Consider the following 288,358-nt stretch of genomic DNA (forward strand, 5'->3'; position numbering starts at 1 on the left):
TGGTCCTGAGACTTCAGGGAACAGGAGGCAAGCTCTATCCAACCCCTTGGAGAACACTTCTCAGAACAGAGAGAGAGCTGCAAGGCAGCAGGGCAACGGCAATGCAGCAGTCCTTCACAGAAAGCAGTCAGGTTAGTCCTTTGGGTAGCCAGGAAGTTCTTCTTGGCAGGTTGCAGGTTCTGGTTCATGGTTTCTTCTCCAGGAAGTGTCTTGTCAAGAAGTGTCTAAATTGGTAGGGTCAGAGAACCTGCTTAAATACCCAAATGTGCCTTTGACGTTGGGGAGACTTCAAAATGTGGCTTAGAAGTGCACAAGTTCCCCTTTCAGTTCTATCCATTCTGCCAGGGTCCCAGTAGGGTGTGTGGCAGTCTTTTGTGTGAGGGAAGGCTACTGTCCTTTGACATGTAAGTGTCAGGCCCTCCACCCTCCCAGCCCAGGAAGACCCATTCAATATGCAGATGTATGCAAGTGTGACTGAGCGTCCTGTGTTTGGGGTTGCCTGAGTGAATGCACATGGGAGCTGTCAACTAAACCTAGCCAGACATGGTTTGGAAGGCACAGAAGGATTTAAGTGTAGAGAAATGATCACTTTCTAAAAGTAGCACTTCTAAAATAGTAATATAAAATCCAACTTCACCATTAAGCAGGATTTTGTATCACCATTCTGGCCATACTAAATATGACCTGGCTACTCCTTTCAGATCAGGATCTACCACTCAAACAGTATACGAGGGTAGCCCTAATGCAATCCTATGAAAGGAGCAGGCCTCACAGCAGCGTAAAAACAAATTTAGGAGTTTTACACTACCAGGACATATAGAACACACACATGTTCATGTCCTGCCTTTTACCTACATAGCACCCTGCCCTATTGACTACCTAGGGCCTACCTTAGGGGTGCAGTATATGCAGAAAAAGGGGGGTTTAAGGCTTGGGAAGAACTTTTAAATGCCAAGTCGAAATGGCAGTGAAACTGCACACACAGGCACTGCAGAGGCAGGCCTGAGACATGGTTAAGGGGCTACTTATGTGGGTGGCACAGCCAGTGCTGTAGCCCACTAGTAGCATTTAATTTACAGGCCCTTGGAACATGTAATGTACTTGACTAGGGACTTACAAATACATTAAATAAGCCAATTGGGTATGAGCCTTTGTCACCATGTTTTAAGGTGAGATCATATGCACTTTAGCACTGATTAGCAGTGGTAAAGTGTGCAGAGTCCTAAAGTCAGGACAAATGAGGTCAGAAAAAGAGAAGGAGGAAGTCAAAATGTTTGGGGGTGACCCTGCAGAAAGGCCATTTCCAACAGTCCAGTTGCCCAAACACCCATAGCAAGTAGGGCCCGAGGACATCAGTAGTAAAAGGCTTGAACTTCCATGGTTGGGCCCAGTAGCTCCTGCTTGCCCCATGGCCTTCTGAAAGGGTTTCAGTTGTTATGCAAGTTGACATGTAGAAATACCCAGATGCCAGTAGATTAAGAGAGGGTTTATTGTAAGTTGAATACATAAATGACCCCATCAGGAGCAGATTTAGTTAGATGCTCAACCCTGCTCTGTCTGACTCAGTTGCCCTTCAGAGAACCCTCATAACCCTAACCTTCCATGACATCATTGTGTAACCTGACAAGTAGGATACCAAACATCTCCCTCCTTTTAAAACACAAAAAGCTAAATATAATGATATTTCTCCCTGTTGTGCCACTTTAATGCCACCCCTGAGGTGGCATAAGAATCTGATTCATTCCCAGACTTGTAAATCTGGGTCTGCATCAGATTCTGTCAGATTCCATGGTTCTTGCTGTGGAAACACCCATGGAATGCCCTTTTCATGCAGTGTTATGAGTGAAAAGAGTCCATATTTACAAGGCCATGAAAAGCCCTGGACAATGGCTTTGCATGGCCTTGTAAATATGGACCGACACACTGTGCCACCGGAGCGTAAAAAAAATGACTCTTTGATGGCGCAGTGTGGTGCTGGGTCCTCATAATGAGGCCCCCATGTTTTAGCAAAAGGTATCTTTCAACCCACAAAGTCATCCCACGTAAGGGCTTCTATTGTTCTTTCAACAAGTATCTTCATTCCACACACAAACATCCCCTATAAGGGCATCTGGGACCTCATGTACAAAAATGTGTCATAGAGACATGCCACAGTCTTTTTGCAGTGCTGTCCTACGCCAAATCAAAAGGGCAGGAAGGCACTCTATTTATGAGATACGGTGCATTCCTGTAATTTCAGCCAGCGCTGGCACACAATTCGGTGCCTAGCGCCAATGCAGACACCCTTGAGCCATGGTGCAAAGGTGTCTGCAATGTTGGGAGGGATGTTTTTCGTGCAGGAAGTCCATGGGGCTACATCAGTGGACTCCAGGGCTCCTTTACCTCCTTTTGCATTAAACGGAGCCCTAACCAGCTTTGTGGGGACGGGGCCTCCCTTCAGGGTCCTCTTCTGCCCGACGAGCTGTCTCTCAGAGTGTGAGGGAGGGGGGAAACACTCAATCCCTCCTTTCCAATGGGGAGATCTCTACCCGTGAGCCACAAACCTCGCAAAAATGCCACAACCTTGATAATTGCCCCCAGTCGCCCCCAGAGGCCATGACTGGCTCTCATGGAGGGGCAGAAAAAGGTCTCCTGACGCATGAGTGTATGAAGCTCAAACACTCCTCATGTAGAGACCTGGGACGAGGGACTTACCCTCAACTTCCCGGGTACTGCTCTTGGGGTGCCACCTCCTCAGACGGGGATCACTGTGCAACACATTCTCCACCGGGTGGGGTCTCCGCTGAGGCTTCCTTGCCACCCGTTATGAGGATCAGAGGCTCACACAGCCTCTCACACCACGGGGGACAATGCATCACAACCCGACCCCAGCGCAATGCACCAGCGTTGCAGGCTCTAGGGAGACCCAGGGAGCAAGGGGGACCTCTGATGAGGTTTCCTTCCCTCCTGGCTGCTGCTCCTTCACTCCTTCACTTGCCCGTACCCGATCTGGTGTGAAAGTGACCCAAAGTGATTGTCCTGGGCCGCAGTTGTGATTTTCCAGCAAACAGTGCCTGCCTATGCCCCTAGGCACCTTCCTCAGCATTCCTCACCCCAGGGGCACCACGCAGAGTGTGATTGCTCTGTCCTTCATTCTCCCCACGAAGTCTACCCTTCTTGCCCATCAAGACCCATCAGTATGCATATGGATGCAGATGCAGTTGAGTGTTTATGGCTGTCTGGATGGCGCTATAACCTAGCAGTGAGCAGACCTGAATTGGAGACAGGGTGTAAGGAACATAGACCAGGAAGAGCAGAGAAATGTCTACTTTCTAAAAGTAGCATTTCTCTAATAGCAATATCGAAACCAAATGTACCAATAAAAAGGATTTATCATTACCATTCCAAAGATATGAAACATGAGGTAGCCACTCGTCCCTGATCAGGAATTACAGATTAAAGGTACTTTAAGGAATCCCAAGTGCTGGCCTGAGAGGAGCAGGCTTCCTAATAGTGAAAAACAACTTTGGTAGTTTTTCACTACAAGGACATGTGTATTTTAACATTACATATCCTGCCTTTCACATACACCGCACACTGCCCTGTGGGTCACATAGGGCCCGGCTTAGGGGTGGGTGACCTATGTGTAATAAAAGAGGGGTTTGAGGCATGGCAGAGAGTTTTAAATGACAGGATGTGGTGGCAGAGGAACTGCATACACAGGCCTTTCAATGGCAGGCCTGAGACATTCTCAAGGGGCCACTTATGTGGGAGGCACAATCAGTGCTTCTGGCCCAGTAGCAGCATTTACATCACAGACCCTGGGCACAACTAGTGCAATTTCTAGGGACTTAAAGGTAATCTAAATATGCCAGTTGAGTAGAAGCCAATGTAATCACGTTTAAGAGCGATAGCACAAGCACTTTAGCACTGTTCAGCAGAGGTAAAGTGTGTAGAGTCCTGAAACTAGCAAAAGCAAGAACAGAAAAATGGAGAAAGGCATGGAAAAGACTTTGGGTAAGACCACTCTAAGGCTGTCAGGTCTAACGCACAAATTCTCAAAAATATGTGCCTTTAGATTGTGAAAATGATTACATTACAAATAACATCAAAATATTATCTTAAACTATGTATTGGTCTGAGAGATAACATGTTGAACCTCTTCAGTAATGCCCAGCATCAGTCAGCACAGCTGAAAGAAAACACTGGACATTAAATGGCTCAATCGTACAAAGTACAAATGCTAACACACATATGTTTGAATGACCTTACATATTCAAATCATTAATATAACAGAGATACAAAACATGTCAACGGGGAGCTTCTTCTTAACAATGGCAAATCTCTGATATAAGTCGATTGACTCGCCATTAAACAAGCCCCAGAAAAATCTTTCATTAGGACCAGAGAGAAGCCAGTGGTGCTCAACTCCTTCCGATAAATGTACCATGGAATCCTGTAAGTTCTATATCAGCTTGAAATCAACCACAATCAGTGGGAAAAATAAAAAATCGATATCCACCAACGTATCTATGGACGATGCAGGTTCCCACTGAGTGAAAGTGAAAGAACCATAGCAGAACTGTTTTCTTTTACATTTGTTGGTGCCAAACTGACTTCATGATCTACCATAATCACAGCACACAATGGCCCATATTTATACTTTTTGACGCAAAACTGCGCCAACGCAGTTTTGCGTCAAAAAAATTAGCGCCGGCTAACGCCATTCTGAAGCACCATGCGGGCGCCGTATTTATTGAATGACGTTAGCCGGCGTTAGCCGCCGGCGCTGTCTGGTGTGCATTAAAAAAACGACGTACACCAGGCAGCGCCGGCGTAGGGGGAAAATGGCGTATGGGCGTCCACAAATGGTGCAAGTCAGGCTGAGGCAAAAAAATCACCACAACCCGATTTGCGCCATTTTTTTTCGACGCCCATCCCCCATTGAAATGACTCCTGTCTTAGCAAAGACAGGAGTCATGCCCCCTTGCCCAATGTCCATGCCCAGGGGACTTATGTCCCCTGGGCATGGTCATTGGGCATAGTGGCATGTAGGGGAGCACAAATCAGGCCCCCCTATGCCACCAAAAAAAAAAAAAAATAATACTTACCTGGACTTACCTTAATGTCCCTGGGGTGGGTCCCTCCATCCTTGGGTGTCCTCCTGGGGTGGGCAAGGGTGGCAGGGGGTGTCCCTGGGGGCAGGGGAGGGCACCTCTGGGCTCATTCTGAGCCCACAGGTCCCTTAACGCCTGCCCTGACCCAGGCGCTAAAATCCGGTGCAAATGCGGGTTTTTTAGACCCGCCCACTCCCTGGCGTCATTTTTGCCCGGGAGTATAAATACGACGCATATGCATCGCAGTCATTTTTTAAGACGGGAACGCCTACCTTGCATATCATTAACGCAAGGAAGGTGTTCACGCCAAAAAATGACGCTAACTCCATGAACTTTGGCGCTAGACGCGTCTAACGCCAAAGTATAAATATGGAGTTAGTTTTGCGTCGAATTTGCGTAAAAAAAACCGATGCAAATTCGGCGCAAACGGAGTATAAATATGCCCCAATGTCTCCAAGACTATGACTAAGACTTGGGGATATGTGCATGACTAAGACGTGATGACATTGAGAACACTTCCTTCTTGCATCTCGTCAGAGTCACAGTCCTGACAGCCACCACATGATGATGAAAGAAGTTAGATCACGCAATGATGATAGAGTAAGTGCATACTTTGAAAACGCAGTCTTGCAGAGTCAACCTAATTCTTGGAATATTAAATGATGTAATGCCAACTGCCCACAACAAAGGTACATCAATGGGGCTCTTTGAGTGCAATCTCCATGAGATATTGTACTGCCAGGAGTGTAACACAGCTTTAGAACACAACAGTGTTCTGAAATGGTACACAGCACTGTCGTCAGCATTTCATGTATCTTATCATACAGCAAAAGCGGATCTCCTTATGGTTTAAAAAAACTTCTCATAGAACACTCACCACTGTGAACTGACACACAGGAATTGGTGAAAAGCTCTCATTGGAACCACACCCACTGAGTATGAAGCTAGCTTTGATGAAAACCCAAACAACCCTGTGATCTTGGCACCTTTCTCACTGGAAGTCTCTCGCAGGAATAGTTTCCAACTCAACATCTTAGCAATAATATAACTTTTCAGGTTATTGTTATATCAGTATTCTAACTTCCTGGCAACCAAAGACCATAATGAAAATGTAACATCCAAATGTATTTTGCAGGGCTACTTAATTACCATAGGGCTGCTGGTTAGAAAGGCACTTCTAGGGTCATAATTAAAAAAGCAACATAGTTTTTGTAAGTTATGAAGAGTGGGTTCTTTTCTCTTACCCTCCAAGTTCATGTAGGTGAGATCAGCTTTACCCATTGCTGTGTCCTTTAAATCATTGTTGTGAAGCAAGCTGGCATGTAGAAATAAGCAGGCACCAATATATTAAGAGAGGGTTTATTGTAAGTTGAATGGATACATAAATGACCCGACGAGGAGCAGCGGATGCTCTGCCCTTGTCTGTCTGGCTCAACTTCCCTTCAGAGAACCCTCATAACTCTAACATTCCAACACATAATTGTGTAACCTGACAAGCAGAATGCTACAGGTTCTAATTGCAGTCATCTTGAAAAGATCAAGTTAAATCAGGGACAACTATGCTGACACCATTATGGCACAGCCACTATAAAAGGACCTCTGTAACCTCAGTCAAACACTTCTCAACTGGCAAACATTTTAAGTACTCCTGGTTAATTCCTTCTTGCTCTCAGTTTCCTGACTATCCTTGTCCTATAGTATATCAAATTCCTGTCCCTCATACATTCCTATAATTTGACTTTCACGTGCTATGACCTACGTTTTCTGCACATCAGCCTGCCTTTTGATTTGTCTCCTGTTGGCTAAATTTTGACCCGTTCATATTCAGATGCTCATGGTGTTCAGTTTCCTTCCCCTATTGTCCAGTTCTTGGTGAAATAATTTGTCCCTTCCCTGGGATGTGTCTTTTTCCCTTCTCTGGTGTGAGACTTTGTTCATTTTCTGCTGTGTGATCCTTTCCTGGTGCAAGATTTGCCCTATCCCCTTTGCTCCCTTTTGAACTTAAAATTTGTCCACTCTGCAGTTTCCTTTCTTCTTCATCTTGAGCCCCTCCTTTCCTTCTGAAGTTAATTATCTTTTGTTGGATTGCTTTCGTTTGAAACATTAAGGGTATCTCTAGTTTTACATATGGTAAACAAAGCATATGGACAGTTAATTTTGGTATAAAGTATCATAATTATTCATTGTTATTTCACGTTCATCTCTGTGTACATATTCATTAATACTTTTGTAATAGTTATCACAGCTTCTAAGACCCTAACAAAAATTGACACAACCAATGAAATCCCAAGAACCACTAATGGTATGCATCTATTAGTCTGTGAATTTACCACTGTATATCTAGCTCTTTATGTCAGTGGTGAGGGTCCAATAGGGGGTTGATTTGGTCAAATCTTTCTCATGGCAATACACATTTGAAATGTGACAGACTGAGAAGCAAATATACCTGTCCTGAGATAGCATGAATCAAACACAAGCCACTGTGGAACAAATGACTCTGGAGTTTATTTAGCCCTTGGCTGACTGTTCTCTATTATGTCAGAGCAGCAGAGAGAAATGCTGCACTGAGCTGGCAGACAGCAGCATGCCATAAATGGGATGCTTGCCTTGCAGAAATGTTTATGCTTTAAAAAACAAAACAGCCACCAAGATAGCTCCTCTGAAGACACTGAAGCTTTTCTTTGCTGGCACTATTTTAAATGATTCTGGAGAGGAATTGTCAGACTGGCATCCTTAAGGTGATCGTAACATTGGTGTATCCACAATTGGCACATTTAATTTACTTGCAATTCCCTTATAAAGTGGGATTTATTATACCCAGGACCTGTAAAATAAATTCTACTATTAGGCCTGCAGCACTGATTGTGCCATCCACTTAAGTAGCCCTGTAAACATGTTTCAGGCCTGCCACTACAGGGCTTGTATGCACAGTTGCACTGCCACTTTGACTTGGCATTTAGAACTTCATGTCAAGCCCTAAACTCCCATTTTATTACACATACATCACCCAAAAGTAAGCTCTAGGTAGCCCCTAGGTCAGGGTGCTATGTAAGTAAAAGATAGGACATGTACTTCTACAGTTTACATGCCCTGGTAATGAAAAACTCACAAAGTTGTTTTTCATGAGGCCTTCTCTCAGAGGCTAGCATGGGAGTTCCTTAATAAACTTTTCCGCTGTAATACCTGATAAGAAAGGAGTAGTTACATCTAGGGATGGTGGGCAAGCTCTGCCCCGCTGGCAGAGCTAGCAGAGTTTTTGATACTCTGCCCTCTGGTTGGAGCGTGGAGTTTGTCCAAAAAATAGAGTTTTCTGCACTTGCGCTGTGTGGCCCATACCTGAGAAGCAGTGTGCAGTCTCTTCCCCCGATGGTGATGGAGCTGGTGCCAGCAGATGCTCGTGCAAGGAGGACCAGGAGCAGGGGGCAGAGGGAGGCTGAGCACGAGGCTGCTGGAAACGAGGACCGAGGTGAATCCTCAGGTTTTTACATTTTTGTTGTGGACACTGGTGCACAAGAAACAGCTGCTTTGGCTGCCTACAGCCCTGGCCTAAACGCAGGCCTCGGCTGTAGGCGATGAAAGTTGCAGTTTCAGGCCTCTTGGGCACCGGCCTGCCCAGGCCTCTTATGCACAGGGCAGGTCAGTGAAAAAGCAGCTTTCATTGCCTACGGCCTTCTCCTGAATGCACCTGATCTCTGAAGTGCTAAGCAAGCTTGGGCCTGGCTAACCAGGACCGACTTCCGAGATTGGGCCTATTCAGGACAGGGTGCCACTCTGCGGCTCACTGAATTCCGCTTCTGCAGGATTCCATAGAGTTTTAAATCAACTCCGTGGAATTCTGCTTGGTGGAACTCGGTGAGCTCTGCCCAAGCCTAGTTACATCATGTTTTATATAATTGGAATAGTAATGATAAATCCTCTTTACTGGTAAAGTTGGATTTATTATTAGTATTATAGAAATGTCACTTTTAGAAAGTCGGCATTTCACTGTTCTCACTGCTGTGTGTGCCTGCCAGCCTGTCTCCAATACACATCTGGTCTGGGTGACAGCTACATTTGTGCATTCCCTCCAGACACACACAACACAGGACACTCGATTACATCTGCATTAATCTGCCTAATGATGGGTCTTCATGGGCAGGGAGGATGGGAAGGGTTCACACTTACAATTCAAAGAGTGGTGGCCTGAACCCCACACAAAGGGTTGATTACCCTCAACTGAACGTCTGGAGCCAGAGCTAGGATGAAAGGGGGGCCTGTGCACTTCAAAGAGCTGCTTTGAAGCTACCCCCACTTCAAAGCTACTTTAAAGTATAAGTACTGGGTCTCTGACACTAGCAGATCAGATCACTACTGGACTTGGGAAGAACTCTGCTAGAGTAAAGGCTACTGTGCAGTAAGGATTGCCACTGTGCCTGGACTGATTGCTTTGAGGAACTGCTTCTCTACATTGCTGAGCTGCCTTGGTGCCTGATGAACTCTCCCCTGCTGAAGACACGACTGGACCCATCCTGCTGAACCAGAGTGTCTCCAAGGGCTTTCTGGCTTGGCCTGTCATAGGACTCTTGTTGTTCAAACAAGACTGCTGGATTCAGGATGGCAGCACCACTGCTTGTGGGTGACTGAGTCATTCCCAGACCCATTGGCGGCTGCCTGCTTCACACTACCAGCTTTCTAGCAGCACCTCACCCAACCCATGAAGGAAAGGAAAGGTGACTTGTGGCTGCCTATTACATGATGCTCTAGTGACCTCTCAGAGAAGACATTGTGAACAAATCTCACCCCTTTCTCTCATTAACATAAGGTCTCATACACACACACACAGGCAATAAAGAGATGCAGGGAGGTTTTCAATATACTTATTGAAAAGACTGTAATCTTCAATCAAATTTATGATCTGCTATAATTAGGATAATGAGGCATAACAAAATTAGGATTGTGACAGTTAGTGAGAAAAAGATGAACAATCCCAACATATTGCAATGGACATGTATTTAGAATTCCTACCTAACGCTTAGCATCTAGCTTCTAGCGAGAGGACAGAAGTGATAGCCCAATCTGTCCATACTCAGTCCGTGAGAGCAGCACCCATCCCTATTACCGTAGATTGAAGATCTGCCCTTCGTCTCCTTACCTGGCTTGCAGAGACAAGGCTGAGGTTTTGCTGAAAATAGCATTCAGAACTGATGAAAATCCAGACCAGAAGGGCCCCTATCAACCTCCGTTTTGCGTACATTATGTTTTATAGAAAAGCATGTTTTCTTCTACAAAATAGGCCTGACATGGACATGTGCCTAAGTGTTAGACTGTGTGCGTGCTCTTGTGGTGGCAATGCCAAACTTTATCTCATGTTGGTCTCGTACTGTTCCTTGTCAAGCTATTCTGAAATGAATAAATGAGAATAGAGTATAGTATCTAGGTAAACGGGCACAGGCTGCAGGCATAAGCTAAGCTAAAATATATGTGCCTGAGCAAGGTAATAAAATGAACCCACAATAGCCTCCTGTTCTACTGCAATCTCAGGAACATGAAAGATCACTTGAAACTCTACTTGCGCTGTTGGACTCTACCATCTGTGAGTCCTACCCTTTCCTGATGTGCCCCTATCTAGTCTTGGGCCTCAGAAATGGTTACTGCAGTTGATTCCTGCAAAAAAACGATGCATCTCCCCGAGTGTGTGTGTAAAATGTCGTTGCATTGCTCCTTCGATGCCGATGCAGCGGCTGCTCGATGACAGCAGATTCACAGCCTGCACGACTCGATGACAACATTATGTGTGGCTCGACTACAACACATTGCATTCACTTCAACAGGGCCCGATGACGACACAGTGACTCGACTGCATGGAAAATACCTACGCATCATGCCCTTGACATTGATGCTTAGCTCCATCAAAGATACTGTTTCAGTGGATCCCAAGTGAGTACTGTAGCTAGCTTCCCTCCATTGCAGTCTGCCTGGATTTTGGATTTGTACTGGTTCCTCACGATTTCAAGTAACCTTTTGACCTCTAGTGACTTCTAAGCACTATTTCACATTTAATATTTAAAAATTCATATCTAGACTTTTAATGAAGATATTTTTGTCATTTTGGTCATGTTTTACTCAGATAAATATCATCTTTTTTACTAAACTGGTGTGGCATGTTTTTGTGGTGATTTCATTGAGTTATTGTATCTTAAGTGTTGTACAAATACTTACACATTGCCTCTTAAGTTATGCCTGACTGCTCTGGGCCAAGCTACAACAAGGTGAGCACAGTTCAAATTAGGATATGTATCTGACTTACCCTGACTAGGGTTGTGGTTCCTACTTTAACAGGGTGCATACCTCTTCCAACTCGAGACCCAATTTCTAGCATTGGTGACTAGAGGTGGGATATTGTTTGTGCAATACTATATAGTAATTCAATGTACACTACTTCTCACATCTAAATCAATTCTAATCAATTCTCTCTGATACTTATTAGAATTCGTTTTCTTTTTTCTACTCTCTTCAATTGGTGTTTTTACAATTTTTTTGTTCTCCCTGATATGCATTTTTGCTTATTACTCTAAATAATTTTTCTGGTTGCAGGTTCTGCATCTACACCTGCAAGAATTAAATTTGAGCTGGTTAAACTTGAGGGTTTCACTCGGCCCAGCTCCAGGATTTCTGCAAGGATTTTGAGCTTCCTGTAAAAAGCAGCATCAAGAAGGTGGAACTGCAAAAGGCACCAAGAGCCTATTCAGAAGCCCTACTGCATTGTATGAGACCTCAGAGGAGAATGAGACTGAGGAAGAGCTGGATATTGAGGATGATTTTGACCAGGGTCTAGCAGGTGGACTGTGCTGCTCTCTGTGGAGGAGGAGAGAAGTGGCAAGGAGCCCTCATCGGGATTTTTATACAGGTGGGTTTTACAAAGGAAGTGGTGTCTGACAGGGGCACCAACTTCACACCTACATACATGCAGTCCACGTGAAAGAGTATGGAGTAGTTTACCACCACCAAACTCATGGGCTTGTAGAAAGGTTCAACAAGACCCTGAAAGTCATAATCAGAAGTCTGCCTTGTTTGTCTACAGGGAGGTTCTGCAGAAGGGTGTGGGCTTCAGACTCTTTGAGCGTCTAAGCGGGTACCCTGTCAGAGAGCCTTTTGGTGAAGGAGAGGTGGGAGCAAGCTCCCAAAAAAACTCCCCAGGTTGTATTAAGCTACATGTCGGCCTCATGGAGCCAAATGGCTACTTTGTGGAAGCAAGTTTCTGACAAATTAGTAGCCAGCCAGGCTGTGATAAAAAAAGTGGTATGACCAAAATTCTACCACATAGTGAGAACAGCTCTACCCAAAACACCAACATCAACTTTAACCTCACAGAAGGGAATACCACCTGTGACTAAACATTTAAAATGTGGTCCTTGTGTTGCCTGCAACTATTAGTTGGTAAACAAAATGTTTCACTCACCTAAACATAAACAACTGATTTGAAAGAATTTACCAACTGCAACACCATTGATGTCATTTATGGTCTCCCTGCGATCTTATTTATATTGGGTAAAGAGTCATATTTTACAATGCAAAAGCCACATCACATGCAAGGTAACCACCAGTGGAGCATTACCTACAATACAAACATGCAGCACATGTGATCCAATGGCAAGTGATGGAACAAATGCACCATGACCAGAGAGAAGGGGACATATATAAAATATTATTAGAGCATTGGAATGTTGAGCACTCCTTTGAAAACAATGGAAAAGCTCAAGTCTTCTAACGGCTGGTAGAAGCCCAGAGCTCCAACATTCCACTGTTTGTTTTTCACAGCAACAGCTGTGAACATAGGCCATTGTTTTAGCAATGGGAGCATTCTACCCTGATAGAATATGTCAGCCCATATATTTTACAGCCCAGCTGGGTGATACCGGCATTAATGACCCGCTCCTTTGTTAAAGGCCCTCACCGGTTGGAGAGGGCCTTTTATCGCCAGTATAGACTGATACAACAGACTATAAATCTACATTAAAAAAAGAGTTTAAATTGATTGACTCCACAGATTCTATTGATAATGAACTAAATAGTATTTATGATTAAAGACAATCTGCACTATTTTAACCATATACAAATAAGGAGTCTGATGCCTGTTTTATGTACTGTTGCTTCATGTTAAACGAAATTGTCTATTTTAGATTATTTTATGCAATTATTATTTTGCATGATTGCACATGTGGACAATATGAAAACAGCACACAAGATGAGGCTATCCCTTCTCCTTAGAGACAATCTGAAATAGGAAGACAAGCCCTCAAAGAAGTCTTTCTTCACTGTCAATCGTAGTTTATTAATTCTGAAGAGCTACTACTTAAGCTGCATGCTCATACTAAAGTGGTTATTTATTTATTTGGTTCTGCTTTTGTTTGTGCATGTTAGAAAACAGATGAATAAAAACATAGCCTATTGTTTGTGGTATTTATTCCTATTTTTATTAAAATAGCATGCACACTGTGCTTGCTTTGTTAGTCTTTTTCAGTGTGGCTCAATCAGGCTCACTGAAACCACTCCATTGATCTCTGACATCTGCAAGCAATTTCTGCACTTTAAGTACGGAAAGAGCCCACTGGATCGCATAACGTCTGCACCTTTGGGTGCATGTAATTTTAACATGGAGAACTTTGATCATTGACAATCATTTGAAAGGGTGAGATTGTTGGCTTGTTTCCTTTCTTCAAAGCATATTGAGTTGAGTATTATTTGTTAAATTTATTATCTGGGCACATTAGTTCATGTTTCTGACCAAATTGAAGGTTTGCTCATTTCCAGTAAAGAAAAGATTCTGTAATGATACAACCATACACAATTAAGAATGATCTACCTCTATGGGCTATCTCTTGTACATTGTTTTGCAATGGGCACATGAAATCATTGTACCCTGCACCGCATCACTGAAAGTGTCTGACTTGATAATACATTAAGTAAATCCTACAAATACACATAAGATATACCTGAGTGGGTTTACTGAGATTTCTAAAGGAAACAAATAGGCAAACATACATATTCTTTAGGGCTGTCATATTCCTGTGAGTTGATCATAGTTGTGGCTTTTATTATCCTCAGATTTGCTACTTAAACATAGAGGTCTCACTTGTATTTTTTTCTGTGTTAGTGAGGTAAGACATTACCGAATAAACTTGGGCATTCATACTTCACTATATGTACATAAAGAATAATGAATTGTCCTTGATTTTTTTAATTCCATGGGTTGTTTTCTGCACTTTTGTCCTGAAGAAGACCGGCTTTACGTCTTAAAGCGGTTGAAATGTCAACATATTAACTTGTTGACTGCTAAATAAGGTAGTACCCAAAACATACTCAAATTTTGAATGCTTTTGTTTGGAAATTGTTTCACTAATCAGTCAAAAATTTTAATGGATTGTCTTTTTCACCTAGCATCAGTGCACCTGTATTCACTATTGCCACTAATCACTCTCACTTTGCTCTTTAATGGACCACCTATTGCATATGTTTTTGACTGATTAAAACAATTTGATAGTAATTAAATACACTTTTTTTATTATCTTACAGTTGAGTAATACGCATTTTTTGCTTCAGAAATGTAGGCTCATAGATTTCTCCTATCATGGGCCAGCAGGCCCTTCTTCTCCTATAAGGCCAAGACCAACTTTTTCTCTTGTAGGGCAAGGTGGGCTGCTGCCTTTTTCTACTCAGCAGGCAACTTTCTGTCCTCAACAGCAAAGGTAGAAAGCTGAAACCTTAAGGTCCAGTATGACTGTCTGTCCTTCAGCTCCAATGGGGGCAAACTGTAGGAGGACACTCTGCTCCCTATTCTGGACAATGCTGGTGCTCAGTGCAGCTGATGCTGGTCCTTGGGGCAGGTGCTCAATGCAGGTAATTACACTAGTGCTTCCTCAATGTTTTCCTCATTTCTCTGTTCAATCTCATTCTCATTCTCATCTGAGGTGCACTATAGCTGAGAGCAATGTGAAAATCATCCTTCCAGGATTGCTTCTTCAGCTTCAGTCTTCTTCACTTTCACATGCTCCTCAACAATGCAAAGGCTTTCCACATTAGCCAGACCCACCTCCATGCTCCAAAAATGTAAGGTGTAGAAATTAAGGGTAAGAATGATTTTAGGAAAAAATTAAAAATGACCCAATTAAAAGCCAAAAGGCAAATAGAAAATCCAAAAAGTAAACTGTTGTTGTTGATTCCAGTTAAAGTACTAAGTAAAGGCTAGGTACTTGACCCTCAGGTTAGTGCTCATACTCCCAATTGACTTATTTTATTTTAAAAAGCTCCTAGTACATGTTACAAAGTGTACCCAGTGCCTGTGAGTTAAACAGCACTTGTAGACTGCAGCATCCATTGTCGCAAACACTACAATTACAGTCAAAATATGACTGCAAGCCTAACTTTGCAGCCTGGTTGGGCAGTATTAAAACTGCAAAAGTGGTGTGTTAAAATAACCCCATTTGACAGCCCTAACCTTCCATTAAAATAATAATGTCACTCCTACATAGGCTTGACTGCTCCTAAAGCAGGAGGCATGGTATTTAAAAGTAGGACATATAAAATGTTATTGTTAAATATTTCCTTACTGTGGAAAGTCCCCAAAAGCTATCTTTACTATAGCAGGGTTGGCTGTTCCATAGGAAAGTAGTGGGATACAATATTAAAATAAATAATGTTGAATCCAGCTATGAAGCAACTAGAAACTTCACTGGACATTTTAAAATATTTGTTGCAAGTCCAATTAATTTGTGAAGTCAAATTTTTAATAAATATGTTGGAATAGGTAATTTTACTTTTTCCTTGTTTAAAGCCTTTTAAGGCCCATTTGCATGAGCTCCGGCTGTCACTTGCCATCAGAACACACCCCATGATGAGGTGTGAAAACTGCTCTAGAACAGGACAATATTCTGGGTGTCGGTAGGTGTTTCTGTTCCTCTGGCAGGATGACCATTTGGACTTTGCCTAGGAACTTGTTTATCTTCATAGAGCCCTAACCTTTCATATGCAAATGATAGCAAACACCTGGACAGGAATCCCCTTTGTTCCCAAATTCAGACAGGCACCAATCCCAGGGGGAAAAGAACTTCCCCCAGAATTTGAAGTGAATAAAGAGGAAGGGTTGCTTATTTTCCTGTTAAAGCCTCTAAGGTGGCCACGCAGGCTCTGCAACATCTTGAATTCAGGCAGAGAGGGGTAATGTGGGATTGTCTGCTGCAAACATGTGTAGGTTAAACACTGGGAACTTTTCCTTATCAAATAGGAGTCACCCACAGGCTAGTGCCAGACATAAATGTGATAGCCGGATCACCCTTTTGAAAACACAACTGGAACTGTGGAAGGTAGAAGACTGACTGCACTTGCGGTTGAGACCTGTGAGGAGACCTGAAATACTAGACTTGTTCCCACTTGTACCAAGGACAAAGAAGTGGACTCCAATGGTCAAAGGGCTGAACTTCTGTTAAGCTGCAGGGACAGAACAAGCTGCAAGAAGCCCATTTTCCTCAAAACCCCAGCTGACCAGTTCCACCTAGACCTGGCTTGGACCCTACTGGTAGATTCTGCTGAAGTGGGTCTTGACCCCTAAGTGCTGTTATAGAGGTCCTGGGACCATTGGCTGGGTCAAAATGTACTATTCGTAACAGCCTGAAAAACCTGGAACTTGGAAACGTCTTAGCTCCAAAGACCTCTGGATGGCTAGGATAACCCTCACAAGTCAAACAGACGAAGGTGCATTGTCGCTGGGCCTAACATTCAAGCTGTTCCCACTCAGAGCTTTTCTGCATCAATAAGTATGTTGCAGCTGAAGTTACAAAGAGATGATCTGGCCTCCTGGAGACCTGGCCAGCTAATCCTGCAGTATTGCCCCCTTGAAGCCATCTGAACTTCAAAACAGTGACTATGCCTGAATGTAAAAATCTTCACCGGGTGAAATCACTGAAAGTACCTGGTCGCAAGCAACATTCTTTGGCCATGAATTTTGAATTTCTCCCTATTGGAGCTTTTCGCCTAAAGTCAACAGCTTCACCAGGACTAGTCTGACAGCTATTTGGCCTTGAAGAGCCCTTCCTGACAGACTTCAGAAAGGGGCTAAAGACCTGGCTTTTTGAATGAGACCCACAGCAAAGCACCTTGAAATCCTCACGGGTGTCAAAAGACTCTATACAAAGAGTACTTGTTTGATTGATTGATAGCATGCTGCCTTGCCCCGCTGCATATTTTTCACTTCTATTGCAGAAAGTTAGTGGTCAGAAGGTAAATTGTTCATCCAGGATGAACCTGGCTTTTGTGTCCAACTCATGCTCCAATGCTGTTGGCCTTAAATCACGCATAGGTCCTGGTAAAGTGCCACCAGGTGACCGCCATACATGCTTAAAACATTTGTGGTGCTAATTTTATTGATATATTTACCAAGGCTTATCTCTGTGTGCTCCTATTATTTTTTCACTGTTTTGATAATTTGTTTAATAAATTGTTCTCTATTACAATACATTTGGGCAGGGATTTTATTGTGTTGTGTTTTTGTACTTCTAAATGCTTTACACATTTTCTTAAGATATGTCTGTCTGCTCTGTGCCATAGCTACAAGGGGCTGAGCTCAAGTTTAAATTACTAAAACCTTTACTGGACTTAACCCTAAGAATAGCAACATTATTACTTGAGGTGGACTACAACCAAACGCCACTAACAACCAACTTTTTCACAGTACCCACAACAAATACCAAAGACAGAAATCTGTTTAGACTAATATAGGGTACGTCAGCAACCATTAAAGGGATCCACATGAGCTGTCTTGGTATCCTGTTCTTTTCCTTTGAAGAGTCCCCCAAAGTTTCCTTGTGGCACAACAAACCTATAGAGAATGATCAACAGTGTGGTGCCCGCTTCTATGCTACTGGCAGATATTTTGCTTGTGCAGTGGGACTGCTGAGATTAGCAGTCCTGCACCATTGCCCTATTTAGAGCAGTCGGGTGCAGACGTGCACAGTGGGCACGCTTAAGGTAAATCCATCTGCACCTGTCCATGCCCAAACGGGCCAGAAAGGCGGATGTATTCCTCTGACCAACTTATGTCACTCCAACCTGCTTGTGTTTTAGCCTACCAGACCTTGTTAGACCCACAGGTGAGCCTCTTTGTATGTACTTGCTGTAATGTTTCACCAAAGATACATGAATTTTACCAAAGGAAGCATGGAGTTTGCCAACTTCATGATTTTATGTGATTTTAATTTCCACTTAGATAACCAGGAGAACAAAGACACCAGTACTCTCATTGGCAGTTTTTTAAAATGTTGTCTGAACCAAATAGTGAGCAAACCTAGCTGGATGTATACTTGGTGGCATGTTTTCTAACCACCCTGAGCTATTCATGGATGATGTCCTTCAGTTCCCATGGTCTGATCACCTGGTGGTTCATTTTCATTTACATGCCACAGTTAAAATGCTGAAGCCTAAACTATCTAACAGTTGCTATCAGGTTAGGTCCTGGAAAAAAGTAAACAGGCCTGAGTTAAGGGACAGCCTGATATCATCCTGACCACCTCTTGGAGAGGATCTAAAAGATGTGATTGTTAACTTCAATAACTGGTTCAATGATGCAGTCAACAAACTGGCCCCTCTAAAGGAACTTAAAACCCAAAAGATCGAAACCATCTGCGTCATAGTATTCCAGTGAACTCAAACTACTGAAAAATAAATGTTGTAGACAGTAAAGAGCTTGGAGGATTACCTATGCCCCAGATGAAAGCCTCTAGAATAAACAATTAATAAAAGAATACAAAGAAATGATCATAGTGGAGAAAACAAGAACCAATCGGCTAGTAATTCCTCTAGAGAGCTTTTTCAAACAATCCAGGAGTTATGATTTCCACCAGCTATTCCAGCCATAGCTCCAACTCAACAGCTATGTGACAATTTAGCCAATTCGTTCCAATTTAAAGTTGTGACCATCTATCAGGTATTAGTAGAAGCCACCCACCAATGTGGTAACTAAAGCAGATAGGGATAACCCCTGTGACGTGGTAATCATGATGGACAAAAGCCACCCTACTTTTGAGTATTTATCCCATCTCTCAGTGGAGAGAGTAATTGATCTAATAAAACTTACAGAATCCGGCTCTCCATTGGATCCTTGCCCGGCCAAGTTGTTTCGAGAAGTCTCTGAACATATTGCAGCCCCTTATCCGGTTCTGCTAAATAACAACCTGAACAAGGGCCTCTTACCCAGAGAATGGAAAATGGCTTTCATTCTACCGCTATTAAAAAACCCTTTCTTGGTCTCCTGGGTGAAAAAAATTATAGACCAATCTCAAGACTCCTGTTCTTAGCCAAACTTTTAGAAAGATACCATAACTCCACCCTAGCTGATTTATATCTAGGTCAGTATGACATCCTGGGTGGTGATCAATTCGGTTTCAGAAAAAAGCATAGCACAAAGACAGTGATTATCACTGCCACAGAAGTAATCAGATACATCCTGAATGAGGATTGCAAAGTAGCAGTGATATTACCAGATTTATCTGTGGCCTTTGATACTGTGCGCCATCATATTTTAAAACATAGGCTAGCAGAAAGTGGTGTTGTGGGCACACTTGGAAGCTTTTGAGTTCATTCCTGGAGGATAGACAACAGATTGCTGTTCTGGGAAACTTCTCTTCAAAACCATTTTGCCATGCAACGTATCACAGGGATCTTCTTTGACCCCCACATTATTCAATATTTACATGATCCCACTCCTGAAGCTGATAAGGTCCTTTGGTTTCTCAACCATGTCCTATGCCAATGACATGCAAATTGTGATACCCGTCCTGGAGGATGTGGAAAAGATAGCCTTGCACTTTTGCAACTGTATGATGGTAATTGTTAAATGGATCACAAGTCACTGCTTGAAAATACATTTGGATAAAACTAAAGTTCTGCTGTTTGGTCACAACACACAGTCATTGGAGGCCCTGTCCACCCTGGTAGAAAAAGCCAGAAACGATGTCAAGCTTATGTTTTTTTCCATCAGGCAAACCAGCTGGCTTCTTCCTGCTGCTTCCTCCTAAAAACTTTGCGCAAAGTATTGCCTTTTATTCTCCAGGACCTACAAAAAACATGGTAACATCACTTGTCCTGTCTAGATTGGATTATTGTAATGCCCTCTATGTAGGGGCACCACTGGGCATTATAAAAAAGCTCCAGAGATTACAAAATGCAGCAGTGAGGCTTTTGACAAATATTAGGAAATATGAAGCAATCTCTGAGGCCAGAAAACAATTACACTGTCTTCCGATCAAAGAAAGAATAGCCTTAAATGAAGCAGTCTCTGAGGCCAGAAAACAATTGCACTGCCTTCCGATCAAAGAAAGAGTAGCCTTTAAGGCCCTCTGGTTTGCTCACAGCACCTTACACCAGGTGGGACCGAAGCCCTTGAGAAACAATATTGCATGGTAATCAATCAATCAATCAGAGAACTTATTAAGTGCACTATGTACCCGTCAGGGTTTCGAGGCGCTGGGGGGGGGGGGGAGGGAGCTGCTAGCGTTCGAAGAGCCAAGTCTTGAGGAGTCTCCTGAAGGTGAGGAGGTCCTGGGTCTGGCGTAGCGAGGTGGGGAGAGAGTTCCAGGTCTTGGCGCCGAGGAAGGAGAAGGATCTGCCGCCAGAGGTCTTGCGCTGGATTCGGGGGACGATGGCGAGGGCGAGGTTGGCAGAGCGGAGTTGACGTGTGGGGACGTAAAAGTTGAGTCTGGTGTTGAGGTAAGTGGGTCCGGTGTCGTTTAGAGCCTTGTGAGCGTGGATGAGGAGTTTGAAGGTGATCCTTTTTTCCACGGGGAGCCAGTGGAGGTCTTTCAGGTGGGGGGAGATGTGGCATCGGCGGGGTATGTCGAGGATCAGGCGGGCGGATGCGTTCTGGATGCGCTGGAGTCGTTTGATGTCTTTTGTTGGGATACCTGTGTAGAGTGCGTTGCCGTAGTCAAGTCTGCTACTGACGAGGGCTTGAGTTACCGTCTTTCTGGTTCCTATTGGAATCCACTTGAAGATTCTGCGGAGCATTCGGAGGGTGTTGAAACAGGAAGAGGAGACGGCGTTGACCTGTTTGGACATGGTGGGAGCGGAGTCGAGGATGAATCCGAGGTTTCTTGCGTGGTTGGCTGGGGTGGGTGGGGGTCCAAGTGCAGTGGGCCACCAGGAGTCGTTCCAGACCGAGGGGGAGCGTCCGAGGATGAGGACTTCCGTCTTGTCAGAGTTGAGCTTCAGGCGGCTGTTGTTCATCCACTTGGCGATGGATTTTAGTCCCTCGTGGAGGTTGGTTTTGGCGGTGAGAGGGTCTTTGGTCAGGGAGAGGACGAGCTGGGTGTCGTCGGCGTAGGAGATGATGCTGAGGTTGTGTTGAGGGCCACTTTTGCAAGGGGGGCCATGTAGACGTTGAACAACGTTGGACTGAGAGAGGAGCCTTGGGGGACGCCGCAGATGAGGTTGGTGGCTTTGGAGCGGAAGGGGGAGAGCCGGACTCTCTGGGTTCTGTCGGAGAGGAAGGATGAGATCCAGTTGAGGGCTTTGTCTTGGATGCCGGCTTCGTGGAGACGGGCCAGTAGGGTGCGGTGGCAGACTGTGTCGAAGGCGGCTGATAGGTCGAGGAGGATGAGGGCTGAGGTTTCGCCGTTGTCTATTTGTTGTCTGATGTCATCAGTGGCGGCGAGGAGTGCGGTCTCGGTACTGTGGTTTCGTCTGAATCCAGATTGAGAGGGGTCTAGTATGGAGTTGACTTCTAGGAAGTGGGCGAGCTGTGCATTGGCGATCTTCTCGATGACTTTCGCTGGAAAAGGGAGGAGAGAGATCGGTCGGAAGTTTTTGAGATCGTTGGGGTCAGCCTTGGGTTTCTTGAGGAGGGGTTGGATTTCTGCGTGCTTCCAGCTGTCCGGGAAGGTGGCGGTGTTGAAGGAGAGGTTGATGATCTTGCGGAGTATGGGGGCGATGGTGGCGTCGGCTTTGTTGAATGCGTGATGTGGGCATGGGTCCGTGGGAGAGCCTGAGTGGATGGAATTCATGGTTAGGGTTTCGGCATCGTCCACTTGGGTCCAGGCGGTGAGGCGGCAGGCGTGGGCGTCGTCGTCAGGGGTGGGGTCTGGCGGAGGAGCGGTGTTGAAACTGTCGTGGATGGCTGCGATTTTCTGGTGGAAGAAGGTGGAGAGGTCGTCGCAGAGTTTCTGGGAGGGTGGGACGTCGTTGATGTTGGCGTTAGGGTTGGAGAGTTCCTTCACGATGCCGAAGAGTTCTTTGCAATCGTGGGCGTTGTTGTTGAGGCGTTCAGTGAAATGGGTGCACTTGGCGAGTCGGATCCGTTGGTGGTGATCACGGTTGGCGTCTTTGAGGGTGGCAAGGTTGTCGGGAGTGCGCTCGAGGATCCATTTCTTCTTGAGCTTCTGGCAGGTGCGTTTTGAGGTGGTCAGTTCTTCTGTGAACCAGGCTGGTTTTTTCTTTCCTTGGTTGGTGGTGGGTTTCTTGAGTGGAGCTAAGGTGTTGGCGCAGTCGAGGATCCATTGATGGAGGTTGATGGCGGCGGCGCTCGGGACGTTGGAGTCCGGTGGTGGGTGTTTTTGACGAGGGAGCTGGTTAGTTGGTCTTTGGTGACTTTTCCCCAGCGGCGGTGAGGTGGTAGAGGGATGCGGTGGTGTTCGGTGTTTTTCTTGAAGGTAAAATGGACGCAGTGATGGTCGGTCCAGTGGAGTTCGGAGGTGTGGCTGAAAGAGATGTGGTTGCTTGAGGTGAAGAGGGGGTCAAGCGTGTGACCGGCGATGTGGGTGGGAGTGTTGACCAGTTGGTGGAGTTCGAAGTTGTGGAGGTTGGTGGTCAGTGAAGCGGTGTTGGCGTCGTTGTTGTTTTCAAGGTGGAAGTTTAGATCTCCCAGGAGGATGTAGTCTGGAGAGGCGAGGGCGTGGGTGCTTACGAGGTCGGAGATGGTGTCGCTGAAAGGGGCTCTTGGTCCTGGAGGGCGGTATATGAGGGTTCCTCTGAGGGTCGTGTTGGGGTCCGTGTGGATCTGGAAGTGGAGGTGTTCGGCTGTCTTGAGAGTGTCGTCCGTATGGGTGTGGATCTTGAGGGTGGATTTGTGGGCGATGGCTATTCCTCCGCCGATTCCGTTGGTTCGATCTCTTCTGGTGATCTTGTATCCGTCCGGTATGGCGATAGCGATGTCAGGGGCCGAAGAGTTGTTCCACCAGGTTTCGGTCAGGAAGGCCACGTCTGGGGCGATGGTGTCGAGCAAGTCCCAGAGCTCGATGGCGTGTTTTCGTGCGGAGCGTGTGTTGAGGAGGATGCAGTGCAGGTGGTTAGTGTTGTTTGTTGCTGGCTTCGTTGTTCTGTTGCAGGAGAAGTTGCAGGTGCGGCAGGAAAAAGGTCCTTTGGTGTGCTTCGGGTTGGCCAGGAAGCACTCTATGGAGGGGCCAGGGTTGAGGGCGAGGAGATCGCTGGCAGAGTATCGGAAGTAGGAGTTGCGGGGGGCGTGAGGACCAGGGGGGGTGGCGCTGGGCGCGGTCCAGGCGCGGACGGGCGCAGACGGGCTTGCCTCTGGCGCGCCAGCAGCGCGGGCGCGCCAGCAGCGCGGACGCGCAGCGCCAGCCATTAAGAAGGGAGGGGGGCGGGAGGAGCAGCTGGGAGGCGGGAGGCGGGAGGGAGCGGCGAATGGGGGCGCGAGGGGGGCGGGGCCGCAGGGAGGCAGCGGCAGGGAGCGGAGAGCAAGGGGGAGCGCCCAAGGGGCGAAAAACAACTTAAACAAGGCACAAGAAAGTCGGGCACAAAATCGGAAAAACAGTCACAAAATACAGTATTGGCACAAACTACAATCGGGGCACAGCAATCAGAGGGGCACAACGGGGGCAGACGCGCAAGAGGCGAGGCGCAGAAGAAAACAGAAACCACTTACAGGACGGCGGAATACATGGCACAACGGCTCAAGAGAGCCTCGAACACGCTAGCAGCAGCGTGGGCGTGGGTCAGAGGCAGGAGACAGCAGGTTGGTGCTGCGGACGCGGGGGGCGAGCTCTAGACCTAAAACAGGTCAGAGGTCGCTCACTCGCGACGCGCAGCGCCAGCCATTAAGAAGGGAGGGGGGAGGGAGGAGCAGCTGGGAGGCGGGAGGGAGCGGCGAATGGGGGCGCGAGGGGGGCGGGGCCGCAGGGAGGCAGGGAGCGGAGAGCAAGGGGGAGCGCCCAAGGGGCGAAAAACAACTTAAACAAGGCACAAGAAAGTCGGGCACAAAATCGGAAAAACAGTCACAAAATACAGTACTGGCACAAACTACAATCGGGGCACAGCAATCAGAGGGGCACAACGGGGGCAGACGCGCAAGAGGCGAGGCGCAGAAGAAAACAGAAACCACTTACAGGACGGCGGAATACACGGCACAATGGCTCAAGAGAGCCTCGAACACGCTAGCAGCAGCGTGGGCGGGGGTCAGAGGCAGGAGACAGCAGGTTGGTGCTGCGGACGCGGGGGCGAGCTCTAGACCTAAAACAGGTCAGAGGTCGCTCACCCGCGACGCACAGCGCCAGCCATTAAGAAGGGAGGGGGGAGGGAGGAGCAGCTGGGAGGCGGGAGGCGGGAGAGAGCGGCGAATGGGGGCGCGAGGGGGGCGGGGCCGCAGGGAGGCAGCGGCAGGGAGCGGAGAGCAAGGGGGAGCGCCCAAGGGGCAAAAAACAACTTAAACAAGGCACAAGAAAGTCGGGCACAAAATCGGAAAAACAGTCACAAAATACAGTATTGGCACAAACTACAATCGGGGCACAGCAATCAGAGGGGCACAACGGGGGCAGACGCGCAAGAAGCGAGGCGCAGAAGAAAACAGAAACCACTTACAGGGCGGCGGAATACACGGCACAGCGGCTCAAGAGAGCCTCGAACACGCTAGCAGCAGTGTGGGCGGGGGTCAGAGGCAGGAGACAGCAGGTTGGTGCTGCGGACGCGGGGGGCGAGCTCTAGACCTAAAACAGGTCAGAGGTCGCTCCCTCGAAATCCCTACGTCCTATGACAGTGTAAAAAGTAATCATCCTTAAAATACATAAAGCCACTGGGGCGGGAGAAGTTTCTCCTATTCTAACTGCCTGCTCTGGAATCAGTTACCTGATTATCTAAGAAACCAATCCAATCTCTCTTGTTCAGAAAACATCTAAAAACCTGCCTTTTTTCTGCGTAACCACACCTTTACTTATTAGCCTTAATACAGCTGATTAGAACGTAGATGCCCACGGGCAATTGCGAGCTTTATAAAATTAATAACAAAACATTTGATAATGATGGGCCTGGAAATGCTACTGGTGCCCAGAGCAATTTAAGCCATAATGCTGCTATTTCTAATAGTAGGTACTGGAATGATTTTGCTTTTTAGTATTAAGTGTCACTCTCTCCCAAAGCATCAGCAGCATTTATTACATTTTCTGTGGGAAAATACCCCTGACGCCCTGTTACTTATGGAGACATGGCATGATGAGACATCTGTACTGGATGTGAATGCCACACTGCCATCAAACTACTACATCATTTGAAGAGATAGACAGGATAACATAGGTGGTGTGATCGCTCTCATTTTTAAGAATATTTATAAATGGAAAGTAGATGAGCTTCCCATCCTCGCTTGAGAGAACCTGCTCTTTTTTCTCAGCCTCACACATAAACTCACTGTATCCAGGGCCTTGATTTATCTTCCTTCAGAGTACGCCGGGAATTGGTATACAACTATTTCAGACCTACTATCTTCCCATATCCTCAAGTCTGCCAATTTTACACTGCTTGGAGATCTCAATGTCCATTTGGAAGATTCCACGTGCATTCAGGGCATTATTCTCAAAGAGGATTTGAGTGTGTTGCATTTAGCCCTCTTTAACTCAACTCCTGCAGATGAGTCTGGTCACCACTTAGGTCCTATCTTTTAGAATATGAAGGACCTTGCTACAGACCCATCTGTACCGCTACTTTAGTCTGACAATCTGGCAATGCCTTTTGCCATTAGGACCCCAGCAACTCCATCTATAGGGTTGACCAAAGCAGTAGTCAAGTCTAGGAACTGGTCTAAATTGGATGCCTCTACCTTGAATTTACAGATAAAGAGGACCAAACTAGCCTTAAAGCAGATAGCTGATCTTGACCAGCCCATGATTGATCTCTGGATCACAGTTTCTTCGGAGACAATTCTACCTGCCACACCTATTACTTCAGCGAGATACTATCTTCCTGCTCCTTGGTTCAACAAAATGCTTTAGTTGGATAAAAAATTATGCAAGGGCCTGGAAAGGTTCTGGAGAAAATCCTATGATGAGGAGTCAAAATTCAAATCAAAACAGCTATAACAAAATATCATAGGTTTTATAGTGCAGTGCTGGTGTCGTTCTATTTTTCTAAAATCTACAATGCCCAAAATTACCGCAAGACTCTAATGTGGTTAAAAACTCTACTACCCTAGCAAAACATCCCCAGCTGCCTTGGTTTCCAGGCACAATGCGAGTCACTGAACATCTAAGATGACTCAGAGATGAAGGTGCAACAGCTATGCTGATTCTGTTACATCTTAGCACGGCCTTCAACACTGTGTCCCACTCCATCCTGGTGGAAAGATTGGTGACACTAAATCTCTAGGGAACAGCTTTAGCCTGGATGACCTCAATTTTGAAAACTCATATGTTGCAGGTCTTTTCGGCCAGTGCTAGGTCAGAGCTGTGGGGTCTGACGTCCAGAGTTCCTTAGGGCTCAGCCCTAAGCCCAAATGCTGTTTAGTATTTATGTACACCCATTGGCAGATGTGGTGGCAAGTTGTTGCTTAAACTTATTTTCCTACTCAGATGACACACAAACTATTTTTTCCTTCTCATCTGTACAGGGTCATGACTTTGGTGCCCTCAATCTAGGTTTGAGTCGAATCTCCAATTAGATAAACTACAATTCGCACAAACTCAATGACAATAAGACAGAGATAATGGTTATGCGCAAGAACCCTCAGCTTTGGGGTCCACAACATTGGCCAGAGTCCCTAGGGGCTCTTCCTGAACTGTTTCCCAAGGAAAAAATAATGGCTTTTGGCTGGACAAGAACCTCAGGTAGTTAGGGAGGCTTTCGCTTGCTTTACAGTGTTTAAGTAGGTGACAAACTATTTAGATGATTCCACTGGCAGCTCAAAGGACAGTGATCCACACTTTACGTAATGGTTACGTCCTGCGGCACAGTGCTGCTGTGTCCAGGACGTAACCATTACATCCTGGGCACCCAGCCCAAAGGGTGCGCTAGCTAGCGCTCCCTCTGTGGGGTGCTCCCCCACCCGCCCAAGTCAGGGATGGAAGGGGAAGCCCTTCCCCTTCCACCCCTGACTCCCCCCGCCCCCCCGAGAGAGGCTTCAAAGGGAAGGAAATGTATTTCCTTCCCTTTGAAGTCTCTCTCTGCGTTTTGGCAGCCGGATTGAAAGCAATCTGGCTGTCAAAACGCCCACTAGACACCAGGGATGTCTTTTGAAAAAAGGAAATGGACATAAGGGAGCGACCCCTTGGGCAAGGGTCGCTCTCAGGGGGGGCATTTTTTAAGGCCTTTTCTGCCCCCCCTATTATTAGGCCAATCTGCCCCCAGGGGGGGCAGAAACCTCTAGGCACCAAGGATAAAAAAAAAAAGAATTGATTTTTTTGTTTCGTTTTTTGTTTTTGAGGTTAGGCAATGGTCGCTCCCCTAGGGGGCAAATTGTATTTAGGCCATTTCTGCCCGCTTTGGAGGCAGATCGGCCGATTTTAGGTCAATCTGTCCCCAAGGGGGGCAGAAACCACTAGGCACAAGGGATCTTTTTTTTGCGCCGTCACGCAAGGGGAGCGACCTTGTAGGCAAGGGGTACATTTATTTTAGGCCATTTCTGCCCCCGCTGGGGGCAGATCAGCCTATTGTTATTAGGCCGATCTGCCCCCAGGGGTGTCAGAAATGTCTAGGCACCAGGGCAATTTTTTTTTATTTTTTATGTTTGTTGTTTTTTTAGAGATGGGGAGCGACCCCTTAGGCAAGGGTCGCTCCCCTGGATGGGCAAATTGTATTTAGGCCATTTCTGCCCGCTTTGGGGTCAGATTGGCAGATTTTAGGTCAATCTGCCCCCCTTGGGGGGCAGAAGGCAGAAACCACTAGGCATCTTTTTTTTTTGCGCCGTCACACAAGGGGAGCTTTGCAAAGGATTCTGGGTAACAGAACCTGGTCAGAGCCCCACTAGTCACCCCATCTTGGATTCCCCTAGGTGTCTAGTTTTCAGAAATGTGCTGGTTTGCTAGGTTTCCCCAGGTGCCGGCTGAGCTAGAGGCCAAAATCCACAGGTAGGCACTGTTTTCTGTGAAAAAATGTGATGTGTCCATGTTGTGTTTTGGGCCATTTCCTTTCCTGGGCGCTAGGCCTACCTACACAAGTGAGGTACCATTTTTATCGGGAGACTTAGGGGAACGCTGGGTGGAAAGAAATTTGTGGCTCCCCTCAGATTCCAGAACTTCCTGTCACCGAAATGTGAGGAAAATGTATTTTTTTAGCCAAATTTTGAGGTTTGCAAAGGATTCTGGGTAACAGAACCTGGTCAAAGCCCCACAAGTCACCCCATTTTGGATTCCCCTAGGTCTCTAGTTTAAAAAAATGCACAGGTTTGGTAGGTTTCCTTAGGTGCCGGCTGAGCTAGGGGCCAAAATCTACAGGTAGGCACTTGGCAAAAAACACCTCTGTTTTCTGTGAAAACAAAATGGGATGTGTCCATGTTGTGTTTTGGGCCATTTCCTTTTGTGGGCGCTAGGCCTACCCACACAAGTGAGGTACCATTTTTATCGGGAGACTTGGGGGAACGCTGGGTGGAAGGAAATTTGTGGCTCCTCTCAGATTCCAGAACTTGCTGTCACTGAAATGTGAGGAAAATTTGTTTTCTTAGCCAAATTTTGAGGTTTGCAAAGGATTCTGGGTAACAGAACCTGGTCAGAGCCCCACAAGTCACCCCATCTTGGATTCCCCTAGGTCTCTAGTTTTCAAAAATGCACAGGTTTGGTAGGTTTCCCCAGGTGCCGGCTGAGCTAGAGGCCAAAATCTACAGGTAGGCACTTGGCAAAAAACACCTCTGTTTTCTGTCAAAAAATGGGATGTGTCCACGTTGTGTTTTGGGGCATTTCCTGTCGTGGGCACTAGGCCTACCCACACAAGTGAGGTATCATTTGTATCAGGAGAATTGGGGGAACATAGAATAGCAAAACAAGTGTTATTGCCCCTTGTCTTTCTCTACATTTTTTCCTTCCAAATATAAGAGTGTGTAAAAAATACTTCTATTTGAGAAATGCCCTGTAATTCACATGCTAGTATGGGCACCCCGGAATTCAGTAATGTGCAAATAACTACTGCTTCTCAAAACCCTACCTTGTGCCCATTTTGGAAATACAAAGGTTTTCTTGATAGCTATTTTTTACTCTTTATATTTCAGCAAATGAATTGCTGTATACCCGGTATAGATTGAAAACCCACTGCAGGGTGCTGGTCATTTATTGGCTCTGGGTACCTAGAGTTCTTGATGAACCTACAAGCCCTATATATCCCCGCAACCAGAAAAGCCCAGCAGATGTAACGGTATATTGCTATAAAAAATCTGACATTGCAGGAAAAAGTTACAGAGTAAAACGTAGAGAAAAATTGCAGATTTTTTCACCTCAATTTCAATATTCTTTTTTTTTCAGTTGTTATTTTCTGTAGGAAACCCTTGTAGGATCTACACAAATTACCCCTTGCTGAATTCAGAATTTTGTCTACTTTTCAGAAATGTTGCGGTTTCTGGGATCCACCATTGGTTTCATGTCCATTCCTGTCACTGACTGGAAGGAGGCTGAAAGCACAAAAAATCATAAAAATGGGGTATGTCCCAGTAAAATGCCAAAATTGTGTTGAAAAATTGGGTTTTCTGATTCAAGTCTGCCTGTTCCTGAAAGCTGGGAAGCTGGTGATTTTAGCACCGCAAACTCTTTGTTGATGCCATTTCCAGGGAAAAAACCACAAGGCTTCTTCTGCAGCCCCTTTTTCCCATTTAAAAAAAATATATGAAATTTTCACTGTATTTTGGCTAATTTCTTGGCCTCCTTCTGGGGAACCCACAAAGTCTGGGTGCCTCTAGAATCCCTTGGATGTTAGAAAAAAAGGACGCAAATTTGGCGTGGGTAGCTTATGTGAACAAAATGTTATGAGGGCCTAAGCGCGAACTGCCCCAAATAGCCCAAAAAAGGCTCAGCACAGGAGGGGGAAAAGGCCTAGCAGCGAAGGGGTTAATACTCACAAAAATAGACTATGGTAACATTCTGTATTTAGGAATGGATAAGTCATCTATCCGACATGTACAGGAAGTACAGAATTCTGCTGCTAGACATTTCTATCATCTTCTGAAACATGCTTCTGTTTTGAACCTCCTCCTCAAGCTTCACTGGCTTGCTGTGGAAAAGCAAATACAATTCAAGGACCTGTGTTACATGCACAATGCTGGAGCCAGATCAGGCCCACAATTTATCAGAGATTTGGAGGTGCCTTACCAGCAAACGCGTAAGCTGCGATCACTTATAAATCAGACCTTGTGTACTGTGCCTAGAATTCATTTGACTCGCATTGGAGGCCGTTCTTTTACGTATCTGGGCCCAAAACTGTGGCACACCATCCCTGAGACTCTGTACTTCACTATCTGTGTTTCATAAAAACTTGACGACCTGATTGTTTCTTACTGGCCCTTTCAAGTTATGTATCATACCTACTGGAGGCAAAAAGTTAAAATATATATATATATATATATATATATATATATATATATATATATATATAAATAATATTTGTTTAATTATTTCTTTTAAACTGGTCCTTCCCAAGTTATGTATTATACCTAATGGAGGACAAAAGTACATCTACATACATTGTGTCTGTAGTTATAGTTAGGACCTAGTATCTATGGAAAGAGCGTTTTTTGTTTTGCGTATAACTTTGGCGCCTCTTGACGAATCTTCACGAAATTTTCAAAACTGAAACTTTCCTGAGTTCAGCTTCTGTCTTGAAAGTTTCGGGGTGATCTGTCAAGTGGGGGCCGGGAAAAAAGGTGTGGTCCCAAAATGTGTTTTCCCCATTCATGCCTACAGCCCGATCCACGGAATTACACCTAATTTGGCACAAGGCTAGATTCTGTTCTGAAGAGCAAACTTTTTGTGATTTGGTGTGAAATCATTTAGCAATTTCAGAGAAAATTAATGCCAAAAATATAGATATATAGGGACGCGGATCCTCCACGGATCCACTGCGGGTCGATCCACAGGTCCATGCACCAGAGGACGAATCTGCTTGGTTGCCCGCAACCTGAGAGAAATGCTGCAACCTCCATTTTCTTTTCTCTGTAAACTGTCCCCTGGGCTGAAATGTGGGAGGCAATTGAGTTGATGGGATCAGGGTACAGGTTTCCTGACCCCATGGGGGTGATATAGTTGTGGTGATGGACAAATAATGTCTTTGAAATGCGGAATATTATCTATTTGGGTGCTTCACAAGATCTGTGGATCCACTTGTGGAAACCATCATGGCACCTGGTGTGAATCTGTGGGTGGATCCGCAGATCTCGTAAAACATTAAAAAAAGAGTAAATTCTAATAGAGATCCTCTCACATTCAGTATTACCGACAGATAGACACTCTTACAACTAATCTGACATGCAGACAGACTCTGTTGCAGCTACTCTCACACCGACAGAGATGCTGTTACATCCACTGTCACATGTACACAGACACTCTCACACTCAGAGAGACACTCACGCCTACCCTCACATCCAGGCAGACACTGTTACACTCTCTCGCTCACTCAGACAGAAACTCTCATGGTCAGTCTCACAATAATATAGAGACTCTCACATGTAGTGTCAAACCCAGACACACTCTCTGATACTCACCCTCACACCCAGACAGCTTCTCTCACACTCAGTCTGACATCCAGGTAGACAGTTACAAGCACTCTCATACTTACACAGACAGTTTCACACATACTTTCATACTCAGAGAAACACTCTCACACCCACACTCGAAAGCAGGCAGACACTGTCACACGCCCTTTCACACACGGACACAGACTCTCACGCTCAGTGTCACACTAATATGGAGACTCTCATATGTAATATCAAAACCATTGATGCACTCTGATACTCATAATAATACCCAGACAGGTACTCTCACATCCCGTCTGACATCCAGGCAGACACTGTGATAGCCACTCTGACACCTACAGAGATGCTGTTACATCCACTGTCGATGTATATAGACACTCTCACACTCACTCACACTCAGAGAGACACTCTCACCCCCCCTTGCATCCAAACAATTATGTTTCCCCTTCTTAGAGATCCGCGGGCCATTTGAGTTTGCTGCCTTTCTCTGTTAGGTGAAATCTGTCATTTCTGAATATACCCTACACATCTAATCATAAGTAGTTGTTGTGTACAGAAATCATGTTGTTTTCCCTGAGTGATGCAGAAACAGTGGATTTCTAACATTTGTGGGCAGAATTCAGTTGACGAGTTCCACTTCTGTCTTTGACAAATGTTTGAAAAAGCCAAGGTAGTGTGTGTGAAGAGTGTCATTAAGGGGGTCATTACGACCCTTGCGGATGGCGGAGAACTGGCGGTAAGACCGCCAACAGGCTGGCGGTCTTACCTTGGGGAATTATGACCATGGCGGTTACCGCCATGGTCATCTGCCGGTTCTCCGTTCCGCCCGCCAGGGCGGAGACGACCGCCGGGCTGGAGACCTGGGTCTCCAGCTCGGCGGCTGTCAATATACCGCCGGCGGTATTTAGACCCGCCTTACCGCCGTGGATTTCCAGCGGTTTGAACCACCATGAAATCCATGGTGGTAAGCACTATCAGTGCCAGGGAATTCCTTCGCTGGCACTGATAGGGGTCTCCCCCACCCCCACCCGACTCCCTCCCCTACACCCCCCACCACCCCTGCCACCCCCCAAAGGTGGCAGGGCACCCCTCCCCACCCCAACCCCCAACAGCACGTAACTCACACACACCCGACACGCATGCAGGCACCACCAACACACACACGCACACACCCCGACATACATGCCAACATCCACACACACAGTCAGACACGCACACCCACATTCAAACATACACGCACACATCCATACAGACATACCCACAGACATACACGCACTCATTCCCATACACACAACACCCCCGCAAGCATACACGCACTCACACACCCCCTCTACATACACACACGCACACCCCCATGCACGCACACAACACCCAACAACCCCTACCCCTTCCCCTAACGGACGATCAACTTACATGTTCCTTCGATCCTCCGGGAGGGGACGGGAGCCATGGGGCAGCTCCACCGACACCACACCGCCAACAGAACACCGCCACGGCGAATCACAGGACGTGATTCACTGGGCGGTGTTCTGTTGGCGTGGCGGTGGAGGTGGAGCAACCTCCACTTCCCCGCCTCCCGCCAGTATGGCTGTTGGCGGCTCTCCATCCGTAAAGGGACGGAGAGCTGCCAACGATTTTAGTAGGCCGAGCGGCAAACCGCCTGCACAGGCGGTCTTCCGCACGGCGGTCCCTTGGCGGTCTTGAAAAAAGACCGCCGAGGTCGTAATGACCCCCTAATTGTCCAAAGGTTTCTTTCATTAGGATTTCCAAACCATCTCCTGTGACTACACTTAGGTCATAACTACCACAGTCTACAATCATAAGGTCTGGATGTTGGCAATCCTCAATAGTTTCAACTAAAGGAAGTAATTCATGCCACTTTAACCCTCTCTGGTCAATTCAAGTCATATCCACATTAGACAAACCTAGGTCCCTGTCAGTACAACTTCTTTTTGCACTCTTTGTGGCCCAAAACACAAAGCTGTGACCCACAATCCACACTTTGAGCATCTTGGAGGTAATCTGGAGAAGCATACAGGATATGGCTGCAGCTGAATGAATCTGGTATGAAATAAAAATCAGCTGAAATGGAGGATAGTAGGTACAGTCTGGAAGAAGTGATCCCATTGGCGATTGCAGATATGTTTGGGGGTGAAGGTAGGTAGTGAGGGTTTGTGAACTGTAAGTATATGTTGGATTTGGTTTAGGAAAATTGGAGAACAGTAAAAATAGCTGTGATATGTTTACTCTGAAAGATTCAACCACAACTGCTAAATGTGGTTTGAAACTAAGCATTCTCTAGTCAGAAACTATAATGAACTTGTGACCTGGTGCAGCAGAGTCTTGCAGATTGTGTAACCATGGTAATGAAGCTAGCAGAGCAAGAGGGGGAAAGGAATAGAAAAAAAGACTAGAATGTGACTTTGTTTTACACTATATACATATATATATCGAGATAGAGAGGCAGTAAGAATCATAATGATTATTTAACGTTATTATTTGGTTTTGTGTTCTAAAAAAGTGTTGATATGGATGTGTTTTTTTTAATAAGTTCAAAAAATTATTTCTGAACTTCCCCGTGGATTCACGCGCAAATTTACACAGGGGAGCTGCGTTAAGCGCCGCAGTAGATCCGGGGATCCAACAAAATTCACATTGTATTGGCAAACGTTTCAGGAGCACTGCAAATGGTTAACTATACAAACCAGTGAGAAGTTGTAGAACATTGTATTAACATGAAAGGGAGATTGTGATTAGCTTACTGGCTCAGTAACCTTGAAAGGAGAATTGAAGAGGTTGCCGTTGCTGGTTGCCTACTATGAGAGTGGACTTCCATTCTTGTGGTTGCTTTAATGAGGTTTGTTCAGTGTATATATACTGGCACTTGCCACTAGTAGTTAGTTATAGTTAGGATTAATTTCTATAGAAAAAGTGTTTTTGTTTCACTAATAACATTGGTGCCGTTTGATGATTCTTCACAAAATATTCCCAAAAAATATGACAATCATTTCAGCTGATGTCTGAAAGTTTTGGGGTGATCACCATCAAGTGGGGACTGAGACAAAGGAGTGTCCCAAAACACTTTTTCCCTATGCATTTTTCCACTGGGAGTTTGAACAGGAATAGTGGCCGAACCACAGAATGGATTTACATTAAATTTTGCAGAAAGGTATTTCTTGGTCCAGAAAGTGACCTTATTGTTATTTGGTGTTAATATGTTCAGTAGTTTTTGAAAAATTAAGGAAAAACTAATTTGTATATATAGGGATGCAAAGACTGTGCGAACCCTCCTAATATTATGCTGAGATCTGATTGGCTGCCAACACTTCAACATGGCTTCAGTGCAGTCTCCGAAAAAAAGGTAAAAAAATAAGAAAAGGGGGCAGGCTAGGGACACCCTGACAGCTCAGCTCTGGTGGTCCATCCCAGAGAGATGCCACCCTGGGCAAAAAAAGCATTTTAAAAAACAAATGTTGCCATGAATTTGCAACACGGTTGTGAATCTATCACAAAAATCAAAAGAGAAACAAGTGCTGGGTCCACGCTTGTTTTAATGAAGCCCCTGGGTCGGCCGGGACCCGGGGGCATAGTAAAATAAAGGAAGGTGTGCACAGGGCCCCCCTACTCAGGGACCACCACCTCCCTGGGGCTTATTATGATTATGCTGGCCGTCCCACTAGGCCGGCCCGTGACCTGGTGACTAGCACCTCCCCAGGGCTTCTTTCTCATTTTATGTGGGGGGACCATAAGGCTTCCACAGCCCTGGGAACTGCCACCTCTCCAGGAATTGAGATATAATTAATGCAGAGGGGCTGTGTATCCCCCTGCAACCCTGAGGGCCTCTACCTCCCTGGGGCTTAAGTAATAATGAATGAAGGGGCACCCCTGCAGACATAGGGACCACCACCTCCCAGGGGGAACTTCTTACAATTAGGGCCTGCCTGTGACCTGGGGACTGTCATCTCTCCAGGGCTTCATTCTCATTTTATACGGGTGCATGTGAGGCCTTCAGCAGTCCTGGGGACTGCCACCTTTCCGGGGACTAAGTTAAAATGAATGCAGAGGGGCCACATGGCCCCCAAAAAACCTGGGGACAGCCACCTCCCTGGGCTTAGGTAATAATGAATGAGGGGGCACCCCTGCAGTCCTGGGGACCACCACCTACCTGTGGCAACATTTCAATAATACGCGGGGGAACTCCCCCCCCCCACCGCAGCCCCAGTGACTGCTACCTCCCTGGGGTAATTTCTTACAATTGGGGGCCGTGCAGCCTCCACAATGCCCCATGGACCACCACCTCCATAGAGCTGAATTTAAAGAAGATAGGGGGACCATTGCGAACCCCAGCCCCCAGAGTCCACCACTTCCCCGAGGCAAATTACAAGGTTGAAGGGGGCCGCCTAACCCCCTTGAGGAGACACAGATGGCCCAGGCAAAGGAACCCCAACTCCCGGGGCTGGCTCCTGCTATGTCCTGCGGTACCCACTCCCGGGACATCACTGTTTGCTCTGACATGGCAGACGTTTTGACAGCTCCTACAACTCAGAGCAAACACTTCACTCGCAGCAAGTGAGAGCTGTCTGGAAAGTACAACTGGAGTTATGAATTTATCAATTTTTGTCAAAAACTAGCACATAAAATATCAAAGCATCAACTGTGGGCATCTAGAGCCTCATTTAGAAGAATCTAATGCATTAGCTGTGATGTGTCAGATTTCTTCGGCTGCCCAATGACCCCCCTGATGATGCCATGGAAGCACTGTATTTAAAATACAGAGATCCATGGCACACGTTTTCACAGATGTGTCAGAAATTCGGACGCACTGTGGCACTAATTTGAAGCATTGCTGGACTAGCGTAACAAAATGAGAAAGAGAATGCGAGTAAGGTCCAATTGAAAAAAGCCCTGTGTCATTTTAATGCCTGCTCTGATCAGTCAACATTTTTTTGAAGCAGTGAAGTTACAAAAAGATGTAGTGAAATGTAAATTTCACTGCGTCAGTTCTGGGTGGCTTTTTGCCCGAGGATCCCCTACCATGCTTACCTTCGGATTTAGAACATTTTTTGAAGAAAACATTCTGGGAAGGCAAATTTCCACAGGGCAAGCCAGCAGCCAGTGTCTGAGAAGGGAGCGTCGTCATTAGGGAGCCACTGGACGATGTCACAGTGAAGATTTTAACTTTTGATGATAGTCACTTTTTTGGAAGTCAAAAATCTTCAGCTGGACGAGGCAGAAGACTGTAGCTGAGGAGAGTTCCGGAAGGCTGGGCACCCCTTTGGTGAAGACCTCTAAACAGGATTAGATGCTGCAGAGAAGAATATAGTGGATGTTGCCGCAAAATCAAGTTTATTTGCAATGCACCTTGGGTGAAGAGATGAGCAGGTTGGCCCTGGTCTTCTCTCAGTTTTTTTAGCAGTTTTTAGCCAAATATTTTCTAAGTCCAACATTTTGGATTTTGGCTCTGTGGACTTAGGTTAGGACTTACTTAGGCTAGGTACAGGTGAGATTCAAGATGGTGGGAACCTGTTATATAGCTTTGGCTCTGAACAGGAGGCCAGCGCACTAGCCATTGAAGTCACTATGCTAGTCCTAGGTTCACAAGAGGACACAGGGTTCAATCAGCAGGGAGAATTCAAGAGTTTGAGAAAGGCTCTAGGCAGCAAAGCAGTCTTTCCAGGTGCAGCAAAGAAGTCTTGTGGAGTACATAGCAGGCCACAACAGCAGGCAGCCTTCTGAGAGTCTCTCCACAGGTCCAGAACGTGAACTGAAGAGTGAGTTTGAGGGTCCTATTTTATATGTGGTGCCCCTCTAGTCCTTTATGTGAAGGCAAGGCACAGCCTATTCAGTTGCAAGTGGGGCTGTTCCCAGCTCTGCCCCCCATCCTGCCAGCTGATGGCCCTTCAGCCACACCGAATCCCTCTACTGTGTGACTGTCTGGGAAGAATAAACAAAGTCCAGCTGCTAGCTACACCCAGTAACGTGATCTAGGACAGGCTGCAGGCATCAAATACCAAAGGGCAGGCACATGCAAACTTCCTAAAAGTGCCATTTTCAAAACTGTAATTTAAAAACTGATTTTGCTATTGAAGAGGATTTATTTTTACAATTTCTCGGGAACCAAACATGAAATGCTTACCTGTTCCCACTCAAAAGTTATCAATTATTAAATGTAATAAGGTAACCCAAAGGTATCCTATGGAACAGGTAGGATTTACAGTAGTTTTACACTACAGGGACATGTAAAACTTAACAGTACATGTCAAACCTTTCAATTGCAATAGGCGCTGCCCCATGGGCTACCTAGAACCTTCCTTAAAGGTGACATACATGTAATAAAAGGGGAGTTTAAATCTTAGCAAGGAGGTTACATTTTCAAGTCAGACTTGATATGCCAGGTCTGGGGCATGTTTTCAGGGTCTACCTAAGTGAGTGGCACAGTAGGTGCTGCAGGCCCATTAATAGCCTTTAATTTACAAACACTGGGTATATGGTATTCTACTCTACAAGGTACCTAAAACTAAATTAAATATGCTAATCAAGTGTAAGCCAATTATACTTTGATTAAAGAAGAGAGCATAGGCACTTTAGCACTGGCTAGAAGTGGTAAAGTGCATGTGAATCCTAGAGATAATAAAAACAAATTCAGCACAAATGGAGGGAAAAGGGGGGTGACCCTACAGAGAGGGCCAGGTCCAACAGTATATATCTATATATTTATATATTTTCCACCTACTACGGAGGAAAACAGAAAAAGGAAAAGAAAAAAAAAAACCTTTACAATTTCTCCAAAACAACTACTTTATAAACCACACTTATGGGGGGTGGGGGTTGGATTGTTGAATGGATATGTTCCTAGAATTTTTATTGCTAACTGGTGTCGTCCACCTTCATATGCCTTACCCGGAGGTCCTGCTATTTTGCCTCTTAAATCTGTAGAGTTTTCAGCTCAAAGGTCTACCTTTATTTGATTCTTGCTGGTCTCCTCTATCCTGACCAATTCCTTAAACTCGTGCTTGATCCTCTGCAAGATGTTGTTGGCCATGTATGATGCCCAGCACTGCTCCTCTTCTCACCCCTCCTACTGCTCACTGTTGCAGGGTTAGTGCTTCTTGTCACATGGCCAGTAACTACTCTATAATTCATCGTAAGCCTCTTTCAAACTGTGCTCCTACCTCCTTTACGTGACTTCTCCCAATCCTAGTCATAGTACTATGGCCGACCATATAACCCTTTCCAAGATCTTCCCTCATGTATCCTTCCTTTATCCTATTCATCCTATGAACAGACGCACAAGTCCACCACTCCAAATAATAATTCAAATTTTTCCTCTACTAATCCACCACTAATCCACCCTAGGTTCCAGAGTAGCATGCAATCTGCCAAAAAATGCTTCAATGGAGTGGTAAGTGCTATCTAAATACAATTTTCTATATATATATATATATATATATATATATATATATATATATATATATATATATATAAACGTTTGACATAGACAACAAAAGAGCTCAAGACTAATCAAAACAAAAAGATGTACAAGAGGCCTGAACAGTGTTCTCATATAATAGTCCAAGGTGGTTCACAGATCTGTTATTTTACAAGTGTGGCCTCTTCATAGCTGAAGTCGACATTTCAGCCCTATTTATATATTTTTCACAGACTAAACAGTCTAAAACATAGGGCCATTCTAACGCCACATTAGCGTAATTGTTTGACGCAATTGTGGCGTTAGAAGGCCAAAAAAGCCACACCATATCTACAAAGTGGCGCAATGCTTGCATTGCACCACTTTGTAACCCCTTGCACCACATAATGCTTGCGCCAGGCATAATGTGTGCAAGGAGGCGTTCCAGTGCTAGGGGTGCTGAAAAAGTAGTGCAAAGAAATCTATGAGATTTCTTTGCATCATTTTCGTCATCATTTTTTAACGCCAGCTTAGAGAAGGTGTTAAAAAGAGGCTCCCACTGTGTTCAATGGGCCTCTGAGTGCTTTGCAGGATTAGCGTCATCAATTTTTAACGCTAATCCTGCAAAGCACCGGACTAGCATTGAAAATTAAGATGCTAGTCCCCCTGACTACTGCCATAGTGTGCTGCATTTTAAGTATGGCGCACACATGGTGGCATTTGGGGGATGCGCTAAGGGGTGCAAGGAAAGTGACGCTGCACTTGGTGCAGCGCCACTTTTCATAAATCTTCCCCCCTAGTATTTACAAATAGCTTGAATCCAGGACATCTGCCATGGAAATTCGCTGTTTACAACCAACTTAATAAAACCTGAACTAACACATGCAAAGTTATAAAATGAAATCCTAATTGAAGATGCTTGTCTGACGTCCACACAACAGATTCCCTGGTTTCAATACATAAAATCCTGAGTGGAGGGTGACAATGCCTTCACCCTAGTTTTTCACCTAACATAATGATCCAGACTTTCCTGGGGCGATTGTAGCCTGGGTAGAAGAAAAACATTTTTTTGGTGATTCTTCAACCTGAGTTCATACGGGACACATTGAATTACCATCAGTAGTTCCATAAAGTAACTATAACTTGTGCCCTCACCATGCACAGTTTTCTCATCAATAATGTTAGTAGAAGATGTCATGAGTGCTGTAATATCAGCAGGGCATGGTGAGGGCGCCAGTTACAGTTACCTTAGGGCACGAGTTATAGTTTCTTGAAATAACTCTAACTATGACAGCTGAATTTCTATGGTTTTGTACGTTTAAATTGTGAGTCTAACATTAACTTGTATATATATATATTACCTACTGGCAGTCACAAGTAGGTAGTTATAGTTAGGACCTAGTTTGCATGGAAAAAACATTTTTTGACTTGGCTATATCTTTGGCGCAGTTTGATGAATCTTCATGAAACTTTCCTAAAAATGTTTCAAGTTGGGTCTTGTGGTGGGTGATCTGTCAAGCGCAGGCCAAAAAAAAGGGTGGGGTAAAAAAAAAAAAGTGTGTTTCCCAATTTAATTCTTATAGTCTTTAGACATGCCTGCAGCCCAAACTGCTGGTCTGAATTACACCAAATTTGGCAGAAATTGGGAGAACACACTAGGGGTAAATCTGTTCAGTAGTTTTTGATATTTTTTTTATTTGATTTTTTCTCTTTTTTTTTAAATCTTGGATGCTACCTAGAGTTGGTTTATGAGATGTTAGCCCAAATTTGTATGTCTAGAAGTGTGAATAATTAATGAATAGTCACAATCTGGTGCAGAGATCTGATTGGCTGGAAACACTTAAACCAGGAAGTGTTGCCACCCATTTTAGACTTGGTCACATGGCGCCCTCTCGTTCTGTTTTAAGAAGTAAATTGACCCCTGGGCTTGCGCCTCTAGATATACAAATATGAATTTCCTTTAATTTCTTTAAAACTACTGAACAGATTTACAACAAATAGCACAAAGCATAATCTGTGAACCAAAAGCTACCTCATGATCAAATCTCCTATGGGAATTGACATGGGAAATGCACTTTTTTTACCCTCTCTTTTCTCGTCTCCTGTTTGACAGATCACCTCAAACCTTTCCATGCACAACAAGATTCTTGGGCACACTTTTTTTGAATATTTTGTGAAGATAAGCATCAAAGACGGATACTGGTGATGTAGGGATGGATGCAGTCAGAGGGCGCTCTACAGTCTCAATCAAGCCATTAGGAACCGGGGAATGATGTTTAAACTACAAAGAATCTTGTGCAATGGACATTTCAGGCAGTCAACATGCGTCTTTTGCTAGTCACAACTTAGAATGGTTCAGCCTCAAAAGGAGAAGCTAATTTACATTTTTGCTGTTGTCACACCATACTCGGTCTCCTTCGTTGAAAGTAATGTTTTTGGCACATCGACACTTGTCGGCATATACATTCATCTTTTGTTTACAACACAAGCCTTCTGTTGCAGATCTCCTGTTGTCCATTGTGGTAACCTGGTCATCATGCCTGTCCCAAACATCAGTGTGGCAGGACTTTAACCTGTCGTTGAATGAGGATTCAACTGATAAGCTTGATGAGTTGCATGGAGAGTTGAATTAAGATTAAGCATCAATTATCACCATCAGGTGATGACTATTGTCTAAAGGATCGAATAAATCAACAGCAATTCTTTCCCATACGTTTTGTAACTCTGACCTGTTCAAGGTATGGTTAGAGATTATGGGAGATGAGCATTTGCAGAAATTGCAGGCTTGCAATTATTTTCCATCTCTTTCATTAAGTTGAGAAAACCAACCTCGATCTCGAAGAGCTCATTTAGTGGCAGCAATTCAATGATGATTATTTGTTGTCGCAAACTCTCTGGTATGACAATTCTTTAATCTCTTAATACAATACCTTCTTGAGTAACAGACACTTCGACCCTCATTCAGCCGCCCACCAAGATCGGACCGCCGGGCGGCCGCAAATGCGACCGCACCCCCGCCGCGTCCATTGGGAGATCCCCGCTGGGCCGGCGGGCGGAAACCGAGGTCTCAGCCGCAACACAGGAGCCGGCTCCAAATGGAGCCGGCGGTGTTGTGGCCGTGCGACGGGTGCAGTTGCACCCGTCGCGCTTTTCACTGTCTGCTATGCAGACAGTGAAAAGCTGCACGGGCCCTGTCAGGGGGCCCCTGCATTGCCCATGCCAGTGGCATGGGCAGTGCAAGGGCCCCCAGGGGCCCCGCGACTCCCCTTACCTCCAGCCAAAAGGCTGGCAGTAGGGGAACTCGTAATCCCCTAGGCAGCGCTGCTTGGCGGATTACTACCTCCGCAGCCATTGTGGCAGCAAAAAAACGCCGGCCCCGGTGAAGCATTGCCAGCCTGTTGGCGGTGCTTCCGTCATTACGGCCCTGGCGGTCTTGTACCGGCAGGGTTGTAATGACCCCCTCCATCTTTTACATTTTTGAACTTCTGATATTCCCCGTTATGTGTGAGAGGTCGAGTCTGCTGTTTCCAGGATTGATGTGCAATAATGCCCTTCAGTAGTGACTTGTCACTGTCTTTGCTCATTAAGGTAATACTTTCTTCCAAAGAAATAGTGGCAAGTTTGATTAACTTTACGATGAAGTTAATGTACTCTTCGCCCTCTTTGGAAGGGTTCCCATGACACTGTACTGGCATTCATGAAAAGAAGTCAGCAGTGTTTTGATCTTTCCCTGGTCAGTGCACTATAGTATAGTCAAATTCCTGTAGTTCCAAACCCAAATGTTCAATACTGGGAGGCATCTTGGGTTTTGGATTGCCAAAGATGGTAAGTAGTGCTTGATGATCACTTACAAGAGTGAAAGGTTTTCCATATAAGAATACATGGAAATGTTCACAAGCCCACCCAAGTGCTAAACTTTCTTTTTCAGATTCTGAATAGGAAGGTTACGTTTTTGACAAACTTTGGCTTGCATATGCCTTCAAGCATTTGGATGTCCATTGTGTTGGGCAAGGATTGCGCCCAACCCAACCAGTCTTGTGTCAACAACAACTTCTGTATGTAGCCTTGGATCAGAGAAGGCCATTTCAGTGGCGTTCTCATTTGCATGTTTGATTTCTTAAAACTTTGTTCACATTCATGTGACTAGTACAATGAAACATTTCTTTTTGTTTAGTCTTTTAAAGGAGTGCTTACTGTGTCAAAGTCACGAATGTATCTAGAACAGTAACAAGAAGTGAATGTAACATGGTAGCCTTAATCTTTTATATAAGAACAAACCAATGTGAGTAGAAAAGGTAGTAATGTACCCATCATTTTCTCCAAGTTCCAATTGATGATACCCTTTGTTCAGATCAAGGCAAGAGAAGACATTGGTTTCGTTTAACTGTGTGACCATGCCGGAAATGTGCGGACCGGGATATTGTTCTCTTTCAGTTGCCTTGTTAGCTTCACCCATACCAATACATATGCGCACAGCTCCTTCACCGTCCTTTTTGGGTACTACCACTATGGGTGAAAGCCACTGAGTTGGACCAGTAGATCACTTAATAATTGTCAGAGTCACCAGATCCTCGGGGTCTGCGCACGTTCCCAACACATCCACCACTGAACAGCTCCAAGACTCTGATAGATAAATCACAGAGGCTAAGAGAGTTCAAGAGGGGAAGAGAGGATTAGGAAGGGAACAGCTGGGAAGGAGACCTGTAGTAAGAAAAAGGTTAAAACACACAATATGAAAATTACATCTCATGAAATCAATACTAGACTATGACTCTAAGCCTAGTCATTCTGAAAACATGAACAAACTAAGAATTAGGCTTAAAATGTCTAAGTTTCAAGATGGCCTGATACCTGCAAGGGAATCAAGATGGATTAAATGAAACTTTCAAATTCAAGTACTTTCCTTTACATGAGAATCAGGAAAACATTCTGAATAGGTTCTAAACCAGTCATATGAATCCTTTTTTAAGAATGCATACTAGGACCATGCAATATTGCATCTAGAAACTCTGTGTTCTCTTGAAATGTTCCAACACGAATTGCGCACATTGCAGATTTTCATATATATAGTAAACACCTTAAAAGGATTGTGCACCATGAATAACACATTATGGATTCAGGAAACAAATCACACAACTTGTCAACTCGAATATTACCTAATAAATGTCTTAGAATAGTGGCATACAATGAACAACATTAATTAAGCTCCAGGAGAGAATCGTGCATCTTGCCGATTCGAGTGCCACCATGTAAAATGTCAAGAAATAACAGCGCACAATGAATAACAAGATTAAAGCACCATGAAACGAATAGCACGTCTTTTGCCGATTCTTAAGCCACCATGTAAATGTCAAGAAAGGGTAGCGCGCAATGAACAACAAAGTTAAATCATCATGAAACGAATTGCGCGTCTTGCCGATTCGTAAGTCACCATGTAAATGTCAAGAAATGGTAGCGCGCAATGAACAACAAGGTTAAAGCACCATGAAACGAATCGCGCGTCTTGTCGATTCTTAAGCCACCATGCAAATGTCAAGAAATAGTAGCGCGCAATGAATAACAAGATCAAATCAGCATGAAACACTTTTTTCTGAAGTAAACATCAACATCGTACATCCATCTTTCTCATTGTTACTTGACACTTAAACTGAAGATCTCTTGGATGAAGATTAAGATGATGATCAACTTTATTTCCTATCTATTTTCCTCAGCTGATGTTGCAATTTGGTTTTGTGGGCGCATGTAGAAATGGGTTCTGGAACATTAGGCATCCATTTAGTTTTCTCAGTGTGATGCACTTAGTTTTTTCTTTGCCTTACAAACCATTACAACATGGTTTTACTTCCTGCAGCCCTTGCATATTTGTCCAATGGCGGGACATTTACCTTCATGTGGAAATGAAAATCCATATCTCAAACACAGTTACTTTTTCTTTGGATAAATCACTTTGGGGGTCATTCTGACCCTGGCGGTCGGTGATAAAGTGGCGGCGGTCCAAAAATGGAATTCTGACCCTGGCGGGAACCGCCAACAGAGCCCGCCACTTTAACACTCCGACCGCCACGGCGGGACACACAAACAGCGCGGCGGTCACCGCCAACAGGCAGGCGGCAGACAATGTACCGCCCACCCTATCACAACTCACCAATCCGCCACCTTTTCCGGGGCGGGAGCACCGCCGATAAAAACACGGCAGAAACAGACTACGAACGGGAAAACGCTCACCTCTATACACTCCACGAGGACGGAGGACAGCATGGAGCCCGAATTGAACATCCTACCTGCTCTCGTCTACCTGCTCATCTACCACGAGTACGAACTCCGGCACAGACGACAACGGTGAGTACCGCACCTACGACACAGGGGAAGGGGAGGAGGAGGAAGGGTTACGGGCACACACATACGCAATACACCCACCCCCCAACTATCTACACACCAATGCAGAGCACCAAGTCAAAGTGACCCCACCCAAACCCCCCGGAATAATGAAAAGATATAATTAAAGTGAGAAACTAAATTTATGTATAAAATAGGTTCATTGAAGTCATGGTAAAATAGGAAAAAGAATAAAAAAAAAATCAATTTTAAACATTGCGTAACCGATAAATAGAGGCAATAAGTCCAGCACAGTCACTGAAATTTCAACTGTCCGTGGGCCAAAGTGTATCAACACATGGGCAAAGCCCACACAGGAGACCTGAGTCCGTTGGAGAGAACACTGCAGGGGCATCAGATGATAAAACTACAGGCACCTCAGGGGGAAGGGAAGGGGGGGCACCACAGCCACATGAGTCCACGACGCCAGATCCAAGAAGGGGCCACCATGCCCACTGTTCAATCCTGGGGAGTGCAAAGCCACAGTCTCTCAAGTCTCTACAGTGGGTGGCTTGCCCACTGTCATATCCTGGGGAGTGCAAAGCCACAGTCTCTCAAGTCTCTACAGTGGGTGGCTTGCCCACTGGCATATCCTGGGGAGTGCAAAGCCACAGTCTATCAAGTGGATAACAGTCTCCACAGGCAATGGAGGAGGCAGGGTGGCCCGAGTGCAGCGTGAACAGTAGCACGACACAGAACCGGCACTGTCATTGGGCCAGCGGTGCTTGAGACGGCGGGGCCCTGCGGAGCGGTGCTTGAGATGAAGGGCCCAGCGGAGCGGTGCTTGAGATGAAGGGCCCAGCGGAGCGGTGCTTGAGACGGCAGGGCCCAGCGGAGCAGTGCTTGAGACGGCGGGGCCCAGCGGAGCGGTGCTTGACAGGAAGGGCCCAGCGGAGCGGTGCTTGAGACGGCGGGGCCCAGCGGAGCGGTGCTTGAGATGAAGGGCCCCTGTTCAGCGGTGCTCCTCCCGGCGGGGCCCTGTTCAGCGGTGCCTTTCTGGACGGCGGGGCCCTGTTCAGCGGAGCCTTTCTGGACGGCGGGGCCCTGTTCAGCGGTGCCTTTCTGCACGGCGGGGCCCTGTTCAGCGGTACCTTTCTGGACGGCGGGGCCCTGTTCAGCGGTGCCTTTCTGCACGGCGGGGCCCTGATCAGCGGTGCCTTTCTGGACGGCGGGGCCCTCTTCAGCGGTGCCTTTCTGCACGGCGGGGCCCTGTTCAGCGGTGCCTTTCTGCAAAGCGGGGCCCTGTTCAGCGGTGCCTTTCTGGACGGCGGGGCCCTGTTCAGCGGTGCCTTTCTGGACGGCGGGGCCCTGTTCAGCGGTGCCTTTCTGGACGGCGGGGCCCTCTTCAGCGGTGCTTGTTCTGTAAGTCAAGGGAGTCAGACCTGGCCACGACTCCCTGCTCAGTCGCCCTCCGACCGTGCAGTTGCTGGACCCTTCGGTGACGGTGTCCTGGGCCCTTGGGTGTCCTCCCTCACACCCAGGATGGGGCTTGTGGGGCCCTCCTGGTCCGCGCTCCTGCTGGCTGACTTCTCGGCCCTGCTGCCCTTGCCCTCCTTCGATGTGGCTCTCTGGGACTTGCCTCCCCTGGATGTTGTGGCAGGTGAAGTGGCAGAACTTTGGTCCTTGAGGGCAGCCGTGTCAGTCTTCTCGCGGCGGCCCCTTACTTTACGGGTCCTCTTTCCGGGGGGGGGCTGGCTGTCCCCTTGCTGCTGACCGATGCATCACTCCTGGCAAAGGGGAGACTCCAAAATCCATGCACTACGGTGACCCTTGAAGCCGGGCTGGTGGTGGCTGAGGCGCTCTTGGGACTCTTAGCAGATGGAGGGGGTAGGGTCAGGTGAGGGAAAGAGGTCAAGAGTGAAGAGGTAAAGTTTTTTAGGACCAAGGTAAATGGTAGGTGTAGTGGTTATGGGAGTGGAGGAAGAGGAGGTGGTTGTAGGAGAGTCAGGTGTGCTGTCCTTGGGTGAAGGTGCATGGGCTGGAGGCTGTCGTGAGGTGGTTGGCTGTTGGGTGGGTGGCTGCCTGCGTTTGTGTGTCTTGGAAGAGGGGGTGACAGACACAGTGGGAGAGGACACAGGGGACGTGTAAATGGCAGTGGGGGTGGTGACTGCACGTGTGCGGACTGGACTGGAGGGTGTGCTGGTGATGGAAGTACTGGCTGTTGGTGGTGTGCATGCAGGTGTGAGTAGAGACGTCACAGGGAGGGAGGAGGGAGACGAGGAGGTGGGGGACACAGAGGTGGTAGTGGCTGTTGGCATGTCTGCATCTGGGTGTTGCTTGGGTGAATGTTTGTGTGATCTGTGGTGCTTATGTCTGGATGAGCTGCCCTTGGGTGTTGAGGTGTGTGCAGGCTGGTCTGATGGTGTGGGTGGGATAGGCAGAGGAACAGGAGACAGAGACAGGCTGGAGGCAGTTAGAAGAGGGAGGCTGGAAACAGGGACAATGGCTGCCGTCGGTGCTGAGGCCAGAGCATTGAACGATCGTTGATGGGCTGCCTGACCCGATTGAATGCCCTCCAGGTATGCATTGCTACGATGCACCTCCCTCTCTACCCCCTGGATGGCATTCAAAAGGGTAGACTGCCCAACAATGATGGTCTGTAGGAGGTCAATGACCTCCTCACTGAGGGCAGCAGGGGTAACAGGGGCAGGGCCTGAGGTGCCTGGGGCGAAGGAGACGCCCGCCTACTTGGGCGAGCTGGCACGGAGCGAAGGCTGAGGGGCTGCTGGGAGGGCGGAGCTGGTGCGCTGGGTGGTGGCTGTACCTGTAGAGGCGGGGGGCACGGATGTTGCCGCCACCGCTAGGGAGCTCCCATCCGAGGACGTGTCGGTGTCGCCTGGTGTCACCACGGCTCCCCGTTGTAAAGCTCCCCTCGCCCTCCGTATCACTGGTGGCCTCGGTGTCTGTGCCATGGCCCACCGGGGCCTTGTGAGTTGCAGCTCCCTCGTGCTCCGGTGCCAATTCTCCTCCGCCTGATGATGCTAATGCACACATGCACAAGAAGATAAAGAAAAAGGGTGGGGGGAGAAATAAAAACAGGTTGAGTGCATGCATTGTCAACACCGTTGGCGGAGAGGACAGACACAGGAGCCTCATGCACTAAGCCGCGCAATCGGGGTACACTACTCAGTACTTGTGACTAGGCCAACAGGTCTAGGGACAACAAATGCGCACATGGGTGATGCAGGACCATGGATAGCTGTACTTGACACCCTACAGAGGTGGGGGGCGGGGGCACAGGGACATGGCTAAAGGAGAGGACTACACTACAGAAAGCGCCCTGGCCTAATGTCACCCAGAGCCCTCTTCCCCCACCCAGGCACCTCCACTGCGCGTAAAGATAGCTGAATGTGCTGGTACTCACCCCCTTGTGTCTGCTGTGATGTCCTCACGCGCCCATCCAAATCGGGGTAGGCCACCGCCAGGATCCGGGACATCAGGGGGGTCAGGGTACGACTGGCACCCCTCCTAGGTTGGGAGGCCATCCCCAGCAGTGACTCGGCGGTCTTCCTGGTCCCGCGGCGGATGTCCTCCCACCTCTTGCGGCAGTGGGTGCCAAGTCTGTTGTGGACCCCCAGGTTCCGGACTTCCTTGGCGATGGCACGCCAAATGTCGACTTTCTGATGGGCGCTGACCTATTTGACATGTACAGGGTGGAATTTGAAATATCATCAATTTTTCCGCATAATAGATGCGATTGGCCCCCCCTCCCCAACCTTGCCATGTGGCACATGCTCTCATCTGTCGTGCCTTGCACTCGTCATTGTCTCCCCACCCCACCATCTAATATCCACCCCACTCAACACAGGCATAGCCCATTCAACGTGCACACAGTGTACTTACCTGTTGGTCTGGAGGACCGTAGAGTCGCGCATACTGGGGCAGGACCCCATCCACAAGTTTCTCCAACTCTTCTGTAGTGAAGGCAGGGGCCCTTTCCCCAGTCGCAGCAGCCATTGTCTCTTCCAGATCGAGTTCACAGCAGCACTTGCAGTATAGGTCCTCTCCTGTGGATGATCAGGTCTCGAGTGATTAACCAGATAGAAAATGGCGCACCTAGTCATTGGCTTGTGAAACCCATAGGGTTCGATGTTAACCAGTGCAGCTTGGTGCCGCGGTCTTCGACCGCCTACCGCCACGTGTGTCACGCCAGCGCATTGACCTCACATCCCACTGTCACACTTCTCAGGTCAGGCAGCCGCCATTTCAAGGGCCCACATGGCTTAATTTCTACTGCATCACACAGGCCTAGGCCTTGCATTGCCACTCATACAAGCCATTCAATGCATTGAGAATCGTGTACTGTGCAAGCTGTAGTTACGTACCTGTGGGTTGCTTGACTCTGTGGTCCATGTTGTCCTTCCTAGGCACCATCCGCTGGGACTTGCGAGGAGAAGGATGAATCCTCCCGTGTACCGACCGCTGGTGGACCTGTCGACAATGGAGGAACGTCATATAATACTTCGATACCGACTTGACCGAGCCACTATACATGAACTGTGTGCCCAGCTGGAGCCAGCACTGATGTCCCCCATCCGCCAACCCACAGGAATTCCCCCTCTGGTGCAGGTTCTGTCAGTCCTCCATTTTTTGGCAAGTGGGTCTTTTCAGACAACAGTGGCCATGTCATCAGGGATGTCTCAGCCTATGTTTTCTAAGGTTTTGTCCAGAGTGTTGTCTGCCCTGACGAAATACATGCGGAGCTACATTATTTTCCCTGAGGAGGGTGATTTGGCCACTGTGAAGGGTGACTTCTATGCCCTTGGACATATCCCCAACATCATTGGTGCCATTGATGGGACCCATGTGGCCTTAGTACCCCCAAAAGACGATGAGCAGGTGTACAGAAACAGGAAAAGTTACCATTCAATGAATGTGCAGGTGGTCTGTTTGGCTGACCAGTACATCTCCCATGTAAATGCCAAGTTCCCTGGGTCAGTGCATGACGCGTATGTTATGCGAAATAGCAGCATCCCCTATGTGATGGAACAGCTACAGAGACAACGTTTGTGGCTAATAGGTGACTCTGGTTACCCCAACCTGCCGTGGCTACTGACCCCAGTGAGGAATCCCCGGACCAGGGCAGAGGAACGTACAATGAGGCCCATGGGCGATCTAGGAGGATCATAGAAAGGACCTTCGGCCTCCTGAAGGCCAGGTTTAGGTGCCTGCATATGACAGGTGGATCCCTAATGTACTCACCAAAGAAGGTGTGCCAGATCATCGTGGCCTGCTGTATGCTTCACAATCTTGCATTGCGACGCCAGGTGCCTTTCCTGCAGGAGGATGGTCCAGATGGTGGTGTTGTAGCAGCTGTGGAGCCTGTGGAGAGTGAAGAGGAGGAAGACGACGGGGACGACACGGACAACAGGGACACAGTCATACAACAGTATTTTCAGTAGCACCCAGTTAAGAATCCCCCACGCCATTTTACATTTACTTCTGGCCTCCTGCACCTCTACTTTCTGTGTTTCCCCCCAGTTCCTTTCAACTGAATTGTGACTTTCCCTTCCCTTTTCAGAGCTGTATGACCCACTGCGTGACTTCTGGTTTGTTCGCTCATGGAGTAAAGCACATTGATATTGGTATGTTGTCATCACAATGTAACTGAACATTGTTGAACCGTTATGTGTAATACATTTGTTAAGAATACAAGCAGACTCATGGGTGTTTTAGGTGCAATTAGTGATTTATTTAAAGTGCTACATATAGGTCCATGATAGTAAAACGGTGATGGGTGGGGGTGGAGTGATGTCCATGGCAGAGTCCAGTTCTCGGTCGCACAGGTGCATTGTCCATATGCCTGTGGAAGGATGGAGCAGGGGCAGTTCAAGGTTGGACAGGGTGACGATGTGGGACAGTGGAATGACATCCGGGGGTATCTTATGCTGGCGGGGGTCTTGGCATCCTACTCTGTCTTCCTTTGTGATCTCAGGTTCCTCTTGCGGGGTGGTTGATCTTCAGCAGGAGGTGGGGTTCTGGTGACCCGTCGTTGTGTGGGGGCCTCCTGTCCACTAGCGCCGGCGGAGGTGGTAGGCTGTTCCTGGTCCGGGCTGGTGACAGGGGCCCTTTGGGGTGCCACATGGTCCCGCAATGTGGTGGCTATTAGGTTCAGGGCCAGGACGATGTTCCTGAGCTCCTCTCTGTACCCCATGTACCATTCCTCCTGCTGTGCCTGGATCTCCTGGAACCTGGCCAGTACCGTCGCCATCGTCTCCTGGGAGCGGTGGTATGCTCCCATGATGGTGGTGAGGGCCTCTTGGAGAGTCGGTTCCCTGGGCCTGTCCTCCCCCCCCTGTCGCACTGCAGCCCTCCCAGTTGCCATGTTTCCCCGGGCCTCTGTCCCCTGGACGGTGTGCCCACTACCAGTGCCCCCAGGTCCCTGTTGTTGTTGGGGTGTTGGGTCAGCCTGGGTGCCCTGTAGTGGCGGACACACCGCTGATTGACCTGTCCTGGAGACAGAGGCATGGGCCCGCTGGGTGGGAGCTGTGCTGATATTCCCAGAGGGGGTTAGGTCTGCTGTGGCCTGTGTCTGTGTGTGGGGAACCGACTGTCCAGAGGTCCCCAATGGTCCGTGCTGGTCATCAGGTTCTAGGTCGACAGAGCTGCTGTCCTCACTGGGGGCCTGTTCTGGGGGTGGGATGGACATATCTGGACCCTCCTGGCCGGTGTGTTGGCGTTCGGGCCCTGCAGGGGTGAAAGAGTATGGTTATTGCTTCTGTGTGTTCCATGGTGTGCGATTTGTGGGTGCCCTTGTCCCCCAGTGCTGGCATTCCCTTGTGGCAGGAGTTGTGAGGGTGGTTTGTGGGGGGGATGGGTATGTGCAGTGGTCATGCATAGGTGATGGGTGTCCATGGTTTGTGTTGGCATTCAGGGTTTGGTTTTGGGTTGGGTGGGTTGTGCTGGTGAGACATTGGCAGGGAGGATGTGTGCTGGGGGGTTGGGGGTGAGGGTGGGGGTGTGGGTTGGCATGCTGGTGGTTGGGGGGGGAGTAGTTGAGACTAGACTTACCAGAGTCCATTCCTCCGCCTACTCCAGCGAGGCCCGCAGGATGCAGGATGTTCAAGACCTCTTGCTCCCATGCTGTGAATTCAGGAGAGTGGGTGGAGGTCCGCCGCCAGTCTTCTGCACAGCGATGTTGTGTCTTGAGACCATCGACCGTACCTTCCCCCGTAGGTCGTTCCAGAGCTTTCGGATGTCTTCCCGGTTTCTGGGATGCTGTCCCACAGCGTTGACCCTGTCGACAATCCTTTGCCATAGCTCCGCCTTCCTGGCTATTGTGGTGTGTTGCACCTGTGTGCCGAAGAGCTGGGGCTCTACCCTTATTATTTCCTCCACCATGACCCTGAGTTCTTGGTCCGAAAACCTGGGGTGTCTTTGGGGTGCCATGGGGTGGTGTGGATGAGGTGTGGGGTGGTGTTTGTGGTGATGTGAGTGGTGGTGTGTGGTGATGTGTGCGTAGATGTGGTGTGGTTGATGATGTTGGGTTCCTGTGTGTGTTGGGGTTTTCGATTGCTGTGGTCTCTCTCTCTCTCTCTCTATCGCCTTCTCTCCGATTTCCTACTAGTGGGGGTTTGTGGGTGATGTGGGTGTGTGTTTTATAGTTGCTTGGATGTGTGGGAGTGGTGTTTGTATGTGTATCAGGTGTGGGTATTTCAAATTGTCCAATTTGGCTGTGTTTTGGAGCTGGGTGTGTATTTTGACCGCGGCGGTGTGTACCGCCAATGGAATACCGCGGTTGAATGACCGACGCGTGGATTCGTGGGTCGTAATGGCATGGGCGTGTTTGTGTTGGCGTGGCGGTGGAGGTTTGGTCATCTCCAGTTTATCGCTGCCCGCTGATGAGGCGGCCTTCCGTGGATGTCGGGTTTTTGGCGGCTTGGCAGTTGTGGGTCAGAATGACCGTGGCGGTTTACCGCGGCGGTAGAATGGCGGTCTTCTGACCGGCGGTAAGAGCCTTTTACCGCCGAGGTCCGAATGACCCCCTTTGTGTCCTTCAGCCTTGTGTTTCTGCTTACTATTCCTACTCATGACTGACTCACTGTGGGCGCCTCTGGCCTCCATGTCAACAGCTTGTCAATCTCCAGACTATGGGATTCTCTCAGCATTCATCATTAGAATGAATCTGACAAACAACCATGTATAACTCTAAGACGTACGGCTTTAAATCATTAAATTAATTGAATTTACAGTGTTTTATGAGCTTATTAAGTCTCTCAACAAATCTGTTGATTGTTTCACCAGCTCTCTGCCTTTCCTGACTGAAAACTATCTTTCAAAATGGACATGAGACATTGAATTGAACTTAAGATTTAGCAATTCTTTGATCTCACAGTATGATACTTCACCAGCATCTTACTCCTTCACCGGCAAGATTCTTGAATTATTTGACAATCTTTTTGTTATTCATTTCTTTCAGTGCATCATTGAAATTAGCAGGAGTTTCTATCCAGGCAGTCTATTTGTCACCAATATTTTGCTTTTTGGCAGTATCGAATGGAAGTGGTGGTTTCAAGTAGGAGACAGCATTATAACCATTTGGGGAACCTGGGTTGCCACAAACAACTGGAAGTCTTGTGGCCTCTTTCTATGTGGCCATTGGAACCCTTCAACCTCTCAAAGACTTTTTTGGGTTGTACTGAGACCCACCCTGCAGCTTCGGTGGTATGCCTCTTGAAGGATTGACCTCTTTGCAAGTGGAACCATATGCTTTCACTTGGGTTGCAGTGCCTGTTGCTGTGGTCAGATAGCTTTCTTTGTTCAGGTTCTGCGAAGCACGATCGTATTGTCTATATATCTGAATTAGACCACTTCAAATGTTTCTCTGCATTTATCTGCTTCGACTCACAGCTTTCTCTTCCACCTGTCTGTCACAGGCTCATCATATTTTCGGTATCTGATTGTTGCTGCCTTTAGCATTTCTTTGCACTAAACTATGGCTGTCTCTAGCACATCTCTGCACCTGAGGATCACTGTCTTTAGGGTTATCATACAGTATGTCTTGTAGCTCTGTGTTGCATTGTGGTGCTGTACCACTTTCATGGCCTCCCCAGCAAGTTCCTGGCCAATAATACACACATTATTCTGTGGGGTCTTCATCCTCTTCGAAAGCTTGGTACTGGGTGGAGTGGTGCTCTGACTCCACATACTCCAAACATCGATCTTCATTTCGACTGAGGCGATAGTGGTACTCACAGGCAGTTTGCTGGACCACTGCAAACTCTCTGGCAAAGCACTGTTTTCGGGTTATGCAATGCATACCTCATCACCAGTTGTAGCGTCCTATAATGAATATGCCACACACAGAGCTTGTTCTTATGTACACGTACTTATTCTTCTGCATGTTCACACCAACTCAACATTCTAAACATGAAATATATTCACCACACCCTAAGCCTTACTCATAATGCTAGAGTCCATCCTTAACTAAAACGGTCCTGTCATTGCAAACTCACAAGACACTACATCATTCACCATCAATAAGTCAGACATATGCTCAAATGTATATCACACCTCATGCACATATTTAAGAGCACAATCTACCTGTTCAGAGAATATAACTAGCCATGTTTGCCATTCTGTTAGGTGGAAAAAGCAGCAATCATCTTGTAAACACAAAAAGAGAAACACAAAACAGAAGCTCATAAACGCAGTAAACGTTACAGAGCTGTGTAAAGGAAAGCATAAAATGTAACATGCAGACAACAGTAGCCAACATCCTTCACATGTTTTGGCAGTTAGATAGATAGATAGATAGATAGATAGATAGATAGATAGATAGATAGATAGATAGATAGATAGATAGATAGATAGATAAATAGACAGATATAGGCCCTAATTATAACCCTTGCAGTAAATTCCGCTTACCGCTGTGCCGACGGCCGCCAACATACTGTGACCGCAGCAGTAATCCGCTATGGGTATTATGACCCACACAGAGAAATCCGCCACTATACAGACACCCACACAAGTCCGCCAGCCCAAAGGTCAGTGATAAACTGGCAATATCAAAACCCACACTGTCACGCCAACAGGAATAGGCCCACAGTATCATGACCCACGAATCAATGCAGCGGTCTTTCAACCACGGTAAACCATTGGCGGTACACACTGCTGCGCTCAAAATACGCACACACTTACAAAGCACAACCACATTGGACAATTCAAAATACACACACCTAACACACATACACATACCACACCCACACAGTCACGTCACTATAAAACACACACCCACATTACCCACATCCCCATACAGTGAACAATTTTGAAGAAGCAGAGAGAAAGAAAAGCAAAGAGCACACCATCATCCAGAGGCCCAGAACACCATCACACATACACCATCCTCGTACCTCACAGCACACACCCCAACACATCACCCCACACATCACCTCACACATCACTCACACCACATCATGGCACCTCAAAGACACCCCAGGTTTTCTGAGGAGTAGCTCAGGGTCATGGTGGAGGAAATCATCCGGGTAGAACCACAGCTATTCGCATCACAGGTGCAGCAGAAGTCCATTGCTAGGAAGATGGAGCTATGGCAGCGAATCCTGGACAGGGTCAACACAGTGGGACAGCATCCAAGAATCAGGGATGACATCAGGAAGAGGTGGAACGACCTATGGGGGAAGGTACGTTCCGTGGTATCAAGACACCAGATTGCTGTACAGAGGACTGGCAGTGGACCCCCTCCTCCTCCCCCACAACTAACAACATGGGAGTAGCATGGGAGTCTTGGCAATCATGAATTCTGAGGGCCTGGCGGGAGTAGCAGGAGGACTGGACTCTGGTAAGTTAACTCTTCACTACTACATCCCCCACCCTACCTGCATGCCATCACTAACTCCGACCCCTACCTTCACCCCATCACTCCACCAACTCACACATACCCCACTATCACAACCCACCCATCCCAATACCAAGCCCTGCATGCCACAACAATGCATGGACACCCATCACAGACCTGCATGGACACCCATCACCCCAGCATGCCCAATGGAGGAACAAACCCAGGCCACAAATCCACCACTCACACAAGGCCAAGGTGACAGTGCAAGCACATTAATACGGGGAAATACACCCACCACACAAGATGGCACACACAGATACAATAACAATGCATTTACATCCCAACAGGACCCCTACCCAACGTCACTGGACAGGAGGTGCCAGCCATATTCAGTCCCCCCACAGAAGAGGCCCACAGTGGTGACAGCAGCTCTGCACACCTGGATCACAATGACCAGCCTGGCCCATCTGGGACCTCTGGACAGTCGCTTACCCTGCCATAGTCACAAACCACCACAGAACCTCCCCCCTCAGGAAACACCACCACAGCACCCACCCAGCGGGCCCATGCCACTGTCCCCAGGACACGTCAATTAGCAATGTGTCCACCACTACAGGGACCCCAGTCACACCCACTATCCCAGGACGATCAGGGACCTGGGGTCAGTGGCAGTAGGCACAGGGTTCAGGGGACAGAAGCACAGGACAACAGGGAAGCTGGGAGGACTGCTGTGGACAGGGGGATGACAGGCCCAGGGAGCCGACCCTCCACGAGGCACTCTCCAACATCATGGGAGCATACCACCATTCCCAGGAGACCATGGGCACGGTACTGGCAAAGTTTCAGGAGACCCAGCGGCTGCAGGAGGGACAGTACATGGGGATCAGGGATGACCTCACAATAATCTACACCATCCTGGTCACCATAGCAGGGGTGCTGGCTGATATGGGCAAGACCATGAGGGAGGCAGTGGCACAGCAAAGGGCTTCTGACACTAGCCAAACTGAGGAACAGCCTTCCACCTCCACCCGAGCTAGTGGACAGGAGGCACCGCCACAGGACCAATAGGCCACCAGCACCCCACCCCCTGCAGAAGGAGAACCACCCCGCAAATGCTCCCTGCGATCCAGGCAGAGGATAGAGAACATTGCCAAGACCCCATCCAGGAAATAAGACTCTCCTGACTGTCCCCCTTCTGTCCCACTATGTCATCCTGTCCAAATTGAACTGCCATTACTTCTCTTCCTATGCCCCATTGGACAGTTCACCTGCGATACCAAGAGACTGGACTATACTATGGACCTTCTTCCACCATCACCCGGCCCCTTGTACATACCACTATACTCATTAGTCCCTAAATAAACACCCTTTAATCACAAACCAATCTGAAATCAGTCTGATATTTCACAAATGTATAATGACAACATTAGCAACAAATAGCAATGTAAATGTTCATTTACTCGTACCAATGTATGACAGTTGTTGGCCAGCAGTACATATAACAGAAGGCAGAATGTGGTACCCAGATCTGAAAAATGTAAATTCAAAGTGAACAGTCAGAGTCCATAGACAGAGGTTAAGAGGCTGACTTGTACATTGTCCTACAGTATTCTGAAATGTGAGGAGGAGTTACAGTCTCTTACCTGTGTGTCACTGGACGTACTGCATGATAATGTTCTTTCTGTTGTCAACATCTTCTTCCTTTGCCTCCTCTTCCTCAATGTCTACAGGCTCCACTACTGCCACAAGACCATCACCAGGCTCATCCTCCTGCAGAAAAGGCACCTGGTGTCTCAATGCCAGGTTGTGCAACATGCAGCATGCCACGATTACCTGGCACACCTTCTTCGGTGAGTAGTATAGAGAGCCAACTGTTACATGGAGGCACCAGAATCTGGCCTTCAGGAGGCCAAACGTTCTCTCAATAATATATCTAGTTCAGTCATGTGCCTCATTGTAGCAGTCCTCTGCCCTTGTCCTGGCATTCGTCACTGGGGTCAGTAGCCATGAGAGGTTGAGGTAACCAGAGTCTCCTGCAAATTCCGACGAATACCTGTTAGACACACACTAACCCTTAGGGACTACCGCATAGCCAGCCACCTACTCATACTGTGTGAGAACCTTGGGCTCATCTATTAGGGCCAGATGTAGGAAAAATAAAAATTGCGAGTCGCATTTTGCGAGTCAATGCGACTTGCAAAATGCGACTCGCAATTTGGTATGCCAGGAAATAAACCTGTCCGATTTAGCGACTCACATCCGGACTCGCAACGCTGTGTGCGAGTCCGCAGATTGCGAGGTCGCTGTTTGCGAGTGTGCAAAAAACGAACTCGCAATTAGCGAGTGGTTGTCGCAAATTGCGAGTTCCCTCAAAATTGCTTGCAGGTGCAAAAGATCACTCCAGAAAGCACACCAAAACACTCTGGAAACACTTCCTGGCACATGATGATGACATCACAGCCAGGAAGTTAACAAATACACCTGGGAGGAGGCTGGACCACACCCTTTTACAACTGCCAGTCTCCACACGGAGCAAGCTGCAGCAGCCATGGAGGGAACCCCCCAAAAAAGGAAAAGGAAATTCTCTGAGAGGGAGCTTGAGGTGCTGACCGAAGAATGTTGTCAGCACCATGATGAGCTCTTTGGGAGAGCAGCCCTCACTGTTCCTGAGGCCACCAAAAAGAAAATCTGGCTGGAAATGCAAGAGAAAATCAATGCCCTGGGGGTGAGCCACAGGACACTTGAGGACATAAGGAAGAGGTGGTATGACCTCCGCTCCCGGACCAAGGAGAGGGTGGCAGAAAGGTTCCGGGAGATGAGAGGCACTGGAGGGGGACCATCATCTGTGCCACCACCCACACCCCTTGAAGACAGGATTGAGGAAACCTTTGAGCCGGAGGCAGTGTGTGGATTTGGGGACCTGGACACCTCAGAGCCCAGCACATCAACCGGTGAGTTCCATGTGATAAGCCTGTACCCCTATCAATGTCATACCCCACCCACCATGTACACAGGTGCATGCACAACCAAAATAGCTCCATTTCAGGGTAGAAAAAGCCAGAATGATGCATTATGGGAAATGTAGTCCAATAGGCAGTGCATAGGCAAATGTTTATTAGGAATTGTGCAAAAGATACTAGACACTGACAGTGTGTTCCCCATGTCCCACAGGTCACCAGCAAGACACCCCCTACACCCCAAGCACCCAGGCCCAGGAGGACACCCCAGGACCCTCCAGCACCCCCACATGCACAGTCAGCAGCATTCCTGCAGTTGTAACGCCTGCTGCACCAACAACGCCAGGTGCTGCCCCAGCAACAGCCAGGGAGGATACAGGTGCGAGGACAGGGCAGCCACCACTGCGCAGGCGTCGCATGGCAAGAGCGTCTGGATCCCGGATTCATCCTCCAACCAGCAGTGAGGCACATCCGCTGCGGGGTCAGCGCCTGCAGAACACAATATTGGGCAGGATCAGTGGGGTGCTGCACCGCATTGAAAGACACAACCATGCAAGCATGCGGCACCTCAACAGGCGGATGGACCTGATGTGCCAGAACACTGGGGACATTGCCACTGCCATCAGGGAACTGGCGGCCGGACTGCTGGGCCAGGCAGAGGCTGGGCGGCGCAGGGATCGCCAGATTATGTTAAGACTGGACAGGATGGCCACATCAATCGGCAGGCTAGCCATCAACACAACAGGCCTGTCGAGGAGGACAGTTGGCCTGCAAATTGAGATGGGCCATTTTGCTGGGGATGTTGCCAGTGGCCTGGGACGTGTCACACATATCATAGAACTAATGGAGACACGTGAGATGTCGAGGGCCACCGGGGAAACACCCCAAGATAGTGAAGAGGGCTCCACAGTGAGCAGTGTATCTGCCACTGACAGTAGGGTGCTAAGGAGTGGGAGGCAGGGCACCATAGATGCGGCAGGGACCAGCCAAGCTGGCAGGAGGGGCAGGAGAAGTTAGTCAACAGCCCGGACAAACAAATGTGGCACATGGCGTTAATGTGCCACATGAGTGGTTGGCATTTCCCTGCCCATGGACAATTTCATCTTGTATATAGTTCATTCATTACATTATTAAAACGGTTATTTTTCTTCAACTTAACAAAATGAGTGTTTGGTTAATGGGTGAGTATGGTGGGAGTTTACACGTACCGTCCGAAATATTGCGTTGCAATGTGTTCCCGTCTCAGTCTGCCTTGATTAGCTAGACTCCTATCCCCATGATGGCGGTGTGGTTGTTCTTGCTCTTCCTCATCAGGATCTGGGTCTGCAGGGGTGAGAGGTAGCCCACGTCGGGTGGCTATGTTGTGGAGGATGGCGCATGCGACCACAATTTTGATGGCGGTAATGGGGGTGTATTGGAGGGCGCCTCCGCTGCGGTGGAGGCATCGGAATCTTGCCTTCAGGAGTCCGAAGGTGCGCTCTATCAGGTTCCTGGTCCTCTTATGCGCACTGTTGTATTGCCTCTCTGAATCATTGCTGGGTGTTAAAAATGGAGTCATGATCCATGGCCTTAGAGCATATGCACTGTCACCTGTTGGGCACAAAAAGTACACTGTTAGTAAGTCCAGATAGTCGTGCACAGTGACCTGTGTGTATGTCTACAAGGTGTATGCAGCTCTACCTAGGAGGTATCCGTCTCCAAACTCCCCACGTTCCAGGCGTTGATGTATCCCACTATGCCTAAAAATGTATGAGTCATGGGTACTGCCTGGAAACTTAGCTACGATGTCCGTGATGACGTAATGGGCATCACAAACAACCTGTATGTTGAGTGAGTGGGTACACTTTCTATTGCGGAAAATATGTTCCAGATTAGCGGGGGCATATTTGAATGTGTGTCCCATCTACACATCCAATGACATGGGGGAAGTGGGCAATGCGGTAAAAGTCCAGCTTTGTGCTGTTCATTTCTGCCTCATTCCTTGGTAAGTATATGAACTGAGACCTGTGCGCTACTAAGGCATCTAGGAATGCCCTGAGGAATCTTGACCCTGCACTTTGGGATACCCCACCTGCCACGGCAATGACCCCCTGATAGCTCCCTGAGGCCAAGAGGTGCAGTGCGCATAGTACTTGCACATGCGTAGGGATGGCGCAGCCACACAGAGTTTTGTGTTCTAGCTGTGGTTTAAGTAATTCTATTAATTCTAGGATGGCAGCGCTGCTAAGGCGGTATTTATCATAGATCTCCTCTTCAGTTTGCTGGAAAAGGGTCTGCCTTGTTCTATATATCTTCTCCTGTCTGTGGCCCCTCCTCCTCCTCTGCTGGGCTGCGTAGACTCTCCTTCTCACTGCTATCAGGTATATCTCCGCCATCTTGAGTAACCCAGATGCCTTCTGGGTCTCCTTTTATACTTTGGTTAGGTTACCACCTGCTCTGAGTTAGTGGTAAATGCGACTTGCAAACTGGTTTTTTTGCGACTAGTCGCAATTTGCGAGTTGCAATTGCATATGGGTTGCGACTCGGAATTTGCGACTCGGACATTGCGGGTCGCAAAAGGGGGTCGCAACGGATGCGACTCGCAAACGGGTCCCATCGCTTTTTGCGAGTCGGAAATGGGCTTTTTGCATCCCATTTCCGATTTTGCACTGTCGCAAATTGCGAATCGGCCCGTTTGCGAGTCGCAAACGTTTGCTACATCTGGCCCTTAGTCACACTCGGTGCCTCTGGAGTTGACCCATCACATAAGGGATACTGCTATTCCTCAAAATGTAGGCGTCATGCACAGAGCCAGGATACTTGGTATTCACATGGGAGATGTACTGGACCGCCAAACACACCATTTTCACATTCATCGAATGGTAGCTTTTTCTATTTCTGTACACTTGTTCATTTCGGCAGGGGGGGGGACAAATGCCACATGTGTACCATCAATGGCACCAATGATGTTGGGGATATGTCCCAGGGCATAAAAGTCAGCCTTCACTGTGGGCATATTGTCCACCTGGTGGAACATGATGTAGCTGCGCATGTGTTTCAGCAGAGCAGACAACACTCTGGTCAACACGTTAGAAAACATTGGCTGAGACATCCCTGATGCCATGGCCACTGTTGTTTAAAAGGAGCCACTTGCCAGGAAATGAGCACTGACAGGATCTGCACTAGAGGGGGGATTCCTGTGGGCTGGCAGATAGATGACATCAGGTCTGGCTCCAATTGGGCACATAGGTCTTGGATTGTGGCACGATCAAGTCTGTATGTGATTATGATGTGTCTGTCTTTCATTGTCGGCAGGTCCACCAGAGGTCTGTACACCGGAGTATGCCACCATCTCATCATCTGCCCCAGCGGTTGTAGCCTATGGAGGAGAACGGTGAGCAGAGGGTCATTTACCACATAGGTTGCACAACTCTGTCTGTAGCAATGTTAGTAAATCCGTGTGTGAAGCAGTTTGTCCGTATATGTGCCAAAATGTGCTGTGACGCAGTTAGGTGCCATGCCATGTGCCGCCCTGAAATGGCGGCTGCCTGACTTGTGAGGAGGGACAAGGGGAAATAAGGTAACTGTGCTGGCGTTGTACAGCATTGTGGTACGTGTTCCAAGACCGCCGCGCAACTCAGCATTGGTTATCATTGAGCCCAATGGGTTCCAGGAGCCAATGGCCATGTATGCTGGCGGTGACTCTATCTGTTCACTCACTTGATACCTGACCTTCAACAGGAGAGGACCTACACTGCAAGTGCTGCTGTGACCTCAGTCTGGAAGCGACAACGGCTCGACTGTCTGGGGAAAGGGCCCCTGCCTTCACTGCAGAGGAGTTGGACAAACTGGTGGATGGGTCCTCCTCCAGTACATGCTAGTATACGGTCCTCCAGACCAAGAGGTGAGTACACTGTTAGTATGATGCATTGGCAATGCCGTTTGGAGTGGTGTGGATGGAAGACACATGTTGGGGGGGCTAAGGGCTGCATGTGAGGATGGTCAGTGTATGTGCATCAAGGCATGGGTGGGAACTGGTGGGCAATGAGTATGATGGTCCGGACGAGTGAGTAATTTCCTTTGCTCCTGTACCTTTCCTCTAGGTCAGCCCCCACCAGAAGATAGGTATTTGGCGTGCTATCGTCAAGGAAGACGGAGCACCCACTGCTGCAAGAGATAGGAGTACCTACGCGGCTGGAGCAAGAAGATGGCGGAGGCCCAGCTGGGGCTGGCCTCCCAACGTGGAAGTTGTGCCGTCGCACCATGACCCCCTGATGTTCCGCATCCTGGCGGTGGCCTATCCGGAGTTGGCTGGGTGCTTGAGGGCATCACAGCAGCCACATTGGGGTGACGCAGGGGGTTTAGGAACTTGCTGGGTGGGGGGGTGGGCTGTGGGTGTCCCTAGGCCAGGGCGATCATGCAGGGTAGCTCCCTTGTTTTCAGATTCAGAAGCACCCCTACCCCACAGCTACTAGTGTGCTGGCTCCTTTGGGTGAAGGTATGCATATGTTGGCGTTAGGCATTGTACCCCATGGGGTGGTGACTACCATGGTGACTGGTTGGGCAAGGCCTAGTGCACAGGGCAGCTCTGTGTGTGTTTTGTGACCGCCAACGGTAGTGGTGTTGCTGGCATTGACTATGTGTGTCCTCTGTCTCCCCCCCCCCTTCTTGTTTTGTCACCCTGTTCTTGTGTGGATTAGCATCATCTGGCAGAGGAGCAGAGGCACTGGCAAAGGAGGGAGCTGCATCCCACATGGCCCAGGAGGGTGAATCCACGGAGGGTGAAGGCACCTGTGGGACAGAGGGCGATGGGAGCTCCACGACGGGGACAGGAGGGGATGCCAGCGACAGCGACTCCTCCTGTGATGGAAGCTCCCCGGCGGTGGCGGACACCTCTGTGCCCACCCCAACAACAGGTACAACCGCCACCCTCCCACCAGCACCGCCCTCCCAGCAGCCCCTCAGCGAGTTTCCCGTGCCCGCTCACCCAGGAGGGTGGGAATCCCCTTCGCCCCAGGCACCTCAGGCCCTGCCCCAGTCAGCCCTGCTGCCCTCAGTGAGGAGGCTATTGACCTCCTGAGATCCCTCACTGTTGGGCAGTCAAACATTCTGAATGCCATCCATGGTGTCGAGAAGCATTTGCAGCAAACAAATGCATACCTGGAGGGCATTCATTCTGGCGTGGCAGCCCAACAGAGAGAATTTCAGGCTCTGGCCTCAGCACTGATGGCAGCCATTGTCCCTGTGTCCAGCCTCCACCCTCCAACTTCCACTACCCAGACCCAATCCCTTTTACCTCAACCTATCCCAAGCACACCATCAGACTAGCATGCACACACATCAACACACAAAAGTGGCTCAGGAAAACGGTGGCTCATCGTGGAGTGTCATGGAGTGTCGAGAGGTGAGTGGTTCCCCTTCGTTGTTCAGTTTTTGCAGTGCTTTGATGTCATTGGTACAGCCCCAGAAAAGCATGGCGGATTGGTGCCTTGTAATACATGTTGTTAAAGTGGCTGTCTATGTTGGCGTTTTCCGCCGTGGTTGTGATCCCATTTTTTTTACCGCTGGCCTGTTGGCCATATTACCGCAGCTTTAACACCGACCGCCAGGGTTGGAATGAGGGCCATAGTCTCACCTGTGACATGATTTGTGAAGTTTTACACTGCAGGGACGTGCCTGCCTCCAAGTATCAAAATAGAAATGCAATAGCTATTCTTCAGCAGTCACCACTTCCCATTTCCCACTACCGCAAGTTTCAATACAAACCTTCTGGTAGCTTAGGGATTTGCACAGCATGGGACAACAGGGAAATGTAGTGGACAGAGTTGCAGTGGTAGAAGGAAAACTCTTAGATGCAGACAAGGTCATACAAGGTCTTCATACCAAGGTCTCACAGTTAAAGGCAATATCCAAAGCTTTCAGGTGTAAAGTAGAAGATGCAAAAGGACATGATTGACATAACAATATGTAGTGATGACCGACAACACAGTAAGTAAAAGATGGTTTGTTTAATTATGGAACTGCACAGGAAAAGAGGACAAACTCACGGGAGCTCCGCTACTACGATCCAACTCCTATCTATCACACTATTGTCATAACATTCCATTTCTTACATCATAAACACTCTATTGATATCTGCCAGAGGACTCTTCAACATCACTTAAGATAACAGTAAAGAAACACAGTGAGTAAGATAATACACATCTTCCCTTCTTCTTACAATGAACACCAAATAAAACAACAACAACAAACACCCAAGCACAAGGAAATGTCAACATGACTAAACATGAGTATGAGACAAAACAAAGACAATAGACTCATTGCAAACAAAAGCAGAAAGAGAACAATATTACCCTAAGAAAAGGCTACAAATAAACAAACTACAATGCTTTCAAAATTATAATACAATCAGGTAAGAAACCTGGGTTTTTACAATGCATTGCATACTTCTACTCACCCTGGGTTCTTGAGGATTAACATAAACATCGGGTTGCCCATCCCCATGGTGTTGACTGGCCTGGTAAACATGGAAATCTTGAGGCAGTTTGACTTGGTCCACAGGTGAGCCATGGTGAAAAACAACCCTCTCACAGTCATTACCTATTTTAACAACGTTTGAGAGGTTGCACCATTGCCTCCATTGAACTTTAACAGCACTACCAAAAATCCCAATTTTAACTGGTTCACTGAATGTGCTTCTCCCTTTTTGGACATGAACTGCGACTATCCAACATTTACTCTTACTGACTTAACCCCTTTTTTCCTGTTGTACCAGGATTTGTGTTTTTCTTGAGCAAGTTCAACATTCATCTTTAATATGCCTATCAACTGTTCCACAGCAGACTCACACATCAGCTATTTGACATCCACACTGGGTGAAAACTGGTGATGGCCCTTTTACCTTCCAATAATTCAAAGGGAGATGCTTTTGTCAGAGAGTGTGGAGTAGTTCTGTAAAACCACATCATTCTCTGCACACATTTCACAATATCATGTTTGCCACACTTAGCCAACCCAATGCATTCACCAACCACACAATTAATTCTCTCGGCAAGGCTGTTAGTTTGAGGTTGACATAATGAACTCTTGAGATGTCTCACCCCAAATGATTCCAGAAATCCAACGAATTCCCTGCTGATAAATTGAGTGCCATTATCAGAAACTAAAGATCCGGCAAGCCTTCCCTCAAGAAAATTAACCTAGGGAATTAAATAACAGTCCCAGAACTTAGCTCTGAACCAGCTTACGTTTAGGCCATTTTAAACAGTTATCTAACAGCATCAGAACATTTCTGGCACCTCCTAGTAGGGAATCATAGGGACCCATGACAATACCAATGGAGCTGACAGGCATTCAATTGGCGTAAGTGAAGGAGAAGACATTTTAACCCCTTATCTGCAGAAACACACAATTACCCACCACCTCATCGATGTTAACATCCATTCTGGGCTACCAAAAAGACTCATGAATGTAAAGTTTAGTTAGCGGTAAACACAGTGCCCCTCATCAGCACTGTTGATGATGCCACCCCTCACAAAAAGTAGAGGAATCAGTATGTCAGACTTTAATAACACATCATCTTCCACAGAAAGATCATCTCCAACCTTACAGTAAGGTTTAATCACAGGATATAGAACTTTCTTTTATGCCAACCTTCTTTAACCAGTCCAATGAGTTGTTGAAGGACTTGGCCCTCATTGAAAGCTTTCATCCATGGCAGCCAACCATGATACTTAAATATCAGCCACCAAACAGTCCTTAAAATCCTCTTCTAAAAGATCGGATAATAGCACATTACTATTTTCATCACTTTTGCCTGGGAACCGGGAAAGTAAGTCAGCCCTGACGTTCTTTCCCCCTGCAATGTGAACAACATCAAATAGGAACTGTAACAATTTGGTAGCAAGCCTTACAATTCTGTGAGAACAACATCTTCTTTTCTCCACACATAACAGTGAAATTTTCAATGCACATCAACAGGCAATGGGTTCCTTTTCTACAACAAAGTATTGCAGTTCAGCCTGAAGCAGAAATCTCAAAGCTAAGGTAACAGCTGATTCAGACTCACCAGACTCACTCATTGTGAGTACAGACCCAATCCAACCTGACTGGCATCTACCCTGATACAACATGGAAGAGAAGGAACAATTGGCTTCAAAGCTTTATTTGACTCAAAAGTGTTATAATTTCTGTAAGACTTTATCTGACACAAACTTTGAGCCTTTCTTTAACAAGCTGCTAATGGTTTGCAGTCTTGTAGCTTAGTCTGGAATAAAACAGGACTAGCACAACCCAAGAAATGCTTTGACTACAACTTTGTCAGTAGGAGGAGGTGTTCCCACTATAGAATCCCACAACTCAGGCCTAGATGCATCCTTAAATACATGTACTCCACTTCATTGGCACTTTCTTGGGAACAGCACCATGGTTTTTAAATATAATAAACACTTTTTCCAAAAGGGAATTGTGAGGAAGAACATCCTCTGTGAAAATCAAGACATCATCTTGAAATGATTATATGACGGAACACCGAATTAAAAACAACTACTAACCTTAACAACGAGGTCGGAACACCGACCTCGTCCTTACTACTAATGATTTTACCACGAATGCCTTAACAACGATATTTCGTTGTAAAGGCATTCCTGATAAAATCATTAGCAATAGGCACCATTCACCCTACATCCCTCACCCCACCCCCCCAACCCCACCCCAAAACCTAAAACCCGCTGACCCCCCACCCACTCCCCAAAACCAAAAATGCCCCACCCCTCAACCCCACCCTAAAACCTAAAACCCCCTGACCACCCACCCACTCCCCAAAACCAAAAACGCCCCACCCCCCCAACCCCACCCTAAAACCTAAAAACCCCTGACCCCCCACCCACTCCCCAAAACCAAAAACGCCCCACCCCCCAACCCCACCCCAAAACCTAAAACCCCCTGACCCCCCACCCACTCCCCAAAACCAAAAACGCCCCACCCCCCCAACCCCACCCCAAAACCTAAAACCCCCTAACCCCCCAACCCCTCCCCAAAACCAAAAACGCCCCACCCCCCAACCCCACCCCAAAACCTAAAACCCCCTAACCCCCACCCCCTCCCCAAAACCAAAAACGCCCCACCCCCCCAACCCCACCCCAAAACCTAAAACCCCCTGACCCTCCACCCCCACCCCAAAACCTAAACCCACCACTTACCTTCGCCAACTCCCTTCTTTGTACCTTAACCACGCATGTTCGTTGTTCAGAACATACGTAGTTAAGGCACAAAAATACGAAGTCGTGGTTAAAAAAAGCGTTGTTACGCTTTCGTTAACCACGACTTTCGTAATAAAAAAGTCGTAAAAAAGGATGTTTCCCTCTTGAAATACCAAGACTCCCTTCCACAGGTTTCTGAAAATTAAACATAACTTTTTGAAAGACAGATGTCACAAAGGCTAGCCCAAAAGGCATAAGTGGGTACTGAAATGTGGCAATGGGTGATACAAAAGCCATGAGATGCCTTGAATCAGGATGTAGTTCCACCTGATGGTATGCAGAGGCAAGATCAAATTTGGAAAACAAACTTGCATCAGCAGTGCAAGCAAAAATATTGTTGGTTTTGGGTAAAGGGTGAGAGTCAACCCAAATCTCTTTGTTAAGTGATCGAAGATCCACACATATGCATAATTGACCACAACGTTTTCATACCACCACTTTTGGAAAAATCCACAAGGATGACTCAGAAGGCTAAATGATTCCATGCCCATACAAATTTTTGAACTCCTTCTGAAGGTCATCTCTGACACTAAAGGGTATAACTCTTAATTTATGTGTAAACAGTACTGCACCATCTGTGATCCTGATTTTGTGCATCAAACCCTAAATCTTACCAAGGTGACACTGAAAACCTCCAGGAATTTATGTCTCCAATCCATAGCCATTTAAACACACTCGACAACAAGCACGTGTTCTTTTGCTCCTGGTCTAAGAACCATTCCAGAAAGACCTTTGTGAAACCACCCTAAGATATTTAGGCCCATATTTATACTTTTTGACGCTAAACTGCGCTAACGCAGTTTAGCGTCAAAAAGTTTTGCGCCGGCTAACGCCATTCTGAAGCGCCATGCGGGCGCCGTATTTATTGAATGGCGTTAGCCGGCGCAAGCAGACCGGCGCTGCCTGGTGTGCGCGAGAAAAACCACGTACACCAGGCAGCGCCGGCGTAGGGGGAAAATGGCGCATGGGCGTCTTAAAATGGGGCAAGTCAGGTTACGTCGAAAAAATCATCGTAACCCGACTTGCGCCATTTATTTTCGACGCCCATCCCCCATCAACATGACTCCTATCATTGTAAAGATAGGAGTCATGCCCCCTTGCCCAATGGCCATGCCCAGGGGACTTCTGTCCCCTGGGCATGGTCATTGGGCATAGTGGCATGTAGGGGGGCACAAATCAGGCCCCCCTATGCCACAAAAAAAAAAAAAATATATACTTACCTGAACTTACCTTAATGTCCATGGGATGGGTCCCTCCGTCCTTGGGTGTCCTCCTGGGGTGGGCAAGGGTGGCAGGGAGGGTCCCTGGGGGCAGGGGAGGGCACTCTGGGCTCATTTTGAGCCCACTTGTCCCTTAACGCCATCCCTGACCCAGGCGTTAAAAAGCGGCGCAAAAGCGCCGTTTTTGGCCACGCCCACTCCCGGGCGTCATTTTTGCCCGGGAGTATAAATACCACGTAAAGGCCTGGGAGTCATTTTTTAAGACGGGAACGCCTCCCTTGCATATCATTAACGCAAGGAAGGGGTTCACGCAAAAAAATGACGCACATTCCGGGCACTTTGGCGCCCGAAGCGTCTAATGCCAGAGTATAAATATGGCGTTAGTTGGCGTTAGTTCTGCGTCGAATTTGCGTCGAAAAAAACGACGCAAATTCGGCGCAAACGGAGTATAAATACGGCCCTTAGTTCCCTCAATGCAACATAAATATTCTCTTTAATACTTCTTCCTTTGAATTCAAATACATCTTTACTGTATGCTAAGAGTTCAATTTTCCTCCCTTCATACAAAACTGGAGAATGGTCGGGGGAAACAGACACCTATCACCCCACCTTTCTGGATATAACCATTGGGTGATCATAGTAATTCTAGCTCCAAAATCTATGCGGAGTTGAAACATTTTGTTTCCTACAGGTTATCAACAACGGGATACAAACATGATAAAGGATGTCCTAAAATTGGAGTCAATTTTTTGTTGTCTTCCAAACCATAAAGAGGAAATTCCAGCTTCCTCACCAAAACCCTTAGATCATCTTGCCCTTCTATATTGGAATCAGATTCAGCATCACCTTCTAACACTAGAACACATGCAACAGGCTTCCTGGAGTTTCTTTTCTTCTGGCAAACCTTTGCGAAGTGGCCAATTGTTTTTATAAAATTGTAAATGATACTACTTGTGGGACATCCACTACCTTTGATATGAGGTGGAGTACCAGAATGAAAACACGTTAGAAGGTAAACTTTCTAATTTCTGAGGTTTGCAACCACTAGTTTCTTGCTACAACTAGAAATTTTCGCAAAGATTTGCTGGAATTCATTACATTCTCAGGCGCAATTGGTTATTAATCTAATTCCTTGACTGATATTTGGGCAATTTCTATACTCTTAGCTACTTTTGTGGATTTTTCAAGTGAAGGATTGCCCATAGACAAAACGTTTGTTGTATCTACTTATCCGTCTGATGACTAACAAATTGATCTCTTATAAAATGGCCCATGAAGTTGTCAAACTCACACTCTGTAAACAGTCTACAAATAGCAGACATGTAGGAATCCACACCCTCCTCCATGCTTTGTTTATGTTTAAAGAATGTGGTGGTCATTATGCCATTGGGGGTGACTGTTAAAGTAGCAGTAATACCGCCAAGATGCTGGTGGTAATTACTGCCAAACTAAGACTATGGCGGTGATAACTCCCATAGACAGCCAATGAACCAGACCATCTGCCAGGGTGTTAATGCCACTCACCACGGCGGTAGCCATCAACAGCCAGGCGGAAAATAAGGTGGCGCCTACCATATCAAGACACAGCAAACTGCCACGATTTCTGGGGCAGTACCAATGCCATCAAAAGCCTGGCGGAAACACAACGCAGAAGAACAAAGACTTCCCATCAGAGACACAGAGAAAATCAACACTGCAATGGAACCAGAACTGCAAGTCTTCCCGATTCTTTTCTACACCATACTCCACCTGGGACCCCAATGCTGATGAAGACGACAACAATGAGTACAGCCACCTGGCACACAATGGAGGGAGGAAGGAAAAGGAGAGTGACACACACACGTACACAACACACACCATTCACACATACATCATACACACAACCAGCTGTAGAGTAAAACAGTGTCATAGGACACGTCTCATAATAATGCAAGGACAACAGTAAGGCAGAATTGAAAATGTATTCGCATGCCAACAACCACCATAAGTACCGAAAGTGACAAAAAATATACATAAACAATTGTCCAGAAAGGGCCAAGGCCCAGTCCAAAGTACAAAAGGCCCACATGGCCAGAGGGCACACTCCAAGCCCCAACTTGATCCTGACATTCTCCGCACCAAACTGTGCAGGGGCAACATGTTGGAAGTGGGCAGGCACCTCAGGGGGAAGAGGGGTAGGGGGCACCTCAGCTGAAGTGGGTACTCACCCACTGATTCTGGAGGGGGCTCTATGCCCATTTCCTAATGCTGGGGAGTGCAAGGTCACAGAATCTGAGGTGTGGAACTTGCTCACTGCTTCTGGAGGGGGCTCCTTGTACAACAGTCCATGGAGGGTGGCCTACATTCCCTCTGCTGGAGGCGAGGGCTGCATTGTCTCTGCTGGGGATGTGTCCCCTGTGCAACCTCTGCTGGAGGTGAGGGCTGCATTGTCTCTGCTGGGGGAGATGTCCCCTGGGCAGCCTCTGCTGGAGGTGAGGGCTGTTGTGTCTTTGCTGGGGGAGGTGTCCCCTGAGCTGTCTCTGCTGTAGGTGAGGGCTAGTGTGAGTGGGAACCTCTCCTGTCATTGTTGGTTGAGTGGGAACTGCTCCTGCCATTGGTGGTTGAGTAGAAACCTCTTCTGTCATTTGTGGTTTAGTGGGAACCTTTCGCTTCCTGGCTGGTGGAGTGGGATTCTTCCCTTTCCTGGCTGGTGGAGTGGGATCTTTCTCTTTCCTGGCTGGGGGAGTGGGATCCTACCCTTTCCTGGCTGGTGGAGTGGGATCCTTCACTTTCTTGCCTCCACGACTAGGAGGTGCCTCCACTCTCCCCATGGACTGTTTGGCTGAACATGGGCAGTGTGCTGATGTGAGGTGGATGGCTGTTTGGTGTCAGAGTGCATGCATTTGTGTCCCTTAGGAGGGGGGGACAGACAGGGTGGGAGAGGACATGGGGAACACGAGGATGGATGTTGTGGAGGTGTCTGCTAGTGAGGTGTGTGTGCTGCTTGGTGTGGTGATGGTGTTGCAGGTTGTTGAAGCAGTGTATGCAAGTGTGAGTGTGAATGAGGTTGTGAGGGAGGATGAGGAGGGGGAGACAGTGGAGGCAGTGGATGTTGTGTGTGCAACTGTCTGTTGTTTGTGGGAGTGCTTGTGGCTTGAAGTGTGCTGCCTGTGTTTGACTGTCCTACTCTTGTGTGATGATTTGTGTGCATGCCTGTCTGAATGTGTGCATGGGATGGGTTGAGGTTGAGGAGACTGGGACTGGGAAATGGTAGTTGGAGGGGGGATGGTAGGAACAGGGACAATGGCTGCCATCAGAGGGGAGGCCAGAGCCTGAAATGATCTCTGTGGGGCCACCAGTCCACAGTGGATGCCCTCCAGGAATGCACTGCATTGAAGCAGCTGGGATGCCAGCCACTGGATGGCATTCACTATGGTTGACTGCCCTACCGAGATGGTTCTCATGAGGTCAATAGCCTCCTCACTCAGGGCAGCAGGGCTGACTGGGGCAGGGCCTGAGGTGCCTGGGGCAAAGGAGATGCCCACCCTCCTGGATGAACGGCCATGGGCAACTCAGTGGGGGGCTAGTGGGAGGGTGGTGCTAGTGCAGCATGACGGCTGTACCTGGAGCTGGGGTAGTCCCAGAGGTGTCCGCCACCACCAGGGAGCTCCCATCGGAGGAGGAATCAGAGCCAGTGTCATCACCTCCTGTCTCTGCCGTGGTGCTCCCCTCGCCCTCGCCCTCCGTCCCACTGGTTCCCTCGGCGTTGGTGGGCTCTGTCTCCTCGGTCCCATGGGATGCAGCTCCCTCTGTCTCCCGTGCCCCTGCTCCTCCGCCAGATGATGCTAAAGCACACATGGACAGGATGACAGAAGAAAAAAGAGGGGGAGCGAGAGAATGGGAACACTGGGTCAATTACAACACCAACACCACAGTCGGCATACATATTACCATCACACACAGGGTTCAGGATTGAGCACTACTGGCAATCAATTGGCTAGGTGCCACAGCAAGATGAGGGCCAAACACTGCCACCTGGAGCCCTCCTGGGACCCAATAAGCCCTGTCTGACTTGGAATACAACCTAGCTACATTACATGAATTTGCTACACACCCAGAAGAAGAAGAAGAAACTTTATTCGTATGAAAAAATTCATCCATTACAGCAATATAATCAACCAATAAATTATTTAAAATACAGATAAAAACCATATGTAATAAAAACACCCATAAGAATTATAATCATAAAAACGGAAAAAGAATAAGAAGAAATCACTCTAAAAATTGTACATTTTTTCGCCAGGTAGTAGCTCCCTTCAGGAATGATCCCAGGCCCTTCCATACCAATACATCAGAGGCCATTTGCAGCCACATAAAAGCAGGACGGTATTGCACAAAACCCTTGTTCCTTAAGAGTGGTAATAAAAATCGGATTCTAAAAGGTGCATAAAAAACACAGAAAAGTGTAAAATGAATCAAGGTCTGATGGGACACCCCATCACAGGGGCAGGGTCTAAAACATTTTTCCCCATACTGACCTAAAGGGAAGCACTAATTACTTCTAAGGATCCCCAAGCGAAATCGAGTTATGAGAGACCTTTCCCTCACATCCTTGATTTCTAAGAGATATCGCTCAGGACCCACCCACATCTTTAGCACAATAAAATCCCTGATCGATTTTTTCCCCAGAGCCTCCCCCTCTCTCTTAGTCTCCTGGATTCTCACAAAGTTATCCTTAGCCCATTTCTTATCATAGCTAGTCAGGTCCTCGGGATAGTCAAACAAATCAGGCCGCCCCAGATCATGTGCCATCTTCCTTATGTGCGACAACCAGGGAATATGCTTTACATTATCGCATGCCAAACAGTCCCTTAGGATATCCCTATTAAAAGTGGCATGTTCGTTGCTCCAAACTGAGATCCATTGCAGAAGGGGGGCCAGCTGGATAATGTCCTGTACATACTCAAGCTCGAGTTCCAGGTGTAGGCAAAAACCAGGAATATTTTGTCCAACACCCAGAAGCCTTCTACAAAAACGATTTTCTTCCACCATAAGGGCACGGGGATCCCCAAACCCCCAAAGTGCCGAGCCATACAGGAGGACAGGTAGGCATTTCCGCCTATAGATTTCAAGCATGGATTTGACAGGTTTACTGCCTACCCTAGCCGCAAAGTCAAAGGTTGCACCAACTGTTGCATGAAAAAGCACAATCCTTCTGGCAATACAGGGTTTCCAAGATCCTTTCTCATCAAAAATGACCCCTAAATATGGGAACTCGTGGACTCTGCTAATAGCTTGATCACCCACCCTTAGCTCCCCCACCCTGCTCATAGGTTTACCGTACACCATGAAATGCGATTTCTTAAAGTTTATCTCCAGTCCCAAAGCTGACATAAAAATAGCATAAGCTCTAACTAATTCTCGGAGACCGTTCATCGTGCGTGCCATAAGGACCGCGTCATCCGCATACGTCAGCACAGGGATATCAATACCTTTCACCTTCGGGACATCCCTGCAATATTCCATCAGAAAGTCGGACAATCCATTTGTATATAGTAGGAACAAGGTAGGGGCCAACACACACCCCTGGCGCACGCCCCTTGAAAGCTTAAAGGCCTCAGAGCATTCCCCATTTGGGCCCACCCTCACATTTGCGATTGTCCCTAAATGGAGATATCGAAGAAGCTCTACAATATCCGGATCCAGCCCTGACTGAATTAGCCTTTTCCATAATAAGGACCGGTTCACTTTATCGAAAGCACAGCTAAGGTCCATAAATGCAAGATAAAGGGTACCTTGCCTAGCCTGGGTGTATTTACCGATCAGCATTAGTAAATTGAGACATTGTTCTTGCGTGCCAAGGCCTTCCCTGCTACTCACCCAATACCCTTGAGCTGGGTCATGCTGCAATGTCTGACTTGGCATTAAGGGGCACCCACTGACTCACACCCACCACCCGGAACCCATACCACCTACTAATGATTGTAGTTACTCCCACTGTACTCACCCACTTGTGGCTGCTGTGATGCCCTCAAGCGCGGATCCAGATCTGGGTAGGCCACCACCAGTATGCAGGCCATCATGGGGGTCAGTTTCCGACAGGCACCCCTTCCTAATTGGGATGCCATCCCCAGCTAGGCCTCTGCGGTCTTCCGTGCCCAGCGTCTCAGGTCCTCCCACCTTTTCCTACAGTGGGTGCTCTGCCTGCTGTAGATCACCAGGGACCGCACGTCCTTGGCGATGGCATGCCACAATCCTTTCTTCTGATGGGCGCTGACCTGCAGAGGTAATACAGAAGGGAGGGCAGCATTACACATACAATCCAGCGTGCCACACAGATGGCTCACAAATCCCATTTCTATCTCCATTGGCACACACATCACCCTGCACCCACCCTGTACACTACCCTCAGACATACCACCCCCCAAATGACATCAAGCTTGCACACACATCTCCATGCAACCTTGCCACATGCATCGTGCCCAAGGTGTACTCACCTGTTGGTTTGGAGGCCCATACAGCAGTCCATACTGGGGTAGGACCCCTTCCAGCAAACACTACAACTCCTCTGAAGTAAAGGCAGGGGCCCTTTCCCCGGTCACACGGGCCATGGTAAGGTCCAGACACAGGTCACAGCAGCACACACAGTGTAGGTGTTGTCCTGTGGAAAGTCTGGAATCAAGTGAGGATTTAGATAGAAAATGGCAGTCACGTCTGCTGTAGTGTACACCGTCACCACAGCCGCTGATCCCCATTGGCCACTGTACTCCATAGATCCCCATATTAGCCAATGAGGAATTGCATGGTGGTGCAAGACTGCCTTCCACCACGACGCCCAACGTTGGCGGAGTTACCTCACTTCCACCTGTCCCTAGATAGAGGACAGGCCTTCACCGGTGCTTAATTTGTAAATTAAAAGGTGCCGGTGCCCAAAGCTCTCCTCTTGGTGATACTACAACAGTGTATTGATGTGATGACCACAAACAGCTACAGGTCATTAATTTTTATGCTATCACAGTTTTCAGATCATTTGCACATGATGTGACTGTTTCCATAAATGCACATTTTCATCCGTGTTCAAGGGTGCTTATTGTAGTGCAAATAATTGACGTAAAAATGCAATGGAATGGGGTGATGGTAGAGGAAAGTCAGGTGTATTGTTCCATTCTGTTTGTAGCACAGGTCCAGTGTCCAAGGGGCCATAAGAAGGGGAGCAAAGGCAGTTCAAAGTGGACAAGGTGACAGGGTGGGACACAAGGGGTATATTCAGGAGGGTCTTATTTCCTGGCAGTGATCTTGGTCTTGGCAAGTGTCTCTGGATTCTGTGTGGGTCGCAGGGAATGTTTGTGGGGTGGTTCACCTTCTGTAGGGGGAGGGGTGCTGGTGGCCTGTGGGTCCTGTGGCAGGGCCTCCTGCCCACTAGCTGCAGCGGAATGGTGGGCTGCTCAGTAGACTGGTTAGTGGTAGGGGCCCCCTGGTGTGCTGTCCATTCCCTCATGATATTGGCCATGTCTGCCAGAACCCCTGCTATGGAGATCATGGTGGTGCTGAGGGCCCGCAAATCCTCCCTGATCTCCTGATGGTGTTCCTCCTGCAGCCTTTTGTTCTCCTGCATGTTGGTAAGGATCTGGCCCATCATGTCCTAGGATTGTTGAAAGCCCACAGGACATTGGTGAGTGCCTCCTGGAGAGTCGGTTCCCTGGGCCTGTCATCCCCCTCGTGCACAGCGGTCCTCCCAATGTCCCGGTTCCCCTGTGCCTCTGTCCCCTGAATGGTGTGCCCACTGCCACTGACCCCAGGTCCCTGATTGTCTTGCGGGTTACGCGTGGACTGGGGTCCCTGTACAGGTGGGCACATTGCTGATTGATGTGTCCTGGGGACAAAGGTGTGAGGATGTAGGGTGGGTGTTGGATACTGATGGGGGAGGCTCTGTGGTGGACTGTGAGTGGGCTAGGGTGGCTGACTGACCAGTGGTGCCTGAAGGGCCAGGTAGTTCATCCAGATCCAGAAATCCAGAGTTACTGTCATCACTGGGGGCATTTTCTGTTGGGTAACTGGTTAGACGTGGCAACTCCTCTCTGCTGAGATTGGCTGAGGCACCTGTGGGGATGTAAGTGATGTATTATGCTACATGTCTGTGACACATTGTAGATCCCTAGCTTCCCCTCTATCGTTGCTGTTGTCCTGCCACCTTTGTTTGTATATGGTGATGTATTGTGGGATTGTTAGTTCTCCATGTTGTGCATACTTTTGTGATGGGTGTACATGCAGGGCTGGAAGGGCTGTCCATGCAGTGGTATAGCATGCAGGGCTAGGCATTGGGGTTTGTCATATGTGTAGGTGCAGTGTGTGGGGTGGAGTGGAGTGATGGGAGTGAGTGTGAGGGCATGTGATGGCATGCAGGTACTCACCAGTGTCCAGTCCTCCAGCTACTCCAGTGAGTCCCTCAGGATGCAGTATTGCCAAGACTTGCTCCTCCCATGCTGTGAGCTGTGGGGGAGGACTTAGGGGTCCACTGCCAGTCCTCTGGCTTGCGAGCTGGTGCCTTGCTGCTACGGAATGTACCTTCCCCTGAAGGTCGTTCCACTTCTTCCTGATGTCGTCCCTTGTTCTTGGATGCTGTCCCATGGCGCTCACCCTGTCCACGATTCTCTGGCATAGCTCCATCTTCCTGGCAATGGATATTTGCTGGACCTGTGCTCCAAACAGCTGTGGCTCTACCCTGACTATTTCCTCCACCATGACCTGCAACTTCTTATCAGTGAAATGGGGGTGCTTTAGTAGGGACATGGGTGTTGTGTAGAGGGTGTTGAATACTGTGATGTGTTGTGGGATGTGGAGTGCGTGATGGATGTATGGGTGCTCGTGTTGTGTGTGTGTAGTTGTCTCAGTGGTCTTGGTTTCAGTCTGTTAGAAATAATTTGTGTCCGTAAATGGTTGTGGGCTATGTAGGTGTGTGTTTTATAGTGCTGTGGGTGGGTGGGTGTGATGTGTATATCAGTGTCAGGTGTGTGATTTCGGTTTTGGCCAATGTAGTGTTGTTTTGTATTTGAGTGTCCATTCTGAGTGCGCCAGTGTGTGCTGCAAATGGTTTACCCCCATTGAATGTCCGTCGTGGTGATTCGTGGGTCATAATGTGGTGGGCGTTGTATTGTTGACGTAACGGTATGGGTGTTGGTATCAACACTTTACCACTGACCTTTGGGCTGGCGGATTTATGTCTGTGGCAGTATTCTGTCAGATTGGTGTGTGAGTGTTATAATATGGCGAACTGATATCCGCCACCGCTGTGGTATGTTGGTGCCGTCACCATGGCGGTAAGCGGCATATACCACCAATGTCATGATGAGGGCCTGTGTGTCTTAACAATCATGTTGGGCTGCTTGTTAAATCTCAGCTGATGTGTCTTCACAGCAACATAATATTTATTAACAATTTCACATTAGTCTAGTACAAGATCAATTAAATGTTTGAATGCTAACCTTCCTTCAAAGCGAAAAGAGTGTAGGAGCGAAAATGTTTTCTCTCTGCTCTGAATCTAGAGGCTCTTATCGCCCCCAAATATGTTTCAAAAGCATCAAACCAAACACCCCACCTGAGAGGGGATTCACCCTGTGTTTCTAAAAGTGATGGGGGAGGCATTACAGCTTGCATCATTACTCTGCAAGGTAGCCTGGATCACTGGTTTGTCTCCACAGACGTTGAGATACAGGATAAAAACGTGCAGAAAATATATGGCATAATCCCAATGTAGACTATTCCCCAGATGCATGATATACCCCTTAAATGCACAGTCAATAAAAAAAAAACATGTTCATAAAGAAGTTACTCCCCATGATAAATTGTTAGGGTGCAGACAAATTAGATTGTTCCAGGTACAATACAGTACATGTAAAAAAATAAACTCAACTTATTTTACCAGCGTACAATCCTTGAATTCTGAATAGGTCTGGAAATTCCATTTTGGATAAAGCAGAGAGGAGATATGATGTGCGGAGTAGGCCATACAAGTGCAACGTGACTGATATCCTGTCTGCCATATTACGATCCCCATAGGATAGAATGGGATGATAATATGGCATATGGGAGTATTCCCCTTCGCCAACTTGTAAATCAGGCCCTATATTCTGAAAGTCCAGTGACAGAGGTAATCGTTTGCCACAGCTGAACAGAAACTATGCACCATGCAGCTAGCATACATGCTGCTAATTTCTGCCAAATTTAAAATGCTCTATCAGGGGAATATCCAATTCTTTTATTCCTAAAATTAAGTTTGGAAGTGGTTAGAGATGCAGCCCCCACCAGGGCTGAACCTGGGGACAGGTGCTCCATGGATCCTGATTGGCACCGGAAAGAGCAGCACTACAGATTTCCTAGATGCAAGCAAACTCCACAGACGCCAGAAGAGCACCGACATAGATCCGTATTGGAGAAAGATTGCCGAGACATCGCGAACTCCATCACCTTACAATTGACATGGCTCCACCTGCGGCTGGAGAGCATAGGCTGTTTAATCGCTGGTACCTATTGGAAAAAGGTCTCCAATCGGCCAGCCTAAATGGAGGCGATGTGCCACGCTGGTACACTAGTTATGTTTTGCCTCTCTTTGATTTGTTTGATGTTTTGAAATGGGAGACAGATGATTTCCAGTGTGGAATGGATTGGGGGAATAGGGAATATGTTCTTGCTCTGTTTTTTCTGTGTGGTTTTCCGTTTGATTTATTTTCATGTCATTAGCTCTTGAAGACCACTTCACTCATAGAAAGACACATGGCCCAAACATTACTGTCGTGGAACATAAATGTAACATAAAAATGGTAAATAATTAGACCAAACATGAAACAGTGCTGCAAAATGCGAAGTGTCATTCCCAACATGAATTAGTACTACAGGAGGCTTATCTTTTGGGCACTGACAGCATGGACTTCAGTTCACCGAAATGCCAGAGATACCGAAAGTGACATCACATGCCCCTTGACCTTCACTTTTGCTCACACACACATACATAGAGACACAAAGTCACACATACACTCTCTCTCACAGAAACACACTCTCACCTGCAAGCACGCACAAAACATACATTTCAAAGCATTTTTTACTTACCTCAGCTGCCGTGGAAGGGCATATTCCAGCTAATGGTACTCCATTTTTATTGCACTAATAGTGAAAAATGCATTATTTTCACTGTTAGTGTAATAACAAATTGGCAGAAAACAAAGAAAGTTGAGCTGCCACTGTGATCCTGGCACTGAATTTACCACCTCTGAGGCCAGGGGTTGCAAAAGGAGGGTCAGGAAGGCAAGCCAGGGGTCGCAGCTGTGATGACGTCCATGACTGACTGTTATTGCTTGGGAAGGTGTGGTTACTCCTAGGTTTTTCACTCAGGGTTTACCTCCTCTTCAAAGGGGTGGCCATAATTATTCATAAGACCTTTTCTTTGACTGTCAAACACATCCATAGAGATCCACTAGGACCCTATATATATGGTAGGCTAAATAAGCTGAACTGCACTCTGGCTAGTATTTAACTTCCCCCAACTCTCCTGGATGACACACTATGGACCTGAGGATGCGAAAATCTGGCTGGTACACTTGTCATTGTTGGAGACTTTCATGGACAAGCAATTGGACACATGATACTCAGAGCGACTGCATACACACCATAAGCATAAGCTGTCAGATTGGTCAACCTCACTGGGCTTGATGGATGTGTGGTGTGCTTGGCACATTGGGCTCAGGAATATCCCTTCCTCTCTAACTCCTATGATTCCGTCGAGGATATTTTTTATGCTGGTAGCTGACATCAGTTTAGTGATAGGAGTGGAACAGTTTCCCAGGGCTGGCTTTAGTACTGGTGGCTCCCTGTGTGACAACTTTTTTGGTGCAGCCCACCATGGCCTCCTTCTTGGATTCCCGCACTACCATTCGGCATAAGTGTCCCTCATCCCTCCATAGCCTCTCTCACAAACATTTAATTTGTGCTAAAGTGCTGGTAAAGGATGGCTTTACTAATCTACTCAGCTATCCACATAAAATACAGATCTGTTTTTTGCAGCAGGCATATTAATCCTGAGGCGCTAGTTTCTGGTGAGTAAAAACTGACACTGACAAAGCTCCAACATTAACCACAAGAGTTATCTTGACATTTTTATTGTTGACTGATAGCTGGACGCATATGGAACTCTGGTTCAGGTTCTTTTAAGTTGTACGTTATTGCTAAGCACAGCACACCCCTGAGGCCTGCTCCGCCCTTTAGGTCAGCACCCAGTGCAGCCGCACCAGTTGCACCTCCCTAAACCATCCCTGTGGCTCCCCTAGAAATATGCCTGGCAGGACCCAGTGGTTCCATTAGAAGCTGGTACTTTAGAGCCTGAGTGACCACTTTGTGGCCTCATCAGGGATGACATAGGTAATTATTCTAACATTAATGCACCCTCAATAGAATTGTACAAGACTTTACAGGAGGTGTTCAAGCCAGTGAAAACAAAGTTAAATAGGTTGGAGTACCAGAATCAGTTTAGGCCCAGCTGTGTTAAATATAATTTCTGCATAGTGACAACTCAAAGACTAGACTTGGCTAGATTCATCTAGATGGCTACCCAGAACCAGGCATATTTCTTAGGGAATCAGTTTGGAAGGTTGCTGTACTGGCTGACAACTTAAGAGATATCCACCAGAGTAATTCCACATATTCGCACTAGACACGGGTCCCTGGTATCTGAACTCAGGGAGCTTGCAAATGTGATTGGTGACTATTAAGCTCCCTATACTCTTGTTGCCATCCATCGAAGGCTGAGCTTCTTGGAATCTTGATAGAGAATCTCCAAGCTGTGGTTCCTGGTATTGATGCTCAAGAGGAGTCGGACTCCACACTATGGCTGAAGACCTATCAGGAGTTGTGACCGGCATGCAGTCGAGTAAGATCCCCGGGCCAAACAGGTTTCTAATTTAATTGTTTTGAAAATTTGCTTCTCTTACCCACTCTTCCATATTGTTGATGTTTAACAAAGAAATTCATAAATACTCCCTACCAGATGATCTACGGGGAGGGACATTAGTGGTAACTGTCAAACAAGGCCGGCTCAGGACCTGATCTCCTGTTATCTTTTTGACTTATGCACTTAGTGGCTCATTTACAAGCCCTTTTCACCATGGTAGCGTAATTTTTTAGGTTGAGTGCGCAAACGCTTCTGACCTGTGTTCATCTATTCTGTGGGCTTGCCTTTTAAAATTCCCTTGATTTCATTTGTGAAAGGCATGCATACGTTATGCCTTTTCCGATGTTAAGCCCTCCTCAAGAGAACGGCCAAGAACTGTACTGTTACGCTTTGCATGGGTATCTGTTGACTTGGGGGACTCATTTTTTATCTGTTCCTGCTGCACGTCAAACTTGTATCTAAATGGGTGCCACACTTTATGTTTCAGCACGGCACCCACTTTCTTGTTTACTTGCCTAGGAGCACAAGCCCAGGATGTTTTTAGTTTCTCTGAGCGACGTCTTCTGTTTACAGCTATAAGACATGTACTCGCCTCACATTTGGTGTGGATCGCACCTTCCACTCCTGACACACCTGTGCAATCCCAGAAGTGGTGTGCGTTACTCATTTTCACCATCCCCTGTTATTTCCCTTTTGTGGCAGCCTGTTAGCCCTGTGTCATCTCCCCCCTCCCCCCCAATCACTACGCCCCCACCACGCCGCTGAGATAGATGCTTGTATTTTAACTCCCAAGTCGGCAGCTCTAACCACACGCCCTTCGAAGCATGTTCAATTGTGTTTCATTGCGTGTGTTTTAAATGTTCCCAGATTGAGTCATTTATAAGCTCAAATGATGTTCAAGTCACATTGCTGTACGCTAAGATCTTGGTTGTTTGTTGTTTAGTTTGGCCTCACATGTGCTGCTCTTGCTTCAGGGGACTGAAACCTACTTCTGATGCCAGCAACTGGGAATCACTTGGTGGACTTTACCCTCATTAGGGCATGAGCAGTGCTCACTGCCAGCAGTACGCATTATCTATGTATATTTGCCCCACCACAACATATTGAGTGAATGCCTCTTTATTTTGCTTCCTTTGTAATGGTTTGTTTAGGTTGCCACTTGTATCCGCCCAGTTCTATGTATGAAACTGTTCCCATTATTTTCAAGGAGAATTGCTCCAGCGGTGTACCGTTAAGGCCGGTGCCGTCACCGCTGTGGGTACTGACTTGCTCCATTATGTGTTTGTTTTCTGTGCCAGTAGACATCATAGCTTTTTGTTTTTGAAATGACAGACTTGGTTTGGCATCACTGACTCCTTTAAGATTTGGAGGCTATGTTGCTCACATCTGACATAGGGAACATGGTCTTCCCTCTTCGGAAGACAACAACCTGTGACTGCATGCATAATCGCATTGCTCAGGGAGGCGTGTCACAATTCGAAGACACACTTTCAAATCTTGGGCTGCTTCTAGGAAATGCCACAGCTCCAAAGTGTTTTTACGCTATTACTAATTAGTAAGTAGTATGCTATGTGGGTCCTTAACGCTTCACCTGCACATTTAGGGACATATTTATGAAAAGTGGCACTGCATTTGGGCAGAGCCACTTTTCTTGAGCCCCTTAGCATCCCGCTAACTCCACCATGGTGGTGCCATATTCATAATACAGTGCACTATGGCAGTAGTTTGGGTGACTAGCGTCATCATTTGTGATGCTAGTCTGGCGCTTTGCAGGACTAGCATCACAAATTATGACGCTAATCCTGCAAAGCTCCCAGAGACTCTATGTAATCAATGGGAGCCTCTTTTTAACGCCTGAAGTTAGCAGGCATTAAAAAATGCTGATAAAAATGGCACAAAGTAATCTGAGATTTATTTGCACCATTTTTACAGGATCCCCAGCTCCTAAACGCCCCCTTACATACATTATGCCTGACGCAGGCATAATGTGGTGCAAGGGGTTACAAAGTGACGCAATGCAACCATTGCACCACTTTGTAAATATGGCACGTGGGAAATGTCACCATAACGCCACATATGCGTTGAAGTAAATGCCACAAATCTGGCACAAGGTGAAGCTAGGGGGCTCATAAATATGCCCCTTAGTGTTGTGTGGTTGCCTCTAGCAACCTATTCCGCTCCCTGCATAACAAATTAATAGTCTTTAAAAATGTTGGCCCAGATTTAACAGAAAATGACGGAGTGCAACGCAGCATCAAAATTGGAAGCTCTGCACTCCGTCATTTTCACAATGCAGGGATGCAATGTATTTAATTGAATATGGTGCACCCCTGTGTTGTCCCAGCAATGGGCTGCATGTGAAGGGGCCATATTTACAAGGTGGTATTAAGCCACAAAAAGTGGCTTAACGCCACCTTGTTAATACTGCGCAGGGCATTGCGCCACTGGAGCGTCACTAAAAGTGGCACTCCGGTGGTGCTAGGGGCTCTTAAATATGCCCCATTGTTCTATATTTCTAAGTTTAATTTAAATGTTCAGGATGACTGTGTTCAGTGTTTATTCTAGAAGTTGCACACACAGACACTGCAGTGGCACGTCTGAGACATATTTACAGGGCTACTAATGTGGGTGGCAAAATCAGTGCTGCAGGCCCACTAGTAGCATTGGATTTACATGCCCTGGGCACCTCTAATGCACTTTACTTGGGACTTACTGGTAAATCAAATATGCCAATCATGAAAAAGCCAATTAGAGTTGAAATTTAAAGGCAAAAAGACAGGGGAAACCACGCCAAGGATGCCAGGTCTAACAGTGTTGTTATGGGGTGCAAGCCAGTGCAACCAAACTTGTGCATCATGATTGATTCAACAGTTTGTTATAAATGAGTCCCTTAGTGTATCGTGATTAGAGCAGCTTTATGCCTGGATGAGTAACCAGTCACAATCTTAGGTGCCTCCACTTGGCAATGGCTAGACGTGGAGACCCAAAAGGATGATGGACTGAGAGATGAACAATGCAAACACTCACCCCCAGTCACAGATCTGGGTTTACTCCACCCTGTTCCTCATGTGAACAGTCCAGCCCAATCTGCAAGGCCAGGTCCTCCCTGGACTGGAAACAAGCATCCTAGGACTGGTTTCAGGGTATCTCCCTTTATCATCAAGGCTAGCTTGAATCCAGTGGCACAGTGACCATGGAAACCACATCTGGGCATACCCTTCCCACTCAGGGCAACTTTAGCAACACACAATTATGATGGACGGAGTGCTGAACAATGCAAACACTCACTCCCCGTCACTGATATGGGTTTAATCCATCATTCTATTTCTCACAAAGCCACCCCACTTTGGACCCAGCCATATGTAAATCAGTCTTGACCCTGTTCCTTGTGGGCACAGTCCAGCCCGAACTGCCAGAAGTGGAAGCCTGCAGGAGTCACGAGCACTGGCACTCATAGATTTTCAAAAGGCGTTTGATTCTTTGAGCGTGAGATTCTTATTCTAAATACTGGGCAAGATTAACTTTTGCCCTTATTTCACTGGTTGTGTCAAGATGCTCTATACTGTTAGGTCTGTTTGAACATTGTCTATGCACTGTGCAATTGAATGGAAATGAGGCTTAGGTGTCCACTGTCGCTAATGTTTTTTTGCACTGGTGATAGAGCCACTAGCTGAACTAGATAGAATACATGTAGCCCGCAGGGAATTTTAATGGCATGGGTCAATCAGCTATTGTTTTTCCGTGCAGATGATGTTTTTCTTTTTATGCAGGATTCCTCAGTAGCTATAAACATTTTATTGTACAGAGTCTTTGGCAAAGCATCAGGCCTGGTCTGTAACTGGCAAAAAGCAGTTGTAGTCCCAATAGGGGGGCTGAATGGGGAACTTCGGTGGCTGGACTCCGACTCCCAGTGCTCTGTGGGTATTTGAACTATCTGAGTATATACATTGCCTCGACTGCCCAGGAGAGCTAGAATATCAATATTGTTCCCTTGCTTGCTAAAATAAGAGAAGATCTTAAATAATGGGCCACGCTACCCCTTTGAATACTGGGTTGGAATGCCATATTTAAGATTAATATTCTGTCCAAATGGCTTTATATGTTGCAGAATTACCTGTAAAATAACACAAAACACCTTTTTAACAAACTTACATAAGACAAAGGCTTTCTGTATTTGATGAGGTAATAGGAGCTTAGGAGCTGCTGACCTTCAGTTTTATTATTGGGCTGCACAGTTAGTCACTACTAATGACTGGATATATGGTGATCAGGTCGACCCTGGACACTGCCTTCAGCTAGGCCTATTCCCTGGGGGAGTGACACAGGAACAATTATATGGTGCTTATAGCCCAAGCTTCCAGGCGGAAGTTCCCAGAATTATTATACAAACTTTCCATTTGGTCCTGAAATACATAGGCTGGCTAGGAAAACCAACAAAGTTAACTCTGCTATGGCTAGGTTTGTGCCTCCCTGGTGTGTGAAGACTCTAAGGGGCATATATATACTTGCACCATTTTAGAGTCAGTTATTTTGGTGCTGAAATTGGGCAAACTTAACTCCATATTTATATTTTGATGCTGGACCCATCTAGGTTCGCGTTTGCCTCCCACCTTACTTCAATGAGACGCACAGTAGGCGTGCCTGTCCAAAAAATGACGCTAAGCCCTTAGCTATATATTTATCCCCCCGTGCATGGGTGGGAGGTGGACCCAAATAATGAGGCTAAGCCTGATTAACTTCATTATTTAACTCCTGGATCAGACCAGGCATTGGGGTACTTCCAACCCACCTATATCTACACCTGGACTCTGCCAATTGTGATCCTGTCCTGCCAAGTGGTGCCACCCCAGGATTGGACACTTGGAAGTGTGCCTGGGGTGTTTGTTGTAGCTGAAATGACACATTGCTGCCACTGCACGGATCGGACCTGGCACATCCCCCTGTTGCATGGATCAGAACTGGCACATCGCCACCAGCGCATCGCCAACCCCTTGCGTGGATCAGAGTCGACAGATCACCTCTCCAGCATGGATGAACCTTTATGAACCACTGCATCTCAGACCTGATGCATTGCCACTTTTGCCTGGAGAAAATCAACACATCTTTGCTACTGTGTGACAAGGATCTACGCATCCCCACCACTGGGGGGATCAATATAGACACATCACTTCAGCCTGCTCCCCACATCTTCAACATTAACACAAACATGATTAAGGAACTTTGTTTTGGTGGGCCCAAAGGCGTCCCTTTAGCCAGCCTTCAATCCATCGAGGTCGGCCTGAACTTTTGTCTTTGTCCCGGTCAGGCACCGCAGTTCTTCCTGGTTGGCGCTTCTTGCTCCTAAGCTCTATTTTACAGTTATTCTTTAAAAAATCATATCTCAAGTTCTTCTTATTGGATTTTCTTATTGTGGTCTTGTTTTATTTATTACATTAAGCTCTATTTTTCTAACTAGTGATATCTTTTTATGTGGTGTTTCCACTGTTTTACAGTTTGACGTGTTTCACAAATACTTTACAAATTGCCTCTTAAATTAAGCCTGACTGGTCTGTGCCAGCTACCAGAGGGTGAACACAGGTTAATTTAGTGTGTTATTGTGACTTGCCCTGACTAGGATTGTGGTTCCTGTTTGGACAGGGTGCATACCTCTGCCAAACAGAAACCCAATTTCTAACAGTAGCTTATTACCAAATCACAATTTAGTTTAACGATTCGGTATTTGGAAGGGTGTGTTTAGGGCCTTCCTTTCAATTTTCAAAATTGGTGGTACGTATTAATGTTTTGCAACCAAATTCCTGTCTCAAAAAACATTAATATTTTAATTACACCTCAAAGAAGGTGGTAACTCATTTGCAAATAGGAGTGAATAACCAAGGAACTCCTTTCCCTTTGAGAATTCAAACAAAAATATTTTTAAGAGCAGGCAGAGGTCCATGGACCACTGCCTGCTCATAAAAAATGTAATCTAAGTGATTAAGTTTCTTTTTTTGAAATACATCCCATTTTACTTTAAGGAAAAAAGGCTGTATTTAGAGAAAATTTATATTGGTTTACTGAAATGTAATCACAGTCCGTATGCCCCCTTTTAATGCCTGCTCTGAGCAGGCATTAAACATGGCGAAAAAAATTATGCAAGTAAATCTTTTAGATTTCTTTGCGCCATTTTTTCTGTCCCTCCTAACGGGGGTACACCACCCTTGTGTACATTATGCCTGGGGAAGCCATAATGTGGTGCAATGGATTTCAAAGTGGTCCAATGCATTTCTTGTGCCACTTTGTAAATCTGGCATGATGTTTTTGGCCTTGCTCAACCACATTAGTGTAAAAAAAATGATGCTAATGTGGCGCAAGGAGGAGCTAGGGGCGCTTCAATATTCCCTATAGTGTTTTGGAAGGTTTCAACAGATTTCAGGGAGTTATTGATTGTAAATAGCTGCATATCGTCTGCATAGTTGTAGATTCTGACTTGCCTTTCCCTTAAAGAATGCACTAGTGGATGAATATACAGATTAAAAAGATGGGGCTAGAGGGAAAATCCCTAAGGTACTCCACAGGTTAACTGGACCATGGGGGAAATAAAGGGGGATAGCCAGAATGATGAGAGTGGTCCTTTAAAACAGATGTGACCCAAGCCAGGGCTGAGTTCTGAAGGCCCGTGGACCTAACACAGCCGATCAAAAGTGTGTGGTCTACTGTGTCAAAGGCCACAGACAAGCTGAGTAGGAGCAACGCCTGGGTGGTGCCTCTGTTGGCCTCTTCCCGCATATCATTTATGACTGAAAGAATGACCACTTAAGTTGAACGGCCTGGCCAGAATCAGGCTTGATGGGGATCTAGAAAGTTGGATTCCTCTAAGAAGGAGCAGAGGTGCTTGGCAACATGTGCCTCAAGCAGTTTCGCTAGGACAGGGAGCAATTAAATTGGTTGGTTGTTATTTAGGGTAAGTGGTTCCTCACCCATTTTCTTTTGGAGTTGGACCATAGAGCATCTTTGGATGTGTTAGGTACGATGCCTTAGCTAATGGAGTGGTTGAGGAGGGACATAGCTGTCTCAGGGAAATATGAAAAGACAATTTTTGGCATTCTTGGAGAGCTCATATTTTTTAGGGGAGCCTAGTATTGCAAAACAGCCATTAGAGATTTACTCCTAATAATCTGAAAGAGTGAGACATACTGCCTTTTGGTAGGTACATTTAGCCTTCATAAGGAAGCTTAGTAGAGGAGTTAGGCAGGAAATTTGAGAGAAACTAAGGTCCTCATTTACAAGGAATTGGTGCCCGTTTCCTTCCGTCGCCCTATGCGCCCCTAACAACACCATAGTAGCTCTGTATTTATATGATGCAGATGTGGCGCTTTGCTGGGCTAGCATCAATAATGTTGATGCTAGTCCAGCAAAGCTCAGGGAGGCATTGAAAGAGCCTAGCATCTGTTTATCGCCTGCCCTGGGAAGGCTTTGAAAAATTATGCTAGAACGGCGCGGTGTAACCTTGTAGATTTCACTGTACCATTTTTTGGGCCTTCCTGCGGAGGAATGCCTCCCTTGCATACATTATACCTGGCAGAGATATATTGTAGTGCAAGGGTTTGCAAACTGGCGCAATGATAAACATTGTGCCAATTTGTAAATACAGCGTGGAGTGGGGGATGGTTTTGCACCACCATAGCATAAAACAAATTATGGTACAGCAGCGCAAGGGGCTTGTTAATGAGCCCCTATGTCGATTATACAAAGTTATAAAATCTTATGAGGAAAAAGATTGTAACAGTGGTGATAAAGATGAGTGTTATTAAATACAATAATGCAGAGAATTATTCAGAAATGAGAAGATATTTGTGCTAAAAAAGTGTGACATTTGAGTGGACTGAGAAATGTCAAAATTAATTTATCAAAGTGAAAGAGGAAATTTAACATGCTGAGTGGCTAGCAATGGTTGATTTAAAATGCAAGACCATGAAAACTACAAATGCCAGTGCATATGGGCTAAGTGTAATTTGAGTCAGGTACAGAATAATGTGGAATTAATAAAGGAGTATGCCTAATGTTCTTTGAACAATGGTGATATGAGGTACTGGGTGGTTAAGCATTTCTTAACATATGTATATGGGTAATATCATTCAAAGTACAGTCTGATCACATTCTGTAGAGAATTGCTAGGTTGTCCCAATTGGAAGATTACAGCTTCATGGTGAAATCTTTGAAAGGAAAAGGAATGAATTTGCAAATAATTCATCCAAAATTAAACGGCTGCTAAACAGAGTGATAGAACAAATTGTCAAGAGAAAATTGAACAGGGTTTGGTAGCAGTTGTAGGTACATTGAATACTGACACTATGGTGGTCATTACAACCATGGCGGTCAGTGTTAAAGCGCGGTAAAACCGCCAACAGGCCGGCGCTAAAAAAAATGGAATCACGACTGTGGCGGAAACCGCCAACATAGACAGCCACTTTAACACTACGACTGCCACGGCGGTACAAACAAACAGCATGGCGGTCACTGCCAACAGACAGGCGGAGGACAATGTACCGCCCACAGTATCACAACCTACCAATCCGCCACCTTTTCCGGGGTGGATTCACCGCAAACAAAAACACGGCGGAAACAGGACTCCGAAGGGAAAACGCTCACCTCTACACAATCCACAAGGAACCAGGATGCCATGGAACCAGAGCTGCAAATTCTCCCTGCCCTTATCTTCTTGCTCCTTGACCAGGAGCACGAACGCCTGCGGCAAAGACTGCGGTGAGTACTGCACCTACGACACAGGGGAGGGGGGAGGGAAAAAACAGGGACACACACACGCAACACGCAACACCCCCACCCCCACCCTCACCCACTACAACACACACACTAATACATATTGACACATTACAGTTACACCCCCCAAACCCCCAAGAAGAATGCAACGACAAAAGGAAATGAGTGTAACCATTGTAATATATTAAAATCCAGTATGCAAAAATATATATACACTATAAACAAATATATACACCAAGAATAGTAGTCCAGGTGGTGCTCCATTGAAGTCCATGGAACACTGGGCCCACACGGCATGGGCGAGGGCCACACTCAATCCCTGAACATGACGGAGAGAACACTGCAGAGGCATCAGATAGCAATAAAACAGGCACCTCAGGGTGAAGGGAAGGGGGGGGCACCTCAGCCGGTTGAGTGCACAACACCAGATCCACGAGGGGGCCACATGCCCACTGTTCAATCCTGGGGAGTACAAAGCCACAGTCTCTCAAGTCTCTACAGTAGGTGGTTTGCCCACTCTTCAATCCTGGGGAGTGAAAAGCCACAGACTCTCAAGTCTATACAGTGGGTGGGTTGCCCACTCTTCAATCCTGGGGGGTGCAAAGCCACAGTCTCTCAAGTCTCTACAGTGGGTGGGTTGCCCACTGTTCCATCCTTGGGAGTGCAAAGCCACAGTCTCTCAAGTCTCTAAAGTGGGTGGTTTGTGAACTCTTCAATCCTGGGGAGTGCAAAGCCACAGTCTCTCAAGTCTCTACAGTGGGTGGGTTGCCCACTGTTCCATCCTGGGGAGTGCAAAGCCACAGTCTCTCAAGTCTCTACAGTGGGTGGTTTGCCCACTGTTCCATCCTGGGGAGTGCAAAGCCACAGTCTCTCAAGTGGATAACAGTCTCCACTGGTTCTGGAGGGGGCCTGGTGCCCAGAGTGCTTCATCCTGCCAAGGACTGAGGTAGTGGATGTATCTCTCCACTGGTTCTGGAGGGGGCCTGGTGCCCAGAGTGCTTCATCCTGCCGAGGACTGAGGTGGTGGATGTATCTCTCCACTGGTTCTGGAGGGGGCTTTGTGCCCAGAGTGCTTCATCCTGCCAAGGACTGAGGTAGTGTATGTATCTCTCCACTGGTTCTGGAGGGGGCCTGGTGCCCAGAGTGCTTCATCCTGCCAAGGACTGAGGTAGTGGATGTATCTCTCCACTGGTTCTGGAGGGGGCCTGGTGCCCAGAGTGCTTCATCCTGCCAGTGACGGACTCAGTAGCATCAGTGCCCTTGGTGCTCATGGGCCAGCGGTGCTTGTTGCGGCGGTGTCCTTGGCAGCGGTGCTTGTGGCGGCAGTGTCCTGTTCAGCGGTGCTTGTGGCGGCGGTGTCCTGTTCAGCGGTGCTTGTGGCGGTGGTGTCCTGTTCAGCGGTGCTTGTGGCGTTGGTGTCCTGTTCAGCGGTGCTTGTGGCGGCGGGGTCCTGTTCAGCAGTGCTTGTGGCGGCAGTGTCCTGTTCAGCGGTGCTTGTGGCGGCGGGGTCCTGTTCAGCGGTGCGTGTTGCAGCGGGGTCCTTGGCAGTGACTCAGCTGCTGGCGGTCCTGTCTGGCCCAGCGGGGCTGGTGCTGGTGATCCTTTATGGCCCAGTGGGGCTGGTGCTAGCGGTCCTTTATGGCCCAGCGGGGCTGGTGCTGGCGGTCCTATCTGGTCCAGCGGGGCTGGTGCTTGCGGTGGCCTACTGGGCAGGTGAGCTGGTGCTGGCTGTGGCCTCGTGGGCAGCGGGGATGATGCTGGCGGTGGACTCCTGGGCAGCTGGGCTGGTGCTGGACTCCTGGGCAGCGGGGATGATGGCAGTGGCTTCCTGGGAAGCGGGGATGGTGATGGCAGTGGCCTCCTGGGCAGGAGGGGATGATGGCGGTGGCAGCTGGGATGATGCTGGCGGTGGCCTCCTGGGCAGCGGGGAAGATGGCGGTGGCCTCCTGGGCAGCGGTGATGATGGCTGTCTTCTCCGCCGTGCTGCTCTTCCCAGACTTGCTGAGTTTCTTGTGCCTCTTCCCCACCTTGGAAGGTGTCGCAGCTGACTCCACACTCCCACCTGTACCCGTGGGAGCAGCTTTGGTGGCTGGAGTCCTCCCCCTCTCCCACCGGGCACTGGCCAACTTTTGATGCTTGACAGGTGGGGGACTGTCCGTGCTATGGCTCCGTGCCACACTGGCAGCCTTGCTGCCCGGTGCACTCCAGATTCCGGTGACTACAGGCACCACTGGTCCCGGAGATGTTGTGGCTGAGGTGCTCGGTTGGGACCTGGAGAGTCGGGCCCTAGGAGACTGATGGGGTGGGGGAGGTGAGGGAAAGAGGTCAAGGGTGGACAGGAAAAGTTTCTTGGGAACACTGGGACGGGTAGCTGGAGGGGGTTTGGGAGTGGAGGAAGAGGTTGTGGTTGTAGGAGGTGTTCATTTGGTGACTTTGGGTGAAGGTGCATGCGCTGTAGGCTGTCGTGAGGTGGATGGCTGTTGGGTGGGTGTGTGCCTGCGTTTGTGTATCTTGGGAGGTGGCGTCCCAGACGAACTGGGAGAGGACACAGTGAATGTGTGAATGGTAGTAGGGGTGGTGACTGCACGTGAGCAGGGTGTGGTGGTGTGTGTCCTGGTGATGGAAGTAGTGGCTGTAGATGTAGTGCATGCAGGGGTGAGTGGAGACGAGACTGGGAGGGAGGAGGGAGACGAGGAGGAGGGGGACACAGTGGAGGCAGTGGAGGTTGGTGTGTCTGCATGTGTGTGATGCTTGTGTGAGTGCCTGTGCGATGTGTTGTGCTTATGTTTGCCTGAGCTTCCCTTGTGTGTTGACGTGTGTGCATGCTGGTCTGATGGTGTGCTTGGGATAGGCTGAGGTACAGGGGATTGGGTCTGGGTGGAGGAAGTTGGAGGGGGGAGGCTAGAGACAGGGACAATAGCTGCCATCAGTGCTGAGGCCAGTCTGAAAAGCTCGCTGAAGGGCCACCTGACCAGAATGAATGCCCTCCAGGAATGCATTTGTTTGTTGCAACAGCCTTTCTACACCCTGGATGGCATTCAAAATGGTAGACTTCCCAACAGTGAGGGACCTGAGGAGGTCAATGGCCTCCTCACTGAGGGCAGCAGGGGTGACTGGGGCAGGGCCTGAGGTGCCTGGGGAGAAGGTGATGCCCACCCTCCTGGGTGAGCGGGCACGGGGCAAAGACTGAGGGGCTGCTGGGAGGGCAGTGCTGGTAGGGAGGGTGGCTGCTGTACCTGTAGATGCGGGGGGCACAGATGTGGCTGCCACCACAAGGGAGATCCCATCAGAGGACGAGTCTGTATCACTGGTGTCAGCTCCTGACCCCGCAGTGGAGCTCCCCTCGCCCTCCATCCCACTGGTGAATTCCGAGTCCCTGGTCTCCCCCTCCAGGGCCATGTGGGATGCAGCTCCCTCCTGCTCCGGTGCCACTGCTCCTCCGCCTGATGATGCTAATGCACACAAGAACATGGAGACCACAAAAAGGGTGGGAACGACAGAAGAAAGACATGTTGAGTGCATGCATTACCACTACCGTTGGTGGACACGACAGACACAGAAGCCCCCTGTACTACACCACGCACTTGGGGTCCACTATTCAATCCCTGGGACATGGCCTACAAGGCTATGGCCGACATCTGCACACATGTATGTCAAAGGAGCTTGACTAGGTGTACTTGTCACTGTACACAGGTCGGGTGGGGAGCCACAGGGTCTTCCAGAACAAGGCGGCCTAACTAGCACACTCGCCCTGGCCTAGGGAGACCCACAGCCCACCTCCCCCACCCAGACACCTCCACTGCACGCAAAATCAGCTGAATGAGAGTGTACTCACCCCCTTGTGGCTGCTGTGATGCCCTCAAGCGCCCATCCAACTCCGGGTATGACACCGCCAGGATCCTGAACATCAGGGGGGTCATGGTGCGACAGGCACCCCTGCCACGTTGGGAGGGCATCCCCAGCTGGGCCTCCACCGTCTATTTGCTCCAGCAGCGAATGTCCTCCCATCTCTTACGGCAGTGGGTGCTCTGTCTGTGATAAACCCCCAGGGTCCGGATGTCCTTGGCGATGGCACGCCAGATGTCCTTCTTCTGGTTGGCGCTGACCTACATGAATTGTACAGGGGAAAAAGGAAAGTTATTACCAACTGCACCGTCACAGTCATCGGCCCCCATCCCTACCCTTGCCATGTGGCACATGCACTCACCGTTGTTTCATGCACGCCTCAATCTCCCCCCCCCATCTTTCATCCACCCCACTACACACAGGCATAGCCCATACAACATGCTCCCAGTGTACTTACCTGTTTGTCTGGAAAACCGTAGAGTAGCGTGTACTGGGGGAGGACCCCATCCACGAGTTTCTCCAACTCCTCTGATGTGAAGACAGGGGCCCTTTCCCCAGACGCACGAGCCATTGTCTCTTCCAGACTGAGGTCACAGCAGCACTTGCAGTGTAGGTCCTCTCTTGTCGAAGATCAGGTATTGAGTGATTGAACAGATAGAAAATGGTGGTCACGTCCGCGGCGGTGCGTACCGTCACCGCCGGCGTACATCGTCATTGGCTCCTGGGACCCATAGGGCCCAATGTTAACCAATGCAGAATTGCGCAGTGGTCTTCGACCGCCTACCGCGACGGTGTATAACGCCAGCGCAGTTATCTCACATCCCATTGTCCAACTTTACAGGTCAGGCAGCCACCATTTCAGGGGCCCACATGGCTTAATTTTTAACTGTGTCACACATACCTAGGCTCTGCCTCAACACTCATACAGGCCAAATTTCGGATTATGATTCGTGTTCTGTGTAAGCTGTGGGTACGTACCTCTGAGTTGGTTGACTCTGTGCTTGCTGTTGTCCTTCATAGGCACCGTCCGCTGGGACATGTGAGGAGATGGCGGCATCCTCCTGTGTACAGACCGCTGGTGGATCTGTCGACAATGGAGGAAAGACATGTGATCATCACCTACAGGCTTGATTGTGCCACAATCCTGGAACTGTGTGCCCAGCTGGAGCGAGACCTGAGCTATCAGCCATCCCACAGGAATCCCCCCTCTAGTGCAGGTGCTGTCAGTACCCCATTTCCTGGCAAGTTGGTCATTTCAAACAACAGTGGCCATAATATCAGGGATGTCCCAAGCTATGTTTTCCAACGTGTTGTCCAGAGTGTTGTCTGCCCTGCTGAAACACATGCAGAGCTACATTGTTTTTCCTCAGGTGGAGGATTTGCCCACATATCCCCAAAATCATAGGTGGCATTGATGGGACGCATGTGGCTTTGGTACCCCCCGCAAGAGTGAACAGGTGTACAGAAACCAGAAGAGTAATCATTCGATGAATGTGCAGATGGTGTGTTTGGCAGACCAGTACATCTCCCATGTGAATGCCAAATTCCCTGGCTCAGTGCATGACGCTTACATCCTGCGGAATAGCAGCATCCCTTATGTGATGGGTCAACTCCAGATGCACTGTGTGTGGCTATTAGGTGAGCACCTGGAAGCAAGTCAGTGGGAATGGTTGTCTGGGTCTGGGGATATCCCTAGAAGTAAGTGTGTGTCTAACTGTTGTCCCTTGCCATTTGCAAGTGACTCTGGTTACCCCAACCTGTCATGGCTACTGACCCCAGTGAGGAATCCCAGGACAAGGGCAGAGGAATGCTACAATGAGGCCCATGGGTGGACTCAGAGGATTATAGAGCGGACCTTCGTCCTCCTGAAGGCCAGGGTCAGGTGCCTCCATATGACAGGTGGATCCCTCTTCTACTCACCAAAGAAAGTGTGCCAGATCATCGTGGCCTGCTGTATGCTTCACAACTTAGCTTTGTGACGACAGGTGCCTTTTCTGGAGGAGGATGGTCCAGATGGAGATGTTGTGGCAGCTGTGGAGCCTGTGGACAGTGAAGACGAGGAAGCAGAAGAAGAGGACATTGACAACAGGAACTCGGTTATCCTGCAATACTTCCAGTGAGACACAGGTAAGAATACAAACCTGCTTACTACATGTACTTTAACACTACTACCTCTCTACTGTCTGTCGTTTTCACCCCGTGTATGGTCACTGAGTTATCACTTTCCCTTACGATTTCACAGATGTGGGTCCCACTGTGTGACATCTGCTTTGTTTCCTCATGGACTAGAGCTGTGTGACATAGGTATGTTGACATTACAATTGAAAGAGCATTTTGACACTGTAATTGCTAATACACTATTTGGAAATCACAGACAGACTCCAGATTGTTTTGTGCTTTAAGGGTGTTTATTTCAGTGCTCAATATTGGAGGGGGTTGTAAAATGGTAAGGGGTGATGGTGGAGGAATGTCCATGGCAGAGTCCAGTCTATTAGTCTCACAGGTGCATTGCCCAAAGGGGCATAGGAAGTGGACCTGGGGCAGTTTGAGGATGGACAGGGTGACAAGGTGAGACAGAAGGATGACATTCAGGGTGGTCTCATTTCTTGGCGGGGGTCTTGGCATCGTTCTCTGTCTTTGTCCTGGATCTCGGGGACCGTTTGTGGGGTGGCTCTCCCTCTGCAGGGGGTGGGGTGCTGGTATGGTGGTCCTGTGGCGGTAACTCCTGTCCACTAGCACCGGCGGAGGTGGTGGGCAGTTCATCGTCTATGCTAGTGTCAGGGGCCCCTTGTTGTGCCACAGTGTCCCTCCTGGTGTTGATGACTTCCTTCAGCACCCCTACGATGGTGCCCAGGGTGGAATTGATGGATCTGAGTTCCTCCCTGAAGCCCAAATACTGTTCCTCCTGCAGGCGCTGGGTCTCCTGAAACTTGGCCAGTACCGTTGCCATCATCTCCTGGGAATGGTGGTAGGCTCCAATGATGTTGGAAAGAGCCCCGTGGAGAGTGGGTTCCCTTGGCGTGTCCTCCCCCTGTCACACAGCAGCCCTCCCAGGTCCCCTGTGTTCCTGGGCCTCCATCCCCTGGACCGTGTGCTCACTGCCACTGCCCCCAGGTCCCTGTTGTTGTTGGGGTGGTGGGTTAGCCTGGGTTTCCTGTAGTGGTGGACACACTGCTGATTTACATGTCCTGGGGACGGAGGTATGGGCCCGCTGGGTGGGTGCTGTGCTGGTGTTTCCAGAGGGGGAAGCTCTGTGGTGGCCTGTGACTGTGTCAGGGGAACCGACTGTCCAGAGGTCCCCGATGGGCCGGGCTGGTCATCTAGATTCAGTTGGACAGAGCTGCTGTCATCACTGTGGGCCTCTTCTGTTGGTAGTGTGGACATGTGTGGACCCTCCTGTGTGGTGGCGTTGGGTAGGGGACCTGCAGGGGTATAAAAGGATGTTTATTACATCTGTGTGTGCCATGGTGTGCAATGGGTGGGTGACCGTATACCCCAGTGCTTGCATTCCTGTGTGGGACCTTGTGTGATGGTGGTTTAGGGGGGTGTATGAGTATGTGCAGTGGCCATGCTTTGGTGATGGGTGTCCATGCTTTGTTGTTGCATACAGGGCTTGGTGTTATGATGTGTGGTTTGTGATGCTGGGACATTTGTGAGGAGTTGGAGTGCTGGGGGTGAGGGTGAGGGTGGGGGTATGTGATAGCATGCAAGTAGGGTGGGGGATGTAATAGTTAAGAGTTGGCTTACCAGAGTCCATTCCTCCATTTACTCCTGCGAGGCCCTCAGGATGCAGAATCGCCAAGACCTGCTCCTCAAATGTTGTTAGTTGTGGGGGAGGAGTGGGGGGTCCGCCGCCAGTCCGCTGAACCGCGATGTGGTGTCTTGAGACCACGGAACGCACCTTACCCCGTAGGTTGTTCCACCTCTTCCTGATGTCATCCCTGTTTCTTGGGTGCTGTCCCACTGCGTTAACCCTGTCCACTATTCTGCGCCATAGCTCCATCTTCCTAGCTATGGAGGTGTGCTGCACCTGTGATCCGAATATCTGTGGCTCTACCCGGACGATTTCCTCCACCATGGCCCTGAGCTCCTCCTCAGAGAACCTGGGGTGTCTTTGCCGTGCCATGGGGTGGTGTGGGTGATGTGTGGTGTGGTGTGTGTAGTGATACGTGGGGTGATATTTAGTGGTGTGTTGTGTGAGGTGTGTGGAAGTTATGTGGGTGATGGTATTGTGTGCCTGTGGATGCTTGGTGGTAGTTTATAGTGTCTCTCTCTGGCCTTCTCTCTGTAATTTTGTCGTAGGGGTTTGTGGGTGATGTGGGTGTGTGTTTTATATTGTAATGGGTGTGTGGGAGTGGTGTGTGCATGTGTATCAGGTGTGTCTATTTCGAATTGTCCAATGTGGCTGTGTTTTGGAGATGTGTGTGTATTTTGAGTGCGGCGGTGTGCACCGCCAATGGAATACCGCAGTTGAAAGACCGCCGCGTGGATTCATGTGTCGTGATAGTGTGGGCATATTTCTGTTGGCGTGACGGTGGAGGTTTTGTTTTTGCCAGTTTATCACTGATCTTTGGTGTGGCGGACTTCTGTGGGTGTCTCAATTTTGGCAGATTCCGAGCAGTGGGTCATAATTGCTGCGGAATTCCGCGGCTGCGGCCGTGTGTTGGCGGTCTTCTGCACGGCGGTAAGCGGCTTTTACCACCAATGTTGTAATGAGGGCCAATGTCTGAGAATGAGTGGAATAAAGTGGTTGAGCGAGATACAGAATGTGACAATATGGTAGTAAATTATATTACCACCAAGGATACAATACAATACAATTTATAAAGTGCACAGCTGCCTCCAAGAAAGTGTCCTGGCGCTAGTAGCCTCACCACGCACAGAAACTAAGATGCCATCAGAGTGCATAGTTATCAAACAGGTAGGTCTCTAGGAGTTTCCAGACAATATGTTCACAAGGAGCAAAACGGAGAAAGGAAGGCAAGGAATTCCACAATTTGGCAGTCAAGTAAGAAAAAGGGCAACCACCTCTTCTAACCCTGCAGATCCTGAGCACATGATATGTTTTTGTCCATTGGCCTGAAGTGATCTCTCCTGATAGCAGCAGCCACTTCCCCAGGTATCCTAGACATCTCTGTTCACAGGCTCTGAAGGCAAATGTGAGAATTATAAATTTAATATGATTGCCAATAGGTAGCCAGAAAGACTCCGTAAAGAAGCAGTAACTGAGATGCGGGCGAGGATCAATCGGGCAGCCGCATTCTGAATACTTTGTAAACACTGGCGTAGATACTGAGGTAAGTCCAAATAGCAGTTGTTTGCATAATCTAATTTCAATGTCACCAGGGCATAAATAAAAAAAAAATTGGCAGTCCTTTGGAATCAGATGGATTGATTTTCTAACTGTTTTCAGTGTGAGGAAACAGCTATCAGACACTGCTTTATCCTGGGATTCAAACAATAGATTAGAGTCAAATTTGACACCTAAGTTTCTTACCACCAAAGCAGTGGAGGGGGGACCCGAATCAGACAGCCACTAATTGGAAGGATGATGAATAGACCTGAAGAAAACAACCTCAATTTTATCCAAGTTCAGATTGAGGCAATTCACACTTATCCAAACACTGACAGTCCCCAAGCCGTCTTTAAACTCAGCCAGTGCCCCCAACTCTTTTTCCTTGTAATAGAGCATCAACTGTGTATCATCTGCACAGAAAATAATGCTTACGCCCCATGCCACCACTAATTTGGCAAAGGGAGCAAGATAGATATTGAAAAGAGTTAGGCTCAAGGTCAAACCCTGAGCAACCATAAAGACAAGAGGTTTGGCTGAGGATGTAAAGGGAGGAATTAAAACTCTTTGAGATTTGAGAACGGTCCTCCAAGTAGGACTTCAGCCATGCCCATGCTGTATTTTTGCCAATTAACCAATTCTTCCAGCATTTTAATGGCAGCTGGAAGCAGGGAAATAGGGCAAAAGTTGCTAAGCACCTATGGGTCTGTGTTGGCTTTCTTCAAAAGTGGTAGAAGAATTGCTTGCTTCGAGCTCTGGGGCACTATAGCTGCTTCCAACGAGGCATTCAATAATTTAAGCAACATGAGAGTGATTAAAAGTGCAGCCAAATTTAAAATGTCTGGAGGACAAGGATCCAGTTGGAGACCCAAATTTACAGCTAGATAAGGAACAGGGCACATCCAAAAGCGTGAGATGAGCAAACTTATCCAGCAGGGAGCCTGAGTAAGAATTCCTATTGGCCATTGAGTCTGACGCCCCGTGTGCAGGAAATTTTTCATAAATTAGTTGAATTTTTTTAAAGAAGAAATCCAAAAGATCTTTACACAATGTAACAGAAGGATTCAAATTATTTTGCAGTGTACATGGTGCCACAGAGAAGTTCACCACCTTGAAAAGTTCAAAAGGTTTATTTACTGCTGCAGTGATAGAAGCTAGAATAAACTCTTTACGTGCTTTGCGAATTGCACTGCGAAGATTGTTTAGCACTGTTTTTGTACACAGCCTTTGCTGTCGGATCATAGGATTTCCTCTGCCTGCATTCAAGTCTTTTGCAATTAGATCTTTCCTTTCTAAATGTGTAAGAAAACCATGGGACATATGACATAGCTCTCCGCTGGGACACAACTCTCATTTGAGCAATGCGATCCAGTGCAGAAGATAGCCATTTATCTACACTGGGGAAATCAATGCATACTGCCACTGTACGTTCCAGTGAGGTGCCCTGAAGTGCCTCTGAAAACAGGGAGTCCAACAAACGCTTCTAAGGCCTGGAACTTTTCTGGAACTGGAGTTGCAAGTTCTTCTAGAAGACCCAGACAAGCCTAAATGAGACTAAAAAATGATCTGACCATGTTACTTTGAAGGTCGGATTTATCTAGATATTCAAAAAATGCAAAAAGAACAGATCCAAGGTGTGGCCAATATTTTGGGTCATACCAAACACATTGTTGATAAGCTTAAAACCCTCAAGAGTATCCAAAAAGTGTTCAGGCACAGCGCAGCTAAGGTCATCAATGTGAAGAATGAAGTCCCCCCAACAGCAAGAAATTTGAGTGCAGAATGGAAGGCTGGCCAATGAGATCTGACAGAAGGTTAAGTGAATAAGACTTACTACTAGGGAGTCTATATACTAAAAGCCCTGATACTGAAAAGGAGGGATTAAGGGAGATTGTGAAAGAAAGACCCTCAATAGCCTCCAAGATGGGAGGCTTGGATATAGAAAATTGGTATGAGCCAGCCCTCTGCCCTGCTTTTCCAATCTATCTATATACTAAATTCTAAAGCCAGCCAGTATGGAAAGAACTATATCAGGAGCAGAAAAGGCCAAAAGCCATGTTTCTGTCAAAAAGAGTAAGTCACATTTATTTTCAGTTAATAGCTAATTAATTTCAATTGAATGCTTCGGAAGGGTACTGCAGTTAATCAACAGAGCTTAGATCCCAGACTCTTCCAAAGCAGTCCATGAGGTAAAGAAATTTATCTGAGCAAGGTTGTGGGCAGCCCTTCTTGGTCAGATTGTGCATTCAAGACAAGGCCACATGCTTGGTAAGGGTTTAAGGCTTTCATATTTGTTAACATTTCTTAGTTAAGTTTCTTGCAGCACCACTCAAGCTGGACAATTTATTTAATGCAAGCAGCGAATCTTTATCATATACAGATGAAGAAGGCAAAGTACTAGGGTGACCAGAATTTTAAAGCCATAAACCGGGACATTTCACAAAAATAGATGAAGGGCAACAAGTTTTCTTCAACCGAGCGCTGAGAATGACAGTGCTCATCACCACAGAATTACAGAAGAGGCACTAAGAACACAAATCAAATGCCATTTTTAAAGTCAGTATAATGCCTGTTAATTAACTAGCTTTCTAATAACACCTGCTTTGTATTTCTGCTTTAGAAAACAAAAAAATCACTTCTTACAGTTTTCAGGCGACTCTCTTTAAAAACCGGGACATTAGCTAAATTTCCTGAAATCTGCCGGGACAGCTGGTGAAAAACCGGGACTGTCCTGGCAAATCCGGGACACCTGGTCACCCTACGAAGTAGTAACCTCACAGGCAACATTGCTGCTGCTAGATGGGATACGGGAGTAGACGGGTGGCTATGGGCTTGCCTTTGGCGTCTTCATCCTCACCTGCTTTTAAAAGTAAAATGCTCCAATGTTTTCAACCACTAGATCGCAACTTGCCAAAAAATGTGTCTCTGTGGTGGAAACACAAATGCCTAGGACACAACCCTCTAATATTAAACAAGCTGAAAATAAATAAAAAATCTTGGATGCTCCTGTTAGAAATGGCGTCTTTAGTCGGCATACGTGTGCACCCTTGTCCAAGTAGGGAACACAATCCTAGTCGGGGTAAGTCACAACATAGTCCAAATTATCCTGTGCTCACCCTCTGGTAGCTTGGCACTGAGCACTCAGGCTTAACTTAGAAGGCAATGTGTAAAGTATTTGTGCAATAAATCATACAGTAACACAGTGAAAACACCACAAAATACAACACACAGTTTTAGAAAAAATAGATAATATTTATGTGAATAAAATAAGGTCAAAACGACAAAGATCCAATAAGCACAAGTTGAAAGAACACTTGTGAAAGGTTTAAAAGAGTCCCAATCCTTAGAAATCAATAGATGGTTATTTGTAACATGCAGTACCTGGGATGTGTCAAAAATAACGACCCACAGGGACCACGGAGGAGATGTGTGTTAAAATAAGGTGTTGCAGTAGATTTTCTGGTGCAGCACAGGCGATCCGGTAGGCGATGTGTCAATTTTCCTTCGCAAGTCAGGCGCTGCATCAAATTTCTAGTCGGGAAGTCGGTGCTGTGTCGTTCCGGTGATTTCTCAGCCACGATGCAGGCTTTGCTTCGATTTCTGCAGGCGTTGCGTTGATTTTCAGTGCACAAGGGGTTTCTTTAAGAGGTGAAGTCTTAGTTGGCACTGAGACTTCAGAAACAGGAGGCAAGCTCAATCCAAGCCCTTGGAGAGTACTTTAGGAGGAAGGCAGAGTCCTTCCAGCAGAGTCAGAAGCCAGAAGGGCAGCAGAGCAACAAGTAGGGCAGCAGTCCTTCTCAGCAAAGCAGTCTAGAAGAGTCATTTGGACAGCCAGGCAGTTCCTCTGACATGGTGCAAGTGTAGGTCCAGAACTGTCTGATTTAGTGGGGCCAGAGACTCAGCTTATATACCCAAAAATGCCTTTGAAGTGGGGGAAACTTCAAAGAGGGGTTTTGAAGTACACAAGTTCCCCTTTCAGCCCAGTCCTGTCTGCCAGGGTCCTTGTTGGGGATTATCAGTTCTTTGTGTGAGGGCAAGCCACTGGTCTTTGAAATGTAAGTGTGAGCCCCCTCCACCCTTCCAGCCAAGGAATACCCATTCAGTAGACAGATGAATGTAGATGTGACTGAATGCCCTGTGTTTGTGGTTATCTGGGTGGAACGCACAAGGGGAGCAGTCAACCAACACAGACCAGATGTGGATTGTAGACAGGCTGTAAGGCACAGATGGCAGTAAGTACTGTGAAATGCCCACTTTCTAAAAGTGGCATTTCTAAAATAGTAATATTAAATCCAACTTCACCAGTAAGAAGGGTTTTCTTTTACCATTCTGTCAATGCCAAACATGACAGGGCCACTCCTTCCAGATCAGAATCTACCACTGAAAAGTGTATGAGGATAGGTCTAATGCTAGTCCATGAGAGGAGCAGGCCTCACAGTAGTGGAAAACAAATTTATGAATTTAATAAGGACATAAGTTAATGTCCTGCCTTTTGCCTACATAGCACCCTGCCCTATGGGTTACCTACGGCCTATCTCAAGGTGACATATGTAGAAAAAGAGGTGTTTAAGGCTTGGCAAGTAGTTTTAAATGCCAAGTCGAAATGGCAGTGGAACTGCACACACAGGCCTAGCAATGGCAGGCCTGAGACATGGTTAAGGGGATACTTATGTGGGTGGCACAACCAGCGCTGCAGGCCCTCTAATAGCATTTAATTTACAGGCCCTTGGCACATGCAGTGCACTTTACTAGAGACTTACAATTAAGTTAAATATGCCAATTGGGTAGGAACCAATGCTACCATGTTTAGTGGAGAGAGCATATGCACTTTGGCACTGGACAACAGTGGTAAAGTGTGCAGAGTCCTATGACCAGCAAAAACAGTGTAAACAATGAAGGGAGGCAGGCAAAAAGTTGAGGGATGACCACCCTAAAGCTGTCAGGTCTAAAAGCTCCCACCCAGATACCCACTTCAAGTTCTGTGGCAACAGATTTACAAATTTTAAAACAGCAATTCAAAGATTAAAATAGCAGTTTACATGCGTGGAGACCACTGTGGGTCATCACCTGCTTCTATAAGTAATATAGTCCCGTATTTCCAACCACTAAGCACAACCTGTCCAAAATGGCACCTCTTTGATTGGGCCCGCGCTTCAATGGGGAGCCATTGGAGGGTTAGCAGGTCAGGAGAAATGTGGTCAAATTTCTTGAGATATAAGACGAAGCATGCTGTAGCATGTAGTGTTGCTTTCAGTGGGCCTAGGTGATGTTTGGGAATGCCTGAGAGAAGGGTGATTCCATAGTCTAATCTAGAGAAAACGAGAGACTGCACCACTCTTTTGAGTTCTTGTTCTGCAATCAATTGTCTGATGTCCCAAAGCTGCCTAAGCTGGTGTTGTGCACTGTTGACCATGGCTGCTATGTGGCTGTGAAAATGTAGACGATTATCAAGGGTAATGCCGAGTGATCTAGCACTCGTGACAATGGTGAGGCAGCCTTCAAAGGTGGGAAGGTTTGCCATCCATTCTTGTACAGGCCTTTTTGCTTTTGGAGGTGAGATCAAAAGAAATTCAGTTTTGATTGGTGGGTTTTAAATGATGGTTGGACATTCAGTTTTGAATCTTTAAGAGTGTATTTGAAAGCAGGGCAACATCTTCCGTGGGATGAGATTTTCAAATATAGGGCCTGATTAAAATTCGGAGGAGGTGCTAATCCGTCCTAAAAGTGACGGTAAAGTGACGGATATACCACCAGCCGTATTACGAGTCCATTATATCCTATGGAACTCGTAATACGGCTGGTGGTACATCCGTCACATTTGTGACGGATTAACACCTCCTCCAAAGTTGTAATCAGGCCCATAGTTGGGTATTGTCTGTGTAATGGTGAAAGAGAATCCCAGACTTTCTGAGAATCACACATAGTGGTTCTAGGTAGAGTTTGAAGAGTGTTGGGGAGATAATTGAATCCTGAGGGACACATTGGTGAACACTCTCTAGTCTCAAGAACCAGTTGCCCATTTTCACAATTTGGGAACTGTTGGATAGGGAAGAGGAAAACCAGTTGAGGACAGCGCCTCTACACCCCATGCGTAGTTCAAGAATGTTTAGGAGGTAATGATGGTTGATAGTGTTGAATGCTGTGGATAAATTCAGATGGACCTGGAGGCAGGTTTTAAAAATATGCATTGGTGTAGATGAATGTACATCGTTGTAAATAGCTGTTCTTTTAGCATCTGATAACCCACCAGGATGCATGATGAAAATACTTAGGCCCGTATTTATACTCCGTTTGCGCCGAATTTGCGTTGTTTTTTTCGACGCAAATTCGGCGCAAAACTAACGCCATATTTATACTTTGGCGTTAGACGCGTCTAGCGCCAAAGTATTGGCAAATAGCGTCATTTTTTTGCGTGAACGCCTTCCTTGCGTTAATGAGATGCAAGGAAGGCGTTCCCGTCTAAAAAAATGACGGCGACGCAAATGCGTCGTATTTATACTCCCGGGCAAAAATCACGCCCGGGAGTTGGCGGGTCAAAAAACCCCGCATTTGCGCCACTATTTAACGCCTGGGTCAGGGTAGGCGTTAAGGGGCCTGTGGGCTCAAAATGAGCCCACAGGTGCCCTCCCCTGCCCCCAGGGACCCCCCCTGCCACCCCTGCCCACCCCAGGAGGACACCCAAGGATGGAGGGACCCACCCCAGGGACATTCAGGTAAGTTCAGGTAAGTATAATTTTTTATATTTTTTAATTTTTTTGGGGTGGCATAGGGGGGCCTTATTTGTGCCCCCCTACATGCCACTATGCCCAATGACCATGCCCAGGGGACACAAGTCCCCTGGGCATGGCCATTGGGCAAGGGGGCATGACTCCTGTCTTTACTAAGACAGGAGTCATGAAATGGCGTCTGGGCGTCGTAAAAAAATGGCGCAAATCGGGTTGAGGCGATTTTTTGTGCCTCAACCTGACTTGCCCCATTTTAAGACGCCCTAACGTCATTTTTGCCCAACGCCGGCGCTGCCTGGTCTACGTTGTTTTTTTCCACGCACACCAGGCAGCGCCGGTCTGCTTGCGCCGGCTAACGCCATTCCATAAATACGGCGCCCGCATGGCGCTTCAGAATGGCGTTAGACGGCGCTAAATTTTTTGACGCTAAACTGCGTTAGCGCAGTTTAGCGTCAAAAAGTATAAATATGGGCCTTAGCCTATGCAGTATTAGTTCATGATAGTTTTCATGTCCCATTTTGCTTTTTTTTTTTTATAACGTGAAGACATGTAGCAACAGATATTTAGCATGTGACATTCCTTCCAAGAGTCTTTCGTAGGTAAAAAGAATGGTATGTTTTGTAAGGTCTCAATACAATGGGAGGCCTGTACTGAAACGCCACTATGGGAACTCTTGAAGCAAACTTACTAGGATGTACATGGAGTCTGTCTCTAAATTTAATGAGGAAAATATTGCAACAATAAGCAAGCTGATTGAGTTCCTGTCTCTGCAAGGGTAAACCATCACATCTACTAAGACATAAGCTTAAGTTGCCTAGTATAGCCACAGACATTAGAGATTTGCTCCAAACATTGTAAAAGAGTGAGATATACTGCCTCTTGGTGGATGGATTTAGTCTCCATGATGAAGCTTGGTAGATGACTTACACAAGAAATTGGAGAGGAAGAAAGTAGATTATAAAAAAAATATTGCAACTAAAAGGAAATGTATCAAGGAATGTTACTGAATTAGAGGGGTTCACAGTAGAAGGAGTGGAACTTTGATTCGTAAAGTGAATATTAGGTGTTTTTTCTGATGCGAGCTGGGAACAAGATTGCAGCACTACAGATGGAGATCTTTTGAGCGCTTCTCCACTTTACAAATGCTGTCCTACACTGAGCGTTCGGCAAAACAGCTCATAGGTAATTATGCAAATTTGGAGAAAAGCCACTTAGTATGCAGCATAGCCAGAATTAATAGGGGAGGGTTTACTGATTAAAAAACAGTAAACAGTAACAGTGTTGGAGCTGCAACTGTTATGAAAATGCAAAGGAGCTGCATACATTCCAAGTCTGTAGTATAACTATTGTCTTAAAATTTCAAATGTTTGTCTAGGTTAATGTTTTGGTTTCTGTTATAAATAAATATTGTTTTAAGCACTACAACTAAGCTTTAGCATTTAGGGACATATATATGAGACCCTTTGCATTGCTTTTACATCACGCAATGTGGTGAAAGAGCAATGCAAATGAAAAATGAAATTTATGAAGCCACTCAAGGCTACCTTGCATGGCCCTGCGTGGTTTCATAAGCCTCGAGTAATATAACACAGAGCAAATCGCTGTGTTGCATTACTCTGCACCAGTGAGGCATTTCCATTGGTGTTGCGTGGGTGTTCACATGCAACATCCATGGATTTTGGCACATCCCCAAGTTTACAAGACCAGGTAAACCTGGGAATGTGTCAAAAACATACACTTCCCTAGGTGAGGCGTAACAAGGAGAAATATCTTTATTTCTCCTTATTTTTTCCTGTTTCTATGTGTGCTGCATTCTGCAGAAAGAGGAACAAACCTCAGGGGATTAACTTTGTGCGGGTAGGTGCCCTTTCCTGAACCAAAACAATCCTTCAATCAATGCAGTCACCCTTACACCATGGTGTTAGACAGCCCACTGTGCACCAGCGCAGGAGAAAGAACAGGAATGCTCCATATTGCTTACATGTGGCGCTTTCCTGCCCTTTCCCTCTCACACATTGCATTGATTTGCTGCGCTGCACTACGTGACTTTCCCATAAGTATTGCCCTTAGTTTTTCCATTAAATGCAATTGTTTTTATTGTCTCCGATATAAATTAATATATATTATTATTGTGATATTATAATATATGCAAATATATTCACATGTGTGAACGTATCCATAATGTTTATTTTTGTAATTTATTAATAAAGTTAAAATAGGTTTCTACAGTCAGTACAATGTGTATGGCTTGTGCTGTAATCTAGTAGTGTTAAAGATGTGGTGGTAGCCAATATGTATTACATTTCTAGCACAGCTTATCTTCTATGTTTCTTGCCTTTCTTTTCTTTCATATGGGCTATCGTTGGGCTACTCGTTGGGCTCCTGTTGTAGTCCTCTGGACAAAGTTGTACAAACACAAATAGTGTGATTTTAATATGTTTGTGAAATTCATGAGCACTTCATAGTTTTTTTGTATTTTGCCTGTACCACAGTACTTCCTAGATACTATTGTGATAGTACCGCTCTACTTTCTGATGGCAAAACACATTGTGAATGCCAAAGAGACTGCAAATTTTATGAAAGAGGAAGTTGGAGGTGTTGTTCCCTCTCTGTTGTAATTTATTCAGTTGCTGTGGTATATTCTGTACAGAATGGCTGATCAACATCATTTTGTTCAGCAGAAGGAGGAGGAGGAATAGGAGCAAGGGCTGCTGGTGGAGAAACAAGAGGAGGCAAGAAGAAAGAGACTAAGGGAATCAGTCTTGTGGATATCTCTCTTTTCCTGACATCAGGGGAGAAAATCATTAATTCTACACTGTCGACTTGCAACCTGTGCCACAAAGTCATCTTGCATGGCTCACACCAGAAATAAGCCCTCATTATGACATTGGCGGTAAGTGCCACTTACCGCCATGCTGACTGCTGCCAACATACCGCAACAGCGGGGGCATATCCCTACACGTATTATGACCCACACATAGAAATGCACCAGTATTAAGACACACACACACACAAGTCCGCCAGCCCAAAGGTCAGTGATAAAATGGCGGTACCAAAACCAACACTGTTACACCAACAGAAATACGGCCACAACATTATGACACATGAATCACCGCGGCGGACATTCAACTGCGATAAACCATTGGCGCTCAAAATACACACACAGTAACAAAACAACACTACATTGGACAATTCAAACTACACACACCTGACACAGATACACACACCACACCCACACCACTATAAAACACACACCCACATTACCCGCAACCCTTTACGAAAAATAAATTGACAACTGAGAGAGAGAGAGACAAGCCAGGAGCACCCACTGAATCAGAGCCACAAAACACCATCACCTATAAACCATCCACACACCTCACAGCACACACTCCAACACATCACCCCACAAACACCACTCACACTAAACCCATGGGACCACAAAGACACCCCAGGCTCTCAGAGGAAGAGCTAAGGGTCATGGTGGATGAAATCATCCGGGTAGAGCCACAGCTATTCGGATCACAGGTGCAGCAGATGTCCATTGCTAGGAATGTGGAGCTATGGCAGAGAATTGTGGACAGGGTCAATGCAGTGGGACAGCACCACAGAACAAGGGATGACATCAGGAAGAGGTGGAATGACCTACAGGGGAAGGTGCGTTCCGTGGTAGCAAGACATCAGATAGCTGTACAGAGGACTGGCGGTGGACCCCCACCTCCTCCCCCACAACTAACAAAATGGGAGGAACAAGTCTTGGCGGTCATGCATCCTGAGGGCCTGGCAGGAGTAGCAGGAGGACTGGACTCTGGAGTGTCAAATCTTTACTACTTTATCCCCCCCACTTGCATGCCATCACAAACTCCTACCCCTACCCTCACCCCATCACTCCACCACCTCACATATACCCCACCATCACAACCCACCCATCCCAACACCAAGCCCTGCATGCTACACCAATGCATGTACCCCCATCACAGACCTGCATGGGCACCCATCACCACATCATGCACACTACTGACAATCACTTAGCCAACCAAATCACAACTCACACAACCCAAAGCTGCCTTGGTAATGACAACCATAGAGGGAAACATACCCATGCACAAGATGTCACTCGCAGAAACAATGCCACTGCATTTACATCCCCACAGGATTCCCACAAAATGTCACCAGAGAGGAGGTGCCAGCAACATCCAGTCCCCCTCCCCAGAAGAGGCATATTTATACTCTGTGTGCACCGAATTACCGGCATTTTTTTTACTCTAATTCGGTGAAAAACTAACTTCATATTTATACTTTGGTGCTAGACCCGTCTAGAGCCAAATTTATGGAGTTAAAGTAATTTTCTGGAAGTGGGGACCTACCTTAGGCCTGATGAGATGCAAGGTAGGCATTCCTGTGCAAAAAATCTCCAGGAGGCACTCACCACCACCTTTGGAGCGTACCACCATTCCCAGGAGACCATGGGCCAGATACTGGCCAAGATGCAGGAGACCCAGCGGCTGCAGGAGGGACAGTACCTGGGGATCATGGAGGACCTGAGAGACATCCACACCGCCCTGGTCACCATTGAGGGGTGCTGTCTGACATGGCCAATACCATGAGGGAGGCAGTGGCACACCAACAGGACCCTGACACTAGCCACACCGATGAACAGCCCTCCACCTCCACTGACGCTAGTGGACAGGAGGCCCGCCACAGGAACAATAGGCTAACAGCACCCCACCCCCTGCAGAAGGAGAACCACCATGCAAAAGGTCCCTGCAATCCAGGCAGAAGCCAGAGAACATTGCCAAGACCCCCGCCAAGAAATAAGACTCCCCTGAAAGTCACCCTTGTGTCCCACTCTGTCACCCTGTCCAACTTGAACTGCCATTGCTCCACTTCCTATAACCCCTTGGACAATGCACCTGTGATACAAATAGACTGGAATCTATCCTGGACATTCCTCCACCATCAACCCAGCCCATTGCAATACCCTCTACACTGATTATAACAGAAATAAACACTCTTGGAACTAATATAAGTATGGAGTCTGCCAATTGATTGAAATATGTATTTGTTTATCAGGCTGTAAATATTGCAATTCAAATGTACAGTTACATACACATAGGTATGACCTGTAGTGGGCTTCAGTAAACACACTTGGAGCCAGAGTGGGGCACAGATATCTGAAAATAGAGATGCCAAAGGGTACAGTATGTGGCTATAGAAATAGGAAAATCAGGCTGCCTTGCACAATGTCCAAAACAAAACTGCAATGGAAGGTGAAGTTACAGTGTCTTACCTGTGTGTCATTGGAAGTACTGTTGAATTATAGCAGTTCTGTTGTCCACATCCTCTTCCTCTGCATCCTCTTTGTCACTGTCCACAGAATCTACCACTGCCACACGACCATCTCCAGCCTCATCCTCCTGCAGAAAAGGCACCTGTCGTCTCAAGGCCAGGTTGTGCAACATGCAACGATGATCTGGCACACCTTCTTGGGTGAGTAGTACAGAGATCCACCTGTCAGATGGAGGCACCGGAATCTGGCCTTCAGGAGGCCAAAGGTGCGCTCAATGATCCTCCTTGTTCACCCATGTGCCTCATTGTAATGTTCCTCTGCCCTTGTCCTGACATTCCTCACTGGGTTCAGTAGCCATGAAAGGTTGGGGTAACCAGTGTCACCTGTAAACATCGAGGGATACCTGTTAGCCAGACACTCACCCTCAGGGCCAACCCCACACCCATACACCTACATCAACTGTGTGGGGACCATGGGCTAACCTATTAGCCACACCCTGTGCCTCTGGAGTTGAGACATCACATATGGGATGCTGATATTCCTCAAGATAAAGGTGTCATGCACAGAGCCAGGATACTTTGCATTGACATGGGAGATGTACTGGTCCGCCAAACACACCATCTGCACATTCAGAGGATGAAAGCTCTTTCGATTTCTGAACACCTGTTCATTTCTCCAGTGGATACAAAGGCAATATGTGTACCATCAATAGCACCAATAATGTTGGGAATATGTCCCATTGCATAGAAGTCAGCCTTCACTGTGGCCAAATCCTCCATCTGGGGGAATACGATATAGCTGCGCATGTGTTTCATCAGGACAGACAACACTATGGTTGGCACGATTGAGAACATAGACTGTGACATCCCTGATGCCATAGCCACTGTGGCTTGGAAGGAACCACTTGCCAGGAAATGGAGCACTGACAGAACCTGCACTAGAGGGGGGATTCCTGTGGGCTGGCGGATAGCTGACATCAGGTCTGGCTCCAATTGGCACACAGTTCTGTACGTGATGATAATGTGTCTCTTCTCCATTGTCGCAAGGTCCACCAGGGGTCTGTACACGGGGGTATGTCTCCATCTCCTATTCATCCGCATCGGTTGAACTCTAGGGTGAAAAACGGTGAGCATATGGTCATATTCAAATATATACTCAGAGATATATGCTTTTCCTTTTTACAGAAACAGTATGTGAACATGTAGGTCCGTTGATGTGCCTATGTCTGCTGTGACGCAGTTAGGTGCCATGGCCTGTGCCCCCTTGAAATGGGAGCCGCCTGACCTGTGAGGAGGGACAAGTGGAAATGAGGTAATTCCACTGGCGTTGTGTACCGTTGCGGGAGGCGGTCGACGACCACAGTGCAACACAGCATTGGTTATCATTGGGGCCTACATGTTCCAGGATCCAATGTTAATGTAAGCCGGCAGTGATGGTATGCACCGCCGCGGACGTGACCGCCATTTTCTATCTGTTCACTCTCTTGCTATCTGACCTTCAACAGGAGAGGGCCTACACTGCAAGTGCTGTTGTGACCTGTGTCTGGAGGCGACCATGGCTCGAGTGTCTGGGGAAAGGGCCCTGCCTTCACTTCTGAGGAGTTGGAGAGACTGGTGGATAGGGTCCTACTCCAGTACCGTTTACTTTTTGGTCCTCCAGACCAATAGGTGAGTACACTGTGAGCACGATGCGTGGGGCATGAATGTATGGAGTGCTGTGTGTGTAAGCCTCGTGTAGGGGGGGCTGTAGGGTCCTGGGCACAGTGCTGCATATATGGTGGTCAATGTATGTGTGCAAGGGGATGGGAGGGATATGTTGGACCATAAATATTACAGTCTGGATGGTATGAACAATACCTTTTCTGCGGTATCTTTTTTTGCAGTTCAGCGCCCACCAGAAAAAGGGTATTTGGCTTGCCATCACCAAGGAGGTGCGGACCTTGGGGGTGCCTTCAAACAGTGGGAGGACCTGTGCCACTAGGCAAGGAAGACTGCAGAGGCCCAGCTGGGGCTGGCCTCTGCCAGCTCCAGCAGAGGCACCGGTGACAGAGGGAGCTGCATCCCACATGGGCCTGGAGGCTGAATCCACCAACGGTGAAGGCACCAGTGGGACGGAGGACAAGGGGAGCACCATGAAGGAGACAGGAGGGGACGGTACCGATAGCGACTCCTCCTCCGATAGAAGCTCCCTGGGGTTGGCAGATACCTCTGTGCCCACCCCAACTACAAGTACAGCCGCCACCCCCGGTACCAGCACTGCTCTCCCAGCAGCCCCTCAGTGAGTCTCCTGTGCCCGCTCACCCAGGAGGGTGGGCATCTCTTTCACCCCAGGCACCTCAGGTCCTGCCCCAGGCAGCCCTGCTGCCCTTAGTGAGGAGGCTATAGACCTCCTGAGATCCCTCTCTGTTGGGCAGTCAACCATACTGAATGCCATCAAGGTTCTAGCAGGGCATTTGCAACAAACAAATGCATACCTGGGGAGCATTCACTCTGGCATGGTGGCCCAACCGAGAACATTCCAGGCTCTGGCCAACTCACTGATGGCAGCGATTGTCCCTGTCTCCAGTCTCTCCCCTCCAACTTCCTCTACCCAGTCCCAATACCCTCAACCACTGCCTATCCGAAGCACACCTTCAGACCTGCATTCACCCAAATCAACACACAGAAGTGGCTCAGGCAAACACAAGCACCACACTTCATCCCACAGGCACTCACACAAGCACCATGCAGATGCTGACCCACCAACATCCACTGCATCCACTGTGTTCCCCTCCTCCTCATCATCCCCCTCCCTCCCAGTAGCGTCTCCACTCACACCTGCATGCACTACATCCTCATCCACTACCTCCATCACCAGCACACCTATCACAACACGCCCCTCACTGGCAGTCCCCACCCCCACATCCATGCACACGTCCCCTGTGTCCTCTCCCACTGTGTCTGTGCCTCCTCCTCCCAAAGTACACAAATGCAGGCACTCAGACAGCCAACAGCCATCCACCTCATAACAGCATCCAGCCCATGCACCTGCACCCAAACACAGCAGACAGACACCTCCTACCACCACTCCCTCTTCTTCCACTCCAAAACCTTCACCCTATTCCCACCCCAGTGTTTTCCTCACCACCCTTGAACTATTCTCTGGCCCTCCCCCCATCTTTTACTTCAGGCCAGGGTGGTCAGAACCCAGCCCAGCACCTCAACCACCCAGTCCACGGCCACTGTAGTTTCTGCAGCTACTGTAGGTGTGAGAGGCTCCAAGGAGGCACCCGTCAGCACAGCCAGTGTGCCAGCACCACCTGCCAAGGGCAAGAAGGGGCTGCTACCTAGCAAGGGCAAGAAGGGGACACCAGCAAGCAAGGGGAAGGAGGCACCACCAGCCAGCAAGGGGAAGGATGCACCACCAGCCAGCAAGTGCAGGAAGGGAACACCAGCTGGCAGAAGCAAGGAGGCAGCACCATCTGCCAAGGGCAGGAAGGGGACAACAGCTTTCAAGGCCAATGTTAGAGGAACTGACGCCGCAGTCAGGATGGATCTGGTGCCTGGGGCTGGACCAGCATCTGGGCAAACAACACCAGCCATGGCACTTCAGACGTCCGAGGCTGCAGGGGAAGGGCTGGAGCCTCCCGCCACCACTGACAGTACGGCCTTCTGCACCGTGGCCAGCACCGCGACCTGCACTGCCACCAGCACTGCCACCTGCACTGCCACCTGCACCACTGGCAGCAGCAGGAGCCCCAGTGGGCAGCCGTCCGAGGCTGTGGGGGAAGGGCTGGAGCCTCCCCCACCACTGATTGCACCGCTACCTGCACTGTGGCCAGCAACGCCACCTGCACCGCCACCAGCACCTCTGGCAGCAGCAGCAGCCCCAGTGGGCAGCCATCCGAGGCTGCAGGGGAAGGGCTGGAGCCTCCCCCCACCACTGACAGCACCGCCACCTGCACCGCAGCCAGCACCTCCACCTGCACCACCGCCAGCTCTGCCACCAGCACCACTGCCAGCAGCAGCAGTCCCAGTGGGCAGCCATCTGAGGCTGCAGGGGAGGGCTGGAGCCTCCCCTCACCACTAACAACACCGCCACCTGCACTGCAACTACCATCCACTGAGCAGCCATCACCAGCCTCGAGCAGTGTGTAGTTGTGACTACATGGGCTGCTGTGCGTCCTGGCCCCTGCAACACCTGTAGGTGTGACACCCAGGTGAGAGACTATGACCTTGCACCTTCCAGGATGAAGCACACTGGGCACTAAGCCCCCTCCAGAACCAGTGGAAGAAGGCATCCACTTGAGAGACTGTGGCTTTGCACTCCCCAGGACCAAGCAGTGGGCATCCCACCCACTACAGAGACTATGGCTTTGCACTCCTCAGGACCAAGCAGTGGGCAACCCACCCACTAGAGAGACTGTGGCTTTGCACTCCCCAGGACCAAGCAGTGGGCAACCCACCAACTTCAGAGACTGTGGCGTTGCACTCCCCAGGAGCATGCAGTGGGCAACCCACCCACTAGAGAGACTGTGGCTTTGCACTCCCCAGGACCAAGCATTGGGCAACCCACCCACTTGAGTGACTGTTGCCTTGCACTCCCAGGACCAACCAGTGGGCAACCCACCCCCTTGAGAAACTGTGGCTTTGCACTCCCCAGGACCAAGCAGTGGGCAACCCACCCACTTGAGAGACTGTGGCTTTGCACTCCTCAGGACCAAGCAGTGGGCAAACAACCCACTAGAGAGACTGTGGCCTTTCACTCTCCAGGAGCAAGCAGTGGGCAAACCACCCACTTGAGAGACTGTGACGTTGCACTCCCCAGGACATAGCAGAGGGCATTTAGCCCCCTCAGGAGCAGTGTCGTTGTAGCATCTTTCGACTGAGGTGCCCCCCATTCCCTTTCCCCCTGAGGTGCCTGTGTGTTTTCGACCTGATGCCCCTGCAGTGTTCTCTCCGTATTGAGGCAGGAGTCAAGTGTGGCCTTGGCCTATGTGTTATGGCCCTGTGGGCCACTGACATTTTGGAGTGGGCATTGTCCCTCCATTTGTATATATTGTACATACTGTTTATTGATTTAAGGACATATTTATCTAAAATCGTACTATTACACTCAATTTAATTAATTCCTTTTGTCCTTGCATTATTCCTGAGGGGTATGGGTGGATATGCAATGTTGTTGCATTTGTTTGTGTGTATGGTGTTGGGGGTGGGGGTGGGGGTGTTTCTTATTGTGTGTGTATGTCACTCTCTTTTTCCTCCCACCCTCCCTTGTGCGCTAGGTGCGGTACTCACCGTGGTCATCTTCACCGCCGTTCGTGTTCTTGGTGTAGGAGGAGGTAGACCAGCATTGGAAAAATGTGCAGCTCGGGCTCCATTGCATCGTGGTTCTTCCTTGAATGTCGAGAGGTGAGTCGCTTCCCTTCTGTGTACTGTCTCTGCTGTGCTTTTGTTGGCGTTGGTACCGCCCCGGAAAAGCTCGTGGATTGGCCTCTCATAATAGAGTGGGCGGTACATTGTCTTCCACCGGGCTGTTTGCGGTTACCGCCGCGGTGCTTGTTGCTACCGCTGTGGCGGTCAGAGTGTTAAAGTGGCTGTCTGTGCTGGCGGTTTCCACCATGGTCATAATTTCATTGTTTTTACCGCCGGCCTGTTGGCGGTATTACCGCCACTTTATCACCGACCGCCAGGGTTGTAATGAGGGCCATAATCTTTCAGGATGTCTGGGATGAGAAAATATCTGGTATCCATATACTCCTGAAGATTTGCGTAGGCGGATTAAAGCGAAAAAGAGACGGGTGGAGGAGATGGATGAGGCCTTGCCAGCCACATCATCATCAGTGGCCACATCTTCAGTCTCTGCAATCCCTTTCACCTCTGGAGCCTCAGCTGCACCTCCACCCCCACAAACTAATTGGATGGCTCCTCTCTACCTGGTAGCACTGTGTATGTTGACCTGCTGAGCTATGGTCAGAAGGTTGTTGACAAGTATGGCAGTACAGCCATCTACTTACTGCCTGCAATGTCACACTGTGATAATTTGCTGGGAGAAAGACTTAAATATATCTCAGCAGCTAATTATCACTCACCAATGTCCTCACCAGCATCTATTGTTTTTCCCCTCAGTTTCTTTCTGTCTTGTAACTTGACAAACTTATTTTAGTTTTGATGGTCTCATTGAGATGTTTGGAAAAAATAAAACTAGATTGTAGAAAAAAACTAAAAATGAAATAAAATAATATTTTCAAACAATTTAGAGCTTGCAATCGTATTAACCACATTTTTTACCTGTAGCATCAATATTTGTTTGAACATTATATAGTTATTGCAGCTAAGTGGGACATTTGAGGTTGCGTTGAGTGGTGTCCCTACTACTACAGAGTTTTCTACAGTGGCTACTTTATTCCTTTGATGTGCAACATAAGTAGCCACTTACATTTTATGTTCAACCACACAACACAGTAAAATTGTGCTGTAATCAAGATGATTGCATTTTCATCATGGAAAAGCTTTTATTAGTCAATCATATTGTGTTTTGTCATCGCCACGTACATTGGTACTACTGCAGTATAACGCTCCCTAAGATAGCACTAGGTTTTTGTGCCCCATAACTTAACAACTACTGAACCTATTTAGTTCAAATACCCACAATGATTATCTACACATTATAATCTATATTCCTGCTAAATTTCATTAAAATCCATTCAGCCATTTTTTGTGCTATGTGTGACACAATTTTTTAAAAAAATGCATAGGTGGAAAAACCTGATTTGAGACTGCCTTTTTTTCTTTGCATCCCCCTAGCGATTCACTTCAAAGGACTGCATCATCCGCCAATGTAGGAAAAGAAATAGGTCCTGAAAGCTTTGTGGCGATTTGTCAAAATGGAGGAGAAGTTATTAAAAACTAAGAATCCAAGAAATTCCTATCTCTGGCAACAATAACTATAACTGCAAAGTGTTTGTTGTATGTTTTGTCTGTCACTGTGCTATTTGCAACATTACTGATATCAGCACATTGAACATATACGTATGCCGCACTAAGATGAGAATATGTTCATGGTTGTATGTATTACACAGGTGGCTTGTTTCATGGTTTGATTTCTATTACAGGTTGGCTTTCCATTTTATAAAACACTATATGAAGGTATCTACTTACACCACAGTCAGGTTATTTTGTAATTGGATAATCCTTGGAATGACCCCAGATTCCAACCACTGTATAGACTAGAGTTCATTTTACCTGATGATGATCATTGACTTATGCTGACCCTTAGAACTATCAGAGGTCATTGCTTCTGATAGCCACCAGGTTTTCAATTAGACAAGCAGACTCACTGATTAAAAATGTTTTGAGTACTACTTAGACTATTTTAACACATTTCTTGTCATACAAATACACTTTACAATACCAATCTCCACAAGCATCCCTAGACCCACAATTCACATAAAGCATTGGAGCAAAAAGGAGCCCCTTTATGGGTGTTCGTCAGTCATTGCAGCACAGGTCTAATGAGGAGCATGCCCTATGAAGAAGCATGACACCTATCTTGGTGTCTGACAGGCCATGTTCCAAAGGAAACAGACCCCAGGTCTGATTCCCTTGTTGCTGACCTAAGATATATTCTCCTTTCTTTACCCTTAAGGACCTGCATATCCTTTGTTGATAGACTTGAAACCCCATTGTATGACGTATGCTGGACCTACAAGAGCTCTTGGTCCCCCCTTCTTCGTGAAAGAATATTAGTAAGGTGGCCCAGCTGTGAGACCCTATCCTTCTATATAGGACGGAGCCATATGGCTTGCCACTGTAACACGATTACCGCCCAGTTCTTTAACCCTAATCTATTTAATGAACCATATGATGACTACACTCAGCAGTCACTAAAATACAACAGGTGACCACTGATAATCCAATATGGATCACAACCAAGGCTTAAGCTTTGGAGATGATGTGGTCACAAAAAGCTTGAAAACACCATCCCTACTAGGGGTGAATGGGCTGACCCCATTGGATAGCCAATCTGAAGACAGTAACTCACTCACAGCTATGAAGAGACAATTGGTTACACTCACTCTCCATGGAGCCATCATGAGAATACCTGAGGGCCAATATCTTCCCCAATGGACATGTGGTGAACAGCATCTCCCTTCACCATTGATACTGATCATCCATAAAGCAAAACCCCTAGGGGATGATTTAATCAGGTTCTAGATAGCAGAGGGGGCCTTGAAAGCAGATAACCTCATCTTGGCTTATAAACCAAAGCTTGCTGAAAATAACAATTAGATCACTCAAAACAAAGATTATCTGAAGAAACAAAAAATTGCTAAACTCAAGAAGGATATTTAAAAAATTGATAGGAAGAAAATATGCCTTTATCTAAAAGAAGATTACCTGACTACGACAGGGGAAACCTCATCAGTTGAGAGCCAATCTTTATGTAGAAGGGTCTCCTCTTTCAACAGCATTCCAGGACAGGCAGCTGTGGTAACAATGAGGGCAGAAGGGGCCCTCCACCGCTCATGTTGGTCTATGGGATGGCACCCTTTCAGGGGCCACCATTTTGGCAATATCCTATGTTTCCCCAGGGCCCCCAACAATCTTTTCCTCAACTATTCAACCCCACTTTTTAAGCAGAGGTTGGGGCAGAGGAAGAGGATAGAGATGAGGAGGTCAGAAACAGGGCAAGGGGAAGGAACCATGCCCACACCTAAGGCAAACCCAGTCAGTCAGGGAAGAAAAACTGGTAGTCAACCTGTCACCGAGGGTCCTCACAGAAACAGAATCTAGAGTCCTAAAGAAAGGCCTGGACGTTGTACCAACTACTAAAACTAACAAGTTCCAGAACAACTGTGAACTTCACAATTTCTTTTGGAAAATATGATTGGGGGTGTTTTTCCATGAAAAACCCAGTCGAGAACAAACAGACTCAGGCTTACGGAACCCTTCCAAGTTCACTCCTCCACCTAATATGATACCCAATGAGATATAGACTTTTGAACAGGCGGTCCTCAAGGATGGGACAAAAGGTTCACAAGGACCGATCTTTCACAACATGTCCAACCAAGAATTAGCAGCAGTGAAATCTCTGGTTAATGACACCCTAGTCACTATAAAACAGGTGACCAAAGGGGTCATGAGAGTGATTATGTCCACCCCTGTCTAGGACCCAGAATGTATCTGTGAATTGGCCAATAGGACATGCTAAACTCCCCTTAGCCAGGACCCCACTGGGTACAAGAGTTCTCAGATTACCTTATTTGTATAGACCACTGAGGCACATGGATGTATCAGCAAGAGCGAGGCTGATTTTCAGGTCAACAACCAACATAGGATTCCCTATTTTTACATTCTTACAAAAATCCATAAGACCTCAATCAGAAAGGCCTATAGTTTCAGAAGTTTGCTCACTTTAAGCCCCTGTCAAAATCATGTGACCATTTTTTCAATCTCTGGTCAAAAAGATGCTTTCATTCCTACAGGATACCAGAGATGTCCTGAATCTCATTGGGGACACAAATGACACATACCATTGTCTAATCACCCTCGACTTAGAAGCACTCTATACCAACATCCGCCAAGCGGCCACTTTGGAGGTGATAGAGAGTGCCCTACTGTTTAAAGACTGGGGGGCATATTTATACTCCGTTTGCGCCGAATTTGCGTTGTTTTTTTCGACGCAAATTCGGTGCAAAACTAACGCAATATTTATACTTTGGCGTTAGACGCGTCTAGCGCCAAAGTATGAGGAAAGAGCGTCATTTTTTTGCGTGAACGCATTCCTTGCGTTAATGAGATGCAAGGTAGGCGTTCCCGTCTAAAAAAATGACTGCGACGCAAATGCGTCGTATTTATACTCCCGGGCAAAAATCACGCCCGGGAGTGGGCGTGGCAAAAAACCCCGCATTTGCGCCGGATTTTAGCGCCTGGGTCAGGGCAGGCGTTAAGGGACCTGTGGGCTCAAAATGAGCCCACCGCTGCCCTCCCATGCCCCCAGGGACCCCCCCTGCAACCCTTGCCCACCCCAGGAGGACACCCAAGGATGGAGGGACCCATCCCAGGGACATTCAGGTAAGTTCAGGTAAGTATAATTTTTTATTTTTTATATATTTTTTTGGGGCATAGGAGGGCCTGATTTGTGCCCCCCTACATGCCTCAATGCCCAATGACCATGCCCAGGGGACATTAGTCCCCTGGGCATGGCCATTGGGCAAGGGGGCATGACTCCTGTCTTTACTAAGACAGGAGTCATGTAAATCGCGTCTGGGCGTCGTTAAAAATGGCGCAAATCGGGTGGAGGCGATTTTTTGGCGTCAACCTGACTTGCACCATTTTAAGACGCCCTAACGCCATTTTCCCCAACGCCGGCGCTGCCTGGTGTACGTGGTTTTTTTCCACGCACACCAGGCAGCGCCGGTCTGCTAGCGCCGCCTAACGCCATTCAATAAATACGGCTCCCGCATGGCGCTTCAGAATGGCGTTAGCCGGCGCAAAACTTTTTGACGCTAAACTGCGTTAGCGCAGTTTAGCGTCAAAAAGTATAAATACGGGCCTGGATGCCACCCATCCCTGTGAGCCTTATTATGGAGTGTGCTGCCCTGGCCCTGACAGAGAACTTTTTTTTCGATATAGCAAACAATTGTACCACCAGATCCAAGAGACTTTTATGAGGAGTACATTAGCCTCGAGTCTGGCATGCCTCTAATAGTCTGCCTTTGAGGGAGACAAGATTTTTCATGATTCTAACCCCTATAGTACAAGAGAGACAAGATTTTTCATGATTCCAACCCCTGTAGTACCAACACATCCCCTAGGCACAGCTACATTGATGACACCCTCATCTTCTGGAAATTAGACAGGACCCTTTGTGATGATTTTTGCAACTCGATCAACACATTGAAACCCTACCTACTTTTTTCTATAATATTTCTGATGAAACCTCCCTTTCCTAGACCTCATGATTTGCATGATTTGCCTGAGGGGGGATAGACATCAAACTACCTCATTCACAAAACCAACTGACAACTGACTGCAATAGTCCTTTTCTATATATTAGTCAACACCCTGAGGCACTCAAGGAAAATCTCCCTCACGGGCAGTTTTTATGATTGCACCATAATTGCAGTACCAAACAATACTTACACACACAGGGACAGCTGCTATGTGACAATTTGGTGGCACACGACTATCCCACACACTGTGTCAGAACTGCCAGAAAACACGCCAGAAATAAGAATCAGGAAGCCCTGCTGGAATTAGGCACAAGGTCACAAGAAGATATACTGACTTGTGTAACTACATTCACCCCTGATTCCAACAAATTATGAAAAATCATCACGAAACATTGGGGATTCTACAAACAAGCAACCTGTCACTACGACCAACTTGTGTGCTTGTACACACTAGGCCTCGCACATCTACCAGAAATGAACAAAGATCTCTATGGGATCTGCCTCCTTTGAGAGGCTATTTCCCATGTGGTTAATGCGTAATCTGTGCCTTCACAACTGTTACCAAAGAGGTAACATTGACAAGTACCTTCACTTGGGTGCAGAAAACACACACAAACTGCAACACTAGAACCTGCATATACACGGTGACATGTCCATGCAACAAAATATATATCGGGATGACCACTAGATGGGTCAAAACATGCATCATGGAACACCGTAGTAATATTTGTTGCAAAAGAATAAGTACCAAAATGCGCACATATTTTCTAACTGAAAGACATTCTGCTGATGACATATGGTAGACTGTTCTGGAGGTACATTCATGCATGAACAAATAGACCTTGTTTAGAAGGGAACAAAATTGGATCTTCCATCTGTCAAATCATGTTTGTGAATTGAAAGACGACATTCCATGGAGACAAGTGAACAATATAACTTTCCATGACTACCTCAAGGAATACTGCACAACTATTACTGTACAAACATTATTATCACTGGCTTCTGCCAACCTTCCAGTGAGATGCACTCTAATGTCATTGAGTTCACAGGGACATCTACACAGCTCACTGCTCCATTGTCTACATGGCTGGACATAACTACTGGGGGATTTTCCTTATGGAGCTACAGCAGCATATACTGACATGCATTAGACCTACTTGAGGCTTGAACCTTTACTCTACATTTAAAAACTAATCTGTACTGTTATTGTTGGTCTACAACTAGGCACTCACTTAGTCAATTTTCATAGCAGATGAGCAGTCACCCCTGTTCCCAGCTCCAAGTGCACTATTCATACCCGTAACCAAGGTACTCTTCATTCCTGTAATTAGGGATATCATCCATTACTTACATCCCCTTATACCAGTGTTTAGTGCCTTCAGAGGTGATGATTTGATATTCATGTTCATAGGCTCCTAAACGTTGGAACATCATTGTTCATATTCATTTTTCTAACGTATAATACACCACATAGTATACTCCCATTGCATCAGGGTTATTTGCTGGCTCTGAAATCGATTTGTGTCTATATTTTTGTTTACAAACCATAGTATAATTGCCTTCAATTCCAATATAGCACAAAGGGACATTTGTCTTTGACTGCGCTAAGAGGCATGTGCATGTTGGGTGCTTTCTTCCCTGTGCCTCACTTTCAAGGCACCTTGGCCGCCTCCTCCCCACTATACCATGGGGAGGGGAGTGAGCCGGACCACACACTCAAGTCTGCGCAAGTACAATCCAGATTTTCTGACTCCTGGGAGTCAGAACTTAAGTTGAGCCTGCTGGGGGGATTTTCCAGGGCATTTCTCCTCCATTCCTTACTCTTTGTTGCTAAAAGCGAGAGCAGAGTCCTGTATAAGCAGACTTGGCAACTCCATATTCCCTTAAGTTGTCACCCATACTTCTACCTCCATGACTCCGTCTAGTTTTCCCGTGCACTAGAATTGGAATCAACTGAGAGTTACTGATCACGGGGTTTTCAAGTCGACCGGATTTCTTGCTCCTTCACTCGTGAGGCAGCAGAGATTGGATACGTCGCCCTATGCAGTCTTCACTACGAAACTGTAAGTATCATCACATGGTTTGTTTACAGGTCTTCCCAACAGTACCCAGATCTCTACGATGGGATTACCACAGCTTCTCTTCACTTATATTCTAGCATGGTAAATCAGCATTAACTCTGCTCCCACTCGATGAGGCAGTTGGGCGAGTTTTTTACCATTTGTGACACAGTGCATGAAATCTAAATACCTACCACTACCCATGAGTGTGTCACTTGTTTGTTTTGTGTTTTGTCTGTCACTGTGCCATTTGCACTAACACTGATAGCAGCATCTTAAACAATATTACGCATGCCGCACTAAGATGAGAATATGTTCATGATTATCTGTATTATGCAGGTGACTTGTTACTCAATTTGATTTCTATTACAGGTCGACCTTCCATTTTAGAAAACACTATGTGAAAGTATCTACTTACACCACATTAGGTTACTTTGTGATTTGATAATCCTTAGTATGATCCCAGATTCCAACCACTGTGTAGATTAAAGTTCATTGGTTTCCAACAAATTGCCAACTGATCATTATTGATTTAACCTATGTCAAGAAAGATGATTGCCTCTGCTGATAGCCACCAGCATACAAATAACTAGGGAGAAAGAGAAATCTTTTAACCTATAACCCCCCAAAGGAGTTGTCCCTCCAAACACAGAATGTGATGACATGATCAAATGCCTGCCTATCAGAGAGCCTGCATAACCAGGAATGTAGATAGGAAACACTGGTGCTGTCTATTGTGAGAAACGTTCTCAGGCAAGTGCAGGGATATACTCCAGACATAAAATTAGGCAGATGCTAAGCGTTATGACCTCATGAAGGCTACCCTGATTGGGGGATTTGGACTTACCACTGAAGAATACAGAACAAAATTCCAGGGCTACCATTTATTAGGTACTTACAAGGGCGGCTGAAGTTCCAATCACAGTATAGTTTTGGGGAAAGAGATCTGGCTCTGGGAACCTGTTTAGCAGAGGCCCAGGGCACATACAGTTCAAAACAATATCATGTTCCAGGCAAAAAGTGCGGGCTAACCATGTCAAAAGAGACACGTTCTCACACAAGTCAATGGGTAAAATCAATTCCCCATGATTTTTTTTTCAAAATCTCACTCTTACCAAGTTCAAAGTGTTGACAAATGTGGTAGATTGGATCACAGAAGGCAGGAGTAATGGGGATAGGGACATGGACTCGGATAACAGAGGGCAGGAGGGAGATGGACGGGGCACCAAACTGACCTTAAGGGGCTAGCTTCAAGGATTGCAGCAGCACAATATACCACACAGGGCAAGTGGGATGGCAGTGCAGCACAACAGACCATGGAAAGCAATAGGGAAGGGACAGGGCCATATGCATGGACAACAGGGAGCAGAGTGGAAAGAGGCAAGGGCAGCAATCTGAACACACTGGACAGACAGAAGAGAAATTTGCATTATAATGGACCATGAAGGGCAGGAGGGAGGGAGCAGTGGCAGCATATTGGATCATGCAGGACAGGAGGGAGGGGGCTGGTGCATGGACTCAGACAACAGAGGGTAGGTAGGCGGTGGATTGGGCAACATGCTAACTGCCCAGGGCAGGCGGGAAGGGCAGTGGAAGAACCACTGCCATGCAGGGCTGTATTGAGGGAGCAGTGGCATGGATAATGGATGGCAAAAAGGGGGCAGGAGCAGCAAGCTTGGGAGGGGACAGCTCAATGCCAGGTCAGGCCCTGTGTCCAACCCACCGCGTGCATTGGGATGGGCATCTTACTTAATGTTAAAAATACTAGAAATTCACTGAAAAAAACCAGGGTTACAGCGACAATATAGTTAGGAGATATAATTTTAAAAAAAGGTAGAAATTCATTAAAAAAACAAAGGTTACAGGGACATTATAGTTAGATTCAGATAAAACCATAGAAATTCAGCTGTTATAGTTAGAGTTATTTTAAGTAACTATACTTCGTGCTCTAAGCCAACTGTAACTTACATCCTCTCCATGCACTGCTAATTACCCCAGTTACTACATCACTCATGACATATTTGACATCATTGATAATATCACTGTAACATTTCAAGTATAATTATTGATTACTGTGCATGGTGAGGCTATGAGTTATAGTTACTTTAGAATTTTTTTTGTGAATTCCTAAGGTTTTTAAAAAAAATTATATCCTGACTTTAATGTCCCTGTCAGTTTTGTTTTTCCAGTGAATATATATATATATAAATATATATATGAAGTTTTGCCAATAACTTTGGCGCCTTTTGATGAATCTTCACAAACTTTGCAAAACTCGTACTCATTTTTTCAGCTGTTGTTTTGAATTTTTGGGGATGAAAAAAGGAGGTCCGAAAACACATTTTCCCCACGGAATTTACCATGGGGATTTTCAACACAACTACAGTCCGAACCACTGAAAAGAATTACACCAAATTTTGCAGCAAGTGACATCTTGGCCCAGAAAGATACATTTTGTTATTTGATGGAAATCGGTTCAGTAGTTTTTGATATATTTGAAAAACAAATATAGATATCTAGGGACACGGATCCTCTGTGGATCAGACAGATCCCATGTGATATCTGATTGGCTGCCAAAACTGTAACTAGGAAGTGTTGGCAGCAATTTTGGGTCACAAAAACCTGTCGCAAAAAGGTTACCGCCATTTTTAGCCTGCATTAGCATCAAATTTAAACACACAACCAGGAAAGAGTGCAATTGCAACTGAAAATGGAAAAATCAGGCCAGGAGAGACCCCAGGGAGACCCTAATTGCCCAAGCACCATCCAGGAGGACCCACAGAAGTCCCTGGAGAAGGCAAAGAAAAAGCGCAAATGTTCCTTTAGTGAGGAGGAGCATGACATCCTTGTCAGAGAGGTGACGGAGCATCAACACCAGCTCTTTGTCACCTCCAACGTGCCAATTAGTAAGAGAGAGGCAATATGGCAGCAAGTAGTGGAAACAATCAACTGCGTGGCAGAGGTGAAGAGAACTGTCACTGAGTGCAGGAAGCCTGGCATGATTGCAAGTGCAGAACTAAGGAGAAATTGGCCAAGAACAGAAAGGCAGCACTGCAGACTGGAGGTGGAAGTCCTGCACCACAGGAGTACCTGGATGAGCTGGAGGACATGGTTGCAGCGGTCATCCCCGAAGAGCAGGTCACAGGAATTCAAGGACAGGACAACGCAGACTACCAACCACCACCACAAATGCAGGGTAAGTTACATCAGGGAATTAATGGGAATCTCACAAATGCCAGAAGGGGGAGGTAAATAGGACACACCCAATGCATGCTGAAGGAGTGCATGGGGGCACATGCACCCTCAATCCAAATGCCCTATCCCCATACAAGCCACACATGTAAACACGCCATGGTTGTACTATGCCTCCCAACATATACACAACGTTGATATACACCAATCACCAGGGCTATAGTCCGCCATGTAAATACTGTGCCTGTGGATGTGCCATCACAACACCAATTGCACTTCCTGTACCCACACAAATTATGCATCTAAGACTTAGACAGAAGTCAATACCATTGAGTGGGCTCAGGGTGGTGTATCTCAAAACAATGCTCTAGTACCTCATTGTTGCATTGCCATTACACATGTGTGCTTCATCGTGCAGCACACATTGAAATGCCACCTAAGCTAACATGACACCACCCTGCACATAAACAATTCAACCCCTCAAGGCAGCCACTACTACATCATGCTGCAACAAAGTCTGTCTCAGTGCAGGGAGAACACATCAGTGCATCTGCAGGGGTAATTGCAGGGTTATCCCATATCCCAGTAAACATGGCACTTCCCAGCATAACTAACCGGGTGCAGTGTTGAGCTACACATATTGCTGCTGACCTGAACTATGCCACAAGAGAAAAATCTGCACTAAAGCTTGCAACCTGTGGAACACAACACAAAGAAGGTGAACCCACAACAACTCAGACACAACTATTTTACCCACTTGGGAATGGGCAAACAATAGAACAAATACAACACACGGTGCGTGTCTGTGAACACTATGGTGCCCTTACAAAATTGGCTGCCAAAGGAGGCTGTGTGCCAAAGTCCTGTGTTGGAAAGACTGCCTGTGCGGTCTTCCCTCCTTGGTAGGAATTACGAGATTCTGGCTGGGACAGTGGGTGGAAACCGTTTCTTGGGCTGCCAGCTCTGTGGGAAACTCACCACAACATTGACGCTGGCTTGTAATATAGGGGGTGCCAATGTTGGGGTGTGATTATCACTGCCTGTAAATTGGGCAGTGGAAACCACAAAGGGGCTGGGCATGGGGGCCCCTGCGCTGCCCATGCCAAGTGCATGGGCAGTGTAGGGGCACCCCACACTCCATTACCACCAGCTTTTGCATGGTGAATGGACTGCCATGCATAGGCTGGTGACAAAGTGGGATTATAATCTGGAGGGCAGTGCTGATTGCAGTGCTGGCCTGGAGGACCAAGACTGGTCACACAGCCAGCCCGTAGACTTGCAGCAACCTAGCACTTACACCGTGATCCCAATGTGCCAGTTGGACCACTGCTGATGGTGGTGGTCCGAGCACCACTGCAAGTCTGGCAGTCATAGACCGCCAGACTCATTATGAGGGCACATGTGTGCAGTAGTACAAGTAGCTGCAATCCCACCATCAAACAAGGTAGAGGACTTGATCAAGCTGGAAATTAAGGTGGGTGCGCATGTGCCAAATTAGACTGGATCACGCACTGATATTTAGTAAACGCAGACTTGACCAAAAATCAAAAGCATATGGGCCGTCCATGTGTCCACCCCTGTGCCAGTGGAAAATTAGCTGTCCTCCTCCAACACCGCATCCCTTGCACCATAGTACAAGGATGGCTGTGTTGAGGGGGAGAATATTGTTGTGTAGGAAGGAGCACCTTCCTGCACAACAAGAAACTGATATTGCAATCTGCTTGGTCCATGTGTGAGGGTAATGTAGCACACATTGACAAAGGAAAACCTGAGGAGGAATTCAAGTATATGTCAACATTGTGTCCTGCTAATTTCACCCCTGGGGTGGTGTTAGATATTGGTGCAGCCTCAGGTCTCCAAAAACACATCAATCTGGGGCAGCGTCAAAATGCAATGGGTGTTGGCATGACCCGCCCACAGCAATGGCCATTGCACGCCCTTTCCACGCAAAGAGCTGCATAGGAAGGGGCCATATTTACAAGGTGGCGTCAAGACACAATAAGTAGCTTAATGCTACCGAGTAAATACGACGCATCCCAGTGCGCTACCTGAGCGTCCCTTTACATAAAACTCCAGTGGCACTAGGGGTTAAACAAATATGCCACATAATGTACAATAACAAACTTTGACCTTTAACTAGTCACTGAGCCTCCACTGCTGAATGAATTATATGCCATGTCAACTGCCACAACAATCTAAGATTGAGTTTACACTATCTCATTGGAGGGGATGATGGCTTTCCTCCTGCCGACCTGCCTGTCCTGGATTTCAGTGATGACCTGGATGACCAGCTGACAACCATCAATGAAGCAACTCTCCAGGATATCCTAAGATCCCTCCAGACACTACCTCCAATTGCAAAGAGGACACACAGCATTGCAGGGTCTCCACATGAACCACACAACAACTAAAATATACCACCTGCCGGTACTGAAACAGCCCTGGACCCAGGGACCAGCTTTTAGAGGACTGCTGTAGGAGTCCAGCAGGAGCTGGCCAAGCACGTGCGGTTGGAGACCGTGGCAAGCAGTCTAGAGAGAGCGCAGACATGCCTCATAACACCTAATGAAAACACATCTGCCATCTGAGGCACAGTCGCGGCTCGCAGTGATTCCTGGGAGCGCAGTGGCATGTGGGGGGGGAATTAATACATTTACAAATAAAATAATTAAAAAACTTACCTCCACTCCCTCGCTGCCCCTCTGTTCCTCTGCTGCACGCAGGAACAGCCTCCCAGCCTTCTCTGTAGCCAATCATGAACCTGCTAAAAGCAGCATCATGATTAACTGGGAGCGCCCAGCCAGGGTGCTCCCAGGCAGACTGAGAGCCTGTGCAAGCTCCCTCCAGCCCAGCAACTTTGCTGGGCTGGAGACAGCCCTGTGCACATGTGTGTTTGGCCGGCCTGAGGCGGTCGACCAAACACACATGCGCTCTGAGGGGAGTGCACAGTGCACTCCCCTCAGCTCGGCACCCCCAATGCCCTTCCCCAGACATAGCTGCTGCCATGAGGGAGAGGCCACAACAATTCCTTTCACAAACTGGTAGCAGCATAGCAGACAACAGCGAAGTGGCGTACCTCAGTGAAGACATGGCCGTCAACCTCTGCGATGTTGCAGCTATATTGAAAAATCAGAAGTTCCTCCTTGATGCAGTGATGCCTTATGTCTTACTACAAATGGCAGCTGCTTGGAACCTGGACTCCGCATCTTTATCCCCTGAAGTGAGTGTGGCCCCCTCTACCTCTACAACAGCACCACCAATGGCACAAGAGGCACCACACACATCAGTGGATGGAGATGTGGAACAAATTACTTTCAGTAGGAAGAGTACCCAGTAGCATCAGTCTGTGCCACATGGACAATTTTCCTTAGTTCTGGCCTTAAGATCATGTCAGTGTTGTGACTGTCATGCTATGTACTGTCATTGTCTCTGACATACCAGTTGGCAAATTTTGTTCCTACTCACTAATGACCACTACTTCTAAGCATGTCTCATGACATGTCCCTCAACCCTGGACACTGATTGTGTCACATATCCATGACTTTCACTAACGGGGTCTCAGACCCGGACATAGTAAATAATTCACTTTCACACTTCTACCTGCATATTAACACCTTGTGCACATTTAGCATGTCCATGTTTTCTGTGATCATCTGCTCAGCTAAATGAGTGAATAGTGTGAACCCATGTCAATGATTAAAGTATAGCAGTACATGACTGCAGGACTGTGGGGCACCAAGCTACACTCAAGGATGCTAAAATGAGAAAGGTATAGGATGGTGTTGTCTGATACAACCGATTAACTGAGTATAAAACCAAAAAAGTTTGCATACATCATTTACTTCTGATATATGGCAGGTATGGCCGAGAACCAAGTCAATGGCAATTTAGGCAGCTGGGAGTCCCAAAACAACTCATTTCTGTTATGCAGAGGTAGCTAACCTTATCAGTGATGGGCACCTGTCAGTGTTGCAGGATACAGTTCCGATTGTGCCTTTTGTCAGATGAGTCACAGTTCCCAATATTGAAACTACAGGACCCCACCAATGACAGCTGAAGTACCAGACTTACCTGTCCAAGACAAAGTATACATAGACATTGTGAATGGCTGGTACACTGGATGGCAAATGCATGGACCAGTAGATGTGATGTTACAGCTAATGTGAAAGCTCCTTCGTCAATAGGGGAAGCACAAGGTAAATCAGGGATATCAAGACAGTAAGGATTCCATAGGCCATTCCCTCACTTTTCCCAGTGCACTCATGAGAAGACCCAGATACTCAGGCAACTTGCACAAAATGTATGCTATTATAAAGAGGATTTATTATAAAAACATCAAACTATATATAAACTTAAACCTACCCTATTCTAAACTAACCTATACTAACTATACTCATCAAACAACTACATCTATCTAACCCAATCTAAACTTATCTTACACATGGAACACCACACTAAACATTGACCCCACCGCCCCCTTTAGAAACAAGATAACAGTAGGACAACAATTACTATAACTACACAAGTACTAACTTATCCTATGACCTAAACAAGTATATATTTTTTGTTTTTTTTTAAAAAAAGTTTATTTTATTTTTTAATTTGTTATACACATAAACACATATTCCCCAACATGAGCCCCATCCAAACCCCACCAATAAAAACATGATAATGAAAACCCACCCCCACTATACTTAACCTATCTTATGCCTACCCTACATTAACCTAATACTAACTATCTAAAACCCAACCCAAAACTAACAAAACTTCAATAGAGAGAGGAAGGAACTGAGGGGTAGTCCTCAAGTCCAAAAGTATTTTTTTTTGCTTTTTAATTTTTTTCTTTATGAACTTTAACATCCTCCGGTTGTCAGCCGATTCCTCCTCCAATTTGTCCAGTCGCTTGAGGATTGCATTCAGGTCCCTCCTGAGGTCCAGCTCAAACTGAGTCGGTATACCGGCTGCTGATGGCAGTACTTGTGGCTGTGTTGTGACAGGTGATGCTGATGTTGCAGCTGTGACCCCTTGCATCCATGAGGAGTTTGTTCCTGTGTCTCTTGGTGCCTGCTTTGTTGGACCACCATGTGCAAAGAAAAACCATTCTGCTGAAGCTTTTTCATGCTTGAAACGCCTGACCTCTTGCGGTATCCTGCTTCCACCTCAAGGATGTAGCAGTAACGTTCTGCCCTCTTCATGAACTTGCACCTCTGCTCATGAGTCATGTTGGCAGTTGAAATATGAGGAAAAGCAAGCATCAGTATGAGCATTAGGTGGAGTTTGTACAGAGTTGTCAATTACACTGCAACACCAAATAACACATACAGTCCCACACACATTCCACAACAATGCCTTCCTCCTCATCTATGTCTATTACCAACCAGACATCACCGGTATCATTGACATGTCAGTGAGATGACAGCAATCCATAGTAAATCAAAAGGCCCCAAAGCTGATAGGAACAAATACAACGCTGATCAACAATTGTGTCATCTAACTTTTGAGGATCTCATGCCTCTACAGGTCTGAATTTACTGTCTCCCTGGCCATATGGGGGGGGGGCTGGGCATGCTATCCATATTCTCAACACCCCTGGTGATACATCAAGTCCTGTCCTGACCACTTATTATGGATTCAAGGTGTGATCTACATCACAGTGGGGTTGCTAACTACCAATCTGCCATTCTGAAGTTAGGTAAATCTACATTCATGTCTCCTGGTGTAAGACCTGGCCTGAGCATGTGTTACAAGGGGCCACACCATTTCCCATTATGTGCCCACATGTACAACTGATGCAATGTTGGCAGAAGAAAGGTTGGGAAAAGCCAGAGCTGCACATCACAGTTGTAAACACATTATAGAACTGAAGCCCCATATGCTGTTCTATGTAGTCCTACATCTGCTAAATGGCGCACATAAGGTGGCTGTATGGATGGCTCTAAGCTCACAGTGATATTGGCACTGCGTTGGGTGCTACAACTATATCCTGAAACGTGTTACATCATTAGCACATGCATGTCATACATCATCAAGATACCAGCTACACACACACACAATTCACATCATATGTGATGTGACCTACATCAGTCACAATTATCATGGTGGCAGGACCATGTTGTGAAAACTCTAGACATCTGGGCCTCAGAAAATGAAAGAGTGAGACACTGTGCCAAAATTGGCAGCGCGGAGCTCCGTCATTTACAAAACTCAGGGATGTGCCATATTTAATTGAATATGGTGCACACCTGTGTTTTCCCCTGTACTGGCATAAATGTAGCTGCCAGCGCCAACCAGGCATCCTTGCACCATTGTGCAAGGATGTCTGCGTTGAGGGGTGTGATTGTTTATTTGGGGGAAAGTGTCCCTTCCTGCACATAAACTATCACTAATGGGGCTTTGGCACTTCTGTGTGTGCTGTACAATGCAGCACACACAGAAGTGCCAAAGCGTCCTATTCAAATGTTTGTTTATGTGCAGGAAGGGACACCTTCCCACAAATAAACTCTCATGTCTGGCAATTTTGCTCATTCTGCAGCATGCATAGAAAAAGCAAAAAATGAGGATTAAAGTATTCTTCCTTGTAGCACCTTGTCGTTAGATTTTGGCACTGGCTCAGGTGTACAAAATCTCCTAAATCTGAGGCAGCGTCAAAATGCAATGGGTGTTGCTGTGCTATGCCCACAGCAACACCCATTGCATGCCCCTCTGATGCAGAAAACTGCATCGGAGGGGCCCATATTTACAGTACAAGGAGGCATAACACCACAAAAAGTGGCATTACACCTCCTTGAAAATATGAAGCAGAGGTTAGCGCCTCTGGAGCATCACATAAGGTGATGCTTCAGTGGCTCTAGGGGCTTATTAATATGCCCCGTGGTGTGGGAGAATCATAGACTTTTCCCACAACCTTCTGGAGTGGAGTTGTCCACAAACTGTGTACACTACTGACTGTTGTGCAGCACACTCTGGCTCCTTGCTGTCCTACAAGCTCATTATATCTGAAGGTTACTGAGGCACCTGTGGTGTATGTGTTTCTTACATCATCCCCCTAGTGAATTCTACAGATAGAACCCACATCTGTACCATCATGTCAATAAGTGTATGTTAAGTGTGGCATACAGTGCTGACAATGGAGCTGTGACAAAGTGGCTGTCAACAGGCATGCTATGTACATGTACAGCTGCTCTGTGACCTATTATGGTAGACAGCAATGAATATGTGGTTGGCCATTACTATTCCTATTACACACAAGTCCATGACAGCACACCTTGGCCCGAGAACTAAATGCAAGCCATTCTCATTACATTACATTCCAACATACATTATGTCACTATCCATTCTCCTATGATATGAGATCATTGGTCAGGACAAAATACCTCTGTCATTTTATTCCACACTTCTGATTGATTCACAGCATTCCCAGGATTGGCTCACAAGATGCACAAGATGACACTTACTTGATGCTTCGGGCCTTGAAAACAAGCCACCTCTCCTATGGTGTAGGGCGCTGGTCCACCTGCAAGACATGAATGGAAAGCATTGCTTAGTATAAAAGCCAAGTTACAGTACATGGACAACATTGTACAGTGTAAACTTGTTAGGCTAAGTGAGCTAGTCATCCTAGAGGTAGATCATAGTAACTGTCCAACATCTGTGATCACTCTATCACACCTGCTCTCAGATATGGTAGAGCCACGCACCTACAAACCATCACTGTCCCTGACACTCCTGTGATACTTCTCGGTGCTCCATTTATACATGACATTGTCATGCAGCTGTCTGTTAGCACAACACCTCCATTACCATATGGGACTGCTTGATAATGTATATTCCATCGAGGGGCATGGGATGGTTGTTGTAATGCCTGGCCCATTGTAACACCCATAGCATTTCAGGCTGCATCTGATGTCGTACATATCTACATCATTGTCACAGCAAACTGACATACTACTACCCTGGGGTTGTGTGGGTGTTCCAAGGTGTTGAGTATTGGCATTATACATCCTTCAGTGATGTAAGTAATCTGTGTGTGCCATCTCAAGGTACACATACTTTCAAGGGTTGCTATGGGAGTGTACAAACGTGAAGTTGATGTACCTACCTGCACATTGACTTGATGAATTCCTGGATGTAGTGCCAATAGTATGTGGCCTGCCATTGTTGCCATGGTATAGCATTGTTAGTCTAGTGAGTGGTATGCCAGGTATGGAGCTGATACAGGGCATCCCTATACTGTCAGTGAGAAGCAGCAGGCCTCTGCAACTGACTCAGCAGATGTGTCTGGTGATAGACATCTTATAGGCTGTCTGTGATGCGCAATTAACTGGAAAATGGAACTGCCAGTAGTCTAGACCATTGCATGATCAAGTACGCTTACATGGTTTTGGATAATTGCACAAAGGGCCCCCAATAGAACTACAGTGGTGCATTACCAATTGCATCTGTACTGTTCTTGTGTCCCTCAGTGCACCCCTTACTCATCGCTATGTGTGTGCATAGTTAGAAATATGTCACAGCATGATTTATGTGTCATCCAACATCATCTATTCATGTGAAGGTCAATTCTGCACTCAGCAGGAGATGCAACAGATCATCACAACTACTGCTGAGTACATGGGGCTCTTCTCATACATTTGTATGCCCACATTACACACCTTCTCTCAGCAGCCGTTCTGAGTGCCTGAAAATGATACATAGGGAATTATCTTCTGACTTGGGATGATACTTTGGGATCCCAACAATGTTTTGGGGCCCCCTTTCATGCGTGTTTGGATGCCACAGGCCTCATTTGTAGCTGCTCATAACCTAGTTACACTATGCATGCATTGCAACACTTGGAGTTGGTTGTGCAGGATAAATTAAACATCCGTCCTGCATTTGCTTCCTTGTTGCAAAATTTAAATGCAGCCCTAACTTGGGGCATGGACTCTTCATACACATCACATACGACATGTCCACATCCATTGCATGCAGCACTCAAACTTAACAGTAACTGTCATGCACATGCTAATAAATGAAGTTGCATGGCAATGGGAGACTTACCAACTGTTCCACAAATCTCTATTCCCAAATGGTCGAGCAGATCCTGCTCCCTTAATACCAGATCTGCCCAGCAGTGCTTGATTTGGTGGTTATTCCTTCCTGTTTGAAAAATCTGTCTAAGGTGCTGGGGCACCTTGCCTCACCGCAGCCGCTTTGCCTCCGTGGGGTAGCCAAGTATCTCCCGGCCACCCAGTTGCAGCATCCTGCGGAGGTAGTGTACAACAAGCCAGATGAAACACCCCCAGCTCATCAGCAGACATCACGCTTATCCTTCCTTTCCCAGACATTCCCAGTGGTGAATGGAGTTCACCCAAATAAAAAATAAATGAAACTTAACCCCTGCACCTACCCCAACTACCACAACTACTAAACTACTCCAAATACCCGATAATACATAGACAATAACAGTACACTCACTACACAAAATACAAGTTTTGAGACAATAAAAATAAAACATAACACAGGACACAGCACAATGTACACAACTAATACAGCAAACACTCCACAAATCCACCAACACCTAAAAACACAACCCCACACAGTCACAGAGAAACAGACTGTAAAGTGAAAGTGAAACTACACTCACTATATCATGTTTGCAAGCAGGATGTCCTGGTACATCACTTACTGGGCGTGTGCGTCACGTTTTTCAGTCATGTGTCATTTCTTTGACGCATGACAGTTTTGCGTTGTATTTTCATCACATTAGCGTGGAAAAGGGCGGTGGGTGTGCGATAGATGCACAGGGCTATGCGTGTGTTAGCTTAGGGGTATTGTATGGCAAATGCGTATGCATGAAAAATTGCGTGAATTTTTACATTGCGTGCACATGCAGATGTGCATGCGTAGCTACACTGTGTCCACAGACATGTTGACACATGTGTGAAATGTGTGTATACATGTGTATGTAAACTAATTTGGGTGTCGACTACATTGGTATGTCTGAGATACAGATGTACACATACCTACAATACCAAACATTTTTGGTGGCCTATGGTAATGCATGTGACAACCATAAAAGTTTCTACACCCAGTACTCAGTGGACTTGGACTGCATTAACATCACGGTAACCCAGCCAATTTGCCTGTGTATGTGTGTTCACTGTGTGATGTGTTGTTGGATTTCCCTTCATGTTGCTCTGCTACATGTGTGCCATTTGTGCCCTCATGCACCCTAGTTGCAAGAGATGTCATGTACACAAGTGTTGTGGAAGATTGGAATCTGCTGTGTGTGTGTATGGACATGTGTTTTGTTGTTTCTGTCACAAAGGACGACAGTGGTGTGTTCATGGGATGTGAAACCTCACATTACTATCTCCCTGCATGGACACGTTTCCATTTGTCAAATGCATGCGTTGTCACATCAGTGCGAACCCTTGTTTCTGTATGTAGGAACACATGTGTAGCTCATTTTTGACACTGATCTAGTGATACCTATGCCCTACATTTGTGCCTGGTTTCCTTTTGCACTCAGTCCTTATACATTTCCATGCCTGAGCCAATACAGTGGTCCATGTGTGCTGACATATATGGCAAATGTGTGCATGCCATCAACTAGGAACCCATATTTGCCCACATCAAGTTAGTAATGACTGTCACAAACAATGGCATACCACTTTGTCACATTGTTGCAGTCTGGCATGGCTGCCAGCCTACTCATCATCACAACAATGTGAATTCCTATAGCAACACAAACCCATGGCATGTAAAGAGATAAGTTAATGGAGCCCCAGTTTAATCACCCCCTGTGGACATGCATCAGGAATCTGACAATTTGCTATGTTCATGTAGCTAGAGCAGTGATGTGTGGGTTCATTGAGAAGGGACCTAGCCTCTTTATGTTTGCACCTTAGCAGTACTATGCACACTCCGCAGCAGACAGACACATGCACAATTGTGGTCATACAGTCCTGGATCTCACATTTACCACTGCTCTACTTGATGTCAACTTTCCCTTCTAACATACATCACTCAAGTCATGGACATTTTGTACATGTGACATGTTTTGATGTCCTTGGCATTTCCCTTTGCATGTTTATGGGCTTGTATTGTATCTCTGTTGTGACTTCAACATTGGAAATGTGCCAGGGTACAGATGACATTATCTGTCGCAGCCTGACACACATGCCATCACTCCTGCCACATCACTTCTGATGTCTTCATTTAACATCCCATGTAGTATTTGCAAGTATATGTTGGTGTCTGAAGGCAGTCCATCCAGTATGTCCCTTGTACATGTGTTTGCATTTCTTCCAGCATGGCACAGCCTAGGTAACTCTTACCATGACTGACTGATATTGAGGTGTCACATCATCTCAGAACTGGAGAGTTAATTAGTCAATTCCAACATATATAGGTATGTCTACTTCCACTCTGTTTTGCGTTGTGTCTCAGACAAAGTTTAACAATGCTGGACAGAGTAGCACACCCCACACCTGACTGCGATTTTGGAGGCCATGACATGTATGGGACTAATTGTTAATGTTGTTATTATGCACTTGTTCTGTCATGTGGGTGACAATGGGTGGTGTGTATTGCTTTGTGCTGAGTGATGTAGTTGTACACAGCATACTAGATATACATGGTGACACATCAAGCATTGTTGATCCTTACAAAACTGTTGCTACCTAGAACATACACCCATACATCAGTCTGCACATGTTTGCCTAGATTTGGACTAGCCATGTGTCAGGACAGGAGATTTGTGTGAGAAGTGTGCACCTTATTTACATCGTTAATATTTGCTACTCTGCCTGCAATCAACCCAGTTGAATATGTGATGGTGCATTGTCCTAAAATATCCATGGATGGTGACAATGGGTCATGTGTTTGGATAGTGATTCTGCACCCACAGCTGCTTATGTAGTCAAGGCAACTGATTGCTCACTCCACAGCCAACGTCTGTGTGCCATACCAAGTGCCCAGGCTGTGCACATTGGCAGTGATGGGTCACATTCCCATCGATACACTGTGCAGGCTCAGCATCGGACATTGGTTACAATCCCTGGGCTTTAATTGAGGGACCACAGTTCACAATGATGTACCACTCTTGTCACACATGTACCAAGCAGGCATTGCTACTTTTACCTTGAGTTCCTACATGACTTGATATCCATTTATTGACAGCCCCTACCTCATGCGTGCCCCCCTTGCATACATCCTGTTATGCATGGTGTTGTTGTAGTGGATGGGCTAGGTTTTAGCACTTTTCCTACTTGAGGGGACAATATATGTGGTGGTGGATGGATCTAGACCTTCAGGATTTACATGCCTGCAAATTGGGAGTCACTGATATTTGAGATGGTGGCAGTAGATCCAATCATGTCACAAAAGTTGTTGTTACCATACTGGTCACCTTTGTGTTACGTACCTGCTCACTGAGGTTGGAGTCACATTCCAATGGTGTATGTAGTGGAGAATGAAAAGACCAAGGAGATTCAGGTGCAAAGTGATTTATTAGTGCTATTTAAAAGGTGATGTTTAAAGTAGTGTGGTTATTTGTACAAGTTCTCCACAATGTGGAGTCTCCTACGAACTCCGGCAGCTGTGTTAATTTGTCCCCCCTCCATATTATCTGCTCATCGTCATCCTCATCCTCGCTGGGAATATCATCCTGTTCATCCCAGGGAATGTTTTTCTGGACACAAATGTTGTGCAGGATTGCACATGCCAAGATGATCTTGCAAACAAGTGGTGGCGCATACAAGAGGCTTCCTCCTGTCAGAGCCTGACACCTGAACCTGGAATTCAGGAGGCCAAATGTCCTCTCCACCACATTGTGAGTTTTCCTGTGTCCCTCATTGTAGGCCCGCTGTTCCACCGCTGGTTGCCATACCCTTGATCAGCTGAAAAGAATAGAGAGGAGATGTGCTGGTAAGTGTTGATAGTGGTTTGGAACATCCCATGGCAGTTGTGATTTGTAGTTGGATTTCTGACACAAACTTGCTCGTGGTGTAGTGTATGTTCCTGTTCTTGTGAAATAGTTTCATTGGACTGTGTTGATGGGCCTGGGATGTTCCCAGAAGTGATGGTCATTATTTGGGCACATGTGTTGTGTAGTCCATATTTGGAGCAGTGTACTATTCTTACATGGCACATACCACTTCCTAGCAGCACAATGGTGTCAGAGGTTGATTCAGCAAACTTGTCATACAAAGCCAGATTGTGCCATCCATATTACCATGTTTCACTATGCATGCAGTGTGACACTTAGGGGAATATTTAAAATCCCCTAGGACCACCAGAGTGTCACTTTTATTGAAGCTCTGTTGGCGCTCTGCGCTGCCCCGTATTTTAAAGGTGGTGTTATGCCAATTTTTGTAGTTTGATGCCATCTTGTAGCTACAGCCCCTTTACACGCAGCCCTTTGCATGTAAGGGGCATACAACGGGTGTTGCTGTGGGCGAGCCACAGCAACACCCATAGCATTTTCTTGCTGCATCAGATTTATGAGTTTTTGTAAACCTGAGGCAGCACTATTACCTAACCCCCACCACAGGGGTGGTGTTAGCAAGGTGCAACGAGGAGGACTACTTTTAATCCTCCTTGTTTTTTGCTATTACGATATGTGCTGCCTACTGCTGCACGCATAAAAGGAGCAAAATGCCAGACATGGTAGTTTATGTGCAGGAAGGTGTCCCTTCCCGCACATAAACAATCACAGCCCTCAATGCAGACATCCTTGCATGATGGTGAAAGGATGCCTGCATAGGTATACAGGGGTACTGTATTCAACTAAAGTAGGCGCGTCCCTGCGTTGTGTTAATGAGGGACCGTGGCACTGTCTACTTTGGCACAGTGTCACACTGTGTCATTTTCCTTTGATTATGGGCCCTAGTGACCCTTTGTGGCAGATGATTGTTATGCCTACATTGGTAGGATGATGTACTTTGTTGCAGAAGTATCTCCTAGCTTCTATTACATGATTTCTGACAGACACTTTCAACCCATGCACAGTGCAGGCTTTGGGAGGGCAGCTATGTTTCACATGGGTCCCTTAGTACAGTGCATATAAGGTCAGGTATCTCCACTATACACTTACGACATCTGACTATGTCATCCATAAATGTTAGTATTTTTTTCTCGGACACAAGACTATGGTGGACCATTTATGGTAGTTGGAACAGACATGGGGTTCTTAGTGGGCACTAGGGGTGCATGTAAGGAGGCACTGCGGTAGGTGCTGCCCCATTTCTCATGATTCAGCCCCCTGGTGTCCAATGTCAAATATTTTTGTATACGTATGTGTGGGACACAATGCAGCAGACAGGTGAATGTGAACACTACAGGTATGTCAGATATGTGTAGCTGATGTACACTTAGTTATGGCACCACTTGGGTGGCACTAGATTTAGGTTCTGTCTGAGGCTTGCACACCATAGTTTACGTGGGACTGTACCTATGTGTGACATCTTCAATGTGACTATAGTCTATGCCATTGACATGTCTGTGCGTTTATTTGTTTGGTGTCATGTTTGTGTGTGATCTGTATTTAGTTGTCAACCTGGAGACACCTGTAGTGATTTGTGAGCACTTGGCTCCAACTGTTCACACATGGTTTGCCAGTCAGAGTGCTGTGTTATGTAGATTTAGGTGTATGCGTTTGTCACATGCAGTGTGTGCAGTGTAGTGTCATATGTGGCTTATGTGTTGCTGCCTGTACATCTCTGTGGCCATGCCCATGTGCATTTATTGTTGTGTTTGTCTAGTTTGTCCTTGATGGTTAGTGTGTTGTGTGGTATGATTGGTATGATGACTTACCTATGAGTAGCCCATTGCCATATTCGCGATCCTGGAACCGCTTGTTGATGTCAAAAGATGTATGCATCATGGACGCTGCCGGAATATTTCACACGGATGTTGCTGAAGAACCCACAGTGGTCCATGATGGCCTGCACATTGATGGAATGTCTCTGCTTGCGGTTCCTGTACAGGTGTTCTGTTGCTGCAGGTGGCACCAGCTGGACATGAATACAGTGCATTGCACCCAGCACATGTCGGAACCCAGCAATCTGATAGAAATCTTGCTTGGTCTACTGCTGCAGCTCCTGGGTATTTGTGAAGCAGATGTGTTGTGCATGAGGCTTAGGATTGCATCTAGGACCTTTGGTAGGCAGACGGAGAAGGATGACTGAGCTATACAGCCACTAGAGCACCTGTTGTCTGGAATGATCCAGACGCCATCATATGGAGGACAGTGAGGAGTTTTGTCATGGGTGGAATGTTATGGGGAGTTTGCAGCCTTGCTGTGATGTATGGTGCTATCGGGTGCAGCAAGCATACTATGGACTCCCAGTTGAGTCTGTATATCCGAACCACATCTTGTTCCCTCATTCCTAAAATGGTGATTCACTGTCTAAAGATTCTCTCCCTCTTTCTGCTCTGCCTCTGTGGCTGTTGTGGTAGGGTTTGCGGTTGCTGCAGTGTTTGGATCTGCTGACTTTGCATACGTCTGTGGCAGGTGCCAAGCTGGAACAGTCGCACTTCCATGTTTTCCTGGCAGTTTCCAAGGCTCCTTCTGGGATTTTTTCCTTGAATGGTGGTGTGTGAGCCTCTTTTTAACGCCTGGTATGACCAGACGTAAATTTTTGGTGCTAATCAGACTTTGCAAAATTTTTTAAGTCTGCTTCATCCGTTTGCGTCATTTTTGAGTCAGGGGATACATATGGCAATAGGGGGTTAGCGTCATATTGAGGACGGGAACACCTACCTTACACCTCATTGCTGCAAGGTGGTTTCGCACACCCTAAACATGGTGCTAACTACAATATTTTTACTCTAGACGGGTCTAGCATCAAAATATAAACATGGAGTTGGTTATGTGCGGTCTTAGCGTCAAAAAGTTTGACACTAAAACGGCACAAGCCATGTATAAATATGCACCCAACGCGATCTCCTGTGCTTGTTTAAACTTGCCTCTCAGGTGGACCGGATCCTGGGGTAGTTTTTATTAATAATTTGGGTACGGGTGCATGCAGACCCCATCCCTAAGGCCAATCTTGGCCCCTGGGACTGCCACCTCCTAGGGACAGGCCAAAAATATGGTGATGGAGGGCTGCACGACCCCCCTCCAAAGGCCATTTAAGGCCCCAGGGACCACTATCTCCCTGGACCTGTGCTTTTAAATAAAAAGGGGGTCCATGCAGACCCCCCTTTTGGGCAAAATTTATGCCCTGGGGACCACACCTCCCTGGAGCAACAGAAAAATGAAGTCAGGGGAAGGGGGCCATATTCATCCCTGGGGAACACCACCTGCCCTAGGCTTGCACTAAAAATCCAAGGAAAGGGACCTCGTGGCCCCACTCTTAGAGCCATTAATGGCCTTGGGGACTGCCACTACCTAGGGCCGGCTTCCCATGTCCTGAAGTGCCCACCTTCAGTAGTAGCTTGCTGTCGTTTGTAGGGAGTCAAGTGGGCAGGAAAACCGATGAAAAAATTGGTCCTGCATGGAGGGAGCAGCATTTCTTGCTCATCCCTGTGTGTGGGAGCAATGAGACTGTGGAGGAACTAAGGCTCCTCCCACGCTCAACAAAATTGAACACTGGGTGCCCTGTGTGGCACCCTAGAAAAGCTGCTGGGCCCTGGGGAATGGGGTCCTCAGGGCCAAAATTGGCCCAGGGAGTGGGACCACACAGCTCCCCTCCCCTCCAAACAATTGGGCAGTCCCTGGGGCATTCCCTTGGGCCAAAATCAGCGCAGGCAGGTGGCCATGTGGATCCCCTCCTCTTTTGTTTCTGCTTTGGCTGGGCCCAAGGGGATAGCATTGCCAGGACTTTATTTGGCTCAGGAAGAGGGGGCACATGGCCCCTACCCTTCCAATAATTGGCCAGGTCCCAGGGGATGTGGTCCACTTGGTCAAATTCAGCCCAGTAAGGGGTGGCACACTGCCCCCTCCTGTTTCATGAATTTACTGGGCCCAGGGAGGGGGGCCACATGGTCCCCCTCATCTTTCACAAATGGCTGGGCCCTAGGGTCCAGGGAGGAAGTCCGCACAGCCCATTCCCCTTTTAGTAATGCAGGTTGTGGCCAACCCCTGATGTTCACGGCCAAAGGCTGGAGGTTGGGTGCCCACAGGGGGTTGGCTGCAAGGCCTGGCCTGTGCAGCCAGGCCCTGCTGCCAACCCCGCCATACATGGCTTGGATTAACATAAGGTAATTTAATATTACTTAACATTAAAAAAGCAAAGAAATTCATTAAAGAAAAAAGCTTACAGGGAGGTTATGGTTAGGAAATAGAATTGAAAAACCTGAGAAATTCACTAAAAAAACAAAGGCTACAGGGATGTTATAGTTAGGCTTAGATTTTAAATGCAGAAAAAAACATAGAAACTCAGCAGTTATAAAGTTATGTCAAGTAACTATAACTCATACCTTATGTAACTATAATTTGCGCCCTCGCCATGCACTGCTAATAACCCACATATTACTTCACTCATTACATCTTTTATGACATAATTGATAATATCACTGCAACATTTGCAGTGAAATTAATAATGAGAAAACTGTGCATGGTGAGGACACTAGTTATATTTACCGTAGGGCAAATATTAAAAGACTGGAGTTGAAATAGTACATTTTCAAAATTTTTAATAGTAAGCACAATTTCTATGCCTTCAAAATTTAGAAGAGTTGGCAAAAGCTTAACGCAATGGAGAAAAGATAATAACATCTTCTGTAGGTAGAAAACCAGATACTTGTTTCTTCTTCCAACCTCTAATACATGGAACAATTGAAGAGAAACATTTTCTGAGCCACGCATTGCCCAATTTATATAAATATAGATGTATACGAATGAAAAAGACAACCTGATTGCACTATTATTTCCAATAAATGGATATAAACGCTACAGCAAAATTATCAGCGCTTAATAATTATACTTCTACAACGGCCTCCAGAGGGTGCTACAAACCCACTAATAGAAATGAACTTTACTTTCTTACGATAAAACATAAACGTTTTTTCTGCGCTGGTAACCAGTTACATTTCGATATTTCCCTTTTTTTCATTGTATTGTCATGTGTTTATTTTCTTTAGGAAAGTTAAGCTCTTGACAGATTTTAAATACACAAAAAACATAGAAACTCAGCAGTTATATAGTTATCTCAAGTAACTATAACTCATACCTTATGTAACTATAATTTGCGCCCTCGCCATGCACTGCTAATACCCCACATATTACTTCACTCATTACGGGGCATATTTATACTCCGTTTGCGCCGGAATTGTGTTGTTTTTTTTTCCGCAATTCCGACGCAAAACTAACTCCATATTTATACTTTGGCGTTAGACGCGTCTAGCGCCAAAGTCCATGGAGTTTGCGTCATTTTTTAGCGTGGACACCTACTTTGCGTTAATGAGATGCAAGGTAGGCGTTCACGTCTAAAAAATCGACTCCGAGGCATGTGCGTCGTATTTATACTCCCGGGCAAAATTCACGCCCGGGAGTGGGCGGGTCAAAAAAAATGACGTACGCCCGCTTTTGCGCCGTTTTTTAGCGCCTGCAAAAGGCAGGCGTTAAGGGACCTGTGGGCTCTGAAGGAGCCCAGAGGTGCCCTCCCATGCCCCCAGGGACACCCCCTGTCACCCTTGCCCACCACAGGAGGACACCCAAGGCTGGAGGGACCCATCCCAGGGACATTAAGGTAAGTTCAGGTAAGTGTTTTTATTTTTTTATTTTTGTGGCATAGGGGGGCCTGATTTGTGCCCCCCTACATGCCACTATGCCCAATGACCATGCCCAGGGGACATAAGTCCCCTGGGCATGGCCATTGGGCAAAGGGGCATGACTCCTGTCTTTGCTAAGACAGGAGTCATTTCTATGGGGGTTGGGAGTCGAAAAAAATGGCGCAAATTGGGTTGAGGCGAAAAAATTGCCTCAACCTGACTTGCCCCATTTCTTGACGCCCAAGCCCCATATTTCCCCCTATGCCGGCGCTGCCTGGTGTACGTCGTTTTTTTCCACGCACACCAGGCAGCACCCGCATGGCGCTTCAGAATGGCGTTAGCCGGCGCTAATTTTTTTGACGCAAAACTGCGTTAGCGCAGTTTTGCGTCAAAAAGTATAAATATGGCCCTACATCTTTTATGACATTTCGATATTTCCCTTTTTTTAATTGTATTGTTATGTGTTTATTTTCTTTAGGAAAGTTAAGCTCTTGACAGATTACCCGTGGTATTACTTAAAATACAGCGGTCCTATGAGCATCTGTGCGCTGAATAAAACTTTTCATTCAAGCTCTTCATTCATACACGGGTTGTCATCAGATCATAGAAAATGTATAAGGAACAAGAGGAACTCTCTTAGCAGCTTTTCTCGTATGTGCACTAAAAATCCAACACCTTACAATTGTTGAAGGTTTAAGTTAACTTGGCATCAAATTAAGCATTTTTATGTTTTTTCTTTTTCCCTGAAATTGTCAGGCATTTTAACAAGCTATTACCCCCTCATTGTGAATGTTCAGGGGTATATTTACTGAGATTTGTGTGACGCAAATCAACGCAAAATATATTTTTTTACCAATTCACTTTTCAGCACAAGAATGGCCCATATTTATACTTATTATAAATCATTTATTATAATTTTAGCGCCTCATTTGCGTCATTTTTTTACGTAAAGGCAGCGCAAACTTACAAAATATATTTGTATTTTGTAAGTTTGAACCGCTTTTGTGTCAAAAAATGACGCAAATGCGGCACTAAAAAAGTATAAATATGGGCCAAAGGACCCTAAAAGTAATGCAAAGCAGAATGAAGAACTGATTTGCGTTGCTTAGGGCCAAGGGGGCGTTACATGGGTGGTGAATGGGTATTCCCATGCAACAATCCATGCTTTTTGATGCTAAACCCTATCTACTAACATTAGTAGACAGGGACCCAGATTCTCAAAGGTTTAGCATCAATTTAGGGTGACTTTTTTAATGCTAAACCAACGCGAAACTTTTTTTGGCATTCACAAAGCAGTACAAATAGGTAGTTACGTTGGCTTGTGTGGCAAAGTAGCACAAATCAGTGCAAAATACTGTTTGGCGTTACTTTGCATCAAGTGGATGTGACATGTGTGGCACATCGGCATACCCGTGCTACCACCCATGCATTTTGATGTTAAACCCAATTTTGAAACATCAGAAGAAAGAGCTTAGCACCAACAACTAATGCCTTTGAAAAGGAGGTGCAAAATAGAGAAATGTTTTCATTTCTCCCAGCTTTTCCGACTTTGTATGTGTGCTGCACTGTACAGCACACATTCAAAGTGGGAAAAGCATTTACACTTGTCTAGGAGTAGTATTTTGTACAGAAAGGTTACCCTTCCTGTAGAAAACCTATGCTAGACTTGCACACACACCCTAGCACTATGGCACTAAGGTGTGTGTGGCGCACGGCAGCTGAAAACAGCGCCGGCGCTAGGGAGAGGTGAAGAGAGTGCCATTTCTATGAGAATATGGCATTCTCCTGCTCTCTCCTTGTCATGCAAAGCAGCGCTCTGCGTGATACCTACCAGAATCTGGGCCTGGGTTTAGTGCCACAAATTAACTCTGCTGGAAACCAAGATTTAAAATGAGAAATGTTTTAATTTCTCCATTCTTTTCCAACTTTGCATGCGTGTTGCACTGTGCAGCACACATACAATGTAGGAAATGTTTTAAAGTGGGTCTATGCATAGTATTTTGTGCTAGAAGGGTACCTTTTCAATACAAAACCTACGGTAGACTCACGCACACACCCTAGCACTATGGTGCTAACGTCTGTGCATGGCGCTTGGCTGCTAAAATCTACGCCGCGCAGAGGAGTAGAGGAGACAGCTATATTTCTGTTTTCACACAGCACAAATATTTTAGCTGGTGTGCTGTGCTGCGCGAGAATTTAGTAAAATTTGGGCCTCAGTGTCTGGATTCTAATTTATTAGTATTGAGTAAAACACGGATCTCATCTGTTAGTACTGAGTGAAACACGGATCTCATCCAGCAGCACAAATGTCCCAATCTGTGTTTTTATGTATGACAGCTTCTCCCTCTTTCAATAATAAAAAAAGATGGGGGAAAAGGTACACTTTGGGGCATATTTTAAAATGTTGACGCACATTCAGCGCAAAACTTGCATAATATTTATGCTATGACACCTGACCCCGCGGACATGAAAATTCCTCCATGTGCGTCATTTTTTGGATGCGGGAAACTGCCTTGCGTGAATGACATGCAAGGTAGGCGTTCCCGTCCCAAAAATGACATTAAGACCTGTGCGCCTTATTTATACTCCTGTGTCATTTTGATGCACCGGAGGAGGTGGGCCGTTTTTTAACGCCTGGGTGAGGGCAGGCGTTAAGGGACCTGTGGGCTCTCTTCCATGGTCTCTGACCATGGCAGCAGTCCAGAGGTGCCCTTCCCTGCCCCCAGGGACACCCCCTGCCACCCTCGCCCACCCCTGGAGGACACCCATGGATGGGGGAACCCTTACCAGGTAAGTACAGCTAAGTTCAGGTAAGTATTATTTTTTTTTAAAGTGGCATAGGGGGGCCTAATTTGGGCCCCCCTACATGTCACTATGCCCAACGGACAGAAGTCCCCTGGGCATGGCCATTGGGCCAGGGGGCATGACTTCTGTCTTTGCTAAGACAGGAGTCATTTTAATGGGGGTTGTGCGCCAAAAAATGGTGCAAATCCGGTTTGAGCCATTATTTTTTACTTACACCTGACTTGCACCATTTTTTTAAGCACAACCCCCATTTTCCTGCTAACGTCAATCCTTAAATAAAGCGCCCACATGGCGCGTAGGAATAGCATTAGCCGGTGGTAAAAAAAACTACGCAAACCAGCGCCAGCGCCGGTTTGCGTAATTTTTTTTTAAATATGGGCCTTTGTTTGGAAAGCTTGAATATGGGCCTGATTTAAAGTTTGATGGGTTGCCTCTGTCAGGGTTGTGAAGGTCATTACTTCTATGTTTATTTTGAAAAACAAAGCACTATTGACTATGTGGAAGTTTTATTTTGAGTCTGTAAGTGCCAGGTTTTTCCTTGCGGTGACAGAAAAAGAAAAAAAACATCAAACTGTCCGCACTACATGGGGTGTGTGATCTGATGTTTTTAATGCAATGGGCCCGACTGTGTTGCTCCGTGAGAGTAAGTTTTCCTACAGTGGAGCCAGTAGGGGCTCTGCCGTTGGAACGATGATGGTCTGTCTGACTCTAAATAGTGCAGGGAGACTGTCACTTTGGTGACCAGATTACTCTGTTCGGTTTTCTAATGGAGTGGCCTGTCTTCTAAATGTTAAATCAGTCATTTAGGCCCTGATTTATACTTTTTGGTGCAAAACTGCACTAACACAGTTTTGCACCAAAAAGTTTAGCACCGGCTTGCACCAGCCGGGCACCATATTTATGGAATGGGTGCAAGCCGGTGCAAAGGGTAGGCTTGCGTAAAAAAAATGATGTTAGTTGGGTGGGGCTGGCGGTATGGAAGAAGGGGGTTTTGCACCGAAAGAGGACATTAGGCAGCTTAGTGTAAAAAAAATGACTCTAACCTGCCTAGAGTCATTTTCTGACGCAAAACCATTCATACCACATAACTCCTGTCTTAGAAAAGACAGGAGTCATGCCCACCACCCCAATGGCCAGCACGGGGGATGAGGGTCCCCTGGGCATGGCCATTGCGCCCAGTGCCATGTAGAAGGGCCCATTTCAGGACCCACAATGGCAAAATAAGAATACATACCTATACTTACCTGGGATGGGGTCCCCCATCCTCTGCTGTCCCTCCAGTGTGGGTGGGGGTGTCCCTGGGGCCGGGGGAGGACACCTGTGGGCTTATTCCATGGTGTTCCACCGTGGAAATAGGCCCACAGGTCCCCTAACACCTGCCCTGACCTCGGCATTAAAAAATGGGGCAAAGCAAGCTTTGCGCTATTTCCGTGCGTGATTTTTGCACTGGAGGATAAATTAGGTGCTAGGGCCTCAGAGTAATTTTTTGCACAGGAAGGCCTACTTTGCATCTCATTGACGTAAAGTAGGTTTCCATGTCCCAAAAATGTCTTAAACTCCATAAATGTGGTGCTAGACAGGTCTAGCGCCAAAGTATTAATATGGGGTTAGTTTTGCACCGCATTTGCGTAAAAAACAAATGACGCAAATTCGATGCAAAACAAGTATAAATATGCCCCTTCGTGAGTCTATGTGTATAGTCCATCATCATACTCCTCTTCAGGAGGCGCTGCCTTACTTTCATTATTTTGTTTTTCGGCCCCATACAACATTTCCTCTGGATTTAAGGACATGGCATATCAGTATGAGATGAAAGCTACAATCTCTACATTTACGTTGAGGAGTGAACAACTAAACACGCCAACAAGAAATAGCAAGTTGTGGTGATCACAGGGCATGCTTAGAAGAAGGGAGGGTTACCTCGTTTGGCCTTGCGATGCACCTTCAAGTAGGAGTGCGGGACAAGGACAGGAACATTGCGCCCTATTACAAGATAGTGAAGTACCATGAACTGTTGCAGCATAAGTGCGCATTGTGAAAGAAGCCCAAATATTCAAGTGGATTTTTGTTGCGCGCCCTCTTGTATACCGAATCGGTATCCCTTAGGATGAAGTAATTTTTTTTTAATTCCATTGTTATATCTATGTAGACAGAGACAAGAGTCACTTCAAAACACCTTGGACCAGAATCATACAGCTCAGACCAGGTGGACATTGTGCAAGAAAACGCACTTCAGATGAGACACTAAGGGGCATATTTATACTGTGTTTGCGCCAGAATTGCGTCATTTGTTTTACGCAAAGCCAGTGCAAACTTAACTCCATATTTATATTTTGGCGCTAGACACGTCTAGCCTTAAAAATATGTAGTTAACATAATTTTAACGATGCGTGAAACCACCTTGTGTCAATGAGATGCAAGGTAGGCGTTCCAGTCCAAAAAATGACTCAAACACCCTGGTGTCTTCATTCTCCATCACATGTACCTCAGGGAGCATGTTTCAAAGACAAATCTGACTACTTCTGATGCAACATCACATGTGATGCGTATGATTGTACAGCAAACATCACAACCATATAAAAAATACTCATCTTTTGAATGTCACATATGAAGGACACAATCAATGGACCACAAGATATGAGTCACATCCACGTTGCCAACATGGTCAACTGTAGCACATGACCACACAACTATGACTCTCCAATCGTAAGGTAAATAAGGGCCGCATAGATGAGGCAGTGGATGTGAAATATCAGAAGTACAGGAATGTATGAACAGACCCCTGACATTACTAAGTGTGATACTTGCAATGTCTGCAAGGAGCTTGTGTGACTAGGGGGGCATCATTTGTGACAATACATAGCATGATTGTCCCAGGTATGACAAGCAATGTTCACAACACATGCCCTGCGCAGTCCATTCCTGGAAATCAGTCCTGCCACTGCCATGGAGCCCAATCCTGACACAGGGTACACATGCCAACACACTTGGACTGGACACTTCTGTGGACTGCACATCTGAAAATATGTGAACACATGCAGCCAGGGCAGCAGGTCAAACACAGAAACACAAGTAAAATAGCTAATTGTAATGAGTCAAACTGACGTGTACCAAACATTTTATGGGTGGAATTTAGGCACAGTGTCTCAAACACAGCACATACCAAACATGTACACATGTCAGACATTTGTGTAGTTCACACAAGTCACCATGAACTCATAACTAACAATTAATGACATATGAGGGGTAACATATCTTACATAGCACTCATCAGCCATCCTCAATGATACCTGAGTTTTGTTTGTCGTCTGAAATGTAATGTTCCCTAAGTCAAACAACTACACACATCACGAGTCAACACATGTTACAAACACATAACATGACTATTGTAGATCACTGATTGCCATCAAATGTAGATACACATTTCGCACACATTCATACATTTGCATGACATCCAAAGTATTGTATGCCATTCCTTCAGAAACACACACATCGTTGTTACAGACAATTCACACCCAAATCACAAAGTAGCATGCTCTACCACATGTGGCCGTACACTATACTACACACTGCTGCAGGCCGTACCATCCTGTCTTCATGTTGCATCCATGTTAAATATTAGAAAATCATGTAATCACAGCTAGAGTAAAAAATGTAGACGCAAATGGGTTGTAAACACCCCAAACGCAATCTAACCATACATTGGCCCTTAGCATGAATTCCACCAGCACACAACACTCATGCGGATATCCATTGAAATTGAAGTATACAGGTAATGCGTTGTATATTGCCGCACATTTAGGTGATGCATCGAACATATTCATGCAAACACTGCATGCGTCAAAAAAATACATGCATGAGGTAAAACGTGCCACAAGGGGACAGGAAGTGATGTAATAGGAAATCCTGTTTACAGGCATGGTACAGCGGGTGCACTTTCACTTTCACTTTACAGTCTGTGCATTTGTTGACTGTGTGGCTGTGTCTCGGTGTTGCTGGTGTGTTGATTGTGAATATTGTATCTTGTGGTGTCTCTCTTGTTGTGTCTGTCGTGAAATCTGTTTGTTACTTGTACCAGTGTATGTGATTTTGTGTAGTTTAGTGTCTTTCATATTGTATTTGTACTGTCGGGTGTCTGTCTGGGTGTTAGATTAGTTGGGTTAGTAGGGTTTGTTAGTTTGGGCAGTAAGTTTCCTTTATTCTCATTTCTTTTCTTTTTTTCAATATTTACTGTTTGAATTTGTGGTTGAGGGACATGTCAGGAAGGGTGAGGCTGAAACGGATAGGGGAGGAGGAGCTTGGGGGCTTTGCGTGGCTGGTGTGCCACTTCGTATCCATAATGCTCAAGATTGGTGGCCAGGTGATACAGGGGTATCACACAGAGGCAAGGCAGCTGCGGTGGGGCAAGGTGCTCCACCACCTGAACAGGGTGAACCATATCAGCCGGGATAAGCATCAGCTAAAGCATCGCTGGGCTGACCTGGTGGCCAGGGAGCAGGATCTGCTGGACCACCTGGGTGTGGTGATCGGTGGCCCTGTTGGTGAGTATCACATTCACAAATGTGTGCAGTAGGATGCTCCTGGGTGACAGTAGCAGATGTGTTGGCGTGCTGCATGCAAAGTTTGTGGCCAGTTTGAATGCAACCAGAACAAAGTGTTAGTGTCCCAGTACTGAGATGGAGTCCACATGTCTATGGGGGTCATTCCAACCCTGGCGGTCGGTGTTAAAGTGGCGGCCAACACGCAAACAGGCAGGCGGCCCAAAAAATGGAATTCCGACCCTGGCGGGAACCGCCAACACAGCCCGCCACTTTAACACTCCGACCGCCACGGCGGTACATACAAGCAGCGCGGCGGTCACCGCCAACAGACAGGCGGCAGACAATGTACCGCCCACCCTATCACAACTCACCAATCCGCCACCTTTTCCGGGGCGGGAGCCCCGCCGATAAAAACACAGCGGAAACAGACTACAAACGGGAAAACGCTCACCTCTACACACTCCACGAGGAATCTGGACAGCGTGGAACCAGAACTACACATCCTACCAGCTATTGTCTACCTGCTCCTCTACCAGGAGCACGAACGCCGGCGCAGAAGACAACGGTGAGTACTGCACCTACGACACACGGGAGGGGGGAGGAGAAAAGATTACGGGCACACACATTCGCGACAACCCCCCCCCAACTACCTACACACCAATGCAGAGCAACAACTCAGAGTGACACCCCCCAAACCCCCCGGAAGAATGCAAAGACAAAATAATAAGTAATTGTAAAACAAATATATTGTAAGGCAAAGTAAATAAGTAAGACGAACATCCCATAACTATATACACATATGTATATTGTCCCGTCAGAATTGGCTTTCTGTCATTGTACGTGGGCCAATGGTCCTCAGCACATGGGCAAAGCCCACACATGAGACCCGAATCCATTGGAGAGAACACTGCAGGGGCATCAGATAGGAAAACTACAGGCACCTCAGGGGGAAGGGAAGGGGGGCCACCTCAGCCACATGAGTCCACGACGCCAGATCCACGAGGGGCCTCCACGGCCAATGTTCAATCCTGGGGAGTGCAAAGCCACTGTCTCTCAAGTCTCTACAGTGGGTAGGTTGCCCATTGTGCCATCCTGGGGAGTGCAAAGCCACAGTCTCTCAAGTCTCTACAGTGGGTGGGTTGCCCACTGTGCCATCCTGGGGAGTGCAAAGCCACAGTCTCTCAAGTCTCTACAGTGGGTGGGTTGCCCACTGTGCCATCCTGGGGAGTGCAAAGCCACAGTCTCTCAAGTCTCTACTGTGGGTGGCTTGCCCACTGTGCCATCCTGGGAAGTGCAAAGCCACAGTCTCTCAAGTCTCTGCAGTGGGTGGCTTGCCCACTGTGCCATCCTGGGGAGTGCAAAGCCACGGTCTCACAAGTAGATGACAGACTCCAGCGGTACTGGAGGACTCTTGGTGCCCAGAGTGTATCGTGCAGCCCTGTCAGACAATGATCCGGGCCTGCCCCTTCTGCCAATGTGTCAGCGGTGCTTGAGATGAAGGGCCCAGCGGAGCGCTGCTTGAGTTGAAGGGCCAAGCGGAGCGGTGCAGAGACGGCGGTGCCCAGCGGAGCGGTGCTTGAGATGAAGGGCCAAGCGGTGCAGAGACGGCGGTGCCCAGCGGAGCGGTGCTTGAGATGAAGGGCCAAGCGGAGCGGTGCAGAGACGGCGGTGCCCAGCGGAGCGGTGCTTGAGATGAAGGGCCAAGCGGAGCGGTGCAGAGACGGCGGTGCCCAGCGGAGCGGTGCTTGAGATGAAGGGCCAAGTGGAGCGGTGCAGAGACGGCGGTGCCCAGCGGAGCGGTGCTTGAGTTGAAGGGCCAAGCGAAGCGGTGCAGAGACGGCGCTGCCCTGTTCAGCGGTGCTTGTTTTGAAGGGCCCTGTTCAGCGGTTCTTGAGACGGCGGTGCCCTGTTCAGCGGTGCTTCACATGTGTCTCCAGGGCACCAGATCCGGGCAATAGATGGTGTTCACTCGCCATCCGACTTCTCGCTTGCTGGGCCCTCCTGTGCTGGTGTCCCGTGCCCGTGGGTGTCCTCCTTCACCCCCGGAATGGGGCTGGTGGGGCCCTCCTGGGAAGCTCGCCTGCTACCGGACTTGTCGGCCGTGCTGCCCTTGCCATCCTTGACTGATCCTCTGTGGCCCTTGCCTCCCTTTGGAGATGTGCCAGGTGGCACCCCACTCCCTGACGGTGCCAGGGTGGTGCCTGTGGAGGCTGCCGTCTCTGTTTTCTCGTGCCGGCCCTTGGCTTTTTTTGTTTTTTTCCCAGGGGGTGGGCTGGCTGTCCATTTGCTGCTGGCCGATGTGGCTGCCCTCAAAGGTGGGGGACTCCAATATCCCTGGACTATGGTCCTTGTAGGTCCAGGGGTTGTGGTGGTTGAGGTGCAGATTGGACTTTTACGAGATGGAGGGGGTGGGTCAGGTGATGGAAAGAGGTTAATTTTGGAGAGGAAAAACTTTTTAGGAGCAATGGGAAGGGTAGGTGCAGTGGTTATGGGAGTGGAGGAAGAGGATGTGGTTGTAGGAGAGTCAAGTGTGCTGTCTATGGGTGCCGGTGCTTGTGACGGAGGCTGTCGTGAGGTGGATGGCTGTTGGGTGGGTGGCTGCCTGCGTTTGTGTGGTTTGGAAGAGGGGGTGACAGACACACTGGGAGAGGACACAGGGGATGGACGTAGTGGCTGATGAAGTGGTGCATGCAAGTGTGAGTTGGGACGTCACAGGAAGGGAGGAGGGAGACGAGGAGGAGGGGGACACAGAGGAGGCAGTGGCTGTTGGCATGTCTGCATGTGGATGTTGCTTGTGTGAATGCTTCTGTGATGTGTGGTGCTTATGTTTGGATGAGCTGACCTTGGGTGTTGAGGTGTGCAGGCTGGTCTGTAGGTGTGTCTGGGATAGGCAGAGGAACAGGGGAGTGGGACTGGGTGGAGGGAGTTGGAGGAGGGAGGCAGGAGACAGGGACAATGGCTGCCGTCAGTGCTGAGGCCAGAGCGTTGAACGATCGCTGATGGGCAATCTGACCCGAATGAATGCCCTCCAGGTATGCATTGCTCCGATGCACCTCCCTTTCCACCCCCTGGATGGCATTCAAAAGGGTAGACTGCCCAACAATGAGCGTCCGGAGGAGGTCGTTGACCTCCTCACTGAGGGCAGCAGGGGTAACTGGGGCAGGGCCTGAGGTGCCTGGGGCGAAGGAGATGCCCGCCTTGGTGTGCGAGCGGGCACGGGGCGAACGCTGAGGGGCTGCTGGGAGGGCGGAGATGGTGCGCTGGGTGGCGGCTGTACCTGTTGTTGCGGTGGGCACGGATGTTGCCGCCACCACAAGGGAGCTCCCTTCCGAGGACGTGTCGGTGTCGCTGATGTCTCCACGTATCCCCGTTGTGGAGCCCCCCTCGCCCTTCGTCTCACTGGTCAAATCAGAGTCCTCCGGGGCCATGTGAGATGCAGCTCCCTCGTGCTCCAATGCCACTTCTCCTCCGCCAGATGATGCTAATGCATCACATGAACAGGAAGAGCAGACCAAAAAAGGGGGGGGGGAAGAATAAAGACATGTTGAGTGCATGCATTGGCAACACAGTTGGCGGAGAGGACAGACACAGAAGCCCCCTGCACTACGCCACGCACTTGGGGTACACTACTCAATCAGTGGGACATGGCCTACAAGCCTATGGACGACAACTGCACACATAGGTGACACAGGGCCATGGATAGCTGTACTTCGCACCCTACAGAGGTGGGGGGCGGGGGCACAGGGCCATGCCTTACGGAGGGGCCTAGCCTACAGAAATCGCCCTGGCCTAGGGATACCCACAGCCCTCCTCCCCCACCCAGACTCCTCCACTGCACGCATAGTCAGCAGAATGAGAGTGTACTCACCCCCTTGTGTCTGCTGTGATGTCCTCACGCGCCCATCCAAATCTGGGTAGGCCACCACCAGGATCCGAGACATCAGGGGGGTCAATTGACGCGTGGCACCCCTCCTACGTTGGGAGGCCATCCCCAGCAGAGCCTCCGTGGTCTTTCTGCTCCCGCTGCGGATGTCCTCCTACCTCTTGCGGCAGTCGGTGCCCCGTCTGTTGTGGACCCCCAGGGTCTGGACGTCCTTGGCGATGGCACAAATTTTCTGCATGCTCGATGTGAGTGTCCCCCCATCCCCACACTTGCCATGTGGCACATGCTCTCATCTGTCGTTTCATGCATGCCTCATACGCTCCCCTCCGCACCATCGTTCATTCACCCCACTCAACCCAGGCATTGCCCACAAAGCATGGTCCCAGTGTACTTACCTGTTGGTCTGGAGGACCGTAGAGTAGCGCATACTGGGGGAGGACCCCATCAACAAGTTTCTCCAATTCCTCAGATGTGAAGGCAGGGGCCCTTTCCCCAGTCGCAGCAGCCATTGTCTCTTCCAGACCGAGGTCACAGCAGCACTTGCAGTATAGGTCCTCTCCTGTGGATGATCAGGTCTCGAGTGATTAAGCAGATAGAAAATGGCGGTCACGCCCGCGGCGGTGCGTACCACGGTGGTGCATACCGCGACCGCCGGCGCACATCGTCATTGGCTCCTGAGACCCATAGGGTTCAATGTTAACCAATGCTGCTTTGCGTCGCGGTCTTCGACCGCCTACCGCCACTGTGTGCCACGCCAGCGCATTGACCTCACATCCCATTGTCACGCTTCACAGGTCAGGCAGTCGCCATTTCAAGGGCCCACATGGCTTAATTTCTACTGCGTCACACAGGCCTAGGCGTTGCATTGCCACTCATACAAGCCATTCAATGCATAGCGAATCGTGTTCTGTGCAAGCTGTGGTTACGTACCTGTGGGTTGATTGACTCTGTGCTCCATGTTGTCCTTCCTAGGCACCGTCCACTGGGACTTGCGAGGAGATGGAGGAATCTTCCCGTGTACAGACCGCTGGTGGACCTGTCGACAATGGAAGAAAGACATGTCATACTGACATACAGACTTGACCGAGCCACTATACAGGAACTGTGTGCCCAGCTGGAGCCAGACCTGATGTCCCCCATTCGCCAACCCACAGGGATTCCCCCTCTGGTGCAGGTGCTGTCAGTACTCAATTTTTTGGCAAGTGGATCATTCCAAACAACAGTGGCTATATCATCAGGGATGTCTCAGCCTATGTTTTCTAAGGTTTTGTCCAGAGTGTTTTCTGACCTGATGAAATACATGCGGAGCTACATTGTTTTCCCTGAGGTGGGTGATTTGGCTACATTGAAGGGTGATTTCTATGCCCATGGACATATCCCCAACATCATTGGTGCCATTGATGGGACCCATGTGGCTTTGGTTCCCCCCAGTGAAAGTGAGCAGGTGTACAGGAACAGAAAAAGTTATCATTCGATGAATGTCCAGGTGGTCTGTTTGGCTGACCAGTACATCTCCCATGTAAATGCCAAGTTCCCTGGGTCAGTGCATGACACGTACATCATGCGAAATAGCAGCATCCCTTATGTGATGGAACAGCTACAGAGACACCGTGTGTGGCTAATTGGTGACTCTGGTTACCCCAACCTGTCGTGGCTACTGACCCCAGTGAGGAATCCCCGGACCAGGGCAGAGGAACGGTACAATGAGGCCCATGGGCGGACTAGGAGGGTGATCGAGCGGACCTTCGGCCTCCTGAAGGCCAGGTTTAGGTGCCTGCATATGACAGGTGGATCCCTAATGTACTCACCAAAGAAGGTGTGCCATATCATCGTGGCCTGCTGTATGCTTCACAACCTGGCTTTGCGACGCCAGGTGCCTTTCCTGCAGGAGGATGGTCCAGATGGTGGTGTTGTAGCAGCTGTGGAGCCTGTGGAGAGTGAAGAGGAGGAAGATGACGGGGACGACACAGACAACAGGGGCACAGTGATACAACAGTATTTTCAGTAGCACACAGGTACGAATCAACCCAGCCATTTTACATTTACTTAAAGTCTCCTGCCTCTCTACTGTCTGTGTTTCCCAACAGTGCCTGTTAACTGAGTTGTGACTTTCCCTTCCGTTTTCAGAGCTGTGGGCCCCACTGCGTGACCTCTGCTTTGTTTGCCCATGGACTACAGCTGTGTGACAGTGGTATGTTGTCATCACAATGTAACTGAACATTTTGGCACTGTTATGTCTAATACATTTGTTCAAAATACAAGCAGACTCCAGATTTTTTAAGTGCAATAAGTGATTTTATTAAAGTGCTAAATTTAGGGACATGGTTGAAAAACGGTGATGGGTGATGGTGGAGTAATGTCCATGGCAGAGTCCAGTTTTCAGTCTCACAGGTGCATTGTCCATATGCCTGTGGAAGGATGGAGCAGGGGCCGTTTAAGGTTGGACATGGTGACAATGTGGGACAGTGGGATGACATCAGGGGGTATCCTTTGCTGGCGGGGGTCTTGGCATCCTACTCTGTCTTCTTCTGAGATCTCAGGTACTGCTTGCGGGGTGGTTCTTCTTCTGCAGGAGGTGGGGTTCTGGTGGCCTGTCGTTGTGTGGGGGCCTCCTGTCCACTAGCGCCGGCGGAGGTGGTAGCCTGGTCTTGGTCCATGCTAGTGACAAGGGCCCTTTGTGGTGCCACATGGTCCCGCAATGTGGTGACTATCTGGTTAAGAGCCACGACGATGGTCCCCATTGCGGAACTAATGATTCTCAGTTCCTCTCTGAACCCCATGTACTGTTCCTCCTGCAGTACCTGGATCTCCTGGAACCTGGCCAGTACCGTAGTCATCGTCTCCTGGGAGCGGTGGTATGCTCCCATGATGGAGGAGAGGGCCTCTTGGAGAGTGGGTTCCCTGGGCCTGTCCCCCCCCTGTCGCACAGCAGCCCTCCCAGTTCCCCTGTTTCCCTGGGCCTCTGTCCCCTGGACCGTGTGCCCACTACCACTGCCCCCAAGTCCCTGTTGTTGTTGGGGTGGTGGGTCAACCTGGGTGCCCTGTAGTGGTGGACACACCGCTGATTGACGTGTCCTGGAGACAGAGGTATGGGCCTGCTGGGTGGGAGCTGTGCTGGTGTTCCCACAGGGGGTTAGGTCTGCTGTAGCCTGTGGCTGTCTGTGGGGGACCGACTGTCCCGAGGTCCCCGATGGGCCGGGCTGGTCATCTGGGTCCAGGGAGACAGAGCTGCTGTCATCACTGGGGGCCTCTTCTGGGGGTGGGATGGACATCTCTGGACCCTCCGTGGCGGTGTGGTGGCGTTCGGGTCCTGCAGGAGTATAAGATTATGGTTATTGCTTCTGTGTGTGCCATTTCGTGTAATGGGTGGGTGGCCGTGTACCCCAGTGCTGGCATTCCCTTGTGGGGGCTGTTGTGACGGTGGCTTGTGGGGGAGATGGGGATGTGCAGTGGGCATGCTTTGGTGATGGGTGTCCATGCTTTGGGGACGCATGCAGGGCTAGGTTTTGGGATGGGTGGGTTGTGATGGTGAGCCATTTGCAAGGAGTTGGTGTGATGGGTGTGGGGGTGAGGGTGGGGGTATGATTTGGCATGCAGGTGGGGTGGGGGGAATGAAGTAGTGAAGATTTGACTTACCAGAGTCCATTCCTCCGCCTACTCCTGCGAGGCCCTCAGGATGCAGGATGTGCAAGACTTGCTCCTCCCATGCTGTGAATTCTGGGGGAGTAGGTGGGGGTCCGCCGCCAGTCTTCAGCGCCGGTGTAGGGGAAAATGGAGGTTGGGCGTCAAAAAATGGGGCAAGTCAGGTCTGAGGCAAAATTCAGGCCTCAACCCGATTTGCGCCATTTTTTTTTACGCCCAACCCCATTGACATGACTCCTGTCTTAGCAAAGACAGGAGTCATGCCCCCTTGCCCAATGGCCATGCCCAGGGGACTTATGTCCCCTGGGCATGGTCATTGGGCATAGTGGCATGTAGGGGGGCCCAAATCAGGCCCCCCTATGCCCCAAAAAAAAACGAAAATAAATACTTACCCTAACTTACCTCTACTTCCCTGGGATGGGTCTCTCCATCCTTGGGTGTCCTCCTGGGGTGGGCAAGGGTGGCAGGGGGTGTCCCTGGGGGCATGGGAGGGCACCTCTGGGCTCCTTCTGAGCCCACAGGTCCCTTAACGCCTGCCCTGACCCAGGCTTTAAAAAACGGCGCCCATCAGGCTGGGTGCCGTTTTTTAAGGCCTGCCCCCTCCTGTGCGTCAAAATGACATCACAGTATAAATATGGGGCACAGGCCTTAAAGTCATTTTTGGGAAGGGAATGCCTACCTTGCATATAATTAACGCAAGGCTGGTTCCCCCTTCCAAAAAATGATGCACATGGTGCAACTTTGACGCCCGCGGGGTCGGACATCAAAGTATAAATATGGGGCAGGGTTTGCGCCGATTGTGCGTCAAAAATTTTGACGCACATTCGGCGCAAACAGAGTATAAATATGCCCCCTTGTGTGTAGATTTCTGCCCACAATATTTCTGCACTCTTGTACTGACACTATGTGACTATAGACATGTTACATGCATCACAAATCTCCAGCAAAGTAGCCATGTCACATTACACAGAGACAAAGTGGTTGTGTAGGTGCTGTTTATTTTTGAACTGCTGTAGTGCAATATCTACATTGTCCAGGTCTGTGACCCCATTAGTGTAAACATTCTATTGTGACACAACACAAGTGCAGGGTTGAGGAACATGTCATTGGACATGCTGAGGTGAAGTGTCGGTCAGTGCAGGGGAACATAAATTGCCAATGGAGTAGTGAGAGACGATTGCAGTCCATAGTGGAAAGGTTAACAGTGTGTCGGTGAAGAGTGCATGTCACCAACTTTAGCAACACTGACATGTTGTCAAGCACAGGACAAAGGGGAATCACTGCCCATGTGGCATGGGCTGGTGCTACTGGGTACTCCTACGGGTGAAGATGATCTGTTCCACACCTTCATCCTCTGATGTGTGTGTTGTCTCCTTTGCTCTTGATGGTGGTGGTGGGGCAGAGAGGGCCACACATTTCAGTGGTTGGAGAAGTGGACACCAAATTCCCTGCAGCTGCCATCTGTGGAACTACATATGGCATTACTGCAGCAAGGAGGAGCTGCTGATTATTGAGTATGGCAGCAACATCCCTGTGTCTGCCCTGAGGGAGGCAAGTTCCTGGTACCTGGAGTCCTGCTTGTTTTCATGCATGCAGCAGTAAGATTGGTAGGGCAGGTGTTGTGGCAACTCCCTCACGGCACTGACCACTAACTTGTGGTTATGCCCCTCACACACTGTTGGACTCCATGCAGTGGGGATTGTGTGCCTTGTTTTGCTGCTATGTGTTACATGGCCGTTATCATGCTCATGCACATACCCTCAAGGCTGGCTGCCATAGTTTGCATCCCCACCCATACCTCCTTTGCCAGCTCCCACTGGACTCCCACTACTGCCCTCTTAAAGGTGGTCCATGTATCATCAGAGTCCTCAGCTGTGTTTGAGCAGCAGGTTGTACTATTGGGGTGGTGGGTGGGTCCTCTCAGATGGCTGCTACATGAATGCCCCTCCTTGCGACTGGAGGTGGTGTCTGGAGGGTTCCCAGGACATCTTGGAGGGTTTCCTGGCTGATGGTTGTCAGCTGGTCATCCAGGTCATCAGGATAGTCCAGGACAGGCAGATCCATAGGAGAGCCATCGCCCTCTGAAATGAGATATTGTACAATTAGTATGTCTGTGTTGTGCCATTTGTAATGCAAAGTCACTGACTTCCTATTGGTGGGACATTGTTATCTTGGTTCCCATGCATTGTTCCTCATTGTTTGCAGTCTCTCACCCCTATGCCTTATCTGCATGTCACATGTAGTGAAGGGCAGTTTGGGCAATTGTCTGCCTCACACCTTCTAGGTGTGGGTTCTGTCCAATTTGTGGATTGCCACCTTCTTGTCCTCATCAACCCTCCCTCTGCTTCCATTTGCATGGTGAGGCCTTGCAATGAATGTTGGTGTGCTGATGCCACAGCACCACACATAACAATATGGCCCTGTCCCAGTCTTCCATTTTTCACATACACCTATGCGGTGTAGAGACCAAGCAACACACCAAGCATGGTATTTCCAGGAGACAATGTACTTGTTACCATTGGTAGTTTCTCATGTTGATGTTTGCATATGTATGCTACATTGCATTACACTGATGGACCTGGCAGAGTTCAGTTTCCTCTTGTGACTGTGCTGGTGTGTTCGCCTCCCCACACACATATGTCCTCCCCCTCAATGCAGTTGTCTTTGCGCTATGATACCTGAGATGTGGCATGGTGGCATTTCAGCTAATGTGACACAGGCACAGGGCTCAACCCAGGGATGGCCAGCATGGGTGTGAGATTAATGCTGTGTACATCATTATGTATGTGACAGTGCCTGATGGTTATTGAGTCTATGAACATGACCAGTTGACAGGAGTTGCCCTTGGATAGGGATTGATGGGGATTGATCTCACAGTCATAAGGAACCCTCATTTTGAGTCTGTTTGTTCTATGGGCACCTAACTGCCATTTCCGAATTGACCAGCGCAAACAGCACAGGTAGTTGTGGCAACTATTGTCAATGGGGAATGCCGCTTGAGCCAATGGCCTGACACTGGGCATTTTCCTATAGTTTACATTCTGACAATACCAGCTGTCCTGTGACACAAGACCAGTTATACGTTCTACCCTACCCTTCTGGTCTACTTCAACATTTCCACTAGCCTTGGCATGGCTGTGTACCCCCATGCAAAGGTTGTTGGTGTTGTGTTGTGCTGTGCCCCTGGAAGCCCTTGCACAGCCAATGCACCTGGCATGGGCAGTTCAGGGGGGTCTCATGCCCTGCCTCTTTGTCCCTTACACTGCCTGATTTGCAGGACTAGCATGCACTGTGAGGTAGCTATGTGCCTCCACCTTCTTGCACTTGACATTTTGGCATTTTTGTCCCCCATGCAACTTACCCTGCATATGTGTTGTTTCCTGGTAGTCTGCGGTGCCCTGTCCTGTGATACCAGTGACGATTTCCTCTGGGATGACGGCTGCAACCATCTCCTCCATCTCACCTAGGGCCTCTTGTGTGCTGGACTCCCACCTCCGGTCTGCAGTGCTGCCTTCCTGTTCCTTGCCATTTTTTCCTTTGTCCTCCTCTTGCCGACATGTCAGCGTTTCTTGCACTCAGTGACAGTTCTCCTGACCTCTGCCACACTGTTAATCTTGTTCACAATCTGCTGCTAAATTGCCTCTCTCCTTCCCATTGGCAATTTAGAGGTGATGAAGAGTTGATGTTGGTGCTCCGTCACCTCTCTCACTAGTATTTCATGCTCCTCTGTGCTGAAGCGACACTTCCATTTTTTCTTGTCTCTCCCCTGGGTCTTATTTGAAAGTAGATTATACCTACTATTCCTTCTGTATATTTTAAATTAATTAATAGTAATAATCAATACATTTGTTTCAATTTATGTAGTTGTCTTGCGAATCAAGGTGTATACTTTTCTTGATTACAAAACAAATATACCTTCTTTACACTGATAATATATGTAACAATAGTCAAAGTTTAATTTATTCTTTTTCATAAATATTGATAATCCAATTTTTAACAATCATATTTTATTTCATATTGTATTGTTTTAAATGCACAATCTTTAATAATCATATAGACATAGAAAAAAAACCCTACCCCTTAAAACAAGATAATAGAAAACAACACTTAATGCTATAGTACCTCATACATATACACTCAGACTCATGATAATAAAAAATCATAAACATAAAAATAGAAGATCTTCAACAAACACAGAATGAAGTTCTTCTGGCGGTTCCTCCTAATTTGCCAAAAACTTAGGTACCAATAAGGTACACATTCTCAAGTAATACATTATGGTATATGGATTTCACTTTTTCAAAGACAGTAAGGACACAGCAGACTGATAAGCTGCCATGAGTCCAATGTAGGCAAAACTTCAATTAAGTCAATGATGAGGCACACTTCCCATGAAGAACAATTCATTAAATGTATAATAGAACACAATGCTGGATGTATAGTGGTACACAATGCCCACAATGCCAGATGTATAATGGAACACAATGCCTTTGCGTGTTTCGGTGTCACTCATGTTGGGGACCCACGTTCATCAGGGCGGTTTCAATTTAGCAAATCTTTGGGGATAGGTGATTACTCACTTCCGTCCTATTGAACTGGTCTTATCTACAATAGTTTCCAAAAAATTTTAAAAATTAAAACTAGGCCTAGGCTCCTCACTGATTCGCGAGACACAGATCAAACAATAAACACTACCAATATGGACTAAAAACACACTCGAAAGTGGATTTCCCACCTGCCGTGATGCAGTGGATGCGAGGGACGGCGGCCAGAGCGAGGTTGGCGGAGCGAAGTTGACGGGTGGATGTGTAGAAACTGAGGCAGCGGTTGAGGTATTCGGGTCCCTTGCTGTGGAGGGCTTTGTGTGCGTGGGTCAGGAGTCGGAAGGTGATCCTTTTGTTGACGGGAAGCCAGTGCAGGTGTCTCAGGTGGGCGGAGATGTGGCTGTTGCAGGGTATGTCGACAACGAGGCGGGCGGAGGCGTTTTGAATTCGCTGCAGACGTTTCTGGAGTTTAGCGGTGGTTCCTGCGTATAGGGTGTTGCCGTAGTCCAGGCGGCTCGTGGCGAGGGCGTGGGTCACGGTCTTTCTGGTGTCGGCGGGGATACAACGGAAGATCTTACGGAGCATGCGGAGGGCGAGGAAACAGGAGGATGATACCGCGTTGACTTGTTATAACGTGCATATAGGTTTCCTCAGAGGCTCCTGCGTCGCTTGGGTACATCAAAAGATACGACGGAGTGGAAAGTCTAAGAGGCAAGAATTCATAATGCTCTATAGTTTTCCTCAGGGGCTCCTGCGTCGCTTGGGTAAATCAAAATTTACAACGAAGTGGAAAGTCTAAGAGGCAAGAATTCACCATGAGAGCCTAATAGAGGTAGAGCCTGATATGTAATTTCGTAATTAGTTTATCAATCAATTGATTGAACTACCTTAATTTCCCATTTCAGCTCACTCCAATCAGTCCATTTTATGAATGCTGGTATTTCGTGGTCCGGTTCACTACTGTGGGTGCCATGAGTTTGTAAATCAGAGATAACACCAGTATGGTTATGGTTTACAGCAATAGGTTCACTAATGGCTTCTCTATTTTCCATGCATATGGGTCCCAAAAACAAACACATACACTATAAGTCCCTGTCCGTAGTGGACACCCTCGGGCCAGTCAATCATACTCAAAGTTATAACGGGCATACAATGCGATAACTGGATCTCCTTACTTAATACAAATCTGACCTCCATCTTAGAGAAGTTCGTTCTTAGGGGATTAGCTATTCAAATGAGCTACTGGGGTTAGAACATGGTTAAAATATTAATCTGTATGTTTTCAAATTCAACCATTAAAATAACGTAAAATCTCTTTTCGATTTTTTATTTAGCAAAGAGTTACTGATAATTTTAACCTCTTCTAGTCTGCATATAAGGACTAGTCTGCTCCGTGAAGGTACAGTCTTTTAATGGTACAATACAGATTTATTACCTAGGCTCTAACCACACAGTCCTGGTGCCACTCCCCAATAATTATGTTCAAGATGTGGGGAACATAAGTCCATGGGAGTTTGTAACCATAATGTCTAGAGATTGGTTGAAAAAAATGATTGGAAACTACTAATCCTGACAGGAGTACATGTAATGTAAAGGCATTATTCCAAAGGAGATGCAACCATCCCGCTGGTTCCCTTGCTTATAGTTTTATGTACCAATAGACGCTGTCTAAGTTTTAGATTCTCGTTTTCTCCCATGTTATGCATTCATTCAAACCATTCTGAAACGTAGCCAAAATAAAGATCCAATATACTTCAAATTTTTTACGGATCTTATTGCTGTCATTTTGGATTTTTTCAAAAATTGTCCACCAGATATCATCTTCGTGATGTCCAATAGACTGCAAATGCTCTACTAAAGGGGTTCCCTCCTATTTATTATGAATATTGGACTTATGTTCAGAGATTCGAATGCGTAATTCTCGCCCAGTCTCTCCGACATGTCCACAAGGGCAACAAATCAGGTAAACACAATTAGATGTTCTACAGTTGGTCATTTCTTCAAGCTTAAATTATTTTTGTTTCCATAACTGGGTCTCTCATACCATGGCCCCTGGACAGGCCTTACATGTTCCACACTTGTGTTTACCCCTGATAGGGTGTTGTCCAGTGATGGATTTTTGACAAAAGTCCAGGTCTCTGGGTATGGCTGATGTAACTAATTTTTGCCGGATATTCTGGTTCTTTTTTAATGCAAACAGTGGTTTTTAAGTGGGGGCAGATCTTGATTGTTTTTCAATATGTGCCAATGTGTCCCAATTATATTTCTAATTTTCTCATTTAGGTTAGACTGTTGTGTTACACATACCACCTGTTCTGTCGTATTTTTATTTTTTCCTTCAAACACTTTCTCTGTTAAAGTATTTTGCTCTTTTATACAACTCCCGTACTAGTCGTTTAGGATAACTTCTCAACAACAGCTTTTGTTACAGTACCTTTGCATGTCTATAATAGTTCTCTAAATTCGTGCAATTTCTACGAATCTGTAGGAATTGGACAAAGGGTATGCCTTGTTTCTGGGACCTAGGGTGAAAGCTATCGAAATGTAAGATGGTATTCTTCGCCATAGTTTTAACATACAAAGATACCTCTATCTGATGATTGTTATGTCCTATCCATATGTCCAAAAATTCCACTCTTTCTGTACTTTTATGGATGGTGAATTTGAGATTGGTGTCACAAGTATTGATCCAGGCACAAAATTCATTAAGTTGTTCTTTGTATCCTGACCAGATGAAAAAGATGTTGTCTATATATCTGGTCCATAGGGAGACATTTTCAAAAAACTGCGCCATCTCATTATATATATATGGGTCTCTTCAAACAGACCCATGTATATATTAGCCACACGTGGGGCACAAGATGCCCCCATACTGACTCCTTTCTTTTGTTGATAAATGTTAGCCTTGAACTCGAAGTAATTCTCTTCGAGTACGATCCTAATTACAAATCTAAAGTGATCTGTCATACCCTCCTTTTCAAAAGTACAAGAGACTGTTTCTAAGGCTTGCTTCTGAGAGATATTTGTATATAGAGCCTTTATATCCATACTCACTAGGATTTGTGTATCAGGGTCAAAAGGGGTGCCTTCAATTTTTGAAATGATATGTCTTTGACATATGCTGGGAGACACTCTTTGTTTGAGAAACTTTTCTACGTATTTCGACAGTGGTTCTGTTATCGACCCCACTGTTGACACTATGGGTCGAAAGAGGTGTCTATCTAATTTTTGTGAACTTTTGGCAGCCCCTAGATAACCGGGGTCCTGGTATGTTGAGGATTCAGGTATTCATATTCCTGATCACAGATATGGCCTTCTGTCATTGCTTCTTGACAAATTGTTTGAACTTTACATCTAGTCAATGTTTCCCAATTGGGTTTACACGTACTATAATGTTCTGGAATATCCAACATCAACTGCATCTTATATTTGTAATTATCAGTATCGAGGAGGACTATGCCTCCCCTTTATCACAAGGTTTAACTGTGATTTGTTTGTTTTTTTGTAACTCACAAAGTGCTTTATACTCATTCTTAGACAGGTTACATTGTGGTTTTGGTATAGATTTTATTATATTGTATATTTTGTCAACCTTTCCAAAGATTTTTACCTCAGGGCCTAACATATCCAAGCTAGGTATGAAGGTGGACACTGGTTTCAGACCCGATTGATTAGTATTCGTACTATTTGATCTTCCCTCAAAAAATCTCTGGAGTCTGATGCGTCTAGAGAAGGAAAAGAGGTCACTCAAAAGTTCAACTGTATTGATCTGGGTACTTGGGATGAAAGAAAGTCCTTTCATAAGTAAGGACTTAGGCGGTCATTCTGACCCTGGCGGTGAAAACCGCCAGGGCCGGGGACCGCGGGAGCACCGTCAACAGGCTGGCGGTGCTCCCTTGGCATTCTGACCGCGGCGGTTCAGCCGCGGTCAGAAAGGGAAAACCGGCGGTGTACCGCCGGTTTTCCGCTGCCCAGGGGAATCCTCCAAGCTGCGCCGCCATGGGGATTCCGACCCCCATACCGCCATCCTGTTCCTGGCGGTTTTGGCCGCCAGGAACAGGATGGCGGTATGGGGTGTCGTGGGGCCCCTGGGGACCCCTGCAGTGCCGTAAGAGGGCCCCACCAAGATTTTCAGTGTCTGCCATGCAGACACTGAAAATCGCGACGGGTGCTACTGCACCCGTCGCACACCTTCCACTCCGTCGGCTCCTTTCGGAGCCGGCATCCCCGTGGAAGGGTGTTTCCCGCTGGGCTGGCGGGCGGCCTTCTGGCGGTCGCCCGCCGGCCCAGCGGGAAACCCAGAATACCCGCGCCCGCCGCCAGCCAAAGTTGGAATCACCCCCTTAGTATCTAGGTCCATTTGGGAGGGGCTTAGGTTGAAGACCGGGATGGAATTCAGTCCCTCCCATACTGTTGCCTCCTGGTCTGTAACACATGTTGGGAGTTGTCTGTGTTCTGAAATCTATTTCTTTGTCGATTTCTGAACCTGGTTCTGTATGTTCCTCTCCTGGGCAAAAAAACGAGTATTACGATTTTGGCCATCATTGGACCCTGTCCTATTCCTATATTGATCAAACTGATGGGATCTCCCTTCTTCTTCTGATTCAGACGTGCCAGAGAAAGTCACTATCTTTTTATTGGTCCAGAACTGTTGATCTTGTTCTGATCCACTGTGTCTTGTATTCTAATAGTAGTTCTCCTATAGATATGGATAAGTCTGTTCTTGTGAGAACCATCTGATATATTTCCTTAATTTATCAGATTTTCTTTTTATGAGATAAGCATTGAATGATTCAAGTTCAGAATTCACTTCTTCTTATCACCTCTTTGCCTCTTCTAACGAGTCCTTAGTTCTTAATTCCTCCTCTAGTGTTTTTATCTCTTTGGTTAAAAGTTCTACAATTTCTCTGGCTGTCTCAACTATTAAGATCATCCAATCATGTGAGCATTGATTAGATATTAATGACCATTTTTCTAAGAATTGTTTAATTTCATTGAATAAACCAGGGATGTTCCTCACCCTCAGGCCAACTGGGATAACCCCTGCTCTCAAATATTCTAGTATGAAGTCCACATGTAACTCTGTACGTCTGGCTTTCTTCTTTAGTTCTATCAATTTCTACCAACCTTCTTTAGGTTGTTCAAAACTTGTGCCTCCACTCGTGCCTAAGCGGGATGGTCCCAAAAGTTTGGACAAATCATCGCCACTAATCCCAAAGGTCTTAATGCTATCCATGATGTGGTTAACTACCGGCCTCACTTTTGGTAATAATAGGAGAAACAATATCTACATTGATATAGGTATGAGTATAGCTCTATATGTTGTGTAAATTCTATGGGGGGTAACTAACTAAAATATGAATAAAAGGAAAATGGAAAAACCATCTAATGACTACAACTAACCAAAACACTGACAGATGGTCCACTGAATACAGTAGTTCTGTCTGCTTAGGGTCATGCATCCATCTATCAAGCACTCTCTAGAGAATAAAGATTCCCCATGTGACAGCACGTAGGGTGTGAAAATAGTACCACCACCAAGAACTGAAAGTATTGATGGAAGATAGTCCACCACTCTCAAACAAAGATGAAACATATATAAAACAAGTAACACAATCCCTCTTGGCAACATGCCAAAGTAGATAACTCTGAATACCTACTGATTATTGTTTGATCTATGTCTCGCGAATCAGTGAGGAGCCTAGGCCTAATTTTAATTTTTGAAAACTATTGTAGATAAGACTGATTCAATAGAATGCAATTGAGCAATTACCCGTCTCCAAAGATTTGCTAAATTGGAACCGCCCTGATGAAGGTGGCTCCCCAACAAGAGTGACACCGAAACGCACGTAGACATTGTGTTCCATTATACATCTGACATTGTGGGCATTGTGTACCACTATACATCCAGCATTGCGTTCTATTATACATTTAACAAATTGTTCTTCATGGGAAGTGTGCCTCATCATTGACTTAATTGAAGTTTTTTGTCTATATTGGACTCATGGCAGCTTATCAGTCTGATGTGTCCTTACTGTCTTTGAAAAAGTTAAATCCATGTACCATAATGTGTTACTTGAGAATGTGTACCATATGGGTATCTAAGTTTTTGGCAAATTAGGAGGGACCGTCAGAAGATCTTCATTCTGTGTTTGTATAAGATCTTCTATTTTTATGTCTATGAACTTTTATTATCATGAGTCTGAGGCCCATATTTATACTTTTTCATGCACAACTGCGCCAACGCAGTTGTGCGTCAAAAAGTTGACCGCCAGCTAACGCCATTCCAACGCGCCACGCGGGTGCCTTATTAGTGGAATGACGTTAGCCGGAGCTGCGGACTGGTGTGCGTAAAAAAAATGACTCACACCAGGCAGCGCTGGCGTATGGGAAAATGGGGGTTGTGTGTCAAAAAATAGTGCACGTCAGGTCTGAGGCAAAATTCAGGCCTCAAACCGGATTTGCGCCATTTTTTTTGACGCCCAACCTCCATTGACATGACTCCTGTCTTAGCAAAGACAGGAGTCATGCCCCCTTGCCCAATGGCCATGCCCAGGGGACTTATATCCCCTGGGCATGGTCATTGGTCATAGTGGCATGTAGGGGGGCCCAAATCAGACCCCCCTATGCCACACAAAAAATCGGAAAAAAATACTTACCCGAACTTACCTTTACTTCCCTGGGATGGGTCCCTCCATCCTTGGGTGTCCTCCTGGGGTGGGAAAGGGTGGCAGGGGGTGTCCCTGGGGGCAGGGGAGGGCACCTCTGGGCTCCTTCCAAGCCCACAGGTCCCTTAACGCCTGCCCTGACCCAGGAGTTAAAAAACGGCGCACATCAGGCTGTGTGCCGTTTTTTAAGGCCCACCCCCTCCTGTGTGTCAAAATGACGTCAGAGTATAAATAAGGAGCACAGGCCTTAAAGTCATTTTTTGGAAGGGAACCCCTACCTTGCATATAATTAACGCAAGGTTGGTTCCCCCTTCCAAAAAATGACACACATGGTAGAATTTTGACGCCCGCGGGGTCGGACGTCAAAGTATAAATATGGGGCAGGGTTTCCGCCGATTGTGCGTCAAAAAGTTTGACGCACATTCGCCGCAAACAGAGTATAAATATGCCCCTGAGTGTGCATGTATGAGGTACAATAGCATTGAGTGTTGTTTTCTATTGTCTTGTCTTAAGTGGTAGGGTTTTTTAAAATGTCTATATGATTATTAAAGATTGTGCATTAAAAAAAATATACAATATAAAATAAATTATAATTGTTAAATTTGATTGTCAATTTTATGAAAAAGAATAAAGGTGATGATAAACTTTAATTATCGTTACATATATTGTGAGTGTAAAGAAGTTATATTTGTTTTGTAATCAAGAACAGTATACACCTTGATATGGGAGACAACTACATAAATTGAAACAAATATATTGATTATTACTATTAATTAATTTATAATATAGAGAAGGAATAGTAGCTATAGTCTACTTTCCCATGAGATTTTTCCACGGAATAGCTACTATATTCTGACAGGGCCCCTCTGGTTTTCAGAGTCTCCCCTGGGTCTTGGCAATGTCCTCCTGGCTGGTTCCTGGTTGTCTGGGGTCTCCATGGGATCTCTTCTGGCTTTGTGGATCCATCTTGCCTCTCCTTTGCACTGTTTGCTCCGTTAGTGTCGCTTTTTTGCACAGTTTTGCAGCAACAAGTATAAATCTAACCCTAAGGGCCTGATTTATACTTTTTTAGCGCCGCATTTGCGTCATTTTTTTATGCAAATTGGCATAAACTTAGGCCCTGATTTATACTTTTTGACGCAAAACTGAGCTAGAGAGAGAAGTTAAAGAGGGTGTGTCATTTCAGCGCAGAGGAGCATGAAATACTGGTGAGAGGGGTGACCGAGCATGAAAATCAACTCTTTGTCACCTCTAAATTGCCAATTGGAAGGAGAGAGGCAATCTGGCAGTAGATTGTAGATAAGATCAACAGTGTGTCAGAGGTTAGGAAAACTGTGACTGAGTGCAAGAAACACTGGCATGACTGCTAGAGAAGGACCAAGAAAAAATGCCATGGAAAAGAAAGGCAGCACTGCAAACTGGAGGTGGGAGTCCAGCCCTACAAGAGGACATGGATGAGATGGAGGAGATGATTGCAGCGGTCATCCCGGAAGAAATCATCACAAGGATACAAGGACAGGACAGTGCAGAATACCAGGAAACACCACAAATGCAGGGTAAGTTGCATGGGGAAATATATGCTTAAATGTCAAGTGCAAGAAGGGGGAGGCACATAAGACTCACATAATGTATGTCAAAGGAGCGCAGAGGGATAAAATGTGCATTAAGCAACTTGTACCATGCCAATGTAAGCTTACCCATATACCTGTGCCATGGGAGTGCCATGCACCATTGAAACATACACAACCTGGACATATTAGGAACACCAGGCCTAAATACCCACATGTACAAATGCAGCGCATGGGATTGATGGCATATATAATCACTGTGCCACTGGTTGTGATATCACTAAATACCTTGCATGTAGTCACATCAACGCCACTAACACGACCAAGACCTCAGAGACCAGGTAGTCAGTCAACATCATTCCTGGGAAAACTACATAGTGGTGTCCTTTGCTGTAATATTTTGCAACAGCCTTGCCTCATTGTCCAAACGCATGTGTGCTGCATCTTACAGCACACTAGTCATTGCAATTGTCCCAACAGTACCCAGGCATGTGCCAGTCGCACCACCACACTTAGACAACACATACACATGAGGCAGCCATCCCTACATCACGCAGTCAGGGTGTCCCCTGGGTGCATGGAAGAATTAACTCAACAGGTGCTGGCAGAATAACAGGCTGGACTGGAATCATTGGTAACATGCTACTACCCAGACCAACTAAACTGAAGTTGTGGTCAACCACACATATTGATGCTGAACTGAAATGTGTCAATACACAAAATATGTACCACAGATAGCAAACAGTAGGTCACAACAGTCACAGGCTGAGCCCACAACTATTTGGACACAACCATGTCAGACACATGGGAATTGGGAAATAAACACACTCATACAACACATGGGGTATGGGTTTAACATAATGGCGGTTAATTCCACATCAACGGGCGGGGGATGGTGCATGGGAAAACCCGGTGTTGGTAAGACTGCCTGTGCAGTAGTATGAGTCACAAGTTGGGATGGTGGCTGGTAATATGTCTGCACATGGTAGCTCTGTGGGGCACACACTAGACAATATAGATGGATCAAATAGAGTCAGTGCCAGTTGTGGCCTGCATTGGGTGTAATAGGACACGCTGCACCCAGCCCTGCAAATCAGGCAGTGGAAAGGGCAAAGGGCCAAAGTATGGGACACCCTGCACTGCCCATGCCAAGGACATGGGCTGTGCACGACCACCCAGGAGCACACCACACCACTTCACCAACAACCATTTCATGGATGTTACACCACCATGCAAAGGCTGGAGGAAAATTGGAAATATACCTGGAGGGTAGTGTTGAACGTATCACTGGTCTGGTGTCCCAGGACTGATGCCGTAGCCAGTCTGTCAGCTGCTGGTAACCTGACATGTCCAGGCCATTGGCCCATGGTGCATGGTGCATGGTGCATTACACATTGACAACAGTTGCCACCACCACCTGTGCTGTAGGAGGTGAAAAATTACACAGTGGCAATCAGGTGCCCCTTGGACTGTTGCACATGAAATATGAACCTACCTCAGGCCCTGACCTGAGTACAGCTCCTCAGAATTGGCAATGTCCGTAGACACATTTACCATCAGGAGTAGAAACAGTACTCAGGTCCACGAGTGCTATGCAATGTAGGACACACACGCAAATCACAACATGAGGAGACATCAATGGCAACAAGACCACAGTTTTGTGACTATGCCATCCCTGGGGTGGTGCAAGATCTCAGCACAGCATGGGTGTATGTGAAACATGTCAGACTGAGACAGGTGACAATTGCCATGTGTGGTGCTGTGGCATGAGCACAGCAACACACATTGCAAGGCAACACCATGCAAATGGATGCAAAGGGAGGGTAGAACAAGATAAGAGGCCATCAAGACACAATAAGGATAGACTACACACTTAGAAGATATGCCACAGACAATTGTGGCAACTGGACTTCCATTCATGTGACATGCAGGTTGAGCATGGGGCTGTAGACTGCAGCTATGATGTACTGGAACAATCCATTCAAACTAATGGGTTCATAATAGGCCCCTAGCGCCACTGGAGCATCACTGCGCTGTGTTGGCAAGGTAGCTTTAAGACACTATTTATGGCATTATGTCACCTTGTAAATACGTAGTCACCTGATCATGACAATGCGTGGAAGGTGGTGGAATGGGTATGTAAATGATGGTTTGGTTCTTCCGAGTGTGCTGCATTTTACAGCTCACACAGAAGTGCCAAAGTGCCAATTGGTGATTGTTAATGTGCATGAAGGGACACTTTCACGCATATTAACAGTCACACCTCTCAACATATGCTTGCAGCTGAATCTTGCACCAGTATGGGGTACAACACAGGGGTGCCCCATAATCACTTGCATACGGTCCAATCTTGTGCCTCCAAAGTGAAGCAGTGGCACACAGATTATTATTGCACAGCACTGTGCTGCACCACTTTTACATCAACATGGGCCTATTATGACAATAAACCTCAAATATCAAGTTAGTGATGTTTCTTGTCAACTACCACAACACAGATAGACTGATTTTACACCATCTCATTGCAGAGGGTGATGGCTCTCCTGTGGATCTGCGTGTGCTGGAGTACCCTGATTACCTGGATAACCAGCTGGCAACTATCAGCCAAGACACTCTCCAAGAAGTCCTTATGAACATGCAGACACCACCTCCAGTCGCAAGGAGGATTATTGAATTAGCAGACATCCCGCAGGCCCCACTTAGCACTCCAAGAGTAAGACTTGCCAGCACCGACACAGCAGAGGACTCCGAGTTCACAGGCACCAGCTTCGAGAGGACAGCGGGAGCTGGCCAAGGAGGTGCAGGTGGGGATGCAAACAATGGCAGCCAGCCTTGAGGGGATGCAGATGTGCATGGTCACGGCAACAGAACAGACTACAGCCAACCGACGCACACACTCCCCAATGTGTGGAGTCCAGGAGTGTCTGAGGGACATAGCTGTTGCCATGAGGTAGAGGCCACAACAACTGCCCAAACTGGCAGCAGTGTGCCTGAGGACAATAAGGACTCCAAGCACCAGAAATTGGACTTCCTCAGGGCAGACATGGCTGCCTACCACAGGGATGTTGCAGCTATACTTAAAAGCCAACAGCTCCTCCTTGCTGCAGTGATGCCATTTGTAGTGACACAGATGGCAGCTGCCGGGAATTGGGACTCCAGATCTGAAACCACTGAGGTGTGTGTGGCCCCCTCTACCTCCCTCACTATGACCATCAAGGTTAGAGGAGGCACCACACACATCGGAGGATGAAGATGTGGAACAGATCATCTTCACCTGTAGGAGTTCCCGGTAGCATCAGCCCAAGCCACATGAGCAGTGTTTTCCTTAGTCGTGTGCTTGACATTATGTCAGTGCTGGCACTCTGACAGATATGCACTAAAACCTCAACACACTGTTTACCTCTCTGCTAAGGACTACTATTGTCCCTAACTTTCCATTTGGCAATTTCATGTTCTCCTGCACTGAAAGACACTTTACCCAAACATCTCACATGACATGTCCCTCAACCATGGACTTGTGTTGTGTCCCAATTGGATGGATTCCACAAATGGGATCACAGGCCTGGCCATTGCATATACTTTGCACTGTTACACTTGTAAATAAACACCACCTACACAACCAGCATGTTTATGTGTGTTGTGACACTTCAACTATGCCTAGTGTTTGTGATGTGTAACATGTCTCAGGTCACAGAGTGTCAGTACAAGAGTGCATGAATATGTGGGGACATATCTATGCACATGGTATTTTCATGTTGTACATTGATGTTGGCCTCATTCCCTACAATCAAATCACTGAATATGTGATTTATGTTGAAAACATGTATGCTATACCCACTACATACTGCAAGAATGGGCGTGAAACAGAAATCGGGCAATTTCATCAGCTGGGAGTACCAGTAGAACACATTTGTGTGAAACAGGGGGACTCAAACCCATCCATTATTGCCACTGGTCAGTTTAGCAGGATAGGAATGATATATAGGTAGTTGTAACATCTCCCACAGTGCCTAACATCCCAAAACAAAACACATACAGGTGGTCATTCTGACCTTGGCGGTAAAAGGCGCTTACCGCCGGTCAGGAGGCCGCCACAACACTGCCGCAGTCACGGTAAACCGCAACGGTCATTCTGACCCTCAAGAGGCAAACTGCCAAAAACCCGACATCCACAAAAGTCCGCCACACCAACGTCCAGCGTTAAACTGGCAAAGACCAAACCTCCACCGTCACGCCAACAGAAATACGCCCATGCCATTACGACCCACGAATCCACGCGGCGGTCTTTCAACCGCGGTATTCCATTGGCGGTACACACTGCCGTGCTCAAAATACACATACAGCTCCAAAACACAGCCACATTGGACAATTTGAAATACACACACCTGAGACACATACACACAACACTCCCACACACCCAATTAACTATAAAACACAGACCCACATCACCCACAAACCCCTACAAGCACAAATCAGAGACGAAGCCTAGAGAGAGACAGCACAGAATAGAGAACACCATCACACAGAGGCACACTACACCATCACCCACACAACAACCACGCACAAAACACCACACACCACTACACTCACCACACTCATCACCGCAAACACCACCCCACACCTCATCCACACCACCCCATGGCACCCCCAAGACACCCCAGGTTCTCAGACGCAGAACTCAGGGTCATGGTGGAGGAAATAGTTCGGGTAGAGCCCCAGCTCTTCGGGACACAGGTGCAGCACACCACCATTGCCAGGAAGATGGAGCTATGGCAAAGAATAGTGGACAGGGTCAACGCTGTGGGACAGCATCCACGAAATCGGCACGACATCAGGAAGCGGTGGAACGACCTACGGGGAAGGTGCGTTCCATGGTATCCAGGCACAACATCGCGGTGCAGAAGACTGGCGGCGGACCCCCACCTCAACCCCCAGAATTTACAACATGGGAGGAACAGGTCTTGAACATCCTGCATCCTGAGGGCCTCGCAGGAGTATCTGGAGGAATGGACTCTGGTAAGTCTAATCTCAACTACTTCATCCCCCCCACCCACCAGCATGTCAACTCATACCCCCACCCTCCCCCCCACCCCCAACACACATCCTCCTTGCTAATGTCTCACCATCACAACCCACCCATCCCAACACCAAACCCTGCATGCCACCACAAACCATCGACACCCATCACCTAAGCATGCCCACTGCACATACCCATTTCCCCTACAAACCACCATCACAACAGCCCCCACAAAGGAATGCCAGCACTGGGGTACACGGGCACCCACCCATTGCATGCTATGACACACACAGAAGCAATAACCATACTCTTATACCCCTGCAGGACCCGAACGCCACCACACCGCCCAGGAGGGTCCAGAAATGTCCATCCCACCCCCAGAAGAGGCCCCCAGTGATGACAGCAGCTCTGTCTCCCTGGACCCAGATGACCAGCCCGGCCCATCGGGGACCTCGGGACAGTCGGTTCCCCTCAGACAGCCACAGGCCACAGCAGACCTACCCCCCTCTGGGAACACCAGCAGAGCACCCACCCAGCGGGCCCATGCCTCTGTCTCCAGGACACGTCAATCAGCGGTGTGTCCACCACTACAGGGCACCCAGGTTAACCCACCACCCCAACAACAACAGGGACCTGGGGGCAGTGGTAGTGGGCACACGGTCCAGGGGACAGAGGCCCAGGGAAACAGGGGAACTGGGAGGGCTGCTGTGTGACAAGGGGGGGACAGGCCCAGGGAACCCACTCTCCACGAGGCCCTCACCTCCATCATGGGAGCATACCACCACTCCCAGGAGACAATGGCGACGGTCCTGGCCAGGTTCCAGGAGATCCAGGTACTGCAGGAGGAACAGTTCATGGGGTTCAGGGAAGAACTGAGAAACATTAGTTCCGCAAAGGGCACCATCGTTGTGGCTCTCAACCAGATTGTCACCACATTGCGGGACCATGTGGCACCACAAAGGGCCCCTGTCACTAGAAGGGACCAGGAACAGGCTACCACCTCCGCCGGCGCTAGTGGACAGGAGGCCCCGACACAGGAACAACCGGCCACCAGAACCCCACCTCCTGCAGAAGAAGAACCACCCCGCAAGCGTGGCCTGAGATCTAGGAAGAAGACAGAGTAGGATGCCAAGACCCCCGCCAGGAAAGGATACCCCCTGATGTCATCCCACTGTCCCACATTGTCACCCTGTCCAACCTTAAACTGCCCCTGCTCCACCTTCCACAGGCATATGGACAATGCACCTGTGAGACTGAGAATCTGGACTCTGCCATTGGAAGGAGAGAGGCAATCTGGCAGTAGATTGTAGATAAGATCAACAGTGTGTCAGAGGTTAGGAAAACTGTGACTGAGTGCAAGAAACACTGGCATGACTGCTAGAGAAGGACCAAGAAAAAATGCCATGGAAAAGAAAGGCAGCACTGCAAACTGGAGGTGGGAGTCCAGCCCTACAAGAGGACATGGATGAGATGGAGGAGATGATTGCAGCGGTCATCCCGGAAGAAATCATCACAAGGATACAAGGACAGGACAGTGCAGAATACCAGGAAACACCACAAATGCAGGGTAAGTTGCATGGGGAAATATATGCTTAAATGTCAAGTGCAAGAAGGGGGAGGCACATAAGACTCACATAATGTATGTCAAAGGAGCGCAGAGGGATAAAATGTGCATTAAGCAACTTGTACCATGCCAATGTAAGCTTACCCATATACCTGTGCCATGGGAGTGCCATGCACCATTGAAACATACACAACCTGGACATATTAGGAACACCAGGCCTAAATACCCACATGTACAAATGCAGCGCATGGGATTGATGGCATATATAATCACTGTGCCACTGGTTGTGATATCACTAAATACCTTGCATGTAGTCACATCAACACCACTAACACGACCAAGACCTCAGAGACCAGGTAGTCAGTCAACATCATTCCTGGGAAAACTACATAGTGGTGTCCTTTGCTGTAATATTTTGCAACAGCCTTGCCTCATTGTCCAAACGCATGTGTGCTGCATCTTACAGCACACTAGTCATTGCAATTGTCCCAACAGTACCCAGGCATGTGCCAGTCGCACCACCACACTTAGACAACACATACACATGAGGCAGCCATCCCTACATCACGCAGTCAGGGTGTCCCCTGGGTGCATGGAAGAATTAACTCAACAGGTGCTGGCAGAATAACAGGCTGGACTGGAATCATTGGTAACATGCTACTACCCAGACCAACTAAACTGAAGTTGTGGTCAACCACACATATTGATGCTGAAACTGAAATGTGTCAATACACAAAATATGTACCACAGATAGCAAACAGTAGGTCACAACAGTCACAGGCTGAGCCCACAACTATTTGGACACAACCATGTCAGACACATGGGAATTGGGAAATAAACACACTCATACAACACATGGGGTATGGGTTTAACATAATGGCGGTTAATTCCACATCAACGGGCGGGGGATGGTGCATGGGAAAACCCGGTGTTGGTAAGACTGCCTGTGCAGTAGTATGAGTCACAAGTTGGGATGGTGGCTGGTAATATGTCTGCACATGGTAGCTCTGTGGGGCACACACTAGACAATATAGATGGATCAAATAGAGTCAGTGCCAGTTGTGGCCTGCATTGGGTGTAATAGGACACGCTGCACCCAGCCCTGCAAATCAGGCAGTGGAAAGGGCAAAGGGCCAAAGTATGGGACACCCTGCACTGCCCATGCCAAGGACATGGGCTGTGCACGACCACCCAGGAGCACACCACACCACTTCACCAACAACCATTTCATGGATGTTACACCACCATGCAAAGGCTGGAGGAAAATTGGAAATATACCTGGAGGGTAGTGTTGAACGTATCACTGGTCTGGTGTCCCAGGACTGATGCCGTAGCCAGTCTGTCAGCTGCTGGTAACCTGACATGTCCAGGCCATTGGCCCATGGTGCATGGTGCATGGTGCATTACACATTGACAACAGTTGCCACCACCACCTGTGCTGTAGGAGGTGAAAAATTACACAGTGGCAATCAGGTGCCCCTTGGACTGTTGCACATGAAATATGAACCTACCTCAGGCCCTGACCTGAGTACAGTCTGGACTCTGCCATGGACATTCCTCCACCATCACCGATTTTCAACCATGTCCCAAAATTGAGCACTTTAATAAACACACTTATTGCACACAAATAATCTGGAGTCTGCCTGTATTTTTGAAAATATGTATTAGACATAAACGTGCTGTTAGAAATGGGGTCTTTGGTTGACAGTCAGGTTACCCCCTGTTCAAGCAAGGACCCTCACTCTAGTTAGGATAAAAGAGAATCACCCTCAGCTAACCCCTGCTTACCCCCTTGGTAGCTTGGCAGAGCAGTAGGCTTAACCTCAGAGTGCTGGGCGTAAAGTATTTGTACCAACACACACAGTAACTTAATGAAAACACTACAAAATGACACAACACCAGTTTAGAAAAATAGGAAATATTTATCTTGTCAAAACAAGACCAAAACGACAAAAATCCAACATACACAAGTCAAGTTATGATTTTTTTAAAGGTTTAAAATAAAAAGAGTCTTTAGGTAGTTGTAACACCACACTAGCGCTGCTAGCGTGAAAATGTACCTGGTTTGCGGCAAAAATAACCCCGCACGGGCGGTGTGCGTCGAAAATAACCCGGCACGGGTTTATGCGTCGAAAACAGCTCGGCTCGGCGAGGCGCGTCGAAAAAGCCAGCCACGCGACGGTCCGAAGTCCCGCGGCGCTGGTTGCGATCTCTCAGCCTTCGTCAGCGATGCTGCGCGTCGTTTCTCCTGCTCCGGGCGTCGATTCTCCGGTCGCGTTTCCAGCGGCGTCGTTTCTCAGCTGCGGAGCCGGCGTCGCGTCGTTTTCTCAGCCGCGATCGGATTCGCGTCGATCTTTTCTCCGCACGGTGCTCGGTGCGTGTATTTTTGTCCTTAGGCTGCCAGCCTCTCCTTTCAGGGTCCCAGGAACTGGAAGGGCACCACAGAGCAGAGTAGGGGTCTCTCCAGAGACTCCAGGTGCTGGCAGGAAGAAGTCTTTGCTATCCCTGAGACTTCAACAACAGGAGGCAAGCTCTACATCAAGCCCTTGGAGATTTCTTCTTCAAGATGGAAGGCACACAAAGTCCAGTCTTTGCCCTCTTACTCTGGCAGAAGCAGCACTGCAGGAAAGCTCCACAAAGCACAGTCACAGGCAGGGCAGCACTTGTTCCTCAGCGATCAGCTCTTCTCCAGGCAGAGGTTCCCCTTGATTCCAGAAGTGTTTCTCAAGTTTGTAAGTTTGGGTGCCCTTCTTATACCCATTTTAGTCTTTGAAGTCACCTTTCTTCAAAGGGGACTCACACCTTCTTGTGAAATCCTGCCTTGCCCAGGCAAGGCCTCAGACACACACCAGGGGGCTGGAGACAGCATTGTCAGAGGCAGGCACAGTCCTTTCAGATGAGAGTGACCACTCCACCCCTCCCTCCTAGCAGAGATGGCTAATCAGGAAATGCAGATCACACCCCAGCTCCCTTTGTGTCACTGTCTGGTGTGAGGTGAAAAACAACCCAACTGTCAAACTGACCCAGACAGGGAATCCACAAACAAGGCAGAGTCACAGAATGGTTTAAGCAAGAAAATGCTCACTTTCTAAAAGTGGCATTTCCAACCTCACAATCTTAAAATCAACTTTACTAAAAGATGTATTTTTAAATTGTGAGTTCAGGGATCCCAAACTCCACATGTCCATCTACTCTCTAGGGGAATCTACACTTTAATCATATTTAAAGGTAGCCCCCATATTATCCTATGAGAGAGAGACAGACCTTGCAACAGTGAAAACGAAATTGGCAGTATTTCACTGTCAGGACATATAAACCACATTACTATATGTCCTACCTTATCCATACACTGCACCCTGCCCTTGGGGCTACCTAGGGCATACCTTAGGGGTGCCTTACATGTAAGGAAAGGGAAGGTTTAGGCCTGGCAAGTGGGTACACTTGTCAAGTCGAATTTACAGTGTAAAAATACACATACAGACACTGCAGTGGCAGGTCTGAGACATGATTACAGAGCTACTTATGTGGGTGGCACAACCAGTGCTGCAGGCCCACTAGTAGCATTTGATTTACAGGCCCTGGCACCTCTAGTGCACCTTACTAGGGACTTACTAGTAAATCAAATATGCCAATCATGGATAAACCACTTACATACAATTTAAACAGGAGAGCATATGCACTTTAGCACTGGTTAGCAGTGGTAAAGTGCTCAGAGTTGAAAAGCCAACAGCAACATGTCAGAAAAATATAGGAGGCAGGAGGCAAAAAAGTCTGGGGATGACCCTGCATAAGCAAAAGTCCAACACGACCCCCTACCAGCCTAAAGCCAGGGGAGAACAATCAATACCTTGATGTACTTCCCTGATTGGGGCGATAGAACAGGGACCCAGGCCCACAACAGCAGGGGCATGTTCCCGTTCTACGCCTTCCTGACTCCAGTTGGATCCCTCTGTCCATACTCTCAGGGCCCACTAAGCTAACCCATGGGGAACCCTTCTCCACATCTACAGACACCATCTGTGCAACACCTAACTTTACTTTGCTCACAGATGTATTGCAATGGGCAGATAGTACCACCAGGGCCAACACAGTGGTGTTGCCCACTCCACCCCCGGGGTGTGACTCTCGTCCTCCCCCCCCCAGGGGCAACTCTGTCCACCAGGACAGCAAGCCACAGTGGCCCCAGACAACTGTCAGGGATGAGAGCCCGACCTCAGGCCTCTCTAACCACTGTGACTGTGGAGAGTGGGGGGCGGTAGCCCCAGGTGCCTGGCACCCTTTGACCACTCTCTCTTCCACCAGGTCAGGGATGACAACCTGACCCTGGTCCTCCCCTCTGGGGCTCTGTACCCTCCCTGCAGAAGCGGCACCCCCAGAGTCCAAAACTGTCAGGGTGCTTGTAGAAGCAGTCCTGCACAATTCTTCCATCAGTGCAGGGATGTTAACCTGCAACTGATCCTCCAACCTGGGGTCTGTACCTTCAGGTTGGACCAGGGCCAGGGGTGAGGCTTCCCTCCCCCTGCCCTCTCTTCTGGGGTCCTGAACCACCCAACTAGGAGCGGCCCCCCCAGAAGACAACATGGTAGGGGTACTGTTAGCAGTAGCCCCTTCCTCCAGGTCAGGGGGGACACCCTTAACCTGGCCTCCCAATCCAGGGTCTGCACCCACAGACTGGATCACTGCCTGGCAACCCAGGACTTCCTGGGGGGCATACCTACCCCCTACCAGGTCAGAGTTTACCCTCTGAACCTGGTCATCCAACCCAGGGTCACCACCCTGCGGTTGAACCACTGCCTGGCACACCAGGACTTCCTTGGGAGCACATTTACCCCCCATCAGGTCAGAGTTTACCCCCTGAACCTGATCATTCGACCCAGAGTCACCACCCTGCGGTTGAACCATTGCCTGGCACACCAGGACTTCCAGGGGAGCACACCTACCCCCTACCAGATCAGAGCTTACCCCCTGAATCTGGCAATCCAACCCAGAGTCACTACCCTGCGGTTGAACCACTGCCTGGCACACCAGGACTTCCTTGGGAGCACATTTACCCCCCATCAGGTCAGAGTTTACCCCCTGAACCTGATCATCCAACCCAGAGTCACCATCCTGCGGTTGAATCATTGCCTGGCGCACCAGGACTTCCTGGGGGGCACACCTACCCCCCACAAGGGAAACACTTTCCCCAAGGGCCATACAAGAGTCTGGCTGGCGCAGGTCTCCTGACCTCTGCCCATCTGACAGAGTCTGGATTCCCCCCAGCCCAGAAATGGTCTCACCAAGGTCATTCCTGGGGGGCTCTGCACTCAGAGCTGACCCCTGACCCTCCAGGTTCTCCACTGGGGTCCGCAACCCCCTCTCAACCCTCTGTCTGGACTTCTGCAACCCCTCACTAGGAGTGGTACTGCCAGACACCAGAACTGGTGGGACGCTGGCTACAGCCGCCCCCCCAAGTTCTCCTGACACTGTGGGGTCTCCCTCAACAGATGGCCCTATGGTACAGGCTAGGCTCCCCTCCTGGGGTTCCCGCAGGGAACCCTCCAGGACCTGGGACCGGATCTCGGGCACCTTGGGCCTCAACCCATCCCCATTCCCTCTCCTCTGAGACTGGACATGGGGTCCCTCACCCATCCCACTACACTGGGACCTACCTGGGACACTACAATCCTTCCCTACCTCACCTGGTTGGGAACTACCTAGACCACTCCTCTCAGGAGCACCCCCGAATGCCTCTTCAGACTCTCTGGTACTCACCCAGAAGTCTGCCTCCATTGTAAGCTCCCTGGGGTCAGAGAACTCACACTCCACCTGGTGTTGGCATAGCTCTGGAAAATAAGGACTAGACATATGCTCTCCAGCAATTACATCACTCAGCCCCTCACATGAATTAACCAAAGTACCCTTCACCCAACCATCCAGTGACTCTGCTTTGAAAAAGCACCCCACATCACCCTCCTGAGACTGGTGAGACAGTACCTGACTGTCCCTGACACTCAACCCACACTCTTCTGGGATGTCTTCACACTCCATAACCAGGACTTCTACCTGGGGGGAACCCCTCTCCCTGTCACTCTCAACTAGAGTCAGTAGAGTGTCCCTCCCACCAGTAGGAATATGACTCCCCATGCCAGTTCCCCAATCCACCTCAGGGACCCTGTGCATCACTGGAGCTACCTCATACCCCTGAACCTCCTGGCGTGTGTTAACTCCCTCCTTCAAGTAGGGCACCACCTCTCTGGGCATGTGTACTTCTGCAGCATCACTGGATATACAATTGTTGCTGCCACCATTCCAGCTGGACTCAGCCCTCATGACTTCCAGCTCTTTCAATTTAAGCTCGTAAGCATAAATCATTTTTTTAATCTCTAAGTCCCTCCTCCTTTCTGCCAGGGCTAAGGCTCTCTTCTCCTCGGCCCTCTTAAACTCTTCCAGACTCCGGATTCGAGCTAGGAGCCTATCATCTCTTTCTGTTCCCTCCTCAGGGCCACTGCCCTCCTCTTTGGAGTAATCCTCCTCCTCAGAGTAGTTATCCTCCTCAGACTCATTTGGTGGTGTTGCCTGACAACGTTTCAATTCATCCTGAAACAGGGCTGACTCAAGATCCTCCCTTCTGGATTCCTTGTTCACAGCCAGTCCCCTTTCAATGCAGAATGCTTTAAGCTGCCACTTTTTATACATAGATAGGTGCCAGAAATTGACTTCCATTTCTGCAAAGGCTTCACAACCAAAAAACAAAGTCCAAAAATATTATCAATACTTCCAGGAGGACATCAGAGAACAAAAAGCAGAATCACAAGACAAGTAGTATGTGGTCACGTAGTGGTCTGAGATCAAAACAGTAGTGTACACTTAATTACTGTATGTCAAGTACAAATACAAGTCCAAATCCCGACCGCTGGTCACCAATGTTAGAAATGGGGTCTTTGGTTGACAGTCAGGTTACCCCCTGTTCAAGCAAGGACCCTCACTCTAGTTAGGATAAAAGAGAATCACCCTCAGCTAACCCCTGCTTACCCCCTTGGTAGCTTGGCAGAGCAGTAGGCTTAACCTCAGAGTGCTGGGCGTAAAGTATTTGTACCAACACACACAGTAACTTAATGAAAACACTACAAAATGACACAACACCAGTTTAGAAAAATAGGAAATATTTATCTAGACAAAACAAGACCAAAACGACAAAAATCCAACATACACAAGTCAAGTTATGATTTTTTTAAAGGTTTAAAATAAAAAGAGTCTTTAGGTAGTTGTAACACCACACTAGCGCTGCTAGCGTGAAAATGTACCTGGTTTGCGGCAAAAATAACCCCGCACGGGCGGTGTGCGTCGAAAATAACCCGGCACGGGTTTATGCGTCGAAAACAGCTCGGCTCGGCGAGGCGCGTCGAAAAAGCCAGCCACGCGACGGTCCGAAGTCCCGCGGCGCTGGTTGCGATCTCTCAGCCTTCGTCAGCGATGCTGCGCGTCGTTTCTCCTGCTCCGGGCGTCGATTCTCCGGTCGCGTTTCCAGCGGCGTCGTTTCTCAGCTGCGGAGCCGGCGTCGCGTCGTTTTTTCAGCCGCGATCGGATTCGCGTCGATCTTTTCTCCGCACGGTGCTCGGTGCGTGTATTTTTGTCCTTAGGCTGCCAGCCTCTCCTTTCAGGGTCCCAGGAACTGGAAGGGCACCACAGAGCAGAGTAGGGGTCTCTCCAGAGACTCCAGGTGCTGGCAGGAAGAAGTCTTTGCTATCCCTGAGACTTCAACAACAGGAGGCAAGCTCTACATCAAGCCCTTGGAGATTTCTTCTTCAAGATGGAAGGCACACAAAGTCCAGTCTTTGCCCTCTTACTCTGGCAGAAGCAGCACTGCAGGAAAGCTCCACAAAGCACAGTCACAGGCAGGGCAGCACTTGTTCCTCAGCGATCAGCTCTTCTCCAGGCAGAGGTTCCCCTTGATTCCAGAAGTGTTTCTCAAGTTTGTAAGTTTGGGTGCCCTTCTTATACCCATTTTAGTCTTTGAAGTCACCTTTCTTCAAAGGGGACTCACACCTTCTTGTGAAATCCTGCCTTGCCCAGGCAAGGCCTCAGACACACACCAGGGGGCTGGAGACAGCATTGTCAGAGGCAGGCACAGTCCTTTCAGATGAGAGTGACCACTCCACCCCTCCCTCCTAGCAGAGATGGCTAATCAGGAAATGCAGATCACACCCCAGCTCCCTTTGTGTCACTGTCTGGTGTGAGGTGAAAAACAACCCAACTGTCAAACTGACCCAGACAGGGAATCCACAAACAAGGCAGAGTCACAGAATGGTTTAAGCAAGAAAATGCTCACTTTCTAAAAGTGGCATTTCCAACCTCACAATCTTAAAATCAACTTTACTAAAAGATGTATTTTTAAATTGTGAGTTCAGGGATCCCAAACTCCACATGTCCATCTACTCTCTAGGGGAATCTACACTTTAATCATATTTAAAGGTAGCCCCCATATTATCCTATGAGAGAGAGACAGACCTTGCAACAGTGAAAACGAAATTGGCAGTATTTCACTGTCAGGACATATAAACCACATTACTATATGTCCTACCTTATCCATACACTGCACCCTGCCCTTGGGGCTACCTAGGGCATACCTTAGGGGTGCCTTACATGTAAGGAAAGGGAAGGTTTAGGCCTGGCAAGTGGGTACACTTGTCAAGTCGAATTTACAGTGTAAAAATACACATACAGACACTGCAGTGGCAGGTCTGAGACATGATTACAGAGCTACTTATGTGGGTGGCACAACCAGTGCTGCAGGCCCACTAGTAGCATTTGATTTACAGGCCCTGGCACCTCTAGTGCACCTTACTAGGGACTTACTAGTAAATCAAATATGCCAATCATGGATAAACCACTTACATACAATTTAAACAGGAGAGCATATGCACTTTAGCACTGGTTAGCAGTGGTAAAGTGCTCAGAGTTGAAAAGCCAACAGCAACATGTCAGAAAAATATAGGAGGCAGGAGGCAAAAAAGTCTGGGGATGACCCTGCATAAGCAAAAGTCCAACACGTGCCAAAATGACCAGTTACATTGTGATGACAACATACCACTGTCACACAGCTGTAGTTCATGGGCAAACAAAGCAGAGGTCACGCAGTGGGGCCCACATCTCTGAAATTGGAAGGGAAAGTCACAACTCTGTTAGCATACACTGGGTGAAAAGGACAGACAGTAGAGAGGCAGGAGACTGTAAGGAAATGTAAAATGCCGGTGTTGATTCTTACCTGTGTGTTATTGAAAATACTGCTGTATCACTGTGTCCCTGTTGTCTGTGTCGTCCTCTTCGTCTTCCTCCTCTTCACTCTCCGCAGGCTCCACAGCTGCTACAACACCACCATCTGGACCATCCTCCTGCAGAAAAGGCACCTGGCGTCGCAAAGCCAGGTTGTGAAGCATACAGCAGGCCACGATGATCTGGCACACCTTCTTTGGTGAGTACATTAGGGATCCACCTGTCATATGCAGGCACCTAAACCTGGCCTTCAGGAGGCCGAAGGTCCGCTCGATCACCCTCCTAGTACGCCCATGTGCCTCATTGTACCGTTCCTCTGCCCTTGTCCTGGGATTCCTCACTGGGGTCAGTAACCACGACAGGTTGGGGTACCCTGAGTCACCAATTAGCCACACACGGTGTCTCTGTAGTTGTTCCATCACATAAGGGATGCTGCTATTTCGCATGATGTACGCGTCATGCACTGACCCAGGGAACTTGGCATTTACATGGGAGATGTACTGGTCAGCCAAACAGACCACCTGGACATTCATGGAATGATAACTTTTTCTGTTCCTGTACACCTGTTCACTTTCTCTGGGGGGTACCAAAGCCACATGTGTCCCATCAATGGCACCAATGATGTTGGGAATATGTCCATGGGCATAGAAATCACCCTTCACTGTAGGCAAATCCCCCACCTCAGGGAAAACGATGTATCTCCGCATGTGTTTGAGCAGGGCAGACAACACTCTGGACAACACCTTTGAAAACATAGGCTGAGACATCCCTGATGAAATGGCCACTGTTGTTTGAAATGAGCCACTTGCCAAAAAATGGAGTACTGACAGCACCTGCACTAGAGGGGGGATCCCTGTGGGTTGGCGGATGGGTGACATCAGGTCTGGCTCCAGCTGGGCACACAGTTCCTGTATAGTGGCTCGGTCAAGCCTGTATGTCAGAATGACATGTCGTTCCTCCATTGTCGACAGGTCCACCAGCGGTCTGTACACGGGAACATTCCTCCATCTCCTCGCAAGGCCCAGCGGACGGTGCCTAGGAAGGACAACAGCGAGCACAGAGTCAATCAACCCACAGGTACGTTCCCACAGCTTGCACAGTACACGATTCTCTATGCATTGAATGGCTTGTATGAGTGTCGATGCAAGGCCTAGGCATGTGTGACGCAGTAGAAATTAAGCCATTTGGTCCCTTGAAATGGCGGCTGCCTGACCTGTGAAGTGCGACAATGGGATGTGAGGTCAATGCGCTGGCGTGGCACACCGTGGCGGTAGGCGGTCGAAGACCGCAGCGCAAAGCCGCATTGGTTAACATTGAACCCTATGAGTTTCAGGAGCCAATGACGAAGTGCGCCGGCGGTCGTGGTACGCACCGCCGCGGTACGCACCGCCACGGACCTGACCGCCATTTTCTATCTGCTTAATCACTCGAGACCTGATCATCCACAGGAGAGGACCTATACTGCAAGTGCTGCTGTGACCTCAGTCTGGAAGATACAATGGCTGCTGTGACTGGGGAAAGGGCCCCTGCCTTCACTTCTGAAGAATTGGAGAAACTCGTGGATGGGGTCCTCCCCCAGTATGTGCTACTCTACGGTCCTCCAGACCAACAGGTAAGTACACTGGGAGCATGCTTTGGGGGCAATGCCTGTGTTGAGTCGGGTGGATGAAAGATGGTGGGGAGGGGAGCGATTGAGGCATGCATCAAACGACGGATGAGAGCATGTGCCACATGGCAAGGCTGGGGATGGAGGGCCACTCACATCAAGCATGCAGAAAATTATGACAATGTTATTTCTCCCCCTGTACATGTGACATAGGTCAGCGCCCATCAGAAAATCGACATTTGGCGTGCCATCGCGAAGGACGTCCGGACCCTTGGGGTCCACAACAGACGGGGCACCCACTGCCGCAAGAGGTGGGAGGACATCCGCCGCGGGAGCAAGAAGACTGCGGAGGCTCTGCTGGTGATGGCCTCCCAACGTAGGAGGGGTGGCTCCCGTCAATTGACCCCCCTGATGTCCTGGATCATGGCGGTGGCCTACCCCGATTTGGATGGGCGTGTGAGGACATCACAGCAGACACAAGGGGGTGAGTACAAGCACATTCTGCTGATTTAGCGCACATTGGAGGTGTCTGGGTTGGGGAGGAGGGCTGTGGGTATCCCTAGGCCAGGGCGATTTCCGTAGGCTAGGCCCCTCCGTTAGGCATGGCCCTGTGCCCCCGCCCCGCCCTCTGTAGGTTGCCTAGTACAGCTAATCATGGCCCTGTGTCACCTATGTGTGGATTTGTCGTCCATAGGCTTGTAGGCCATGTCCCACGGATTGAGTAGTGTACCCCAAGTGCGCGGCGTAGTGCAGGGGGCTTCTGTGTCTGTCCTCTCCGCCAACGGTGTCGCCAATGCATGCACTCAACATGTCTTTATTTTCCCCCCCCCCTTTTTTGTTGGTCTTCCTGTTCATGTGTGCATTAGCATCATCAGGCGGAGGAGAAGTGGCATCGGAGCACGAGGGAGCTGCATCTCACATGGCGTGCCATGCAACTGACTCGGAGTTCACCAGTGAGACGGAGGGCGAGGGGAGCTCCACAGCGGGGACACGTGGTGACACCAGCGACACAGACACGTCCTCGGAAGGGAGCTCCCTTGTGGTGGCGGCAACATCCGTGCCCACCGCAACAACAGGTACAGCCACCACCCAGCGCACCAGCTCTGCCCTCCCAGCAGCCCCTCAGCGTTCGCCCCGTGCCCGCTCACCCAGGAAGGTGGGCATCTCCTTCGCCCCAGGCACCTCAGGCCCTGCCCCAGTTACCCCTGCTGCCCTCAGTGAGGAGGTCATTGACCTCCTCAGGACACTCATTGTTGGGCATTCATTCGGGTCAGGCTGCCCATCAGCGATCGTTCAACGCTCTGGCCTCAGCACTGACGGCAGCCATTGTCCCTGTCTCCTGCTCCCTCCTCCAACCTCCTCAACCCAGTCCCACTCCCCTGTTCCTCTGCCTATCCCAGACACACCTACAGACCAGCCTGCACACAACTCAACACCCAAGGCAAGCTCATCCAGACATAAGCACCACACATCACACAAGCATTCACCCAAGCAACATCCACATGCAGACATGCCAACAGCCACTGCCTCCTCTGTGTCCCCCTCCTCCTCGTCTCCCTCCTCCCTCCCTGTGACGTCTCCACTCACACTTGCATGCACAACATCATCAGCCACTACGTCCATCACCAGCACACCCACCAGGACACTCCGCACACGTGCAGTCACCACCCCCACTGCCATTTACACATGCCCTGTGTCCTCTCCCAGTGTGTCTGTCACCCCCTCTTCCAAACCACACAAACGCAGGCAGCCACCCACCCAACACCCATCCACCTCACGACAGCCTCCAGCACAAGCACCTGCACCCAAAGACACCAGACCTGACTCACCTACAACCACATCCTCTTCCTCCACTCCCATACCCACTGCACCAACCCTTCCCACTGCTCCTAAAAAAAAATCCTGTCCAAAATTAACCTCTTTCCATCACCTGACCCACCCCCTCCATCTCTTAAGAGTCGAATCAGCACCTCAGCCACCACATCCCCTGGACCTACAAGGACAATAGTCCAGGGATTTTGGAGTCCACCACCTTCAAGGGCAGCTACTTCGGCTAGCAGTAAAGGGACAGCCAGCGCACACCCTGGTAAAAAATCTAAGAAAGGCAAGGCCCGGCGCGAGAGGCCAGAGAAAGCAGGCTCCAATGGCACTACCCTGGCACCGTCAGGAAGTGGGGTGCCACCTGTCACACCGACAAAGGGAGGAAAGGGCCACAGAGGAGCAGGGAAGGGTGGCAAGGGCAGCACGCCTGACAAGTCCGGCAGCAGGCGAGCTGCCCAGGAGGGCCCCACCAGCCCCATTCCAGGTGTGAAGGAGGACACCCACGGGCCCGGGACGGCAGCACAGGAGGGCCCCGCAAGCGAAAAGACAGATGTGCACGAAGGGCCCGGCAGCCACATGTCGGGTGGCGAGTGAACTCCATCTCATGGCCGGATCTGGTGCCCTGCAGACACATGTCAAGAACCGCTGAACAGGGCACTTCAAGACAAGGACCGCTGAACAGGGCCCTTCAAGACAGGCACCGCTGAACAGGGCACCGCCGTGTCAAGAACCGCTGAACAGGGCCCTTCAAGACAAGCACCGCTGAACAGGGCCCTTCAAGACAGGCACCGCTGAACAGGGCACCGCCGTGTCAAGAACCGCTGAACAGGGCCCTTCAAGACAGGAACCGCTGAACAGGGCACCGCCATGTCAAGAACCGCTGAACAGGGTCCTTCAAGACAAGCACCGCTGAACAGGGCCCTTCAAGACAGGCACCGCTGAACAGGGCTCTTCAAGACAGGCACCGCTGAACAGGGCACCGCCGTGTCAAGAACCGCTGAACAGGGCCCTTCAAGACAGGCACCGCTGAACAGGGCACCGCCATGTCAAGAACCGCTGAACAGGGCCCTTCATCTCAAGCACCGCTCCGCTGGGCCCTTCATCTCGAGCACCGCTCCGCTGGGCCCTTCATCTCGAGCACTGCTCCGCTGGGCCCTTCATCTCGAGCACCGCTCCGCTGTGCCCTTCATCTCAAGCACCTCTCCGCTGGGCCCTTCATCTCGAGCACCGCTCCGCTGGGCCCTTCATCTCAAGCACCGCTCCGCTGGGCCCTGCATCTCAAGCACCGCTCCGCTGGGCCCTTCATCTCAAGCACCGCTCCGCTGGGCCCTTCATCTCAAGCACCGCTCCGCTGGGCCCTTCATCTCAAGCACCTCTCCGCTGGGCCCTTCATCTCAAGCACCGCTGGCCCATTGGCAGAAGGGGCAGGGCCGGATCTGTGTCGGGCAGGGCTGCACGAAGCACTCTGGGCACCATGCCTCCTCCAGAACCAGTGGAGTCTGTAATCCACTTGATAGACTGTGGCTTTGCACTCCCCCGGATGGTACAGTGGGCAATCCATCCACTGTAGAGACTTGTGAGACTGTGGCTTTGCACTCCCCAGGATGGTACAGTGGGCAATCCACCCACTGTAGAGACTTGTGAGACTGTGGCTTTTCACTCCCCAGGATGGAACAGTAGCCATGGAGGCCCCTCGTGGATCTGGCGTTGTGGACTCATCTGGCTGAGGTGCCCCCCCTTCCCCTCCCCCTGAGGTGCCTGTAGTTTTGATATCTGATGCCCCTGCAGTGTTCTCTCCGATGGATTCGGGTCTCCTGTGTGGGCTTTGCCCATGTGTTTCGGCCCATTGGCCCACGTACAATGGCTGATACCCAATTTGGACAAGACAATTTACACATGTAAATATAGTTATAGTTGTTTGTTATATTTATTTACTTAGCCGTACAATATACTTCAATTTTCATGATCATTTTATTTTGTCTTTGCATTCTTCCGGGGGGTTTGGGGGGGTGTCACTCTGAGTTGTTGCTCTGCATTGATGTGTATGTAGTTGTGGGTGAGGGTGAGGGTGGGTGTGTTGCGTATGTGTGTGCCCGTAATCTTTTCTCCTCCCCCCTCCCCTGTGTCGTAGGTGCAGTACTCACCGTTGTCTCCTGCGGCGGCGTTCGTGCTCCTGGTAGAGGAGCAGGTAGACGATAGCTGGTAGGATGTGTAATTCGGGTTCCATGCTGTCCAGATTCCTCGTGGAGTGTGTAGAGGTGAGCGTTTTCCGTTCGTACTGTCTGTTTCTGCCGTGTTTTTATCAGCGGGGCTACCGCCCCGGAAAAGGTGGCGGATTGGTGGGTTGTGATAGGGTGGGCGGTACATTGTCTCCCGCCTGTCTGTTGGCGGTGACCGCCGCGCTGTTTGTTTGTCCCGCCGTGGCGGTCGTAGTGTTAAAGTGCGGTCTCTGTTGGCGGTTCCCGCCAGGGTCAGAATTCCATTTTTTTTACCGCCTGCCTGTTGGCGGGTTGGCCACCCCTTTAACACCGACCGCCAGGGTTGGAATGACCCCCACAATGTTCTATCCTATCCTATAATTGGTCAACATAGTCAGCTTGAGTGGTAGGAACACTTGATGGCAGGTGCACAGGTAAGATGATGTGTTTTGTAGCGGTCAATGTGACAGCTCAGTCAGAAGTAGGTGTTGAAAATGTCAAGAGAGGGATTTGGATGCAGGACGGAGTCTCCAGGACAACACCCAATTTGCACAGTACACCCATGGGAAGAACCAAGACCCAAGCATATGACACATGAAGTAAGGAAGTACCCAATAATATTTATTCTGATAAATAAATCAATTAAATAATACTAATTAACACGTATTCTAATCTAACCTATCCTAACTATACATAACCCACAACAGACCCTAACTACTCTATGCAACACTTACCTTACACATTTACCTATACAGTCTAAACATTCACCCTGACTCCCTTAAATCACAGGATACATGCCGTACAACATACACTAAACTACACATTTACATTTTGATAAACATAAAAAAAGCCCCAACATCACACATAGTAAAATATAAAAAGTAGTAAACCCACCACCTAGACCTACTTAACTTAACTAACCCACTAACTTATTCTAACCTACAACGAACCCCCTAATACCCACAACAAAACTACAAAACAGGAGGGAGGGGAGTTAGGTTGGGAGGAGTGACATAATGTCATTCAGAGGTTGGCCCTTTTGAGTCTTTTTTTATATTCCTGAGGGCCTTGCTATTCTTTGCCACCTCCTGCTCAATGAAGTCCAGTTTGGCGAACCAGTTATACATCCATCTGAAGATCTTTTATGGCACTCAGGTTGATGGCAGCTGATGTGGTTAGCTGTGTTGTGGTACTTGTGGGTGCAGCAACTGGAGCAATGTTAATGTTGGCAGCTGTGGGCCCCTGCACAGCTGTTGTGCTTGGTCTGGCCTGTCTGGGCATTGTGTTTCCCCCTTGGCTGAATACCCGCCACTCACCAGTGGGTCACTCCAGACGATAGCAGCGTGTCATCCTCCTGAACCCAGATTCCACTGCCAAAATGTGCCTATAGCGCACTGCCCTCTTCTGAAACACATGGACTTGGCTGTTGTTCATATTGGCAGCTGTAAAAATGAGACAGGCAACCATCAGTGTCAGCATTGTGTGGACTATGTACAGTAAATCAGCTTACTTTCAACATTGAATAGCACATGCACTCCTACTCACAATCCAGATGATACAATGGCCCTGATGAATAAAACGACAACGCTGCCTTAGCACCATTTCCCTTACACCATAGCCATCCACAGCAAGATTAGGAAAATACTAATTTAGATGTGCTTAGACTTTGCACCATGTGTGACAACGCTAAGGCAGCATCAAATTCACATTGATCAGGGCCACTATTCCTCTTCTTAAGTGTTACATTTTCAAACATACATCACCCGAGACCTGATGCTGTTATTGTGAGTATGGGACGCTGTTGTTTACCATAAGTGTTCAGTGTTGATAGGTACATATGCAAGCATGATCAAAAGGACTGTCTCCTACACAGTGAGCATCACATCTATTTACATATTTGTTAATGTCACCCCCTGTTCCCCAGGGGGTATGGCCATGAAAGTCAACATCTCAACTGTCCAGGTCATCCACCAATGCATGCCCACTCATACATGGAGTCAGGGGGTAGACCATCATATAGGTGATGACAAAATATGAAGTTGGTATCCATAGGTCTATCACTTCGACACTGGGACAAATGACAATAAAATACAACAGTAAACACAGCAGGAGGGACAGCACAAGATAGACTAAGGGGGTCATTCCGACCCTGGCGGTCCATGACCGCCAGGGCCGGGGACCGCGGAAGCACAGCCAACAGGCTGGCGGTGCTTCCTGGGCCATTCTGACCGCGGCGGTAAAGCCGCGGTCAGAAAAGGGCAACCAGCGGTTTCCCGCCGGTTTACCCCTGGCCCAGGGAATCCTCCATGGCGGCGCTGCTTGCAGCGCCGCCATGGGGATTCCGACCCCCTTCCCGCCATCCTGTTCCTGGCGTTTTTCACCGCCAGGAACAGGATGGCGGGAACGGGTGTCGTGGGGCCCCTGGGGGCCCCTGCACTGCCCATTCCACTGGCATGGGCAGTGCAGGGGCCCCCTAACAGGGCCCCATAAAGATTTTCAGTGTCTGCTTTGCAGACACTGAAAATCGCGACGGGTGCCACTGCACCCGTCGCACCCCTACAACTCCGCCGGCTCCATTCGGAGCCGGCTTCATTGTTGAGGGGTGTTTCCCGCTGGGCCGGCGGGCGGCCTTCTGGCGGTCGCCCGCCGGCCCAGCGGGAAAGCCAGAATGGCCGCCGCGGTCTTTTGACCGCGGTGCGGTCATTCGGCGGTTCCCTCCAGGCGGGTGGCTCCCGCCGCCCGCCGGGGTCAGAATGACCCCCTAAATCTCAAGAAGACACCACCAATGTCGAAATACAACCACACAGTCAAAAGAGGAACAGACTGTAAAGAGAAAGTGAAAATACACCCACTGTACAATGCCTGTAAACAGGATATCCTATTACATCACTTCCTGTGCCCTTGTAACACGATTTCTGTTATGGGTGAGTATTTTTAACGCATTACTTACATGCGTCTATTTACATAGACACATTATCCTTATGCATCATTTTCACAGTAAATCAGCATTGTGAGGAGTGCATAGGTGGAAAATACTCTATGGGTAATGTAGTTTGTGTTTGTGGATATTTCCAACGCATTTGCTTCATTTTTTTTACTCTAATTGTGATTGAGTGATTTTGAGATTTGTTAATGTATACACCCTATATCAACATAATAATTGTATGTGCTGGGCTGCAGTATGGCATTTTGTGTATGGCCACATATGGTAGTCCATTGTAGTCCATTGTACGATGTGATTTGTGTGTGATTGTTGTGTTACACAGATGTGTGTGTTACAGAATCAACAGCATGCAAATGTGTACATGTCATGCATATGTCTGTATGTGTGACAACAGTGTAGTCACATATGTATGGCAGTCAGTACAATGCAAGAGTCATGTTATGTCACTGTGATTTGTGTTCACTTATGTGCTGTGTGTAGTTGTCTTACAGACCATCACATTTCAGATGACATCCACAGCTCAGGGATTGTTGATGATGGCTGATGCTTCCAAATTGGCAAATGTTATGTGACAAATGTCTCCATATGTTGATCTTGAGTATATGGATGACTTGTGTGTGAACTACACAATTGTCTGACATGTGTACATCTTTGCTACATACTGTGATTGACACACACTGCCTATATTCCAACCATACCATGTATTGAACAAATCATAACATTTTGCTTTGTAATTACAATTACTTTGTGGTAGACCTGCAGACATAGCTGCATATGTTCTCATCCATTCTGATGTGCATTTCATAGACAAGTCCATGCAAAGTGTGAGGTCATGTGTACCCTGTGACAGGATTGGGCCCCATGGCAGTGGCAGGAGTGATTTCCATGGATGCACTGCACATGCTGCATTTCTCCCATTGCTTGTCATACCTGGTCTAATCATGTTGGGCATTGTCACCAATGATGTCCCCACCTTGTCACACATGCTCCATATAGCCATTGCAAATCTCTCCCTGAGTAGTGTTAGTGGTCTGTTCAAACATTACAGTCTCACCATATTTTGACATCCACAGCCTCATGCGTGGACCCCTTATTTAGGTAATTTTTAGACATGTTGTTGTTGTGTGTGATGTGCTATTGTTATACAAGTTGGCAACGTGGATGTAAATTATATGTTGTGGTCCATAAACTGTGTCCTTCAGTTGTCACATTCAAGAAATGGGGCTAATTGTGATGTGTGTGATGGTAGCAGTTCACTCTTATGCTTCATGTGTGATGTTGCTACAGTACTCTTCAGATTTGTATTTGTGACATGCTGCCTGAGGTTAGACTCATAATCCTAAAGTATATGTTGGCGAGACTGAGGACACCAAAGCCAAATTTTGTGGATGAGTGAGATGTTAATTGACAAAATTTACAAGGTCAGTTACGTGATGATTAAGTGAAGAAGTTCTGTACAATTTCCAGTCTGTAGCGTATACCAGCAACTGTGTTGTGGTCTTCCCCCTCATTTACTTCTCCGCCATCCTCATTCTCAGGCAGGTCATCAACCTGCTCATATAATGGTAAGTTCATCCATACACATATGTTGTGCAGGATGGCACAAGTCAATATGATCTTGAAGACCATTTCTGGGGCATATAGGAGGCTGCCTCCTGTGATGTCCAGGCACCTGAATCTGGACTTCAGGATGTCAAATGTTCTCTCCACAATGGTCCGTGTCCTCCGATGTCCCTCATTATATGCACGCTCTGCTGCTGTGCTTGGGTTGTGAAATGGGGTCAATATCCATGGCTGTATGCCATAACCCAGATCCACTGCAAAAGATTACAGCAGTAAATCATTATGCTGGCTTGCAAGAGGTAAGTCATGTAGCATGGCAGTTGATATTAGGACCTGGTTGTGGCTCATATGTATTTGTGTTTTGGTGTGAGTTCCTAACATTGTGTGATCTTTCCTCAGCACTAGGTTGTTGGACATGACAATCTTGTGTTTGGGTCAAGGACCTAGAATGCTTGATTTGGATTCCAGACTGATAGTCATTATGTATGCACCATGCATTTTGAAGTGCACTTTTGTATCAGTGTGCTATTAGTGGAGGGGACATGGCACATCCTATCAACACAATGGGGTCAGATGTGGTGGCAACATGGTAGCACTACAGTGCCTGGACATCCCATTCCTTTGACATGTTTCATTGCAGATGAATGGATCGGTTAGTGTGAATGCACAACATGTCTCCTAAATTGGCTGCTGTGTCCTGCAACATTTCAACAATGCAAAGATGCCCCATGTTTGACATGTTACTTGGCAACCCTTTGTTGTCCCCTGCACCAGTTGCACATGTGTAGCTGTACACCAACACGACCTACCCTACACCAGGGTACTTGTCTATCTGCTATGTGGAGGTGGATGTATCTGTGCTATACGATATACTGCCCTGGACATATGCTCTTTTGGATGGCCAATTGGCTCTTTCTGTGTGTGCAGCCATCTGCAGCATGCATTTGTGCCACATTCATCTGAGTTCATAGCTCCGTCTACCTCCTATTTTCAAACTGCATACTGCACCCCTAGGGTGGTATTTTTTTGTCGGCCCTTCCTCAGGTCTTAGGGGACAGCAACATGTGAGTCTGCACCTTCATGCTATGTATCTTGTAGTGACACACCTGCAGCGAGAAACATTGCACACCCCTTCCACGCTACATGCAGCATGGGAGGGTTGTCAATTTAGAATGTGGCTTCAAGTAATGTAGAGATGGTCATCTGCCAAGATGTTCATACAATGCAGGCCATGACAATGAAACTGTGGGCTATTACATTGCTCCCTTGGTGTTCCAGAGTGGCAGCTATCAATCAATCAATCGTTCATAGTTTATAGAGTGCCACCACTTGCCTGTTAGGGTTTCAAGGCGCTGCGGGAAGGGTGTAGCATGCACCTGAGGTGGATTAGAAAAGCCATGTCTTCAGTTCCTTCGTGAAGCTGGGAGGGAGGTGGTTTGTCTGATGTGGATGGGTAGGGAGTTCCAGGTGGTGGCGGCGAGGTAGGAGAAGGAGCGTCATCCTGTTCTGGTTTTCCTGATGCGGGTTACTTCTGCAAGGGAGAGCTGGGTTGAGCGTAGGTTCCTGTGGGGTATGTGGAAGTTGAGTCACTGGTAAAGGTAGGCAGGTCCGGTGTTGTGGAGGGCTTTGTGTGCTTAGGTGAGGATTTTGAAAGTGATTCTTTTTTCAATAGGGAGCCAGTGCAGTGTGTGTAGGTGTTGTGAGATGTAGCAGTGTCAAGGTAGGTCGGGGATCAATCTGGCGGCGACTCTCTGTATGTTTTGCAATTTGCGGGTGAGTTTTTTGTTGATCCCGACGTAGAGTGAGTTGCCGTATTCCAGTCTGCTGGTGATGAGGGCGTGTGTGACGGTCTTTCTATGCTCAAGGGTGATCCATTTGAAGGTCTTTCATAGGAGGCGAAAATAGGTGGATGTGACTGCATTTATCTGATGGTTCATGCTTAGGTCAGGGTCCAGGATGATTCGGAGGTTGCGGGCATTGCTGGCGGGGGTGGGAGGGTTCGGATGGTGGGTTGCCACCAGGAGTCGCTCCATGTGTTGGGTTGGGGGCCCAGGAAAAGTACCTCAGTCTTGTTTGTTTTGAAGATATTCATCTCTCATCCAGTTGGCGACTGCTTTCATGCCCTCGTGGAAGTTGAGTCTGGCCTTGTCTGGTTTGTTGGAGAGGGTGAGGATGAGTTGGGTGTCATCAGCGTAGGAGATGATGTTTATTCCACAGCTTCTGACGATGGTGGCTAGAGGAGCCATGTAGACGTTGAACAGCGTGGGGCTGAGGGAGGATCCTTGGGGCACTCCATAGTGGTGGGTTTAGGTTCTGCGAAGAAGGGGCGAGTCTCACTCGTTGCGTTCTGCCAGAGAGGAAGGATTGGATCCAGTCAACGGCCTTGTCTCTAATGCCAGCTTCGTGGAGTCTTCTTATCAGGGTGTGATGGGAGACTATGTTGAATGCTGCTGAGAGGTCAAGTAGGATGAGTGCCGCCATCTCTCCCTTGTCCAGTAGGGAGCGGATGTCATCTGTTGCAGATAAGAGGGATATTTTGGTGCTATGGTTTGACCTAAATCTGGATTGGGAGCTGTCAAGGATGTTGTGGCTCTCTAAAAACGTGGTAAGTTGGCTGTTGAATGCTTTTTCTATGACTTTCGCAGGAAATGGAAGTGGCGAGATGGGCCTGAAGTTTTTAAGGTTGGTGGGGTCAGCCAATGGTTTTTTGAGGAGGGAGTTGATCTCAGCGTGTTTCCAGTCCTCTGGGAAGGTGGCGGAAGCTATTGAGTAGTTAATGGTGAGGCAGAGTTTGGGGCAGCTCGGTTGAAGACAAGATGGGGGCATGGGTCTATGGAGCCCTGGAGTGGATATACTTCATGGTTTTCAATGCATCTTCGGTGCAGAGGGGTGTGCAGGTGGAGATTGTGGGTTTGTTGGTGTTGGTTGTTGGACAGGGGGGTTTGGCATGTGGGTTGTTCTTGTTGAAACTATCGTAGATGGTCTTGATTTTGTGGTGGAAGTAGGTGTTGGGTCTGTTGCATAGGTCCTGTGAGGGTGGGATGTCCATTGTCTCGCTGTTGGGTTGGGCAAACTCCTTAATGATGTTGAAGAGTTCCTTGCTGTTGTGTGGTTATGAGGAGATCCTGTCTTGAATAGCCTTCTTTCTGGTGTTTCTGTTGAACTGGTGTGCGGCGGTGGTGACTTTAAAGTTGTAGTGGCCTTGTGGGGTTTTCGTGTTTCTCCAGATTTTCTCAAGGAGGCGACAGGTGTATCTTGATTCCCGGAGTTTGGGGGTGAACCATCTGGCTCATTTTGTGTGGGTGTTGTTGTTTTTTTTAGGGTGGCTATGGTGCTGGCGCAGTCGGTGATCTACTTGTGGAAGGAGCGTGCTGCGGTGTTTGGATCCTCATTGAGTACGATGGTGGGTGTGGCAATGGAGAGGGCGGCGGTGAGCTGGTCGTTAGTCATTCTTGTCCAGTTTGTATGTGCTGGCTGGGGTCTAATGATGGTGGATGAGTTGAAGGTGAAGTAGATGCATCGGTGATCTCTCCATAGGAGTTCTGTGGTGTGCCTGAATTTAGCGGCAGTTCCTGCAGTGAAGATGCGGTTGAGAGTGTGTCCTGCTGAGTGTGTTGGCTCTGTCACGATCTGTCGAAGTCCTATGTTGTGGAGGTTATCTAGGAGGGAAGCAGGTGTTGTGGTCTTGTGGTTTCTCTAGGTGGACGTTGAGGTCTCCCAGCAAGGTGTAGTTGGTGGCTGCGATGGCTTGTGTGGAGATGATGTCCGTGATGGAGTTGGAGAAGAGTGTGCGGAGTCAGGGAGGGTGGTAGATGATGATTCCCCTGATGGTGGATGTCGGGCTGGTATGTAGCTTGAAGTGGAGGTGTTCCATCAGGTTAGTGGCTTCTTTGGAGTCTTCACAGTGTGTGTTCAGGCGGAGGTTGGACCTGTGGATAATGGCAATTCCCCCCCCAGGGTGGCTGTGGCGATCTTCCCAGGCGATCTTGTACCCCTGGGGGATGGCGATGGCGATGTCTGGGCCTGAGGTGTTGTTGGTGCAGGTTTCGGTGAGGAATGCGACATCCGTGGTGATGCTGTCAAGGAGGTCCCAGATTTTGGTGGCATGTTTGTGGAGGAAACGGACATTTAGGAGGATGCACTTCAGGGGTTAAAGGTTCAGTGATTTGTTGCGAGTGGGTTGTGTCCCAGGTCTTGTTGGTGGTGCAGGTTTGATGGCAGCGAAGACAGCCGAATAGTCCGTGTGTGTTGCCTGGAGCTGCTTGCTTGCAGTTAATGTTGTGTCCTGAGTTGAGTGTGATGAGTTCATCTGCTGTGTAGAGGTGGCGGATGGCAGGGCCAGGGGTCCTGGTCTTGTTCTCGTTCGGGTCATGGTCACAAAAGGAACAGAACAAAGAAGGAAAAGCACACAAAGAGTGAAACAGATGCAAAAGAGGAAAAAAAGGAGAACAGAGGCAGAGGGCAGCCTAGTAGAAGAGCAGAGCTCTCCCACTAGAAACCAGGGATGAGGTGCAGGCAGAAGCCTGCAGGTGGAAGAGGGCCTTAAACTCCTGACAGAGGTCAGAGTTCAGAGGAATGAAGTGCTCTACTTGTCGGTGGAGCTAAGAGGAGGCAGGGCAGTTCACTGACTAGGCTCAAGTTTGTGTCAGCCAAGAGGTGTCCAAGGGTGAGTATCCCATTGCCACTGGATGATCAACATAATTATCAGTGTCTCTCATATCTTCCAAAACATTAATGTGCATTTCTACTATTGATACATGCACAGTGCAGGCTATGGGATGTAGCTCAGCTGCTTAGCAAATGTGTCCCTTGGCACAGTGCATGTGAGGTCAGTGATGTCCTGTTGTCTCCTACCGGGTCCTAATATGACATCCATGATCTGCACTGTCTGACTGTGTCTCTGCCCCATGTTAGGCCATTTCTTGTATCTGGTACAGACATAATGGTGTTGTGAGTCAGTGAGTGTTGCATGTGAGGTTGCACTACAGTGACTGTGGTTCCACTTCTAACACATCTGGCACATGCTATGTGTTGGTGATTGATCTTGTATTCCTATGTGTGTGAGCCACTGCGTCAGGCAGATGTCTCTGCACACTACAGGTAAGTTACGTATGTGTTGATGAGAGGCAGCAGATAGTTGTGTGGTGTATGATATTTATTCTGGCAGTGATTAGCAAGACATGACTTGAGACATCTGTGCCTATTTGGAAGTCACATGACATGGGCATGGTGTATGCCCTTGACGTGTCTGTGCTATTGTTTGTTTGGTGCCGTGTGTGTGATGTTTGCATAGTGGGCAACCTGAGGCTACTTGTAGTGGTTGGTGTAGTTCTGCTGTTTTCAAAGGGTACCCGTCTGCACCTGTCCCTCCTGTGGTATGCCTGTCAAGTTGTGGGTGTCTAACATACATGTGAGTGTATGGATTGGTGTTGTGCACTGATTGTGCTGTACTGCAGCATGTTGCATATGTGTTATCACCTGCACATGTGTGTAACCCGGGCCATATGTTACTGTAGTGGTGTATGTCTTGTGTGTCCTTCAGGGTTGGGTCGTTGTGTGTACATTACTAGATTTGTAGACTTACCCACAAGTAGGCCATTTCTAAATTGTTCATCTTGGAACTGTTCATTGATCGAACTGTGCCGGAATAAGTAGGCATCATTGATACTCCCCGGATACTTGGCCAAAATGTTTATGAATAATCTGCAGTGGTCCACTAAGCCCTGCACATTTATGGAATGCATGTGCTTGCGATTCCGATATAAGTGCTCTGTTGCTGCAGGTGGTACGAGCCGGACTTATGTGCAGTTAATTGCACCTAGCACATGTGGGAAGCCATGGATTTGACAGAACGCCTGTTTGTTCTCCTACTGCTTTTGCTGGGTGTTGGAGAATCTGATGTGGCGGGGTGTCAGGGAGATGATGGCAACTAAGACCTTTGGCAGGAATGCAGAGAACGGCAGTTGTGGGACACCAGCAACCAGTGCACCCGTTGTTTGGAATGAGCCACTTGCCAGCATGTGCAGGACAGCGAGCAGCTTTGTTGTAGGTGGTATGTTGTGTGGGGGTATGCAGGCTGGCTGCAATTTGCTGCTCAATGTGGTGCAGCGGGTGTAGTATGTCTTGCCAGTTCAGTCTATAAGTCCTAATGATGTCCAGGTCCCTGAGGGTAAGGAGTGTTGTCCTGGTTCTGAAGAGCCTCTCCTGCCTTCTACGTTGCCTTTGTGGGCCACGTTGTTGTGGTAGTGATTGCTGGAGTTGTTGCTGTCCTCTGCAAGTTGTATCAGTATCACCTCCATCTTCTCCTGTGGGTTGTAATGTTGCTTCTGTGTGTTTCCCTTAAGTAGTGGTGTGTTTGCCTCATTTTAACCCCTGCCCTGACCCAGGCATTAAATTTTCATGCAAATCGGTGTTAACTTCATTTTTTGGGTCTGCCTCCCACCCGTGTGTCTTTTTTGCCCGGGTGGATAAATATGGCACTAGGGTGTTTGAGTCATTTTTTGGACATGAACACCTACCCTGCATCTCATTGATACACGGAGGTTTCACACATCAAAAAAATGACATAAACACCATTATTTTGACGCTAATATAATTGTATTTTGTAAGTTTGTGCCGCTTTTGTGTCAACAAAATACGCAAATGCAGTGCAACAAAAGTATAAATATGGGCGTAAGGGGCATATTTATGAGCCCCATGCACCGCCGTTGCATAATTTTTTCTGATACTTCGGCGGCGCAGACTTGTGTGGCTTTGCATGGCCACATAGACATGGAGTAAAGCAAGGCAGTGCAAGCCATTGCATTGCCTTCCACTGCATCAGAGAGTTGTTCCATGATGTTACAATGTGTTTTCCCATGCAACACCCATGGATTTTGATACTGCCCCAGATTTACAAAATCATGTAAACCTGGGTAAGCACCAAAACCTTACGCCTCCCGAGGTGAGGCGTACCAAGGAGAAACACTTCTCTCCTCTTTTTTTCCTCTTTCAATGTGTGCTGCATTCTGCAGCACACAGTGAAAGAATAAAACGCCTCTCTGGATTTTTATTGTGCAGGAAGGTGCCCTTTTCTGCACAAAAACAATCCTGCATGCAATAGAGGCACCCTTGCACCATGTTTCAAGGGTGCCTGTGTTGGTGATGGGCTGATGAAACGGTGCCAGTGCAGATGGAAATGGCTGGATGTAAGAGGTAATGTATGCAAGTTGACTTGCTGCGCTGCCCTACATTGAATCTCCTTAAATATGACCCTTTGAGTGAAGGAGTGTCCCCGAGACAAAGTTCTGGAATTGGTCAGATGTGATTTGACTCTAGATAATGGGAGGCAAGAAGAGCACCAAACAGGAGGTGCTAAAGGTTTATGGGGCTCATTTTGCCTGAGTCAAAAGGAAAAATATGTTTCAAACAGTGAAGCCTTTGCTGACTTTGATTGACAGCCTAGCCACCATTTCACTGTCAGTCAATGTATGTCAGACCATATACCTTACTTAGGCCAGAATTTCTGACATACAGTCTCCCTGTTCAGGATAGCCAAAGAAAGTCTGATGGACATGACCAAAATTGCCTTAACGTGTTTTGATAAAAAATCCCAGAAAACCACATCCATTTATTCTTGAAGTTTCTCTACCAGTCTCCTATTTCCACATTTAGAGAGTGAGTGCATTTAACATAGTGCCCACTCAGCAACATTTCAGTGCCTTCAGTGGAGCCACTGACGTGACTTCACTGAAGAACCTGAGATTCCCTCATGGCTGGTAGGCAGGGGCATACTTAGTCAGTGAGATTTGGGGCGGGTGTTTTGGGGGGGGTGATTCTCACATTTCCTAACTAAAAAAGCAGTGTGCTGTGGGATGGAGGGGATGAACAATTTCTATGAGAAATAAGCTTAATACTGATTTACATTAAGTGGGCCTCTGTCTACAGTGACACAGTGGGTGAAAAGTGATAGACTGGAATGCCACAGCAAGCAATTGCCACTGGTTGGACTATTTGCAAGTATTCATCCCATCAACTTTTCAGTGTTTGATTGCCAGAAGTATGCCTTAAAACCTGCAACTGGCCAAGCTTTCCAAGCCTACCACTGCCAATGACTGTAAAATCCAAAAAATGGTACATTTGTACTCATTCAAAGATAACTTTTATGGGTGCAGATTTACTGCTTTTTGGGTAAACCAGTCACCATTTGGGTCTGATTCACAAAGGTAACTTACACTTTGAGTAAGTGTACTACTTTTTCGCTAGTCACAAAATCTGAGTGTAAATTTATTCCAAAAGTGTAACTTACATGTCTCTGCCAAATTGAACGGCCTGGGGGCTATTTACAAACTGCATTTTGTAGTACATTTTCTAGTATTACAATAGTACTACAAAGATACTACAAAATGTTATTCACAAAGTGTACTTCTAAAGTACTACTGTAAAAAATCTATAGCATTGTAGAAGTGCAGTTTCTGAAAAGCATTTTGTAGTATGTTTGTACTGCTATTGTAGTACTACAAATGTACTACCAATTGCAGTTGGCAGTTAGCCCAAGGCCCTTCATGTAAACCCTAAAGTAGCCACATGAAGGGTAAACATGTCTAGATTCTTATTGTAGATGGAGCGACATTATAGTCTATTAAATCAATTAAAAGAGGTGCTTTACAGAGCACTTCCTGAACTCAAGTATTTAACAGTGCTCTCATATGTGATCATAAAGTAAAAGGAGGCCCTGAAATAAAATGTTTGCCGAAGATCATGCAAATTGGACAAGCAGGGAAGCTGGTATTGATTCAATCTTTTAGGTTTCACATTAAAAATCGACATAGACATAGCAGACCTGACTCAAGGGCCCCTGATCCAATTACTAGGCCAAGAGTGCATTTATTTGGGGGTTGTCACATCCCACCCCCCGCCCCACCCCGAAGCTATGCCCCTGGTAGTAGGAATCTCAAAGTATGCAGGTGGTCTTCTTACAGAGGAGAGAAAGACATCTCTTGGTTGACCAAGCAGACCAGAGAGCTGTCCTCCATACCCTAAATGAGTCCCTATCTCCGTAGGAGAATAGAGTTACAGCCTCTCTTTCATGCCACCATTGCCTGATAAGGTGCATTATTAGTATATTACTGTTTTATTTCAGATAAAAATGCTAAAAGGTAAGCAGTTTGATGCTCTTGTATGTGAAGCTTCGGAAGTGTTTAGCTGAAAATCATTTTATTTTGCCAAAGTGATGGATAATTTTCAAAAATCTGAATTTTGACTAATTTATCTCTCTTTCCATACATAGTAGCAGCTGTACCTATCTTCTGTTTAACCTCAAGTATAATAGATATTCTGCTTTTTTCAAATGTTGGTTCTATTCTTAAATTCTAAGTTTCACTTTTTATCTCCTTAAGCTGCTAGGATTGTGCATTTTGCTGTTAGTTAAGAATGTCTGTATGCTGTTATCAATATCAATATTCCTAGCCAATATAACTTCATGGACACCAGTAAGTTTCTATGAAACAAACTTAAACAAAAAGGGATTATAGTCAGCATATAAGAGGAAATGCAAAAGACATAATACCACTAGTGAAATCAGTTTGAACCAATGTGAGACAATCATTTACAAAATTCTGCTACCAGAAGGGAAGGCAACTCTTTTTCTATAATCAACAATACCTCAGTAACACTTGAGATAGAAACTTAAAAATTGTTCCCCAAATTTTGATATGAACTACAGTACATTGCTAGTTAGAAGAATCAATAACATCCAACCCACTTTCACTGGTGGAATAGTTACACCTACAAGCATGAATAGAGAGAAGCAAAAAAAGACTCCAAGAACCATACCCAATTTTTAAAGGAAAAAAATACCCAGCATCACATATGACAAATCTTCAGAAGAAGACCAGCAATTTCCAATTAAGAAGAGAACAAGTCTTAGAATAGAAACCCATTGACCTGGCATATAAAACTTCCTAGAGCTGGGTATTATATAACCTAAAGCTCACCCTAATCCTTTATTCAGTTTCACAACAATATCTATTAAACAGCATGCTTTCTCATTTGCTGGTACTCATACAATGGGACACAAGCAAAACCATGATCACTACATATTTAAGGGATTATTTACAAGGACGTTACACCGCTGTTGCATCATTTTATTTGACTGTGCTGTGTTAGTTCCATATTTGCAACGAGACGCATTTACCAAATGCGTAACTTTTCCTGGCTATAGGTTAAAAAAAACAGTACAGGGTCCAGCTGTGTCACGTTAATTTGAATGTATTCAGAGTGGGCGTTCCATCGGAAAAAGTCACTAAGAACTGACAGAGTGGTATTTACAACATTTTCCTCTTTTGATGCATCTGTCAGACACATCACTCATAGCCTGTAATGCATCCAAATTCCTGCACCGCCAAAACTGATGTGTAAGGACTGATGCAGTGACTTTAAAACAGGTATCTGACCATTTGAAGTCACCTCAAGCCCTGAAAGATGTATGTTTTTCACAACCCCTACTAGTTGTAGCAGGTCCACACATGTGAAACTCATGTTGTAGGACCCCTTTACCAATCTGGGACCATGGCACCTATGATTCCATCAAACACTCCAGGAAGGCAACGTGACGTTGTGTACTTTTGCATGGGACATGCAAGGACTGTCACTTCTCCAAGGAGGAATTGGTCACCAAATCCAGGTCTGCGTACTCCAATGGACAATAGGTAAGCACACACATAAGGTAGGTAACATATGTATTTCCATTTCACTTTTGTACATATACTTATATTCACTTACATTATACTGCCCCACACTATGTCACACATACTCGGGTCTCTGCATACATAGACTGCGCTCACTGTAATGTGGCATATAGCCAATACTGCATACATTACTTCTTAGATCCAGGACCAATGTAAAAGTGTGGATGGTGATATTCCACCATTTTACAGTCTTTTACATTGGTCCACATTAGGCTCCATGAGTCTATCTGAACTGACACATCGCCTCAATTTTTTACACATTGCTGAAGTTGCGTAGAGTCTGACCCCAATTACGGCATGCATCAGTTTTTGAGTCAATATCTTGTGACATCCTTTCCGTCGCCCTACGCCATGGAACGTCATAGTGTAAATACAACACATTCATGATGTCGTAAACTTTTTGACATGGCGTAACTTTTTTTGACGCATCGCTGCTACAAGGCAGTGATCGGTCAGTTCTTGTAAACAAGGACCCTAGCATATAGGACAACTTCCATAGTTTCTTCCTTGCCCATCCTAGTGGCCATAGTGCACCTCCTTCCTTCACACCTTTAATAATAGGTCCCAGATTTCCTAAGTCTTTACCTTGTCCTTGCATTGCTCAGGGCAACACAAGGACAACACAAAGGCTTCAGTAACATTTACAAAACCATGCACGTGGCGATTTGTGCTTCCTTGCATAGCTTTGCAAAGAAATGCAATACAGAGCAGTGACTTGCATTGTGTTGGAACTGGTAGGCGTTCCCTGGGTGGAACATGGGTGTTCCCCAGCATTCACCCATATATGTGGTGCAAACCCAGATTTATAAAGGTTTGCCAACCTGGGAGTGTCTCAAATAGGTACGCCTTCCAGGTGATAGAGTCACAACACAAAAAAATATATTTTTTAACTCGCTATGGCCACTTTCTATGCATGGTGCATTCTGCATCTCACATAGAAAGAGGACAAGGCCTATTTGGATTGTTTTTGTCCATCAAAACAATCCTGCTCATAATCCAGGGGCCTTGCACTGCTGTGCAAGAGTGCTTTCATTGGTGCTAGGTAGCACACAGTTTAAAAGCACAAGGAGAAAGCAGTTTCCTTGCTGTGCTGCAATGCATAAAAAAACAGCAAATAAGCCTTGCTGTACACCTCAATGAAGGACTTAAATATTCGTGCTTAGCTCCATATTTGTATAATTAGTGCTTTCCGAAGCCAGTGTGATCTTTTACATTTCCTTTGTGCATCAGTAATATTTTACTCCTGGCACTTTAACATGGTATGGGTATACTTGTTTGTCATTTCTATGTAATTCACGTATTTCATCTTATGTAAAACGTACATAATATTCACCATTTTGGAGAACAGTACGTTTTGTGCGATTGCTGCCTTTGCAAAACTGATTAGAATAGAAAATGTTGCATTGTGATACATTTTTTGCTCAAACCATTTATTGGCCGTACCCCATGTAATTTTTCTAAGCAAGATATACTTGTGGCATGAAAAATCACTCGAAATTCCTGAAATGAACAATTTGTTCTCTTTGTGTCATTTTGTGTAATTATCCTGATACAGTCCTGAAAAAACGTATGCGCAGGTCCAAGCAGAAGGCAGCTGAAAACACCATTGTTTTCTTTCTGCATTATCGTTGCTAGTATCGAATAGTTTCTATGCATCACAAATAGAGAGAGGACATTACCTCTTAAGATTGTTTTTGAGCAGGAAGGTGTGCCTTCCTGCCAAAAACAATAATGCTTGTAACACAGGCATCCTTGCAGCATGGCGCAGGGGTCCTCAAATTGGCGCGAGGCAGCCTCAAGTGAGCCAGTGAATGTAGAGAGCTTAACAACACTATATGTTGGTAGATATAGAGTTGTTCAGCTCTCTCCCATCCATGCAATGCAGGGCAGCAACTTGCTTACTGCCCTGAGTTGCATGAACTTTTAAATAAATATACCCCTCAGGCCCATATTTACTAAGCCATTGCGTTGCCCCTGCATTGTGCAAGGTGACTCAGGGCAACACAGAGACTTTTTTGGGACTTACAAACAAATGCAAGGCTTCATTTGCATGGCGTTGCATGGATCTGTAAAGAAATGTTACTCAACTGAGCGGTTTGCACTGCATTAGGTTACATTTCTTAGTGGCAGGCATTCCATGTGTGAAATATGAGTGTTCCTGTGCATCCACTCTTGGATTTCATGCAATTCCAGATTTACAAAGGTTTGGCAATATGGAATTGCATGAAATAGGTATGCCAACCACAGAGAATTGTAACAAGGAAAATGTGTTAATTTCTCCTTGTTACTTCTCTTTAGAGTGTTTTTAGGCAGGAAGACATTCCTTCCTGACAAAAAACAATCATGCCCATAACACAAGCACCCTTGCCGAATGGTGCAAGGGTACTTCTGTTGTCTCTAGGCAGCCACAGCTGCGCCAGCGCTGGGAAAGAGTTGAGAAGCACCATATCTTTGTCAATATAGCACTCTGCAGGCAGCTCTCTCTTATTCACCTAACACAGTGCAGCAAATTGCAATGTAACACTGTGTTGCATGAATTCTTAGTAAATCTGCCCCTAATTCTCATGGTGAATGGGGTTCTGCTACCCCCTCAATAGGTGTGTCATTAGAGTCAATGTTACTGTGTTCTCACAGTCTCTTAATTTTAATTTCTTCTCACAATCATATTGATTCAACTTTAAATTACACTCTACACTTGCTAACTAAAGACTTAGGGGAATATTTGCAAGAAAGTGGCGCATCAGCTATGATGTCACCCTTTTCTTGAGCCTCACCCTGTACCCTCCTAACATCACCATAGTAGCACCATATTTACAATACGGTGAACCATGGGGCACATAAGCCCAATAGCGTCAGTGTTTTTGATGCTATTGTGGCACATTGGTCGACTAGCGCTAGTCCAGCAATGTGAGGGGAGGCCTATTGGAAACAATGGGAGCGTCACTTTAACCCCTGCCTCAGCAGGCGTTAAAAATGATGGAAAAAATGGGGCAGTGAAATCTTGTAAATTTCAGTGCCATTTTTCTGGGCCTCCTAAAGGGAGAACGCCCCCTTAGCATACATTATGCGTGGCACAGGCATAGTTTGGTGCAAGGGATTACTTTGTAAATCTGGCACAGGGAAAAGGCCTCCTTGACGCCAGTTTAGCGTAAATAAAATGATGCTAGGGCAGCTCAAGGAGGCGATGGGGGTTTGTAAATATGTCCTTTAGTTCTAGAATAGAATATGAACAATCAGTATCTCTTTTGCCTCCATCGACAGCTAGTTTCCTCTGTGCAACGTTAGTACTACCTACCAAATCAGTTTGACTCCTCTCAACCTATGCTCTTTCTCAGGTTCTGCTGAATTCTGGAAGTCTCTGCAAGTAGTAATGCCTTCCTCCATGTTAAAAAACAGTGCATCAGCCACTGATGAGCCCTTTTTTAGGATCCACAAATCTCTCATTAATAATATGGTACATGTGACTGAATCCTGGGGAGGAGACAAGGCCTAACATCTTCAGTACTGACCTTGGTGCTAGACTCAACATCATGTGATTCTGGGCCTATGACTTAATTGTCCTTTGCCTAAAACTGTGTGAATGTATTTGTGATTTATGCAATATTGTAGATCGTCTATTCTTCCCCTCGCGCAATGTACAGCTCTCCATTTCTTTTCCAATAGGTTTGTGTTATATTAATACCAGTACATCCATGCATGTACACAATTTTAAAACTCACTTGTGCCAGCTGATTTACTCTCAAACCTTCTAAAAAAGCCTTATTTCTTAGCATTCTAATGTAATGCATGCTAGATGACTGAAGTCTTACAAATGCCTTTGACGTATTTCAGAGTATGTATTGCATCTGAACAAAAATGCAATAACTTTTCTTTAACAATACTATTTTGCAAAGCACATCTGGGCCCTCACTACAAATGTGGTGGTCTTAAGACAGCCAAACTTGTGGTGGGTGTCAGACTGCGGCCATAGTGGCAGCCCATCTGCCACATTGTGACCCTGGCTCAGCTGCCGCTGTCCGACCGCTGGCACCGTCAGGTTGCCACCAGTCGACAGCCTGGCAGTTTCGGTGGCCATAATCCACCAGGCAGTGCTGCCCTCTGGATTACGAGTCCCTTTTCCACCAGCCTTTGCATAGCAGTCCAACCGCCATGCAAATGTTTGGAGGAAAGGGTGCGTCGGGCCCCATGGGGGCCCCTGCACTGCCCATGCACTTGAGCAGTGGCATGGGCAGTGCAGGGGCCCACATGGATAGCCCCGTCATGCTTTTCACTGCCCGAATTAAGGACAGTGAAAAAAGCGACGGGTGCTGTCTCACCCAACGCACTGCAACATTGCCGCCGCAGTCAATGTTGTGGTGAGTTTCCCAATGGGCTGGCCCAGCACGATACTCGTAATAGGGCTCATGGAAGGGCGGCCGCATAGGCAGTCATCCCAACGCAGGACTTTAGCGGGTGGCTTGCGCCGCCCGCCAAAATCGTAATGAGCCCCCTAGTCTCTGATTGCGTGATTCTGTAGCATTACTTCTTCATTTAACATCTGTGCTATTTTAGTCTCTTGGGCTAGTGGGTGTAACTATGACATGCATTTCTGTTGAGGCATATATTTGTTGTGAGTATTGCTGCATCCTTATATCTATGTTAAAAGTCTGCGAGGATAGCCATTACTTCTTAGTGTTACTGGGGCAGAGTTACTTCTCTACATAATAACCGCCAGGGCATTTCATTTGGTAATACTGCAGCCTTACAATTGCAAATCTGTTATATTTTAGACCATAAATGCAACCATTCCTCTTTAATACTGTTTGTGGTGGCATTGAGTTCTGACAGCTGTGCTCAACTGCATTCTTCTAATTTAAAGCCTGCAAGGATATATGGGTCAGGTGTCAGAGGGTTTTAGCCTCTGCAAATCACCCGATTTAGTAAAACTGAGGGTTTGTGAATGCAAAAACTCTTTTTTAAATTTACTAAGGCCATTTAATGATTTAGAAAAAGTTTTCTGAATCCTTAAATTTGTTTAAGAAACCACACTAAATTAAGGAGATAGTAACCCATTCACAAACTGAAAAAAGAAGGGTTAAAGTGGAGTTATATTTAGATCTACTAATAATAATACCTAATGTTAAAAAACAAAAACAATGAAATTCACCAGCTTTATAGGTAACTGACCGTAGTATTACTGGCACCACCATAGATTTCAGATGTCATTAGTGATGTACTATGAGAGTTCACGAGCTGTGCATCTAATAGTTGAAATGCACTAATAGCTTTGTTTGCCATCACATTTCAGACTAGATACATAGCAGCACACCTCATCTTTTCTTTATGTTCTGAAAGTGACAATGTATGCACCTGAAGTAAAGATATGCTGGTTAAGATCCCCAGCCCTTAGGAGCCTTGATCATACAAGCTGATAAGTAAATAGATTGGTGCCATTTGAGACGTACTTACTAATTATGTGCTAAATGTATCGGCCACTTCATTCGATACATATAGTCCATGCTTTTGTGACACAGGCAGGGGCAGTGTTTTCTCAAACAAAAGAAGTTCCCAACGGTATAGGCCCTGAAATTGAACAGTGCGTGGTGTCCGTGGTGCCGCATGACAGAGTTTGGCTCAGGGAGAGGAGCTATTCCGTCAGTTTATTGCTCCACCTGAGGTATAGAGGAACTCTGTGCTGTCCCTTCTGTGGAGGTTATTTACAAGCCTCTTGCGCTGCCGGTGCGTCACTTTTTCCAAGGGGCTTGTAAATAAGCCCCTATATTTGTCCAGTTTAACAATGTCACAACGTGAGGCCTGCACCCAGGTCAATCCCTATTGGATTATCTATCTCCTACTTATTCCACCAGTGTGGGGTTTTCTAGAAGTGATCTTGCAGACACATAAACTTTATACGGCACTTGGGAGCACCTATATAGATAATCACTCTTCTTCGCCGGTTAACCATTATTTCCACAGGTTATTAGTTGATTCATATTCCATTTTGCAATAGAATGATCACTAATAATACTCACACTGAATCCCAATGGGCTACCCTGCTTCATTAAAAGTAATAAATACTCCATTAGATGGGTACTAAATTGGTCTCCATTGCGTTGTTGCAGGAGGCGCCTTTGTCTCCTACAGAATCTCAAAAGATTAAGAGGGACTGGGTGGGAGTAGTTATTAGCATGACCAAGATGGTAGATGCACAACAGAACATCTCCGAGAGTTGAAGTTGTCATAAGAAATGTGGGGTTGTGATCATGTTCAATAATTATTTGCCAAATAAGGTACTTGAAAAAAGGACAGATGATAAGTGGTATTTGCTAAAAATATTAGACTGAACATTGATTGTAGGACCAGCATACGCCGTGAACACGCCAAAATTGAAATTCATGTCAACGCTTAGCAGACTGATGATGGAATTTGACCAGATACCTGCAATCATTGGGGGAATGGAATTTAACTCCCAATAGGACTCTGGATAGAACTGGTCCTGCAAATGTTTACAATGACACACATAGGGCATTATTCAATAACCTCGTGGGTGACTTTAACTTAACAGATATATTTTGATTTTTACACCCACACAGAGAGATTACATTTTCCAATCACTGTGTTGTGAATGGATTACTTGCTGTCTAACAAATGATGACCCCATGACGCTGAAGTTGGACTTGGCCATATTGGCCATTTCCCCTGTGGGGAGGTATGTGGGGACCATGGTGTACAGAGAGTCTATGAAAAAGGAAGAGCTCCAAGCACATATCAAAACCTATTTAATTAAGAATTATGGTTCTATGACATCAGTCGGAAACCTCAGGGCTGCGACGAAGGCAACGCGCGGAGGCCTCTTGATAAAGAGATTTTGACACAGTCAAAAGCCGACTGGATGACAACCAGGCAATTCTGAAGGTCAGATTTAAGTAACTGAGTAGATTATACACGTGAAATCCAATCCTAATGAATAAATGACTATCGAAATTAGACAATGACCATTTGAATTACCTTGTTATGAATGGAGCGCCGGTCAGATTAAAGCAAAGGAAGAAATGTACAGTGAAAATAAGCTGATAAATTAGCGGCCCAGTTCACCATCGTGAGTCAGAGTTGGACATGACAACTATAAATTACACCTTGAGACACATTCACACTCACCTGTTTGAAACACCGGAGATATTTGGGAGACGTTAGGTTCCCAATGGGATTTAATAACACAAGACTAAAATCTCCTAACACTAATATTGTAGCATGGGTTCAAAGAATCAGAAGTTGAAACTTCACGCTGCTTGAGCCCGTTTTCCAGTAAGTCCAATATTAGTTTACTTCCGAAGGATGGTAAAGACCAACTAAATAGCAACAGCTTATGGTTGCCATCACAAATTAATGTTTATGTTAAAATTCATGGTACAATTTTCGCTACATGACTGCTGAAAGTGATTCCTCTACTGTTCCATGACTCCCAGATGTGGTTTGTTCATCTAACTCGATGCTGAGAAGGGATTTGATTTGTGGATATATTTAGAATGTTGGAACAATACGGTCTGGGTGCAGAGTTTACAAATACGGTGCAATTACTTTCTGACATCCCCAAAATGGATATCAACTGTACGGGGCGAGTTCTGGCAAGGACTATGGAGATAAAACAGGGCACACATCAGGGCTGCCCCTTATGCCCTCTTTTGTTTCCCCTTGTGGTGGAACCCCGCTCTAAAGCACCCAGCCACTCAGGGCTTAGATACCAATGTGGGTCAAGTTAAAGCGACTTGCATGCAGATGATTTCTATCCTGTTTGTAATGTTCATCATTCAAGAATACTTCTCCAGGTTTTCTGGTTCCAAAATCAATTAGACTAGACAGGAACGTGTGCTGATGTTCCATGTCGCCACAAAGGCAAGTTTGTAAGGCTACTCTATGAGGTGGCTATAGAAGGGGATCGAGTATTGGAAATACTTATTAACAGAGGCCTGGACAAAATGGTATACAATATATTGTCATTAATCATACACACTTTGTTTGACTTTTACCCTTGGGGTACAGATTGAACCATTAAAACGACTATTGCACCTAGGTCCAGCAGTCTCTTCGAGATTTTGTCGCTCCTGATTCCAAAAAAAGTTACTTGCTCAAATAGATTTCAAAATGTGGTCATACATATGGAGAGGGTGAAAGCCAAGGCTAAAATCGTCCAAATTATGGGGGCATCCTACTACTTAGCACATCAATTGTCATGACTACCATGTTTTGGCAGCTCACTGTTGAGATACCTCTCGGGACCAATGTAGAACGTACTCTTATAAAAAAAGCTTCTTACCGCACCTCCAAGCTATATTTCTGCTGAAACTGTCCTTAGGAAAATTCCAGAAACGAATAACGCTAACATCACAGTCATAGGTCATAAACTTTTAACATTAAATTCGACTTTACAAAAAAGAACCTGCGAGTACAACGCAAGCCGGAAAACTGGCAGCTCGGTAGTCAAGGATGACAAGGTTGCAGAAGGATTTGAGGATATTCACAGATATACAAGAGAAATAAGACTTGCCAATGTCTGAAGACTGTAAATTGAGACAGATGGGACACTGGCTCCTACACAGACTGTGTGCATGTAGCGGTGTGTATATGTGCATGTTGGGGGTGTGTGCGTGTAGGGGTGTGTATATGTGCATGTTCAGGGTCGGGGTGGGGAGGGGGGTTGTGCCACCTTTGTGGGGTGGCAGGGGGAGGATTTGTGGGGGGAAGCTGGGGGTCAGGGGAGACCCCTATCAGTGCCAGGGAAGGAATTCCCTGGAACTGATAGTGCCTACCGCCATGGATCTCATGGCGGTTCCCAACCACCCGAGATCCATGGCGGTATGCAGGGTTATGATAACGTTGGTGGTCTAGTGACGACCGCTGGGCTGGAGACCGCAATCTCCAGCCCAGCGGTCTTCACCGCCATGGCAGTCGGAATGGTGAAGTGGCGGATGACCGCGGCGGTTACTTCCATTTTTTTTCCGCCGGCCTGTTTGCGGTCTTACCGCCACTTTTTCACCGACCACCAGGGTCGTAATGAGGGCCATAGATTTGAAATGAATACGCTGTTTGATCGGGAGCCAGTGAAGAGTTACCAGCACTGGTTTGGCAGAGAGGTGCCTGGGGGAGTTCGTAAGAAGTCTAGCTGCTGCGTCCTGCACAATCTGCAGCTTCTTTATTACATACTCTGGGGAACTTAGATATAAAGAGTTCCCATAGTCCAGGCAAGAGAGAACCAAAGCCTGGATAAGAATTCTTCTGGCAGTAAAAGGCAGAAGATTAAGAATCTTCCTAAGAGCTTTGATAAAGCCAAAACAGACAGAGGAGATTCTTTTTACTTGCAGCTCCATCGTCAAATGAGGGTCAAGCAGAAAACCTAGGCTTTTTACCTGTGCCTTTGGGGAAGGCAAGCTATTAAAAGCCTCCGAATGCAATGACAAAGGGGAGGCGGGGTATCATTGCCTACGATCAGTATCTCCGATTTGCCATCATTAAATTTAAGTTTAGATAAGGTCATCCAATCCCCAATATCCTTCATACAACAGGCCAGATTAGCGGAAGAGGAATCCCCAGTACTAGAAAGGGATACCACTAATTGAGTGTCATCGGCATAGGTGACCATTGAAAGATTATAGGGAGTGACTACTGTGGCCAAAGATGATAAATAGATATTGAAAAGAGTTGGGCTCAAGGAAGAGTCCTAAGGAACTCCACAAGTCAGGGGCACAACGTCAGACAGAAAAGAACGATCCAAAACTTGGAAGGATCTTCCTGTGAGGAAAGAAGAAAGCCAAGAACATACCCCATGTGATAGGTGCCATCGATGGCACCCACATACCGATCTTCCCCCCAAGAGTGAGTGAACAGGTGTACAGAAACAGGAAGAACTTTCACTCCATGAACATCCAATTGGTATGTATTGCAGACCAGTACATCTCACATGTGAACGCCATGTTCCCAGGTCCAGTCCATGATTCCTTTGCGTTGAGAAACAGTAGTGTGCCACAGAGGATGGAACAACTCCAAGAGGACAGAGGGTGGATCATAGGTAAGTGTGTCTGTCACTAACTGACACATAGCAGACAGCCAGGCTCTCTGACTAAGGGGCTTAACAATGACTACTCTGTATTGCACCTTTTTCTCGGTGATTCTGGCTATCCAAACTTGCGTTGGCTCCTGACACCAGTGAGGAATCCTAGGACAGATGCAGAGAGGAATTACAATGAGGCCCATGGACGTACTAGGAGGGTAATAGAGCACACAATAGGTCTCCTGAAGGCTAGATTTCGCTGTCTACATATCTCTGGCGGTTCCCTGGCCTATGGGCCTGAAAAGGTGTGAAGAATAGTGGTGGCCTGCTGCATGCTGCACAACGTGGCAGTGAGACATTCTATCCCCCTCTTGGAGGTGGAGGGTGCTGTATGTTCTGACCAGCTTCTTCAGAGAGGGGAAGAGAGTGATAGTGATGATGCAGAAGGGGAAGATGTCAATTCCAGGACCCAACTGATACAAATCTACTTCAAGTAACTGTGTGGAGCTAAGGGCTGACATTGGGGTTTGTGACACATACTGTCAGTGTGCTCAGTCATATGGGGGGGTTGATAATGATATGTGAAACATAACATGTGGGCACACAGGACTCCCTTCATGCAAAGATTTGACAATAAAGTGGTTATCAGCCAGTTGCAGCCATACTTCACTTTGTTCACATTTTAACACAGGGGACAGTGTTACAGGTGTGATATGTGTTTTATTGGTTGCAGGGAGTGAATACTGCTATTTCCATTGATGGCAAGTCGTAGGGGGTGGGTGTCCTCAAAGCCAACATGCTGGCAACCTTGTGGGTAGTATTGATGGGTCCATCTTTTCTTACATTAGTTCATATTGCCTCTTAGCAATGTGTGGTGGCTGATTGAGTGGGATGGTTGCTGTGCAGAGTGTTGAAGAGGGCCTTGTTCTTTGCTGGGGTTCCAGTGCCAAATCTTGGCCTGAGGGTCAATTTGGGCGCCTGCTGTTGGTCTTGAGGAGATGACATGGAAGGCCCTTGGATTTCCTGTGAGGGAAGTTCCTGGGATGTTTCTGCTGATGGTGTAATTTCATGGTGGGTGTCCGGTGCTGTAGTGGGGGCCTCCTGTCCTGTGTGAGTCCCAGACTGGGTTTGTACCAGCTGCAGCAGTGTTCCTGCTATGGTGGCCATTGTGGCGTTGTGCTGTTTCCACTGCTCCATGGCCTGTTGGTGGTGTTCCTGCTGCATCCTCTGTCTGTGCTCCAGGGTGGACACTATCTGTGCCAACCTGTCAAGGGTATGCTGGTAGGCCCCCAATACCTCTGATATCACGTCTTTGGCTGCTGCATCCATCCTGTGGCCGCCCCCCTGGCCCAATGGCACCCTTGCACTTGCCCTAGCCCCCTGTGCCTGTGTCCGCTGCACAGGTCTGGCAGTACCACTCATACTGGGGCCCTCACCTTCTTGCATGTTGAGAGTGGGAGACTGTGGCCTCTGGACCTGTGTTCCACCAGTCTGTGGCCTGGATACACTGGTGTGGGGACGCTTGCCCTGGGCTGCTGGTCTTGACTGGGTGGTAGGGGTCACAGTGGTTTCCTGGGTGGGGCTGCTGCATGGTGACAGTCCAGGACTGTGTGAGGGGCCTGCCTGCTCATCAGTGTCCAGGGATCCTCCACCAGTGTCCTGTGAGGTGCCTCTGTCTCCCTGGGGGGCACTGGCCCTCCTTGTCCCATCCATTAGGGTGGCATGGGTGGTGGTGCCTGTTGGGGGACATAGACATGTCTGTTACAGCTGCATGAACGTTTGGGGTGAACAGGACTGGGCTATTTTGTGCTGGGATTACTTTCAGTGGCCTTACAAGGTGCCTTTGTGAGGTTGGCACTGCATTTTGCTTCAACAGTGGGGTTGCATTGTGGTGGGGGTGTCGTTCCATTGTGGGTACTTGCAGGGATAGGTGGCTGTGCACAGGGGGAGGGATGCAGGCCTGTTAGTGGGTTTGTGGTCATGCAGGAGGGGTGGATTTAGTGGCTGTTGCCTGGGTGGGGTGTTGGTCCTGGTGGGTGTGGGTGGGGTGGGGTGGTGCATGCATTACAGGTATGGTGTACATGGGGTATATGTTGATGAATTACCTGAGTCCATTCCTCCAGTGACTCCCTCAAGGTGCAGGATGGCCTTTACCTTTTCCTCCCAGTCTGTGTATTCTGGTAGTGTTGGTGGCGGTTGTCCCCCAGTCTTCTGGACTGCAATGTGGTGCCTTGATGCCACGCCCCTGACCTTCCCCCGCAGGTCGTTCCATCTCTTCCGGATGTCGTCCCTGGTGCGTTGATGGTGTCCCACTGCATTGACCCTGTTCACAATGGTCTGCCAGAGCTCCATCTTCCTTGCGATGGGTGTGTGCTGCACCTCAGCCCAGAATATTTGTGGCTCCACCATCAGGATCTCATCCACCATGGTCCTTAACTCCCTTTCTGTGACACGTGGATGTTTGGGGGTTACATGAGGATTGTGGTGAATGGTGTTGGGGCTGGGGCTGGGAACGCGGTGAAGGTGCTCTTTTGTGGGTCGGTGTGCGTTTCGTGTATGGTGGTGTTCGGTGTCAGCCTCTGGTGCTCTCCGTCTTCTCAGCCTGGTTTCGTTGCAAAGGTTTGTGGGGTATGTCTAGAGGTGTTTTATGGGGTTAAGGATGTGTGTCAGGTGTGTGGGTTGCACGCTTATCCAATATGTGCGCTTCTTGCCGTTCAGTTCTCTTGCCGCCCGTGGCGGTCGGAACCGCCAATGGTCATCCGGCCTCCACTGTCGGCCAAGGTGGTTTGTGCATCATTATTTGGAGGGCAGGATGTGGGTGTGTTCGGCGGTGGCAGGTGGGGAGGTCCAGGATTCCCGCCAACAGGGTCATGGCGGGGAGTGGTGGTCTGGTGATTTTTGGCGGGGTTGGGATTTTCGTTCATTATATGGCGGGTTTCCATTCACCGCCAACAGCGGACTTCTGTTCACCGCCCGCCACGGCGGTGTTTCCCGCCGTGTTCATAATGACCACCATAATCTCAGAAATAGAGAAAATATAAAAACTTGTGAAAGATATACTGATTCACGTCCCTCTCGTTACTTTCAGGATGGACCGGATAGACGTAGTGAGAGAGTGGGCTGGTCAGAGCGACGTCCTGAATACATGAAACAGAAGAAAGACTCACCACAATCTTCAGACACAAAAGAAGATAAGTCCCCACAACAAGAGCCAGGGTTAAAAAGAAAAAGGTGGCAGAACTGTCAATTAAAAATGCCAGTACACTTGAGAATATTGCTGAAGAACAAGACGTGGGCAGTGACACTGCTAGACAGCGCGGCAGAAGTCACGATATGTGGCCAGAGTCTACAAGATCACCTGGATGCGACAGCAACTAGCAACTTTATTGCAGTCGAGACCACGAACGGGCGTGTTCTCCACACCCAACAGGGTTTATGATTTAGATATCCAAATTGGGGGAGACGTAGAGCGCACCATTAGTGTGATATTTTGGGATGAACTTAGTTGTGATATCCTGCTGGTCGAGAGGGACTGGCCACCCAAGCACATCCATAAGCTCCCACATGGGGAAGATGTCATTTTGCCTTCTTTCTCTGATCTTGTTCCAGAAGCTGTAAAACAAGCCTATGTGTCAATTTGGCTTTAGCGCAGGCACCTGCACTTTACTGCAATAATGTAGGTTTGGACAAGGATTCTCCTTACTTTTTAATACCTATTAGGTCTACACCCCAGCCTCAGCCACAATAGCCTGTTAAACACATGCTAAAGCTCCAGTGAGGGAGATCCTCACTCCGCTTGAGTACCAGCAACAAACTGAGCCCAGTGCCTCTGCAATGAATAACCCGTTATTCCCCATTGCAAAACCCGTCCATTCATACAGAATAGTCTTAGATTACAGACACTTAAACAGTCATACACGCACATACACAAAACAAAATTCACACAGCACATCACTAATTAACAACATTGTGTAAAAAATATAAAACAACCTTGGATATCTCCAATGTTTTTTTCTGCAAAAAAGTAGCTCACAAAAGTCGGGACCTGAGTGCGTTCTCATTTGGCTCACAAAAATGCTTTGTCGTTTGCCCCAGTGCTGTTCTCAGCCTGTGTAACATCGATATTGCATGATATTGATCCTGAGGCGGTGTCTTATGTGGATGACACCTATCTCACAGATGACGACCACAACATTCATCTTGCCTGGGTCGATCGGATTGCTCTAGGATTCGCAGCCCTTGGTTACAAACGTAATTTTAGGATAACTAAAATAGCCTTTTCCAGCGTATTGTTCCTGGGATACGAGCTATCAAATGAGGGCAAGAGCCTGGCCCCTCATTTTTTAGAGAATTGTGCTCAACTTCAGCCACCAAATACTATCAAGAAACTACAGTTTTTACTTGGTTTCTTTCACTTTGGCAGAACATACATTCCTGGCTATGCACAATGTTCTAATTTTTCTAGCTGACACTGGACAGTAGAAGACACAGGCATCCTTTGAAGATTACAACTAATTTGGTCATCAGAATAATCGCTGGTGCCATAGGGTTTACTTATGTCACCTTTAACGAAGACGACATAGTACCCATAGCCTATGACTAACATTCATAATCCAATGCAGAAAAACACTTTACACCCACTGAAAAAATTCTGACTGTAGTACAGATGGCTGTCATCAAGGAGAGACCACTTGCCCAAGGGAAACACATTCTTCTCATTACCCCTGTGCCAGCCTTCGAGGCTGTCACCAAAGCAAGCATTCCTAATGCAATGGCATAACATCAACATTGGATTATGTGGGAAACCTCCTTGACTGCCACCAATGTTGATTGCATCTTTGATCCAAAACTTCAGACAGAAGAATTTCTCCAATACGAGGTCCCCGCACCTCTAGACATCTTGCTGCTTGATAGATCCATTACTGTCATTTACACTGATGGTTCAGCACAACCAGCTGTAGGTACTAAACATTAATACTCAGCTGCTGGCACAGTCGTGAGCTGAGCGATGAAGGATGGTGTATTCGGCCCTCACCATACCTACACACAGACCCTGGGGGACTGCACAGATCAGCTGACTCAATTCAAAGCCCTTATCTTAACGCTAGAACAGATGGATCTAGGACAGCTCACTCTGATTGTCTGTGATTCGTACTACTGTGTCCATGTCCTACTATGATTACCTTAATCATCGGTGATTGATCGGGTTGTGAGAGTCCAAAAGGAACACCATAAAACACAAAGCTCTGTGGGGGAGGGTAGCTGATCTGAAGAATAAGCTACCGAGTGCTCATGTAGGCCATACATTGGGCCATCAACGTGTAGGAGTACACATTATTGGCAACTTTTTGGCTGACAAAGTATCCAAGTCAGCAGTATCTACAGCTTCTGTGGCTGCAGTGACTCGTTCTCAGATGAGATTGGATAATCAAATTTTGGCTGCTGTGAAAGCTTCGGGTGAAGGCAAGCCTCTCCCAAAAGCATACCCTACAAAATACTATTACCACATCAGTGCACAGAATGTTGCCTGCGCAAACCATTTCTGGGGTTGGAGATTGAGGAATCGACAATCAAGACAAGAGATTAGATCTAATTAAAGCAGTGCATGAGTCTGTCGCTTCTGCACATGCTGTGGTTGCAGCCACAATAACACTCTTACAGAAACGCTTCTGGAGGCCAGGTCTGTAGAAACAGACCAAGCAATATGTCCTTTATTGTGACATTTGTCAGCAGATAAAGGGCTCAAACATAAAGCACCCTCTGCAGACATCCCTCTTAGTGTCCAAAATCCCATTACAATGTGTGTACCTGGACAATTGTGGTACATTTTTCTTTAAAGACAAACTGGCAGAGTTCCAACAAGAAGACAAAGGATTAAGGACTCCATCTACCTTTGTTCCACCTCCCACATCCGTGTCTTGTGAAGTACTTGCCTTCCAGAAAGCAGTCATGATGGAAGTACAACAATTACACCCCTAACGTACTTTTTGTAACATCACCTCAAAAGAGAGAGCAGCTTTGAAACTCTCCGACAAGATCAGACTATTGTCATAAATCCAGTGGATAAGGGCGGAGCAATTGTTATTCAAGATTCTCTTATAAATAGACCAGAATGCCTTCAATTGTTGAGTGACTCTACCTATTACACCCCCATTTCTCGTGGTCTGACAGAAAGATTACAGCTTCAGATTTGGGCTTTGATCCACAAAGCTGTATCTAATTCCTGGATTTCTCATCGAGAGGCAGATTTTTTGGATACGGTAAATCCAAGTATTCCCTATTTTTAGTGCCTCCCCAAAATCCACAAGAGTATTACACCTCCCCCGGAACGTCCGATTGTTTCGGGCATTGGGTCAGTATTAGAACCTCTCTCGACTTTTTGTGATTTCTTTTTACAACCTATTGTAAGATATTTATCAACTTTTTTGAGGGACACTAAGGAGGTCCTTAACTTGATTGAGTGTATCAATGAGACAGACACAGTACAAGCTCTATTCACCCTTGATGTCGAATCACTCTACACTAATATCCCACAGAAAGAGACACTACGGGTGATTGAGACTGCTCTTCTTAGTAGAACACTGAGTACAACTACACCTGTACATTTCATCATACAATGTGACACATTAGCACTTACTGAAAACTTTTTTCAATTTGAAGACCAACTATATCACTGGACTCGCAGGACGTCTGCTTTCAAAAGATCACCCAACATTAAGGATTCCGTTGTTCATACAAGACCATTGCTACTCAACAAGGACTCAGAACAAAAGATGTTGTGGGCATTACCACCTGTGAAGGGTCATTTTCTTTGTGGTAATTACAATGTATGCCCTCGCACCAAACGCACCTAAGCGGTTCATTTGGAAACTATCAGTCTTCATAAACATACTAACTGCAACACCTGCAACTGTATCTATATGATTTGTTGTCCCTGTGGCTTACGATACATAGGAATGACTACACGACCAGTGAAAATCAGAATAAATGAACATTGTAGTAACATTAGATGTGGTCCTCTGAGAACTAAATTGAGCAATCACTATCGTGATGAACATCACACACCAGATGATCTATGGTGGCTTGTACTTGAAGTTGTCCAGTCAGCCACGAGAGCGCTTCTAGAAGTAGAACAATGCTGGGTGTATAAGTTAGGGACTCATATCCATGGTTTGAATGATGATATACCATGGATGAGTGTTGCGAGATGTATGAAGTAATAACTCCATACAATAATCCCCCTGTGACACTGTTTGTTTAAATTTTTGATTTCTCTCCCTCCAAATGTTTATGACTTTCTCTCATAGTGCACTTTATCAAAGCCTTTCTAGGAAGGTCACAAGATAGTATTATTTCTCAGGAGAAATTTGCTTTCCCTCTCTCTGCTTTTACTCCTCCTTATACTTCTTTGCCTTCACCTGTAATTTTTCACAATCGAACCCCTTCATTCAGGCCTTCATTGATATTCTTTTTGATCAATGCTCTTTTGTCTGAAAACTATCTTGGCGTCCCAAAAGTATGATAACTAGTGATGCCACATAATAGAGTTGCAATTATCATGACTACCGTTTTGTTTGCTCCACTCTTGCATGCAGTAGCTGTAGAGTATTTCCGTATGTGTTTGTGCAAACTCCAAAAGAAGAAACAGTTGGTCCTTTCTTTGTGTTTACGTCCTTGAATCTCATGACATTACTTGGCCCCTCCTTTTCCACCCTCATTGGGCACCTAGCTTCCTGGCGTCCTTTATCTCCTAGTGACCGCACGTCTATTACGATGTGGCGTAATGGCGGCACCCGGTGGAGACTGAATCTTGTCTCAGAGCATTGTCTCTGTAAGTATATATATTTTTTAATTTAACTAGTCCAGTGGTTCCCAATCTGTGGTCCGGGGACCCCTGGGGGTCCGCAAAGCCCTCTCAGGGGTCCGCGACTGCTTAGAAAATGAAGTAATATTAACAGATTAGGTCCTCAGCTTTCAGTAATGACTTATTAGGGGTCCCCAGATTCCAACAATATTTCAGTGGGAGTCCCCGGATTCCAGTTATGATGAAGCGGGGGTTCACAGAAGTCAAAAGGTTGGGAATCACTGAACTAGTCCATTTGGCATGCTGCAATTACTTTCAGACCGCGTTCTGTTAACCTGTATTGACACGCGTCCTCACGTGTGTTGCTCGCTGTTTCCAGTCAGCCGTACCCTGTTGGGGTCGGCATCATAATACCCGCTCGGGGAAGGTTTTACAACAATGTAAGAACGTGGCCCGGCAGAGATGCTATTTCTTAGTTGGTGTCCGGGCTCCCATAATTCTATTGGAATGCACCCGCCATTGCCTTTTGCACAATTTTACTAACATTAATGGGCTTTCTATTTGGGAAACCACCTTCACGGCCCAGCACAGATGTTACTGATTATCCGCATTTACTTTGTTCATGATAACGCAATTGCATTCATTGTGGTAGCATGTTAGTAGTCTCCTTGCAATCTGTTTTTCTGCCCTCTTGATCTTCTGACATTTTCTGTTGATTACTACTAAGGAGGTTGTTAGAGTTATTATGCAGATACCAGATAACGTCAGAGTCTTGCTTGTTTACATGATGATAATATATAGTTTTCCTCAATACCGGCTTGCTGTATTTCGTATGGCTCATTGTTTGATATCAGCAATGAATCTGGCAAATGTATTATGCATATTATGTTTCTAACATGTCATTCTAGAAACCACAATTGATTATTAGCTTACGCTTCCTATGAACGTTTTCCCTAATTAAGGATGGTAAGCATTTCTCTATTTATTTGATATATCTTCCTTACGTTGTACTGCCATTTTGACCATCATCATCACAGTTTTTTATTGATCATGACTAATATGTGTGATTCCCCTGAAAAGATTTGGGATATATGTTATGTTATGGTTTTCTTTTTTTGTGTTCAACTACAGGTATGGTTCAGTTCCTCTAAACTATAGTGAACTGCTGTGAGTATAGTCTCCCTGCTATGTATGTTTTGTTATAAATTTTGACGAAAGAGTTTTTTTTTTGGAGAAGATTTCTTTAGTCCTGATGAAGTGCCAAGTCATCCCTTTGGGTGTTGAAAGGCGCGAAACATGTTGACTTTTTCTGGACTGGTCAAAGTATTGTCTGTCTGAGCACCCATTTTTTTTTAGTAAAGGATCATTATTCCCAATAACTCTATTTTTGTTTTTAACCTTGTGTGAGAAAGTAGCCTCTTTCTAGCCTTGTTACCCCCACTTTTGGCCTGTTTGTGAGTGTATGTCAGGGTGTTTGTCACTGTTTTCACTGTCTCACTGGGATCCTGATAACCAGGCCTCAGTGCTCATAGTGAAAACACTATGTTTTCAGTATGTTTGTTATGTGTCACTGGGATCCTGCTGGTCAGGACCCCAGTGCTCATAGGTTTGTGGCCTATATGTATGTGTCACTGGGACCCTCCCTCACAGGACCCCAGTGCTCATAGGTGTGCATGTATGTGTTCCCTGTGTGGTGCCTAACTGTCTCACTGAGGCTCTGCTAACCAGAACCTCAGTGGTTATGCTCTCTCATTACTTTCAAATTGTCACTAACAGGCTAGTGACCATTTTTACCAATTTACATTGGCTTACTGGAACACCCTTATAATTCCCTAGTATATGGTACTGAGGTACCCAGGGTATTGGGGTTCCAGGAGATCCCTATGGGCTGCAGCATTTCTTTTGCCACCCATAGGGAGCTCTGACAATTCTTACACAGGCCTGCCACTGCAACCTGAGTGAAATAACGTCCACGTTATTTCACAGCCATTTTACACTGCACTTAAGTAACTTATAAGTCACCTATATGTCTAACCTTTACCTGGTAAAGGTTAGGTGCAAAGTTACTTAGTGTGAGGGCACCCTGGCACTAGCCAAGGTGCCCCCACATTGTTCAGAGCCAATTCACTGAACTTTGTGAGTGCGGGGACACCATTACACGCGTGCACTACATATAGGTCACTACCTATATGTAGCTTCACCATGGTAACTCCGAATATGGCCATGTAACATGTCTATGATCATGGAATTGCCCCCTCTATGCCATCCTGGCATTGTTGGTACAATTCCCTGATCCCAGTGGTCTGTAGCACAGACCCTGGTACTGCCAGACTGCCCTTCCTGGGGTTTCACTGCTGCTGCTGCTGCCAACCCCTCAGACAGGCAGCTGCCCTCCTGGGGTCCAGCCAGGCCTGGCCCAGGATGGCAGAACAAAGAACTTCCTCTGAGAGAGGGTGTGACACCCTCTCCCTTTGGAAAATGGTGTGAAGGCAGGGGAGGAGTAGCCTCCCCCAGCCTCTGGAAATGCTTTGTTGGGCACAGATGTGCCCAATTCTGCATAAGCCAGTCTACACCGGTTCAGGGACCCCTTAGCCCCTGCTCTGGCGCGAAACTGGACAAAGGAAAGGGGAGTGACCACTCCCCTGACCTGCACCTCCCCTGGGAGGTGTCCAGAGCTCCTCCAGTGTGCTCCAGACCTCTGCCATCTTGGAAACAGAGGTGCTGCTGGCACACTGTACTGCTCTGAGTGGCCAGTGCCACCAGGTGACGTCAGAGACTCCTGCTGATAGGCTCCTTCAGGTGTTAGTAGCCTTTCCTCTCTCCTAGGTAGCCAAACCCTCTTTTCTGGCTATTTAGGGTCTCTGTCTCTGGGGAAACTTTAGATAACGAATGCATGAGCTCAGCCGAGTTCCTCTGCATCTCTCTCTTCACCTTCTGATAAGGAAACGACCGCTGACCGCGCTGGAAGCCTGCAAACCTGCAACATAGTAGCAAAGACGACTACTGCAACTCTGTAACGCTGATCCTGCCGCCTTCTCGACTGTTTTCCTGCTTGTGCATGCTGTGGGGGTAGCCTGCCTCCTCTCTGCACCAGAAGCTCCGAAGAAATCTCCCGTGGGTCGACGGAATCTTCCCCCTGCAACCGCAGGCACCAAAAAGCTGCATTACTGGTCCCTTGGGTCTCCTCTCAGCACGACGAGCGAGGTCCCTCGAATCCAGCAACGCTGTCCAAGTGACCCCCACAGTCCAGTGACTCTTCAGCCCAAGTTTGGTGGAGGTAAGTCCTTGCCTCACCTCGCTGGGCTGCATTGCTGGGAACCGCGACTTTGCAGCTGCTCCGGCCCCTGTGCACTTCCGGCGGAAATCCTTCGTGCACAGCCAAGCCTGGGTCCACGGCACTCTAACCTGCATTGCACGACTTTCTAAGTTGGTCTCCGGCGACGTGGGACTCCTTTGTGCAACTTCGGCGAGCACCGTTTCACGCATCCTCGTAGTGCCTGTTTCTGGCACTTCTCCGGGTGCTACCTGCTTTAGTGAGGGCTCTTTGTCTTGCTCGTCGTCCCTTCTCTCTACAGGTCCAATATGCGACCTCCTGGTCCTTCCTGGGCCCCAGCAGCGTCCAAAAATGCCAAACGCACGATTTGCGTGTAGCAAGGCTTGTTGGCGTTCTTCCGGCGGTAAAACACATCTGCACGACTCTCCAAGGCAAGAGGGATCCGTCCACCAAAGGGGAAGTCTCTAGCCTTTTTCGTTCCTGCAGAAACCTCAGCTTCTTCTGTCCAGTCGAAGCTTCTTTGCACCCGCAGCTGGCATTTCCTTGGCATCTGCCCATCTCCGACTTGCTTGTGACTTTTGGACTTGGTCCCCTTGTTCCACAGGTACCCTAGATTGGAAATCCACAGTTGTTGCATTGCTGGTTTGTGTCTTTCCTGCATTATTCCTCTAACACGACTCTTTTGTCCTTAGGGGAACTTTGGTGCACTTTGCACTCACTTTTCAGGTTCTTGGGGAGGGTTATTTTGCTAACTCTCACTATTTTCTAATAGTCCCAGCGACCCTCTACAAGGTCATATAGGTTTGGGGTCCATTCGTGGTTCGCATTCCACTTTTAGAGTATATGGTTTGTGTTGCCCCTATCCCTATGTTTCCCCATTGCATCCTATTGTAACTATACATTGTTTGCACTGTTTTCTAAGACTATACTCCATATTTTTGCTATTGTGTATATATATCTTGTGTATATTTCCTATCCTCTCACTGAGGGTACACTCTAAGATACTTTGGCATATTGTCATAAAAATAAAGTACCTTTATTTTTAGTATAACTGTGTATATTGTTTTCTTATGATATTGTGCATATGACACTAAGTGGTACTGTAGTAGCTTCACACGTCTCCTAGTTCAGCCTGAGCTGCTCTGCTAAGCTACCATTATCTATCAGCCTAAGCTGCTAGACACCCTATACACTAATAAGGGATAACTGGGCCTGGTGCAAGGTGCAAGTACCCCTTGGTACTCACTACAAGCCAGTCCAGCCTCCTACATTGGTTGTGCAGTGGTGGGATAAGTGCTTGAGACTACTTACCACTCTTGTCATTGTACTTTTCATAAGAGAAAAATATACAAAACAAGGTCAGTGTATATACACATAGCCAAAAAGTTTTGCATTTCCTCTTTTCACTCTTTTCTAAGTGCTGAAAAGTACTCCTAAACTTTCAAAAAGTTCTTAAAAGTTTAAAAAGTTTTTTTTTCTGTCTTTCCAAAAAGTTCTGAAAACTTTTGTCTCTTTCTCTATCACTTTAACTCTCTCTAAAAAATGTCTGGCACAGGCCAAAGTGTTGATCTGTCCAAACTTGCATATGACAACCTTAGCTGGAAAAGAGCAAGGAGTCTCTGTATAGAGAGAGGTTTGAGTGTAGGGAAGAATCCTGCCTTGGAACTGTTAATTAACATGCTTAGAGAACAGGATAACGCCATAGGTGCCCCATCTGTTGAAAAAGTACCTAATAGTTCCCAATCTGATTCAGGGACTCCCCCAGGAAAAGATTCAGGAAAGAAACTTCCTAGCCTGCCCATTACTAGACAATCTAGCATAGATGGTAATGATGATGAGCCACACCATAGAAATAGTGTTGTCTCACATCATAGCAAAAGCATGTATTCTCACCATACTGGTAGTAATGTTTCTGTAAACCAAGCTGTTAAGTTGGCTTCTGTAAGGGACAGGTCTCCTTCTGTTCATTCCCATCATAGCTCTGTTTCTAGAAATGTCCCTCCCACCAACCCTGATGACAGAATGTTAGAGAGGGAACTCAATAAGTTGAGGGTGGAACAAACCAGACTGAAGCTTAAAAAGCAACAGCTGGATTTGGATAGACAGTCTTTTGAATTAGAGAAGGAAAGACAGAAGTTGGGTTTAGATACCCATGGTGGCAGCAGCAGTATTCCCCATAGTCATCCTGCAAAAGAGCATGATTCCAGGAATCTGCACAAGATAGTTCCCCCTTATAAGGAGGGGGATGACATTAACAAGTGGTTTGCTGCACTTGAGAGGGCCTGTGTTGTACAGGATGTCCCTCAAAGGCAGTGGGCTGCTATCCTATGGCTATCATTTAGTGGAAAAGGTAGGGATAGGCTCCTTACTGTGAAAGAAAATGATGCCAATAATTTTACAGTTCTTAAGAATGCACTCCTGGATGGTTATGGCTTAACCACTGAACAGTACAGGATAAAGTTCAGAGAGACCAAAAAGGAGTCTTCACAAGACTGGGTTGATTTCATTGACCATTCAGTGAAGGCCTTGGAGGGGTGGTTACATGGCAGTAAAGTTACTGATTATGAAAGCCTGTATAACACAATCCTGAGAGAGCATATACTTAATAATTGTGTGTCTGATTTGTTGCACCAGTACCTGGTAGACTCTGATCTGACCTCTCCCCAAGAATTGGGAAAGAAGGCAGACAAATGGGTCAGAACAAGGGTGAACAGAAAAGTTCATACAGGGGGTGACAAAGATGGCAATAAGAAGAAAGATGGTGAAAAATCTCAAGATAAGCATGGGGATAAGGGTAAAACCAAAGATCCCACTTCCAATCTTAAACACTCTTCAGAGGGTGGGGATAAAACAAATTCTTCCTCTTCTTCCCAACCTGCACACATTAAAAAGCCTTGGTGCTTTGTGTGTAAAAATAGAGGCCATAGGCCAGGGGATAAGTCCTGTCCAGGTAAACCCCCTGAGCCTACCACCACTAATACATCAAGCTCTAGTGCCCCTAGCAGTAGTGGTACTAGTGGTGGGACTGCTGGCAACAGTCAAGCAAAGGGTGTAGTTGGGTTCACTTATGGGTCCATAGTGGAAACTGATGTAATCAGTCCCAAGACAGTTTCTGTCACACCTAGTGGCATTGGCCTTGCCACACTGGCTGCTTGTCCCCTTACAATGGATAAGTACAGGCAGACAGTTTCAATAAATGGTGTTGAGGCCTTGGCCTACAGGGACACAGGTGCCAGTTTCACTTTGGTGACTGAAAACCTAGTGCCTCCTGAACAACACATCATTGGACAACAGTATAAGATTATTGATGTCCATAACTCCACTAAGTTTCTTCCCTTAGCTATAATTCAGTTTAGTTGGGGTGGAGTTACTGGCCCTAAGCAGGTGGTGGTATCACCTAGCTTACCTGTAGACTGTCTCTTAGGTAATGACCTAGAGGCCTCAGGTTGGGCTGATGTAGAGTTTTATGCCCATGCAGCCATGCTGGGCATCCCTGAGGAATTGTTCCCTCTCATTTCAAGTAAAATGAAAAAGCAAAGGAGAGAAGGCCTGAAAACTCAGGATCCCTCTCCATCAACGGGTAAAAAGGGTATCACAGTATCCCCTAACCACCCTACCATTCAGGATACTATTCCTGTGGTGGGAGAAACCTCTCCTGGGGTGGCACCTGTTCCAAGGGAATCATCAGCTAGCAAATCTGGACTCCCTGAGGTGGAAGTACCTCTCTGTGGGATAACTAACATTGGTGAGAAAAAGAGCACCATTTTAGTTAACATGGAGCATCCCTCCAACCCTCCCAGAGAAACTTTAGTGCAGAAACCCTGTACTGCCTCACAACACTTAGGACAGCATCCCTGCCCTAGTGTGGAGCTCATAGGACAGCATCCCTGCCCTGCTCCAACTCAAGAGAAACAGCATCCCTGTTCCCTCTTCCAGCCAAATGGACAAAGTTTTTGCCCAGCTATGGCTTTACTGAGACAGCATCCCTGTCTGGCATTTCCATCATTACAAATAGGTTCAGTGGATAATTCCCACTGCTCTAAACTAAAACTTACTGATAGAAACTCTGAAAATACATCTTCATATTGTTGGTTAGCTAAAAAACTTCAAACAGGGTGGTTTACATCCCCACAGGGAAGTAACCATATAGTGGATGATAAAGGGAGTAACCAGTCTATTGCAGAGCTACTCTCTACTTATCACCACTTAGACAATAAAGTCTCAACTGGCCAAGGTTAGCCTTATTGTCCTTCGTTTGGGGGGGGTTGTGTGAGAAAGTAGCCTCTTTCTAGCCTTGTTACCCCCACTTTTGGCCTGTTTGTGAGTGTATGTCAGGGTGTTTGTCACTGTTTTCACTGTCTCACTGGGATCCTGATAACCAGGCCTCAGTGCTCATAGTGAAAACACTATGTTTTCAGTATGTTTGTTATGTGTCACTGGGATCCTGCTGGTCAGGACCCCAGTGCTCATAGGTTTGTGGCCTATATGTATGTGTCACTGGGACCCTGTCACACAGGACCCCAGTGCTCATAGGTGTGCATGTATGTGTTCCCTGTGTGGTGCCTAACTGTCTCACTGAGGCTCTGCTAACCAGAACCTCAGTGGTTATGCTCTCTCATTACTTTCAAATTGTCACTAACAGGCTAGTGACCATTTTTACCAATTTACATTGGCTTACTGGAACACCCTTATAATTCCCTAGTATATGGTACTGAGGTACCCAGGGTATTGGGGTTCCAGGAGATCCCTATGGGCTGCAGCATTTCTTTTGCCACCCATAGGGAGCTCTGACAATTCTTACACAGGCCTGCCACTGCAGCCTGAGTGAAATAACGTCCACGTTATTTCACAGCCATTTTACACTGCACTTAAGTAACTTATAAGTCACCTATATGTCTAACCTTTACCTGGTAAAGGTTAGGTGCAAAGTTACTTATTGTGAGGGCACCCTGGCACTAGCCAAGGTGCCCCCACATTGTTCAGAGCCAATTCACTGAACTTTGTGAGTGCGGGGACACCATTACACGCGTGCACTACATATAGGTCACTACCTATATGTAGCTTCACCATGGTAACTCCGAATATGGCCATGTAACATGTCTATGATCATGGAATTGCCCCCTCTATGCCATCCTGGCATTGTTGGTACAATTCCATGATCCCAGTGGTCTGTAGCACAGACCCTGGTACTGCCAGACTGCCCTTCCTGGGGTTTCACTGCTGCTGCTGCTGCCAACCCCTCAGACAGGCAGCTGCCCTCCTGGGGTCCAGCCAGGCCTGGCCCAGGATGGCAGAACAAAGAACTTCCTCTGAGAGAGGGTGTGACACCCTCTCCCTTTGGAAAATGGTGTGAAGGCAGGGGAGGAGTAGCCTCCCCCAGCCTCTGGAAATGCTTTGTTGGGCACAGATGTGCCCAATTCTGCATAAGCCAGTCTACACCGGTTCAGGGACCCCTTAGCCCCTGCTCTGGCGCGAAACTGGACAAAGGAAAGGGGAGTGACCACTCCCCTGACCTGCACCTCCCCTGGGAGGTGTCCAGAGCTCCTCCAGTGTGCTCCAGACCTCTGCCATCTTGGAAACAGAGGTGCTGCTGGCACACTGGACTGCTCTGAGTGGCCAGTGCCACCAGGTGACGTCATAGACTCCTGCTGATAGGCTCCTTCAGGTGTTAGTAGCCTTTCCTCTCTCCTAGGTAGCCAAACCCTCTTTTCTGGCTATTTAGGGTCTCTGTCTCTGGGGAAACTTTAGATAACGAATGCATGAGCTCAGCCGAGTTCCTCTGCATCTCTCTCTTCACCTTCTGATAAGGAAACGACCGCTGACCGCGCTGGAAGCCTGCAAACCTGCAACATAGTAGCAAAGACGACTACTGCAACTCTGTAACGCTGATCCTGCCGCCTTCTCAACTGTTTTCCTGCTTGTGCATGCTGTGGGGGTAGCCTGCCTCCTCTCTGCACCAGAAGCTCCGAAGAAATCTCCCGTGGGTCGACGGAATCTTCCCCCTGCAACCGCAGGCACCAAAAAGCTGCATTACCGGTCCCTTGGGTCTCCTCTCAGCACGACGAGCGAGGTCCCTCGAATCCAGCAACGCTGTCCAAGTGACCCCCACAGTCCAGTGACTCTTCAGCCAAAGTTTGGTGGAGGTAAGTCCTTGCCTCACCTCGCTGGGCTGCATTGCTGGGAACCGCGACTTTGCAGCTGCTCCGGCCCCTGTGCACTTCCGGCGGAAATCCTTCGTGCACAGCCAAGCCTGGGTCCACGGCACTCTAACCTGCATTGCACGACTTTCTAAGTTGGTCTCCGGCGACGTGGGACTCCTTTGTGCAACTTCGGCGAGCACCGTTTCACGCATCCTCGTAGTGCCTGTTTCTGGCACTTCTCCGGGTGCTACCTGCTTCAGTGAGGGCTCTTTGTCTTGCTCGACGTCCCCTCTCTCTACAGGTCCAATTTGCGACCTCCTGGTCCCTCCTGGGCCCCAGCAGCGTCCAAAAACGCCAAACGCACGATTTGCGTGTAGCAAGGCTTGTTGGCGTCCTTCCGGCGGGAAAACACTTCTGCACGACTCTCCAAGGCGAGAGGGATCCATCCACCAAAGAGGAAGTCTCTAGCCCTTTTCGTTCCTGCAGAAACCTCAGCTTCTTCTGTCCAGTCGAAGCTTCTTTGCACCCGCAGCTGGCATTTCCTGGGCATCTGCCCATCTCCGACTTGCTTGTGACTTTTGGACTTGGTCCCCTTGTTCCACAGGTACCCTAGATTGGAAATCCACAGTTGTTGCATTGCTGGTTTGTGTCTTTCCTGCATTATTCCTCTAACACGACTCTTTTGTCCTTAGGGGAACTTTGGTGCACTTTGCACTCACTTTTCAGGGTCTTGGGGAGGGTTATTTTGCTAACTCTCACTATTTTCTAATAGTCCCAGCGACCCTCTACAAGGTCACATAGGTTTGGGGTCCATTCGTGGTTCGCATTCCACTTTTAGAGTATATGGTTTGTGTTGCCCCTATCCCTATGTTTCCCCATTGCATCCTATTGTAACTATACATTGTTTGCACTGTTTTCTAAGACTATACTGCATATTTTTGCTATTGTGTATATATATCTTGTGTATATTTCCTATCCTCTCACTGAGGGTACACTCTAAGATACTTTGGCATATTGTCATAAAAATAAAGTACCTTTATTTTTAGTATAACTGTGTATTGTGTTTTCTTATGATATTGTGCATATGACACTAAGTGGTACTGTAGTAGCTTCACACGTCTCCTAGTTCAGCCTGAGCTGCTCTGCTAAGCTACCATTATCTATCAGCCTAAGCTGCTAGACACCCTATACACTAATAAGGGATAACTGGGCCTGGTGCAAGGTGCAAGTACCCCTTGGTACTCACTACAAGCCAGTCCAGCCTCCTACATTGGTTGTGCAGTGGTGGGATAAGTGCTTGAGACTACTTACCACTCTTGTCATTGTACTTTTCATAAGAGAAAAATATACAAAACAAGGTCAGTGTATATACACATAGCCAAAAAGTTTTGCATTTCCTCTTTTCACTCTTTTCTAAGTGCTGAAAAGTACTCCTAAACTTTCAAAAAGTTCTTAAAAGTTTAAAAAGTTTTTTTTTTCTGTCTTTCCAAAAAGTTCTGAAAACTTTTGTCTCTTTCTCTATCACTTTAACTCTCTCTAAAAAATGTCTGGCACAGGCCAAAGTGTTGATCTGTCCAAACTTGCATATGACAACCTTAGCTGGAAAAGAGCAAGGAGTCTCTGTATAGAGAGAGGTTTGAGTGTAGGGAAGAATCCTGCCTTGGAACTGTTAATTAACATGCTTAGAGAACAGGATAAGGCCATAGGTGCCCCATCTGTTGAAAAAGTACCTAATAGTTCCCAATCTGATTCAGGGACTCCCCCAGGAAAAGATTCAGGAAAGAAACTTCCTAGCCTGCCCATTACTAGACAATCTAGCATAGATGGTAATGATGATGAGCCACACCATAGAAATAGTGTTGTCTCACATCATAGCAAAAGCATGTATTCTCACCATACTGGTAGTAATGTTTCTGTAAACCAAGCTGTTAAGTTGGCTTCTGTAAGGGACAGGTCTCCTTCTGTTCATTCCCATCATAGCTCTGTTTCTAGAAATGTCCCTCCCACCAACCCTGATGACAGAATGTTAGAGAGGGAACTCAATAAGTTGAGGGTGGAACAAACCAGCCTGAAGCTTAAAAAGCAACAGCTGGATTTGGATAGACAGTCTTTTGAATTAGAGAAGGAAAGACAGAAGTTGGGTTTAGATACCCATGGTGGCAGCAGCAGTATTCCCCATAGTCATCCTGCAAAAGAGCATGATTCCAGGAATCTGCACAAGATAGTTCCCCCTTATAAGGAGGGGGATGACATTAACAAGTGGTTTGCTGCACTTGAGAGGGCCTGTGTTGTACAGGATGTCCCTCAAAGGCAGTGGGCTGCTATCCTATGGCTATCATTTAGTGGAAAAGGTAGGGATAGGCTCCTTACTGTGAAAGAAAATGATGCCAATAATTTTACAGTTCTTAAGAATGCACTCCTGGATGGTTATGGCTTAACCACTGAACAGTACAGGATAAAGTTCAGAGAGACCAAAAAGGAGTCTTCACAAGACTGGGTTGATTTCATTGACCATTCAGTGAAGGCCTTGGAGGGGTGGTTACATGGCAGTAAAGTTACTGATTATGAAAGCCTGTATAACACAATCCTGAGAGAGCATATACTTAATAATTGTGTGTCTGATTTGTTGCACCAGTACCTGGTAGACTCTGATCTGACCTCTCCCCAAGAATTGGGAAAGAAGGCAGACAAATGGGTCAGAACAAGGGTGAACAGAAAAGTTCATACAGGGGGTGACAAAGATGGCAATAAGAAGAAAGATGGTGAAAAATCTCAAGATAAGCATGGGGATAAGGGTAAAACCAAAGATCCCACTTCCAATCTTAAACACTCTTCAGAGGGTGGGGATAAAACAAATTCTTCCTCTTCTTCCCAACCTGCACACATTAAAAAGCCTTGGTGCTTTGTGTGTAAAAATAGAGGCCATAGGCCAGGGGATAAGTCCTGTCCAGGTAAACCCCCTGAGCCTACCACCACTAAAACATCAAGCTCTAGTGCCCCTAGCAGTAGTGGTACTAGTGGTGGGACTGCTGGCAACAGTCAAGCAAAGGGTGTAGTTGGGTTCACTTATGGGTCCATAGTGGAAACTGATGTAATCAGTCCCAAGACAGTTTCTGTCACACCTAGTGGCATTGGCCTTGCCACACTGGCTGCTTGTCCCCTTACAATGGATAAGTACAGGCAGACAGTTTCAATAAATGGTTTTGAGGCCTTGGCCTACAGGGACACAGGTGCCAGTTTCACTTTGGTGACTGAAAACCTAGTGCCTCCTGAACAACACATCATTGGACAACAGTATAAGATTATTGATGTCCATAACTCCACTAAGTTTCTTCCCTTAGCTATAATTCAGTTTAGTTGGGGTGGAGTTACTGGCCCTAAGCAGGTGGTGGTATCACCTAGCTTACCTGTAGACTGTCTCTTAGGTAATGACCTAGAGGCCTCAGGTTGGGCTGATGTAGAGTTTTATGCCCATGCAGCCATGCTGGGCATCCCTGAGGAATTGTTCCCTCTCATTTCAAGTGAAATGAAAAAGCAAAGGAGAGAAGGCCTGAAAACTCAGGATCCCTCTCCATCAACGGGTAAAAAGGGTATCACAGTATCCCCTAACCACCCTACCATTCAGGATACTATTCCTGTGGTGGGAGAAACCTCTCCTGGGGTGGCACCTGTTCCAAGGGAATCATCAGCTAGCAAAGCTGGACTCCCTGAGGTGGAAGTGCCTCTCTGTGGGATAACTAACATTGGTGAGAAAAAGAGCACCATTTTAGTTAACATGGAGCATCCCTCCAACCCTCCCAGAGAAACTTTAGTGCAGAAACCCTGTACTGCCTCACAACACTTAGGACAGCATCCCTGCCCTAGTGTGGAGCTCATAGGACAGCATCCCTGCCCTGCTCCAACTCAAGAGAAACAGCATCCCTGTTCCCTCTTCCAGCCAAATGGACAAAGTTTTTGCCCAGCTATGGCTTTACTGAGACAGCATCCCTGTCTGGCATTTCCATCATTACAAATAGGTTCAGTGGATAATTCCCACTGCTCTAAACTAACACTTACTGATAGAAACTCTGAAAATACATCTTCACATTGTTGGTTAGCTAAAAAACTTCAAACAGGGTGGTTTACATCCCCACAGGGAAGTAACCATATAGTGGATGATAAAGGGAGTAACCAGTCTATTGCAGAGCTACTCTCTACTTATCACCACTTAGACAATAAAGTCTCAACTGGCCAAGGTTAGCCTTATTGTCCTTTGTTTGGGGGGGGGTTGTGTGAGAAAGTAGCCTCTTTCTAGCCTTGTTACCCCCACTTTTGGCCTGTTTGTGAGTGTATGTCAGGGTGTTTGTCACTGTTTTCACTGTCTCACTGGGATCCTGATAACCAGGCCTCAGTGCTCATAGTGAAAACACTATGTTTTCAGTATGTTTGTTATGTGTCACTGGGATCCTGCTGGTCAGGACCCCAGTGCTCATAGGTTTGTGGCCTATATGTATGTGTCACTGGGACCCTGTCACACAGGACCCCAGTGCTCATAGGTGTGCATGTATGTGTTCCCTGTGTGGTGCCTAACTGTCTCACTGAGGCTCTGCTAACCAGAACCTCAGTGGTTATGCTCTCTCATTACTTTCAAATTGTCACTAACAGGCTAGTGACCATTTTTACCAATTTACATTGGCTTACTGGAACACCCTTATAATTCCCTAGTATATGGTACTGAGGTACCCAGGGTATTGGGGTTCCAGGAGATCCCTATGGGCTGCAGCATTTCTTTTGCCACCCATAGGGAGCTCTGACAATTCTTACACAGGCCTGCCACTGCAGCCTGAGTGAAATAACGTCCACGTTATTTCACAGCCATTTTACACTGCACTTAAGTAACTTATAAGTCACCTATATGTCTAACCTTTACCTGGTAAAGGTTAGGTGCAAAGTTACTTAGTGTGAGGGCACCCTGGCACTAGCCAAGGTGCCCCCACATTGTTCAGAGCCAATTCACTGAACTTTGTGAGTGCGGGGACACCATTACACGCGTGCATTACATATAGGTCACTACCTATATGTAGCTTCACCATGGTAACTCCGAATATGGCCATGTAACATGTCTATGATCATGGAATTGCCCCCTCTATGCCATCCCGGCATTGTTGGTACAATTCCATGATCCCAGTGGTCTGTAGCACAGACCCTGGTACTGCCAGACTGCCCTTCCTGGGGTTTCACTGCTGCTGCTGCTGCCAACCCCTCAGACAGGCAGCTGCCCTCCTGGGGTCCAGCCAGGCCTGGCCCAGGATGGCAGAACAAAGAACTTCCTCTGAGAGAGGGTGTGACACCCTCTCCCTTTGGAAAATGGTGTGAAGGCAGGGGAGGAGTAGCCTCCCCCAGCCTCTGGAAATGCTTTGTTGGGCACAGATGTGCCCAATTCTGCATAAGCCAGTCTACACCGGTTCAGGGACCCCTTAGCCCCTGCTCTGGCGCGAAACTGGACAAAGGAAAGGGGAGTGACCACTCCCCTGACCTGCACCTCCCCTGGGAGGTGTCCAGAGCTCCTCCAGTGTGCTCCAGACCTCTGCCATCTTGGAAACAGAGGTGCTGCTGGCACACTGGACTGCTCTGAGTGGCCAGTGCCACCAGGTGACGTCAGAGACTCCTGCTGATAGGCTCCTTCAGGTGTGAGTAGCCTTTCCTCTCTCCTAGGTAGCCAAACCCTCTTTTCTGGCTATTTAGGGTCTCTGTCTCTGGGGAAACTTTAGATAACGAATGCATGAGCTCAGCCGAGTTCCTCTGCATCTCTCTCTTCACCTTCTGATAAGGAAACGACCGCTGACCGCGCTGGAAGCCTGCAAACCTGCAACATAGTAGCAAAGACGACTACTGCAACTCTGTAACGCTGATCCTGCGGCCTTCTCGACTGTTTTCCTGCTTGTGCATGCTGTGGGGGTAGCCTGCCTCCTCTCTGCACCAGAAGCTCCGAAGAAATCTCCCGTGGGTCGACGGAATCTTCCCTCTGCAACCGCAGGCACCAAAAAGCTGCATTACCGGTCCCTTGGGTCTCCTCTCAGCACAACGAGCGAGGTCCCTCGAATCCAGCGATGCTGTCCAAGTGACCCCCACAGTCCAGTGACTCTTCAGCCCAAGTTTGGTGGAGGTAAGTCCTTGCCTCACCTCGCTGGGCTGCATTGCTGGGAACCGCGACTTTGCAGCTGCTCCGGCTCCTGTGCACTTCCGGCGGAAATCCTTCGTGCACAGCCAAGCCTGGGTCCACGGCACTCTAACCTGCATTGCACGACTTTCTAAGTTGGTCTCCGGCGACGTGGGACTCCTTTGTGCAACTTCGGCGAGAACCGTTTCACGCATCCTCGTAGTGCCTGTTTCTGGCACTTCTCCGGGTGCTACCTGCTTCAGTGAGGGCTCTTTGTCTTGCTCGACGTCCCTTCTCTCTACAGGTCCAATTTGCGACCTCCTGGTCCCTCCTGGGCCCCAGCAGCGTCCAAAAACGCCAAACACACAATTTGCGTGTAGCAAGGCTTGTTGGCGTCCTTCCGGCGGGAAAATACTTCTGCACGATTCTCCAAGGCGAGAGGAATCCGTCCACCAAAGGGGAAGTCTCTAGCCCTTTTCGTTCCTGTAGAAACCTCAGCTTCTTCTGTCCAGTTGAAGCTTCTTTGCACCCGCAGCTGGCATTTCCTGGGCATCTGCCCATCTCCGACTTGCTTGTGACTTTTGGACTTGGTCCCCTTGTTCCACAGGTACCCTAGATTGGAAATCCACAGTTGTTGCATTGCTGGTTTGTGTCTTTCCTGCATTATTCCTCTAACACAACTCTTTTGTCCTTAGGGGAACTTTGGTGCACTTTGCACTCACTTTTCAGGGTCTTGGGGAGGGTTATTTTGCTAACTCTCACTATTTTCTAATAGTCCCAGCGACCCTCTACAAGGTCACATAGGTTTGGGGTCCATTCGTGGTTCGCATTCCACTTTTAGAGTATATGGTTTGTGTTGCCCCTATCCCTATGTTTCCCCATTGCATCCTATTGTAACTATACATTGTTTGCACTGTTTTCTAAGACTATACTGCATATTTTTGCTATTGTGTATATATATCTTGTGTATATTTCCTATCCTCTCACTGAGGGCACACTCTAAGATACTTTGGCATATTGTCATAAAAATAAAGTACCTTTATTTTTAGTATAACTGTGTATTGTGTTTTCTTATGATATTGTGCATATGACACTAAGTGGTACTGTAGTAGCTTCACACGTCTCCTAGTTCAGCCTGAGCTGCTCTGCTAAGCTACCATTATCTATCAGCCTAAGCTGCTAGACACCCTATACACTAATAAGGGATAACTGGGCCTGGTGCAAGGTGCAAGTACCCCTTGGTACTCACTACAAGCCAGTCCAGCCTCCTACACCTTGACCAGCACTTCCTTGCACTGATAAATTTGGTTTCTCAAGGGAGAGTCAGAGCCAATTTTAAGTCCTTTTCTTCTCTCTCCAACTTTTCTTTACCCTTTAGACTCGTCGCATAACTTTGGCTAAGTGGCCCCGATAAGTATCCCGTCAGACATTGCAGTGCCAGTCTGACGTGGAGCAAGCCCAATGATGATACATGAGGGCATTTGCTTCTGAATTAACTCATACCTGAGACCTTTAGAGTATTTCCATGTTGCCCTGTACATTTTGGAACAGTCTACTTTTTTGATTGATACATTATGAAAAGGGAGTATGTACACTGGACCAGTTAAACTCCCAGTCCCTCCTGTTTTTTGAGTCAATTGTGGCCCCTTTCAACCTGATGGTGCATACAAATACATCTTAGTCGCTGTAGATTATTGTTCTCGATTCCTGTGTGTCTGGCCTCAGCAGGCGATGCCACCCATTGATTGGTTGCTCCTTGCCCATTCACCTGTATAACCCGGTGGTCATTCGCATCCCATTACATCCAGGATTGCGGCCCCTGGGTAGGTCTCAGAACTGGGGCTTTCACGCGAAATGTGAGTACTAGTGGCACTCTTTTATGAATGTATCCCCCATTCACTTACATCTTGTTATGGTGATTGGTGTATGGAGTTGACAATCAATCTGATAACTATTCTTACACATTGTATGGGTGCACGTCATCACTGATTGCCATTTCACTATGGTGGGTTTGTTATGACCTGGATGTTAATATGCTTTTGTTCTCTTGCTTGTTTTTTCCACAGGTCCATAACTATTTAGGTGTCTTTGCGTAGCTCTTATTGTAAGTTACATTTCTTTCACATATCTTACACTCACTTGGGTCCTTTAGTGTAGCTTAGGAGTTTTATTTTTTTGGTCCTGAAGAAACGCCACCTGATCCATAGAGACTATATGGGCATGAAGCATGTTGAACACTACTTAGGGCTGCAGGATTAATTATCCTCTGCCCTCTCTCTTTTTGGTAGAGTGAAGTAACATTATTTCCTTTCGCACTCCCATTGTTTTTAACCCTAACCAGAGCCTTCATGTAGAATAAACATACTGATGTGAGGCTCTAGAGCTAATTTTAATTCACATTCTCCAGCTTCTCACTCTTCCTTGTAGGTTTGAATCTATTCCTACTCTCAACCACGGCACGCATTTGAAAAGATCTTTGGCAAAGAGCCCCCACGTGGTGCCCGTCGGACATTGCAGCACCAGCCCGACAAGGAGCAGGCCCTATGATGAAGGATGACATCCGTTGGGTGCGTGAGGGCCCTTGCTTCTACTTTTAGAAGTGCTCTTTTCACCTATGGTTTTCCGTGTGGAACAGTGTGCCTTAGCTAATTGTTTTTAAAATTCCAATGACTGATGTAATTACACCTGGTGCTATATCTGATGACTGGGATGTTCAAACAGTTGATTCCATGTTAGCTGAATTGAAGGATTACACTACATTTGTAAGTGATGATGTGTACACTAACAAAAAGAATTATGGGGAAATGTTATGTTATAGCAACTGGGGACATTACTACCTGCACCATGCAACTAGACACAGATCAGTATTCAATTACACACAGTGGGAACACTGTTCATCTCCACATGTGGTAAGTCCAAAACATTATTCTGATAAATTCACATGTTGTTCTGGGCATGAAGTTAAAATTGCAGAGTCATACTATTTCAAGTTGGCACCTTCTCAAATTAGAAACATTGTGCTAATGAACACAAAATTGATTTATTCAGATTCCTTTGTTTCCAGACTTGCAGTTGAAAGCTATGAATACTGGAACAACAGTATTGATGTAAAAAGTGTATGGGGAACACAAGATTGGCAAATTCAGGGTAGGGAAGCTTTCTTTAGAGTGTGCCTTATTCCTGTCCAAATGATCTTTTTGATTGACACAATTCAACAGACATCCTGGGGTTAGCAAAAATGAAGTAAATGATTGGGGCCATTATCCCCACACTGGCAAAATTCATCAATTTGCAGTCCATCCTCAACGTAACAGAGGAAGAATTAGATGCAAAAGTTCAGACTGCTACCTATAATTCTTCACTTTCCAGTCCTGGTGGGTGGTTATTATGGCCAATAGACACAAATGGGTGTTAGGGGTGTTTTGTGAATTCCTCAGGGGGGTTTCAAGGTTAGCCGGCCAGACCCTCGCTTTGTCTCGGGTCAACACTCGGGTATAGTTACTATATAGAGTGTGGGTAACCTGCGCCAACAGTGGTTACAGACTGACACCTTAGCAGCACTTAAGGAAGATCTCAATACTCTTTCTGAAGATATAGACTTGCAGGACTTCTTGTTAGGTCCAAGAAAGACATGCTTTAAAAGATTCACCTATGCCGTATACAATAAGATCTGGAAGCTTTCTACAATGGAAGCCGCTGCGCATTTAAGGCAGATAGATAAAGAGAATTTGGAAAAGGCATTAGCTGTTGTCAATATTGGCATGAACATTCTGTCCAACAGGATTTATTCCCTTAAGAATATAGGCCCTCATTACAACCCTGGCGGTCGGTGGAGAAGTGGCGGAAACACCACAAACAGACAGGCAGTAAAAAAAATTAAATTACAAGCATGGCGGTGACTTCCATGCAAAACTGCCACTTCTCCACTCCGACCGCCAGGGTGGTAACGACAGCTGGGCTGGAGACTTCGGTCTCCAGCCCGGCGGCCCTCACTACACTGCTGGCGGTATCACAACCCCGCATACCGCCATGGATTTTGTGGGGTTCTGTACCGCCATGAAATCCATGGCGGTAGGCACTATCAGTGCCAGGGAATACGGGATAGGGGTCTCCCTCCTCCCCCTCTCCCTCCCCAGAGTCCTCCCTCCAAACTCACGACCCACCTACAATCCCCCAAAGGTGGTAGCACCCCCCTCCCCACTCCCCAACATTGACACACCCCCCTACACGCACACACACACAACTACACATACACGCACACATACACACACACATACACGCACTCATACACACAGACATATACACAGACATACACGCATTTTCCATACATACAACACACCCCTCCATGCATACACGCACTCACACACCCTCTCTACACACTCACACGCACACCCCTATGCACGCACACAACACCCCCACCCCCTCCCCTGACGGATGATCATCTTACCTGGTCCGGTGATCCTCCAGGAAGGAATGGGATCCATGGGGGCTGGTCTGCCGCCAGCTCCCCGTCACCAGAACACCGCCACACCGAATCATGGGACGTGATTCGGTGGGCGGTGTTCTGATGACGTGGCGGTGGCGGTGGAGCAGCCTCCACTTCCCCGCCGACCGCCAGTATGACTGCTGGCGGCTCTCCATCCGGAAAAGGGCAGAGGGCTGCCAGCAGTCATGATACACTGTGCGGAAAACTGCCTGTCCTGGCGGTCTTCAGCAAGGCGGTACCTCGGCAGTCTTGCTAAAAGGCCACGAGGTCCAAATGAGGGCCATAGTGTCATCTGCGATTGACATAATTCAGAATGGCATGTCTTTTCTACACCATGGACAAAGTCTGCTGCATTCCATAATGCAGCTGGGTTGCAGACTACACATTCTGAAAAACATCCGTGTTCCATGGAAGTATATTAACTGTAGTGACCTGTTTGCTGCTTTTAACAGCAGACAATGGCCAAAAGGGAAGCGAGTTTCACCATGCTTCAAATAGAGGAGTTAGAAAAGTTGCCTTTCATGGTTGCAAAAAGTCCATCAACAGTATGGCTAGTGCAAGGCATTATAAATCTGGCCATTTCCACTTTTCATTGTTCAAAATGCTTGAAACATCTTTCCGTGTGCAGATACGAGTCGTTAGACGATACTTGTATTAAAGAAGAGTGGGAATTGCCTTTTCAATATAAATGTCTGAATGGCGAAACAGGTCTTTCTTAGTGGAAGCGGATGTGAGACTACTGTTAGTCATTTAGGCCCTGATTGATACTTTTTAAGCGCCGCGTTTGCGCCACTTTTTGATGCAAAAACGGCACAAACTTACAAAATACAACTGTATTTTGTAAGTCTGCGCCGTTTTTGCATCAAAAAGCGGCGCAAATGTGGCGCTAAAGAAGTATAAATATGGGCCTTAATGATTTGCAAATAGGTATCCCTTCATGGCCTTTGCAATGCAGGGGTCGCTAATTTGGCCTGTTTTCTGAAGGGTACTTCAGTCCTACATTTCATGTACTTTCTAATGGAAGTTATGTGGCCCTACACAAGAGATAAGAGTAGCAGAAATGTAGCCTCACATTGATACTACTAATGTAAATTATGACAAGCTAAGCAGACTAAAGGCTCTACTTTTCCAGAAATAAATTGCGTTGAAATTGGCTAGAGAGACGTATGCTCTCCAGATAGAAAGATCATTAGTTGATATCCAATCCCTATTGAATACCAACTTCCCCAAGCACTGTGGAGAGCTGGTATCCAGAATATTCAACGCTTCATGCAATATGCGGATTGTCCATTTCTTTAAGTCTGTAGGGTCCAGATTTGTGTCCATTTTCCAGACAAATTTCAGAGTCATTCTGTCAGCCATCCATTCACTCTTTTCCAGTGTGTTTGGTGGCTTCCCTGTGACTTTGGCAATGATCAGCGGGTCACTGGTGCTGTTGTTCCTGATACACAGGGGTTGTGCTTTTCCAGTTAGGTGGAGTAATGGAGCTACTACCACCAGCCCAACTGTGTTGTGATCGCATGGTACAGTTCTTTGGTGCTCTGTTACAGGAAAGATTGGCGAATGATTGGTCATTCTCGTTCCGCCCAGTCCTATGGTTTCTGCAACCAGTCTTTCATTGCACCTGGTGCCTGTTTGAACAGCTACCCTTGGTGTGCCTTGCTGTTCTGCCAGTGCGTCTGGACTGCTGGACAGAGGACTGCTAATGTTTCCGATGAGGATTTATTCACGGTCGTGCTCATGAGACTGAGGCTGATTCAGAAGGTCACTTACGAGCCGCCTTTGGTAGACTGTCTGGCTCCTTTGGGCACTTTGGAAGGTGCTGCTATCGCAGGAGATCCTGCATTTGAGGCTGCTTAGCACTACTGCTCCTTGGATCCTTCTGTCAATCCTGTCATCGATCAAACATCTGATGATGTGGTTTCTTTCCTGAATTCCCTTCCTTTTGATGACTTCGAAGACATTCTTCAAGATCATGAATACTGTTAAAACAAATTGATCATTGGCCTATTCTAAAGTTTCAAAGTTTGCCAACATTGCCCTTGGCTTTGGCCTGCTGTGCTTGTCATAGTCAATATTTTGTCTCTTCATATGTTTTAGCAATTCTAACACGTTTTTAATTAGTTATGTCTTAATATGATTTGAGCTTGTTTTAGTCCAGAACATTTTTAGCTTGGGTTCATTCACTTTCTCTGGCATCATCATTATGGCTTGTTCCGGCAATGGGGATGGTGTAGTGGATCCTATTTAGATTTAATGTGGATCAGGAGTTTAGCTTAGCCTTTGGTTTGCAGTCCTGTGCCCCCGTCACCTAGTGACTTTTAACCTACTTAGCTTGCTCTGTTTTAGCACATTTATTTAATTATTTCTTCCAAGATTGCTGCCTTGTTGATAGTACAACTTATCAGTGCCACTCTGTAAAGGCGTCATTGTCAGCGTCAAAGATAAATGAGATACATAGGTATTTACATCATGTACTTTCCCACTTTTGTGTGACAGTAACATAATGTACCTTTTCAGGGAATTGTTTATATAATTGCTGCCCCAAGCATGCCTTCTTATCTACTGTTTGGGAACATACCTGCGTCAGGGATCCTACTAGATCTGTATAACTACATCTCACACAGACATGATTATCAGAGAGATTCCTACCAGATGCCATCAATGCTACCTATGCTACACGTCGCCTTGATGCAGACCAAGCCTTCGTGTCTCCACGGAGTCGGATCTCTCATGGACATGGCACTGACAGATTAGGTTTAACACACCTAGCTCTCTTTAGGTTAGAGATTAGGTTCATCATGCTAGGATATTAGGGTTTATTTCAAATCTATTTAACATCTCATGATATTGCAAGATGGTGGGGGTCTTTGTATTCAGGACTCCTTTTTTTACAACTCTGTTTCTTGCATTGTTCATTATCATTGTAACCCATGCAATTTACAGTAGCTTTCAGTCTTGTTAATAAAACCTATTGAAAACTTTACTGCATCTCTTTCCTTGCCTGTGTGTGACTGAGACATGTTGCTCATGTGTGAAAAGGGTGATCTCTGTTTAAACACGACTCCCCTGAGATGTCGCACTCTTGTCCATGCGCAAAGTCTGACACAAATCATCTTTTATTGTTTTGGTTTTTGGTGAGCTACTGCTTGTGAGCTGGGAGGGTTAGACCGACAGTTATGACTTGTTGTAGGAGGACTGACCTAGTCGCATACAAACTAAAGTGCTTTCATCCCTAAACCAGCAGTCTTGCATAGAGCAAGAGCCAAACTATGACAATCTTTGAATCGATTTGTGGACCTTTTAATACACAATAATGGTCAATTGATGACAAGACCAGAGTGTAGGATGAGGCAGATAGCAAAAGCTGATCAATATAGTTTGCAGAGTGCATCTCTGGCTTAGACCTACGTCACGACCCACACACTGACACGAGGAAGGATGACAGACTCTTCCAACATGGGTCATGCAGGCAGAGAGGAGCAGATTAAATAGGACTGGTTTGTATTAGTTTCCCATCGATGTTCCCCTTCTTGAAAATATGTGTACGACACTACATTGTTGAAAAACGTTCAATTGATGTTCAATTGATTATGTTGGCGATTGACTCGTTCACACTATAATCCTCAATCCTTGCACATAACAGCTGAGAAGTTGTTGTGTTTTGTCTTATCTACCTTCCATTGTATTAAGCAGTTACATGTTCTCTGGTTGCTCCTAAGCAAAGTTGTGACGGATTTGTTTTTACTGGGAACGGCATATGCTTTAGCACATACTACTAATGTAAGTGACCTAATGAAATGTACTTTGTGTTCTTCAACCTCATCTCCTCTTAATTATAATATATATATCATATCCTTTCCCTTACTGTATCTTCAAATGTTCATATTTGCTTACTTTAGTCGTGCCCTAGACATTTCTTTAGTCGAATGCATCAAGGATGTGATATTAAGATTGACCACTTTGTTCATGGTACTTGGATGATTAAGCATCTGTATGAGTAAATGATATTTCTAAGATACATCTTCTGGTATTCTCTAATTTTTGGTTCTCATGATTAAAAACATTGCACATAAATCAAAAGAATCAAGTAGGATAAGTTGGTGATGTAACCATTAATTTGAACAATTTCACCCAAGAGGGCAAGCTCTCAGGTTGTTGTTGGCCATTTTGAAGTAAGAGGCCCCAAAGCCTTCAGAAGACAGGTTTAAAATCATTCATTTGATTTAAGAAAGGCTGAAAATATAGATGAAGGTGGTTCTTATCTCTGCTGCTATAAGTCTCTAAAATAAATAAGTCCACAAAAATGTTCTCTTAAACTTTTTTGTATTGAATATATGAAGTGCACTTGATCTGTAAAAATTATGTAGTCTATGACAGTTTTCACTCGATTTTAAAATAATTCCCACATTTGTATCACTAAATGCACTCATTAATTAGGATGCAAAAGACATTTGTTATATACAGCAAACATATATCTTTTTAAATGTTATCAACTACTGATTAAGGGAAGGGGGAAGTAAGAAACACAATTAATTGTCCAAACAGCAACTCATTCAGAGATCTGTGTGGAAGTAACTTTGTGCACCTTTAAATGTCTGGTTGAATGTATTTAAATGGAAGATTATAAAAAAAAATCCATGTTTATCAAAATCTTACTATTTGAAAATGAAGGCAGTATTAAGAGACAGAGTGAGTGGTTACTCTGAGGACCACTGGATTTTGGGTCCACCTAATTGGATCAAAAGCTCAAATCCTGATAATCTGCAAGACCAAAGCAAGCTGCCTCCAGCTCAAGTGGCCAAGCAAACTAGATGATGCCCCAAATCCAAATCAATCAGTGAAAATCATCATAATGTGATTTTAGGAAGACCTGCTCTTGTAACACTAGATTGCAGAGGTGGTCAAAAGCACCAGACACTGCCTCAGAAAGATCATCCCTTTCCTCTATCATAGACACTAGGTTCAACTTACCAGAGCACTGATCCTATTTTGACACCACTACTCCTACATAGTCTACACTATAGGACACAAAAAGGGTTTACTAAAATTTCAGAGAACGCAAAATAAATCATCCAGGATATGCCTAAGTCTAAAGAAACCTGATCCTATCACATGAGATCTATCCTAGCTTCTGGTGGTACAGTGAATCAAATTCAAACTTCTATGCATGGTCTTTGAGTCACAGGAGAGAACATGTGGGAATCACCCACAAAACCTAACTGTTCAGGTTTGCCCACTTTGATCATGAATACAGAATCATAGAGGTCTAGTTGTACACTGGGACTCTGTGGTGAAGCTGTAGTATTGCTATTCCATGTTACTGAATCAAGCTAAAATATTGTTTCAGATCAACTGTGAGACTAAGTAGCTCACAGTGGTCGATTTGTGTCAGGCTTTCTTCTCAATTTGTTTGTATGAGGATAGTCAGTTCTTATTCTCAATTTGATTCCAAAGTAAAGTTTTATCATGGTGCCGAGTCCCACAAGGGTATACAGAGAGCCCTTCAATTTTCAATCAGATCTTAAAAACGGATCTTGAGTCTTCACAAATGCCTTGTAATTTTGTTCTTGTGCAATACATTGATGACCTGCTTGAAGGGTCAAAAACACATGAAGCCTGTAAACAGGATACAATTGCTCTGCCATACCATTTGGCTGACAATGGATACAATGTGTCCCCTAGCAATTTGCAGTATTGTCAAAAAGAGGTATAGTACTTAGGACATCACACTGAGAAGAGAACAAGGAAGGTATCACAAGAGAGAATTACTGCCATTTTGAAAATTAATCCAACTAAAATGCAGAGAGGTCAGAATGTCTGGGACTGACTGGCTACTTTAGACAGTAGTCACCCAACTTTCCACTACTGGCCAAGCCTTTACTGTGACTAATACACAAAGATGTGCTTGATCCCCTTTTATGATTTGACAATTGCTTGAGAGCATTCCTAGAGCTGGGAGAAAGTCTCTGTCATGCCCCAGCACTAGGAATGCCCAATTACAGTAAAGTGTTAACTTTGTTTTGCTGTGAGATACAGGGCTGCATTATCTCAGTGATTACTCGGATCCATGAAGTCTATTGAAGACATGTGGCTTACTTTTTGACCACATTTGACAAGGTAGCCTCAGTACTGATCAAGTTTGTCTAACTGCCTGAATGCAGTTGCAGCTTACTTGTTTACTTGTGTAAAGATTAGGTACATGACATGCAAATAGTAGACTCACAAAGAATGAGTGAGTGATTTTGGCTGCTGAAAATGCATTTTTGAAAAGATGTCAGACCATTAATCCATCTACACCATTACTATCACCTGAAAATGAGGATGATGGGTAAGAGGCTGAGCATGAAAGTCTCAGTCACAGATTTATGCACCAAGCCAAGACCTGATATTAACTATAAACTCCTTGTTGAGTCAGAATGTGTACTGTTTGTTGACAGCTCACATTTGAGAAACAATTCCAGGGAACTGAGAGCAGCTTATGTTCTGCACAATTCAGGAAATGGTGGAAGTCTCTGCGATCTATGGTGTTGCTTCTGCACAAGTAGTGGAACTGGTCACTCTTATCAGAGCATGTTTTCTTTCAGACCAAGTGAGGGTGACGATATTCATTGATACTCAATATGGCTTTACAAGCTTAGATGGTATTATTGCACATACTGGTGTCTGGCTCATTCCAGACCACCACAGTCATAGTGGCAGGAATAATGCAGCCATCATTTCCCACATTCCTCCCCTCTGTCCTTGATGGCAGCATCAGCCTAACAGCATATTACCTCATGTTCCTCAAAACATAGCAGAAAGAATTGGAAAACAAACAGGGCTTCCATACCATTGTTGGGTTTCCACGTGTGTTAGGCGCAATGGACAACACCCATGTGCAACTAGTGCCTCCTGTTGTTACCTCCCACCTATATCCAAACTGAAAGCACACATATTCCATCAACTTGCAGGCCACAGTGGTCCATCTGGGGATGTTTATAAATGTTCTGGCAAAGCTCCCTGGAAGTGCTCATGATTCATACATCTTCCAACATTCCATCATCAACAAGCGCTTCCAAAACAGGAGATAAGGGAATGATCTACTGGTTGGCAAGTAATTACAAGCATATGAATCATCTCATTACAATCAGTTATGTTGCTCAATTTAGCCATATTTGGGTTGGGTGAGTGAGACAGTTTACATGAGGCAGGTGTGTGCCTCATACATGTGGCACATGTGCAATATAACCCTGCAACTCACACATGTTAAAACCTGTAAAAACATTGTGGGCCTCATATGCAAGCCTGTACCGATGGTGTGTCCACTTCCATGACACTCTTGTGCGCCATTGATCCCAATCATACATATGAGGCTACGCAAAGTCACCCTGTGTGTCTTGGCATGTCTTCATACATATGGACAAAGTGTTGCGTTACCTTAGTCTGCATCGAGGATGTGTCACATGGGCCTTATGTTGAATTTAGCAATGCAACACCTAATGCATTTGATACATTTCCAGATGTGCGAGGATATGGTGAACTGCAAAATGTTCTCATATATATGCATCCCCAGGGGAGGTGTAACAAGGACAACATAACTTCATTTCATTCTGTAGCACACATACAAAGTGTCATAAGCCTACCTTGTTTTTCCATATGATTGAAGGTTTCCCTTATGGCATAAAAACAAGTGAGTCCTCCATGCAGACACACCTGCACCCTGGCGCAAGGGGGCATGTGTTGCCACCATTCACCAATCTGTGATATTTTCATTTAATGCAGGGCAGTGCAGCTAAGTGACTCTCTTTGCTGCATGGGCAACAACCTGGAAATGGGTCCCAGTGTGTGTGCCTCATAATGGTGGAAAGATCCTTAGCAATGTAACAACATGTAAAATGCGGTGTTACAATACTGTGTTCAAGGAAGGGCCTCCATTTTATATGCCTTTGTGTCCACAGATAACTTCCAGGGCCATGAGGCATGTCTTGTATCCAATACCTGTGGAACTTAATAAGGAACAAAAATATTTGATGATACCCAGCTCATGTGCACCATGGGAAACTACCTCACTTGTCATATTAACACACCTGCCATGCTGTGTGTCTGCTCCATTTTGTAATACATACAGAATCAAACAGTCACCCAAAGCTTCACAATGTGCAGTAAGTTAGGTCCTTAGGCACAAAATTTAGCTCATACTCCAGGCCGCCACACATTCACCATTTCCATAATTTGTCTATGTTGTGCAATGCTGCCCATTGTATGCAAGTGCAGGTAGCAAACCCGCGACAATGCAACATATATAATAATGGTTCCAACACTGCCCTCAATAAGTGAGGTAGGTTAGTTTTGATAGTTTGAAAGATGCATTGTACAGCACTGAATTAAAAAAAAATCTATTGTGTTTTGTACTATCAAGACAATGGGCACAGTGCAATGCCATGTGTAGACTATCAAGTACCACAATGACATGCACTAATGAACTGTACATGGTTGCATCTAATGAACAACAGTGACAACTACTGTCACATCCAAATATGTGTGAATGAATGGAACATCATCAACACTTGTAAAGCTTAACAACTTCTGTGAATGCATACCCACATCCAAAGAACAAGTTACCCATCAATATTTCCACATATGGTGATGCTTGCCAATAGCGAACTGCTCCTTCCTTAAAATAAACCAGATCCCTTTTTGTGCTACCCAAGCTTGCCTCATCAACACAAAAATGAATTGAAAACTATTCCATAATGGTGTTGTGCCCATGCAACACCTATCCTTCCAGACTCAAGTTCATACAGCAGATGTATGTGTACCATGCCATGATATGGGGGTTGTTCCACAGGACTCTCTGGTACCTGCCAGTATGCACATATCAACATGGATCTCATGGGGCACATGCATCTCAAACATGTCCCTGATGGCATGCCAAATCATCCTGTGTGGCTTATCCTGGCCTCATGGCTATCAGGTAAATCAAGGCACATCAATAGACTGCCATCATCTACTCTGTGTCATGTGTGTGTTCTATGTGACTTGCAGGCTGTTTGACTGACAACACACATGGATATCCAGGATGAGTAAAATAAATTTAATTATTAAAACATAGAGTAACACAAACGTCTTATGTCTTCATCCAATCTGACATCAGCTACATAAACCACACATGGTTTTGTTTGGCACGTACCATGCGTGCTGCATGTTGCAGTACACATGGTAAACTAAAAGACAAGCATGTTTTATAAAGATTCACCTTGTTACACCTCTTTTGAGGGTGTGCAAAGGTTTGGTCCTGCAACAGGTTCATGTGAGCCTAAGACCCTAGGTCATTGTCAAATGTCATTGTCAAACTCCATGGGTCTTCAATTTAATCACCAGCCGTTATGCACACCTCCTTGATACCGACTCAAGCCATGCTGTGCTTCTCACTTCCTTGCCTTACCCAATGAATATGAGGTCAGGAACAGCTATGAGGCTTGCTTTGCACTGCACAAACAGTATGAGCGAGAGTCCTGTGCACCACAACATTCAAGAAAGGAAGTTTTCAGTGGGGCAGGATCCCTCTATATGAACCTCATATTGTCAAGAAATGTAGAACATTCAAGCCTCAATCACCTACCATTTTGCATCAGCATTGAATCCATCAATCATGCATCACGCAACAAGTCAATACTGAATTGAATAGCCAGGGAAGGGGCAATCTGACACCCCTTGTGTGTGCCTAGAATGAATTTATACAAATCTGAGTCCAGTGATGCAATGCATTACATCTCATTCAGGAATGCGTTACATGTGGATAACATGGCCATTATCATGCATCCACCCGTGGATTTCAGGCAATAACTGATTGGACAAGGTATGTAAACCAGGGACTGAACCTTTACCAACGCATCACGGAGGAGGGTGTGACCATGAGAAAACTATGTCTGTGACATTGCCATCGACAAGTTCCATGTGTTCAGTATTATGCAGCACACATAGGTGAAAGGAAGCAAAGTCATTTGTTGCCTTTTGCTCAGGAAGGGGTCTCTTCCTCCACATAAACAATCATGCAAACAACAGAGACACTGGGGTACCATGCTGCAAGGGTGCCTGTGTTGGTGCTAGTCTGCCTGCACTATATCAGCACAAGGAGAGCCAGACAAACTGCTATCTCTTCATGGTAATGATGGATGAGGAGCAGGGTCAAGACTGATTTGCATATGGCTGGGTCCATCCTGGGGTGGCGTGGTGAGCAAAAAAAAGATGGATTAAACCCAGATCTTTGTGACTGGGGGTGAATGTTAGATTTGCCCTGCTTTCCGTCCATCATCTGTTCTTTTTGCATATGTCGCCCCAAGTGGGAATGGTATGCCCAGACGTGGGTCCCGTGCTCACTGCGCCAATGGATTCAAGCTAGCCTAGCTGATGAAGGGTGATACCCTGAAACCGGTCCTAGGATGCTTGTTTCTGGTCCAGGGAGGACCTGGCTTGGCAGTTTGGGCTGGACTGTTCCCATCAGGAACAGGGTCAAGACTGATTTGCATTTGGCTGGGTCCAACCTGGGGTGGCGTGGTGAGCAAAAAAACAATGGATTAAACCCAGATCTTTGTGACTGGGGGTGAATGTTAGATTTGCCCTGCATTCCATCCATCATCTGTTCTTTTTGCATATGTTGCCCCAAGTGGGAAGGGTAAGCCCAGACGTTGGTCCTGTGCTCACTGCGCCACTGGATTCAAGCTAGCCTAGCTAATGAAGGGTGATACCATGAAACCAGTCCTAGGATGCTTGTTTCCGGTCCGGGGAGGACCTGGCTTGGCAGTTTGGGCTGGACTGTTCCCATCAGGAACAGGGTCAAGACTGATTTGCATATGGCTGGGTCCAACCTGGGGTGGCGTGGTGAGCAAAAAAGCGATGGATTAAACCCAGATCTTTGTGACTTGGGGTGAATGTTAGATTTGCCCTGCATTCCGTCCATCATCTGTTCTTTTTGCGTATGTCGCCCCAAGTGGGAAGGGTATGCCCAGACGTGGGTCCCGTGCTCACTGCGCCACTGGATTCAAGCTAGCCTAGCTGATGAAGGGTGATACCCTGAAACCGGTCCTAGGATGCTTGTTTACGGTCCAGGGAGGACCTAGCTTGGCAGTTCGGGCTGGACTGTTCTCATGAGGAACAGGGTCAAGACTGATTTGCATATGGCTGGGTCCAACCTGGGGTGGCGTGGTGAGCAAAAAAAGATGGATTAAACCCAGATCTTTGTGACTTGGGGTGAATGTTAGATTTGCCCTGCATTCCGTCCATCATCTGTTCTTTTTGCATATGTCGCCCCAAGTGGGAAGGGTATGCCCAGACGTGGGTCCCGTGCTCACTGCGCCACTGGATTCAAGCTAGCCTAGCTGATGAAGGGTGATACCCTGAAACCGGTCCTAGGATGCTTGTTTACGGTCCAGGGAGGACCTAGCTTGGCAGTTCGGGCTGGACTGTTCCCATGAGGAACAGGGTCAAGACTGATTTGCATATGGCTGGGTCCAACCTGGGGTGGCGTGGTGAGCAAAAAAAGATGGATTAAACCCAGATCTTTGTGACTGGGGGTGAATGTTAGATTTGCCCTGCATTCCGTCCATCATCTGTTCTTTTTGCATATGTCGCCCCAAGTGGGAAGGGTATGCCCAGACGTGGGTCCCGTGCTCACTGTGCCACTGGATTCAAGCTAGCCTAGCTGATGAAGGGTGATACCCTGAAACCGGTCCTAGGATGCTTGTTTCCGGTCCAGGGAGGACCTGGCTTGGCAGTTCGGGCTGGACTGTTCCCATGAGGAACAGGGTCAAGACTGATTTGCATATGGCTGGGTCCAACCTGGTGTGGCGTGGTGAGCAAAAAAACTATGGATTAAACCCAGATCTTTGTGACTGGGGGTGAATGTTAGATTTACCCTGCATTCTGTCCATCATCTGTTCTTTTTGCAAATGATGAATTTCTGACCTTTCTGTACGACAAAATGCTGTGCATCAACTTGCCTTGCTTCACTGCATAGCGCCAATGATTAGTCAGCAAAGGAATCCGTGATAGCCCATGAAATGGCAGCTCAGTGCGGCATGCATAGTGTGACATGGAGCTGTTCTGAAAAAATGCTCTGTGTAACACTTCAGTGTGCAGCCACCACGGCAGTGCAACTTTGCCCCAAACCTGGCTTTAGTGCAAAATTTAAATTTTGTGCATTCGGCAGAGTTAGTGCAGGATGCACATCTTGTAAGCTGTGCTGTCACACAAATAAAAGAAATGTCCACTGTGGCTAGTGGCTCACAAGTGATGCAATTAGTCACACATATCTGCTCTCTCAACATGCACATGCAACAGATTCATATACACCAAGCATGTCCCCTCCAATAGTCCTATCCAATACACTTACCTATGTATTTGCTTACATGCATTTCAACAAATATTATACTTCAAAACACGCATTTGCACCATTGCGTGATAAAAAAGCATTCACGTAATGCGTGAATTTTTGCAGCCATCACATTATGCAGATTTCACACATCCCAGCCGATGCATCAGAATTTCTGCATGATGACTTGTCAGGCCTTGTGTGAAATGTATGCACTGGCTATGTATCCATTGGAAGCGTCACAAAAACAACACACTTTTCTGCCTGTGCTTGCTAAAGGGTGTATTTTGGCTGCTCCTTGGTGCTTTGTACAATTGTTGTAGTGTTTGCTGCCCCTGTAGTGTCCCTTATGTGTAACTTGTGCTTTTTATTGGTTTATTGTTTTGTTTTCACCAGTGTATTGTTGGGTGTCTGTCTTTTGTGTGTTAGAAAATGGGTTATTGGTAATCGCAGGTAAGTACCTACATTTAGCAATAGGCCACCAACCTCCACTTAGGTCCAGTCAGGTCTCAGTAAATTAAACCTAGCTCAACCCTTGGTAGCTTGACAACGAGCGACAAGGCTTAACTTAGGAGACTAAGCGTAAAGCATTCAAATATCACAAAACAGTAATTAGGTAAAACACAGGAATCAGTTTAAAAATCCAAAACCAATTTATAAAAATAGAAAATATTTTTAGCTTTACAATGACACAAAAATGAATAAAATCGGATAAGGAGAACTGGAGATATGAATTTTTAAAGAATTATTGTTTTCTAGTGCATAGAAACACAAAGCGCCAATCTGGTCATCTGGTCGCACCCGCCCGGGGTAAAGTCAAAGTTTTAGGCCGACCGCGATGGAGCCCGGATCGGCTACAGCCCGCAGGAGGCCTCGGTCAAAAGTTTACCTTATGACTTAGTCTTTTTTCTGAAGATTTTCAACGGGACGAACCTGCCAGTCCAATCCGACCTCCTGATACGCTTCGCGGGAGCGCTCAGTGGAGATTTTTACCTTCTGACTTAGTCGTTTCTTTGAGGTGAAAATCCTTAGACTGGGGCAAACCTGGATCTTGATCCGATGTCCTTGGAACCCTCCTCGGATACGCTGGCTGGGAGGTCCCAGTCAACTTCCTATGTTCGAACTTCTTCACCGGGACGAACCTGCAAGTCAGGCAGGGTCGCGTTGAGGCAAGCCAGCTAGAATTGCCATGGCGGGTCGGTCCCTCTATGGAGCTTTTTTCCCAAAGTTCTCCAAACTTCTCCAAACTTCCGAATCTTCTTCCAGATGTTCTTTTAAGGTTCTTTTGGGGTAAACTCCTTTTTGGCCACTGGGCAGTGGTCAGCTGGTTGGTTTCTTCAGGAGTTGGCGCAGGGGACTCTCACGCAACCTCAGATTCATCCTGGACCCCCTCCTCACTATGACCAAGCAAGTCAACGCAGTCTCGTCTTCTTGCTTCCACACCCTTCGCATGCTCCGAAAAATCTTCCGATGGATCCCCGCCGAAACCAGAAAAACAGTTACCCACGCCCTCGTCACAAGCCGCCTGGACTACGGAAACACCCTATACGCAGGAACCACCGCAAAGCTACAGAAACATCTTCAACGCATACAGAGCGCCTCCGCACGCCTCATCTTCGACATGCCGCGCCACAGCCACATATCCGCCCACCTGAAACACCTGCACTGGCTCCCCGTCAACAAAAGGATCACCTTCAGGCTCCTCACCCACGCACACAAAGCCCTCCACAACATGGGCCCGAATACCTCAACGGACGCCTCTCGTGCTACACGCCCACCCGTCAGCTTCGCTCAGCCAGGCTCGCCCTCGCCACCGTCCCACGTATCCGCAGAACCACCGCTGGAGGTAAATCCTTCTCCTACCTGTCAGCCAAAACATAGAACTCCCTCCCCGACCACCTTAGAACTACCCAGGACCATCTTGCCTTCAGGAAGCACCTCAAGACATGGCTTTTTGAGCAGCAGTAACCCTCCCCACCCCCTAGCGCCTTGAGACCCTTGCGGGTGAGTAGCGCGCTCTATAAATGCATTGATTGATAGATTGATTAGCACTTTTTCACTTGCAGCAAACAGGGAGTCCCTCATTGAACCAGTTGAAGCCAGGCAAAGTCCTTCTTGTGGTGAAGCCCAAGTGTGCAGCTGGTTCAGTCCTCCAGAGTGCAGGGTCCAGGTGCAGGCCAGGGGTCCAGCAGGGCAGTCCTTCTTTTCCTGTAGTTCTTCCTTGTTGGAATCTGATGGGGTTCTGAGGTGTGGGTGCAGGTCTGCCAGTTTTATCCTTGTTCCTGGGTGAAAAACAGAGGGGTCCTGGTTCTCCAATCAGGGGCAGGGTCCTTCCCCCTGTGATGACCACTTCCTGGGAAGTGGGGCAAAAATCAATCCTAATGAGCAACATTCCTCAAAAATCATTATGGTTGAAAGTGATTTCTGGAGGTTACATCTGGCTGAGCCCACCCACTGGTGTGGCAAAAAATCCTAAACACACCCCTCTCCTGCCCTCTCCTAATCTAATCAAGGAGGCAGTATAATTGTCTGGGTTTGCAGGATGTGAGGGTGTTCCTCCAAATGTCCTTCTCTGCCTTTGAAGACCAGTTTGGCAGCCCTCCCTCTTCCTGCTTCACCATCTGCTGAGGGGAGATCTCCTCCCCCAGGCACATCTCTTTGTGCTGAGCCAGCCCACTTCACACCTCATCAAGGCAGACTGGCCACTTTTCAGGTAAAGTTTAAAACTCTTTACCTGAACAAGTTATATTAAATCCCACAACTTGAAGTTGTGGGATTTATTCTAACAATTAATTTGATACCAAACTTCTGGTATCTTACTTAAGGAGATTTTTAAAATTAAAATAAAGTCTCCCCATTCTAGCCTTTGGAGGCCATTCACTACAATGAGTGAAAAACAAATGTGGCTGTTTTACCTCTCCAGGGCTTATAAAACTATTTTTATAAGGTCCATGCTTATAGTTACATGGCACCCAGCCCTAGGGGCACATATGGACCACCTTAGGGGTGATGTATATGTACAAATAAGGTCGTTTAAGACTTTGGAACTACTTTTAATTCCAAAGTCGAATTTGCATGTAACTTTAAACTAAAAGCAGCCAGCAAGGCAGGCATGCCTTTAAAATGGCACTGGGCACCTCAGCAGTGCACCTATGGGGGCACTACCTATGCTGGGGTCCCTAAACCTCCAAGCCCTACTATATACTAGGGACTTATAGGTAGGTTAATTTTGCCAATTATAATTAGTCTAATTTACATATCCACTTTACACAGAGCACTGGCCCTGGGGCTGGTAAGCAGTACCCAGGGCATAACCAAGAGTCAGTAACCACCAGTACCTGCCCAAAACGTTTGGGGGTGACCAGGGCAAAAAGGAGGACTTTCCTACATTGTGGTTTTCTTGTTCTTAGGGATAGCTGTGGGTTTTTTGGCTTTCTTAGAATTTTTGAGGCCAGATTGTTGTTGGGAGGAGACATTTCAGGGAAGGGAATGGCACAGAATATGAATTCCCAGGAGTTTGGAGGCTTCCTATGGCTCATAATCCACTATCTGCACAACATGATAACCAGTGGTGGACGAGTGATCCAATGATACTCCACACAAGAACGGAAGACTAAGTGGGAGAAGATGCAGCAACATTTGGTCTCTACGACATTGAGCGGACAATCCACCAACTCAAACATCACTGGGTGGATGCTGTCAGCCAGGAGGATGACCTGAGCTACACTAGAGTTCTAGTTTGTGGAGAAGTTGGTAAGTACACATATTCTGTGAGTATTTCCCAGTGTCTCATTTGTCTATAGATGATTTGTGTTCATAGAGTCTGTGGCTCAGATATGTGTTTGCGCAAAAGGGCCATGCACCCACAAACTATGTTTAAAAAACAAAGCATGCCACAGAGGGATTAAAACACTGGACTGTCATTAGCCCACACTGACCTGTGGCCTTATTATGTATAATGCACACTTTCTCTGTTTGCAGTACGGTGCACATGAAACAGGTGTGCTGTATGCAAACATATGAGTGTGCACCATTCCATGTAATGACCGGCACTAAGGGCAGCTGCAAACTTGTGCTACCCTAGAGGCAACGCTCTTACAGGAAAAATTGAAGTGTTTAAAGCAGCAGCTCTGTATTTTACTGTGCATGCACCAAGCCACCAGCACTTTTAAGGGTCTTTAGAGATCCCCTTGAAGGTCTGTATAGTGAGCAATGCCACCCGCCTGAAAGGGAATGTCTGGGGTTTCAGAATAACCCCTTCCCCCCAGCCAGGCTGCCGTCAGGGGGCACACTGACAGTGCACCGCCTGACTGGATATTTGTCTCTGTGTCTGTGTGTAATGTACGGCACAAACACAGAGGCAAAGGGGTTCCCTCATTTTCATGTGGCCATGTCCCCATGCAAGTGAGGGAACATGTTGTGGTAAAAGCGCTAGTGCTATATGTCCTCCAGTGCCATCTGCATCACAGACAGGTCTGCACAAGTGTCTGCAGCCCTTTTGGTAATACGAAAGTGTCCCAGAGAAGCATAAAGCAACCACACATGTCCATAACATCCTTCTCTGATGCTGACCCAGGTAGGGCAGGGCAGATTCAGAGGTGCTTCTTGTACCACAAGCATTTGGCAGGTACTGTTGTAACTGGGCATTACAGAACATGAGTGACACACCAAGGTTTCAGCAAAACGTTGTCGGAGTGCAATTCACAAACTATGGTGCAGGGCAGTTCAACAAGGATTCTGGCTATGCTGGCTAGCATCAAAATGAAAGTGCTGAATTGATTTGAAGTCATGAAATATGAGGGATTGCATTGCTTTATGCCTGCACATGTGCCCTAATTGCTGCCTTTAGCACAACCAGAATCCTTGCCCCATGTGCAGGTGTGTCTGCATTGTTGACACAATTGTTTTTGTACTGGAAGGAACACCTTCATGCACACAGATATTCAATTGAGGTGTTTGCCATTTTTAATGTGTGCAGTGTAATGCAGCACACATACAATACTGAAAACCACAAAGATAATTGCTTATGGTATTCCTCATTATGCGTCCCATGGGGATGCATGCAGTAAAGAGGGCTTCCATGGTTTACATATTTTGGCGATTCTGGGAAGGTGTCAAAGCACATTTCTTTTGTTTGGGACAGCAATTGTTTATGGAAAAGGAATACCTCCTAGATGTACAGTATGGCTATGGGTGAGACAGCAAATGGAGGACATTACCAGTTGTGATGTTTCCTGGCAGAGCCATCAGCACTCTGCAAAGGAGGCAATGGCATTTTGGCACAGGATACTGCTACTGGGCAGTTTTACAATAGAAAGAGGGGAAATCCACATCTTCCTCCTCTGATGTGTGTGGTGCATCATATGAGGGGGTTGTTGAAGGTGCTGGAGGTGACGGCTGAGGAGGCGCACACACACACACCTCAGGGGCAGAGGATGTGGATCCACATTCTGCACCAGCATTTCTCTGTGCCAACAAGTGAGGCAGCACTGCACTGAGAAAGGCCTGCTGGTGTGCCAGCAATGCACCCATAATGGTGATGTATGTATCCTTCTTCCACTCAGACTCCAGGATCTTGCGTATAGTCCCCAGCTTTGTGGCAACCTCGTTGGTGCCACTTTGGCTGGGCAGTTGTTCATGCCTCTGCCACATGACACTAGCAATGTCATCCAGGGATTGTTTGGAGTGCACAGAACGTGGGAGTGTAGGTGCCTCATATAGCTGATTAGGTGTCCTTATTTGGACTGAGGCACCTATTGACTGCCTTTAGGGTGCCGCCATGGTCTCCATCCCCACCCGCACAGCATCTAGCATCTCCTGCTAGACTCCTACCACCCGACGTTCAAATTCTACTTGGGGATCCTCAGAATTCAGGGTTGTGGTTGGTAGGGCAGGTGGTGTTTGTTGTATTCTGGGTGGATCCTCCGGAGACCCTGCAACACTGTCTGCCCTTCCCACAACCAGAGACGTGTCAAGGAAGCCGAGCATTTTCCAGAGGGTATTTTGATCAAGGGTGGGCAGTCTGTCATCCTCTACCACATCATCATCCCAGACAGACAGCTGCTCAGGAGGTGTAGGTACATCATCTGCAATGAGAGAGCAATGTAAAGGTGTCCTTGGTGAAATGTTGACATGGGTAAACTATTTTACAATATTTTACAATATGCCTTGGTAATGCTAGAAATTCAAAACATAATTTCTGTATAGGATGTCTTTTACATGGAGTCCAAATTGTACTGTACTTGCATTTTGCATGGCAGGATCTCTACATTATCACTACAACAACTGTGTGCCCAGACAGATTTTTGGACATATTGCAACATTTTTACCCAGGTCATTGGGCCTACAAATCCTGGACATAGGAAAAGGGATTGTGTTAACATCTGTTGAAGTAATTTGATTTGGTTGACATGATGCCTATCGTGATAGTTTTTTTTTTACATGTTGACCCCACTACTGTTTAGATTGCACCTAATCCTCCAGGTGGCTGCATCCCCTGTGCCAGTATTCATCCCAGTGCTCCCACGCATGTGATGTGGCTCTGCTCATGATTTTGTTGTGATTCTGCCATCTGGGTTTCATAATGTACACTATGTTATTCTGCCTTGTTGTGCTGTCTACCATGCACATCATGCATTCTTTTGTTCAAGGGTTGATTTTGTTACACATATCCTGCACAACCCTACACACATAAAATAACTTGATAGACTGCAGGAATGTGTGATGGCATGTACTTCCCATTTAGTTTGTATTTCTTTATCCTCATTTGCAATGATTGAATACACTTTTCGGTACATCATTGAGGACAGTGAGAACTATGTACCAAACCTGAGGCTCTGGTCAATGTCACACTAGGTAGTTTGTTAGCACTGATACTCACCCCGGTTGACACATCCTGCAACTCTGGGCAGCTCACTAGTCCATGTACATGCATCCTCTGCCAGTCCTCATTTAGGACCAGGGACACAATTTAATGCCACACAGTGATGTGACCCAGATCATACATTGACTCTCATATACCCACAACAACAACAATATATGTGACCATGTCCAATGTACTTACATGTTTGAATGTTATTATGGGCTATGGTTCAAGCTGTACCCCACATGGTAGTAGTGCTGGGAATGGTGACGTGTCTAGCTAGTTTGGCAACATGACTGATAGCATTCACCTCAATCTCCAACCATCAGTGACTCCTGCTCTTTGTGTCAGCAGGCTATTTTAACATGTCCCTTGACAGATCTATATTTCACATCCTCCAACCAAGAAATATGTGGCAAGGTGATACTATTTCCCTTCAGACTCTCTCCTGCCAGATGCTACCTGTTTACTTGGGACCACATGCCCTGTAGCCTGTTGGCCTTTTGTACACCAAAGGCCTCTTCTATGTCATCTCTTCCCAGCTGAAACACAAGTGTGACAACGTCAGACACAGCAGTGCATGTGTATAGGTTAGGTTACCTTGACAAACAGATATCCATAGTGATATCCTTGCTATACAATGTCTCCCCATTCAAATACAGTGGCAGGTGCACCTACTCAGCCATCACTTACAATGCACTGCATAACCCACCTGGGCAACAGATCATCTTTGGTTTCAACACACTTGGCCTCCTGATGTGGGTCACTTGCATTTACCCTGACCCAGTCAGATTTAGTACATGGCAGTTGGACCCTACCATGGCAGCTGATACCTGTGTGATATCACCATGCACATTAGGGGAGCTGATGCCAATGTACACATGGATCTTGTTATGTTCCTATGGGTGTATACTTCACATCCCCAACACCTAACTACCATCTCAGGTGAGCTGAATCTCCTTTGACAAGCACATACCTTTGATTATTGTAACAATTCTTATTCATGTTTTGTGCCCATGGAAGGCACAGTAGCCTTATAGTGTAAGGTGGTATTCATTGTTAACACTAGGTTGTATAGGGGTCAGGTGTCCACGCTTGATGTGCTATTCCAGTCCAGGGGGCATATGTTGATGCAGCTTCCACCGCTGCTACATTTTTTTTGTGACGCAGAAGCAGTGCAAACTGCAGACCCTTTTTGACAAGGCTACAAGAGGCCACTTTGCATGGCTTTTCCTGGGGTTGGAGATGTGGAGTGAGGCAAGGCAGCACAAGTCACTGCATTGCCTTACTCTGCATCAGGGGGGGTCATAGCCTGGGCATTGTGGTTCGTTTTCATATGTAACACATGTGGGCTTAGTTGCATTCCATGACTTCCAAGGTTTTGTGCCCCAGCTGATGCAAAAAAGTGTTATACCTCCCCAGGGGTCCCATAACAAGGAGTAGTATCTTTTATTATCCTATTTGTGTTACTTTTTCTATGTGTGGAGCATTCTGCCACACATAGTGTTGGAAAATGGGTTATTGGTAAGGGCAGGTAAGTACCTACACTTAGCAATAGGCCACCAACCTCCACTTAGGTCCAGTTAGGTCTCAGTAAATTAAACCCAGCTCAACCCTTGGTAGCTTGGCAACGAGCGACAAGGCTTAACTTAGGAGACAGAGTGTAAAGCATTCAAATGTCACAAAACTGTAATTAAAAAAAACACAGGAAACAGTTTAAAAATCCAAAACCAATTTATAAAAATAGTTTATATTTTTATCTTTAAAATGACACAAAATACGAATAAAATCGGATAAGGGGAACCGGAGATATGGACTTTTAAAGAATTATTGTTTTTTTAGCACCTAAAAACAAAAAGCGCCAATCGGGTCATCTGGTTGCAACTCGACCGGGGCAAAGTCAAAGTTTAAGGCCGACCGCGATGGAGCCCAGCTCCGCTACAGGCCACTGGAGGCCTCGGTCAAAAGTTTACCTTCGCACTTAATCGTTTTTCTGAAGATTTTCTTCAGCGGGACGAACCTGCCAGTCCAATCCGACCTCCTGGAACTCTTCTCCAGATACGAGTCGCGGGAATCCTCCGCGAACAGACCGGCGGTCAGAAAAATGGCATTCTGACCGCGGCGGTCACCGCCGCGATCGACCGCCACTTCCCCACTCCGACCGCCACGGCGGTCATGACCGCCGGGCTGGAGTTTGCGCACTCCGGCCCGGCGGTCGTCCCAAGACCGCCAACGGTATCATGACCCTGCCTACCGCCGCGGTTTCTGGCGGTCGGGAACCGCCATGCGAACCATGGCGGTAAGCACTATCGGGGCCAGGGAATTCCTTCCCTGGCACTGATAGGGGTCTCCCCCACCCCCCACTACCCACCCGAGTCCTCCCCCCACACCCTCCACCCCCCTGCCACCCCCCAGAGGTGGTACGAACCCCCTCCCCACCCCTACATGCACATACATGCACCCCGACATGCACACACCCCCAACATGCACATATACACACCCCCTACACACACATACACAACGGGGACACATACCCGCACACATACATGCAGACATGCGCACCTGCCGAACAGCACACATTACCCATAGACACAGCAGCACCCCCCGCCCGCATACACGCACTCACACACCCCCTCTACACACTCACACGCACACCCCCATGCACGCCCACATCACACAACACCCCCCCTCCCCCTCCCCTCACGGACGGTCAACTTACCTTGTGCGTTGGTCCTCCGGGAGGCGACGGGAGCCATGGGGAGGTGACCGCCAACAGAACACCGCCAACAGAAGACCGCCACACAGATATGTGGGTCGTAATTCTGTGGGCGGTGTTCTGCTGGCGTGGCGGTGGAGGTTGACCAGTCTCCACTTTTCCGCCGACCGCCAGTGTGGCTGCTGGCGGTTTCCCGGCGGAACACTCCCAGCAGTCGGAATGCTCACAGCGGCATACCGCCGCGGTCAGCGGTCTTCACCGCGGCGGTAACTCGGCGGTCTCGCGAAAAGACCGCCAAGGTCAGAATGAGGGCCTTAGTCTCTTTTTTGGAGATTTTCTTAACCGGGACGAACCTGCAAATCAGTTGGGTAGCGGTTGAGGCAAGCTGGCTAGAGTTGCCGAGGTGGGTCGGTCCCTCTATGGAGCTTTTTTTCAAAAGTTCTCCAAACTTCTGGATCTTCTCCCAGATGTTCTTTTAAGGTTCTTTTGGGGTCCACAGCTCACCCCAGGGTTCCGGAAGCTGTGAGATGCTCCTTGAGGGGTGTAGGCTACAACTCCCAGAATGCACCTGGCGCAAACTCCTTTTTGGCCACTGGACAGTGGTCAGCTGGTTGAATTCTTCAGGAGTTGCTGCAGGGGACTCTGGTTAGCAATTTTTCACCTGTAGCAAACAGGGAGTCCCTCCTTGAACCAGTTGAAACCAGGCAAAGTCCTTCTTGTGGTGAAGCCCAAGTGTGCAGCTGGTGTAGTCCTTCAGAGTGCAGGGTCCAGGTGCAGGCCAGGGGTCTAGGAGGGCAGTCCTTCTTCTTCTGTAGTTCTTCCCGGTAGCGATCTGGTAGGGAACTGAGGTGTGGGTTCAGGTCTGCCAGATTTATCCTTGCTCCTGGGTGAAAAACAGGGAGGTCTTGAGTCTCCAATCGGGTGTAGGGTCCTTCCCCCTGTGATGACCACTTCCTGGGAAGTGTGGCAAAAATCAATCCCAGGAGGCAACATTCTTCAAAAATCCATCATGGCTGAAAATGATTTTTGGAGGTTACATCTGGCTGAGCTCACCCACTGGTGTGGCTAAAAATCATAAACACACCCATCTCCTGCCCTCTCCTAATCTAATCAAGGGCGCACATATTTGTCTGGGGTGGCAGGATGTGGGGGTGTTGCTGGGTTGCTCCAAATGTCCTTCTCTGCCTTTGAAGACCAGTTTGGCAGCCCTCCCCCTTCCTGCCTCACCATCTGCTGAGGGGAGATTCCCTCCCACAGGCACATCACTTTGTGTGAAGCCATGCCACTTCACACCTCATCAAGGCAGCCTGGCCAGGCTGCCAGAGGCTGGCCAATCAGAGCACAGCAGCAAAAACAATACAGGGCTGAAATTGGCAACTTTTCAGGTAAAGTTTGAAACTCTTTACCTCAACAAGTTATATTAACTCCAACAACTGGAAGTTGTAGGATTTATTACAACAATTAATTTGATACCAAACTCTTTGTATCTGTCACTTAAGGGGACTTTTAAAATTAAAATAAAGTCTCCCCATTCTATGAAGGCCATTCACTACAATGAGGGAAAACAAATGTGGCTATTTGTACCTCACCAGGGCTTATAAAACTATTTTTATAAGGTTCCTGCTTATAGTTACATGGCACCCAGCCCTAGGGGCACATAGGGCACACCCCAGGGGTGACCTATATGTAACAATAAGGTAGTTTAAGACTTTGGAACTACTTTTAATTCTAAAGTCGAATTTGCATATAACTTTAATTTAAAAGCAACCAGCAAGGCAGGCCTGCCTTTAAAATTACACTGGGCACCTCAGCAGTGCACCTATGGGTGCACTACCTATGCTGTGGTCCCTAAACCTACATGCCCTACCATATACTAGGGACTTATAGGTAGGTTGACTTTGCCAATTATAATTAGCCTAATTTGCATATTGAGTTTACACAGGCCCTGGGACTGGTTAGCACTACCCAGGGCACCATCAGAGTCAGGAAAACACCAGCCAAAAGAGGAAAATGGGGGCAAAAAGTTAGGGTGCCTCTGCAATCAGCCCTGTTTTCTCACACATAGGTAAAGTACAAATACTGACATGATTGTTTTTGTGCAGAAAGGTTCACAAGGACAATCCTGTATGCAATGCAGGCGTCCTTGCAACATGGATGTAAGGGTGCTTGTGTCTGGCTCTCAGCAGGCCAGTGTGCATCAGTGCAGGTGGAGAAGACAAGGCTACATGTAATTTTGTGTTTACAGGCCATTCCTCGCCTTTCCCCAAGGTGATTTGCATTGTTGCTCTGCACCACTTAGCTTGTTATGGAGCCCCTATGTTTTTGACTTTGCTATGTGTGACTTGTAGTCCTGGTGACTCATGTTGTGCATTGGACTTGTAGTTCTGGTGACTCATGTTGTGCATTGCACTGCACAAGCCAGTATACACAGGTTGCGCTGGACTGGTTCTGTACCTCACACATGTAATGGATGCATGTGACAGAGCCTGAGTGAGTTTTACAACACATTACTGGGCAGTGTGTGTGACATTTCAATGGCATTGGATGGGACAAGATCCAGACTCCTGCCCTATGCCCTGTGGAGCACTGGGACATAGCTAGCGGAACTGAACAACATTACATTTTTTGTCCCCATTGCCCATTGTTAATATTTACCCTGTTTCAGTGGTGGTTCTATATGTGCTGCGCCATCTTTTCCAGGGATTCCAACAACCAACTTGTCTGGAATGGCAGCTGCAACCGCTCCGCTAAAGCATCCAGCTCCTGCTGGGGTGCAGGGCTCCTTTCTCCGGTCTGCATTGCTGCCTTCAAATTCTTAGTCAGTTTCTCCTTTGTCCAGTGGTTATAACCATGCTTGCTCTTTTTGCAGTCGATAATGATCCTCTTCGCTTGTCCCACGCTGTTGACCTTCTACACAATGGACTGCCAAATAGCCTTTTTCCTCCCTGATGTTCGTGGTCTGTCACCTCAGTGATCAAGATGTCACTCTCCTCAACTCAAGTTACACTTCCTCTTCCTCGTACCCTGTGAGTCTGTCTGGATAGCCTGGCTGATGCTGGGGTTGTTGTCTCTGCTGCTACTGATATTCGATATTTTGATAGTGCACCACTTTAAGGAAATCAACAAAGTCCAGTTACTCCATGTCTCTTATTATCATCTTCATTTTATTTTGCTTCTCTTGCACATAAAAACATCAGCCAACGCCTTTCGTCCTTAACAAAGGACTTCTTCAGGGCTGTAATGTGTTAGAAATAATGTCCTAGATATATTAAAAAACCACATATATAACATAAATACCAATAAGGCAAAAGACATAAAGCACGTACTTAAACAATACCCAATACGTTTGGTCTATTATTAACCATACAGACAAGGGACACCCATAGAACAATGTGCTGAATTTAAAAAGCAAACATATGGAATATATACATAACATACATTGTTAAACTTTACAAATTGAAAACAAACATACACATGAAATATACAACCAACAAGACAAAAAGGTTAGTCTGCAAAAAACAGCAAACAAAGATAGCCAAATATGAACAGCCAATCTATATATATAACATCAACAATTGCTATATCCTTAAAAGCCATAACTATATACAGAAAAAAGATCAACTTTTGATTATATAGAAATAAAAATAAAAGCATCAAAACACCCTGCAGTGCCTGCTGAAAAGCAATGCCTCATATTAAGATGTTATCTATAACGCAAGTGATGAGTGTTTCCTCCCCTTCGAAATGATAATAATTACAAACAGCTGAAAAAAAGGCCTCTGACATATACAAATAAAAAGGAGTAAATGCTAATGCAGTAAAGAACAACTAATTTCATTGGTCCTGCATTTACATATATTATTGTCAAAGTTGATGAATCAAGGACCTTATGTTTATATAGCATTTGATATCAATTCCCATAATGGTTGTTCAGGTCATCCATGCCCACAAAACGTGGTCTGAAAGTAGCACACTACTGATAAGAAAAGAAAAGACACCAAATCACAGCTGGAGTGCCACAATAAAAGTAGCACATATTTTCCAAAGTTAGGAGAGTGTGCAATAACCACAAATAAGAAATTGGAAACCCTATGATAATCAAGCGATAGTATATGATTATAAACAACGTAATCTGCTAGCAATCAGTCAGCTCGTCTCATCATAATTAGACTTTATTGCACTCTAATAGCAACCGTACCCGATAAGCCGGAAGTTGAATAACAATAAGAACAAAGAAATTGCCTTAAGAACAATAGCGAAAATGTGCTTTGCCAGATTATTACCCATAGATCAAAATTGATTGCAAAATTGATTGCACTCTTATGGTAACCGTACCTGATGCACAGAAAGTTGAATGACAATGAGAGCAGATATATTAATCAAAGATCAAAAAGTGCAATAGCGCTTTCCTAGAGTATTAGCCATTGTTCATTTTATGTGAAGAATAAGAGTCATTCACTAGAAAAGGATATGTTATCTGTTCAATTACCAGACCATGAATAATTGTAGCTCATTCCGCCCGTTTGAATATATAAGGCCCATATAGACTGCGCGGACTGTTGTTGGATGCGCTTACCTTCTATAATGTGAAGCAACCGTGCCTCTTGTTGCCGCACCTTTGACCATCGTATGAAGGAGCAATCTAAACCGAGCACAGATCGGTGCTCGTTTTTAAAGAAAATCGAAAATGCCAATTTACACATGAGCCTGTAGTGGCATGTATGAAGGATGCGAGGGAGCCGGATTTCATGTTAATATCTTTTATTCTTGCCACAAGAAATAAGGCCCACGAGCAGCCGGCCGGCCGCAACACCGCGCTTTGTTCCCGCCTCTGCCTTTCCGCCGCGCTGCCCCCTGACGTCACGACCGTCCTCGCTACGGATTGGTCGTGGCGTCCTGAGGCGCCTAAACATAGAAGACAGACCAGTTCTGTCCCTCCGGCCTCGTACGTTAACTCACGTACGACATCTCCCTTTTCAACAGAACAAGAAAACTTAAGGAACTTCACCTCATAACAAAATCTTCGAACCTCTTGGGTGCTCGGATACGCCTAATTGGCCTGCTCGGAGTAACATACTGAAGTGAATTCGCCTTGACGGCGCACGCATCCTCTCGGCTTGACCCCATTACATTGTGACTGTCGCTCTCCACAGATTCGGGCCTGCAACCATTCTGTCCTGAGGCAGCCGTCAAGCCACGCCATGCCTTCTCGCATCGCTCTGCACTCCCCTGTCCACTTATTCCTCGCCTGGAAGGCGTATTCGCACATTCCTCCTCATCAATGACTTCATCCCTGGCTTCGTGAGTTTGCCACTCGTCAACATCATCCGTGCATTCGGCCCCATCCACACGGACATCTTTCATGATGATTTTCTCTTGACCAGCCTTGAGCCTAACTATGTCGTCCTTGCTCCGCCACCCCGCTCCTTCCAGACAGACTGCCCCTCTTGTCACTCCTTGCACACGCACCGGGGTTTGAAACACAGACTCCCCCTTCATCACCCTGTTGGGTTTCTTCATCAATACCCAATCCCCTTGCGCTATATTTTTAGTTTTGGCTCTATTCACCATGTCAGCGTACCGCTTATTGTTTTCCTGTTTGGCCACTATTCTTGCTTTGACTCTCAACCTCTCATCAGATTCTGCCTCAATTTCCCGGTTCATGTCATACCACTTATTGAATTTGGGGGTAAGCTCACTCATGCATCTTCTCCCTCTCATCAAATAAAACGGAGTGTGTCCAGTAACCTCACTGGGCGTGTTGTGGAAAGTGTGCACCTTGTCCGCCAGAAACGCTTTCACATTCATGTTGGAAGCGATCGCCTGTTGCACGCCCTCTTTGAGGAATCTATTCATACGCTCAACCTGCCCATTGCTCTTTGGGCTGTACAGCGGGGTCTTCTCCTGCTTAATCCCCAACCTGGACAGAAAATCCGTCATCTGCCTGGACACTAGCTGGGTGCCGTTGTCCGACACCATGATCTTCGGCTGTCCCTCAATCGCGAAAATTTTCGTCAATGCCTTGATCACTCGTTCAGTGGTAACTTCCCTGATGAACTTGTAGTGAATCCAGTTGGAGAAGTAATCCGTAAGGACGATGAGATGTCTACACTCGTCAGGTAGCATTGTAAATGGGCCCGCAAAATCAATGGCAATCTTGTTCCACGGGCCGGCAGGAATGTCCACCAGCTGCAACTCTCTTTTTGTCGTCTTCCAGTGCTTATCGGCCCTTAAGCACGGTCCACACCGATCAATGAATCTGCTGACGTCGCTGCACATCCCTGGCCACCAGTAGTACTGCTTAAGGAGATTCTTTGTAGCGGTATTGCCCGGGTTGCCCTTAGGGGCAATCCTGATTAGCTTGTCTCTTAAACTTTCCGGAGGTACAAACAGCTCGTGTCTCTTCACCAAGCCGCCTTCGATGGTGAGTTCGGAACTAATCTGTTGGAAACTTCTGAGTGCCCCGTGCAAGTTCCGGATAGGGGGCCAATGAGCCTTCATGTGGTCCATCACCCTCCGCATAGTCACGTCCTTCTCCTGAGCCGTCAACCATTCTTCCTCTGATATGGATCCCTCGCACATGGCTGTTGCGTCAACCATTGCCACAACGCACTCCGTGTCGTCCAGGGAATCATTTTCCTCATCCGGGATCGGTATGCGAGATAGGCAATCCGTCCTGCAGTTGAGACCCCCTTTGATGTGTCTGACGGTGAAGTGATATTCTTGCAACTTAGACAGTAGACGTAGGAGCCTCGAGCTGGCTTTGCCATTGCCACGTCCTTCAGCGTCCATCATGTATATCAAGGGTTTGTGGTCGGTGACTAATTCGAACTCCCTGCCCCACAAATAATTTCTCAGTTTCTCCACGGCCCAGACGCACGCGAGCGTCTCCCGCTCGATGGTGCTGTAGTGCTTCTCTGCTTCGCTCAATGACCGCGATATAAATGCAACAGTGTTCTCCTTCTTCCCTTGGAATTGGCAAAACACTGCACCGATTCCCTTGGCACTAGCGTCAACCGTGATTACATTCCGGAGGTCCTTGTTGTACGGTCGTAATACTGGGGCCGCGGCGATTGCCTGTTTGACGGATTCGAAGGCAGTGCTTTGTTCCTGTGTCCACGTATATTTTTCGTTCTTCCGTAGCAGTTTCCTTAGAGGCTCCACAGTGGTTGCGTATCCTTGCATGAACTTGGAATAGTATTCGCTGAGTCCCAGGAACGATCGCAAGGCGTCTTTGTCTCCTGGGCAAGGGGCATCTCGTATGGCCCTCACTAAATCATCTTTCGGCGCAATGCCATTTGGGGTAAGCACATGCCCTAAGTATTCTATCTTGCCTTCCATGAATTTGCACTTGTCTTTGGAGACTGTCATCCCCCTTTTTTGTAGCACCTCCAACACTCTGCGCAGCAGTTCCAAGTGCCCCTTCTCGTCTTCCGTGTGTATCAGAATGTCGTCCTGAAATGCTTCAACCCCCTTCATATCGCAGAAGAGGAGGTCCATTAGCTTTTGAAAGACGCCCGAGGCCGATGCAAGGCCGAATGGAAGACGGATGTACCTGTATGCTCCAAACGGGGTAATAAAGGTGGTAAGTTCCTTGGATTCCTCCGTGAGACATACCTGGTGGTATGCAGACTTCAGGTCTATCAGGGTGAAAAACTTCGATCCTGCTGTGGCCGACAATATCTCCTGAATGTTGGGCAGTGGATGGCAGTTTACCAGGATATTTCTGTTCAGTGATCGCAGGTCTACACACAACCGAATGTCCCCTGTCCTCTTCTTCTTGGACACCACGATTGCGGACACCCATTCTGATGCACCTGCTTCCTCTATTACTCCTTCCCTTTTCAGCTTATCAAGAACAGCCTTAAGCTCCCCCCTTACAGAAAGAGGAATCGTTCTGACTTTGTGCTTAATTGGTAGGGCACCCTTTTTTAACCGTATAGCATGCACAAATCCTCTTACACACCCTACCTTGTTTTTAAAAACGGAGTCAAACAGTTCGAGGACCTCAGCTAATCCATCATGTAAATCATCAGGCTGCACATAATTGACCCAGTCATCTCTCAGAACTATGGGATCTTCTGCCCCAGGGACTAGCATCACACCTAGCTTCGCCAGGTCCTTCCATCCCACAAGGCTCCTCCCATTTTCAGCCACATATATCTTTGTTCTCACAGTGCGCCCTCGAAAGGTGAGGGAGTCCCAGAAGTAACCTTTCATCACTATGTTGTGTTCCCCGAAGGCCTTTGGACTCACATCCGTCTCATGCAGTCGTACATCTTGCCATTTCGAATCAAATGTCCTATCAGAGATCAGGGTAAGGGGGGAACCAGAATCAGCCGTAAATGGCAATTTTATCACACCAATCATGACGGAGCCAATGGGACCCTTCACTCTACCGTCCTTACCATCAATGGACAACACAATGTCCGCATCCGCATCATTGTCACTCTCGCTTACCGAGCTCACTTTCATGCCCGTATTATATTTTTTTGCTTTACATACTGCCGCAAAGTGGCCCAACTTCCTGCATTTAGAACAGCTTTTGTGCACGGCAGGGCAGGCCCTGCTATCCGCTAAGTGATCCTTTGACCCACATCTAAAACAGACGAGCTGCCTCCTGCCTCCCCCTCTATCACTCGCCGCCCTGTCTGAAGTCTTGGGCACATGTTTACGGCTGTCCTGTACATAGAACACATTTGAAGCCTGACTAGTGTTCGCCAGTTCCTTGGAAGATACCATGGAGCGTTCCACTGCCTTTGCAATGGCTATTACGTCCTTCAGTGAAGGGTTCCTGCATGAAAGCAAACGTTCCTGCACTTTCTTTGAATGGCAGTAGAACACCACCTGATCTCTAATGTACGTATCAGTCATTGCTGCAAATTCACAATCTTGAGCTAGAACACGTAGACATGCAATATACTCTTCGATAGTCTCTCCTTCCTCTTGTTTCCGCAGTGCGAATTTATGGCGCCCCACCATGATGTTGCACTCCTCCGCATACTGCAACTCAAGCCGCCGTACAGCCTCCTGGTACTCATTCAGCGGAGCTGTGGCTCCATGGGGATTCACATAAACCGGCAGGCTATCGAAAACCTCTTGTCCAGCCTTCCCCAACAGTCCGAATAACAAAGACTTTTTCCGTTTGGGGCTATACCTCTGACCATCAATTGAGATAATATAGTTCTCAAATGCGCGCAGCCATCCTTTCCACTTCATGCATGGCTTACCAGGAGAGTCCAGGAAGAGAGGAGCCATGCAGATATGACCTGTCTGCGACATGGCCGGAAAGCGGGCGCCACACTTGGAAGGACCGCGTGATGCAGGTGCAGCATCCACTATGGGAGGCTACTGGGCTGCGCAGAACGGTAGGAGTCGTCAAAATCAATCGTGTGGAGATCGCAGCATCAGCGCCTTAGGGGTTACATGTAGTCTCACGTGAAGAGATATCAGCGCTTTCCACTGGCCTCCCGAAACACCAGGTAAGGTGGGCTACAGTCGTGGGCCTTGGTAGAAGCTGTGACCCTCGTCGCCATTTGTAGTGGCATGTATGAAGGATGCGAGGGAGCCGGATTTCATGTTAATATCTTTTATTCTTGCCACAAGAAATAAAGTCCACGAGCAGCCGGCCGGCCGCAACACCGCGCTTTGTTCCCGCCTCTGCCTTTCCGCCGCGCCGCCCCCTGACGTCACGACCGTCCTCGCTACGGATTGGTCGTGGCGTCCTGAGGCACCTAAACATAGAAGACAGACCAGTTCTGTCCCTCCGGCCTCGTACGTTAACTCACGTACGACAGAGCCCATGGAAAATGTGCGTTTCTATGGCAAACAATCGGCATAACGGCTGATGGGAAGTTCCCCGAGCATGGCGGCCATCTTAGAATTTTGCAGGCATTAACCTGAAAAGGTAGCCTGGACCAGAGCAATACTCTTAAGAAATTAAGAGAATAATAGCGGGGCTATCCTAGCCAATTCAAAATAGTACAATTAACCCATATCGATACAGCCTGAATATTGGACCAAATAAACACGGAAAGAACATTGTCCCAAATTACATACGAGAATCATTAAGATGCCAAAAAGAACGCTGGAAGGGTTTTGTATACGAATAACAACATACTCTGCTTGGAGTAGCATAACACCTATGAGTAATTACCATAAATAAGCGGCATATATGCCAATAATTTAGACGAGCATACCACAGCGGCCATTTTGTAATATCCCAAGAATATATTTGTGCTTCACAACCAATTGCTGCATGACATATGTGAAATATATAGACAAACACCAGCCATTTCTGATGCATACTTCATCAGTTAGCTAAATCAGCCAGTAAATTGTCCGCAGGACAAGATTAAAGAAGCACCCTAACAATTTAGAGAAGATTCAAAAGTAGATGAGCACGCATTCACCATTAGATGGGCACAAGCGTACCAAATTCCATTTGTATGAGAAAAAGTATCAAAACGAATACTGGTCCTATTCCAGATGTCAATATATCAGAAACCAATCATGTGACAAATGAAGCTCCTAGAACAACCATAAGGGATGAACATCTTAAAGTTACCAAATCTTAGATAATGGCCTGTGTAAGATACCTAAAGAAAATAATGAAATTCCTCATCGGTGTTATGTCCCCTATCAACAGCCCGTAAGCGACATATCCATGCTGCCTCCTTGCGCCGTAAGGCGAGTTCTCTATCACCTCCTCCCCGATTAGGTAATGCCTGATCAATCCCATGAAACCAAACTTTACTGTCATCAGGATGTTGTTCCATCATATGGAGTGCCAAGGGATATCTCATATCTTTGTTTTTTATTGCACGGATGTGTTCCTGTATACGGAGTTTAAGTCTATATGGGCCTTATATATTAAAACGGGTGGAATGAGCTACAATTATTTATGGTCTGGGCATTGAACAGATAACATTACTTTTCTAGTGAATGACACTTGCTCTTCACATAAAATGGATAATGGCTAATACTCTAGGAAAGCGCTATTGCACTTTTTGATCTTTGGTTAATATATCTGCTCTCATTGTCATTCAACTTTCTATGCATCAGGTACGGTTACCATTAGAGTGCAATCAATTTTGATCTGGCATAGCACATTTTCGCTATTGTTCTTACGGCAATATCTTTGTTCTTATTGTTATTCAACTTCCGGCTTATCGGATACGTTTGCTATTAGAGTGCAATGAAGTCTAATTATGATGAGACGAGCTGACTGATTACTAGCAGATTACGCTGTTTATAATCATATACTATCGCTTGATTATCATAGGGTTTCCAATTTCTTATTTGCGGTTATTGCACACTCTCCTAACTTTGGAAAATATGTGCCACTTACATTGTGGAACTTCAGGTGTGATTTGGTGTCTTTTGTTATCAGTAGTGTGCTACTTTCAGACCACGTTTAGTGGGCATGGACGACCTGAACAACCATTATGGGAATTGATATCAAATGCTATATATACATAAGGTATGAGTCCTTGATTCATCAACTTTGACAATTATATATGTAAATGCAGGACCAATGAAATTAGTGGTTCTTTACTGCATTAGCACTGAATCTTTTTTATTAGTATATGTGGTGAGGCCTTTTTTTCAGCTGTTTACAATTAATATCACTGTGAAGGGAAGGAAACACTAATCACTTATGTTATAGATAACATCTTAGTATGGGGCATTGCTTTTCAGCAAGCACTGCAGGGTGTTTTGATGCTTTTATTTTTATTTCTATATAATCAAAATTGATCTTTTTTTCTATGTAGAGTTATGGCTTTTAAGGATATAGCAATTGTTGATGTTATGTATATATATTGGCTGTTCATTTTTGGCTATCTTTGTTTGCTGTTTTTTGCGGACTAACCTTCTTTTCTTTTGGATGTATATTTCATTTGTATGTTTGTTTTCAATTTGTAAAGTTTAACAATGTATGTTATGTATATATTCCATATGTCTGCTTTTTTTAATTCAGCACATTGGTCTATAGGTGTCCCTTATCTGTATGGTTAATAATAGACCAAACTTATTGGGTATTGTTTAAGTGCATGCTTTATGTCTTTTTTCCTATTAGTATATATGTTATATAGGTGGTTTTTCAATATATTTTGGACATTATTTCTATCACATTACAGTCCTGAAGAAGTCCTTTGTTAAGGACGAAACGCGTTGGCTGATGTTTTTATGTGCAAGAGAAGCAAAATAAAATGAAGTTGATAATAAGATGACATGGAGTAACTGGACTTTGTTAATTTACTTAAAGTGGTGTATCAAAAAATCGATTATCTATAGCTCCCCTTGGGATAGCACCTTGGTGGCAGATGCTGTGATTAGTGCACACTTGGAGTCATAAATATCTGCTTTATGTTTTTTTGCAGGTCATATATTTTCAATAGGTGATAGGGGGTAGGTGCATTTTTCATTCTAACCGGCCGCCAGTTCTACTAGTAATATCTCTGCTGCTACAGCCTGCTGCCTGGTCCATGGCTGCCTTTGGTGAGGTGTGCCAATTTTCTTTTAGATGATTGTTGGAGGCAGCATGTTCTGGTTGGCTGAAGCAGGACCCTAGCCAGGCAGAACCTGCCACTCCCATCAAGAGTGGATGATTACACTTACTGTATAACCCTTGCTTGGAACAGAGTGGTCAGGCTTATCACAGATGCAATTTGTAAAGCAAAGACAAAGCACTTCCCAGCCACAACCATGCTGTGCAGCAAAAAGGAGACTTCACACACATTTTATGTATAAAAAAGATTGTATTCAACACACACCTTGTCAGCACAGTACAGGTATAATGTAACTCTGGGGATATGCACCAATTTACAGTGCAAATCACTGTATGATACCCAACCAGGTTAAACACTAGTACTACATGTAAACATGAGGAACACTGTACATTCCCTCTCCATACCCACATAAGGTGCCATACATTGTCAGCACAAGACTCACCCTAGAATTCCCCACAATCAGTGTAACACATAAATTCAGGGCGCACTCTGCTTCCCAAAGTTTGCAGCAAAATGGACATACAATGTTTACAATGCTTTCAGGTAGCACTGTAACTGGAGCCACACTAGTAAGATGTAATGGCAGCTGTCAGAACTTCTGGACAGAATGCAAATGACCCGCAGCACCACAGTACTGCCTTTGCATTCTTCTGCACTCACTCCCGCACATCCACTCTGCACCTCTGTGCAGTGCCACAGGTATCAGCCGGCACGTGCACACACTTACTCATACTCAGTCCCTCCCGCACCCTCTAGCCAGATACTGGATGTCACTGTGCTTGCAAGCACCCTAGGGCCCAAACGGCCCTTCATCAACCATCCAACTTCAGCTAACCCACCCCTCCATGAGCCAAAGATAGAATCATTTTTTCGCTGGTTACTGGGCCGCTCACAGCTAGGTGACTAGACTCAGGGTTCTGGGGTCAAGGTGGGGGAAAGGAAAGACAACAGCTAGCAAACAATTGAGGTGGAGACATCTGGGCTCCCCACAAGAGGTTCATTCAGAGGTCTGCAAAACACAGGTGTAGGGTCACTGGGACCACCGTTAGACACCAAGGCACCGAGCCCAGCCAAATAGTTCAATGTCACCAAATAGATACCAACTTCAGCACCTCACAAAAGGAGAGGCACCATGAGGGCTTGTTAACGTGAGTCACCCTCTGTACTTCTAGTGGCACAAGACTAGATACTAGGCCTGCACCTCATGTACCAGGAGACGCCACGTCGGGGACACGAAGACTCAAGTGACCCCAGATGGTTAATGTTCCATGTGAAAATATTTAGTGCCGTACTTCCACAGAAAGGAGGAACAATGTCAGTGGTCCACTGATCTGAGCCGCCCTGACCATATGATCTTTCACAAGCCAATTCTCAGGGTGGTACCTCATCGGACAGAGGCACCAATCTAATGTGTGAAGACTTGATCCGCAAAGGACCCTCCTGGACTCTTCCACCAAGGATGTAAATCCTCCACTCCTCTGGTGGGGCACAATGTCTAGTGCACTGTTAGACTTTTCATCCTTGGAGTGGTCTCCCTTAACTTTCTGTTTCCCAGGTTGTTGATGTCTGCTGGACTCTGTTTTTGCTGTTTTTGTTACTCTGGGCACTTTACCACTGCTAACCAGTGCTAAAGTGCAAGTGCTCCTATACAAAATGTGTATGTAATTGGCTTATCCATGATTGGCATATTTGATTTACTAGTAAGTCCCTAGTATAGTGCTCTAGAGGTGGCCAGGGCCTGTAAATCAAATGCTACTAGTGGGCCTGCAGCACTAGTTGTGCCACCCACATAAGTAGCTCTGTAATCATGTCTCAGACCTGCCACTGCAGTGTCTATGGCCCTCATTACAACTTTGACGGGCAGCGGAGGCCGCCCGCCAAAGTTGCGCCACAGGAATACCGCACCGCGGTCTGAAGACCGCGGCCGGCATTCCAAGTTTTCCCCTGGGCTGGCGGGCGGCCGCCGAAAGGCCGCCCGCCAGCCCAGGGGAAAACGACCTTCCCACCATGAAGCCGGCTCGTAATCGAGCCGGCGGAGTGGGAAGGTGCGACGGGTGCTACTGCACCCGTCGCGTATTTCACTGTCTGCTATGCAGACAGTGAAATACAAGCGGGGCCCTCTTACGGGGGCCCCTGCAGTGCCCATGCCATTGGCATGGGCACTGTAGGGGCCCCAAGGGGCCCCGCGTCTCCCCCTCCCGCCATCCGGTTCCCGGCGGGAGAACCGCCAGGAACTGGATGGCGGGAGGGGGAGTCGGAATCCCCAAGCCGGCGCAGCTTGCTGGCTTGGAGGATTCCTTGGGGGCAGCGGGAAACCGGCGGGAGACCGGCGGGAGACCGGCGGGAAACCGGCGGGAGACCGGCGGGAGACCGGCGGGAGACCGGCGGGAGACCGGCGGGAAACCGGCGGGAGACCGCCGGTTTCCCTTCTCTGACCGCGGCTAGGCCGCCGCGGTCAGAATGCCCCGCGGGGCACCGCCGGCCTGTCGGCGGTGCCACCGCGTCCCGCGGCCCTGGCGGTTACAAACCGCCAGGTTCGTAATGAGGGCCTATGTGTGCAGTTTTCACTGTAAATTCGACTTGGCAAGTGTACCCACTTTCCAGCCCTAAACCTTCCCTTTTCTTACATGTAGGACACCCCTAGGGTAGGCCCTAGGTAGCCCCAAGGGCAGGGTGCAGTGTGTGGTTAAGGTAGGACATATAGTAATGTGTTTTATATGTCCTGACAGTGAAATACTTCTAAATTTGTTTTTCACTTTTGCAAGGCCTGTCCCTCTCATAGGTTAACATGGGGGCTACCTTTAAATATGATTAAAGTTAGATTCCCTTTGGGGGTGGATAGACATGTGGAGATTGGGGTCCCCAAACTCACAATTTAAAAATGTATCTTTTAGTAAAGTTGATTCTGAGATTCTGTGTTCGAAAATGCCACTTTTAGAAAGTGAGCATTTTCTTGCTTATACCATTTCTTTGACTCTGCCTGTTTGTGGATTCCCTGTCTGGGTCAGTTTGACTGTTGGGTTGGTTGCACCTCACATTAGCCAGTGACACAAAGGGAGCTGGGGTGTAGTCTGCATTTCATGAACCATCTGTGCTAGGAGGGAGGGGAGAGTGGTCACTCACACCTGAAAGGGCTGTACCTGCCCTCACACAATGCAGTCTCCAACCCCCTGTCTGGGGCCTGACCTGGGCAAGGCAGAATTTCACAATCAAGAGAGACTTTGCTTTGAAGTAGGCCTACTTCAAAGGAGAAAATGAGCATAAGAAGGGCACCCAAAACCACAGACTTTAGAACACTTCTGGAAACCAAGAGGAACCTCTGCCTGGAGAAGAGCTGAAGAGCTGAGGAAGAAGAGTTGCTCTGCCTTTGACTGTGCTTTGTGGAGCTATCCTGCAGTTGCTGCTTCTGCCTGTGCTAAGAGGACAAAGACTGGACTTTGTGCTGCCTTCCTTCTTGTGAAGGTCTCCAAGGGCTTGATTTAGAGCTTGCCTCCTGTTGTTTGAAGTCTCAGGGACAGCAAAGACCTCTCTCTGCCAGCACCTGGAGTCTCTGGAGAGACTCCTACTCTGCCAAGTGGTGCCCATTCAGTTCCTGGGACCCTGAAAGGAGAAGCTGGCAGCCCAGGAGTGAGAAATCCACGCACAGAACACCGTGCGGGGAAAAGATTGGCGCAACTTCGATCTGCGGCTGAAAGATCGATGCGACTCCGATCTGAGGGTGAAAAATCAACGCGCTGCCAGAATCGCGGCTGAACATCGACACTCGGCTGCAACGTGACCCGAAAATCGATGCCCAGGGCTGGAGAAACGACGCACAGCATCGCTGACGGAGGCTGGTGAGATCACAACCCGCACTGCGTGGTTTTCGGATCATCGTGCAGCTGTATTTCCGACACAAACACCGATGGGCATGTAAAAACGACACAAGGCCTGCCCGGACCTGAGAGTGCTGACCAGATCGATGCATCACTCTCCTGCAGAGAGAAGAAATGAC

The sequence above is a fragment of the Pleurodeles waltl genome, chromosome 1_1, assembly GCF_031143425.1.
Source record: "Pleurodeles waltl isolate 20211129_DDA chromosome 1_1, aPleWal1.hap1.20221129, whole genome shotgun sequence".
Classification (NCBI taxonomy): Eukaryota; Metazoa; Chordata; class Amphibia; order Caudata; family Salamandridae; genus Pleurodeles; species Pleurodeles waltl.